General features: G+C 41.9%; 13 protein-coding genes across 37 annotated transcripts; 7 read left to right on the top strand and 6 right to left on the bottom strand.

Annotated features, from left to right (window-relative positions):
* The first annotated feature begins 25,345 nt into the window (after positions 1-25,345).
* Positions 25,346-88,216, top strand: fgfr3 (fibroblast growth factor receptor 3). Of its 3 annotated transcripts, none has more exons than XM_026302725.2 (18): positions 25,346-25,783; positions 30,130-30,349; positions 48,024-48,287; positions 51,091-51,144; positions 58,595-58,764; positions 67,216-67,339; positions 67,513-67,703; positions 72,724-72,868; positions 73,456-73,631; positions 76,874-77,019; positions 77,347-77,468; positions 77,704-77,814; positions 77,907-78,097; positions 78,393-78,515; positions 79,055-79,125; positions 81,893-82,030; positions 83,031-83,136; positions 83,651-88,216. In XM_026302725.2, the coding sequence occupies exons 2-18, from the start codon at positions 30,208-30,210 to the stop codon at positions 83,813-83,815; spliced, it is 2,439 nt and encodes an 812-aa protein (XP_026158510.1). In that variant the 5' UTR covers positions 25,346-25,783; positions 30,130-30,207; the 3' UTR covers positions 83,816-88,216. The 3 variants fall into 3 exon arrangements, with proteins under 3 accessions (XP_026158510.1, XP_026158492.1, XP_026158502.1); XM_026302707.2 differs by having other exon boundaries at positions 76,871-77,019; XM_026302717.2 differs by lacking the exon at positions 72,724-72,868 and adding an exon at positions 70,994-71,138 and having other exon boundaries at positions 76,871-77,019.
* Positions 88,217-120,942: 32,726 nt separating this feature from the next.
* Positions 120,943-137,271, bottom strand: letm1 (leucine zipper-EF-hand containing transmembrane protein 1). Of its 3 annotated transcripts, XM_026300228.1 has the most exons (15): positions 136,906-137,271; positions 134,231-134,288; positions 133,335-133,821; positions 130,759-130,902; positions 130,320-130,457; positions 129,750-129,953; positions 129,494-129,613; positions 129,264-129,395; positions 128,941-129,099; positions 128,717-128,836; positions 127,713-127,847; positions 127,431-127,624; positions 126,840-126,872; positions 125,963-126,119; positions 120,943-125,699 (listed from the first exon to the last, which is right to left on the bottom strand). In XM_026300228.1, the coding sequence occupies exons 1-15, from the start codon at positions 136,988-136,990 to the stop codon at positions 125,547-125,549; spliced, it is 2,319 nt and encodes a 772-aa protein (XP_026156013.1). In that variant the 5' UTR covers positions 136,991-137,271; the 3' UTR covers positions 120,943-125,546. The 3 variants fall into 3 exon arrangements, with proteins under 3 accessions (XP_026156013.1, XP_026156022.1, XP_026156030.1); XM_026300237.1 differs by lacking the exon at positions 126,840-126,872; XM_026300245.1 differs by lacking the exon at positions 126,840-126,872 and having other exon boundaries at positions 125,963-126,101.
* A 2,094-nt stretch (positions 137,272-139,365) lies between these two features.
* Positions 139,366-154,329, top strand: nsd2 (nuclear receptor binding SET domain protein 2). 3 transcript variants are annotated; one of them, XM_026309209.1, is made up of 22 exons: positions 139,366-139,539; positions 140,972-141,620; positions 142,211-142,370; positions 142,542-142,705; positions 143,036-143,470; positions 143,692-143,899; positions 144,345-144,448; positions 144,645-144,771; positions 144,926-145,041; positions 145,347-145,436; positions 145,733-145,859; positions 146,111-146,311; positions 146,700-146,879; positions 147,538-147,694; positions 147,828-148,030; positions 148,310-148,413; positions 148,498-148,767; positions 149,085-149,201; positions 149,484-149,625; positions 149,763-149,869; positions 150,039-150,237; positions 150,568-154,329. In XM_026309209.1, the coding sequence occupies exons 1-22, from the start codon at positions 139,469-139,471 to the stop codon at positions 150,882-150,884; spliced, it is 4,248 nt and encodes a 1,415-aa protein (XP_026164994.1). In that variant the 5' UTR covers positions 139,366-139,468; the 3' UTR covers positions 150,885-154,329. The 3 variants fall into 3 exon arrangements, with proteins under 3 accessions (XP_026164994.1, XP_026165004.1, XP_026164988.1); XM_026309219.1 differs by having other exon boundaries at positions 142,539-142,705; positions 144,666-144,771; XM_026309203.1 differs by having other exon boundaries at positions 142,539-142,705.
* Positions 154,330-157,183: 2,854 nt separating this feature from the next.
* jade1 (jade family PHD finger 1) lies at positions 157,184-167,953 on the bottom strand. Of its 4 annotated transcripts, none has more exons than XM_026303905.1 (11): positions 167,816-167,953; positions 165,838-165,920; positions 164,614-164,681; positions 163,505-163,662; positions 162,961-163,145; positions 162,431-162,642; positions 162,074-162,241; positions 161,262-161,378; positions 160,071-160,682; positions 159,291-159,408; positions 157,184-158,990 (listed from the first exon to the last, which is right to left on the bottom strand). In XM_026303905.1, exons 2-11 carry the CDS (start codon positions 165,884-165,886, stop codon positions 157,906-157,908), a joined length of 2,772 nt encoding a protein of 923 aa, XP_026159690.1. In that variant the 5' UTR covers positions 165,887-165,920; positions 167,816-167,953; the 3' UTR covers positions 157,184-157,905. The 4 variants fall into 4 exon arrangements, with proteins under 4 accessions (XP_026159690.1, XP_026159707.1, XP_026159718.1 ...); XM_026303922.1 differs by having other exon boundaries at positions 165,838-165,970; positions 167,816-167,944; XM_026303933.1 differs by lacking the exon at positions 167,816-167,953 and adding an exon at positions 167,557-167,787 and having other exon boundaries at positions 165,838-165,970.
* Positions 167,954-168,957: 1,004 nt separating this feature from the next.
* On the bottom strand, positions 168,958-173,587 carry asmt2 (acetylserotonin O-methyltransferase 2). Its single transcript, XM_026308779.1, has 8 exons — positions 172,112-173,587; positions 171,506-171,680; positions 171,119-171,248; positions 170,959-171,027; positions 170,630-170,748; positions 170,378-170,515; positions 169,946-170,068; positions 168,958-169,788 (listed from the first exon to the last, which is right to left on the bottom strand). The coding sequence occupies exons 1-8, from the start codon at positions 172,190-172,192 to the stop codon at positions 169,577-169,579; spliced, it is 1,047 nt and encodes a 348-aa protein (XP_026164564.1). The 5' UTR covers positions 172,193-173,587; the 3' UTR covers positions 168,958-169,576.
* Positions 173,588-173,715: 128 nt separating this feature from the next.
* Positions 173,716-178,537, bottom strand: pgrmc2 (progesterone receptor membrane component 2). The gene is made up of 3 exons (XM_026308794.2): positions 178,157-178,537; positions 176,002-176,157; positions 173,716-175,311 (listed from the first exon to the last, which is right to left on the bottom strand). The coding sequence occupies exons 1-3, from the start codon at positions 178,497-178,499 to the stop codon at positions 175,214-175,216; spliced, it is 597 nt and encodes a 198-aa protein (XP_026164579.1). The 5' UTR covers positions 178,500-178,537; the 3' UTR covers positions 173,716-175,213.
* Positions 178,538-179,417: 880 nt separating this feature from the next.
* On the bottom strand, positions 179,418-200,898 carry larp1b (La ribonucleoprotein 1B). Of its 6 annotated transcripts, none has more exons than XM_026308719.2 (20): positions 200,181-200,898; positions 198,423-198,484; positions 196,214-196,270; positions 195,077-195,302; positions 193,758-193,928; positions 192,741-192,866; positions 192,302-192,470; positions 190,719-190,863; positions 190,234-190,411; positions 189,272-189,459; positions 188,885-188,959; positions 187,977-188,336; positions 185,653-185,788; positions 185,147-185,316; positions 184,050-184,156; positions 183,429-183,589; positions 183,169-183,313; positions 181,594-181,703; positions 181,097-181,224; positions 179,418-180,857 (listed from the first exon to the last, which is right to left on the bottom strand). In XM_026308719.2, the coding sequence occupies exons 1-20, from the start codon at positions 200,497-200,499 to the stop codon at positions 180,618-180,620; spliced, it is 3,273 nt and encodes a 1,090-aa protein (XP_026164504.1). In that variant the 5' UTR covers positions 200,500-200,898; the 3' UTR covers positions 179,418-180,617. The 6 variants fall into 6 exon arrangements, with proteins under 6 accessions (XP_026164504.1, XP_026164512.1, XP_026164522.1 ...); XM_026308727.2 differs by having other exon boundaries at positions 185,653-185,767; XM_026308737.2 differs by having other exon boundaries at positions 185,653-185,764.
* Positions 200,899-201,885: 987 nt separating this feature from the next.
* ahsa1b (AHA1, activator of heat shock protein ATPase homolog 1b) lies at positions 201,886-272,456 on the bottom strand. 4 transcript variants are annotated; one of them, XM_026295019.1, is made up of 21 exons: positions 272,325-272,456; positions 269,733-269,798; positions 251,729-251,819; positions 244,558-244,665; positions 241,022-241,084; positions 220,180-220,254; positions 208,689-208,723; positions 208,442-208,529; positions 208,151-208,209; positions 207,887-207,954; positions 207,643-207,686; positions 207,156-207,276; positions 206,771-206,822; positions 206,593-206,673; positions 206,104-206,169; positions 203,772-203,863; positions 203,499-203,580; positions 202,800-202,901; positions 202,598-202,693; positions 202,173-202,244; positions 201,886-202,091 (listed from the first exon to the last, which is right to left on the bottom strand). In XM_026295019.1, exons 8-21 carry the CDS (start codon positions 208,470-208,472, stop codon positions 201,975-201,977), a joined length of 1,083 nt encoding a protein of 360 aa, XP_026150804.1. In that variant the 5' UTR covers positions 208,473-208,529; positions 208,689-208,723; positions 220,180-220,254; positions 241,022-241,084; positions 244,558-244,665; positions 251,729-251,819; positions 269,733-269,798; positions 272,325-272,456; the 3' UTR covers positions 201,886-201,974. The 4 variants fall into 4 exon arrangements, with proteins under 4 accessions (XP_026150804.1, XP_026150738.1, XP_026150877.1 ...); XM_026294953.1 differs by lacking the exon at positions 272,325-272,456 and adding an exon at positions 271,303-271,378; XM_026295092.1 differs by lacking the exons at positions 241,022-241,084; positions 244,558-244,665; positions 251,729-251,819; positions 269,733-269,798; positions 272,325-272,456 and adding an exon at positions 221,594-221,732.
* LOC113123536 (dr1-associated corepressor) lies at positions 209,387-213,369 on the top strand. Of its 5 annotated transcripts, none has more exons than XM_026295984.2 (6): positions 209,387-209,904; positions 210,705-210,777; positions 211,233-211,326; positions 211,816-211,932; positions 212,380-212,441; positions 212,867-213,369. In XM_026295984.2, the coding sequence occupies exons 1-6, from the start codon at positions 209,863-209,865 to the stop codon at positions 212,920-212,922; spliced, it is 444 nt and encodes a 147-aa protein (XP_026151769.1). In that variant the 5' UTR covers positions 209,387-209,862; the 3' UTR covers positions 212,923-213,369. The 5 variants fall into 5 exon arrangements, with proteins under 5 accessions (XP_026151769.1, XP_026151851.1, XP_026151690.1 ...); XM_026296066.2 differs by having other exon boundaries at positions 212,354-212,441; XM_026295905.2 differs by lacking the exon at positions 212,867-213,369 and having other exon boundaries at positions 210,611-210,777; positions 212,354-212,582.
* Positions 221,711-228,265, top strand: cdca4 (cell division cycle associated 4). 3 transcript variants are annotated; one of them, XM_026295487.2, is made up of 3 exons: positions 221,729-221,848; positions 225,201-225,338; positions 225,681-228,265. In XM_026295487.2, the coding sequence occupies exon 3, from the start codon at positions 225,690-225,692 to the stop codon at positions 226,599-226,601; it is 912 nt and encodes a 303-aa protein (XP_026151272.1). In that variant the 5' UTR covers positions 221,729-221,848; positions 225,201-225,338; positions 225,681-225,689; the 3' UTR covers positions 226,602-228,265. The 3 variants fall into 3 exon arrangements, with proteins under 3 accessions (XP_026151098.1, XP_026151272.1, XP_026151187.1); XM_026295313.1 differs by lacking the exon at positions 225,201-225,338 and having other exon boundaries at positions 221,711-221,848; XM_026295402.2 differs by lacking the exon at positions 221,729-221,848 and having other exon boundaries at positions 222,146-225,338.
* Positions 231,484-236,254, top strand: LOC113123470 (SERTA domain-containing protein 2-like). Its single transcript, XM_026295623.1, has 2 exons — positions 231,484-231,745; positions 232,766-236,254. The coding sequence occupies exon 2, from the start codon at positions 232,770-232,772 to the stop codon at positions 233,562-233,564; it is 795 nt and encodes a 264-aa protein (XP_026151408.1). The 5' UTR covers positions 231,484-231,745; positions 232,766-232,769; the 3' UTR covers positions 233,565-236,254.
* On the top strand, positions 244,301-270,517 carry LOC113123955 (neuroblast differentiation-associated protein AHNAK-like). The gene is made up of 13 exons (XM_033325019.1): positions 244,301-244,358; positions 250,783-250,832; positions 251,744-251,854; positions 252,143-252,256; positions 252,347-252,500; positions 252,776-252,936; positions 253,022-254,011; positions 254,090-255,386; positions 255,474-256,400; positions 256,557-256,765; positions 256,823-265,532; positions 265,707-268,519; positions 268,685-270,517. The coding sequence occupies exons 1-13, from the start codon at positions 244,301-244,303 to the stop codon at positions 269,567-269,569; spliced, it is 16,479 nt and encodes a 5,492-aa protein (XP_033180910.1). The 3' UTR covers positions 269,570-270,517.
* Positions 272,457-272,529: 73 nt separating the features above from the next.
* LOC113123834 (protein LBH-like) lies at positions 272,530-281,311 on the top strand. Of its 2 annotated transcripts, none has more exons than XM_026296275.2 (4): positions 272,530-272,667; positions 276,032-276,110; positions 277,673-277,847; positions 279,526-281,311. In XM_026296275.2, the coding sequence occupies exons 2-4, from the start codon at positions 276,033-276,035 to the stop codon at positions 279,591-279,593; spliced, it is 321 nt and encodes a 106-aa protein (XP_026152060.1). In that variant the 5' UTR covers positions 272,530-272,667; position 276,032; the 3' UTR covers positions 279,594-281,311. The 2 variants fall into 2 exon arrangements, with proteins under 2 accessions (XP_026152060.1, XP_026151974.1); XM_026296189.2 differs by having other exon boundaries at positions 272,532-272,667; positions 275,960-276,110.
* Positions 281,312-285,823: the final 4,512 nt, after the last annotated feature.

Below are 285,823 nucleotides of genomic sequence, written 5' to 3'. Positions count from 1 at the left end.
TTTGGTCGTCGTGGTGGAGACGTCGGAGAGGAAGGAGAGAGTGGGACTGTGAGAGGGAACAAGGAATACGTGAAACCACATGTAGTAGACCACAAATTCATAAGCACCTTGTACCACTGTTGTGATATATTGACCAACGATTAGCTGTGAATCGATCGACACGGAAACTGTGAGATTAGTTTGTTTCCCTTTCCAGCTTCATGCAAATCAAGAATTTCAAACTTCTAATCTTCTGAGATCTAATTTTCCATAAGTGGATTGTATTAGTTCTGACCAATTTATATGTAAATGCAGGTAATTCCAACAGGTTCCCTTACTTTAGTTCCCACCTAACACGAGCTGCATCAAACTCTTCTGTGTAGCTGTAACGAGGCTCGGAGGCTTCACGTGTTCCTGTGAAGACCTTACATGGACGACAGTTGCCAAACATTGCATCAGGTCAAACTGTCAGGAATCCAAAAATCATCTAAACCATCCAAAACAGTCGATTTTTCATTTGACTCTCTCCATGACCTCATGGTATTTCTTTTGAACAGCAGGTCATCTGTTGAACACACGGCTCTGCATCATCCTGCTTTATTAACTCGGACTGTGGAAGCAATATGTCTCCTCGCCGGCAACAGCAGCAGCAGCTGACTGGGATCATCAGCCGCCGGAGTCATATACAAACATTAGTTCCTCTAATTAAGTGCAGAGTAATTAGTGAGTATGAGAGTCAGGAAGACGTGTACATGAAGCTCCAGGCTGACAAAGATGGGGAAGATCTAAAGCTGCAGACTTCTAGGAAGGCACAGCTCCTCCGGTGCTTCACATCGTTTGCCTCCCATAAATGTCAATATGCGCTTCATGAATTAAACATTTTCCCATCCCCCACTTCTTTGTTTGGGCAATGAAATTTGTTTGAGTCATGAAAATGAGGACTAATTACCACACAGTGAATAATGTGAGTAAGGAATCAAAGGATGTCACATTTATGAGCATCCTTTGGCTGCCAGCAACACATCCACACAGTGGTTCGATTGACTTCTGATGACCCGAAGGCGCTTGAGCAACCTCAGATCTTAATAACAGCTCAGATATATTGGAATCAGATATATCGAAGAGGCTTTGCTGTTGATGCCAACAACACATGCATGTGCAAGCAACAAGTCTGGCTTTTTGAAACACTCCCAGAGAAATTAGTTGTCGCAGGTGTGTGCAGCCAAGAGACGAGGGTATGCGAGGGTTGCTGGGTGTGTTTATCAGTGGCAGCGACGTGCAGTTCACTTTCATCTGCAGGGTTACATTGTTTGGGGTTTAAAAAAAGAAACTGCCACTACAGAAGAGCTTGGCTTTTAATTGTAACAGGCACAGACTTGCAAAATATGTTATAAGTATTGTCAGGTCTCTTGACATCAAGCAGCAAGTGTTTTCTGTCTAGTGTGGCTCTGATTAGTGAGCAGAATAAGTGCATGGGGGTTTTGGATACCTGGGCCTACGGATGCAATGAAAAATGTGTGATCTCAGAAGGGATTTGCACACCTGAAAGATCCTAACGCACCTGACAGCCAACAGCATTTCCCATCATTCATTTTCACTTTCACAGTTCAGCCTGTTTTCTTACAAATAAAAAGACTTATTTGCCCATTTAATTATGAACATTGACATTTAACGGTGAGGAAGAACGAGACCGGAAGGTCAGAAAAAATTCAGTATTTATTTTAGAAATTCTAAAAATAAAACTAAAGAGTGTGTGTAACTTAGACAGCCCTGAAAAGACTCTGCTCCATGTGCAGAAAACCCATCACCGCTTCACTGCTCTGCTAATTATTTCGCACCTGCTGGGGAATAACGCTGGTGCAGGTGGTCAGCAGCAGCTGAGCCTGGGCATGACTGATATCTCTGCTTACTTCACCCTCTTCCATTGATGTATTAGGAAAGTGGGAAACTGCGTCACCATTTGTTTTTGCTGCAATATTTTTTCCCAATAGCCACTCACAGTAATGCGACAATAAAACTCCTGTGACGCCAAAGCTTTTATAGACACAGGCAACCATCATCAAAGAGACTGCACATCAGCTCCAAATGCAAACGACGGTTTTTACTCTTAATTATGAATTTGTGCAGTGGTCCACATCACCTCAACAGCTAGAAACCTTTTTTTGCTCAACTCACTTTATTCAAGTGACATCCATGGTCTGTCCCTTGATCTGAAAGGTATAGGACTGTGTGTTTTTATGTATGTTTGCCTGATACGGACGCACTAAAACACATACACATATTTTCCTTGTGAGGACTTTACACTGGGGGTGGCACGGTGTTTTAGTGGTTAGCACTGTTGCCTCATATCAAGAAGGTTCCTGGTTTGAAACCCATCAGGGGCCTTTCTGTGTGGAGTTTGCATGTTCTCCCTGTGCTTGTGTGGGTTTTCTCCAGGTCCTCTGGTTTCCTCCCACAGTCCAAAAACATGTATGTCAGGTTGATTGGTGACTCTAAATTGCCCATAGGAGTGAGTGTGAGTGTGTGAGGTTGTTTGTCTCTATGTGGCCCTGTGATGGACTGGTGACCTGTCCAGGGTGGACCCCTGCCTTTCACCCAGAGAGAGCTGGGATAGGCTCCAGCAGGTCCCTGGGACCCTAAACAGAACTAAGTGGGTATAGATGATGGATGGATGGACTTTACATTGACTTACATTCATTTCCTGGAGACCATAACCACTAGTCACCTAACCCTAACCCTTCACTAACCTCACACCATCATGACCATAAAATTCACTGATTTACATGGTGGGCACCAGCTTCTGTAAGTACATTTTGGTTCCCACACTGTGAGTTATACCAAGTGGACATATATAAACACACACACACACACACACACACTCAGTGTTATTGATCTCACCTCTTAGATGCACTCCTGTCATGAAGAGGAGGTGCAGGTGAAGATGAGGAGGCTGGTTAAACAACAATTATTCATCTAAAAGATGAATCAGCCAAAGTGTGGCACACTGGCTCCGACCCAGTACATGGCTCCAAGCCAACATCATGATTACATTTATAGGTTTTACCTCATAGTCTTTCAAAGGGGAAAAGTGTATTGAAAAAAAACGTCCTTGTATGAAATGGAAACAAAAACCTGCTAAAACCGCTGCATGTCAGAGATAATATCTTGGAGAACGTGTGACTGATTCTCTGCTCTGAACACTGACAGTCAAAATGCTCCTGTGTTCCCAGTATTGGTGTCAGCTGTTTCTCAGCTGATGTCTTTAAACGCTCCAGTCAGAATGGATATGGGAAGAAAGCAGAAAATCAAATCTAAAAGACCAATTTAAATCCAAAATCTGATAGACAAATAGGATAGTTACCAAGAAGGGTAGCCCTAAATTATCTAACAAAGACCCAAATATTTCGGAATAAAAATATCTTCAAAAAGCAAATATCTCGCAATAAAAACAAAACAAGTGTCCAACTGTCTCGATATTTACATCAACAAACTTATTTATCCTGAAACTTAATTACTGGAACAATTCCATCCCTCTCAGCACAACAGCAACAGTGGTTTCATTTGTTTTGGGGTTTTTTTTTTGCTGCTGTGGTTTTAAGCAGAATTATATCACCTCAGTCTCATAACCTCTATTGTTTGCTGTGGTCTAGCAATCAAATTTTAGTTTCCTGCAGCTGCTCTCAGGCTTTATGATCTTTACTCCACTAACTTGCACCTTCATCTGCACAATAACCCACAACGTGATGATATACTGTCGAGTGCTTGGGGCACGAGCGTCCTGTCAGATAAGCAGAGAAAGGTGAGGAATCCACCTAAACAGAGGCTTGTGGTTGTACTGAGCACACACCAGAGCTGTGTAGCTTTATCTGTAGTCATGTAAATCAAACTCTGGGACACTATTGCCAGCTACATAGATTTGATGTAAATTTAATATGTGATTGCTCACTGTTTTTAACCTTACACCACCTTTGAGAGGTGAGAAATAGCAGTGGCAATGCTAAACCAGGTTTGCACAGGTAGAGTGGAATCACCTGTGTGAGTCCAGAAACATTAACTCAGGTTTTAGCAGCCCCCTCCCACACTGAAAAATGAAGAGTTTGGTGCTGTTTGCACTAGTGAGCTCATCCTGGTTATTGTATTTGTAGACAAGGGATGAAAGAAAATCCTACTTTTTCCTCAGCATATACCGGACAGATGTAATACATTAATGCAAATACCTACATTAGAGATGAGTGTGTGAACAGGCTGTGCATCACTCCTAACATACTGTGTCAATACAGGATTTAATCAGTGTTGTTATTTCATCAGCTCCACCTGTTTCACTTTCCTCTGGAAGACTGTAAGCATCGTTTTCTGCTCCTCTATCAGCTGTCACCTGTTCTCAATCCCAAACGTAAACGCACATCACACACTGCTGAAGCTAACGGTTTATTCTCAGAGGAGACATTTTCTTTCCTGAGATAATAAATATTTTTCCTCTCCTCTGCAATTTGTGCAGTTACACATATAAAAATAACTTTCCATGTTAATCTTCTCATAAGCTCTTGGTCATTTTGGATCATTTTCTATCCCCTTATTTTTACTCCTTCATACTTGAACTTTACTACATTTCAGAGCCAAAGCTTGTACTCTTTACTGCACTACACGTATCTAATAACTTTAAATCTTTTTCAGAATCTGATAAATAAAACAAAATACAGTATAATCATAAAACTTTAATGATCCCTGGTGGAAAATTCACAAGCTACCCAGCATAAAGTATTTCAAATTATACCAGCTGCACATTAAAGTGATGAATACAATAATGCATCCATTATTATATGCATACATATATATATATATATATATATATATATATATATGTAACAAACTTGACTCCAGTTTGCAAAAAAGAAAGGAGTCTACCAGACATACAAGTTGCCAATTTAAATGTGTTTGTTTCCGTGCAATAAAATAACATGGCGTCTGACAATATATGAGTGTCAGTGGTGTAAGCATGTACGGATGAATGATATTAATATGTTATAAAACAGTGAAAACCAAACTAATTAAGTGGAAATGACGCGAGTCTGACGAGGCAGGCAGACCCAGGCAGTTAAGGGTGAAGTATCTTACACCCTTTAATGACTCACATTTCCAGGTGCACTCAGTTGTTCAGAAAACCAAGACTTTTGCCCAAAAACAGCTACAGCTGCAGAAGCCAGAGGTTTGGGTCTTCACAAATACCGCAAGTATATTTTACTGCTTTGTACTTTTACAAAGCAAAAACTTTTAGTTTTAAAGTTATGAGTGCAGGACTTTTACTTTCTGCACTGTGGTTGTTCTGCAGTGAGCCGATGAGGGAAGTGTTAATAGGTGTGCAGTCACATGACTGAGGGAAAACAGAAATAGAAGTGGTCTGGTTGGGTGAACCCTGTAGAAACTTCTGGCAAACTAACTGGCAGTGAGTGCAAAAGGACCAAGAGCAAAGGTTTTTACTTTTTTCCCCCAAGAAAGGAAAAGACATTGACTGAGTCGGTTTATGTTTCTAAATTTTATTATCGTATGAGACGAAATGTCATGTTTGCAGCTGCAGAGGCCTGTTTTAAACATTACTTTTTTCAGTTCTACAAAACGCTAATCCTTTAAATTTCTCAGGCTCCAGCTTCTCAAATTAGAGGTTTTGCAGCTTCAGGTTTTTGACTCTTTAGGCTTCAGGTATTGGATAAAACAAACTGTTTGATATCACGCTGTGGTCATAGAAATTATAACATTTTCTTAAATGATAATTAAACGATATTCAAAATATTTGACCCAATATTTGTTAGTTGCAGGCTTCTCAAAACCCACTAAAGTTAATATCTAGTTTGGAATTGGAATACAGCTCAGGTGTGAATGCATCGATGAATATGAAGCCAGGTGTTACATGTGCATGGTCAGTACTGTACCTCCTGCTTGGGGGAATGATGGCTAAATAAAGGGACAGGTTAAAGATGGTGTGCAGCTTCAGAGTCAGAACATCAGCTTAGTAAATCTATTGGTAATGAAACATAATGCTTTAGGGGCTTTAGGGCAGGATGACGTGAATGTGCCTTCCTCAGAGATCTTTCTGTCTCAGCATTCAGTGCTGGACAGAGCAGCACTAACAGGCTGCTCCTAGCGCTTAGCCAAGCTGTTGTGAAAACACATGGACCCAGGCACCAGAGATGGGGAGGCGGGAATGAAGATGATGGGGTAGAAACTGAGGAAGATTATTGTTCAAGGCTTTAATTGAGTTTCTGAGGTAAAGCTAGGTCTGGAGTCAAGCAATAATCAGAACGCCTGGAGTGTGAAACTCCTGTCAAAATAAACTATTATGAGAATGCAAGTCAAGCTATTGTAGGGCACAGGATAGAAATAAATGCAACCCACATGACCAACAGATGTAGTTAACGTGAAATATCAGTTTAGGAATTTAAAATGGTCAATTTAATTAACTATAACTTGCTAATTGAATGCATTAGCCAGCTATAATATATTAAAAAGTACCTGCAGACAAATACATAAGAGGTGAAAAACGGTTGTGTTAGTGGAACTAATTTACAGCTCTGATTTATTTACAACAAAACAAAAATGAAAACATAATGTCAAAGTCAAAACAAACGTCCACAAAAATGAGTTACAAATATAAAATACTAAATCATATGTGTGTCCGTTCTGGGTTTTGATTTGATGGATTTAATTAGACGTTTGGTAGAAAGTTTCATTGTGTTTGAAAGTTTTTCACTATTTCCTCATGAACTACTGCTCATGAAAAAGATGCACAGCTATTCGACAGTTCAGTAAGATCACTATGTATGTTGATGCACATCCAGACGCCAAATATAAAACCATTGAAAACATTCTTAGGTTGGAGGATTGTGCAACACTGGTGTAGGTATTTGTGCTCTCTGCTCTCTAAGTTGTGTTGTTTCATGGGGTATTATTACAATATTATCAGCCGGGTACAGGTGCTATAAAGTGCTACTTACTGTTTATGTGAAATATTATTTTAAAGAATGAAATAAGCCAAACTTAGCGGGAGGAGCAGGAGGCTTTTATATTGGAATTTGCTCTGTATCTGAAGCACTCTGCAGCTAATGTTATTCATGCTGAAGTGCTCTCAGAGCTCTTTCTACTACTCTGGGTTATTTGTGGTCTTCTATTTTGGATGCGACCTATTTAAGAGTGATATGTGTGTTTATGCAGTCCTTTCGCCCCCACAGAAACACTCAGGTTACTGTGCTGCAGTAATTACACTCCCTGCTTTTAGCTGTCATAACACAAAATGTTTGGGCTTGGAGAACACAGGCGAGGTTGTCACACAGAACAAAACCGCTACCCAGACATAGTAACCCGTGTTTAGCTGCAGCGGCCGGCTGGGCTGCAATAACCATCACTGACGGCCGCAGGGAGCATGAATGTGGGCTACTGTCCACTCATGCCAGACAATAAAAGGAGAAGCAGGGGTGGACAAACGGACTTTGAACCTGCTCTCAGAGAATGCTACTGAATAATGTTTGTCATTTCTTTTACAGTTTGAGAGGTGGACAAGCAGGCAAAGGCAACTCAGCAGATAAAGAGCAGTAGACACCCAGAGTGGAGGAGGCAGGCACAGAAAGAGGAGAGCACAAACCACCAGCACCAGTCCAGCTGGATCCTCCTTTATGCAACACTACTGAGCTAGGTCCACTGAGGTGTTATTACTTTGTCGGGGCAGACAGGGCTGTTTGCAGGTGATGGATGATCCTTGGGATGTGTTGGTTCTGACCCAGCTTTGAAGCAGTGCTGATGTAATACTTGTGCACAAGGAAAACCATTAAGTTTCTTCACCTACGCTGCATTAAAGAATCAATTTCAACACTGTTTAAAACCCTCAGAGCTCAGAGAAGCAGGTACCATGGCTGTGAACGGGACTGCATACTACTCACCCACCAGATACATCACACCATTAAGTGCACATTTTCTCATTGTGGCTGTGGGATCATTTAGAAGCAAAAGTGATAGTGACTCTAATAGAGGTCAAGGTGGTCGGTAAAGTAAAACTGCCTCCACTCACAATGATTGGACTGATAAGAGCAGTATAGTCCTCTCACCTAACTCTGCAAGAAGAAAACAGATATATTTCATAAAACACTGAACTATTCTTCTAAGAGCTTTACACGTTTCTACAGGGTTTCAATTCTTAGGGATCTTTTCTGCATCCATTGTTTGCTGCTCTGGTGCACTCCAGTAACCTGTTGTATTGATTTCAGTGAGATATGAGTCTTTTTATTGCACAAAACAGTCACAGATACTTAAAATGCAAAGGTGAAACTGCTGTGCTTGTGTCAACATGTGATGACAAAGGGACCAAAGTGTTGAGTCTGCTAATGTTTGTTACTCGCAGAGTCGTAAGCTGCTGTTTCTCCACAGACACACGTACATGCCGCCTTATCTTTGTTCTTTCCTTTGTAGGTGCATTAAAGTCCTTCGCCCATCCTCTTCGGTTTCCAAGGTAACAATAAGCTGCCATCAGCAAAGCTTACCCACAATGCAACCTAAACATCCTGACATGTCTGTGTATGGGTTTCCAATTAAGGTTACCCACTGTAGTTAATCACATCATTACTCCGGGGACTGCTGAGAAGCTGAGAAATAGATGTTTAGTGTTATTACCATGATTGCTTTAATGAGACTGTTTTCTAATCAACTAATGAAGCTCACTTGTTTGTTGAACTGAAAATAGCTCTCTAATAATTTGACTGAACTGTCTTGTTGGCTGGTTTAGCGGAAGGGTTTATTTCAACAATGCATTTTTCTACATCAGAGCAGAAATATCCAAACAAATCAGATCACGTGATTTAGAGACTGGGACATTGTTTCTGACATGATTTTGCAAACCGACCTTCTCTGAGTCTGTTGTACAGTGACTGGAGTGCGAGCTGAGTGGGTGTTTTGAAGGTAGCAGCTTATCCACCCGGGGCAGGACAGGTACTCAGCACAAAAAGAATCTAAAGACTGTTGCATATCTGGTCTGAGTGCTGAGCTGTCATCCACCTCTGTTTAACACCACATATCTTGGATTCTTGACTCTGAGGCCTCTGATAAAACCTGTAAATAACAGAGAGGAGTGCTGATGATTTGCCCAGCTCTTCTGCTACTGGACACAAAGGTATTACTTACAAGGTACGTTTCAGATTTCAGGTGACATGAGACTGACAAGCATCTTAGATTTGAACTTGTATCTGATCAACAAAGATCCAAACATGCTAACTGTAGTATATCACAGCTAAAGAACACATGCATGTTGGTATGACATTTGCATACTTTCAAAATTGAATCCATTTCTGTCAACAATCAGATGTTTACCAGATGTCCACAGGCTGCAGTGTGTTTGTGTGTGTCCAGGTGTGCAGTGTCAAACTGTCCACACAGATCACAACACTGCTTTTCATCTTCATCATGCATAATGGATAAAATTGATTTCCATCAGGCTTTGAAGGGTCTACATAAAAGGTTATGTGTTGCATAAATGCAGCACTAAAACAGGTTTATAGGCAGATTTGTAGTTTCATTGGTCCCTGCTGCCATAAGCATCGCCTGGTCTCAGGGTGGGAATCTTCTCGAGATCCCTGCTGGCCTAATTTACTCATCTCAACTGAGCGTCCTCCTTATTTCCATGAAAAAAGAAAAATCCACCAATTGCCCGTGTCCACCAAAGAGGGTGACGTCATTCATTCTGCATTATGCATTTCAGAGCATTTACATTCGCTGTGTTACGAACTGCTGTAATTGCTTTCCAGGAGAAGTAAGTTAAGCAAGATGAGGCCTAAACTGCACCGCCCAGTCTGTCTGATTGACAGGTGAACAGAGCAGAGAGACAGTGCAGAGATTAACTCTTGGCAGCAAAGATGAAGCAAAACAAACAACAACATAGTTCATAGTTTAGAAATCAGTGTTGCTGTGGCATTAACAGCAACAAAAGCACAACATTAACAGCATGATATACCCATGTATTTACAATGTGGTGAGGGGCCCCTAGGTGTTTATTCATATATTTGACTATGCCTTTGGAGTCAGAACAGAGCAGAAGCTGTTACTGATGTCTTTATTGGCCCTGTGGAAAAATTGTTTTTTTCATTTTCATTCTGCCAAGAACATTTTCTTAAAATGGGTTTGAATAAAAGCTTTAAGCTGATCCTGATCTGAGGTGGATCTTCTGCATGTAGTACTGATAACTTTCCCACAAGTTAGCCCATAAAGTGGAGAATGTGCCTAATCCTGTGCAGAGCTATGACATATGGTCAGTAGCTTAAGTGGTCTGAGGCCATCACAAGAGGTAAGTGGAATGTTATTTCCAAAGGGGAGCAGGAAGGTAAATAAAGGAGGCGATGCTCAGCAGATATGGGAAAATATTGACATGGCTGACCTCAGTGCTTAACTGATTGATGCTGGTAACATCTCACAACTTAAAAACAACTGCATTTAAAATGTGACCTCTAAATGCTTCAGATTTTGTGCAAAAATCAAACGTAACAACAATGCAATGCAAGTAGCATCTGAATTTGTGTCTTTGAGATTTACAGCCTTGAAGCAAAAAAGTAAGACAATGGTTATTTCCAAGTAGCAGAAGTAATTTATGGATGTGGTGAGGTGGTGATCTACAGGACAGAAAGGTCTGCTCCCAGACCAGGCCAGTCAGAGAAGACCTAGATAACTAAGATATGACTTACTTACTTAATTTGTCCACATATGGCAGAAACACATTCAAATATTAATTCATTTCAGGACCAAAAGACTAAAACACAGGTGTGTTTCTGTTCACCTGCAGAGGTGACAGCTCTACTTGTCATTAAGGCCCAAACATATTGTATATCATGTTTGTCAAGTAGCCTACATTTCAATACTGACTCTCATTTCTCTTTTTACTTCCAGGAATAATTTCCCTGATATTGATCTTAACTCAAGCAGGAAAATGGATGTCTCAGAGAATTTTTGTAATTAAATCAACAGTTTTCAGAATTAATTTTCCTGGTTAATCCACCGCTGCTTACTTTCCCACACTCACCAAATGGGTTTGGGGACAAAATGATAAATGCAGAGACTGTCCAATGTACTCTGTTCTTGGAAACATTAAAAACAAGCTGTGTTGATGTATTGCATGTGTTTCTCTCCTGAAATCACAGCCCACATGATTACTGAGCTGCTGTGATGATCAGTGCAGATCAATACTCAATAAGTGCTTGTTTTGGCCAGAGGAGAAGGCTCTGAAGGACAAAATGCACTGACAGAGGAAATGGGATAGGCAAAAACTGTAAATGAAATATGGATTAAATACACACAAAAAGTGTTTTGAAATAAGAAGTTAGAGACATTTTTCATTCCAGTAGAACAGCTGATGAGAAAACACCAACAGAAAAGAATAAAAGGTTTTCATTCAAGAAACTTTTTAGAAAACTTGATGTTGATGCAATAAGTGGCAATAGACACGTTTCATTAGCATCTCTAGGATTAAGTTACCACAAGAGTATCAAACTATTTCCAAATATGTTTACAAGTTGATTCGAATGCAAACTGATCCATTTTCATCTCTATTAACCTAATTATGGTTGTGTGCCTTGTTATTCTGCAATAATAGCTAAGTGCACCTTGTGTCTAAAACTGTAACCTGGTGTGAACAGTAATGAGCCTGAGGTTGACTGGGAATTCATCATCATCTGAATGAAGACAAATGATAAACAGGTACTAAAACAGCCGGCAGCGCTGCCACCGTCTTCATGTTTTGTCTTCAGACTCCTCCAGACGAGGAGTGCAAGCTGCAGATGTGACTGCACAAAGACTGTAAAGAACGTCGGGGGAAATCTGGGTGTTTGAGCAGGAGAAAGCACAAACACGGCTGCAGTGCGGTTTTAAAAGAGACGTCTCTAATTGACAACTTGCTCCTCCTCAGCGTTTCAGATGGAGTCTTGTCGAGGGTTCTTCTCCGTTACGCCTGTTTTCTCTGGCGGCCTAGAGCTGAAAACAAAAACCCTCTTTAAAATGCTCCACACACCCCTCACATAAACACACACACACACTTGGATTCTCTTGCCTGCACACAGCCTCACACACAAGCACTAATACACCCACATGCATGCGTCATATTGCACCAAGAAGCATGACCAGACACATGCACATACATGCACACACATACATACACACTTTCTGTCTCACACACGCACACATACACACCACTCACTTGCAGGGAGGGAGGAGTCAGCACTAAAAGACTTGTAATTTGTGTTTTGCCAACAAAGGCTGGCTAATCCTACAGAGGGCTGTGTCACAGCTGCTATTGTGTGTGTGTGTGTGTGTGTGTGTGTCAGAGAGAGAGAGAGAGGTGGAAAGACGAAAACTGAAGGAGACAGAGAAAACACAGGGGAAAGTGTGTGTGAAGTTGAAGGAAAGAGCTGAGCTTCATTGCTGTTGAGTTTTGTGTGTGTGTGTGTGTGTGTGTGGCTCTTTGTCACAGCTGTGTGTGCATATCTGTGGGGGGTGGGAGTGTGTATTCGTCTCCTCCCCCTCCTGCATTTTTCTGCATGACAGAGCTCATTTCAGCCCATCTTCTCTTCCCATGGCCACTCCTCCTCGGCCGAGCTCCTACCTCGGCTCCTCAGATGGCCCGTGGTGCCGAGAGGTCACGGGGGTCACAGGGGACTGGAGGGGAGGGATGGGCTGTAACGCTTGTTGGAGCCGTTCAGCTTAAGCCAGCGATGAGCTCTCTGATATCTGCCAGGGGGCCTCGGCCGAGTCGAAATAAAGTCACCAATGTGTGACAGGTGGAAAGACAGCGAGCTAATAGCTTTGGAGCAGCAAGTGGCTTTTTCTCCTCCGCCCTCCCACCCATCCCGGCCCATTCACAGACTTAAAGAAACCACTGAATCACACTTACCATCCTCTGACAAACAGAGAGGCAAACCAGCAGGAGGCTAATCAGAATTAGGCAAATTCATCAGTGTCTCCAAGCGCAGGTATCACAGAGCTTATTTTCCTTTTATTCTCATTTGCAGAAAGTTTCTTTGTGTCAGATCTTTCATTAAGGATTGGCTGACGGGCCTCTGTGTTCGATGCTGTGGCCCCAGGAAAAAAACTGACACGTACGTCTGCACGTTCTGCTCCTTCTGAGCGGTGGAGGGGTGCACTGCTCCTGGCAAACTCTGCAGATATTAGAGTGGAATTCAGTTCATGTTGATAGAAAGTGACACAGCATGACTGGTAGAATTTACTAAAATATATACGCATTATCTGTGCAAACCTGTTTTGTGATAACTCGTGACAGCCATTGCCACCAGACTTTCAAATCTGTGGTGGCCAAGGGTCTGACAGAGGCTCATTCATACTGGGGTTTGTTGAAGAGACAACCGACCTTGTGATCACTGCAGGTTGGTAGAAGAAGCTGGTGGAGTAAGCAGGCAGCAACAGCAGAGTGGGTCTGTCACACGTGCAGCTCTGGGCATCCACAAGCAAACAGATGTGGAGAATATGATTCAGCACTGAAGCTTATCCACCAGTTTGAGTAGATAAGAGTTGTTTATATTTTTGAGAGACTGAAGAGAAAGATGCGTAGATTGTGACCAATCAGCGAACAACTTTGTTTTTTACTTTTCCAAATATGATTTAGTTGGTATAAGTAAAACTTTTTGTTTCTTGGTTGGACGTTTACTATTTTTTATAACACATACATTAAATACATATATATTTAAATATTTGATTTGAATACCTCATAGATTACTGTTGTTGTCTCACTGTAAAGTTAAGCCTTCACCTATGACGCAATGCCAGCTCAGGTTTTTTCTCTGCCTTGCTGTGACAGACTGGGGCTGGCTGACGTAAAGAGATGACTGATAAATGCTGTGACATACCGGCCGTCTGCCAGCAGCACTCCCTCACAGGCATGTGCACTGATGAGGGCAGGAACGCAGGTAAAAGCTCCTCCTAGCACTCCTTTTGTACATACATACACAAAGCTTTATGGTCTGTACGCATACACAAGGCTTTGAGATCACATGTGCCTTTGCTTGTTTACACATCAATGACAGGAAGATCTGTAACAGGCTGTATCTGTTTGAACGGACAAACAACAAAGCCTGGACAAAGTCGCTCAGTCTGTGATTGTTACACAGTTTTTATGAAATTGTATGAAACTCGAAAACCCAGATTGCACTGATAGTTATTTATACGCCATGCTCCTCTTTTTCAGGGTCCTTTCAGTGTCACGCTATCTTCCTGCTGGAAGTTTTTTTAGGTTATAAAATATCTGAGTTTGTATGTCTGTAAATTTTTTATTATTTTTCAACATGGACCAGGTTCACAGAAACCTGTAGTCCTGTGACATGAAAAACAGTCAGTCAAAACAGAAATTATAGATATGCGATACAAAAAATCGTCTGACCTTCCAAAACTCATATGTGCCAGCTCCAGAGTGAAAGGGAGACTTTAGCGATTGTCACCCAGACTCCTGTGTGTCAGCTGTTTGTCTCAGGTAGCTTTCCTCTGTATGACTTCTGTGCAGAGCTCTTTGGAAAAAATCAGAAATCCCAGTGGAACTCCAACCTGGACACCATGATGACTAAAACCTTCCTCAATGATCAGCAGCATCTAGAAAAAATAAAATCCAGTGATTGTCCATTAGAGTTTGTCTCCCAGAAGTAGGTGTTAAATGGAACTACAATGGACATCACACTGGGATGCACCGGGTGCAGTGCATCTTGGGTTTTGTAGGATTTTTCACATCATTTGACACTATATTACTATAGTACATATTGAGTCTCAATTCATGTGTTTGATTCTGGGTTTAAACAGTGATTAAGGAATTAGTATGGACCGAGACAAGTGTCTTGTGTTGCTTCGCAGCAGATGAGATAACATCCAGGTTGATTGGCACATTGTAAATCAAGTCTGGCTGATTCAAGTCATGGAGGTGCTCTGTGTGCCGCTTTCACCTGGGCTTCCTTGAACAGGTCTGACCGGCTGTATGAGCCTCCTTTTCACCTCCACCTCCTCTCCCACGCTGCTGTTCTTGCAATCCAGCAGACAAGCCCCACGGTTCTGTGGGGGAAATGAGAAACCTGGGCAGACCATCCACACACTGATTACAACAGCCACATGCACGGACACGGAGAGAGACAAAACATATTTCAGTCTTGTTAAACGATGGTAACGTTTTCTCTAATGTGTGTATATCAAGAACTGCCAATAGCTGAAATGTCACTGCACCGAATCATGGGAGAAAAGCAGCACTACTGCATTTGCCAATACATCATTTTCATTTTCAATCTGCATTGCAGGACCCCACACACACACACACACACACACACCCACACAGATGCATATTCTCTGAAACCCATCTCCCTATGTTGAAGCAGCAGCTTTTTGATGTTGGTAAGAAACTGAGGGAGTGGTTATGAAAAAAACAGCAGGCTAAAAATAGCCTTTGGCTGAGAAGCGGGCAGAAAATAGTCTTTCATCTGTCTTTGCAGTACAATTTTTTATTCTCTTCTTCCCTGACAAGCAAAGAGAAGGAAATCCTGAGCTGGAGACATGGATGATAATAGATTATTAGTGCAGGTGCAGCCAGACAGAGTCTCTGATCCAGGACACAGAGGTTTGTCCTGGTCTTTATTTTAATCTCAGTCTAAGTATGATTGTTACATTTTACATTTATCATACCCAGCCTGACTTAAACATGGTCAGTTGCTACTTTAGTTGAGCTAGTAAACAAATCAGTCTCGTCTTCAATGAGGAAATCCGTCATTTCCCCATGTTGTTGTTGGTGGTGATGTGATGTACAACAAAAATTGAGCAAAAAATAAATAAATCTAAAAATGTCTTTTGAAATTATTTTTTTAAAGTCTAAGAATACTATGTGATCCTAAGTGACCCTCAGGCATTGTCAGCCACAGAGAGACCAGGTTCTAGCCTGGATCCAGGCCCCCTGAATCACTGCCCACATCTTAGACTTAATCATCTATTCAATGAGTATTTTGGGATCTGTTTAGACCAGCTGGAGAAGCAATGAACCAAACAGAATTTTGGAGGCAGGATTAAGAATGGGGAGTAATCTTCCAACAGAGCCAGTTACCTCACTAACTACATCCATAACCAACAATTTGTCACAAATAAAACTGGTCAAATATATCACTTTTTTTGCATGAACAAAACTAATCTTGTTTTTTGGTTCTGGCTGCCTTTGTGCTATGAAAAAGTGTCAATATCAGTGAATTCTAAACATTTGTAGTATTTATTTACATATTTGCTATTTAAGTTTTGTACATTTGTATGCGGATTATAAAATCATAACTTTACAAAATTATATTTCTTTACAAACATATATCACAAATATACAGGTGTGCCCAGACCAGTTGATACAGCACACAACAGTTTTCAACAGATCTTTGAAAACTACAGCTGCAGAAACAGCTGGACTGTAATTTCCACTCTGTTTGCTGTGAAAACGGTTTCTGTGCATCTTCCACTCAGAGGTCTATCTCTTTCTGTTCCTGCTAAACGTCAGCTCAAAATTGCAGCTGGGAAAGAAGTTCATGCTCTGTGACTCAGAGGGCGTGACACACAACCTGACAGTCACCATTTCAATTTTAAATTGATGCATTTTTTCATTTCTGCAAGTCCAGTTGTAGCCAAGCCCAAAATACATGACTTATACTGAGTGAATTCCAGAAACATACACCACTAGTCAACAAACCTGCTCAGACAACACACCACCAAGCTGGTGATGTATCTTAACTGCATCATGTTTCCATGTTGGCTCCGTTCAGATTCTTATTTCTGTTTCACACCCAATTCCTGTACTTTCTATTCCTCACTGCAGGGCCTGGGCAGTGGCTGCAGGTAAAAGCAATGCTCAGACTCCAGTGTGTCATTACTGATGTAGCAGAGGAGCAGTGTGACAGATAAAACTCTGATGCTCTGATAATGTGAGACTGGTTGGACTGTTATGTTGTTAAACAGCCTGTCAGTAGGTCCCTACTCACCATTTTGATCCCATTGATCTTCACTACGTACGTACATTACGTTAAGTTAACCTACGTCCTTAAGTTTAAGCACGACAACTAGCTAGCTACTCGGTTATATTTAGGCGTTAAAACGTGTTGGTTAGGTTTAGGAAATAAAACTTATTTGCTGACTAACATTAGCAATGCTAATGCTAAACGCCATTGACTCGTATTGGTTAGGTTTAGGAAATAAAACGTATTATTTGCTAACTAACATTAGCAATGCTAATGCTAAACGCCATTGACTCGTATTGGTTAGGTTTAGGAAATAAAACGTATTATTTGCTAACTAACATTAGCAAAGCTAGTGCTAAACGCCATTGACTCCTATTGGTTAGGTTTAGGAAATAAAACGTATTATTTGCTAACTAACATTAGCAATGCTAATGCTAAACGCCATTGACTTGTATTGGTTAGGTTTAGGAAATAAAACGTATTATTTGCTAACTAACATTAGCAATGCTAATGCTAAACGCCATTGACTTGTATTGGTTAGGTTTAGGAAATAAAACGTATTATTTGCTAACTAACATTAGCAATGCTAATGCTAAACGCCACTGACTCCTCTTGGTTAGGTTTTGGAAATAAAACGTATTATTTGCTAACTAACATTAGCAATGCTAATGCTAAACGCCATTGACTCCTATTGGTTAGGTTTAGGAAATAAAACGTATTATTTGCTAACTAACATTAGCAATGCTAATGCTAAACGCCATTGACTTGTATTGGTTAGGTTTAGGAAATAAAACGTATTATTTGCTAACTAACATTAGCAATGCTAATGCTAAACGCCATTGACTCCTATTGGTTAGGTTTAGGAAATAAAACGTATTATTTGCTAACTAACGTTAGCAATGCTAATGCTAAACGCCATTGACTCCTATTGGTTAGGTTTAGGAAATAAAACGTATTATTTGCTGACTAACATTAGCAATACTAATGCAAAACGCTATTGACTCGCATTGGTTAGGTTTAGCGTTAGGTAATAAAACGTGTTAGGTAGGGTTAGGAAATAAAACGTCTGGATTGTTAACTGACGTTAGCAACGTTAGTTGCTAATGCTAATGCTAATCGCCATTGACTCGCATTGGTTAGGCTCAGGTAATAAACGTTATCAACGTTATTTGCTAATGCTAATGCTAGAGGATGAGACAGGTGAGTTAATGTAATTTGTATAATTGTAATTTGTATAGAAACTTGTATAACTAGTGTTTTAGATCGGTGCCCACTCACCAACATGTCCACTGTATGTTTGTATAGTGAAATGTATAGTCTGCTGTTTGTGTTGTCCATGAAGGTTCACACCTGTTCCCTCCAAAGTACAGGTACATGTTTGTGAAATAATGGCCTCTGAGAAGAAGAAGAGAAGGACATGAGTATGAAACAAGATGAAAAGGAAGGAAAGGAAGTTCAGAAGGATGGACAAATACAAAACACACAGAGTCGTATGGTGGAGTGTGTAAGGCCAGTAATAATTACAGGGCAGGAAAGGATGTAAGCGAGTAAGAAAAACCAGGTCTCTGATTTTGAGGTGACTCAGTTTAGTTTCCTTGCAGTTCTTGTTGTGATCCACTTTAGAACAGACTGTGAGTGGTGAGAAAGAAAAAAAGTACATTTCACTCTAATCCAGCACAAATTATTGTCTCCACTGTCTCCACCTTGATTTAATAAAGTTCAGCGAGGCTTTTTTCACACTGTCTGGCTGGCAGCAAGGCAGTCGGCCAAGTCTTGGAACCACCCTACGGCTGATACGCAGGAGGCTGAGCTTCACATTTTTTACATGTTTTTTCTACCCTCTGCTTCTTGCCAAGCACTTGCAGCTGCCTATTTAACCAAGATATCACTTGACGTTCGGGTCTGCTGATTAGATAACGCTGCTGTGTTTGATCGGACTGTTTAACCCAGTGCTGGAATAAATAATATACTGTATGTGAAGAGAAATCTACCACAAAATGTTGCAGCTTTTATCTGATTCGGCTTTTCCCCCTTTTTCATTTTGACAATTTTTTTCCTCCCTTGCTCTGACTTAAAACCAGAGGTTCAGCTTGCTCTCTGGCCTCACATGGAGTTTTCCCTCTTGTTTGTTTGATTTTGCTGAGAGTTTAGTTTGAATATAAATGGATATGTGTGGCATAGGGCTTCTGCTGTTTATCCCCTGTAAACAACGGATTTTCTCTCAGCTCTCGGGGAAGGGAAGGCAGGTTGCTAGAAAATAAGAGAGCTGCTTTTTGAGTTTTTTGGGCGAGTGCAAATGCAAACACAGCTGAGGGCTTGTTTTGTTTGCTCTGTTGACTCTTAGTTTTACACCTCAGTTCATAATCAGAGCAGAATGGAGGTGAAGCCAAGCTGGAAACGGAGACAAACGGAGTGTGCCAAAGCCTGTACGTAGAACAACCAGCCAGTGTGAAGACACAACAGAAAGAGCCATTAGCATCTCAGTACTTCAGCACAAACTTTCTTTACTTGGAAAACCACATCAATGGGTTTTTAATTGCATGAGTCGGATTCAAAGCTTCAAAATCACAAAGTCCAAACCACGTTTTTAGAACATTAACAACCCCAACCATCTCCTGTGTTACCCAGACGTTAGAGGAATCCTGCAGTTTAACTTTGCATCTTTTGATAAATTCATCATTCAAATATGCACAGCAGCACTTATGTGAAGAAACATCAAAATCTGATTCTTGTGTGTGCCACAATTCCTCATCCATAATATGTTACAACCTTCCTTCTGCCGGTTTGTCCTGGACTTATTATCACCCTTTGCAACGCTTTACTGTTTCCTGTATTTTGGTTGATGTGTGTCCAAGCCCTGGAAGTTTTTCAGCCACCATAGCATTGGCTATGCAGAAAATAAACTGGACTTTTATTTCTACAATTCCTCCCACTTTGCAGCTGTGCAGGCAAATTCCTAAACAGTGATGTGAAAGTAGTTCCCCGCTTCCTATTTCTTAAAGAACCTCCACTTCTGCCACTCAAACACTTTTTCATCATCTAACCCTATCTGCAGGTAAAATTAGTCCCATGTGAATAAGGCTAATACAGCACATGAATTTCATACTGTCGGCAGCCTACATTTCCTCATTGCCACATAGTTTGGAGCACAGTGCTCCTGTTGTGCCTGAGTGATTTACTCTTTCAGTTTTTAGATATATTTCTCTCAAGAGTCAAGCTGTCAAACGGTTTTGCGACCTCTCCAACCAGCCCTCCTCTCTCGCTGCGAGGAAAATGTCAAGCCATGGTGCGTAAATGACTTACAGCTTGGTGGTCTTCAAGAGCAGTGAAATAGGGGCAACTGTGCCAAATAGGCGGACTGGCTCACTTCTCTACCTTGTCCTGAAACAGCTTCCATTACTGAGGCCATTACACCCAACGGAGACAGACGGACAACACAAACAGTGTGCGGGAACCCCGCGGAGCCTCAGCAGAGCACTCAGCTCTGCCCCAGACCTGCTGATCACATTTTGTTTGGAGATGTGGGTGCTCATTGCAATTTATGGATGATAGGCAGTCACTGCACACTCTCTCCCTGACTGCATCTCCCTGTGTTGTGGGTTTGTTGTTGCACTTGTCTTCTGAGTGAGTGCATGTGCAGATGCCAACAGTCCTAAATACACTGGGAAAGCAAGCAAAAAAAAAGCTATAATCTAATGGGAAAAGGTGGTATTTTACAAATCTGCCTGTGCAGCAATACAGAGACGCTCGGTTGTTTCAAATGCAAAATTCTGGAAGGTATTTCATAAAGTTCTGAGTTTGACATGGAAATTTGTGTTGTTGAAGAAATGCAAATTGTGACAAATAGTGAAGAGTTTTATATTAAGGGTTATCCTGGGAACCACCCTGTAGACGAGCTGGGACACCGGGCGAGCATAGGTCAGCAGGACAGAGCAGAGAGCAGCATCCAGTCGAGTGTGAAGTGGCCTCAGTGATCAACTCCCTCCCTTTGTGCTGCATCTTTGTCTGGCCTGAATCTCTCATGTTAATGATTAGTCCTGCTGCTTTTGTCCACCTCTTGCAGACAAAGCCAGTGTGAGTCAGTTAGTTCTTGCGCACACAGGCATCGTGCACTGAGCCCAAAGAGAAAACAGTCAATGCTACCAGCTCTGGGGGTTATCACTGAAAGTACGCACCGTGATAACACAGGCCAAACACACTGATGGGCAGCAAACAAAGAATTTAATAAGATTTTCTCATTTTCTGGATATTTATTTCAGCTAAACTATCATATAAAACTCTGAGGCTTTTCTACTGTTTAATTTTTAACTCCAATTCAAATGAGAGGGCTTCACCTTTCAGCTGCTGATCTGTTCCTTGGGGGATGGGGGGACGAAGAATGTAGGTGGGTGTGTGGGGTGTGTTTGTCTGCATACATGTGTTTGTGTGTGTTTGTGTTCATTTAGACGTTAGGGTGTTGCGGGGGTGCAAGGAGGAGTTTTGTTTTTCCTACTAACATGAGCAGTTGCTGAGAGCCGAGGGGTGTGTGTTCATGTCTGTGTGTGTGTGTGTGTGTGTGTGTGTGTGTGTGTGTGTGTGTGTGTGTGAAGAGGTCATTTGGTCAGTTTGCCCATCAGTACTCGAGCTGTCTGACTGAGCATTCTCACCATCTGTATGACCTCTCCTCCTGACCGACTGGCTTTTGTTCCCGAGCTCGCCTCCCTCCCACCGACGTTTCTCACAGATCACTGTAGTCCAAGGGGTCAAGGAGCCTTCATCATCAGTCGGCCCTCATCTTCTTCACTGACTTTAACGAGAATGCCTTGTTATTGTTGTTTAATCGTTTGACTTTCCCAAGCGAACGAGCCCAAGAGCAGCGTCACCTGTGTGTAGTAAGATGTTTCTGAAGGAATTTGCCATAAATTTAGAGCGTTGTAAAACTACAGACGATGATTTAGCACCAGCTGCATTCCTGTGTAAAAGGTGTTATATAGCCAGTGGACTGTACCAGTGATGATTTAGGTGAAGGGGGTGAATAGTTATGCAAACATGTAATTTCTATTGGTCAGAATTCTGCTTTCATTTTGACACTAAAGAGCTTTTCTCTTTTGTTTTCTTTAAAAAAACAAAAAGCTATGAAGAGCTACAGTCAGGGCTGTAAAACAATAAAACGTGAATACTTTTTACAGCCACTGCTTTAGTTTAACGTCATCATTCATATTTGATTATTTTAGTTGATCAAATGTTAAAACTGTGGCTTATACGTTTACAAATTGCAACAACAGTGGTTTTCTTTATTTCAGTGAGTGTAATTCAAACCCTGTGAGAAACGACCAAAATGTATGAAAGGAGGAAACTAACACGTGACACCTCCAGCTGCATTTTCATGCTGTGTGCAGGTCAGGTTAAAATTGCTGTGAAAATCGTTTTCCACCTTGTAAATACTGTTAATGTCAACATTCAAGTGATAATTAAGACTGTGTGTGTTTTTTTAAGTGATGTCTAACTTGGCAGATGGAAGATGGACATATAACACCTTATATCATCTGTGATCTGTTATTCATAGGAGCTAAACTCTAGCATAGTGCAATTTTTATCATGTGGTCTATCTTCTAATTGCTAAAACTGGAAATTTCCACCTTGAATCTGTCTTCATCATGTACCTGAAGAAGCAGGTGTAATGTTATTTACGATGTGTTGACGTAGATTGTCACAAATCACAGTGAAGATCCCACCTCAGAGGGAAGGAAGACAGCGGCACACTCCACCCAGCCTCCTCACAGCCACCAGGCAGAGGGCCGTTCTGCTTTACGGCGTCATAAAGTTGCCTTCTCAAAACACAGTTTAAGAGATGACGGTAATTAGCGTGTTGTTTAAAGCGGAGCTGGGTGCTATCCCCTCTGTCCTGACAGCTGTAATTAACCCAAGGGCTGCAGTATATGGCAAATTAAATAGGTGCTTAATGGTAATTGACTATTCACTCAGCACACTTTGGGCTGGACTGGTCAAACACTGGTGTTGGTTGGTTGCAGTCTTTTAATCAGTGAAAGGCAGTTCTGACTGATAGCGCCATGATTTGCAGTTTAATGGTTTAGCATGTAGCAATTAATAGTAACAGCGGAAAACAATGACGGTGCCTTGCAGTGAATATGATCACAGAAAACTGAAGGATAAAATAAGGGTTTTAAAAACTTCTGACTCTGAGTCGCAGTCCTGGACAGGTCATATTCTGTTACGTGAATGTGGTGTGTTAGCGAGAAGGAGAAGGCGTAGGACCCAAATGCAGGACAGGAAGACAAGGTTTTATTTCTCCTGGAATACCCAGGGCTCAGGAACAACACAAATAGAATCCGGGAAAACAGTCCACAGTCCGGGGGTCTGCCCCCATCCTGGCAGGTGGCAGGTGCGGACCCAGAGGACCACCCTTATGGTAGTCGAGCCAGGAAAGTCGCTCTGGAGGTCAACCTCTTCGGCGAGTGAAGATCTGGGGCAGGTCTAGAAGACGGCCCCTGAAGTTGGCAAAGGTCTGAGGCGTTCGGGAGATCAGCCCCTGAGGCAGGCGAAGGTCCAAGACCATTCGGGAGGACGACCTCTGAGGTGGATGGAGGTCCGGGGCCGTCCGGGAAGACGACTTCTCAGGCTGGCATGAAGAATTAGGCCGAGGAATTGGACATGGAGCAACCGGCCAAGGGGGTCGCACTGGGGACGCTGGCTGAGGAAGCGGCACTGGAGGCACTGGCTGAGGAGGCAGCATTGGGGATCCTAGCTGCTGTGGCGCCGGCTGAGGCAGTGGTACTAGAGACTCTGGCTGAGTGGGCAGCACTGGAAACTCTGGCCTTGAGGACCGGGATGGCTAGTGCTCGTCCGGCAGAGACTCGTCTGGCTGTGGCTCAAGAGGCAGAGGCTCATGTGGCGCTGGAGGCTCGGGTTCGTGTGGCATTGAAAGCTCGGGCTGCTGCGGCTCTGGAGGCTGAGGCTCGGGCTGCTGCGTCTCTGGAGGCTCCGGTGGTGAGAAGGATTCAGGCTGAATGGAGAGGAGGGACTCTGGCTCAGATGAGAGGCCAACTGGAAACTCAGGTGAAAGACCTGCCACAGACAGAGGTGAAGAGCTGGCTGGAAACTGAAGTGGTCCTGACCAGTGCAAGGGGAAAAAAGGAAGTCTTTACACAGTAAAGGTCCCTGGCAGGAAGTCCCAAAGGGGAATCATGAAATATTCAGATTGAACATGTTTAAGCCACAGAGCAGAAGATTTGTTGCAATGAAGTTTTCATGGTTCTACCCACAAACAAGGACTCAAGGAGATACAGTATCTGATCAGACCTGTGAGCTCTGTTGCCACATTAACCACTGCCTCTGTCTAAACTCTTCTAAAGCCACACAATCCCAAACGTATGGGACCACCTGGAGTCCCTGCAAATTCCCCAAACCCCACACTGGCCACTACTGAGTGCAAAGCGTTCAGGACCCATTTCAGGCTCATTCAGCAGCTCTGGGTCTCTCCAGTAATGATTCGCTTGATTGAGTTTTTCTGAACGAAAGAGAAGGAGGGGTGGGAGGCGCTTGGATCATCCGTCACTTAGTGCCTCCAGCGGGCCCGGAGGGGTGGCGCGCCGAAATCTGATCTACCTCCCCCCGCTGCTGCTGTTTGTCCCGGCGGCGCGCAGCCCGACGGAGGCAGAGGCAGCCAGAAGGCATCCCGGACCGCGGTGGGACTAACGAGAGACAGCATCAAGTCTGCAACACGCACAGTCAAAGAAAGGTGACGGCCCAGCCTTCAAAATAAGAGTCTAGCCTGGATAGTTACCTACTTCATTGGGATTGTTTTGATGACTTAATTATGACCCGTCTGATTTACTCATTTAGCCTATTTGACTGATTGTGGACTAATTGATTCATTTTATACCACCTTTTTTTTTAATTTGGCCACGTTTCTATCATTATTGGGCTATTTATTTTGTAGCACAACATGACAGCGCTTTATAACTATAAACATGATCCCAAAATAAGTTGATTTAGGTTAAGCTTTACAGAAAACAATGAGAGGATAAGGAGATATAACGTCTTGTGGTTTAAAAATAAAGGGCTCGAGTTATTTTTGTCGAGACCTAATCTCACTTTAAACACTGAAGTTTCGATCAACTTGACTCTTGTGTAACAGAAATCTTTGTCTAAACTGTGAAATTTATTTTATCATTAACTGACTAAAAATATCTTCGTCTTTAGGAAAAAGATTTTTGAGCTTAATCTTTAAAAAAAACAAGCATTGCGTCACCAGGACAGCGAATACATCTTTATTTTGAAAGTCCGCACCGGAAGTGTGTCCGCCGCCGAGTGTTGGCTGCAGCAGCGCAGCTCCTACTTCACAGTCGCCCAGCGGAGGAGAGACACCAGTGCGAGTTGGTTGATCGGAGGCGACGACACACACCGACTGGCATCTGCGCGGGAGACGAGCGAGGAGCCGCGTCCACCAAGTCCCGTCCGCCTCCTCCACACCGCCCGCGCACCGCAGGATGGACGGTCTCTGGGGGTTCGGACACCTCGGACAGCAGCGCGCAATGGAAAGCAGGATTTAGTGGAGAAGTTGGCTTTTCGCAGCGTCGGTGCCCGAGTCGAGGACTCTCACAGACAAGTCGTGAGGAGGTTTCTGACTTTTTTTTTTTTCCCTTCACTGTCGCCAAGACTCGCTCCCCGGGAGGATTTTAAAGTAGGCTGCTTTTGTGGGGTTTTCCTCAGTTCACCGGAGAATAGAGGCAGTTTTTGGTTTCATGAATGCCTGGTGACATTTGGATGACATCTGAAACCTGAAAGGCTAAACTTGCCGTCAAAACGGGAATCGTTGAGTAAGTAGCCTAACATTATTATAATAATAATAATTATTATTATTAATCATTAGTTAGTTCACAGACTAGTCTTTCAGCCTTACAGACAGTGACAAATAGCTTTACTTCCTCGTAGATGAGTCTCGGACAGGTTGAACTCGAGCGTTCAGGATCCCTGCTGGACTGAAAAGTGTGTGCACTGTCTGTGTGTGTGTGTGTGCGTGTGTGTGTGTGTGTGTGTGTGTGTGTGTGTGAAGCTGCAGGGACCAGCGCCACGGTCGTGCCATCGCACAGGTGACGCAGATGTAACGGGTCCTGTGGTGGTCGTGGTCTGTGCGTAACTGTCAGGTCTTGGGTCGATGTCAGCGCAGCAAGGACGCAATTTGTGCGTATTTTTAATGACTGAGGGTCTGAGAAAGCGCTCAGGGGCTTAGTTATAATTCAGAAATGTTATTTGCGCTGTGACTGTCGCAGGTTTGCGTCTGCTGGTGAAATTACGCACCCTACAACAATTAGCTCATACGGTATATTTGGGTAGGAAAATATCTTTTCACTGGAACTGGCACATTTCCTTGTTTCCAACGAGATTTTTTTTAAATCAGAAGTTTCTCTCAGGCTGTGTAGTTTTAAAATGTTGATACTTTGGTGTAAAAAAAAAATCCAGAAATAAACGAAAACGTGAAACCCACTGGCAAAGACTTTTTGATTCTGAAATTACGCACGTTTACGTCTCGATCAGGATCTGGTTGAAAATGTCCATTAGACGCTTCTGAGACGGTTCAGTCTATATTTCTCATCAATCAAACGTTTCCATGTATAATTTCACAGTCAAAAAATTTAAATATTGACATTCATCGCATCCTATGTTCTTTAGGGCGAACACGCCTTTGCTCCTCACTGCAACAGTGACGTCTTCTCCGGTTCGGGTGAATTACACATTAGCCTGATTCACAGAGCCGCACTCCCTGATCATCTCTGAAGTTTCTCCAGAAAGCAACAGATTTTTTTCCTTCCTTTGAATGAACGAACTGTGCGGTTCGCTCCCCTCACCAGCAGATCAGTCATCCCTTCTTCAAACACATGCGCTTCAATGGGATTCAGATGTAGATTTTTGGCCACTCAGCTCAGCTTTGACTACGTCAAGTCATCAGCGGAGAAAATTAACGGATTATAGCACTGTACTAAATCTGTGCTGATATGAGATTTGGGTCTTATGATTCATTAACTTATTACATTTTGGAGCCGGGGCTAATGCTGCAAATGAATTGTATGTACTGACCCAAGAAATAACGCGTGACAGTTTACTGCGTTTTCGGGCAGAGGCAGCCTCAGACACATTTGGGCTCCAAATGAGACTCGGATTCCCTCTTTTCATTATGGAAACTGGCCTGAGACCATGGCTGTGTGCAGTTTCGGTGCCTTTCTTCTTCTTCTGGAGAACAGTGTATTAATTGGCTCCAACGTGTCTGATTTAAGAAAAGCTGATCTCTGTCATGCACCACACTTATTCACTGTCATATCCCAATAATATGAACCTTGTGTGTGCCAGCGGTGACCCTATCTGGCCTTTTGAATAGTTTTACAACTATTATATCTCTGTAAGACTATTGTGACCTAAAATATGTCTTTGATACTCAATGATGAACTTAATTAGGCTTCATTCTTTGTATTTTATACCTTAACGGTCCAGGGTTTCTGCCGGATCCTATATTCCACTGTGCCTGTAACATTCAAAGGAAATGGTATTAATGGTGTTTTCTATTTCTCATTGCTGCACAATAATATCCACCGGCACATTATAATGTGTCCGAGACTGTTACAACAGAGTTGTATAACATTTTAATTTCCCGTGGTGTGGGCTGTAATGTTTACAATATAGTCCCATGGAGCATTATTGTATCAATTTAAATCATCTTTTCTTTTTTGCTCTGTATACTTATAAATTCCCAGAGAGGCCAAATTGTCCTTCTGCAGCCTCTTGTTTCCTGCAGAGGACAAACGTGTGGGCAGGTACTGAAGTCTTTTACACGTGCAGCTTAAGGCACATGACAAGATGTTTTATGCCATCTGTCTTGAGTGTCAGCTGGAGGTGAGCTGAGTCCACAGGCTGCACCGCGTTACACCTGGAGTCACACTGCACCTCTGACGGCTTTAAAGTACCGAGCTCTCTTTGCCTGTCAGCTGATCAATATCTTCTTCTCACCTGAGGGTGCGTTTGAGTGAGTGCTCTGAAGAGAGAGGTGAAGTGTTAAAGGCAGGGGAGGAGACACAAGGAGAGCAGAGAATAGGAGAGTAAGCAAAAGGAGGACAGGAAAAAAAGAAAATTCAAGAACTAGTAGTAGAGAATGTTGCTTGTCTTTGGCTCCATCTGCCCTCTGCCCGGCTGCTGTTTGCACTTGTGCTCTCCCAAAAAACCTCTAATCCCCGTTTCTCAACATGACAAAGTTGATCCAGCCCTTGCTGTTGATTTTCTGGCTTAATTATTAAAGATCACTGACGCTATGCAGAGGTGTGACTAGCATGTGACCGCCTCACATTGATCCTCACAGAGGGGAGTGGGTTGACAGGGATTTGAACCTCGGTTAAAGCACTTTTCTGCCTTGGAGCTGTTACAGTGTGAAGATAGTTCTGCATGATTAATGTTTATGTATTATTCACTGCGGTGGTTGTGTTTCCCTTTCATGCTTTAAGAAAATATTAGCATGAAAATACTGTGGAGGCTTTGAACTCCACGCTGTCTTTGGGATCCACACCGCCTCCACGTTGTCCTCTTCTCTGCTTCTTCAGGCTGTTAGGTTACCATTTTGTCAAGAAAGGGCACGCATTATCAACTCCTCTTCTTAAATGTCTGGAAGTTTCATGGTACCAGTCATGTTGCAACACTTGGCTACTTCTCAAATTCAAGGATTTACTTTGTACACTCGGCAGTCTAAACTAATGCCCGTCACCAAATTAGTCAGTCCAAAGCCTGCGTTGTTTACCACTCTCTTCTCACATGGCTCAAGAGGCTGTCAGGTAACTTGTCTAAACAGATCAGCACGTCGACGTGAGCCAACTCTGATGCCTTGTCAGCTCTCAAAGTGAAGTGTCCATAAAAAGCTAAGATTTTTGTGTGTGCTTACCTTCCAGAGAAAACAAAGGGTTCAAATCAGAGAGGCCTGCAATCAGCTACCTCCACGCCCAGTGAGCAGAGGCCTTATCGTGCTGTATAAACAAACCGCAGAAGCATGTAGGCGTCTTGTGTTGTAAGAAAGTGAGGATGGGCTGAGCAGAAGTAGAGTCATCTACAGCATGAAAGGCTGCAGTATGTTGGAACATGAAAAGCGTGGTGGCAGCGTTTAGGTTGTCTCTGCTGCTGTTTTATCTCTTCATGTGTGTGGAAGAGTGATAATGTGCAAACGGAGCCTCGTGGAGCTGCCTGGGCTTCACTTTGTGCTGAGCAAGGAGAAGGTCCCAGGTCCTCGGAGGGAAAGAAAAACAGTACTGTTAAGACTTAAGACAACACAAGCTTTCTCTGCACGGTGTGTGTGTGTGTGTGTGTGTGTGTACAATACACCCCTGTGTGCACAAGCAAAGCCAACTCTGAAACATTCGCACGTGTTGGCCAAACCAGTGTGTGTGTATTTGTCAGGATGGCTGTAGTCTCGCAGCCAAGGCTATTCTGAAGCTGGACAGAGCTGCTAATGTTTCAGCTATGAGTGGTTGTGTGTGAGTGTGTATAGATGTGTGTGTGTGTATGTGTGTGTGTGTGGTGCTTTGCTTTTCTGGGCATCTCACTCTGAGCTCTCCCTGCGATGTTCGTTGCATTTCCTTGCTTAAGCAAAGAGACAGCAGAGAACTCCCTGTCGCTGTAAGTGGCATTTCCATCTTCTTCAACTTCAGCATTTCTCATTCTGCAGGAATATTAGTGAGTCCATGATCCAGTCACTAAACCACACAGGAAAGTGTGTGAAGATGAACAGAGGTCTGAGGAAGGAATGGCTGTGTGGGTGTCAAATAATGAGATTGTTGTCTCTCTTTAATTGCAGCAAAGTTAACTGACTGCTTAATGAAGTTGTATTGTAGGCCAGAAGGTTTTATGAAATGTTTCAATGAAAAGCCCCATCCCCTGTGTTAACAATCAGCTGCACAGAGGGATTTCCACTCTAATCTTTGAAATCTGTGTGGAATGTCAGGTCAGGATATGGTCGCATGTGTGCAGATCCACAGACGCTTCTTTGTAAAGTGTTCAATATATTTCAGGCTTAGTTGATTTCTTTTCTGATTGCATGTTCTCCCACATCCATTTTTGGGTCCAGAATGACACCTAGACTTCTCTCTAATTCAGCTTTGATTGATTTTTTTTCTTCGTGCCTGTTGTTTTTCAGGTCGGTTAAGGGGAATCGTCGGACCGTTTCTCGCGGCGTCGGACGCCGCTGTTCTTCTGGACAGCATGCGAACGGAGGATGTTGTCTGAGTCGGGCCTTGCTGCTCTGTGTCTCACCTCTTCGTCAAGAGGAATGACGGCTCTGTGGTGCTCACTCTGGTTTTCCTTCCTCCTGCCTCTCTGCGTCGCTCCGGCCCGGCTGCCCACCGCTCAGCCCACAGGTAGGACAGTATCAGAGTTGTTTCTTCACCTGGTTATAAACCAGGACAGCAGACGCCTGAAGGGCTGCATGTCCAAAAGCCAAAAAAACCTGCTGTTTAGCTCATTATGCACTTTCATTTCTTCTCAATTGTTCCTTCATTTTTCTGTGCTAATACGACATCTGCTTAGAACCAGCGTTCTGTGTGTTCATCACTTCAAATAGAGCATTTCAAAAGGCACATTTATTGTTTACGCGAATGTGGTCGAGTCTTCTTTTTTTTTACGAGGAGGATTTAATTGGTCTGTTCTCGGCTCGCTGAGCTTAGCACGATTTTCCCGCTTTGTTCTCAAGGCAGAGAAATACCCAAAGATCAATCCAAAGTAAATGTCGACTGTGTTTTCTTTAATCTCTCCATATTGTGCAAAAAAAAACTAACAGAGCAGAGTAATCTTTTTCTCTGTGGTGTTCGCAAAGTCTTGGTTTTTTTCCTTCCCCTCCCGTTTTTCTTTTTATGTGAGTTGTTTAAAATGAATCTTTGACACACTTTACATGCTACAGCGCATTAAGAAAGACGAGGAGGTGGGTGCTTTCTGGACGGGACCCAGCGGCCTCATTTAAGCTGAGGTACGCTGTGTGTGCGTGTGTGTGTGTGTGTGTGTGTGTGGTGTACATCAGAGCTATCTTTCAAATATGAGGACTCGAGACTTGGGCCTTACCGCTGTTACACTTGACTTACATCAGATTAACGATCTGATGACTGAACTTGATACTTAGGATCCAAAATGTCCAGGTCTCAGGTTTTCACCTGGAACAATAAAAACCAGACCCTGTACGTTTCATTTTCACTCCTCTGCATTCAAAGGATTTCATCTTTAACTAAGTCAAAAGCTCGATTAACACGACTTTGCAAAGAAAATGTTCAAATGTCACTGAAACACCCAAACAACTTCTCATGTCTGTTCCCCTGAAGGCGTGAAAGCAGCTCTGCATTTGATGTGACAGCACCCACTGTACTTGTGTGTGAATTACACTCCTCACAGCCAAAAGACCTCTGTCCTCTCATCTTTCACCCCCCCCGCCCTCCCTCATGTAGAACCCAAATCTTACAACAGACATGTTGTGATTCTGTCCGCCTGATTGCCTTCCCTGCTGGGAGCCATCACGGCCCATCATGCCTGGCATCATCCAAAGAGAATAGAGTGTTTTTTGCAAAGTGGTCCACGTGGCGGGTGTTCAGGCTGTGGTCTCGGTGTCCCTGCACAGTATGCAGACACAGCCAAATACAGCCAGGACACATAGCTCTGAGGACGATATTGTTTCAGGTTTCTGCCCTTCACCACGTTGGGGTGTGATGATTAATTTGACATGAGTGGCCATCAGCTGTCTCTGTGTCTCCGTCAGGGACATTTACTAATGAGAGGGAAGGTTTCTGTAGCTCTCTATCACCGTGTAACTCCACCTTTATTTATCTTTGATTTAGTGGAGGCTTCTTGGAACTAATGAAAACTTGGGTTTTGGGGATTTTCATGTTTTCATAACACCCACATCATTACATGTTTGCTAGATAAAAAGAGAGCGAAGCACATCCCTGACAGACACCTTCAGCCTGACTTATGTCCTCCAGTAGTGTAAGATATTGAGGAAATGAAGGAAAAGAAAGCAGTGAAGCCCACATTCAGCGGCCTCGGTGCCTGGTAGGCATCTCCCCCGTGGCCTCCTGGCCTCCAGCAGAGTTCCCCACCCTCACAGATGGACCAGCAGTAAGGATAAAAAGACTGACGTATACGGGCAGATGGTATGATTTCCCCTCAGCCACCTCAGTGCTGAGCTGTGGAGTTGTCACTGTGTTTTCTGTGTGTATATGTGTGTCAGGGTCAGAAATTAGCAGGTGCTAAGGACAAAAATGCCCTTGAGAGTTTGTATCAGACCTGTAAATTATGATTTACATTAAATTAAAAGTAATTGGGCAGTGATCTGGACAGCCTTATTATATTTCTTAAGGGTTTACTGGATTCATTGAGCTATTTGAGATTAATGTGTGGATGTGACCACTGACCCTGTGCACTGCTGTGCACTGTGGTTTTGCTTTCAGCCTTTACTGTATAGAAAACAGCATGCTTGAGGAGCTTTTTAACATACTGCCCTTAAATATTATGCTTCAGATAGAGGATTTATTTCCCAGAATGCCATGCAAACAGATCATTTCACAGTGTAAAAAATGCCCCAAAAAAGAACAGAACTACCCTTTAAATTCCAAGAAATGAGGCTAAAAAATGCTCCCAGGAATAAATCTCAAAGTTACTGGTCTGTATTTATGCATGTGTGAGGTAACAGGACACTGCAGTCTGCATACGTGTGTGTATGTCTGTGTGTGTATGTATGTCTGTGTGTGTGTGTGTGTGTGTGTGTGTGTGTGTGTGTGAAGTGTCCTTTCTTGTTTCCATTAAGTTCACCGTAATGTTGTCTCAGAGCGTGATATTGTTTATTTCTCCAAAGGCTGGTGGCATTTCCAAATGGTATGGAATAAAAAATGTTGACCAGTGTAAGACTGACAAAGAGCAGAGGTTTTGTGTGTGTGTGTGAGTGTGTTATTCTTCTCCCCTCTGTATTTACTGACCACACCTCCTCCCCCCACCACTGCCCCATGGACCTCAGATGAAATATGTGGCTCCTCAGCTCCAACATTTTCTGTGAAACAGCAGACATTTGAATTCAACACATTCAGTTTTGCCATTGCATCGCTCTGTGTGTGTGTGTGTGTGTGTGTGTGTGTGAGAGTGTGTGTGTGTGAGAGTGTGTGACAGAGCAGGCCCACGTGGAGTCTGCAGTTAAGTGAATGTTATGTCTGTATGAGAAGCGGTGGATTATGGAAGGGATCAGTGAAGGAAGATGAAAAGACAGACAGATTGAAATTAAAGAACAGCACAGTGTGTGTGTGTGTGTGTGTGTGTGTGTGTCTGTGTGTGTTGGAGGGGGGCGTATGTGTGTGTGGTCAGAGAGTGTGTCACTGTTACAGACAGAAAACTACAAGTGTGTGTGTTTCCCTGTACATCTCTTTGTATGTGTATGTGGACACGTCAAATGGCTCTTTGAGGGTTCAGACCTATGTTTCAGGTTCAGGTGGGAATTGGGTCTGGGTCTGGAAGGGATTAGTCATTAGTTGTCATACACTTCACATACTTTTTATTCATTTGCATGAAGAGCGTGCATGACGCAAAGTCTAACAAGCTTTCGACACATCCATCCCTTGATTTGTTTCTTTGTAGGACAAACGTCTGTGTGAACCCGGCCCTAACATCAAAGTAAAGGACTATGGGATGTAATAAGTGTCCTCACAGCTGTAGAAAGACCAACATGTGTCTATGACATCACTGAACCCCCACGTTGCCCCCTTGGCAAAGACTGAATGACATACACACACACACACACACACACACACACACACACACACACACACACGAGTGTTCCCATTCCTCTTCAGGACTTTACATTGACTTACATTCAATTTCTGGACATTGGCCTAACCCCTAACCTTAACCATAACCAGTCCCCTTAACCATAACCAGTCCCTGCCTAACCCTAACCCTTAACCTCAACAGACCCCAACCCTAACCCTGACCACCCTGACCTTGCTTGCTTGATTTACATGGTCACCTACAGTGTGAGTGTGTCAGCAGGTTTCAGTTCCCATAATGTGAGTAATAACCAGGTGCACACACACACACACACACTGTCACATCACTGTCATCATCTCTCTTTCTCTGCCGTATTTGATTTTTCTTCCCTACCACTCTCCACTTTCTCTAACACACACACACACACACACTGGTGTGTTCAGCTAGGTTCTTCAGTGCCTGCCTTCCTAGTGTTCATAACCAGCAGCTGTTTAAACTGGAGAGAGCTCGTAGTAAAAATATACTATGTTAATCTTGAGTTGTTGAGTCGATGCGTCTGTGTGTGTGTGTTACCCTAATGTCAGATCAGAGGAGCTTTTATCAGGAAGTGTCCCTCCAACACAGCCAGGAGCCCGTATAGTCACCCAAGATCACCTCAGATTAGAATATCACCTCTTCTAGTCTTCAGTCCTGGTGTGGTAGTTAGTCTCTCACTGGTCTACCAAGTTCCCTTATAGGTACTTTTGTGATCAGCCCTGGTTCCTGTTTCTCTGGCCCAGATGTCCCTCGGCTCAGCCCAATGACTGGAGTACACACAGACGCACTTTTCATCAGGCCCAAATGACGCTCATCTCAAATGTAGTGTCCCATGTGTTTGAGTCCCTGTCCACCAAACTGTCCAAATGTTCCTGCATGGCACCACCGAGTCCATCGAAGACCTGTTTCTTGGAGTAGTCTAGTCTGGTCCTAAACTAATTCAACAGCAGTAATATTGGTCACAAATAAGTCGTAGGTATTTTTAGCCCTGCTGATTGGCTCCTATTCAGCTGAATGTGTTTTTAGACCTAAAGAGAAGCTTCTGCGTCCTCAGTGTGAGTTTATTGAGAGGTTATTTTCTCGAGTATGTAATCTCGAGTGTAATTTTCTGTGGAGCATCACTACCCTTTAATCATCCCATTATGTAAATGAGCACTGCTCCATGTGTGGGCTTTACAATGACTCTCTGAAATCTGGACCATTCATCACACCTTGAGCAGAAAGTTTCTTGAACCAGTTCCTCTTTTTCTGCAGCAACACTTTCTGTGTCGCTCCAATAATGGCGATTTCCTGGGCAGCACTATCAAGAAATCTTTTGGCAGGCGGGCGAAGCGTACAAGCCAAATAAGCTTTGGAGGACGACGATTTGCTGAACAATGGCTGTTCTATTCTCAGTCCATCCGGCACCTCATCCTGTAGACAGGTTAGGCATTTTTCTGGATGTGAATTAAACAGTAAACACAACTCAGTGTCTCATTTAACAAGTGTGGAGTCTCCTGAACTACTGAAAGGCAGCTAAACATCGTCAACTGTAGAAATTCACTTACATCTTCACCTGTAAAAGCTCCAGGATTAGCGTCGATTGTCCCATGACCTAATCTGTTTGGTATTTTCAATTACATTGAACATGTTTTTCTTTGTGTTGTCTTATTGTGATTTTCATTAAACTGAGTATTACTGTCTAGACGCAAGTATTTTTCCAAAGATAACACACACTTAAGCACAAATGGAAAAAAGCCTGTGACTAACCAAATGTTATTCAAGGTTTTCACATCAGATCACAGGCTGAACTGAAAATGGTCAGCTGGAATCAGGTTCAATGTGAAACAAAAAGTGTTTTATATTTCAGGGCTTTGCCTGGAGACTGAGACATTTTTTGTTTTTTTGTTTTTACCTGATTTCATTCAAAGTCATTGGTTAATTCTGCTGTAGTTATCATTAAGGAAAATTTTTACATTTGGAAACATTTTCTTCTTTTGTCAAATAAAAAGTGATTTTGTTTCATTTTCTTAGATCTGCACAAAATTTATTTTATTGGCCACAACATGCAGCAGAAACAAGCTGTAAACACAAACTTTCTCCACAAACGTCTGAGAAAATATCACACTTTTAACCAAAATATTCATTTCGAGTTAAAAACGCCAGATTTTTTTTCTTGCCGGGTTAAAAAAGTCAACAGATTTGTATGTAGGTAAAATCCTCCCAGAAGACATGAGGTCGGGGTTAAAAGTACACCTAGAAAAGCCTTCGCTGTCTGTGGGAAAAAGGAGTGGACAGCTGTAGATCAGGAGGTCAGTGCCTTCATGTGAACTGTGTGTGCAGGCCACAGCTATGTATGTATTAATAAACCTCATTACTGTCTCTGCATGGAGCCTGATGAATTATGGATGAAAATACAGACCCGTCTGTGTGTTCTGCTCACGTCCAACCCTGCCACCTTTTTGCTCTGTTATGTCTCTTTCCATTCGGTGCCGCCCCCATTCAGCACACACACACACACACACACACACACACACACACACACACACACACACACACACAGACGTGTGACAGCAACACAAACTCAATTTTTAAGCCTTAAATCTTCTCAGGTGTCTGCTCATCTTCTCCCTCTTCTTGGCCTGTTTTCAACTCTCCATCAGTCTCTGAGGCCTTTGATGGCTGCATGTGCTGTGTGTTTCAGCCTTATGATGTCACACACACACACACACACACACACACACACACACACCTGTGTACGTCCTCTGCTCTACCTCTGGCTGTGGTTCAGGACAGGTCTTAGCTGGCTGGCTGACAGTGGTGTTGACATACGGCGGGTTTTTAATTACAAAGCTCTCCTTAAGGAAATTGTTGAGATACTTAACAGATAAGGCAGACATGGAGGGGAACAAAGAGGCTCGTTGTCTTGTGTCAGGAGGACTGCTTTTGGAGGGCGCACAAGGAGGGTGGTGGAGGTGGAGTTGGGGGGTTTGTCAGTGGGAGCAGCAGTTTAATCTGACAAAATATGTTTGAGCTCTCTCTCTCTCACGCTGACACTTAAATTTGTGGCCGCTGTTGGTTTAATTGTATAATTTTGACAGAACTGTCATGATTGATGTCAATTGCAAAATCTAATCAGCGTACACTGTCCTCGTGCGTGTATAAACATGTTTGCATGTGTGTGTACAAAGCAAATATATAAGGAAATCAACACACACACACACACACACACACACACACCTGTGTGACTGTGACTATTTTGCGCACTGTAAAAATGGCAATGCAAATGAGGAAAGGTGTTGCTGGTGCTGTGAGGTGGAACAGTAATGTCTGTTCCTGGAACATCCAATTATCTATATAAAGTACAGAAACATACAGTCTGTCATGTCTCAGCCCAGGCACGGGGACAATTTCAGAGCCTGTGGTTGTATAATCTGTCGCGGTGACCCTGTGAAGAGGCAGACATATTGTATAGTCATGCAGGGGGAGGAAGGCTGTGCAAATTTTCACCTGCTGTTTTTCACCCATCTCTTTTTCTCTCTCTCTCCGACCGCTAACCAGGACCAGAGCTGCCCTGTCTGGCTTTGCTGCACACATTTCCATTTCTGTGAATGAAAGAGCCCTAACAGGCAGTGTGAGGGTAGGTGTGCATGGGTGAGAGAGGGAGGCATTAGGGATATGTGTCTGTCTCTTTCATCTGCCTCATCAACCTTCCTGCTCCCTCTTCATCTGTCTTTCCTCATCCCTTTCTTCTTTCTCCTTCTTTGTGGTTACACATCTGCTTACTCTGTCCCTTCATCCTCCTCCAGTCCTCCTCCTCTTCCTTGTGTCTGCCAGGACGAATTCAGATTTGCTCTACTGGCTTGACCGTAATCAATTAGTAGCAAAGCATGTTACACGGGGTCTATATTATAAGTATAATAATTACACTTTTTAAATTTGCCTGTTCTTCCTCCTCCTCCTCTTCTTTCTTTTTTCTCAGCTAGTTGACTCATCCATCTTTGCTCGCCTCCACCGCCGCGGTTGTTCAAAACGGTTCAGGGTCTCTACATGCGCCCTCACATGCGCTTCTGTTTAAAGCCCCCCCACATCCAGGGCAGCTGACACATCTAATATTGAAACCAAACTCGGCTTCCATCCCTCCCACGTCTCCCCCTCTCGCCCCCTCTCTCCCCTTATGTTATTTTGCCAGGAGAGCTAAAATAATAAACCCTTGTACCGTCTGCAGAGCGTAATGGAGCCTTTTTCTCCTTGGAAAAAAGAGAAAGAGTCGTGGTGTTGCAGTGGCTAGCAGCAGAGCCATGGCAGTCGAGCTGCTTCGAGGTTTGGTTTTTTTTTAAAATCATGTCAGAAAACTTTCAAAACTCCCATGAAACGTTATTTTTGAGTGTGGTGTTTCTGGTAATTGACTGCATTTTTTCCCCATGTGACAACTTTCTCCTCATCACTGGTGCAGCATATGGCAGTTTATCTCCTGCGTACGACAGCAAAGTCAGAATCGAAAAACATGGCCTGGGTTTTAGCTTTGGTTTATTCAGCTCTGCTTCTGAGTGTGTCTGCTCTTTTTAGGCATCATGTGGTGGCAGACTTCTGACGGGGTCATGAGGTCATCTTTGACTTCTATCAACCTCCCTTCTCCAACACCGATAGACCTGAGCCCATGTTTTCATCTGATTGATAAATACATGTTATATTATTAGTATTTATTCAATGTGGTCCTTTCTAAAATGTGAATATGTTATATGGTCTTATAGCTTTGAGTTGACTTTCTGATCAATGCAGCTAATTAACTGATTTATTGAGCAAAATGCCAAATAATTTGGGGCTTCAGCTTCTCGTATGTGAGATTTTGCTCCTTTTTCCATTTTGTATCATTTGGAATTGAATCTTTTAGACAGTGGAACAAAACAAGGAATTGAAATTTGTCTGCCGGGGAACATTTTATTCAGTAAACAACCAAACAGTGAATCATAGAATAAGACAAACTATCAGCCTGTGAGCTGCTGCACTGGAGTAGTTGGGAGTCAAGTACGAGCGCTTTGCTCAGTGGCACGTTGGCACCGGTTGAATAGACTAGTAACTGAACATTTTCATGTGTGAAGCACTATACAGTCTCATTGTGCTCCTTAGGAAACTCCATTGACTCTTCACTGAATGGCAGACCGGGACTGCAGGCCGCGGCGGAGAGGAGCGCATACAGGCGCAGTCACCTTGGTTACTGAAGTGGTTACCATAGATACGTCTGGCTGTCCGGGTACCTGCAGGACACAACTCGTTAGCAATGATGTGCAACATAAAATAAAAATGAACGTTAGTTTAATTTCTGGCTTTTTAACCATAGTGCCAGTTATTTTGTGTCGGGCCCGGTTCCAGAGGACCGTCGTACCTCGTTCAGGCTGCGTTAGTATAGAGGTCTGGTAGAGATGTCTCAGGACAACTGTGCTCCAGTTGTTCTTTTTCCCAAACAGAGGCTCCTCTCTGGGACCTGTTTGTGATGGCAGATCCTTGAGGGAAGCAGGGAGGGAGGGATGATGGGATTAGAGTCTTTCCTGCTCCAGTCCTGGAGCAAACACACTTAACACACCAGCTCAGTGTTCAGGAGTTTCCCCATGCTCCAACAGAGACCCAGAGGGGCTGAAATGTTGATAACACTGTCAATTTTGACTTTGACACATTCCTCAGTGGTTATTGAGTAACCACGGTCTGTCAGAAAGACATGGGGGCTGAGACCAATAGCAGGTTTCAGGCAGAGACAGACCCACACAGTCCCACCGCACTAATAAACAGCACCGTAAACAGAGCAGTAAACGCACACCCACCCTGCTCCACCTCCAGACCCACTGACGAGTCCTGCTTCAAGTTTAGAACTGAGCTTTATTGATGCGCCTCTGGTATGTACACAGCAGGATTCATTAGGGTCCTAGTCATTTGGATCATTCCTTCACTTAACTGTTAATTTTCTGCCACACTGCCAGGATCAGACCTTGTTTAGGTCCCACAAGGCCCCAAAACAGAGGCCATGATCTCGGTGTTTGCAGTATAGTCCTGCAGAGGGTTTTCTTGGAGACACTTCATGCGTCCTGTTAAATGCTCATTCTTCATTATCCCTGACAGTGAATGAACAAAAGACTAGATGAGGTTTATATTTCAGCTCTTTGTTAACTTCTCTGAAACACAGTGAGTGTTAGAGAGTGTAAACACACCGACTGTGGGTTTTTCTTATACAATGGAAACGCTGCTGTCTGGTTTGTAACGCTGCTATGGCGACAAGTCGACGCAGAACAATTAGTCTGGTTTTGTATTTGTGTGTGTAGGTTTGAGTGTGTGGTTGTGACACTGATAACTCTGTCACTCACACACACTGATACTCTCCCAGCGAGTAAGAGAGTATCAGTGTGTGTGTGTGTGTGTGTGTGTGTGTGCATTGGGGAACACTTGCCAAACCGAGAGGTCAGGGCAGGGTCATGGCTGGGGTCAAAGTTTAACATTTCGATCGTGGTCGTCTCCTTATGTCAGTGTGTTTTGGAGATGGATTCCATCAGCTGCTTCTTGTCTAAAAAGCTTTTTGTAGAAAACACCAAATTCAACCTTCAGTCTTTTAACTATTAATGTATGAAACTACAGTAAGTTCTGACAATATGAATATACGCCAGAATTTCCATAGCAAAGATATTTTTTCACATATTTTAGCTATTGTTAATGTTAATTGTTAATGAGCAGACAGCATTCTGGGCACAGTTTTGAAAGACTTTAGGATTTCTTTTGTTTCATAATTAATTCCTCAAATTTTTTTCTGCTCTTCCCCAATTTCTGCTTCTTGTCATTTTCAGATCATGTCCCTGATTCAGCAAACCCTAATGATAAAGTAGTGCTGACCACTGGTTTTGTCTTGGAAGTCTGTATAAGGTCATTTGCTCTTCCCAGAATAACTTTAAGTCAAACTGTTGCACAAGTGATTCCTAAGATTTCACTAAATAAAGTGGTAACTTAGGCCCTAAATAAGAAGCTTTGACATCCAAATTCTGAAAAGCCGCCTTGTAATCGGATTGGTTCCTCCGTGTTGTTTAGGGAAGTGTGATTATGTTGTATTGTGGCCCCACACACACTTAGCAGACATCCTGGCTTTTGTGGGCCGAGCTTCTTACACTTGTCTGTTGAATTGAAACTAGGCCAGTTCGTCTTTGGAATGACAATTACCATGGACCAAACCCAGGCCCTATTCTGAGGGGTGGAGGGGTGGGTGGGGTGACGATGAGGCTTTGAAAGGAGCAAAGACAATTGGGCGCTGCCAAGATGCTCTGGACGTACAGTAGCTTCCGATGCTCGTTAGAGCAGCCGAGCGGAGGGCCAGGCTCTGGGAGGTGGAGGAGGCAGGCGGGGATGGAGGGTGAGCCTGGCACAGGCCGGGGCGGGGTGTTTAGAGGCAATGTCTATCTTTAACTTGATTTTAGGGGCTCTTTTGATAAAGCACAGCTCAGTTCAGTGAAGAATAGAGGCAACAAGCTGGGGAAAGCCTCCCTCCCTCTTCTCTCCTCTTTTCTCCTCTCCTCTTTGATCTATGCCGAGCCATCCCTCTTTTCTCTCCATCTCCTCCTGGCAGGCTTCTCTGCAACGGTGTGAGGTTGTCAGGCTGGCCTAGATTAAGGGCATTGTCCAAAGGTATTTACATCCGGCCAAACCATATTAAACAGAGATTAGGGGTTTTCATTGCACATTGCAAAAGAAAAAAAAAAACACACAAAAAGAATAAAAAGAAGAGGGAGCTTTTCCAGGACGAGTAGGATTTACAATTGGCATAGCAGTGAAATGGAGGAAGAGAATCACTCTCTCTATAAAGGGGGGAGGTGATGGTTAGTGGTGGAGGTGCTGGTCGTTGTGGAAAGGTGGGGGGCTCCACAGATCCTGTTTGAAGGTCATGTGATGCTGGCTTGTCTGAGTGGGTGTTGAGTGTGCCAAACGTTTGGCAGCTGGTCCAGTTCTTCGGCCGACTGTAGGGAGCAGGAGTAAAAGAATCTGTTGGCGGGACACAGCGAGCAGACGGGCTGCTGTGCAGGCCATCACAGTCTGTACCAGGTGTCTGTCTGTGTCTGAAGTCTCTTTAAAAGCCTCTTTCCTTTTATTACAACGTGGGTCCTTTTTTGGCTTTGGTCGAAGTTTCATCGAACATATTGCTGAAATAGTAGTGTCTGCACACACAGCACACTCCATAGCCAGAGACTTTATTAATATTGTGCAACGTTTGGATCCCACATGGATCTTTGTCAAGTCACTGCGTTATTATCTCTTAACATATTGCCGAAGAAACAGTCAGTTTTCAACAAGCCGACAGATTAACCAAACGTACCCACATGTGCACAGCGATAATGTCTACATAGCATCCTGGCATCACGCACATGCCCACCAATTGGCCCTGACTGATCACTCAAACGATGGAAAGTGTTTGCTGTCCCTGTTCAAAGAGATCTGCAGGCATTTTCAGTAGTAGATGCAAACAACTAATTACCTGCAATAAAAAAGGCCATTTGTTGCTCAATTGTTTGCCACTGCTTTGAGAACAGCCCGCTCTGCAGATGTTGGAAACATGGCCTTGTTGTATTATTAGCTCAGAGTAGTGAGGAGGAGGAGGAAAAAGAAAAAGGGAGCTTGATAAAGATGAATGTCTCCCCGGCCCATCTGGAATCCATCACTTTCTAAAGAGGTTAAATGCAGATATGGTTTAAAGAGGTATGTGTTGCTGCTTTTCTACCAGACTCAATAAAAGTACCTGTTAAGCCCCCTGAAGAAAGAAAGTCCTGTAACCTTTTACTGTTTATGATCTGCCAGCCTGTTTAAACCTCCGTGGATGCTGCTTCATGCAAAGCAGCCTCTGCGAGCAAGAAAACGTCAGTAGCATAAATCAGGCTGGAAAACCAGCAGGAAGTTTGTAAATGACACTAATAAATTTGCTAAACTTTTTTTTTTTTTTTTTGTCTGTGGATTTTAAGTATTACTGATGACCTACAGGTTCAGTGTTTCAGCACAGCAGAGATGAAATTCTGTGTTTGTTTCCTCTAGAGCAGAAAATTAACTTCTCAAAGTGCCACCACAGTGGTGCCACAATTTGGCTCTTTATTGACAGATGTACAATTCAGAAAATAACCTCCTCGCTCTGAATTTAACGACGGATAGAAACAGAGCTCTTTGGTGGATGTAGCAAAACAACAGTGCATCCTGGAATTTGAAGTTTGGGGCCTAACCCAAATATGGGATTGTGTTTACCAAACCTTTCAACTCCACACAAATAGCCCGTCTGGGCTGTAAAACAGTAAAACTCCTCTTGGACGATATATAAATGTGACAAAAAGGTGTGATTTCTGTCTGTCTAATGAGCTAAACTCAGTCCGTGTCCGCTCCGGTGACCTGATACGACAGCAGCCATGGCGACAGCTCCCGGGTCTGGTCTATGCTCCTTTCGTCCCTCAGTGTGTGTGTTAGGGAGAGAGAGGCAGGCATGGAAAAGGCTTCCCACATAAAGAGGCCTTTTCTTCCCCGGGGCCGCAGCCTGCCCGCCGGCCCCTGGAGAAGTGTGTAGAGGATAAATAAACCTCTTCAGACACACAGAAAAGATGGAGTCTGTGAGCGGTGCGCTAACGGACAGTGTGCCGCAGTATCTCAAAGAGAGACTTTATATTATTCTGAAGGGCTATTTGTTATGATATTGAGCCAAGAGGGTAAGAAGGGCCAGGAGGGCAGGGGCCTCTTGATTTATGGGGTGACCATCCAGCCCAAAACACACACACACACACGCACACACACACACACACACAGTTCCTCATTTACAATAATAGAAACTTACATAGATATCCAAGCCCACATCCACATTTACACATACACACACTCACAAAGTACATATCACACATTGCTTCCAGCTGGACCAAGGTTCCGGCGAAAATACTCCCACCCCTTTCAAACACACACACACACACACAGACACACACACACACAGACACGCACAGGGCAGCCAATAGCTCACACATGCTGCACCGGATGAGGAAACAACAGGAATGTCTAGATGTTGATATCAAGCTGGATGCCACCAGGCAGCAGAGCTTTCATTTATCTGGTTTGGCAGAATCACACCCAGCCCGATTTATTTATGAAGCGCTTTTAAATCAAGCAGGTTCGTCATCAAGCGGTTCACAGAGGACAAAGAACATACGTTGATTTACAAAGACAAACAATGTGAGTCAAAGCCTTTGAATTAGTGCTTTTAATCCCACAGCACAAAATATGTACAGAACTTTTTCTTGGCGACATTCGTGCTACTGACTACAGCTACTGACTACAGCTACTGACTACAGCTACTGACTACAGCTACTGACTAAAGCTACTGACTAAAGCTACTGACTACAGCTACTGACTACAGCTACTGACTAAAGCTACTGACTACAGTTACTGACTAAAGCTACTGACTAAAGCTACTGACTACAGCTACTGACTACAGCTACTGACTACAGCTACTGACTACAGCTACTGACTACAGCTACTGACTACAGCTACTGACTAAAGCTACTGACTACAGCTACTGACTACAGCTACTGACTACAGCTACTGACTAAAGCTACTGACTACAGCTACTGACTACAGCTACTGACTAAAGCTACTGACTACAGCTACTGACTACAGCTACTGACTACAGCTACTGACTACAGCTACTGACTACAGCTACTGACTACAGCTACTGACTACAGCTACTGACTAAAGCTACTGACTACAGCTACTGACTACAGCTACTGACTACAGCTACTGACTAAAGCTACTGACTACAGCTACTGACTACAGCTACTGACTACAGCTACTGACTAAAGCTACTGACTACAGCTACTGACTAAAGCTACTGACTACAGCTACTGACTACAGCTACTGACTAAAGCTACTGACTAAAGCTACTGACTACAGCTACTGACTACAGCTACTGACTAAAGCTACTGACTACAGCTACTGACTAAAGCTACTGACTACAGCTACTGACTACAGCTACTGACTAAAGCTACTGACTACCGCTACTGACTACAGCTACTGACTACAGCTACTGACTACAGTACTGACTAAAGCTACTGACTACAGCTACTGACTACAGCTACTGACTACAGCTACTGACTAAAGCTACTGACTACAGCTACTGACTACAGCTACTGACTACAGCTACTCCAACACAAGCTTGAAAACCTAGAGTGTTGAGTTTAAATAAATGTCAAGGTGGAGACCCTGTCAGCATTTTAAGCTTCTAATGGAGACTTTTGTGGTCATTTAATGGGCTAAAATGCTGCTTCAGAGTCTTTTTCATTACATGATCAGACACTTTTGGCATCATGTTCTTCTAATTCCACCCCAGTGTTTCCTGGGCTTCCTAATCTACTGCCTCGTGGCAGGAACCAAGACTTTAGTCAAAATGCAAGTAAAGATCCTGAGTTCCCTTTAAGGTTTCTGGAAGGGCCTCCTGTGGTTGAAAATGGACCATACTCCACTTTGGTTCATTAAGCCTCACTGTCAGATGCAGTGAACCACAGGAGACAAACTGGCCCAGTTCAGCTGTGAGTTGTGAAATCAAACTGCAGCTTTGAATCTTTCCATCTACACATTTAGAGGAAGGTGACTGACTAATGCATTGAACAAGGAATTTAAAGTGCTCATGTGCTAATTAAGATGGCAGTGGGTGCATATTTCTCTGTGAAACACTTACATAAGTCAGTTTCAGAGAAGTGTCTCCTGTCACCTCTCGGTACAGGGCGCTGGCTGTGAAGGTACAACAAGGCAGCTACAGTCTCTGCTAGAGCTCTGTCCTGAAAGGTTTTTCAGGGCCACAAAGTGAAGCCTTTTAAACCAGATCCACTTTCATTCAGAGCAGCTTCTTTTGCCACATTCAAATCTGCATTTCAAAGTCCAGGATCTGAAGCAGAAACGGATATTTTGTCACTGATGGGGACCAACAAAAGCAGGCTTTGCTCTTTTTTGTGACACCTGAGAAACTGAGATTTTTAATGCAATGTGTGTTTTGTTCATTCTGTAAATTGCATTTGTTGGCCTGTGGTGGTGTAAACGTCCAAGCAGTGCACATCCTCCTATCTGTTTCCTAGGGATCAAAGCAAATGTATTGCATAGCTTTGTTATTAACAAATACTAATTAAATAAGATCCCAGTAACATCTAATCCATGTTTTCCTTCTAAGAGGTCACAGTTTAGCAACACAAAGCACAGAGAATAATAACATTAATGCAAGGTCTACTTTTTCACTTGGCAAATAAAACAGTTCCTACAGCCATGCAGTGACTTTTTCATCCAGTATACTTGTTGAGGTACACTTACTTGCCAGGTGCAAATGAGAATATATGCTTTAATTTGAGCGAACTAACCCTTTAAGCAGAAAATACAGACCTAACACAAATAAAACGTTTCTCTGTGCTGCTGCTCATTCAGAGCTGCCGGAGCAGTCGAGCGCTCGGGGTCCATAAAGCCGAAGTGAGATATGAGTCTCTGGAGATTACTCTATCTACCCCATTAAGCCCAGTTCCCCATGTTTAAGACCTGAATATATTCTAAGACCTATTTTCTCCTTTTCTTTCACGGAGGTCATAAGTAATATGCTAAGGTAGCGAGCCATTCACGCTGTGATTGAATTTATGTGCTCTGCACCATCGCCTCAGCGTTTTTCAGCACCTGAATGGGCCTTTTTGTTTAAAAAGTGTTGTAAATATCGTTGTCACATCCAGGGGCCAAGCAGAGAACAGCACAGCCATGTGAAGCACATTGTTGACTTAACATCTTTAGTATTGTTAATGACAGAGAGAGCACTTCATTTAATTCACGTCACCCATAGAAGAAAATCTAAAGTGTTTAGGGCTGAGATGAAACAGGCAGAAGAATGAGAGTTAGTCCTTCTCACTTATATGTATTTGTCACTGCATTCATTTATTGCTATTGTTGTTTTTCTGCACCACATATCTGAGAGAAATGGTGTGTTTTCTACTCCGCTACATCTAACGTTGTAGATTCAGGATTTATCTTCACGTGTCTGGGATCTCAAAAAGCAGACATGGTTCCAGGGGACTCCAGCGTTACCTGCTGGTTTTCCCATCCATCCGTCTGTGTTCGTCTCCTTGACTCGCGTTGGTCCTCAGCAGCAGCCTGACAGCACCCATCTATAATTTAGAGCACCTGTTATGTATTCCCCGTGAAGATTGTCTCGTCTGGACTGCTCTTGATTTCAACTTTGCCTCTCAACTCCAATTTCCTGATCTGAGTTCGATGCTTTCTGTGCAAAGGCTGCGCTCACATTCGCTGCGTGTCAGCGATCCTCTGTAACGCCGCTGCCCTTTCAGCGGGTCAACACTGGCTGTATTTGCCAACATAAATCACGCTCTTTTAACACACCTCATTCATTCTTTCCCATGCCTGGGTGGGTGCGCATTGAGTGTGAAAACAAGTGTGTGTTGTGTACTCTGTTGCCCAAGCAGCTCATTCGAAGACTTTTACAGCGGCTGCACTCACATGTGAAAGTATGCGTGCATATATGTGCTAATAAGTGTCCCTGTGCACATCTAGTTCTTTGTCTCATCCTGACGACGATGAGACGACACCTCAGTGTTCATTTATCCAGACGTGTCCCTCCGTCCTCAGTGGAGGCCGGCATCCTTAGTGAAGCTAGTAAACATGTTGATTTTTCCTGGGCTCTAAGCAAGCTGGCACATGGAGCTCCTGGAGTAAATGAGCTGGTGTTTGACAGAGAAGGTTGAAGAGAAAGTGGAGGGGGTTCATTTCCACACAGTCCAGATCTGTCACATCCTTCACGCTGGAATAAAAAGTTCTACTTTTCTGACTTCCAATGGCAGATTAGCTGATTGCTTGCCAGCGGTCCGGTGGTTAACGCTGCATCACTGCTCGTTTGTTCCAGAATGAGGATGGGACTTTTCTCGCACTGAGAAAACTTTGTGACTGAGTTTGCCTCCTAATTGCATAGTTGGAAAAGGTGTTTATGCAAAATCATGAGGTGACTTTACAGGTAGCAAACAGGCAGATGTCCTGCCCATTTCTCTGAATTACTAACAGTGTGTGATGATGTTAGCAGACAGAAAGTAGCTGGTCTTTTTGACTATTTTTTATACGTATTAATAAATGTTGTAATAAGCGTTCAATTGTGAAATGAAAGACATGAATCTAGAGAAACAGAATCACATGTAAAGCTGTTAGTGAAATATACAGAAAACCACTTTTCTCATGACCAACTATGCTTCTCTTTGTGTGCAGACTCTGTGTCCAGTGAGTCGGCCTTCCTGGAGGACTTCGTTCTGGGCGTGGGGGACACCCTGGAAATGTCATGTGAAGTGGAAGACCCCTCACAGTCAGTCGTCTGGTTCAAAGATGGTGCCAGATTGGTTCTCAATAATCGGACGAGGCTGGTCCAGAGGATATTGCGCATCATCAACGTGTCATACGAGGACTCGGCCGTCTACACGTGTCGGCTCGCCCTCACCAACATGATGGTCAGCAACTACACCATCAAGGTGACAGGTGAGTCCGAAGCTAAGTATTGTTGTATTCTGTGGGAGTTACATCATGGCAACTATAGGTGAAAATAATATAATAAATCAATAAATAATTTAAATAGGAACATACTGCAAATGTAGAACAAGTTTGAGATGCAAATTACAGATTCAAATTCAGTGACATTGCCCTTTAAGTAAAATATAAATCCAAGGACATACTAATTTTTTATACTACTGGAGTGAGTAAAAGAGTTGTCCAAAACAGTTACAGCAGTGATTTCTCTAACTTGGTTGTAGAAAAACAATAAAAACAGGAGACAAATGCATGAACACCTGTACATCATCACACTGGCACAGACTTTCACTAACACCCAGCCAAGTTTCACACAGATTCCCCCTCCTGACGCCCCATCAAGGGTGAAATTCATCATCTTATGAGGGGATGAGTAACGTCATAAACAAGTGTGTGATGCAAACAGGAATGCAGGAGGAGGGGATGGGGGAGTGTGGGGGCCAGGAAGGAGCGAGCAGTAGCTTAAAAGTCGGGTGGCTTTTTCCCGTAAAACTCATGGACACCAGCTGAGCCTGTTATTGACAACTAATTAGAAAGCAATTAGCTTGAAACATTTCATTATTGAAAACAGATGGGGTGGCAAGAAATGAGAGAGTTTGCTCCCTCTCAACTCACCCCGCACCTCCTCACACACACACACACACACACACACACACACACACAACACACACACACACACACACACACAGATGCATGTCTTGGCTGCAAACTGGAGAGTAAATGGCCTTTTCCATGGCTGAACAGGGATGGACAGCTTCTCCTCACGGACACACGTATCAGCTCCAGACTGCAGGAGGAAATGGACTAAACCATCTTTCCAAGTTCCATATTCTGCTTTAAAATCGGACTATTTTTAAACAAGTGTCGAAATTGTTTCAGGAGTAAATACCACACAGGAAACAAATTTATCGCAGCCTGTTTTTATACCATTTTAACACACAGTGCATGCTTACATTACTTGTGAAGTCAAAGATTTTGCAGTATGTGAGGGCAATATCCTGTTCTCCTCCCTCTACTGAATACAGAACCTCAGCCCCATCTAAAACACACATGGACCATTGTGTTTTTCATCAAATATTTGAGTAGGGTGTCAGATATTTAGGAGCGCTATCAGATGTGGCACCTGGACGGCGTCCAGATCATACTGTACACACACACAGTACACATGTTGGAAACAAGGGGCTATAAAGTGAGGAGATGAAAGAAGTAATCTGGGAGCTGAAGTGCATGAAAATAAATATCCTTTATGTTTTATGACTTTGCAAATCCCTGGTTATGTTTAGAAGAATCGGCTGTGGGTAAAACCGGTGATGTTTACGTTAAAAACTTGGGTGTAGATCAGTTTTATCTAAATCAAATAGTTAGTTAGTTATCTACGGTAAATACTGCATAACTCTGCTTTCATCTTGAACTTTACTTTTTCCACCAACCTTCAGTTGGCACGTTGTTTTATCAAAGTATCCATAAAGGTGATCGACAGTAAACAAGCCTCCAGTGCTACCATAGTATAGGAAACTAAAACATTACATTTACTGAGCTCCAAGGACAGTAATGAACTACTCTACCACTTACTAGACATTTCACACAGCTTCAAAGTTTGGTTAAGCTGAAATTGGTGTTTTACTGTGTTACATGAAGTATCTCTGCAACTGTACTCACAAATACTTTGATCACAAGCTTTACTAACTAACTAACAACACTCCCATCTGCAGTACTCTGTGTTTTATGTTGGATAGTTGGCATGCCAAAGTGTTAACTCATAAATAAGGTAAATATTATTTACATATCAGCATGTTAGCATGTTAGCCTGTTAGCCTGTTAGCAATATCATTATGAGCATGATCTTTCTCAGTATTATACTGTGAGGTTTATTTTGACAACCACGGGAGTTTTGTTTTTGAAATAGTTGGTGTCATGTTTACGGGTGTGATGGAGCTCATTCATTAATGGGAGTCAAACTAGCTTTTTCCTGCTGAGCTGCACCACAACAGTAACATGGAGCCGTGGACGTAGGCGTCAAACAACAGAAACAAAAACCTGTTAGTCAGGAGCAGGTTTTGTTAACTGGGGTTGTCGGGGTAACAGCTGGCTCTCATTAACCAGACCCATGGAGCTGAACCAGAAAACTCCACGGTCAGATGGAAAATAATTATGGAAAGCAGAGCTGAAAATGTGTGATACAGCAAATCTAAACACTCGTATCTGCGGCTGGAGCATAATTAGACGTCATCTGACACGCTAACCGTTAGCAAGATGGTGGTGTGTTGCAAAGATAGAGTTATTTTTGCATGTGTATGTGCGTATCGGCACACTCTCACAGGAGCGTGTCACTAATGACCCTCTCATTTGTAGCGTCTGTTGAATTGTTTGGTTTGTAATATCTGAGACAGCCGCCACGCTGCAGAGAACTGTAGACCCATTCATGAGTTTCCCAGTGAGCTGAGCCACTTCTAATACGCATTCATGCATGTGTGTGTGTGTGTGTGTGTGTGTGTGTGTGTGTGTGTGTACATTCGTCTAATCATGCTGTTTGTGAACACACACCATTTCCACCACATGCACAACAGTTTTTTTTCCAGTCTTTATTTTTCCATTTGTCTTGCACAAGATAAATTATGTGGTACGAGCTTCCAAATCTTTGGTGGTATCTGATGGTCAACACAGTTCAAGGAGTCTGAGCGTGTTTGTGTTGATCAGTACAGATCAAATAAGACATGTGAAAATGAATGCCACTCTGTCTGTCTTCTATTTTAAGATTCTCTGTCGTCCGGTGATGATGAAGACTATGATGAAGATCCAGAAGACGCAGGTAATAGAAATGTCTGATGTAAATGTAGAGACTTTTCAGTTTAAAGTTATATATATGGTTAAATAATGTGAAATAGAGTTTCTCCATGCAGCCCTAACTGTGGCTGGAGCTCCCTTTTCACAGAGCTGTGAACTGCTGTGAACGGGTTGAAGTTAATCTGATCCAACTTTAATGTTTAATGTTGTTTACAACTTTATTTCCCCTTGACCACAAAGAGGTAAATGTTAAGCCCATAGGGTGTATAAACTAAACCACTGTCATTTCATTCAGTTAAAATCTCATTTGGGGATTTTATTGGCACCAAGCAGAAATGAAATGCGATATAAATTACAAAGGAAGAACATTCCTCCAGAAGGTGTTTACATTCACACGTACGGTTTTTATTTCTGTAATTAAATTTTAAAACATCTAAAACATAGATGGATAGTTGAAGTACTACGATGGCAAACTAAATATGATACCTGGGTCTGTGGGACTGCTGAAGAGATTACAGACCATTTATATGAGATTCCTCTTGTATCATTTAGTTTCTCATGTTTCCAAGCCTGAGTTATTAGCACAACATATAACGTGATAAACAGCTGAGGCGGGAGAGGTGAAACTGTATATTTATATGAGTGATATCATCAGGCTGAATGTTTGAGTTTGGGCTCATTTCAGTCGTCACTGTGATAAAGGATTTTCTCTGTAGAAAGTTACTTTAATGGGCAGTTTTGTGACTGTCATTGGATTTATGCAGCTGATTAGACTTATATGAGCACAATCTGAGTTTTATGTCAGTAATCGGAATTATATGGCTGCTCGCCGTCCTGTACTCACATTAAACTTCTCCCCATAGCGGCAGACTAAACACCTCTATTGTACGGATCAAAAGGTTGCCGGTTCTCTGGTGGTTACACCCCTCTCGGCGCTGCGTCGTGATGTGAGCTGTTTTGGCATTCGGAGACACGCGGAGTTCAGGTGCAGGTGAACAAAGGACGATGAGGGACGGCTTCCGCTCGCAGTGTACGCTTCACACACTCTGTTCTGTCAGGTAGCATGACTCTGGGGAGACGGGAAGCGGTGAGCTCCCGACCAGCCAGACGCCGCGCTGTGCTGCCTTTGTTGTACCATACAGAGACAGACAGCGGAAGGTGAGGCGCAGACAGTCAAAACCAAGAGAAATCAAATGATTGAACGGCATCGGGAAGAGAAGTTACGATGGCATAGCGAAGCAAGGAAGACAATACAAAGCCACATCAGGAAGCTGAGAATGTACGAGACAGATAACTGCAAGTGTAGATTTAAGTTTACACATTTCTCTGAGCTTTCCACTGATTTTTAAAACTGTTTGCAGACTCTGATTCTGTATGAGTCTACATCTTGACAGTGGACTCAGGCGTCACTTGAAAAACAGGCCATCATGTCTTGAACAGAATCCCAGTTCACCTTAACCGCGCAACAAAAACTGTTACCAGAAGTGAAATATGGAACTGTTTGGGTAACGGGGGGACAGGCGGACGCCCAGCTGAAATCAAAGCCTCTTTCTAAATGTTCCTACAAACCTCCAACCAAAAAAAAATGGCCATCACACTCCAGTCAAATTAAAATACCGAGACAGTGACAGGGTGAAACTGGCTGCTGTGGTCATCACTGAAGTTTAATCCAATCTAACATCATCTAACGTTCCACTGCAACACAACTGCATCTGAAAACCGTGCCAGGAGGCAAAGAAGAGACATTTACATCACCAAAATAATGAGCAGTAAATGTTACAGCACATGAAGTTTTTAGGGTTTTCAGGGAGAAGCTTTTTCTGTAAATGTTTAGCCTTTCTCAGACATATCACAGTGCATCATAGATTAAGGGTTTTCTCACTGTTTGGAGACAGGAAAGAAATCTATATGTTGTCAGAAACATGCAACAACTGTTAGTAAGCCCGAGTGGCCCGGGGAGTATCTGTTGATATCGCTTTCACTTTCTGCTTACTACAGATGACAGAGGCTTAAAAATGTAATCTTCCTTCATATTCGCATTTGCCTTTTTCTTTGAGGCCTTCAGCTGCTCTTATCCAGAGAGATTATAGAAGAAAGCAGCAAAATAAGTTGCATTGTGACGCTGCAGAAAGCTTCTTGTTGCTGTCGGTACTCGGAGTCTTTTTGACTGTAAGCCACGGTGGATAATCTCAACACCTGTGATGTAAAACCTGAATGCATTTGAAAGCTCAGCCTCACTTCTCCGTAAAAGCCTGGAGTGTTTTCTAAACAAGCTGAAGTAGCAGCAGATTACCGCACACATCCTGAATGCCAGTCAATAGCCTCAGACTGCCAGAGTTAATCTCTGGATGTAAGTCTACCTCATGACATACGAGGCTCCGATTTCCTGGCTAAAAGGAGAGGGATTAGCCCAGAAACGTTAAACCCCTATCGCTGCTTAATGTCCGCTAAGCCATCGCTAATTAGCCGGGCGTAGCAGGAAGGAGCCATATGACGAGCCGCACAGAGTCCCTGTCGGTGAGCGGAAGAACATCCACTCCTACATGCAGAGAGGACCATAATAGAGACGTGGAGCTGGTGGAAGAGTCAGGCTGTTAATGAGGGAGGAGGCGTAGAAAAGATTTGCTGATTGACGGCTGAACAGGGACAATTGTGGAGCGGGAGAAAAGAAAAGGTGGCACCGAAAGGAAAAGGGACCATCAAGCTGCTGCAGTCATGAGCTGGTCCTCAACCGACCTCCAGAGCTTTTGAGACGCATGTGGAAACGACACCGTGCACAAACAGTAATCTCGAGCAGCGTGTATAACTGACACCAGAAACATTACAGCAGCATCTGTGTGTGTTTCCTCTGTTTCATTTACAAAGTTGAAACTTAAATCTGCAGCATGTCCACTGAAGCAGCAGGCAAAGGCCTCCACACAGTGGAGACACTGTACGTAACTGACCAAACTGTAAAGTCAACATTGGCTCTTTGTACTCTGACAGGCAGCACAGAGAAACCACATGTCACGATGTTGTGTAGAAATTGCACAACATCAGTTTAAGCCCATTTAAATCTTGTCATGACAAGTGAAAATGATCACTGATAATGGCGTCAGCACACAAATGAAATCTCCCATGAAATCTGCCTCAAGGATCGAAAGAAACGCATCAAGTGTGAGAAATAAATTGTAAACCAATGTCACCATTCAGTCATGCATGATTACCAGCAAACAGTCAACAACTTGACTATCAGTGTTACACATTTTTGAAAATGTTTCCCAGTGTTAAATAGGGAATATTCTTTAACCAAGGAGCAGATATTAAATATTAAAATATTTGGAAAGAAATCGAACTGCAGGAGAAAAAGTAAAATGCTGCTCGACCAAACATGACATCAGTACTAGCATCTCTTTTAATGTGTTCAACAATAAAAGTATATGTCACCTCTTTTGACTTGTACGTCTTAGAATATGCTGAATATAAAAGTCGGATTTATCCTGTGGGTCTTTAGGAAAAACAAGTTAGGAGTCAGAGCTGGAACCATCTTCCAGCCTCACACGATGAGTATTAGTTATTAAAGTGAGCATTCTTCGCAGTGAGGAAACTGTGTACACACTCAGAGCCTGTGTGAAGTGAAAGGGCAGTGTGTGCCAGGGCAGGAATGTTAGCAGAGCCTAATCTGTGTTGTGCTGTGCTCCTGAGCTATGCAGCCTGCTTGTTTACCCTGGCAGCAGAGCAGAGAGCCGGACACCGGGCCACGCTATGCTGCTCCGTGGCCGCCATTCCTCTGACTCTGTTTGCCTTGAGTCCCTGCAGGCCATCCGGGGCAGCGTGTCTTCAAAGAGCTCCAGTGTAATCTGTAATGAAATCTTCCTGTGTGCTCGCAGGCGTCAGCGAGGGCAAATTATACAATTACACAATTAGACTCCCCCTCCTCCTGTTCCCCAGATCGGCGTCTGAACGCTGAAGGGCCTTGTGCCATGGCCATCGGCACCACGGCGTGTCCTGCTCCAGCTAATTGCTGTTGCGCTGAAGTTGGACTGACAGAAAGCCAGAGTCCTGCTCCTATGACCTGCAACACCGTGAACAGGGGCTGCACGGTGTGAAACACGTATGAAGGACCACTGACAAAGACAGTTCAACCCTCTCAACCTATTTTAATAACACAAAATATTTAGAATATAAATATAATCATGCAGTACATGTGGCAGGTTTCTGTCCTTCAACTGAATACAGTAGTTCATGAGAACATATTGAAAGAAAAACTGCTGGACCCTTAACAAAAACTAAATCATTTTTTGACCCTTGGCTCAACTTTCCACCAAATTTCATTTGAATTAGTGTGATTTCTGAGAGACCCTGCTTCTTACCCAACACACAGAAAGGAGTGAAAACTTCACCTCCATGTCAGCAGCGATAGAAGCTTCTGAACACAGATGCTTATGGTATCTTGTCAAACTTTGAAAGGAATGTGAGAAAGTCAACCAGCTGTTTAAGCAGCAGCAGGTGCTGTGGTTAGATGAAGACCTGAAATATACATCCAGACTTTTGTGTTTACTGTCAAAACCAAGAAGTCCTCTGAGATATCAGTGAGTTTGGATAACGCTTTAGACTGTGCTGCTGATTGCATCTTTGTTGAGTTGTGTGGCAGCAGTGCTACTGTGCGTGTGAGTGATACATAACCCCTCCCGCTGATGGTGTTCAGTGATTTCTGTTCGGTCGAGCTGTGGAGTTTGTTATCGAACAAAAACCAAACCAAATAAACAGAGCAGGCGGGTATTTTTAGGCTCCCGGAGAGATTCCCCTCCTCGCTTAACCTCTGCAGCTGCCAGGTGGACACGATGCTGTAACTGCAGAGCTCGTGTTATGGTAAATGCATAAGCATGTGGAGACCCCCTCCCTGTGGAGGTTTGGGGTTATCTTCTCTGGTGCCCCCCCTCCCTGCTCAGAAAATCCCACTCCCCTCCGCTGAGGAAATACCATCCGGCCAATTAGACACGGGATGGGATTGCTGAGCGTACACAGCAGGACTCCACAGTCAATCTAACACATATTAAAACCAAATGTGTTGCTTACAGAGAAAAGGCTGCAATTATTACTTTCTGTTACAGACCTGCTTGACAACTCTAACACACATTTTGGTCTTAAAGGTTTTCGTCTTACTGCTTCATGTTCACTCTGAATTGGGATGGTTGTGTTCTGCTGCACAGAGGTGATGATGTTTGTGTTGTGCACTGAGAACAGGGAAGGCAGCATGAGCAACCATCACCCACCATATCTGCTAAAATAACCAAGCGCCAACTTCAATTTCCTGCCACCTTCAGCAGTTAAAGGTTAAAGGCTCCTGAACCGATCTCAGTGTTTTGGGGACAAAACCATGGAGATGAAATCGAGACGAGCACCCCGGCTCGTGCTGAATCCGCACACTCTTCTATTTTGGGCTAAAAACCTCATCGTGGCAGAAGGATCAGCAGCAGCAGGGAGGTGTTTTCAGGCCCAGATGAGTTCAAGAGCAGCAGCAGCAGGAGGAGGAGGAGCAGGAGGACCACACATCGGGAGAGAGACTGTTTAAAAACTCAGTGTGCGTTTCTCTTTGTGTGTGTGTGTGTGTGTGTGTGTGTGTGTGGGGCTGATTGCGATGCCAAGAAAACAATGTGTTCAGACTCCTTGGAGGTTTGTCCCACACTGTGCGGCGAGTCGCTCCAAATACACAGAGAGAAGAGACATAGTGAGAGAGAAGTAATGAAATCTAACATATTTCCCTTTTAAGGTGGAAGCAGTTTTGTGTGGCTGCATGTGGACAGTGTTTGTCTTTGCAAGCTGGGGATTCTCTAACTCAGGCTGGGAACGGTGTGTTAACTCACACACACACACACACACAGACGCACCGAGGTTAAAGTCTCTTCAGTAGAATCAAGCAACATTTTGTTTGTTTGCTTTCTAAGAAGATACGTCTGTGTTTCTCATCACTGAATCTCCCCCTCGGTCTGGTTGTAATTACTCTGTGAAGTCGTAGCCAAGGTTTGATGGCGGCAGTCAAAGAAATGTGTGTCAGGAATATATCAGAGCTCCCAGGCGCTGTCCCTGCTGCAGGCACGCACACAGAGGATCAAAGATGACCACAGACTGGCGGCAGATTGATTTTTACTGTGATATCTCACCTGGGTTGGTCCTGATGAGATTAACTCCTTGAATGTGAGAAAAACTTTAAACTTAAATTATGTTTTGACTCAAATCTGATGCAAACACACACACACACACTCGACATTGAGATGGAAATAAGCTCCTCTCTCTCCTCCTGAATTTATTTAGAAAGTAAAAGAGACATCTGATGACTGGTCAGCCACCTCCCCAGCTTTTGTCCCAGGAAACACACACACACACACACACACACAGACTTATAAAGAGTGTGAGTGAGCCATGCATCAGTGCTCTCACCCTCCACACCCACACAGCAGCAACAATGGGTCGCTCTGACTCGCTCCTCTCTCTTTGTTTGTCGTCCTCTCAATACAACTCAATAAATCGCCCTGACAGGTTTCCAGGCTCTCAGGATCCGATGATTCAAACGAACTCTTTCATTGTCGTCGGGGAAGACGATGATAAGCTTTGTTTGGTCCTCATGACGCTTCACGCGCTCGTTTGTGTTCTTTCAGCATCCGTCAAACTGTGTTTTACACCGTTTGAACATAACTGTATGTCAGTGCAGCAGGGTGGGCTCTGGGGTTACAACCAAAATGTAAAAGGTTCGAACTCAGTAGTAGACAGGTGACATCCATTAGCAGCTACTCCTTTTTTCAAATTCCTGTTTTGAAAACTTGACTCAAAGTTGGACAGAGAAACGTAGATGTATGTGTGTAAATGGCCTGGGTGAGGGAACAGTGAGGGAAGACCAGTGAAACCTCAGCCTCACATCTGGTCTGACAAAGTACGTAACTCGTCCAAGATGAACCAGCTTGAAGACAGGGCAGTGGAGCAAGTTGTCCCATCTGTGCCATCTTTGAGCAATTACAGAAACATCTAACTATGAATTCCTGGAGGGTCCTACCCAAAATTTTTGTGATCTGAGCATAGACCAGAAAACTAAAGAGCTACAGTAACAGTTTGGGTAAGAATGTGGCAGATACTGGCCGAGAAAATCAGACTAGAGATGTAAAACCAAAAGCTAATTAGCATCTTAGCTTGTCTTGAATGACCTGAGTTGTAACTCTGTCCATAATAATGTGAGAACTGGTCTCAGATGATATGAAAAACGACTTTGCACTGGCCAAGACAGACTTGAGGTTTGACCTGGACTAATCTCAAATCACTTAAGACCTGACTTGTACTTACCTTAAATGACTTGAGACCTAGACTAGACTTATGGACTTGACTTGGACTTGGACTTAGACCTACCTCTGTTGTCACCACTGCATAAAACTATTCACTGAATGGTAAATGCTTTCATCTGTAGTTTTCCTCGACTGACACCCCGCTTTGTGCTTCACCCACAGAAGCTCCATACTGGACCAGGCCTGACAGGATGGACAAGAAGCTTCTGGCTATTCCTGCTGCCAACACCGTCAAGTTCCGCTGTGCCGCGTCTGGAAACCCGACGCCAAGCATCCACTGGCTGAAGAACGGCAAAGAGTTCAAGGGAGAGCAGAGGATGGGAGGCATCAAGGTGAGAGGAATTAACTTCAAACATGTTAACACTTTCAGGTCACGGGAGCAGGGGTGGGATTTTGAGATCCAAATTCTGATGCAAGCTCCAAAAGTTCATCCTGTAGGAAGTAATGCTCTTCCCTTCCTCAGCTCCAAGCCCAAAGTGCTTTTTAGCAAGGCATCTTAATCCCCTTCTAGTCCAGTGGAGCTGCTGTGTGTCCATCAGTAGATCAGCGTGACTGTTGCGATGCTCCCTGGTGTGAATTTCTAAAACTAGAGGAGCTTGATGAATCTTCTCACGGTAAATAAAGGTCAGAAAACATGCCCCAGGGCCTCGCAGGACCCAGACCACTCTTAGCCTGTGCTGACTGAAATAAATTTAGACAGTCAAACTGCCGTGCTGAAATCAGAGTGGTCCACAGATACGTGCGTGCTCGCGTGATAGCTCGGTGCTGACAGTAACGCGGTGCAGCAAACAGCTGTTGTACTCAGTTTTGTCATCAGATTCAGCCTAAACACTGGGCTCTCATGCGGAATGGCGCTGCTTAAAGTAACAGGGCTTGGTTTACTTTAGTTTTCCTTTAATGGCCCTGAGCTGTAGGGTTAAAAGACGACCTCAGCGCGGTAACAACATCGGAATTCAAACAGTCAAAATGTGTGTTTTGGTTCAGAATAAACTTAATAACATATCAATTCTACAATTATGCCCCGAGATGTAAATTCCTCCTGGATCATTCGTGCCTGTGTCTTTTTCTCTCTGCTTCAGTCTTCAGTCTGCCGTAACGAAGTTATAATGAAGGGAAATTTACCTGTTAATATTTAACCAACTTTCAAAAAGTCTTTTTGATGAACTGTTTCAAATTTCTGCATATTCTTATGTCAAACCTTTTACAGTGTAGGGATTTATCAGCTTTATTTTTGTTTTTTGTGACTTCATTTTACATTTTCAGCCAACACAAGTTCAACTATATGAAAGAAAACTCTAAGAGCCACAAAATGTCATCTGTTCCCTCTGTAGTCAAGTAGTCAAGTAACTTTAAATTTGTTTTCATTGTTTAAGGCCAATCGTTTTAGCTCTTCATGAGTGTTTTTAGGAATATTTTTCTTTCCTAAAGTTTCTACTTTACTCAAAGTTCACGCTAAAGCTATGGCTAACCTGTTAGCCTGTTTGTGTGTATTTCAAAAGCAAACTATGGAGCATGTGCAGATTTTTAGCCTAAAATGACTATTCAGTGCTAAATGTTAGTGTAATAATAGTTCATTCAGTTTAGTCTGAACAATATTTACCTAAAGTTTTGTTGGCATTATTTTACCAGCCCATATAGGAGGTGGTTTTTTTCCAAAGCAGCACAGTCTCGATTTAGTTAATAAATATCTTAAATATCTTGTTGCATAAATACATCAGATCCGTCAGGATCTGTAGTACAGTCATTTAAATAGAAAGGAGCCAGTGTATATTGCAGTCAGACTCTCAACATAGAAATTGCATATTCTAACTTCAGCACGGTCAACATGTGTCAGGCTGGTAGTGAAGCTGTAAGAGACGGCTTCTCCCCGGCTCAGGTTTGGCATTTAAAGAGTTAAATGTAATGAGATCCTGCAGCTATTAACAGTTTACAGAGATCTCCAACATCTGCTCCCAGCAGACCAACAGCAGTTGTCTGCCTCCCTCTGTCCCCACTCACACACACACACACACACACACATAGACATTCCTATACACCTGTCACCAGCCCTCAGGACTCTCTCAGACTGCAGCTCCTGGTGCACAGGAAGGTTTGTTGATGATAAAGTTTGCATGTGCACTGTTAATTAACCCCAGTCACTGTTTACCAAATCTTCTACGTCTTCTCCTAAAAAGTGTCTGGCTGTGTAGAGTAGCAGTGAGCTGAGGAGTGTAATAGAGATGTTATTGTGGTGATTAGAGCTGTCTTAACATGTTAATGTCTCCATAATCGGTGTAAATTCCTCACAGCAGACTGAACCTGTGCAGCGCTTATCGCTCGACTGATTCCCCTGTGCAGTAGTAGCCAGTTAGATCACTTCTGTACCTTGCTTCAACACATTGTCCTATGGGAGGTTGTGCATTTTCTGTTGGGCCGTGTGTCGCTCAGTGGGTCCAGATCGGTGCTGTTTGATGTTGCTGTGGATTTAGTTTGCCTGTTGGGGACAAATATGATTCTAAAGCTAGTTTAAATTCCTCTACAAAATGATTACTGAATATTTAATGATCGTGTAAAAGACAAGTGCTGTCACCTCGAGCGGTGACTTCACACGTCTGAACGCACCATTTACCACATCTTCAGTGTCTAGATCACATGTGTCAGTAATTTCCTCTGATGGAGATCTTAGCTGATTATTAAGACATCCATCTCTGTGTCTTTATCATGGCATTATCACACGCTCCACCCGTGTCTCCCTCCCAGCTCAGGGCTGTTGTAGCACCATAGTTGTCCATTCACCATGTGGCCTTGAGGGACGTGAACAGAGAGGTCAGCATCTATAGAAGCAGGGTGCTGGGTGACAGACAAGCCTGTGACCCAGCCGGGAATTCAGGCGTGACAGCTTCACCCTGTTCTAATGTCAAAACCTCTCCACACTGCAAAAAATATGCATCCCAAAAAAGTTTAACTTTAATCGCTGAGGATTATCAAGCACAATAAAAAACAATCACTTCACTCCATAGTGTCCTTTCAGAAATGTCAAGCCATGAAGATAATTTTAGTTTTAATTCTCCAGATTACAAGATATCAGTCACTGGGACTTATTCTACCTCCTTTTGGAAACACAGGGCGATCAAATATATTTAAAAACCTTAACAGCATCAGGAAACAATGTCCACGTTGTTCGAAACGGTAAAAAATGTTTTTGCTCTTTTTAGTTTGCCTGTTCCCAGTGAAAAGTGTCCACAGTGACTCATTTTACACTTAATTTTTAACATGATAGTCCTGCACGTCCCCGTTTTTTGTTCCTGCCACATGTCACTCAAACACTTTCCCTCCTTCGCCCCTTTTGTCTTTGTCTCCGTCACGGCGGCTAAAGCTGCTGATATTTTTAGAAGCCGCACAAAAAATACAACCCATCGTTTGATATGTTCTTTCACACAGCAAAATCTGGAAAAGAAACCAGAAATCCTTCACACAGTTCGGCCATTTTATTTACTCAGTAGACCATCAGCAGCAGACGTGGGATTCAATCAAATTAAGACCAGCAAGCTCTTCCAAAAGTAAAGCATCACAATTTGCATAGACCAAGAAGCCACATATCACACAGTGGAAAAAGTATGTTTTTAGTAGTTTACCAGTTGTTCCACAAACTAATCATGGAGAAAAGTATGTATGACTGTAGAAGAATGGAAATGAAAAGATATCCATGAAGATGCATTAAAGGAAAATCGAATATTCAGTCAAAACTGGCTGAGGATTGAATTGTCACCGTGCAGACAGTCACATAATAGACAGAACACATTCTGTGCAGGGCATTCAGGCTTCCCCTGTCACTGCCCTCATCACCCCATCTCACATCTGCCCGTGATGAGTTCATCCAGCAGGGTTGGGGGTAGATGGCTAGGGAGTGGGGGCACCCTGAGCCCTGACAGCCTGACAATTGGCTTCTGAAGACTCTATCCCCCCCAGAGGGGTCCTCAAGGTGAAGCCTTCTTCCTCCTGCAGCCGTATTGAAATGACAAGATCATTTTTGACTTGACAGCTGTGGTTAATTCGAGCTGAATGAAATTGAACGTGTCTGGTTTTTAAGGTTTCTGTGGCTGATGGGATGATTTTGTCACAGGAGTGTGTTACCGACTGGCTAATTGATCCGTGCTGATTAGCCCGGTGGAGTCCGCCGTCTACCAGACAGTTTGTCATTTACTCTAAGTGGCTTCGTGTCTGACTGAGCGCGCCATTAAGATCCATTATCCACCTACAAAAATACCCGGTGTCTTCACACTGAAGTAGTTGAAAGTGGCCTTTCTGGGGAGACACCATGTTCTCCTTTGTTCCTTTAAAACATCCAATTTAACAAGCAGTTTCATTGTCTGCATAAAATCCCATTTCTGTCCTGAAGTTTGAAGAGATCTATGTGGTCCATCAGGGTCACTTCCTATAAGCAAAGCTCAATGTTGTGTGACGAGTAAGGCAATGCACTTACTGTAACACTGGATAAGATGGAGTTTGTGCAGTGCTGAGAAATGAGAAAAAACCTACTGCAGTTTTCTGAATTGACACACAATCCGGAATAAATGTGCTTTATCAAGATTTTCTCTAACGTCAGGGTAGAGTTAACATCAGTCTGCAGAGAAAGCTGCACATGTTTTTTCCCTACAGAGATGCAAAATAGACGTATTGAAGAAAGGAAAAAGACTCTGGGAAGTATGTTTTACTTTGTGGATTTAATTTTTGGTTCACTTGTTAAGGATATTTTGTGTGTTTTAGGGCTGTAATGTTTCCTATAAATTGTTGTTATGCGTCACGCTGCATTTAAGAGCTGCTGAAAAGAATTTTATCAGTCAGTCTGCCTTTCAGTAGACAGCCTTAATGTTCCGTGAGGGTCTGAATGCTTTTTCACATGCTTCTCATTCCTAAAGGTTGCACATTTCTGGAGAAAAAGTATTTAAAAAGAATAACGATTCAGTTTCAAGAGTCTAAAGATCATGTGCAACAAAAGCATGTTAATACTGGAAGTATAAGTAAATCCTAGGATTATCCCATAGTCCTATAGTTGGTCCCTACTACTGTTTAGACGTCCAGTTGTATCTTACAAACACTTTGTATCTTGAATTGCAGCAGTGGAATAAAATGCTGCATTTGTCGAAGCTAAATAAAAACGTAAATAGGATGTGCGGTTTGTTTATAGTGTGGAAAGTAAAATTCCAGTTAGCTGGAGGATTGTGCGCCCCTCCAGCTAACTGTGGCGCTCTGAGTCTCCTCCTTTATGAGCGGGCAGGACCCGAAGGTTAAAGTTCACCTCTCCATTGAGCCATCGATAGAGGGCGTGTCGCCTGCCCATTGAGCCGGCCTGAGTCTTTGACAGCCAAAGCCAGCGCTCTTGTGTGCTGCCACATATGGTGGAAGGGATTTTATTGTGTTCATGCTAAACTGCGGCAGCACAAGTGAGACAAAAGTTGACAATGTAATTATTGTGTTTCATTCGGTCCAGGTCACTCAGCTCTTAACTGATTTTTCAATCCCTGTTGTGACAGGTTTCCAAGGCAGGGCTCTTAAACTGGCTCCACACTGTTACTTTTTAAGACTTTAAGCTCTTTAAATCCTTGTTTTTCCATTCTGGATTCTAATGCAGCCTGGATTGTGAGTCTCTGTAGGCCGCATTGAATTTCTATACTTTATTTTTAAATACTGGTCTTAATTTTAGAGCTGCCGCGGTCATTTGCTTTTGTCCCCTGTCGTGATGCCCAAACACACCACAGATATCAAAGGACAAATTCCCCTGTTGATTTGGTTTTCTTACCCATTTTTCTGACCCTGGAACTAGCTCCAGTTTTACAGTCCCCTTTATGTTGATGCAGTGACGTGTGGAGCCAAACTCAGTCAACACACCCACAAACTTTGCCAGCTTTAATAGCAAACCCTCAGGGCTGCCTCTATCTGTTTCCGCCTTCTCTGTGGGTCAAATTAGACGGTAGCACAGATCCGGGCCACTGGTCCGCTCTGACACAGTCATAAATTCTGCTAACTGGCCCCGCTGGTTCTGACAGGGCTATTTTGTGAGGTGAAGACGGAGGGTTTGGACTATAAAGGGAGCAGGGCTTCCAGTGTTTTCTCAGACAAATTCTACACTGCAAAAAATGTCTGTATGTTTACAAGTGTTTTAAGTGGCAGTCACGTTCTGACGTCTTGTTCTGATTAAAACAAGTGGAGGAATAAAAAAAGTGCCAATAGGGTGAAGTCACTGATTTCACTGATCAAGATGTTTCGTGCACAAAACGCTGAATTGAAAACAAACCCCGACCTGCTCCTGCGTATGTATGTCTGCTGCAGATGGACACTTTTTGCAGTGCAAAACTCCCCGTCCATTCTCATGGCTTGTGTCCTTCTGTAGGTCCATGGCCAAAGCCCTAAAAGCTTTAAAGCCTTGTATGACTCTAACATAAGCTCCTTAATAATTTAATTCTGTTTGGAATCTGGCATGATTGGAATAGATGGGATTATCACGTTTGGGGACTAATGCTGCAGGTTCAACAGGGGTTAGCCATTGTAATTTAGTAATAAAAGCAAGTGGCACGTACGAAGAAAATAATTAAACGTACAAAAGGAAAGATAGAGGAGAATTTAAATGGAAATGCCACTCAGAAATTAGAATAACCATAAACAATTTAGCGTGGGTGACACATCTGAAAATGGCTTTTATGACTGTGATTCAACTTCAACAAAAGAAACTATTTATTATTTAGTATTAAGAGAAAAGTACTTAATATCTTTCAGGCTGTCATTGCATAAAAAAATCTTTCCTTTCCTTTTTACAGACTAGATGCCATATTTTTTGATAGTAAAAAAAATACAATATTTGCCTCAGAAATGTAGACGAGAATGAGCTAATCACAATTGTAAATGAAAGTATGGAACTTAAGTCCTTGGTTATTATGAAATAAGGACTTTTTATAATATTAGACCTACATAGGACCATAATTCATAGTCTCTTTCTGTTTCTGTTGGTGGTCTTGGCCTCTACGGAGCATCGACTTTAGCTTGTATTTTACCACCTTTTAGCTTCACTCCTCGTGGTTTTTCTCCCCCCTGCTCTGGGCTCAAGCTCAGGCCTGGTGACTGCAGCACAAGGCGTCACTCATCTGCTCATGAGAGCAGCCATTGACTTGAGTTTGACTCCTCAGCTCTGAGAGGGGTAGACGGGGTGGAGCCAACCACCATGAAAAACCATTTGCCAGCACTGAGCGGGCTGCCTGGTCTATGTTACCATGCAACTGCTAAAAGCACACACAGGCATAATATTTACACTGTTACATTATTTTCCGCATGTGCCTCCAAGAGAAAGAGTCAAGTAGTGTGTACTGCTAGACAGAGGCAGAGAGTGAGGGAACAGAGTGTGATCCTCGACGTACAAATATATATACGTTCTGTGAACGGCTGGCCGGTTACCTAAACGCACGGGGTGAAACGTTTGTGAAAACACTCAGTGCGTCGGCACATATTCCTACGCAGGTGATGTTAAGTGTTCCACTGTGAAAGGCCTCCTTGTTGACATCACTCAGTCCCGTCTTTAGTGCTTCTGACCTCTTTCCTTGCAGTTCGCTCCGTGCTCGTCACGCAGCAGTAAGCACGGCGGCGATGTCTGGGCGCGTGTTTCCACTTAGGCTGCGGAGGTCATTGCTGTTGGCCCGTGGAGACTCAGCCTATCGATGCGTAGCAGGTTCTCTGTTCTCGCCTCGTCGTGACAGGCCGCTCACTCTGCCTCTGAGCAGCTTCTGAACCTGTCAAGTTAGTGTCTGTCTGCTGCTGCCATCCAGCCACACCTGATTTGAATTACTACACAGAATCTACCCTTTGACTCTCTGCAGATGGATTGGTCCTGACTGGCACAGCGGAACCACTTGCAGAGGTTGCAAAAAAAAACTCCTGAGAGAAGAAAATGCCTTTAGGAGACGATACTGAAACAATCCCATCTGAAATGTTCTTCATTATTTCAGTTAGTTTAACTGATTGCTCAAATGTTGGGGCGTTCTGGTTTCAATACTCTTACCATCATTGTTTAGCAATTTACTAAGCAGTCTTCTATCTTGAGAATTAGTAAGTATGTCCCATCCCACTCCTTCATGTCATGTTGTTCAGAGTAAAAACATTTCTCATCAAATATGACCCAAAGTCTGCATTAGACAGCTAATCAGGCTGCTCTCTGCTGCCTGCGTCAAGCAGTATGCAATTAATTAAAGGAGGTTAAAGTGGTATTACCCTTTTATTCAAAACTTCATTCAAAAGGCTGCACTTCAGTAAAGCTGCAGAGCACACAGCGCGCTCCGGCTGCTGTTTTATACCAAAGGATATCAAAAGAACTGGAGAGTTCTCTGGGCAGAGCACTTACTCTCCTCATTTGTACAAATAGAAGGAATAGCTGTTAGCGAGCAGGGAACCTTTCTGCATGCTGGCCCAGGGAATTTCTCTGTATGTGTTTATAGTCACACCTCAACTGGAATTTCTTCTTCAACACTTTTTTCTTCTTTGGTTTTGTTGTACTTCTCTTGGATTCAGAACGGATGACGTATACAGTAAAGTCCTCAGAGGGAAATGTGCGATTTGGGCTATATAAAGAAGCTTGTCATCACATATGGAAATATTCTAAATGAGTACTGTTTATCTTTGTCTATCAGGCATGTAAATATGACACAGAACTCCCCCAGAGATAGAAATAGGCTCAGGATCTACACAGAATTAGACGTCTTATAATGCCATACTGGATGCTCACTGTTCTGCCTTTCCCTCCACCTTCTCCCCTCCCTCAGCTGAGACACCAGCAGTGGAGCCTGGTGATGGAGAGTGCTGTGCCATCAGACCGGGGGAACTACACCTGCGTGGTTCAGAACAAATACGGCACCATCACCCACACCTACCAGCTGGATGTGCTAGGTAAACAGCAGGGAAACATTTACTTCCCCCTCTTTGCTGTGTGAACCATGAATACATTTACATGCACAAGTAGTTTCAAAAATCCACAAGAGTTTTTACGACTACCTTATGTCTTACGTTTCCTGCAGCACATCATTCCAATGGTGCTAATGACTCCATGCTTTCAATTTCAGAGCGCTCCCCTCACAGACCCATCCTCCAGGCAGGTCTGCCTGCCAACCAGACGGTGGTGGTGGGCAGCGATGTGGAGTTCCACTGTAAGGTCTACAGCGACGCCCAGCCACACATCCAGTGGCTGAAGCACATCGAGGTCAACGGTAGCCGTTACGGCACCGACGGCATTCCCTACGTCAACGTTCTGAAGGTGGGTGTGCAACCCGACGCTGTTTCCTATCTCTAATGAGTCCAGGTCTCACCAGGGTTTGTCTGCAGTAGGTTTCAGCTGATGATAGTTTCACTCATTGTTTAATGAATTTTTACAGTAGGTGGGTCTGCAGGGCCCACGGGCTCTTTTCACTGCAGTGAGTAATTGAAGAGCTCATTCCTTGAACACCACACCCTCATCACAGGAATGAAAAGCTTCACCTGCAGCTTCCTATGTGCTGCTGCTCATAGACAGATACACTCATCAACCTACTGATATCACAGTCTTCCTGTGTTTCTGTTCCTTTATTGAACAGTGACACCTGCACTGCTTCAGTTTTCACACAACCGGAAAATTAAGAACTTTATTCTAGAGTTGGCTTGAACAGTGATTGACACCTGGTGAGGATTAAAGGAATCATAATTAAAGGTGGTCTAATTTTCTATCATTAGAAGTGTCTATAGAATCTGATTTTACCTATTGATTACCAAAGCATGACAGCAATAATATTTGGTAAACGTCTTTCTTTTATTTTGTGACATAAAAAGGGATGGACAGTAATTAACTACAATTCGATGAACCAATCAGCCAAATGCCCAGTGGTCACACTGTAATTAAACAGGACATTTAGAAATGAGCAGGCATGAGAGATGAAGAGATGAGAAAAATGGAAAATACATGAAAGAAACAAGCCACTCGGAAACAAAAGCATAAATCCTCCTTAAAGGCTAATCCGGTTTTACAGGAACAGTCCATCCTTGATAACGCATTAATCAATTATCTTGTAGCTGATTGGCCCAAAGTGTTTACATGTTGCTGAATGAACTCTTCAAATATACCTCAGATAACATGCAGGACTGTGAAAAAGAGCCTACATCACTGATATTCCGATACATGCGTTGTGTTCAGACTGCTCAGATGCTCCTGTTGCTATCATGCTGCATCTTGTTGCTTTTTAAAAAAGCAATTTTCAGTCACACGTACTCACACGTGAAAGAGAGGTTAAATAAACGCAGTGGGGAGGGTGTCAGGCTTTAGGAGGGATTGCTCCTGGAGGGAGGCTCCTGCCACCTCCCCAGGCAGTGGTGGTGTTTAAGAATAGAGTAGAAAACATTCCTCACCAAGAGAGGACAACACCCTAAACCTGCTGTGAGGCATGTTTTTTTTTTTTTTTAATTGGGGTGTAGCGAGGTAGACTCCCATCGAAAAACCAAGAAGACCTTTTGCTTTCTCATTTGGCCTCCCCCCTTTTTGCTTTTTTCTGCCTCTATAGAGAAAGCGAGGGAATAAAACAAACATCTGGTTTGGACTAAGTTAACTGCTGTGGTGGCGGCAATGCAAGGAGAGAGACGGGCTCTGTTAACCACCGCTGCCGTCAGATGTGCTGCGTCGCGTGGTTTCAGAAAGAGGAGGAGGAAAGAGGGAAGAGGCACCCAAAAAAGCCATGGAAAAAATAAGTGGAGAAACACAAAGAAGGGCAAAGTCAGCAGGGAGAGAGAGAATATATGACAGAGTGGTGGGCAAAGATGAAGGCTGAGAAAATCAGAGAACAGGGTGATGGGAAAAGAAAAAGGGACAGAAGGAACAAGAAAGAAAGAAATACAAGATTAAACTGAGTGAAGAAAAGGGAGAGATACTGTCTAGGTGCTGGCATCTATTTCTTGAAATGATCTGCGGCTAATTTCAGTCTGCTCTATTCAGCAATGAGCTGAACAATAATCATATCAAGAAGGAGTCTCTCACCTCTGCAACAGACTGCATCAGTGATGGATTATTTTACAGCTGAAGCCTTATTAAATAACCTTTGTGATTTCCCTGGATTCTCACGGGTGGATCTTCTAACAAGTTTTCTAATTATCTTTAACGTTTTTTGGATAGGAGATAGAATACATTAGCTGGAATTCAGGAGAAACTAATGATCTGAAGATTATTTACCTTTATGAGGGTTTCTTCCTCTTTTGCCCCGGATCACTGCAGAAAAATCAATTAGAAGAATCTCCACAACTCACGAGAATAGTTTGTAATTAATGTCTTTGCTTTCTTGCCAAGAGCTGAATGAGAAGAATGATACCTCTCAGATCTGTACTGTAAACATGAAGCTACAGCCACAGCCTGTTTGCTTTAGCATTAAGACTGGAAACAGGTAGCAAAGTACACTGCTGAAAACTGCCTCATTCGCAGTAGCTTGTGATTTATTTACCTAACTGAGGTAAATAAAAGAGTTTTAATTAGGCAGAACAATGGGCCCATTTAAAATCCCATCACAATAATGTCTGAAAGCCTCATTCAAACATGTAAAATTGAACGTAAAGTCTGAAATGCAGTGAGCAAAACAGAGAGACAGAAAGATGAAGGTGGGAGAGGCAGACAGGAAGAGAAAGAAAGAGCAGGAGAACGACAGGCCAACAGAAGAAGAGAGAAAGGGGGAAAGCGAGCCCAGACCGCGGCTCCATGCTCTATTTTCGACTACCACATAATTGAAACAGTATTTACTGAGATCTGTGTGTGCCTCTCTCTCTCTGTGGCCCCACCACACTTCATTCAGACTCTGCGACATCTCATGTGTATACGTACCAGTTAAATACAGCTCAGGGTGGGAGGTTGGGGTCATGCAAGATTTTTTTATTTTTTTTTAAGAAATGCCTGAATCGCTCTTTTGATGCCTGGAAAAAGACTTAATGATGAGCGACTCACCCCAGTGTGGGGAGGGAGAGGGAGGTGTCTGGAGCCAAGCCCTGGATGTTCATTAAGGAACCATAAAACATGATATGTTTGCTCCTTTATGTGCTTTGCCTGTTTAATTATTCATCAGCAGATTCTTTGCTGCACAGCCTGTCACAAGCAATGTGTGTGTTAGCACGTGTGTGTGAGTGTTTTGTTTATACACACAGCATAGACCAGACTGACATATTCTAATGCCTTTAATCTACCAACAGACAGCATGTGTTACTGTATGTTCTGTACAGTGTGTGTGTGTAGTTATGTGTCTGTGTGAAAGTGTAAAGCAAAGTAAAGCTATGGCATTTGTTTCATATTTAACAGAATAGTCCTGCCAAGTGCTGAGGATGCCCAATAAAAGGGTAGAGAACAAATTGATAAAAGTATAAAAATATGAAAGTTGTGTGAAGTTGCAGTACCTCCACTTGCTTTTATTAGATAAGGCCGGTCATTTTCTGTATTAATGTGTAATGTATATTTGTTCTCCAGGTTTACATGATTGTTCTGTACATGTGTTCTTGTAGGAATTTGCTGCTAAGGCCTAAATGTGCGTCTCAATCTCCCCTTTACAGAGTGTTGTCAGTAAACACACTGAGGCCCACAGTAAGTTGAAACTGTCCAACGTGACAGAGAAAGATGCCGGGAAGTACTGGTGTCGTGCCTCAAACTTTGTAGGCAAGTCGGAAAACGCTTTCTGGCTTAAGGTATTCAAACCAGGTAAATCCTGAGCCCCGAGCGACAACCACCTTTATCACTTTTGATCCTCTGCTGTATCTCCTCCTCTTTGTGGGGCTCCTCTTGGTGTCTGGCTTACTAATAAGACAAATACACACTCATACACACACACACACACACTCACACACACACATATTTCCCTGCTGGGTTCACTGCCACATTCTGTTGCCTCGTAGCTATCATGTATTTTCACATCCAGTACCACTTTGCAATTAATATAAACACAGTATTCCACCTTTAATTACTGTGATGACTGCAAAAGAATCACATTCAGTCTCTCATAAACCACCTTTGCACACACAAACACACACACATATATATATATAAAATATATACATATACATACATACACATAAACCCCCCCACCCCCATACACAGAATAGTATTGATTTCCCTCGAAGTGCATTCTCCAGGTGTATTACTGTTCTTTTGTATGAAAGCATGGAGTAGGGCTCTGATTCATGACTGGGTCTGTTCATTAATGAGGCCTGGAGAACAAGAGGCCCCGCACCCTGCACCCCCACAGACAATCACAGACTATTGGCCATCACATCAACCGTTAGTCAAAGGTGAAAAAAACCCCAGTAATTTCAGTGTTTTTTATTAGAAAACCATGAATTATCATGAAGTATAAAGGTTGCTTCTGTAAAACTGAATGTAATCTAAATTCAGCTGAAACTACAGGAAAATGTGTACCAAATCTATAGTTTAATGTTGTATTAGTGAATTGAAAATTTAATGTGAATTTATTTTATTAAAAAAAAGCAATGGCTCTACAATTGATCCCTGAGGCATCCCCAGAAGAAATAGTTGTCTTTGTGTTAAACAGCAGCTGAGATCCTAAACCGTTTGAAGTTAAGAATATAAAAATAAATTGCACAAAAAGGACTTTAGAGAGATTTAAAAAGAAAGAAAATTGTTGCCCTGCAGTCATAACCATGAGGTGCCATGATTTCTGCAGACAAGCCATTGTAGTAAAGGGATTTGCTTTGCTTTGACGTCAAGTAAACTTCATGCTGGTTCAATGTAAAATCACAGGTGATATATTTAAAATGACAGAAAACTTCTCCTTGATCAAAAAAACTCACAAAATGTCCATCTTATGAAGTAGTTTTTCTCTGTTAATGAGGAATACTTCATCCCATTTCTACTAAAAATCACAACCTAGACATGATATAGATGGAAAAAAACCCGACTCACGAAAATTCTTTACACAAGCTTATTTGTGTTTTCGTTGAAGTAACCAGACTCATGTTTCAAACACTTCAAGATAAATATGACTTAAGAAGATAAATTATGCAGTGTAAAATGTTGCCTGTGGCCTTGGATTGAACCAACAAGTTCCTTTGTCGCAGCATGGTGAGGGTGCTGCTTGGTGTTTTCAGGTGTTGGTGGTGGAACTGTCAGCAGAGGAAAGCCGCACTGCTGACACCTTTAAATCCTCAGTCCTATCCTTTCCTCCAGGGTGTATGTGGTGATTCCTCTAAGAAGCTTTGGGCTCATGATATCTCCCGTCTCTCTCTTTCTCTTCTCTCTCCTCCATTTATCCCTTTCCCATCCTCCACAGACGGCTGGTATTAACACTACAGATAAGGAGCTAGAAGTTCTCTTCTTGACCAATGTGTCTTTTGAGGATGCGGGCGAGTACACTTGCCTGGCAGGGAACTCTATCGGCTATACTTACCATTCTGCTTGGCTGACAGTGCTTCCAGGTATATTCCTCTCCTCTATGTGGGTCTCTGGACTCCTGTCATCCATAAATCTCAACCTCAAATGTCAAAAACTCCATGATTGCAACTGTACTTTTGTCTGTTCAGCAGCAAAGCCTTTAATGTTCATTTTCAACCCAAATGATCATAAATTACCGTACATTGTTAGTTGTTAACATGCTTTAATTGGACAAACCAAACATACAATTCAGCCTTGACTGAGATACTTTAATCACAGCAGATTGTCTCTTTAAATGTCTCGAGGCTACAGGATAATTTCAAGACATTTCTATGTTCTTGGTTCAACACAATAATTACCTCCTAGGGGAGAAGCAAATCACAGGTGCAATTACCTGCAGCAGGATGAAACTACAAACTGATTACTTTACTATCTCAACCCAGACGGTGAACACTTTGCTTTTCAGGGCAAGGTTCTATTTTTACGTATAGTAGATGCTGTACTACAGAAAACCGCTTCAGAATCCAAATCAATTTGGGTCAAATTTAGTAATTAAGATAAACTTAATGGGATTGTGAATTCAAAATGCATATTTTGACTCGCCATGTTTTTGCCGTCTGCCCCCCCATAGCAGTGAGCCCTGGAAAGGAAGACTACTATGCTGACATCCTCATCTACGTGACAGGCTGCGTGCTCTTCATCCTTGCTGTGGTCATCGTCGTCCTCTGTCGCATGAGGATGACCACGCAGAAGACGCTGCCCACGCCCCCCGTGCAAAAACTCTCAAAGTTTCCTCTCAAAAGACAGGTAACAGAAAGTAGATACAAGATTTGCAAAATGCTTTTCCCTTTTTCTCTCTTCCTGTCTGATTAGTTTAGATTTTAGCACAACTAAACTTTGGACAAATCAGATGAAGCAGCTGAAACGATGCAGCAACGGGGTCTTTTTTGTCAAAATCTCACTGGTGAAGGTGCTGAGCTCAAAACTGTCACAGGTTTTTAAGTCAGAAGCATTTCAGCGAAGTCAGTGGGCTGCCTCAGCAGGGCTAAGAACATGACATTACCGAGATTACTGGGAGTCCTTACATTTCTATAAACCTTTGAGGTGAAGAAGACGGATAATTGCATCAGATGCTGTTCTCAGCTGTTTCTGCTTCAAAGCAAATGAAGCTGTGGCAGAATTTAGATTATTTTGAAAAACAGTAGAGGAAGGAATAACATCATTAACTCAGGAGAGAGTTAGTTATGGAGAGTCATGGAAAAATAGTGTCATTTTTCTGCACTACTGCCACAACAGTGCCATGCTAAGCTTTTGTAGAGTAATATCTGATTTTTAATTCCTAAAACATTCAAAGAATAATTACACTCACACAAGTTGGAGTGTAAATAAATTCAGGAGGTTGCTGTACAACTGTCTGTGGTGGATCTCTGCCCCGCTTTATTGGCGACATAGTGTGGACACTAGAAGGCAAACTGGTGACATGTGTTCACATTTATCTTGGAGCAGATTCAGCTCAGGGATATTTATGCCATCCTGTGACTGTCAGTGTTCGTTTTAAATTTCACTCCCTGTGTAACACACACTCGCCCCTCAACTGTTTGAAGAGAAACATAAAGTGGAGCAGCTGCATTGCCACAGCCTGCAGATCTCTCCACATCATATCACTCAGGGCTGTGTTCGAGACGAACCTACGTCAAGTCCGTCGAGTCAAATCCAACACAGACAGGACAGAATAGAGTCTCAGAACACAGGGAGGCTAGTTAGCTTAGAGGGACATAAAGACACCTCTGAAGCTAAGGTTTAGGATTTACCTTTGGTCAGCCCCTAGCCAGCAATTTGACCTGCTTGAAGTCTTTATGCTAAGCTAAGCTAAAGCTAAGCTAAACAGTTTTAGAGCGGTATCGACCTTCTCTGCTACTTCTGGGGAAGAAAATAAATTAGTCCGTTTGTATCACTTCAGGGAAGTTTTATAAATACGATCAGAAATGCAGCCTTAAGCTGGAACACTGAACATATGAAGCTTCAGATTTTCTGGTTCAATACACGAGTTTTTACACTTTAACTATCTTGCACCTTAAACATAATTACTTGGCAGACAAGCATTTCACAAATTAGTTCTAATTTTATGTAGATCAGATCTGAGGATTCTGGTAGATGATCATTAATAGACATGAATCAATATCTAAACTGTATATTTGTTGAATAAATATATTTAACTTGTACTTGGTGTGATAGAAATGATGTTTTTAGGAAAGTACTGGCTTTCCAAGTCTGCCCAGAGGGTTTCTGTTCTCCAGACAGGCAGGAAAAAGGTTTAAGTCAACATCAATCATTAGCTGCACCAGGACAAGTCTGAGTCAAAACAGGAACAAGAATCCAACATGTCCAAGAAGCAAAAAAAGCTTCTGAAGACCAGACGAGAGTACCGTTCTTTATCCAGCCTTTGTTTTACCCTCACTTTCATTTTCTGCTCACTTTACACTCATCAAAAGACTTCTGTCTGAGCTCCTGAGCTCCTATTTCTTTTCTTATTACTGCTCTCTATTCCTGTCTTATATGTTCTTCTGAAAACCACCTGGGCACTGCAGTGTGGCTGCATTCATTTCGGTTCTTGCTATATTGGTAACAGTCCTCATGATTGCAGTCTGTATGTGAAGATCTAAAATGCAGATGAGATTGTCATTGGGGTTGTTTTGTGCGAACTCCAGCTTCATAATTGAAGAACTGTCCTTCTAGAAATGCAAAAATCGATATAGAAAAGAGAACAGTTTCTAGAAAGTCAGAACTCAGATCTTGGAAAATGATCTTTTTGAAACCAATGACACGATTTAGCTGGAACACTGCATTTTTTCTGAGTAGTCATTGTTACCTAAACATAGTGCTGTAGGTTATAATTATAGCCTCCACATCATTTCTACTTCTGCTACCTTCATATACATGTTCTTATAAGGTAGTGCAGAGAAAGGTCTGCATTTTTCTGTAATCTTCCCTTGGTTTTGTAAAGCTAATCTCCTGTTCTCTCCTTTCTTTTTCATAACTCTCAGTAAATCTCCCCTAAACCTCCTGGCATGTTCTATCATATTATTTTTCATGCCTCTGAAATTGTGCTCGGGCCCGTTGTGTTTTTTTTTTTTTTTTTAGCTCCGCAGCATTTTTCTCATTGCACTCCAGTTGAGGAGGGAAGTCTGGTAAGTGGACATGTTTGTTGCAGGACCCCACCTGAAGGGGCTGAGCTGGCAGACTCTGACACAAACAGATTCATCAGATAAATGGCGGGAGGATGTCGAGCCCACGGGCTCGGCGGCAGGACCGCCGATCTGGAAATTGAGCTCGCTGATGGATCGGGACATCCATCCCACCTTGCCACTCACCCACCTCCACATCCTCTTTCATTCGTCTTTGTTAGTGGCTGCTTCCTCCTGTGCGCAGCCACAAGTCGACTGTTTATAAAAGTCTGGTGTCAGAATTCAGGCTGTTTCTCAGATAAACTCCGAGCCCCTGAAAGAGCCCTGACATCGGTCCTGAGATGTCTGATATTTGCAGTCTGCTGCTGCCAAAAAACTCTCCAGTCCTTATTCAATCATTTATTTCATCCTCAAATGTTGTTTCTAACATTAAAAAGTCCAAACTGAAGTAACCGATGGAGTTTTAACTTCGAGAAGTGAATTTATGTACAAGCCACACTTAAATATTTTCAATATCATAGAGAAAATATTTGTTCTAATAACATTTGGTGTTATATTCGCCAGCTCACTGGCCTTGTCTCTGACAAAAAATCAATTCTACTAGTTGAACAGTTGAACAAATGAAAAATTCATCTGTGAGTGACATGAGATGAATTTGGTTTCCCTGAAACGAGTTGGAAATTTTAATGAAAGACTTTTGACTTCGAAAAAGATCTTTTTTGCTCTGGTCACTCAAAGCTGGATCGCTAACACAAAGATAAAGCTCAGAGTCCCAGTCATTCTTTCTTCCTGTCTCCTTGACCCAACACACATCACCTCATCCTTTTCAGAGACTATAACAGTTTGTTTTTTGCACCCAAGCAGGTGTCCTTGGATTCCAACTCGTCCATGAACTCCAACACGCCCCTGGTCAGGATCGCCCGCCTGTCGTCCAGCGACGGACCGATGCTGGCCAACGTCTCGGAGCTGGAGTTACCGTCTGATCCCAAATGGGAGTTTCCTCGAACACGGTGAGGGAGAACAAAAACTGTTCCTGCGGCTCCACATTCATCTGTGATTTTTAGCACTTATGGTATGCTGTGGCTTTTTTCACGCTGCCAAGCAACATATTTCAGAACTGACAGATTCTGTACTGTTGTCCTTGTAACATGATGTGCTGTGAACCATCAATACATCAAGGCCACTAAGACACCTTCCCCCACAATTTCAGACATGAAAAATAATATGCATTTATTGCGTTTTGCAATCAAATCCATCTCATTCAAAGCTGTAATTTGAAGAGAAATTTAAAAAACCGCAAAAACCCAAGCTCTGAAAAGGGTTTGCTTCTGTTTCAGGCTAACTCTGGGTAAACCTCTGGGTGAGGGCTGCTTCGGTCAGGTGGTGATGGCCGAGGCTGTCGGCATCGACAAGGAGAAGCCCAACAAGCCGCTGACTGTTGCTGTAAAGATGCTGAAAGGTTAGTGATGGCCGTGGCTTTGCTCCAGGAGCTGACAGCAACAGTAATGTGCTGCAGAATCAAATCGGCAGCATTGACTATTTCTCTCGCTACATATTCATTTATCTGTTTTTCCTGATTTGATGTGTGCAATATGCTCCAACTGAAGTCGTTGCTCTCTCCTGCTTTGATTTGTGCCACTGACTGTTTAGTACAACTAAGTGACTCTGGCTTCATTCCCTTTGGTTTGTCTCAGATGACGCCACAGACAAAGACCTGTCAGACCTGGTGTCAGAGATGGAGATGATGAAGATGATTGGAAAACACAAAAACATTATCAACCTGCTGGGAGCCTGCACTCAGGACGGTGAGGCCACAGTTCCACAGAGAAGATAATTTCCTCAGTAATTAACTGAGTCAGAGTCCTGACAATGACAGGGTGTTCTGCGCTGTGTGCAGGTCCTCTGTATGTCCTGGTGGAATACGCCTCCAAAGGGAACCTGCGGGAGTACCTGCGGGCGCGGCGGCCACCGGGCATGGACTACTCCTTTGACACCTGTAAAATCCCCAATGAGCAGCTCACCTTTAAAGACCTGGTGTCCTGTGCCTACCAGGTCGCCCGAGGCATGGAGTACCTCGCCTCACAGAAGGTCAGCCACCACAACGCCGTGTTGATGATGGGTTGGGTAGGAGCAGGACTGTGTGCTGTTTGAGCTGTTTGGATAATTAAAGGCTGGACAGTGTTAGTGTGGACTTAGGTGAAGATGATGTTTTAGGGCTGGATCAAAGGTCAACACTTGACACACAGGGGTTTGTAATAAAGGTTAACAACGTTAAATGAAAGTTGTCAGCCTGCGGTGCATAATAAACCAATATATGTGTGTGCGTGTGTGTGTGTGTGTGTGTGTGTATGTGTCTTTGATGCATTTGCACTTCTTCCCTCAGTGCATCCACAGAGACCTGGCAGCCAGAAACGTCCTTGTGACAGAGGACAACGTTATGAAGATCGCAGATTTCGGTCTCGCCAGAGATGTGCACAATATAGACTACTACAAAAAGACCACAAACGTGAGTCTCTCAGTCCATCAGTACACTTTGTCAGAAAAAGACTTTAACTGGCATAAAGGGGCCGTATTGACAGGATCATTTCGCCTTACATTTAACATTGTCCAACTCTTAAAAGGAAAATGATTTTGTCTTTCAGTGTCAGTCGGGTCAAAGAAGGAAACTTAACACTTGAGACTTTACTGGGATTAAAAACAAAGATGTGATAGAACGCCTTAATACAGATGTTATAACAGTGCTTCGATAATTATGACCTCACACACATTAGTCATATGGATTTTAACCTCTCATCAGTATATTAGTATGATATCAATGAACTGCCTTTGAATATTTAGCATGTTTTCGTGGCAGTAACAAGATTTATGGCGTTTGGATCGGAGATACAGCGATGACAAACATGGCTCCTAATGAATGTGGCTGAGATTCTCACGATGAGGCGCATGAATTGAGTTTCTAGGTGCAGAACGAGGCTGAACTCCATATTTTTTTTGTCTGCTGTGTTCTGCTGACCGAGTGGTTCTGTTGCGCTCCTGTTGTTGCAGGGTCGTCTGCCCGTGAAATGGATGGCTCCAGAGGCTCTGTTCGACCGGGTCTACACGCACCAGAGCGACGTGTGAGTTTGCAGAAACTAACCGATAAATGCCAACTGTCCACTCATGTGGAGCCGCCGTCCACCGGAGGAATCCGGCTGTTGAAATATCATGACTGAGCTTGTTAGCATCAGTAGCTGAGTTTGTGCGTGTGAATATGGAATCGTGGCGTTCCCTTTCCAGATATCGCCCAGTTACTGTCGTCTGGGCTCACTTGATAATCCCGAGCTTCTTGTGTATCAGCAGCTCCACATTCCTCACTGTGTATGTTCTTTAATCTCCCAAGCACAGCATCGGAGAAAGACAAAAACACAACAGTCTGCAGCATCTTACTGTTGTTTTATCAGTGTGATTCCAACCTGGCCCAGAACAGAAGGAGATAAGAGGGGCAGTGGATTTATCACAAGGTGGCCTCAGGGCCTTTTTCCACAACAGTTTGAAGGACCCAAGCAGCAGAGACAAGCACACCTTTTACGACCTCTGATTGCTCCTGTGATGCCGTGATCAGGAGAAGAAAGGAGAGTTTAGAAGAGGGGGTCACAAAGTCAATCTGCCCGCTTAAACCCCCTGACTGCTGCAGCCAGACGCTGTGTCCCCAGCACAGCCGTCCAAGCCAAACACGGGCCTCTGTCAACACTGGCTCGCTGTGTGATTACTCTAGACTGGGAACGGGCCGAGAGGAGAATCAGTCCGCTCTGTTATTTCAGCAGGTCTGGATTACAGAGTCAGTCCTCCCGCCAAACCTTCTCCTCCCTTTATACAGTAGTCGCTCCGCAGCCTGTTTACCCTCACACACCCCGGGGGACTCTGACTTTTGACCTGTGATGGTTTTTCATGGAGTCTGTTACACTGAAACAGACAATGGACAAATAAAACACACTCAGACAATTCAGTCCCAAGCAGGCAGCTCGAAAACAAGCGAATACAACAAAGCTATTGTGTAGAGCAGCTCACCAAAGCACGACTGGCATTAGATTTACACGCACTTCATCTTCTTATACGTGTACAGCTCTGAGGCAGAAGGGACAGATAGGGGGAACTCTCAGGCAGCGTAGTTCTGTAGGATTTTTTGGGATCTTGTGCAGATAAACATGGGGAACTCCAAAGGACAAGTTCTACCAGTTAGTGTAAAAAAGGTTTTCACTATTTCAACCCAACCACCGGGGCTGATCTTGACCTTTTCATTCTTCAGTCAGTGGGTTTTTACCACTGCCAATATCATGGAGGTGAGGATTTTATTTAAAGTGTCTCAGAGGTGTCAGCCTGTAAAAGCTGCAAGAACAAACCTCAGTGCACCTTCACAGCACGAGCACGAACCCACTGAGAGCCTGGTGTGAGCCAAAACTAGCTGCTTTATGAAAATATGCAGCATAAGACAAGAACTCTTGGCACTGACTTATTCCCAGAAATATGGAATATGGATAGAGGATTTTAAAAATCCGTACTAATAAATCAGTTAATTGAACCTTGTCCAAAGGCAGAAACGAGACTACAGTAAATTCCTGCCTGCCTTTGAACCCTTGAGCATCAATGTGATGTTAGAACTCATTCTTATTCTCACACTCAGCTTTTACTGCTGTAGGTGCCAATGAGAAATTAAAGGTTTATATCTTCCTATTAGCAACTTAACAGCCTGTGAATGTTCATCTATGAAGACTGGCATTGCTGCTTTTGCAGAGCCTGTCCCTGAACCCGTTCTGACCCCAAAGACCTGATTTGTTTAAGTCCAGAACACAGTCATGATAATGAGCTAGTCTGGGCGCTCGTTCTCAGCTACAGTCCTGTCTTCACTTTCCCATGTTTCCTCTGAGTTGTGATGTCTCTCTTTCTGCCTCAGCCTCCTCTCTCTCTCTCTCTCTCTCTCTCTCCTCCTCTCTCTCTGTTCGGATCAACCAGCCGGCTCGGCCGGTAGCGGCTGTTTTCCACCCTCTGGTCCGGAGCGTGGATAATTCGATTAAGCCTGCTGTGCAGCACAGTGGGAGGAGGGGTCTGATTCTGATTCACTGGACGAACGGCTGAACAATAGCGCACTGGGTTAATAGACCGCCCATTATCTGATTACTTTCCTTCATTTTTTAGCCATTTAGGAGTAATGCAGCCGTTCACTGCTGCCACAGAGAGAGAAAGAAGGAGAGATGATGGCTTGGTTCACAGATACAAGAGTCTGGAGACTGGATGGCAGCTGGGCTGTAACTGTAGCTACTGTACTGCATAATAAGTTTTTCCATTCATGTTTTGTCATGTCATGTCAGGGCATGTAGGTGTCATCACTGTAAAGAGCATGAACACTGTAGTTTGTTTGCATTCGGTCACACATAGCATAGCATAGAAATACTGGGCAGAGCACCAAATCAGTCCGCCGCTGAAACTAGTCCCTGACTGTTTACTGCTGTTTGAGCAACATTTGCTAAAAACTAATATGCCCAGAATATTAACAAACCTCAAATGTCAAATATTTTAATTCTGCTCAACTCGTTATCACTTAATAAGGCAAACTCTGCCTGTCGTTGCTTTCTGATGAGTCTGAGTCTTTAATTTTATTTTTGCTGGCTCGGGGGAAAACATGTTGATTTCTTTACAAATATTGATTAGCTGTCCCAGCCAGTAAGAATGTCAAATTGACTTTTAAATAGAGTGCAGTTAACATTACTTAAGATCAATGTTTCCTTCAAACGGATCAATCATGTAATCTGGAGAAGGACTGCTTCAGGCCATAAGTGTTGTTTGACCTCTAATCTGTATTCATTGTGTATTGAATTTGTATTGAATAGTTTACTTTTGTGTGTCCAGTTGGTCTTATGGGGTGTTGCTGTGGGAGATCTTCACCCTGGGAGGCTCGCCATATCCAGGGATCCCAGTAGAAGAGCTCTTTAAGCTGCTAAAGGAGGGACATCGGATGGACAAACCTGCCAACTGCACCCATGAACTGTAGGTTCCTTTATCAACACCACAGCTGCAGCAGGAACTTTGGGATAGAAATAATTGTCATAACAGTTTCGAGACAATAAAGCTGCTTTTACTAAAATCAAACAGCCGATTTGACTGTTGTCTTACCATTGAATGGGCGTTATCAGCGTACGTCAGTCCTATTTATATATAGGTCAGTAGGAGCCTACTCACCTACTGAAGACAATGCGGGTCAAAGACCATTAGCATTAGCATTAACATTAGCAACATCAGTAGGTTAAACTTAAGGATGTAACTTACATAATGTACATAATGACGACAATGTATATCTATGGGATAAAACGACCTACTGCACCTACCAGTAGGTGAGTAGGGACCTACTGACCTGTATAAATAGGACTGACGTAGGCTGAAAACGCCTATTCAATAGTAAGACAACAGTCAAACCAGGTGAATCCAAAGTTACACAGTGTAGCTGGTTGGAAAATACCCCATAATATAGGAAACGTTGCCTCAGCATCTCTTGCAGGTTTTATCCATCCTGAACAAAAGGTTTACTGAATTTAAAACGCCCAAAGTTTTAACCATTAGAAATCAGTTTGTCGAGATCAATAATACACAAATCTGTGTAAAAATCAGATTTAAACATTTTGGTTTGGCTACTAATGACACTTTTTGAATTACTTGGAAAGGATCCTTTGATCACCATATACTGCTCATTTTGGTTTTCTCTTCTTTTCTGTGCTTGTCACATAGTTGATCTCTTGCACTGTAAACTCAATAGTGTCTTCTTTCAGCTGGAAACACAACAAAGAAAAGCAAAAACTGGTTAAAACCAAAAAAAGATGAAGCCACTAGTTTTGGTTTAATCCTAATTACAGGCCATTACCATCCAGCTGCAGATCAAGTAGACCAGCACAAATCACTGAGAGCATTCCACCCAACATCTGATCCAATTTACCCTGAACATATCTTTTATGGGACGATATGCAGAGCAACCAAACGTCTGTATGTGTTTCAGTTACATGATCATGAGGGAGTGCTGGCACGCTGTGCCGTCGCAGAGACCGACCTTCAGACAGCTGGTAGAAGATCACGACCGGGTTTTATCAATGACCTCCACCGATGTAAGTTTCCCTGCTGCTCACAGAACACATGAAAACACAAAGCTGCAGTGCTCACTGGTCTTCTGTAGCTTTCGGGTTTAAAAGGATTTTTAAAAAAACTTATTTGGAATTAGCAGATGTTGCAGGATTATAATGTTGAAAACATATTTGTTTTTGTTTATTATATCTTTAAAATGTTGTTTTATGAATTTATGTCCAAGGTAAAAACCAAACTAAGGTGAATGTACAGGTAAATGAAAAGATTACCCTAAACAATATAAACTAACACAATGTGAAAGCAACATGGAGGTTATGTAGGTATTAAATACAATTATTAAATACAAAGAAAACAGATGTGAAGGACTATTATAATGTTCTGTGCAGCTGGAATAATATGTGGAAAATATGTGATTTATGACCTAATTATGAATTTTATGACCTAATTTAATTATGAATTTTATGACCTAATTCTGTGACCACAGCAGAGATCTGACTGTGACACCCCAGTCTCACCTCTGACCTCTGCCTCTGACAGGAGTACCTGGACCTGTCGGTGCCCTTCGAGCAGTACTCTCCCACCTGTCAGGACTCCAACAGCACCTGCTCCTCAGGAGACGACTCGGTGTTCGCCCCCGACCCGCTGCCAGACGAGCCCTGTCTTCCCAAACAGCTTCCCAGTAACGGGGTGATTAGGACATAAAACCTGAGCTGGGGGGTGGGAGATCAGACATTAACCTCCTCTTACAGTTTGTGACTAATAATCACCTCTCAGTGACCCGAGCTCCTCAAGATATGGAAAGCAAAACTCTGCGTGCAATACTTCCACAGTGCTTCAGCGCTTCGATTCGTCTTAAACTCTTGGTCGAAAATCCTCTTTAAACGAGTTTTTCTTCCTCCTCAACCCTCCCAAGAGACTCTTTAAACATTGAAGGATTATTTTTTGCCGTCGAACCATGTTTGTGTTCTTCTTTTCATAAATGAAATTATATTTTTGTACTTGGGCCAGTCTTTTGTTACGGACAGTCTGAAGGGTGAAACCATTCTGTGCCTACTGGGATAAAACCTGCTGAGATTGAAAAAAAGACAAAAAGGATATTAAGAGGAGGGAATGAAGGGCATTGGTCGGTGATCCAGTAGGTGAAGACCTCCGATTATTTATCCTCTCGTCTGCACAGAGCCCTTAGATTGTGATAAAAGTTTGCAATCTGAAAAGAAAAATCCATTAAGATGCCAGCAAAGCCAGAATCGACTTCGTGATGAGACTTGTTCTTCCGAAGATCCCATTGACTTCATTTTTGCTAAAGATGCTCAGCTACAGAAAGAACTACAGGAGCTTATTAACGTGTTCTCATCCTCACACTTTAGCATCCGAGCTAATCATGGAACAAATTCCTTTTCCGACGTGAGGCAAAGTTTCAGGGCCCTTCAGTAATAAGTACAGCGAGGTTCGGAGGGTTTTTTATTATGTATCTATAAAATGATTTATTGTAAATATATAAATGCAAATATGTGTCATATTGCTGTCAACAGCCATGTACGCAAAAGACAAAAAACTACATTTTCTAAAGTATTGTTTTAGGATGAAAGCGTTGCAGTCTAGAAGACACTGTCATGACGTGTAAAACATTTAATCGTTTAAAGTGATACAGAAAAGGTTTATTTGAAAAATTAACGTGTATATTTGTAAAGATATTTATAGACTTAACATGTGGTTTTTAAGTTCGAGAGGCCTAGTTTAGGATTTTAGTACTGTACACAAAGATTTTTATTTCAACTTTTTGTAACTTATTTTACAACAGAACTGCAGCGTTATTTTCACAACTGGCAAACTCCTCCGGTTTTTTGATCCATCTTTTTTTGTTTGTTTGTTTACAGTTTGAACAATAAGAATGTATGACAGGTGCGAAGATGATTTTCGAGAGCGAGTGTGATTAGACCGCCAGAGGACGACTCGTGGAGCGAAGGCTCCTGCTGACGGGAGCTGGACGTTTCTGCTGAGTTCGAATTCTGGTTTGAAAAGTAACGATTAACTCTTGCTGGGCAAGAAATAGCAGCGTTTGGAGACGTGTACCAGAGAGGCCTTTTAGTGAGTACTGTTTATAAGAACAAGAACAAAAAGACGCCTTTAGAGAACCTCAGCCGCCTGTTTTAAAGAACAACATCTTCCTATTCTTACTGTTTCACTGATCAGTGAAGAGGATTGGATTAAACTAATTATCTAAAAGAAAACCATCAGACATTAGAAGAGTCAGTGAAAGCTGCACAAATATACACAAAACTTCATTTCCCAGAATGCTTGTCCCAACAGACGTGTAAGAGAAACAATGACAGCAAGAGGAAAGAAAAGTGAATGTAGCATCTTTTAGCCTAAACTTGTGCCGCTTTTAGCTGAAATGCATGCTGGGGCTTTGAGTCCTGTAAAAATGCTGGAATGACGTGATCCTGTTTAATTTTTCCTCTACGATTGTCAAATGTTGATGACACTAGTCTGGAAGAAGCTTTTCTCTGAGAGTCTTGACACAAAAATCAAAAATCTAACATTAATATTCTGACGAGAAAGGACACACACATTGGAAGTACAAACCCTGAATCTGGTGCTTTTTTTAAATGGTGTTAAAGCATTTATTCTTTTTTCTTTTTTTTGCTTCTTAAGGCCTCAAACTGTTCGATTGTAACACACACACATAAGATGGTCAATGCTAACAAGCCACGTGCAGCGACACCTTTGTGCACCATCGTGAATAGAAACATCAGCTTGAAGGCAGAAATTTAAAGCTGTTTTGCCCTTTTGTGCTTGAGTGTTACTGAAAAAACTGCCCAGACACTTGAGATTTTAACGCTGCTCTTTAGTATTAATACCGAAAATGAAGGCATGCTGTGTGATCTGTACGTTGCATGGCAAAAAGAATATATATATATATATATATATATATATATCAGTTTGTTAAAGGTGACTCTGACATCTGTGGTGGATCCTTCTTGAAGCTCCTTTGTTGTGGAAAGTGCCAAAATTAGTCTTAAATTTCTCCCAGTCTGCCCAGTCGAATGCTGGTGGATGGAGGTCATAAGATTGCCAAATAGATATCTGCCCCACCCCCTCGCCCTTTTTTTTTTTTTTTTAAATGCAGTCGTCTGTTTAGCTGAACCCAAAAGTAAAAGGGTTGAAATGTTTACAGTCTGTTTTTAGCAAAGGGTCAGGGGTTCAGAAACCCGATTCACTCACTGCTAAATGGAAACGCTGGTAACACTTTACTGTGCAACGGCCTAATTCTAGTGTATGAGATGTATTGCAGTGACCCGACAACACTGTGGCAGTACTTAATGAGAGCTCTCCTATGTTTAAAGTACTTAAAAGAGTGAAAATGATGTATTTAATTGTGCTGCTGCACTGGGAGATCTATATTATTATGATTATATTATGATTGTTATTGGCTTATACACAGAATAAAGGCCCTTGTAAAGTGAAAGGTTACACAAAGTTATTATTATTTCTATTTTCAGTACAGCGTGGGCCCAATTCTATGAAGTGCCTGGAACAATTTAACGAACAAAACTAGATTTTAATGTATAATTTAAAAAAAAAAAACACTTTTTTTAAAAAAAGCTGTTCTTACTAGAAAGATCAGACTATGAAAGTAAAAGCCTGTTTTTTTTTTTTTTTTCTTTCTAAGTGAACAAGTCAGACAAAAAGGCACTTCTGTAAAGCTTGGATGGATCTAATGAAATGGATGGTGTTTTATTCTATTTATTCTTCCATGCTGGGTAAAAGCTTTCCCTATGGTGAGAGTATTTTTATTCATCGCTATCTGCTTTTCACTGTTGTTTTCATTAAAGAGCCAGAAGAAGAAGAAGATGATGTAGAGTAGTCATTTGACTAGACTGATGCCCCCCATCAGACTCCTGATGCTCCTGGCGTAATTTATCCTGTATTTTATTTTAGTTTGTTTGCTTTAGATGCCTCTCTGGGCATTTTGTGTATCTTTGGCCTCTGTCTCTGTTAAATCACTTTCAAAATGGATGTGTTGTTTTTTTTTTTTTTAATGTGTCTTGATTATGGCAACAAAACTAAAATGCAGCAGCGAGCTAACAAACGCTGGGTATCCATTAAGAGAGGAGAAATGAATGGATCGACAGATGTGTTGCTCGACAGACAGATGTTAAAAACAACAAATCCTTTTTTTTTTTTTTTTTAAAGAATGAATCTGTTTTCTTTTGCTGTTGAATGAATGAACCCCACGGCCTCATCAGAGACGGAGTCTTACTGTATGTACAGTCACACATCAGCCTTTAACGACCTGTCAGCTCCGCTCTGACTGACTTATTTATTTTCTGTTCTGCAAAAAAAACAAAAACTAAATCAGGATTGAGGATGAAGCTGGGAGGAGAGGAATGTTATCTCTGCTGCCTTTGGTATCTGAGATATGCGCCTTTCTTCCAAAGAAATCGAGCTATAAACTATAATGATTTCTTGTGTTTTTGTTTATCGTCCAGGTTGGAATGGTTAGTTTTCACACAGCTCGACTCTGTTTTTTATCCCGTTATCATTTCATCATGCATTTCTAATCCGATGAAGAGTTAGTCCAGATTCATTTTTGAAATATGCTTTTATGTTGCTGACTAGTTTTCTGTAGCTGTGTGAGCTATTTTGTAAGAATCTTAGAGAGGAAATGATTTTCATATACAGTTTATTTTATTTTTTTTCCGTTACAACATGTTTCACTTTGCATTCCACTTCAGGTTTTTTTTACCATAGAAAGACAAAATCATGTTTGTCCTTTGATTTTTTTTTTTTTTTTCCAATCCCACATAATTTATTCTTCCTCCCTTTGTATTCATGTTTCTAACACACAAAGGTGGAACTAATCATTTGGCATTATGTGTTGTTGTTTTTTTTATTTGTAAGTCGTAGCTTGTTTGTTGCAATGTACCTCTTTTGATCATGATGAATCCTCTAACATTCCACCACAACAACCCCTCTGGGCAAACATCTCCCACTGGGAAAAAACAATTTCACAACTCTGTGTCTGTGTCTCTCTCAGTCTCTCTGTGCCTGACAAACTACGCTGTCAAAGAAGGTTTTCAATAAACATGTTATAATAGAGTTTGCTGTCAGTGGTGTGTCTGTCGCTGAGAGCCTGGATTTGCAAAACAAACTGTTCCTGTGGCAAAAACAAGTCGAACAAAAACCCAAACAGACTTTGTGATTAAGGGCGAACAAATCAGAAGTTTAGAAGTTTATGTTAATGACATGAAACCAAAATACCACACACGCACACACACGGGAGTTTGTTTCGCCCGGTGTCTTGAGTTTGTTTTGTCTGAACTGTATCAGGGCTCGTTTTCCTTCTACACAAACTTAACGCTGGGTTAAACCGAACACAAACAAGCTTCGGACATGGATGGCACACATGGTCCCAGGACTGAGCTGGAACAGCAACAGGAAAAGGAGCCATTGTTGAGTGTTGATGATTCCCAGCACTAACTGCAGATGAACGTTGACACGAACGGTCCACAGAATGTGTGGGGTAAAACGATAGCACCACCCTGACATGCTGATGTTACCGCATTATGTTCGCTAACATTTAGCTTTGTAATTACAGTAGTTTACTTTAGCCCAAACACATCCTGGTCATGTTGGGAGCCTTTAACTGGGTGAACACGTGTTACCAACTACCTTCATACAAACTGTTTCAAATGCTAACTCATAATCAGATTTCCTACTTTAATCTGATTTCTTCATCTGATATGGTTACTTGGATTCATGAGGATGTTTTAACAGCTCTTAATCTCAGGCTAGTTTTGACATGTAAGCTTTTTGAAGAACACATCGTTGGCGCGCATAAAGGATGCACTGATGGAAAAGTTAGCTGGTATTTCGTTAAAACCGGGGCAGGAAAAGCAGGCAGCAAAGATTTCTGCCGCCAGTTCCTGTTGATTCTGTCACACAGTGAACAAATTAGCCTCTTATAGCATCTTAACTGCTCTTTAATCATGGAAAGTCTTTGCCCCTCTGTCTTTGTTTGCTGAGTTCAGTTCCACGCCCTCCTTCGCCGCCTCGCTGGCTGCAGCTCAGTAAATGGTTGGTAGGAGGAGAAGCAGTGGGCAGGGGAGGACGGGGGAGTCTTTTCAGGGGAACTGAAGCCATTCGGCCTGGGTGGGAGGGCAAAGCTGGACAGTGACACAGAGAGAGAGGGAGAGAGGGGTCTATGTGTTCAGGCTTTTGGCCCTCAGCCCGTCTCAAGTGCGTCCTGAGGGGAACATCCTGCCCCTTGTTGGAACTTCCTCGGCCGGCTGAAGTGGCCCATTCACGGACGTCTTGTGAGGGGGGCTTGTTTTCGCTGCTAAATGGATGTTTCTGTTTCAGAGGTGTTTGCACTGGTGGACTCTTTCCATTCCTCTGCCCCTCCTCTTCCTCTTCCTCCTCCTCCTCCTCTCTCCTTCCCATTCCCCTTTTTTTCTCCTTCTGCTTTACCCCATTCGTCCTCCCAACCATCCCCTTGGCTGGCATTCATCAAACCCACTCTCTTTCTGAGGACTGCTGTCCAACCTTAAAACCACCACCAGGCCCACCAGAGGAGGAGCCACAGAGGAGGAGGCGTGGCTGTGCGGGAGATATAAAGCGATGTGGAGCTGGTAAATAATTTAATAGGCTGATTGCTGAGTCTCAGCATGACCCAGCGTCCTTGAAATACCAGTCAGCATTTTACAAGACGACTCACACCCTTTGCACTATGAGGTTCAGCTTCTTCTTTACTTCATTACTCAGATAAAAGATCACAAAAAAATACCTCTTCCTTCATATATTTGTTAATTAAAAACATGAGCACGTCAGGACGGATACTTTTATTTTATCTTTTTACTTTGAGCCAAATCTACAATATCGAGAAATAAAGAAAGCCGGTCAATTGAAGTGCTTGTTACCAGAATCAGTGACACCTGGTAACTGCTGTGAGATGTTGTGATGCTCAGGGTGAGTACTGCTAATTGACCACACCTGGTATTATCAAGGACCCTAGCAGATAAATGAGTTTGAGTCTTTGCAAACATTTTGAACCTACTGTGACCTGATGAAGCTCCAAGTTGGATAATATTTAAATACATTTCTAGCCAGTTCCTGTCCAGTGTTACCTGTTTAATTCATTAATTCATTTCTTGTGGTGACCTGCCAGACAGAAAACTAGATTCTGTGAATCTATTTTATTATTATTATTTATTATTAACCAGCTGCATTTCTTTGTCCTTAGGCCAAAGTCAACAATGCAAGGTCTTTTAAATATCACATGATAAGAAATAAATATAGAATCGCACAAAATAAGGTTTGCTCCAAAATGTGTCGAAGGACTAAAAACACGTAAGAGAACTGAATACAAACTTAGAAAGATAGTTGACTGTCAATCTCAGCTGAAAGTGATCCATTTTTTGAAAAGGTTGGTCCTGGGTTAGGGTTAGGGTTGGATTACGGGTAGGGGTATGTTTAGGGTTAAACAATCCTAACTCAGGGATTAGGGTTATATAAACCTAAATAGCACATTGGTGTATCAACATATAGGTTTACGGTTAGGGGTAAATTTAGGGGCAGGGCTGGATTAGGCTGAGGGGTAAATTTAGGAGGGGGGGTTAAGGGTAGGATTATGATTATGGTTAGGGGTAGAAAGGTTGGGCTTAGGGTTAGATAATCCTGGCTCAGGTATTAGGGTTATATAACCCTAAATAGAACCTTCTTGTGTCCAAATACAGTTTTAAGGTTGGTGTAGGGTTAGGGGTAGGGGTAGGTTTACATAATCCTAGCTCAGGTATCAGGGTTATATAACCCTAAATAGCACCTTCTTGGGTTCAAATACAGTTTTAAGGTTGGTGTAGGGTTAAGGGTAGGGGTAGGTTTACATAATCCTAGCTCAGGGATCAGGGTTATATAACCCTAAATAGCACCTTCTTGGGTTCAAATAAAAGTCCAATTCGGCAAAATCACTTCTCCCATATGCCCACAGTAAAAAAAACTGTTTCACTGAGTTGTTTTTCTCTAAGCAGCAGCTGGCAGCAATCACAAATATTTCACTCAGGACATTTCACTGTAGGTTTAGTTTATTGTCCTAAAATCTGTCTGTAGAAATCGACTAAAGAGGACACAGCTCCACAAAGTCGTAGTAAAAAACACAACAAAGCCATGTTAGCTCATTAGTTCACTAGTTATTGTTCTACTTTGTCATGTGAGCGTGACCTCAAAAGTTGAAACTTCAGGAATCTGCTCTTTCTAAGTATAATGGCTGAAGTTATTCTGAATCTGCATGAGAAAGCCCAGTGAGTTACAGATGCAAGTGGTGCCAGCTGGACAGGAGCAGTTAGTTTATTTTTTCATGTCCTTTTATTATGACGTTAACATCACTGCCTGAAACTCTGACAACTCAAAACCAGGAGCAGGAATCTAGTGGTTTTCCAAAGATAGGAAAGTTACGTTGCATTTTGCAGCAGCTAAGTATGTGTTCCCAAATGTTCTCCCAAATTAAAGAGGAACGACAACAAAGAGCAGGAATTGAGTCCAAGAGTCCAGGAGAGAAGTTTTGTGGAAGATTCTCATGACTGCAGACAGGCCGAGCTCGGAGGCCTCGCCGTGCTGAAATGTGCAGCCATTTTTATCTTCGTCCGGCTTCATGTGCTGCCAAGAAGCATTTTCACTGCTTCCCATTCAGTCAAAGCCACAAAGCTTCAAACTTTCCAACATACACAAACTGTCACCCTTTTTTGCAGACAACTGAAAATAATTGCAAGTTTCAGCCTGGCTTTGAAAAGGCAGCCTTATGTGTTTTACAGTTTGAGGCCAGAAAATCAAAGATGGCTGCTGGGCGGCCAGACTGTTGGTCTCATCATGAGGTTTCACTGTCAAAGTGCACATGTGTGGTTGCATGTGTGTAGATCTATGTGGGACACAGGTCTGAAGAGATACTATATGTGTGTGAGAGTGTGTGTATAAACATGTGTTGCTATATGTGTGTGTGTGTGTGTGTGTACTAAGTTTCTGAAACTGGACCTTGGTATGTTGTCACTGTAAGTGTGCCAAATCAGCGATTAACTGCGCTCCCTCAGAGACAGGCGTGTAGCCGAGTGATGTTCAGGAACAGGTGTGTGTAAAACAATCCGGTTTTCAGCGCTCCTTGGAGAACTCCGGTCCCACAAAGCAGCAGGGATAGTTTAGGGACCAACACGGGTTTGTTTGCTGCTGTGTGTTGTAGAAGCTGTCCTGACAGTGTCAGTCAAGTGTCAGTCGCAGAAACAACGATTGGCTTTGAGCTCACGATTTTATTTCCTTTACACCAAACAAGAATAAAAGGAAGATCAGGGTACCGAGGTCTCACTGCACAGCTCAATCTAATTAGTGAAGACAATAATAAACACAAAGAGCGCCACCTATGGTACCTAAAACAACAGTGCAACGAGGGGACAGCTCAGCTCGTTTCAATTCAATTTCAATTCATCCACATTGTGTGTGTGTGTGTGTGTGTGTGTGTGTGTGTGTGTGTGTGTGTGTGTGTGTGTGTGTGTGTGTGTGTGTGTGTGCACTGTGCTGGTACAGTAGGTGCTTAGTTAATCTGATACTACATTTATAAAAGATAATTTGGTGAATTTGTTGGTATTTATGTCTTCACTTCAAATGTAATTCATCTCCACAGGGAGGACTTTGTTTACTGTAAATTAAGGGTTAACACTTTGAAAGAAGTTTATGTTTTGGTGTATTTTAGTGTTTTAACAAGTGTTTTTTTTTTTGTTGTTTTTTTTTTTTATTTCCTGTCACAAATTTAATATATAAATATCTTTTTCTTTGGCTTCACGGGGATGTACTAAGTTGTAAGTGTAAGTGATTTCACAGTATTTGTATTTTTGGACACCAGAAGCACATAAAACTCTGCAGCAATCTCACTGCCTCTGCAGCCAAAAGCAGAGCACTGTCAAACTGTTGGACACAACTTCCAGACATGAGGTTTGGACCTAACCCTGGCTGTACAAATCAGTTTCACACCATCTCAAACAGTGCTGTGCAGAAAAGCTCTTAACTGTTTAAAGCTGCATCCAGCAAAGCTATTCTTGTAAAACAGGTGGACAAGGATTCAACTGGTACTGAAAACTCTGGACAGTATTTTGTGTTTAAGCCAGGATCCCAGCCCACCAAGTAGGCAGAGTGAGTCCATAAGTACCCAACTCAACCCCCTTGGAAACCTGTGTTGCTTAAAACAAGAGCTATGAACTATCAGCAAAGCGCTGTTTGACCTCAGTCTGTGCTGCAGCAGGCTGCCTGCTCTCTTTCACTCCCCGGTCGTCCTCCTTGCAGAGATTAGGAATATCTTTGGTGGCTTGAATTCCCATTTATGGAACATCTGTTCCATCTCGCTGGCCTTTTCTCTAATTGCTGGATTAGAGGGTCCTGGTCGCTGAGAGTCGTCTCTCTGCTGTTTTGACATGTTTGTCCATGATGTGCGATCATGAAGGGAAAACGCTGGTTTAGGGTACAGTGTGTTTACGACGTCCTCTAGTCATTTTCTGCAAAGGTCATGCAAACAAATTTCAGGCCCTTTATGTAGCTTGAACTATATTAGGTGTATTACAGCCATACGTCCATCTATAGCGATTTTTGCTCAATAAAAGGGACTAAAAACTGGAATCAACAACCCAAAAACCTAAAGAAAAACTGAAAGGAGAGATGGTCTGACTGTGCGAACACAAGACACGTTTCCTCAAACAGCCTGTAAAACTAAGTCAAACAACGAGCTGAGTGCACGCACGGGTGGAGTCGTAGATAAGAAAGATGCAATAAACTGCACTTTAACTGTAAAAGAATGTGACTTTGTTTTGTACTGGTGCTTCACAAATGGAGCAGGACTCAAAGGAATCGTTGTTTAGTTTATTTGCCATGAAATTAGGCGTCATTAACCCTGAGGAAAATGGTTCCACATGTGAAAACTGTCTGCCATCTCATGTTCAAGGTAAACAACAAACTTTCTCTCATGCTCCCACATTTTCCTTTAAATAACCTTAGACCAGCTGCAGGTCCACGACTGGAACAGTAGACTGGAACAGAGCAGCATCGGTGACAAACATAACACCTACGCTACATCTTTTCACATTTTTGTTTGACCTCGTTTTCTGATTCCACACACACACACACACACACACACACACACACACAGTAAGACTCAAACACACTTTGTCCTTTTTTGTCAGACCTAAATGAACATGGCTGATGGCACCAGGGTAACACACAGGGCCAGGATGTGGAATTTAAAGTGAAACTGTGAAACTTAGCTGCTACTGTCAAGACCCACCTCATGCAGCCCGTGCACGCAGGGCCAGGATGGACAGAAGGTGTGAAGAGGAAGTTCACGGCAGATGGTGACGGGGAATTTCCACGGAGGCTGATGCCCAATGACATCAGGTTAAATCAGTTGGGTTGTTGATTGTCATGTGAGGTGGTTCCACAGTGTGCACACTAGCTGTTAGCCACATTAGCCGTTAGCCACATTAGCCTTTGGCCATATTAGCTGTTACCCACATTAGCCTTTGGCCATGTTAGCTTTTAGCCACATTAGCCTTTAGCCACATTAAACCTCAGTGATTATTTGGCTGCCCATTCAATAAAGTTCAGACAAATGAAACAAAACTTTTTGAGATATTATCCTGCAAATGCATTATTGACAGAAATGGATAAAAACTTCAGCTGCTATGAGCTAATTTCCTGTAAGTACGACGAAAGTCGATTACTTATGATGCAGAATATAAACACAGCTCATGTATTTTTCAATAGCTCATCCAGTGTGTGCGAGTTTACAAGTCATCATTTGTCTCTTCTTTTACTTCTTGACTTTAGAAAGTGTACTAGTGTATTTGGCCATACATATGAATGAAGCAGGATCCTTGACTGATGAGGTCACAGTTTGACATTTCACACATTCAAGCGATTCACATAATGAATCCAGAACAGAATGATAAGCTGAAGAATAGAAGAACATCCCACGTACCAGAGTAAAAAACGTCATTAACTCTCTGTCCTTGCTGATGGAAATATTACAAAGTCAAAAAAACAGAAACAGAGTCTGCAAAAAGAAGCGAGTCTTGAATCTGACTCTCTGTGGGGGTTTACCTCGACCTTTTTTACAGGGCATCAGTGCACTATAGGCCAGACTGTGCAGAAACATTTGTGGATATGAGTCGACTCTAGTTAACGTCATTATTAATTCTCTCTGAGGTCTAAGGAGAAACACACAAGATCCACAGTGACTAACTACATAACAAATATCCATCCTGGCATTATGAGCATGTGTACAGCAGGTCTGTACAGCAGGAGAAATACATGCACTGAGCCACCCAGCTATTGGTCATACTAAAAGTATTATTCGGGTTTATCTGCCAGACCTCGACATGAACCTCTGATACTGTGGAATTGAGTTTCCCTCTTGTCAAAAAAAGCTAATAGAATATTCCTGCGTGCTCCGAGTGTGCTGTTCTGTAAAATATATCAAAGGGTTCGGCTGCAGCTCCTCCAGGGACCCAGGCTTCCTCTAATAGCCTACAGGGGAACGAAATGAGCGCTCCCATGGCAGCGGTGACTGAAGGCACTGCTCACTTGCCAAGCCAATTTATTGACATCCAAGTCTACCTATGACCCATAATTAAATTATGAGCCTAGCAAGGTTATTCAGAGTTATGACATTTATATGCATTGATGAAAACCGGGCTGCTTCTGTGCATGTAAATGAAATATCCTGCAGATGATGCGCTTTACATTGATGATTCCTTAGGCAGCAGATCAATCTGTGATTGAGGTCAAATGTTTTTTGTGAAATTATCCTTTGCTTGTCCCCGAAGACTAAAAATTGATAGTGCACCAGTAACCTGGTTTAGAAGTGCACACCGTGTGCATGTAAACACGGCTGCTGTCTTCTCTGCTGTCAGTGTGTGATGGATGAGCTGTGGGGGAGATTAAACGCTCCTCAGTGTGCAGTGACAGCTGAGTCCGGCAGCTCTGTACGCCACGCCGCATTTCTACTGTATCTGTCTCCAAACTGCACGAGGCCCTTTGTCAAGAGCCAGACTACAGAGGCCCCTTCAGGTCTCCATTGTTCTCTGCGATCAATATGGAGCTACAGCTCTGGAAAGCGCAGCTCGCACTGTTAGGGGAGTTCCATTAAAATGTTGGGGAAATGCAACGTGTCACTGAGAAGTCCAGAAACGTGCCAAAAATATTTAGTGAAAACATTACTTACATATCCTGACTCATGTAAATAGTTGCTGTTATCGTCACAATTGGACAGACAATAAATAGAAATGTAAGTTTGTACTGTGTCTCTGACACCTGATGAAAGAGTGCGTCTGTTTCAGCAGTAACTATTTCCACATCTGTGGAATCTCTGCATTTGTACACACAAGTATATTTGCCAGTTTGTGAGCCTAAGCATGTTTTTTTTCTACATAATGTCAAACTGACAGTTTTTTTGACTTTTCCTTTGAGAGCCACAGTGTTTATGGAGCTGGCTCGGTGCACAGGGGCATTTTCATGCTAAAATGGGAACTGTTTTCCTGAAATGTTGCCACAAAGTTGGAAGAACTCTGAGACACCATTGTATGCTGCAGCATTCAGATTTCCTTTAAATGGAACATTCGATAAAAAGGAGACCCAGAGCGAAAGAAGACAGAGTTTATTAGCGCATGTTGTCCACATGAGGATGATAATGGAGGGGACAAGAGAATATCAAAAAGATCTTTACTTGTGCTTCATTAATTATCAAAAGGTGTTTGACTGTGTCAATCATGAACAATGATGGAACGCTATAAGGAAATTGGGCTGCCAGAACATCTCATAGTACTAATCCAAACCTCTACGACAGGCAGACGGCGACTGTGAACACATTGCATGGCAAAACTGATTGGTTTATTGTAGAGAAGGGGGTCAGGCAAGGTTGTGTACTGTCGCCATGCTTCTTTAGTCTTTACGCCGAATTGATAATGTGAAAAGCAGGACTGGAAGTCGACAAGGAAGGAAACTGCACTGGAGATAATGAAGCGTCTTATGTTGGGGAGACAAACGCTGCTAAGACTTGGAAGAACAATCAAGAGCAGCGACTTAAAAATGTCCAAGAAAACTTTGTTTTTGATTGTTAAAGCCACGGTGTTCCCAATAGTCATGTAGGGCTGTGAAAGATGGACCATAAAGAAGGCGGATCGTCAATGAATTGATGCCTTTGACCTGTGGTGTTAGTGGTGAATAATGGACACAAAAAGCCGATCATGTCAATACTAGAAGAAATAAAGTCAGACTATTCACTGGAAGGCCTTGTTAGGAAACAAGCCCTTAACTACTTCGGCCACATGATGAGGAAGACAGGCAGCCCAGAGAAAGACCTGATGCTTGGATCGTTTTGACCTTATAGATTTAGATTTTTCAGTGTATTCATGACCATCAGCCTTTCTATCTTTCTTTCCTTCACTTCAGTCAGAGGCTGCAGGTGCCTTCATCGTGCCTTGTTGGTTTTGTGCGTTCAAAGAGTTTAAGTAGTTTTGAAGAAAGATTTGTATTTGTATTGCATTTCAAAGTCAGTGTCTCTTCTTCACATATTGAAACATCATCAGACTGTAGGTGTCACTGTGGTTGATAGAAGCTAATTTAATGATATTTAAAGAGTTGCAGTTTGCGTGTAAAGTGATTGAACTACATTATTATTGATTTTGTCTGTTCAAAATAAAAACAGACAATAAAAGTAAAGAATGATGGTTTTAGTTTGGCTTTCCCTTTAACGACAGAGGCTACAGCTGGTTTATCATGTGGCTCATGTATGATGTAAACATACAGTGCACAGTCCATGTTCGCTAGATTTGTTTTGTCGATATTTTGCCAAAGCAGAGCAAAATAAAAGCACAGAAAATGTGACTTTAGTTGTTTGTGCAGCTGAGGTTTACTGTGTGACCTTCACATGGTGCAAATACAGTATAGTGTTACATATTTACTCCAACAGTATAAGACGTCTGAGCAAAACAAAGCCCAGAAATCTTTCCCTTTATTTGAATGAGAAACGTCGCTCCACTGTGATGTACATGATGATACAGCACATATACACATAGTCATTAGAGGATCACATTCATGCCAAAGAGCCAAGATGCTGTATGTGCACATAGTTTAATATACAAACACTGCAAGTGTGGTTTGTTTCCTGACCTACGTCTGACCTGAAGAAGTGATGCTGCACATGTGCTGGTACAGCTGGTAGGAGTTCAGAGGTGAACAGTGGCAGACGGGCTGATCAGTAACCAACTTTACCTGGAGTCCAAGTTTAGAAAGCAGCTGATGGGAGCCCAGTAACCTCTACGGTATCACCAGTAAGGTCGGGATATCCTTGTCAAAAAGTTTTGACTCACTTCTTCACGTGGTGGTGAAGTTCTCCGTCCTCCACAGCTACGTGATAAAGTAAAGCCTAGCCACTGGCTGTGGTTTATTATATATGTAGTTACATACTGTAGCATGCACATCATGTAATTATAGTATTACATACAGTCATACAATTGTAGTGTGTTTTCCTACATCACACCAAAGAACAGAGAAATTTCCTACTCTCTTGTTTAGAGAAGAAGCCACAGCTGTGGCTCAGAGCATAGTTTCTATATGGTGTAACTGCAGCCCTGCGTTCATTTTGTTTTCATAGAGCTTTTAAAAGCAGAGAAAAAAATCACATAAATCTCAGATTTCTGTCCATTTTCCCTCAGAAACATGCCGACGCATTATAGTATAAATATCCATCTGTTTATCCTGGTCAGGGATAAAGTACACATACAGACATCGACTGTGTAATTACAGTTAGAAGGCAGGAGCTTATTTTACGCCAACACACTAGATATGAACAAAGAGGACTGACAATAAAGTTCAGACTCTCAGCTTATTGTAGATCTTTCTATACAATCTATCTAAACCAAACATTGTGATTGTTGTCTGCTGCTTAACGGCGTCCACACATCAGAGTTCAGACAGTGGTGTTTAGTCTCAGAAGTGTTTGATGTGGACAGGGCTGACATCAAGACTGTCTAGTCAAGTTCTTCAACACCAGGCTGGGAAAACCATTTGTTTATGGGCCTGGGTTTGTGCACAGGGGCACAGTCATGCTTAAATAGGAACAGGCCAAACTGTTGCACACAGTTGGAGCACACCGTTATCCAAAATATCACTATATCCAGTAAAGATAAAATAACCTGGGGTTTAATTTCAAACTATGAGAAAGAGACCCCCACACAAAAGTGTCGACATCATCAGTCCTATTTATAAAGGTCCGTAGGAGCCTACTACACCTACTGGAGACAATGAGAGTCAGGGCTGATTAGGATTAGCATTAGCAACTGACATAAATGTGCATTATTTTTGTTTTATTTCCTAAATCTAACCGAGACATTTTATTCTCCGACCCTAACGAGACCTTTTTTTCCTGACCGAGATATTTTAATAAATATATAATATAATACGGTATGTATATAATATAATAAATAAAATATAACCAAGTAGTTGTCCTGCTTAAACTTAAGGACGTAACTTACATAATGTACGTAACAATGAAGATCTGTAGGATAAAAATGACCTACCGAACCTACCAGTAGGTTCCAGTAGGTGAGTAGGGCCCTTCTGACCAATAATTATAGTGTGATGGGAAGTCCACATGGGCTATTGGACAACATGACAACAGCGATGTCTGTGTGTGACTTCAGACACGCTAACTGCAGAGGATTTAACACCAAATTAAGTGACAAGCAAAATCCAAAATTTAGGGACAAAAAGAGAGGAAATATTAGTTTAATTCTGTTATATTGTTCGTTTATCCAGTCTGCTGCAGTGTTGGTGGAGAAGGTGCAGCATTTCACTGCACACTGGGTCAAATATGTTTTTTGTGTATTGAAAAGAAGATTTTTAGGTTTTGAATTCTCCAGAAATCAAAAATACAGAAATCAGAGGAATCTTGTTGCTTCCTTCCTTCAGCCAGTGGCTGACCATCCCAGCCAGAGGGTCGATTGTGCTGTGACACTGAGCTCTGCCAACTAACCAGCCCACACACACACACTCACACACACACACACACACACACACACACACACACACACACCATCCACCATCCACCAGCAGCAGTTGGCTCGAGTCCGGCTTGTTTGGGCTGGAAGCAGGCAGTCCGGCAGCTTCGGCCGGGCAGGGTCAAAGGAACGCGGCAGTAGGACGACCAGCTCTGGCGGCTACTGACTCTCTCCAAGACAACTGTTCAAGGGCCGGAGAGGCCCAACCGGGCCAGAGCCGGGCACGCTCAATAGTCCCCATTGACAAGGCACTTCCTGGTGGCAGGGGCGCACAGAGAAGACGAAGAGGACGAGAGGAAGAGGAGAAGAAGAACGAAAAGAGAGCAGAGAAAGGAGGACGAGAGGGATGTCAGAAACAACAAAAGAGGAAAGATGGAGAAGAGCAAATAGGATGAGAGGGACGAGGAGAAGATTGTAGAAGAGATGACGAACAACAAGGACAAGACAAGGATTTCAAAATTAGGTGAAGAGAAAAACGGAGAAGAAACACAAAAAGGAAAGGACGAGCGTCGATGCTGAAATATAGTATATGATAACAGACAATATGGAAGAATGTAAAACACAAACACACACTGACTACTGGGAGTTTCTTCTCGTCCTTCTTTGTTCTTCTTCTGCCCATTGGCTTTTTCTTCTTTCCCCTTTTTTCCCCCCGACTGTGAACAATTAGCACATCTGGAACATTCCTGCTGACGTCCCAGCTCCTGTATCAACAAACGCACAACCTCAACCTTTGATCTGACCAGATGACCGGGTCGTCATTATGTCTGCGTCTGGAACCTCAACCTGTTCGCTGCTGCAGATAATAATGAGCAAACCATACAAACAAATAAAAGTTTGTGTTTGTGGTTTTGTTTATCATCAGCTGATCCAACAGACTGAACAGTAAATGTTGGGCTCTGTTTTTCTGGATTGCGTCGTAGTTTGTTCCTCCTCCACTTTGTTTTTCTTTGATAATTGTACTTGGGAAGAAAACATTTTGAACATATTTCACATTTCTGAATTGTTTTTAAATCCCCTGTTACTCAAACAGTCAAACATATTTTATATCATGTGGCAAGGATTACAAAAACTGGCAGCTGCCTGTTTGGGACCTATAGACTACTTTAGACAGGAAGCACTTATTTGAATCTGCAGTTTCATTTACTCTTTGTGCAGATTCTTTGCAAAACAACTGGAAACAAACACTGACAAGAAAATTCTGAAATTTATCTTAGTCTTGGTGATTAACTGTATGTTTTATCATCTATAAACAATTTTTGACCATTTTTAATTCAAAATGATTCTTTTCTTGTAGATTCGACATCTACAAAAACCATAATTTATGCTCCTGTTTTCACCAATATTGAGACTAATTTCTCTCCAGACTCATGGCCCTTCACACCACATCAACTGACTGCAATTATCATGACCAGAGGAATCAACACTTAATGACTACCAGGATCTAAAAACAGTGATTATCTCAAATCTTTGTAGCTGACACTACACCAGGCAGCGTTTCTCTGGCTGTATCTAAAAAATATCTTCATATGCAACAAATCTGCAGCAGCAAATACATTTTGGGAAATGTCTCTGTTTGCCAGACAAAAACACTTTTATCAACGCTCAGTAACAAATGGAACAACTGGTGCAGACACGGTTTTAAACATTTGTCCTGCTGTGCCAGAGAATAAAATCGAGGTTCTAATTGCATCTTACACCAGAACATATTTGGTAAATCAAATGAGCAGTATAGAAGAATATTTTATGAAAGTCTGGGATGTTGATTTTTTTAATTGTGCTTTGATTTTTTTATTTCTTGCTCTTGTTTGTTTTTGTTTTTGGTTTGTTTTTTCTCTCTTGCCTCACCTGCCCATTTATCTGAATTATTTAACTTAAATTTAATTGAATTGTTGTAACAGACCTTGTACAATGACATGAAAGAAACCTGCACACCTGCCGTTCATCAGCTGATTGTGACTGTGACCTGCAGACCTGTCACCTGTTCCTGATCAGCTCATCAGGGTGAAGCATAAAGGCAGCTCTGCCCAGCAACTCCTGTAAGACTCACTCTGCCAGATCTGCTTGTCGTGTGTGTTGTTTTGGCTGTTTTGTCATATTGGGGTGTTTTTTTGTTTTTGTTTTTTTAACTCACAGCACATTGTCGTCATTATGCTGTTCACAGCTGCTGAAAAAAGGACAATTTGTACTGACTGAAAGTTGGACTCAAGAAAGTCCAAGAATAATGACAAAGTATCACAGGTCTTAATTAGTCTGTGATATCCCAGTCAGCTGCACAGAAACCACAGCAAACAACAACAACAACAAATCACAAACCAGCAGATAAACTTGTTTTCAATGATTCTGCACAGCAGCACTGCTTTAGTTTGGGAGCAGGATCTTTTTTTAAAGTGTCACTTCAGGCCAACATTTGTATTGAGGTTTAAATTAAAAACAGTAAAGTTTGGTTATTGACTCCAAGCATGCTCTATGTTGAGTTTGTCTTCCTGCAGAGAATTATAAGATATGAGTCTTGCATCCGAGCTTGCTGCTCCTAACGTTTAATATCTGAAATGAAAGGAGGGCTGTGGGTGTTTTGCAGTAGGTGCCCACTTCAGTGAAAGGCCTGCTCCATATCTTCCCCACTGTTTAGACTCAATTGCTTTTTGAATAATTCCATGCCTGATTTCTCATGGCTGTTAGCGCCTTGCTGTTCATCTTTCTGAAAGGATTGAGAGGAGGGGGACAAAGTACTCTGGTCCCAAACCTAGTTAGCCACAGCGCTAAACCTGTCCACACCACAGCCGCTACGGCAACTCTCTGTCTGTGGTAAAACGATACCCATCCCTGAGGTAATAAAAACCTCTTTGCTAAGCAGAACACCGGGTTAGTTTTTCATGGTGTGTGCAAAAGGAAAAAGACAGAAACTGACTGTCTGAATAAAGAGGAGAGAGGCGAGGGGTAGCTGTTGCCTAGCAACCGGCAGTCCTGACAGGTGCTTTGTGGATATGGGATGTTGAGTTCATCCAGTTGTTTCCCCCCTTTTAATCTTCACCTGGTGTTTTCCACTTGTAAAGGCATCTGCTGCTCTTACCCAACAGTCTGGCCTGCAGAATGACGCTAGATTAACGCCTACATTTTATCCATGGTTTCAAATGGCTGTAGTGGTAAACTTTGTACAAGACGCATTCATTTATTCAGTTCCTTCTTTTTTTTATTCAAATGCTGATGTTTTTTTCTTTCTGGACACTTGGGGACAGAAAATCCACCCTTATATTTATAAAAGCTGTTGAAGCAAAAATTACACCTAGCAACATGCATCTGGAGAATATACTCCTCACCTCACTTTTTGCTCTGTTTTGGTCTCCACCAGAGACTATTTGGTTTATCAGAGACTTTTCACTGCCCCCGCTGCATCTGGAAACATCAGGATCTATGAACATGAAGCAAAGTACTAAAGTTAATGGGCTCTAAAATGAAAACAGTGATCTGAAAGGTACTAAAATGCACAAAGCTGGAACACCAGGGCCATGACTCTCTGACCCAGTGTTCATTTAAAAATATGGATTAATGTTACAAGGTGCAAATAAAACAACGTAAACATGTAGCAAGCAGAAATAAAACACTAAGGGCCAATAAAACATATGCACATAAAACTGAACATTCTGAACAGAAAATGTTCTTCTTACATGTGTTAAAATCAATCAGAATAAATATTCACTGGATTTGTGATATTTTGAAACACACATCATCAGACACTAACCAGCCTCATCTCATACCAGAAACTCATTTCCATCCTTCACCTTTTACATTCACACCTGCGCTTGAGCTCATGCTTAGACAGCACGTTATCTGTTGAGGCGCGTCTAACGGCGACCACCTGAGATCAGCAAGTTTCATTCAGCCTCTTAGAACCATCAACCCCACCCCCTCATAGCCTGACCCGCTTTCTTTGTCAGCAAAAGGATAAAATAAGACTTTCATTATTACACTTTTCAATATTCCCCTGTGAAAAAAACGAAGCTTTGATGGGAGAAATTAGCAACTAATGGCAGATTTTAAGGTTCTCCCTTTGGTGTTAAAGCGAATAATGGGATGATGGACTCTTAACCACCCTCCTTCAAATTTCTCACTCCCACCAACAGATATGGTGGAGAGGTTTTGGGAGGGGGGGTGCTGTAAGAGGAGCACACAGGCATTAGCAGGGGAGAGATGGAGGGCTTTACAGGTGAATAGGAGGGAGGGTTCGGATTAAAAAACACAGGAGAGGAGAAAAGCCTGGAGGTCAACTTGACTGCCAAGACAGCCTTTCATGCTCGCTCGCTCTCCCTTTCATCTGCTGCTCCTGCCCGAGGAAAAGGGAGTTTGGGGGTGGCGGGGGGCAGCTGGATCTGGAGGGTGAGGCAGGAGGAGTGACACAATGCATGCAGGGAGAGAAAGGCAGAACGGTATTAAATCAGTGTTAATCTGTCTGATAGGGGTGCAGTTTTTTGATCTCGCAAGAACATTCACCACACATTGCATCACATTCAAAGGAACTTGGAGCAGACGGAACGTGTCCAAGTGTATTTGAATGACACCCTCACAGATTTAAAACTGATCCTCACGTCACCCTGACAGCCCTTTGCCACAGCTGTACAGTAGCAATGCTGCACACATTTCTGCTGTGATGTCAAGGCTTTGGTGAGAGCTCGGGGTGGTCAGGGGTAGCTGGGGGGTTTTGGCAGGGGCAGGCAGCTAGGGGCACAGCTGGGCAGCTGTTGGGGAAAGAGTCCCTCAGGTCCTTTTTGAAAATAGGTCTTTTCATACAACACCCACTCCAAGTACTCCAAGAAACAAAGACGAGTGAGAGGAGCCGGCCATGGAGGAGGACGGCCGCACCATGAACAAAGCTCAGCCCATCGAAGCCGATCTGTTTGTTTACACACTGCAGACAAAAACTGCAGCTCCCTCTGTTGTGGAAAAATGCACTGCTGGTCTTTTCTGTTCCAGTTGTTAATTCAGGCTGTCAACACTGTTGATCAGGTGGTTGTCTATACAATACACGGGACTGAATGGGAACAGAGAGAGCTACTCTCCACAGAGCATCTTGGATACAGCCCCTCACTGTTTTATTTTAAGTTCGCTCTGATGTTTCAGAACAAGCAAAGATTTTATATTTGTGAAATTTAACTTTGATGTTTGTATAAACCAGCTGTTTCAGACTCACTGACCTCTAGAGGCTGCAATGTTCATTACACCCACAACATCTAGGCAGTGGTCTCAGCTGCTGGATCTGCAGCGTGCAGAGCTTGATTGAGTTTCAGCTCATTGTTTCATGTGTTTATCTGAGGAAGGTTAAAGCTGTGGGTTTGGTACATCATGATTATTTGAGTTTCCACTGTTGTGTTTCAGTTGATGAACCCCTCCCACTTTAAAACCATGAGAAGTGCACGAACTAAACACAAACCCAAATATCTGAAATGATGTCTTCTGATTTTGGCAGTTCTTGCGCAGTAGGATCTCATCGCTTCTCTTAATCTCATGTAGGCACAAGAATAACCGAATATTCCAAATCACACTGGAGCATGTTGGAGATTAGGGATATTTACCGTCTCTTGGCTCAGAGCGAGCTGTTGTCAGAGGGCCTGGAACAAAAAAACACAATGTACACGCACAAAATCACAACTGCAATCAAACAGCTGTGTAAGGGCAGCTGTGGAAGTCCAAATGCATAATGTGAAATATGTAAAAGACCGTGGGAGGGGGGACGGGTCCCGTCCATGGGCAGGACATGAGAAGGTGAAACTGAGGGAAGAGGAAGTAAAAAGGAAGCGGAGATTATGTTTATAAAGCGCCCTCATTATGTAACCCTATAGGAGCCCATTACAATCCCAGCCATTCCAGAAATGTCTCATGGGTTTGCAGGGAGGAAAATGGCGTCCGTTGTTTTTCAGGCTTGGCAGCTGTCGCCCCGCTCGGCCCTGTGGTCACTGAGGATTGCAGCCCCGATGAGGCACAACATTGTTGAGGGAGCATAAGTGCAGCAAAATGCAATACCCCAAGAATGTAAACCCTGATCCCCCACCCTCCCTCAGTTTTCGTACAATTATCACACTCCATGTTTCTAACATCCACTTAGACCTGGGGGGATGGGGTCTTCAGAAAATAGCTGTGGATGGAATTAAAGATGAGTCTGAAGACATGTCTCATTTGATTATTCACATTATTCTGGTGAGACTCTTTCTTTGTTTCTCTTTCTTTGCTTTGTATATAATGAAAAAGTTCATTTTGTATGGATTTAAGAATATTTGTCACTTAATTGATCAAATGTCTAATTTTCCTCCTCAGAGTTTTGTTTAAGGAGAGAACTGACATGTTTACATTTGCAAACCTACCAAAAAGGAAACATGTTCTCAAATTTAGCAAAAAGATGCAGTTAGGGCCACAAGATTGCACATATCGCCCTGCATAACATACACACAAGTCAGCATTTCATCCCTGTGGTTTGCAGCGGAGCAACATTTCATGTTACAATGTGAAAACCATAAAATGCAGTAAATGAATCAACAGTAGAAAAACGTCTTAACTGTGGCTTGTTACGTCATTGATTTCCCCATCGACTGTACAAGCAAAGACAAACCTATAATTTTGCAGTGAGTGATCCCTGAGACATTAATGAGTGAAGCATTGAGGCTTCTGTGAGCGAGGACCCACTGCAAATGTTTACTCTGGCTCTTCATCTATCACGCTGTACTTTTAACAGCCTAATTTGTCCTCTGACTTCTCTAAACACAGTTTTGTTCCTCTCCAATAAATGAAAGGTCATTTCTGCACATACTGTGAAGACGACAGTCTAGTTTCAACAGTTGTTGGTTATTTATTTTTAAGATTTTACATCCATGATATAAATGTATTTTATAATAAATATAACCCCAGTGTAAAGTATATACTGTATTCATCATCTCAACCATCTGCACATTAAATATCAGTAATCAGTATGAAAAGGGCATTTCTACATAACTACTTTTACTTTAATGCTTTTGCATATTCATTTGTTTTTATGAATGTAGGACCCGAGTCCTGAGACCTGTTTACATTAAGGTTCCAGTCTGGTTGTATGCTTTAGCCAATCCTTGCTAATCATTTTTGCATGTTGCTCTTAGCTGGTAACGAATGAACACAAAAATGTGGACAGACTTTTCAGATCAGAGAAGGTGACGCTGACCCAACAAGGCAGACTAGATGTTCGCTGTGCATGTTGCTCATACTCTGCAGAAATGAATTGAAAAGTAATGGCTGCCTGGAGCTGCACCACACTCACCTCCTACAGACAATTACTGTTGCTTCAGCAGAAAAACATGCTACTTCTGCCATACAAGGAGGCATTAGCACAAAACACTGAAGTAACACACAACCATGTGGAGAAACAATGAGATACTGAGATGCTGCAGGACTGGCTCGAGCACTTTCTAAGGATGTTGTGATATATAGTAAGAGCCTCATTTCAAACCTGCAGAGAATTGGTAATTGGTACTTAGAGCGATACTCCGCTGAAAATCAATCTCGTAAGTATACACAGTATGAAGTCAGGGAGCTAAAACCTGCAAACACACTGCTAGAGTCGTTTTTTTAAGTATGAGCTCTGAGTGCTCTGTGGTGTATGTGAGACCCTGAAACACAGGGCATGAGATCTGAATAACCCCCACCCCTCCAAAAAGTCACAGCTAATCCTGCCCCTGCAGCCCCGCGTCAGCTGTCTGCACCCCCTTCCAGCTGTCTCCCTAATGATATAGCTAATGAGACATCTGGGGGGTCCACTCTCACACTGAGACTGTATGAGCTAACTGAAGGAGGAGGAGGAGAGTAAGGGGGGCATCAACTTTCCCATGTGTCCCAGTATAGCAGTGTGTGACTAACTCCTGGCTGCTCTTTCTTGAAATTTCATCAACTCCTCCTGGAGGTTTTTGACCTGTAGTAGCCCAATTCCACAGAGAGAGATAAAGCTGAGTGTGACGTGAAGCCTCAGCGTCGGGGGTTATCCATGAAATCAACCAATATTAGAGATTCATAAGAGCCCATGCACTTGAAAGGATAAGCCTGAGTCAATCAATCACATCTATCCCAGTTCTACATAATGTCATGGCAAATAAGTTAAGCCTCAGGCTTTAATTCGTACTGTGGCTGAAGTCTTTTGAGACTGACGTTCACCCTTGAGTATTTTTTAGTCAAGTATACAGAGAGGATGAATCGCCTGCACACTGTGCTGTCAGACCTTTCAAAGCCCAGAGTAAATCAAGTGCTCATTATTATCTGGTATATAACACAGTAAAGCATCTCTGTGCTGCTCTAAGAAAAGTGAAATGCAAATAAAGTTTATTTATTCAGCTTGTCTTCACTGTCAGTGTGCATCTATACATGTGCCAACTTTCACCAACAGGATACTCAGCACTTATGTTTGGGTTCTGTTGGTTTTCTCCTTGTATTGTCATTTCTGGGTCCGATTGAAAACCTTCAAAACATTTTTAAAGAGCTAAAGTTCATCAGCTTCAGACAAGACCAGAAAACATTTGGGCAGAAGTAATAAGTGAAATTGGGAACTGTATAATAATCTGTTCACCCATCTTATTTCATTTGTCTTTTAATACCTTTTCTTTTGTCAGTTATGGTTTCTCTCCTGAATTAATTCTGGGAACCCAGTGATAAAGGATGTCACAAAAAGCCATTCAGAAAATGAGAAAAGCTGAAAAAGCAGCATTTTTACAGGAGGATTCAAGGTTGTTAAATATTCAGGTTCTTTGTCTGAGGGAAGCTTCAGATCAGTGCGACTGAACTGGCAGCTCTCTGCAGGTTTGCTGCATTTAGATTCACTCGGCACATTCGCTCAGCTGTAATCAGGTTAGTTGGTCTTGTCCAATCTGGGCCCAGATGTTTTTCATTTTCACTCATCAAGACGCTGACGGAGCAAACTGCTGCCTCACATTCGTCCGCAGGTCGTCCTCAAACCAGCGTCGATTAGTTGATTTGCACTTTACACGGTTTCTGCAGCATCTGGAGTAAAAACTGCGGAGATGCAACACTGGACGTGCAGTATGTTAACACACTGCTCATATATAACCACATTTAGTTTTTAAACCCTGATACTTATAGCTGCCTGGTTTACCTGCACTGTTAAGAAGCTTCAAACCACCAGGACTGTGCAGCATTAAGGATTTTCTTTAACTTTATTATTGTATTGTATCAGAGATGCTTCCTGTTATTTTGAAGATTCCTGTTTATTTTTAAGGATTAGAGGGAAAACATCTACGTGTCTGATCTATTTTAAACTTTCTGACAGGACTGGCACCAAAGCTCCTCCAGGAATATTGTCCCTACATGTATCTGAAGCTTCAAAACGCCTTGTTTTCCTGCTGCAAAAATAAATCAGTCGTGGTCTGTGATATACATGTTTGTTTTTTCAGTTGTATTTAAGCGTCTGCCTTTGGATAAGAAACCCTCCCCCTGAGAGAATAACAACAAACATATTTCTGTGAGGAGAACGTGCTGCTCCTCACGTCAGCCCTCAGGAACCTCCTGTGACGGTTGGAAGATGGACTTCGGGCTGTCTGCATGTGAGGCATGCAGTGAGTCCTGCTGAAGTCTTGCTTTAACCTACACATCAGGGATTGTGGCTCAATCCTTCATTTACGTACACCTGGATGAGCTGGGCACAAAGATAGAAACTGGGGCCTGGAGCCGCATCGTGTTTCAAAAGTTTTTTGCTGCTCTTCACACTTGAACAATGACGCAGTCCACAAAATCTATACCGTGGTCATCGAGTGTTTCTCTATCCGGTGAGGTTGTTGTGGCTGTGTAATGAAAACAAATGGGGATGTAGCTGTGCTCCAGCAGCTCCACACGCAGCCTCATCCATCCCCATCTGAATGAGATCTATTGGCCATCAGGGCGAGAGGACGCTGAGCTCCTTGCAGAGCCCCCTGCAGTTCCAGCTCCTCCTAAAGCTGTTTAATTCAGCTGACCTGAGATCTCTGCACTAACCCTCAGAGCAGCAGCAGAGAAATCAAACCAAACCTAAATGTAATATGTTTGCAAATACAAGCTGAGCCAGGTTGGGAAAGTCTTTCTGGGCATTTATATGAGCTTCTCCAACGGATGAAATTGTTTTGAGTCTTCATTCACCACACTAAGCCTGTATTTAGGTTTTTATATTCCAGTCACTGAAAGTTGATTTACTGGCATAACATTAACATGAGTTGCAGGTTTTAACATCCACCAATCATCTGTACCCCCTTAGTCCTAACCAGGGTCCCAGGGATCTGCTGGAGCCTATCCCAGCTCTCTTTGGGTGAAAGGCAGGGGTCCACCCTGGACAGGTCCCCAGTCCATCACAGGGCCACATAGAGACAAACAACCTCACACACTCACACTCACTCCTATGGGCAATTTTAGAGTCACCAATCAACCTGACATACATGTTTTTGGACTGTGGGAGGAAACCAGAGTACCTGGAGAAAACCCACACAAGCACAGGGGGAACATGCAGACTCCACACAGAAAGGCCCCTGATGGGTTTCAAACCAGGAACCTTCTGGCTGTGAGGCAACAGTGCTAACCACTGAGCTGAAACTTTGGAGAGAAGCACCGACTGAAGGTCAAAAGATTTTACATTGGGCAAAATGATCCTTTTCATTAAACCTCCTCTGCTCTGCAGAATTATGTAAAGAGAGACAAGGCTGGAGAATAGAGCGACTGTAGGTTTTGTCAGAAAGGAAAACCAGAGACAAACGAGTTTACAAGAGAAAAAGCAATCCAGAGGTGAGCAGACACTTTGGTAGGAGATTGTATCAAGCAATCAGCAGATCAATACTACTGAGACTGTCTGAATCCTCTGTTAATAAGTCTGCCTGAAAACTGCCATGACCATTTACGTTTTCACCTCATTCTACTGACGCTGAAGCCGATGTTACTGTTACAGCACCACATCCTACGTTATGGCATCGCAACAAGGCTCAAAACTGCCATAATCAATATTTTTATATTAACAACAGTCTAAATTGATTATTTCTAAAGTGAAGATTCTCAGTCTCCGTGATGAATCCAGACTTTTTCTTTTTTTTTTGGGCATGGTTTTGATTTTCCAGCCTGTTAATAATGTGAGAGAGTTTGCAACATCTTAGAAACCCAGATCAGAGCGTACAGAACAGAAGAAACACTGATTAATGAAGTTCAGTCACTCCGATGTGGATTTGATATTACAGAAGAATGAGGTTCTCTGCACATATACTGTTGGTCTGAGTCCATTACAGCCTGAGGAGAGGTAGAAATTGCTTCATTTGCTGCTTATACTCACAACTTTTACCTGCTGAGGCCTTAAAATTACCAATCAACTGAGTGACGGGGGTCGGCCATGCAAAACCAAACAAATCATCCAGAAAAATCAAAGACTACGGAGAGGAGAAGAAATAAGAGACTCTGGACACAATACACAATTTACATGGATGTACTGACACACAAGTAGCATAAAATAACTTCAATAAGACACTATGCAATAGACGTAGGCCTATATGACAGTATTGTGTATTTAGACTGTGATACACCCTGTCACTGTGAATCTACCTTTTAAATAGTCTTTATATTCAGACTAAAGTACCTCGACTTATTGAATTGTTTGCTATGAGACATTCATGTTCCCCTCAGGATGAATAATAATAAGTTTCCTGATCCTCTGACTTTTCGTCTTGCACCATCAGCACGTCCACATTAAAGCTCCAGTCCCAACATGCTAACGCACTAAACCCCCACAGAGAGCCGGTCAACATGACACCTGTCAGACATCAGCATGTCTGCATGAATTAGCTCCAAAAGTCCAGACTCACTTGACAAAGTATCATCAAACACTAATGCTCTTGTTTTTATTCGCATTTAAGATGTAAAGCACATATTAGCTGCAGGCTAATCTGTGCCCTTTATCATCATATTTGCAAAATGTCACTTTTAAAAATGATGCTGCTCCAACATAAAACACATTTGACACTTTTATTCATGTATTTTTGATGTTTACCTGCATTTAACATTTATACTCATGATGATTATGATCTTTTGTGTTTTTATCTTTTGAACTGCATTTTACACTTGGTTCTCTAAGATGACAGAATGATGATAACAGCAGAGCTTCAGTTCTATTTCTACAGCACATTTCACCAAAAAGATGAACAATGCACCCGGAAAAGGCAGTGAAAAACAGTCTCTTGTTATTTGTCACCCATCTACAGTTTCAGTTTCATGTTTTCATCTTTTTATCTCGACTTCAAATCTTTCAGTTCAGCTGAAAAGTGGGTTCTTTTGTTCTCCTCCGAGTTAAAGGCAGTAGAGCGGAGCTGCTGCTGGTGTCGGTGGGTGGGGATGAAAGCTGGCTCAGGACTGCATCAGCCTCTGTAAAGGCTCCTCTCGAACTCTCAGCAGCAGCAGCAGCAACCTGGCAGCTCTCCACAGCCAAGTGTGTGTGTGTGTGTGTGTGTGTGTGTGTGTGTGTGGACGCCCTTCATACACACTGGACTTGGCCATATAAATGAAAATGCACTTGCACAGAGAAAAGGAGGGAGCTCCACCTGTCTTCCCCCACCACCGTCGCCATGTGTCTTGTTAGAACGGAGGGTGGGGGTGAGGAAGGAGTTGGGAGACGAGGTGAGCCCCACCCCTCTATGTCCTCCAATCTCTATCCTCGCTTCCCCTTACTCCTCCCTCCTTCGTCTCCTCCGTCTGAAGCTGAATGGCCGACCGAGGGGAGTGTGAAAGGGGGTGGGGTGAAGGATGGTGGGGGAGAAACCCTCTCAAACCACCCACACCAAAGCTGTTAAGGTGGTTGACTCTGGAGGAGTGAGGATCATCCTTTTGCTCACCTTGCCAGCCTGTGTGTATGTGTGTGTGGGGGGGGGAGGAAGGAGTAAGGGGAGGGGAGCTTCCTCTCCTGCCCACACTCCTCCTCCTAAATTCAGGAATCAGAAGGTCCCATCTGTTTTTATGCCAAGGTGGCGGCAGGTCGTCCAGCCCAAGCTCTGCCAAGCTTCAACACCAAAACACCGGTGTCCAAAACACTGAAACTATGAGAGAAGTGTGTGTGTGTGTGTGTGTGTGTGTGCGTGTGTGCGTGTGTGTGTGTGTCCTCTGGTTGCTGCCTGCAGGGCCAGAGCTCAGCAGCTCCTGGAAAAGGTGTTGCAACATTTGGGGAGTGTGGCATGCACACACACACACACACACACACGGGCTTGTTATAGTAATTATGACATTTATCAGGTACTGTCCCGCTGACACATTGGCTTTGAGGAAACATATTATTTTTGTATTTTATACACATGTGCAGTTAGAATCAAGAAAAAAAGGTGGTGTTGACTCCAAACATCTCTCCTCAGTGGTGCAGTCTGTGCACTGTGCACGCTGGAACCACTGTTATTACCATTACCTATAACATTAACTATCATTATCATCACTTTTATTACTCATTTCAATCACCTGTCAATGGGCAGGCTCCATTTTTATAGTTTATTTCCTTAAACGTGCATCTGTGCATGAAGAGCATTGATGCACTGATTGATTATCAGAACTGTGCCTCCATCAGATGATCCTGCAAACCTTGTAGTTTTCTCTTGTACCTAAAAGGTTTCACTGTGCTTGAAGTATCATCCAGCCATGTGCTCCAAATTACTCAGCCTCCTTTGTGCCAGTTACAGGCATCATTATGATTGAGAAAACGTTTAACTTGGGAGTAATGGAGATGGTTGAAAGATGTAATTTCATGCATAAATAGAAAACAAAACAAGGAAATGCTGATGCAGTAGAAACTAAATTAAGCATGTGTTTCATTTTATTCTGTAATTTCTCTTTCTCTCTATTTTTGTGTGTGTTTTGAAATTCGATGCTGTTTTTGGAGACAAAAGTGTTACCTAATCCTAAGAAACGAATGATGGAACAAATTCGGTTGTTGGATTTGTTGACTGCTCTTTGAAAACACCAAAAGAAAGGATTGTTTGAGGATAATCCCTTTATAAAAGAGCTGTGATTTGTTGCTTCCTCTGCCAACAAGGTTTCATTTTTCACTCTTATTAGCGTGTTTGTCCACGCGCCATGGCGGCGGCAGTGACGTGTGATGGACAACCCTGGACCAAAGAACGCTTTCTGCCGACCATCTTAAAATCTTAAATTTCCAACAAGACACAATTGTTGTTTTTCAGACATAATTATGACAATAAAGGCTTGAGTCCAAATCCTGAAGGAAGGTGTTCGTGGAGTTTCAAGTGTCTGCTGTGAAGCCTTTGGCTGTGACAGTAAGTTAATGATGTGTGTAGCATCAGCAGTTTAAGTTCTCAGGTTCTTTCTGGAGGAAGGTGCTTCAATTGTGGATTCAGACTCCAGCGTGTGTGTGTGTGTGTGTTGTCTCTGCACGTCTGTCTTCAGTCCGACTCCATCAAGGTCACTTCTTCTGTATTTTTGTGTTTAAAGTGCTGTAATGATCCTTCGTCAAGCCTCGCTGCACTAATTACATTTTCCTCATCTCAGTTTCACACCTATTTTATGTCTAATGCATTTTTAATCACAAGATTTATTTCTACTATCAAAGGAACCTCACATTCTTCTGCATCCCGCTGTTCTCCGTATAACCTCTCGCTCTCACTGCTCTCTCATTTCAAAGTGCTCTTTAGAGATGAGGATGGCCTCTCTTCGCTTTCGTCATCGCCAACATCTCATCAATCACACATTTGTTTTCCATTTAACCCAGATGCTTTTAAGAAAGATGGAAAAATGTGCTCTTCCTCTTACAAGCCATATTATTTAGCTGGTTTTATTTACAAACCTTCTCAGGGATGATGAAGCTGCGTTAGCACGGAGATAAATATGGACCATCTGATCCCCCTCTGAAACTGCTGGAGGGGGCCCAGGTCTGGTCTTTAGGGCACTGTGGTGAGGCGATCTCTGGAGGAAAGCAGGGAAAGAGAAGATATCGGATCCAGTCATGGCATGTTTCCTGTCCGGCTGGATGCCTCTTTAAAGCACCATGCTCCTGATTTTACACGTTTTCTATCATTACCAACAAATCTAATCTGGCAAACCGTGAATTTTTACATTAATTCTCTATCTGTAGACAGGTAGGGACGGAGACGTGAAAATTACCTTTGAGACAAATTAAAATCAGGAAAATGTGTATACTGTGCACACACATCATACATGGGAAGGGGGGAGATTTATTCTAAAGCCCCACACACACTCATAGTCCGACCCTGTTCAGAAAATTATGCTGATTTCTGAACAGAACACAAATTCTCTCACTCCATGTGTCAGACGGATATTTATAAACCCAGACCTTCTTTGTGTTGATTCAGGATGTAGAGCAGAACAGGGGGAGAAACATCTCACTCTGCTCAGCAGCGTGAATTAGACATAATGGTGATAAAATGCTTATGATGGCTCTTAAAAAGCCCTCAGTGAGAAAGCTGCCAATTAGAGCGAGGATGGTGATAAAATAGAAAAACACAGCAGCTCAGCTTTCTCTGCTCTGCTGCATGTGCACACACACACACACACACACACACACACACATATACATATACATATACACCACACTTATATACTGAGCACATACGCATCTCTTACACATTTACAAAGATGCACCTTTTACTACACAGGCCTGCAAAAACAGTCCCACATCTACAGAAATTTAGACTTTTGTATTAGTCAGATTCCTAATTTGCATTTTGCATTTTTAGTTCTTAACCTTAAAGATGAATCTAAGCCGTTAAACGGCTCAGTCACAGTTACCGTGTCTCATTAAACACATATTAATATGAACCTTTGGGACTACTGATAGGTGCAGTTGGCCGTGACTGATAACAGCCATTTAATGGGGTGATTATGAGAATTGGCTGCAAAATGTCGCACACGTTCCCAGAAATAACGAGAAGAGACGAGATGAGTTTAACAGAATGTCCCCACTCTCTAAAAAAACATCCTCACTTTCCAAATTTGTTCTTACTCTTAGGAACTAAATTAAACTGGTCCTCACAATGACAGACATGAACGAACAAACACCAGAACCGCATTCGCCTTTTGTTCACACTGGACAGACCCAGATTCATGTGCCCGCTGATGCACAAATTTGATTCTCAGTGTCCAGAACACACACACACACACACACACACACACACACACACACACACACACACACACACACACACACAGAGCGGTTTCCCTTCCAGGGAAGCAGCAGTCGGGTGTTTGCTTTGTTTCTCTGGTGTTTGTCAGCTGAACTCACCAGACACCAGGACCCACTGGAACTCTTAATGGGTGTGAGGAACGGCCAGCTGCTCAGCGGCCATGAGTCCTGGTTAAAGCCGATCATTTTGTCCCTGCTTCTCCACCACTTCCTCTCCAGACATGGCAGAGCTGCAACCTGCCTCAGGCCTTCACCCTCTGCCACAAAATGCTGCAGTCTCACTGCTTCCATCTCTCTGCACCAAACTGCAAACCCGACCGAGCGCTTGGCCTCTAGTCACCTTAAAACATCATCTGCATTTAAATTAAAAACTCACTTTGGTGACTCATTGCTATTCCAGAGGGTTAGGGTGTTTCATGAAGAGGATCTGTAGGAAGGAAGAGCCTTTTGTTGTTCTCGGCCCTTTTCCTGTGTATTGATGAGTGGGATTAGTGGAATAGTAATAATCAGCAGGCAGATATGGGTTTGCAGAGAATATGCAGCAGTAAGAGAAATTTGAAAAAGGCCTAAATATTCAAATTCTTCTTTATTGCACAGCAAACCAGAATTACAGCTTCATCTGTAAGAGCCTACATTGGTTATGCAGTGTATGGAGAACATGAACAGACAGCACAGGACTCTCTTTAGTAAATGTTGCAACAGGTTTGAGCAGCTCCCAGTTCAGTTATCCCACAGAGCTGAAGTCAAATCTGTGCTTCTATCCAAGCAGAGAAACTCCATCAGTGTGGGAAGTTTTATTGCCACTTTTAAAACTTCTGTATGTACTCTTGGTGACTGTGAGGCACACTGGTGAAGCTCTCCAAGACGTTCATCGTCATCCCCAGCTAATAGCGATTTCTGTGAGTGACCACAGAGGCTGGGTGGCCTCCGGTGACGAGCCAGGCTGTTTACAGACTCCAGAGTGAAGGCGAAGTTGACGCCAGATATCAGAGGTCAGTGGCAGCCTGGGAGATGGAGATGGATGAGTGTTTGGTCTGGAAGGGAGACAGGCCCAGAGACTCGCTCTCCTACAGAGAGGCCTCAGAGCAGCTCAACCCAGTAACTCACACGAAACAACTGAACTGAGCCGCAGTTCTAAAACTACTATACACTGAAGTACTGTACTTCAGAATAACTTCGCAGTACTGGTACTTTACTTGACTGGTATGTCCATGGCTGCCCAATGCTTTACATTTGTTCCAAAATCATGGGTATTGATCTTTCCTGGGAATAGTTTGCACAGGATTTTGAAGGCTGCCTGCAGGGATTTGCAGTTTGCACTTCCAGTTCATTTCAAAGGTGATGGAAGAGGCTGGAGGACGGGGCTCTCTGAGGGACGGGGCTCTGTGAGGGACGGGGCTCTGTGAGGGACGTGGCTCTGTGAGGGACGGGGCTCTGTGAGGGACGGGGCTCTGTGAGGGACGGGGCTCTGTGAGGGACGTGGCTCTGTGAGGGGCGGGGCTGTGTGAGGGACGGGGCTCTGTGAGGGACAAGCTCAGGTTCATGGTCCAGTTCCTCAAACAGGAAAGTGTCTTCGACCAACTGTTGCCCCGACGTTGGAAGTACACCGTTGTCTCTAATACTCTATAACTGAACTGGAACAAAGGGGCTGAAACCCTCAGTCCTGGATCAGGACCAGAACCAGGGTAATTAACTGCTGATCTCTGCAGTCAGTTTGGACAGAAGAAACACTTCTACTTCATGTATTTAAAGACACATAGAAAAATATGAATCTAGTCCTGAAATAAAGGATCTAAACATTTCTTGCAGATAATTCTTTGACATTTTAAACAAACAAAACAATGTGCGTTTTTCCAATTTACCCAAAAAATGAGAAGTTAATGACTCATTAAGAAGATCCACTTTGTTCTTTGGTCTTCATTCACCCCAAAGGGAAACGTAATAAGACCAGAGGGGCCCCACAATCAGAGAAACGCAGTGGACACCACAAATATGTGAAGACAAACTGTTTCTTCTGTTTTCTTTTTCACTGGCTGTGTGACTCACCTTGGTCTGCTCATTCACCACTCACGAGAACAAGAAGTCACAGTTTGCCACTGAGCCTTTACCCATCTCGACTAAACCTCGTCGCACACCGCCATCTAGTGGCCACGCTGCGAACAGCACCGAACAGAACGAGATCGAATCTGTTCTTTCAGCAGCAAAAACTGCCCCAGTGCCACTGAGCAAAGCACCGTGCTGCTGTGGAGTTAATGACAGCACTGACTGTTCTTTCACTCTCACTTTGCAGAATATATTTTTAGGTTATTTAAGTTTATTTGTGTTGTTTTTTTTATTATTTCTATAGCTTTGTCCCTGCTTCTCCACCACTTCCTCTCCAGACATGGCAGAGCTGCTTTATTTCATAGCTAATGTGCAAAAATCCAACCAATTCAAAATGTTTCCTTCCTTTTTTTTATTGTTTGATGGTGGAGAATTCTCATTTAAACTTTTGAGTAAAACCCAGAACTGTTCTTTAATAAAACTTTCATTTCTAGATGCTTTGACGTCTCCAAATAGGGAATTGATTTACTGAAGGACTAAAGGTGGGACATACAAATAAGAAGAAGTGAAGATGCATCAGTCATGGCTTAACATTTAATAACAGAAAGAAGCATTTTGGAGATTTATTGCAGTTTGTTGCCAGAGACATGAATAACAATGTGATCACAGCAGTTTCTGAGCAGTCCAGATGTGTCAGATGTGTTCAGGTGCAGGTGCATTAGATTTGTACGTCAGCAGACACACATGAGTTTTCATTTTATAAACTTCTACATTTTTACATTTAGACTCAGACTGATGTTCTTCTTTCACAATAAATTAGTATCGCAGTGTGTGAAATGACAGCTGCTGCAGCCGGATGTTCTTTCAGGATGTGCATTTTTCAGATTTCAGGTTCCTTGTTCTCATGTTTTTTCTAAAGTAAAGGGAGTCAGAAAACAACCATGTTCCTCTTATTTCATTAAATCATAATTCTATGTTTTATTCCAGAGTTTTGAACTGGCATCAGCTGCAGAATTTATCTTTAGGCCTGACAAGCATAATGTTGATGCAGGAAATCATGCAAGTTCCTTTATGGGATAAAACATCCACATTTTTTGTTATAAACTTCCATAACGACATGTCATCCTCAAAAAACAATTCTTTCTTTTTTTATATAGAAGAGAAGAAATTAAAATCTAAGTTCTTTGAAATCATAAACAAGCTGTTAACAGCAAACGGCAACATAACCATAACTTCAGAACAAAAACAGGGACGGACTTGGAACTAGAACTAAACAGAACCAAAATAATCCAAAGGCACCGATTTTACAGCGAATCACAAAGTAAACACTGAACTTCCAGAGAAAATCATATGCTTGAAAAGACCATTACAGTACGTCAGCGTGAAGCACCTGTGAGTTATCACTATACATTTAAATGTGCCAAAAGTTCTTAAACTACATTTCAGCTGCAAACGCATCATCTGTGTCACGTCTAGGAAGTTCTTCTTCTTCTTGTGTTTTAACGGTGCACGAGGACTCGGTTAGTGAAACAGCAGCGAGGAGACGCTCAAAACACAACTTATTCACCTCCTTGTTATTTTACATTTTTTACTACTGATCAGGGCCACATGCACACTAGTGTCCCAGTTCTGAGTCTGCTTATGTGCTGGGTATGTAAACATCTTCAAATTACACTTAATTCTCATCAAAAAAAAAAACAAACTTATTTCATGACGGTTTTCTATAAAATCATTAATATAGAAATCAACGAGATATGTTTATCAATTATACAGAAAATACATTGGGAGAGAAGACAAACTAAACTGGAGCAGGGAACGAGGTTCATGTAGTGTAACGTTATCAGACTTATATATGTGTGGACATTAAGAAAGCAGCTGAAAATATCTTTAATGTTATTTTGGTGATGCAGACCAACCCTCTCCCCTTAGGACTGACATTCATATGCTGCTATTTGCACCAGCAAAGGGACATGATTCATAATTACAAAACATATACATACATTTGTGCTTTTCTGAAGGTTCAAGGGCTTTTTATTGTTGTTTCAACCATGTGCAGCAGAAAGTGAAGCAAAACAACATTCCTCCAGGAAAGTGACTTGCACGTACACAGTGATTAACTATTAACCCCCGTGTTGCTCTAAAATGGGTCATTTTTTTCTGCTCAGGCGGTTCTGAGCCTCCACAACAACCTTGAAGACAGGATGCCAGAGGTCAGCTGCCACAAATGACAAGAACCACATCTTAGGGGAACCTGCTTCAGTTTGTTACACTCAGACCTGAAAACTGTTGCTGGAAAGCTCAGTCAGGTTGTGATCCAGCAGCATCCATCCTGGAGCTCAGTGGGGAGTGGCAGCAAGTGGTGGAGCTACCGAGGAACACGGGTTTGGGATGAAAGAAATAGAAAATGGCTGCGGGGAAGGATTTCGAGGTGGCACACACAACCTAAAATGGCTGTGGGGAAGTGATGGGTGATGGGAAATGTGAGATCAGTGGCATGTGATGAGAATAAAATCAAACCAAATTAAACAAAGACAAACTCAGGATCATCTGTGGTTTATTCAACACTCATGACTGACTCTGTAAGTGAGATTTCTTTACATGCTTGTCATACACTTGAAAATCCAGAATCCAATCATTTCCTGTAAATCCCCACAATTAAAAAAAAAAAGATTAAATAAATAACATGACGATTATTTCAAAACAAACTCCAGTAAGTTATGTATTAGATTTATTCAATTAGTCAGATCTTTCTTTAATGATGAGCAGCTTTTCAATCTAATTTCTCCTAATCTGTGAATATGTTTTTTAAAATTCCTATGGATTCCTTATTTTGTTTCCAGAGTAAATCGAAAACCTTTGGCTTTAAACTCTTGTTAAGCGACTGCGGCTGCTAAACGGCTGCTTTTAAATCTTTCCTCCATTATTTTGGGAAAAGAGCTTTTGCACACGCAAATGGCTCAGCGCAGCGCTCTGTGTCATGTGACCTATACACTTTCTCTTGAGTAAAAACAACAAGATAAGTGGGAGAGACTCAAGGAAATAACAGGAAGAACCAGGTTTTCTAGTCTTACACACAGAGACAACCACAGTCAGTGTCTGCTATCAGCTAATATCTGTACAGTTGATACGTTGGCTGTTTGGGTCAAATAAACACAGTCACATTTGTGTGAATGAGGTGTTGCTTTCTACCTGAACACACCTGCAGATCGTCAGGTTTCTGCGTATTATCATAGTTACTGCACAAGTTCATTAACATTCAGTGTTTGCATTGAGTTTGAAATCTTTGTGTGAACTTGAGAGATGTCAGTTTCGTCAGTTCTGTGTCTGTAGCTTTAAAAAAAAAAGTTACTGATCCTGTTCAGTCTCCAGCTGCCGTTCCACAACTAAAGTGTCCACCGCACTTCCACTGCAAGAGAAACCTCATCTTTTCTAAATATGTTCCTCTAGTGATAAAAGGGGCTGGTGTAAATACTTACAAAAATAAAAAAAGTGCGTATGTTTGTTCTCAAAAAGTTTATACATGACTTGACTACAAGCACATCAACTCCCAAATAATCAAACATCAGCCCGATACTGAGAAGCAGAATCCACATTCACTTCACTCGCTCATAACTTGTGGATTCGTGTGGATTTATTTTCTAAATGACATGTTAGAAATCATCAAACACTTGAGAAAAGCAAAAATTAAAAAGTTACATTACACTTTTATTTACTTATTGCTTCAATTATTGTTTTCCTAGTGGACAAAATCCACAGCTCAGCTCCTCAAACTCCACAGGAACCTGTTAGGACGGTTTGTACTGTACATTATAACACCCAGCTTCCCTGCTGAGCCCAGATCAGACCCAACGGCCCTGAGTCCATCTATGTGAAATGCAGTAGTGCATTTAGAGCATGGCAGATAACAGTCAAAGTTAATGAGCTAAAATCAGCCATTTTTTTCTTACTGGACAGAAACCGCAAAAAGATGCCAGTCAAAGATAAGAGCCAAGCGGAGAAAGAGTCTCGGCTGGTTACTGCACTGCCTGACAGTGATAAACGACTGATTTCAGCTCACTGTCAAAAGGCTTCGTCTCCCAACTGTATCTCTGCTTTCCTCCTCCCTTAAGTAGGTTTTTTTTTTAAAGACGGCAGCAGCTCAGACAACACAGCGCGACGCTGCTGCTGCTGCCTGCAGTGAGCCGTGACCCTCGCTCCACTCGCCACACAGCGGCCAATCAGAAACCAGCACACACCACAAGATTTCATTATTCTTTACCAGGAAGCTTTGACAGGTTGTCAAATATCATAATAATATCCTGGTAGCATGTGGCTGGAACATGAACATATGGCTGGAACATGCATTCCTTATAATAAATGAAAAAAAAAATAGTACAGGCCTTCAGTAGCACAGAACGTGTCAAAATAAGAGTTTTAATTAAAAATTTCATGATTTAGGTTTATCGTGACTATATTTATTTATTAGTGGTAACACCTTTGTGTGTTTTTAGCTTTAATATTATTGTAAATTACCTTTTTTATGGTTTTGGATTGATGATTTCTTTTTCAATCTACAGACTAAACAGACTGACCCAGAAAAATAATTTCTAGAGGTTTATCTATACAAAAACAATCAATACCTGCAGCGCTAATTAGAACATGATGATAGTGTTTAATATTTTCCACATTTTCACTTGTCTTACTGAGTATTTACAGCAAAATCAGCACCACATAAAGGCTTCAGGTTCTGGTGAGATGTATCTGGAGCTTCTGAGTTGAAAAAGTTCATTTGAAATCCTTTTGGACCTACTCTGCAATCCTGAGCCTTGCACTTTCTGGTATGTGTCACTTTTCCCCATCTGACCTTTGACCCCTTTGTGCCAGGAAACAGCAGCAGTGATGTTAATGCACACAGCGCCGCTCTGAGTCGGACCTGTCAGGTGAGGGGAAACAAACAGCACTCTCTCCTCCCCGGTGTGATCCAGAAACCATCACACTGCTGTTCTGACGTGTTTACACTGGCTGCTAATTCATGTGGCAGACAGCGTGCCACGTCCTGTCTGAGCATCTCCAACCTAAACACAGGCCTCCACTGGAGCTGGCTTTGGCCCATGTATGGGCCGAGTGTTTACCCTGCACCCATCAGTCTGACTGGTCCCAGGCGAAGCAGAGCTCTGGTCCCATCAGGCTCTGAACTGGCGCCTGATGGAAGGTGATCGAGCTCTTAGTCATCTGCACTTCTGACAGCGGATTCCGGGAACGGATTAAACAGAGCGTCGCCCACTCGGTGTTGTCTCAAGCAGCACCTAGTCACCTGCGTTTACACCTGAGCTCTTCTCTAGTTACAGTCAAGGAACGGGGGGGGGGGTCTGAGTGTGACCACAGACGTCCCAGCTCATGGAAAAACATGGAACAGTCTTTTACTGTGGCTTCACCCTGCAGGCAGCTTCAGAAAGTTTCCCCTGGGCAACTTGTCATTCCTGATTATAAACTGCAGATCTGCCTTGTCAGATCCAAATTAAGCTGAAATTGATTACAGCCACTCAAACATTTCCCACTAACCATGTGTTTGAGTATTTACTTATCAGATCATTTCATTATGTTCAGGATAATTGTCTAGACAGGTTCTTTATGAAGCTAAAACTGAACTTCCCAGGTGTTTTTCTCACTTTAATAGAAAAGAGAATCAGTGCTGGTCTGACAAAAATGATTTCAAAACACCACGTTGGGCCCTCGGTATCGTCATAGTTCTCAGTTATGTTGCAGAAGAAATGCAGCGAGTTGACTTTAACGCTGAGGAGTTAAACCAGCTACCATCTGAGGAATGCTTGTTTACAACCCACACACATGCCTGACTACAGTGCTAAGAACACAAGGAGGACCCAGTATGTACCTGATCTGAACTGAACTCAGCCCAAAGTATCAGGTGCAAATATTCACTCTCTCACTCTCTCACCTCTAAAAAAAAAACTACTCAAAAATAAATACACAACACGATGTTAGTCCTAACACCTGTATCAAGAAAAGGCCACTTCGCACTTCACCCATGGTCACGATTACTGTGATTCTCATCAAATTTGCCAGCTAACGTTCACAAAATGGCCCTTTCCTCCTCTGACCAGACACGTCCCAACAACCGACAGCTAGAAAATCAAACTCTGCTGCCATGTCAAAGAAACAAAGTGTCCCTGCACTGATTTTAGGAAGAATCCAACTCTGTTATCAAATGTGCCACAGTGCAACTTTGGCATTTTAATGAAAGCTATGCTGAACACAGGAGTAAATATGAAGAGTTCTGCTAAAACATGACAAACATTATGTAGAAACAAAGAAGAAATTACAGTACTGACATTTTTCATATTGATGTAAAACCTGTCATCAGTCTATGGCTTTTTTTAGGCGATACTTCGACACTTGTACAGCCGACTCCTCCATGTTTGGAGGTTTTAGAGGGAACAATGAACATAAAGCTAAAGGTTTGATATTGTTAGAATGGATATGTTGCATTTTTAAATGCAATTTGGTGTTTCCCAATAACTGTTTAGAATTTATTTGCTGTTATTGCTTTAACAAGCAATAAACCACCAGTCCAAGTCCAATTGAGGAAAAACAACAAGTTCTTACTTTCCAATATGAGAGTATGAAAAAAGCAGCTGCTCTTTGGTGAATAAACAAAATGTAAGAGGTAAAGAAACGAAACTCAGTGGAATGATGGATGATGTGCAAAGTCCAGAAATGATTTCTCATTTCTCTGAGATGACCACATGACAAAATAAAAAGCAAGATGCTTCACCTCAGACTTCAATCAATAAATATCCTGATATTTTCGTTTTAGATCAACTTTCTACATTAACCCAATGTTTTCATATCACTGTGATACTTCTACTAATAAATGATTGAGGAAAAATTACACACAGCCAAAAATCAACATTTAATACAACGTCAGTAGATTCTTTTTGTGCATTTTAATGGGCAACCTGCCCTTTCTATCATTTTTAAACGATGCTTAGTTAGGAGATCAATTTATGGTGAAAAGTGATATTTTGAGAAAGAAGTTGTTACCTCATGACTCTCTCACAACTTGATCATTGTGGTTTCCAGAGTTTTCTGTGTCCAGGTGTCGACATTCTTTATACAAGCACCTCCGTGTCTTTTAGGGAAATTAGCTGTTGAGTGTTGCCGCCTGCTCCTTTTCAGCCTTCTCTTTGGCCTTCTCCTTCTCGATCAGCTTCTCCTCTTTCTGCAGCATCACCATTATATCAGCCACCTGGGAGGTGGAGATGTCAATGTCCTCCTTGTCGATCAGTTCCACCACCTGGAACATCAACGATAACAGACATTACAGACACAGCAAATATTGATTTGTCATTTTAGTTGTTTTTTTATGCTTCCAGCTACTTAAAATGACATATTTTACATTTGTTCCTGGTCAAACATAATCACAGACAATAACTGGGGTTTGGGCTGTTTACCAGACCTATAAAAATAGACAACTTTGCTTTTCCACTACTGTATTTCTTTACTGGTAGCTACTGTACATAAAAATAATCAGCAGGAAGACCATCCGGCTGAACGTACTTTGATGACGTCGTCGATGTCGACCTTTCCGTCCTGGTTGTCGTCGAGCGCCTCAGCGATGCGCTGCAGCTTGTGCTCGGGAATGTTCTGGATCTGCCGCATGACGCTGATCAGCTCGTCGATGCTGATGAGGTTCTCCCTGAAGGTGTAGAACAGACTGTATACAGGAAACGGTTACCAGGCTTGACTGCACGTAAAATGTGGTGGAGAAGTCTCAGGTCAGCATGCTGCATTCAAGGTTCCCAGATCACACCAATCATATTGATTTGAGTTTCATTTTCAGATCTAATTTTAAATTTGACTCCAAAACTTAATTCATGCTGAAACGCAATGAAGCACACTTCAGTTTTAATGACGCTTCCAATAGATTTATGTTTAAAGCTGCTCCAAGTAACTTTGATCAGCAAAAACAAGAAATTTATATAATACGTGTGAATAAAAACCATCCATCCACCCATCATCTATACCCGCTCAATCCTTAACCAGGGTCACGGGGATCTGCTGGAGCCTATTTTATAAAAACCATATCATATTATATATTATGCACTGAGAAATCTTTACAAAAAGTTGCTTGGTCTTTAACTCAGAAATCCAGGTAGGTCTAAAAGGTTTAGATCTCAGTAAAAACCACACATCAGCTAAGAACACGTCTACGGTTTGACAAACCATTTTAAGTCTTTCAAATCAAGCAGTATTTGGATTTAAAGTGATTCCATTCATTAGTGGGAATAATCTGTTTAGTAAAATGGCAGCACTTTGGTGCAGGGAGCAGGAAATGGAAGCGACTGATCCTTCACACAGCACAGTTTCAGCAGCCGATCAATAACAATGATGCAGTGTTAGTATTTGGCAGCAAGCAGATGGCGATTAGTCTTACCTTGTGGTGTCACTATATTTAGTAAAGAATAATCTGTAAAATGTTACATAAATAAGGAACTGGATTTGGTTTTTACACTTAAACTAAGAGTTCTTTGAAATAATTTTTCTGGGAAACCTTTTGGCCCCTGCTCTATCTCCACCATCATTTTACAACGAAACATGATGATGACAATGATGATGATAATAAAAATGGCTGAAACAAAAACCAATAACTGCTACAAAACAAGTCAGAGAAGACAGATGTGTCATGGAGAGACAGTATGTGCAGTGGTTGCATCACAGACAACTGCTTCTTTGTTCAAATGTTTACGTTTCACTGACAATGAATCTCTTTGTCATGTAAACAATGACTCCATCAAAACGTTGCCTGTGAGCAGCTCCATGTTCTTGTTCCACCGCTTTCTTTAAAACCAGCATTTAAACCCTTATCGAGGATTTCCTGATCACCAGTCTTAGTCCTGATGAATGTGCAATATTTTCAGCATTTTACATTTAGCCCAGAATTAATGCACAGCAGCAGTTTGGGATTATGCTCTTCACACACTATTCTGAGCCTTAACAGAACATGTTTTAGTGTTTTAGTTCTTACCCAATAGGTGGAGTGGATCCACTGTCCATCTGTCCGTCCAGGATGACCTTGTCCTTCTCCAGCTCCCCGATGATCTTGTCGATGCGCCCGATCATGCGGTTTACTCTCTTAGACAGCCGCTGGCTCGCCTTCGACTCCTCTAGTGCCTTCTCCTGTCCAGTCTTAGAAAGTTCCTTCTTTATCTCCTCCAGATCCTGAAAAATGACACATCACAACTACACAAATGAAACACACCCTGCTCATGGTCAAAGCTCTCAATAAATCACTGTTTGAGTAACGCACCTCATTGTATTCTTGGACGTCATCTTTCAGTTCTTCCAGCTCTTCCTTCTCTAGAGTCAGCAGCTTCTTCTGCTCCTTCAGCTTTGAGCAGGCATCACTCAACAGGTCAATCTCTTCTTTGGTGATCTCCTCACCCTGAAATATAAACAGTGGCTGTCACAATAACTGTATGTAAACAGTATCCCACAGAAAAGGTGCATTCACTTATGTAGATTTAATATAAACCCACATTAGAGACCAACTGAAAAACACAAAATGGGGAAAAAAGGAAAGCTCTTGGAAAACAGGACACTCCCCATAACCCAACAACACTTTACCAGCTAATGGAGGGAACTACAGGCTGTTAGGAAAGGAAAGGTTCAGTCAGTGAAGCTGCCTGGAAGGATCAATGTGGGAAAGAGAAGGAAAGTCCATATTGTCTGGGTGCAGGAAAAACAGAACTTGCAAACCATATTTCATTGGTTCAACTAATTCAAAGCACCAGAGAAGTGGAATTTTTCCTAATATGCAAGGAAATGTTGACTCCGAGAATCCAACATTCTGAGGCTTCTTGTAACTCAGATTATGTTTTCAGTCTGACGTTAAAACAGATGCCATTTATATGCAAGTACTGTTTAACCCATATCTGAGTCGACTCAGAGGAAGACCAGACTGTGTGCGTGCAGGGATGTGAGGGTTATTTGGAGGAGACGTTATTAAATCCAACCTGGAAGCGCAGGAATGTGTGCCACTGTTCAGCAAGGCAGAGAAGATGCAGAAGTGATGAAATGAGAAGTAGCAACAGCTGAGTACCAAAGAAACTGCAGTCTGGGTAATAATCAGCAAAGAAACTGAAAAAGTATCTGCATAAATGATCACACATTCATGTTGTGGGCTGTTCTGGGGTTTGTAGTATCTTTTAAAGAGTTAGAAAAACTGTATCAAAAATATCTTAGCAGAGTTTTACTTGAATCCAGGAACTTTGGTGTTGACAGCAAAATCAACTGTATGTTTAGAGGCATTACCTTGACTCCCTCGATGACAGGAGCTGTATCCCTCAGTGTCTCTGAATGAGCAGCCTTGGACAATGCTGGCTCTGCCTCAGTGTGCTTCACCCTCTCTGCTTCAAGCTCCAACTCGCCCTCCTGCAGGAGACAGTCAGACATCAGTCCGCTGACCTGTAGTATGTCGCCGTCAAAAAGTTTTCAAAAATGGCATTAAAATCTTTTCACAATCTATCGTTTGTTACCCTGGCAGTTTTCTCCGCAGCGTCGGCCAACCTCTCCAGCTCCCTGTCCTTGTTGTCCTGGCGTATGGCCGCCTCCTCCTGCAGCATCGTCTCCAGCTTGGTTTTATTGTCCACTTTGGAGAGCTCCATTTCCGCCGCCATTAGCTGGGCCTCCTTTGTCTGGAGGGGACAGAATGAAACAGAGCAGAGCAGTGAAATACTCAACTGAGGACTGAAAGTAGTTCAGGGACATTTTGTTTGAGAAGCACTGGCTACACATTATTCTCATTAAAAAAAAGACATATCACAAAAATACATATCGCAGTTCTGTCTTGTTAACATACCACCATCTCAGGAAGCGTCTGCAGCGTGGTCTTCAGCTGGTCGGCAGGAGACAGGGTGTCAGGGAGGTACATGGCTCGAGACAACAGCAGCAGAGAGGTGGGGATCTGCTGGTTCAGATGCAGCTCGAGCCACTAAAACAACAAAACATGACAGGGATTATAGCAACGTGTGCTCTGGCATGAAGACCATTTACGATTCTGAAAACATTTCTGTTTCCTGTTGTTGTTACCTGACTGAGTTGCTCTCTCAGTCGTTCTTCTGTCACCCCGAGAGACCTCATCCCTCTGACGCGACAGGCTGCCTGCACCTCGTTCACGTTCAGACTGTCCACTCCCTCCTCTGCGATCAGCTGGAAGAACAGAGCAGAGTTCATCTGAATTTCATTTTGATCATGTCAAATACGTAAAGATGGTAAATTAAATTTATAGAGGGCGTTCTCTCTTTATGAAAGCACAGCTGTCTGTTTTGAAAGAGGAGCTTCATACCTTGTCGTCAGCGCGGATGGCCCTCAGCTTCATGATGAGCTGAAAGCGGAGGAAGTTGTTGGTCCCGATGGACTGAAGCTCCAGGAGACGACAGAGAGCCACCAGCTGAGGTCGGGTCAGGTTGTCCAGAGTGAGCTCATCCTCAAACAGTTTGGAGAATTTTATGATCTGCTCATTACTGGGACGCTCCCCAGAGTCTCTGATCTACAAAGATAAAGTTACAACGCATCAAGTATTTTAAATCATGGAAGTCTGTTAAAAACCTAGAGGCTAGTTAGAATTAGGGAGCTATTCCTCCGTGACCCACACATCTCCCCTTTTTGACTTGACTCTGGCATCAGCAGTGAGTGAATGCTTCAGAAAATGCTTCTGTAATATTTCAATGACTTATTTGTTCATGCTGTGAGATAAGAACACTTATGGAACCTCTTCCCTATTACTGTTTGATTCAAAGCCTGTATCTATGAAAGTACTGATTGAATGTGTACTTTATTTCCACCACCAGGGGGCAGTACTGAACAGGTTTCCTTCATTTCATACTGCACTGTCTCAGCAAACGCTTTCACCAACCTTCTGGAAGAAGGTGGAGAACTCCTCCGTCACATTTCCTTGGGCAGCTTTGTTCCTCAGAGCGATCTCCTCAATGGTGTCCTGCAAGAACTTGGCCATTTCCAGTTTGACCCTGAGCTCCTTTTTCAACCTCTCCTCCTAAAACAGCAGGTTAGAAATTCACTGTAGTGTCAAAACATCCACCACAATACGCAATACCATCAGCAAAACGCATTCCACATGTAACACTAATTAAGACAACATAAAGAAATGGGAAAATAAAGAAAATATTTTCACAACAGGTCAGGCATGCTGTTATGTGGTGGATTAGAGTCTTATTAGGATTAACCCCTGTCAGGATGAGACAACAGCCTCCTCAGGCTCATGGGGGAAAGTTCATGTGATTTTATTATATTCATTGTTCACTTTCAGCACAAATAAAATGGCCACCCATGATTACCTTCTTTGACTGGGTCTCGAAGGTGGACGGCAGCATGTTGGGGAAGAGCTTCAATGCAACAGGAAGCAGGAACTCCATGAAGGGGACGATGATGAACACCAGGAAGGGAAGAAGTCTGAAGACGTCGGCACATGTCCTCAGAAACTGGGGAGAAAAATTAGGAAACCTGGTGTTAGGTTTAAATTCCATAAACTGTTGAACATCAGAGCTGGATAGTGTTAAAAAAGCATGAGGACTAGTTTCAATGTGCATCTGCTACATTCCAGTGTAGTTTTACACACCTCCAGCAGGGAGCAGCAGCGAGAGGAAAAGCTAACGGAGTTACACATAATGTTTGCTTCACCCTCTTTTGTCTCTCAGCTTCAACAGTCAGCACTTTAACACCTGTTGAGTCTGTAAACCCCCACAGCAACAGAAACCTCCTAATTCATTGGTGCAGTATTTGCATGAAGCTGTAGACCAAACATTCTGCTTCACAAGGCTCAAAAACTGTCCACTTGAGCCAACAGGAAGCACATTTGTTTGGCACAGACCTGAACAATCCTGGGAGTGTAGAGGTACCAGGCCAACACTAGTCTGCTTCATTGTAGAGCTGTCCGACTGCCGTTTACTGACCATCCCGGGACACAATCCCAAGCAGCCATCTACAGAAACAGCCCCGAGGGGAGAAAGTCAAAACACGAGTCCTTCTTTCTCCCCCATTTCCACCTGCATGTCAGTGGACCAGTAGGGTGAAGGATTTAGGCCAGCCTGAGTGAAAAGGCCTTTGTCCGCAGGCCCATTGACATGTATATCATCTCCCACAGTTCCACATCAAAGGGGGGAGGTGGGGGGTGAGAGATTAAAATAGAAGGAGCCTTAAACAGAGGCTTGAGTATTGTAAGTGAATATGAAAGGAGGAGATTAAGGAGGCAAAGCCAGTCCAGGTTGGAGGGATGGGGTGTAGATGGGTTTAGGACATGAGCTCCGAGGGACGCTGCATTTGAAAAGGTGCACATGTTGTGCTGGTGCAGGTTTAATGGGGGGAAGCGATGGTCATCAGCAGCAACTGATGTCAGGCCACAGCTACTAGCACTGTAATGGAGCTTTGCTTCTTCTCTCTTCACTCTAGCCAACTGTAAATTCTTGGACAACGGAGCTGGTTTGAATTGGTGATTGATGAATTAAACCCAAATAATACCCCATCTAATAATATAACACAATATCACTTCAAATGACTTTAATACGTTCTCATATCATTAGTTTGCTTTCTGCCTCTGAAGGTGTTGATGGTGTGACAATACACAGCTGCCAAAGCAACAATCGCAAACCTTTTCTAAGTGTAAACGCTGAGTGAAGCAAAAGTTAAATGAGGTGGGTTTTTTTTTTTTAATTAAAACTGCAACAGCTTCATCCTAAAGAGCTTTAATCAAGCAGCACAGTCTGCTGAGCGCCTGGTGAGTAAACACTCAGCATGCAGCCAATTTCTATAATTGATCCCATTAGGTCTGAGAAGCTGTGGATTAAACATTATAGAACAAGGTTTCTGAGCTGTCAGACTTGAGTCCCCAATCTCGAAAGTCACGCTTGCTATCCGCTCTGGAAACTCTGAGTCAGAGTGGAAAATGTGGCTGGAAGATTCAGGAGTTACTGAAAACCTTATTCTGTTCAATAACAGTTTCTGTAATTGAGCAGACCCATGCTTTCTTCTACATGGTTGGCCGAATACATACAGTATACTTGGTGGTGTAAATTCAAATGGTATAAATTTTCCAGGGTTGACCATTAACTAAACCGAGCCAGGTCGTTGGTGTTACACAAGCTTTCCATCCCTGCTCTGTGCACATGCAGTTTACAGTGATTACTGTGGAAGATTTGTCATTGGAAGTCATTTTTGTAACATTAACTCCATCTATCACTGGAAAATGTGATTCGATATTTTTAACTTCCTAGAGGAGAAGCTTTAAGGAATGCATGAAAATACAGCTGAAAATAAAATGAATGCTCTGGCTTCCTTCTACAGTCCAGAGACATGCAGATTAGCTTAATGGTGACTCTAAATTGAGAGTAGATGTGAATGTGAATGTCCCAGTGTCAGCAGGGAACAGTTCTAGTCCAGTCCCCCTCCCCCCACAACCATCTACAGGATAAGGGGTGTATTTGATGGATGTGTTGAAGTGCCTTATCACTTTTAGCTGGGTAAAGGGAATATAAATAGAGCAAAGGTCCTCTTATCTGGTTTGTGCTAATTGTTTCTCAATTAGAAAACACTTTTGTGTTGCTCTGCTTGTAGTATCAATTAATGTGATCTTAGTTTTTAATAATTATAAACTGCCTTACTGAGCAATTTAAACACTTGATGTGACTTTATCCTCTAAGAAAACAGAAAATCCACTACCCTCATAGAGCTGTTCATAGGCCAAGAGCAGAACTCTTTGGTTGGTACTAGAACATCACTAGAATATAAGACCAGAATAACAGCTGGTGACTGGTGCGTGACACAATCAAACCATTTACTCAGGTACAATTAACTGACATCCTCTAAGACGCTCTTTTAAACTGCAGTATTCTTCTGTCTTTCTGTGTACACTCCTCACCTGTCTTCGCTCACGGCGGGACAGGGCATGTCCGTTCAGCACCGTCCACAACATTCGTCCCGCAATGGTGGTGTCAATCCACAGCAGCCTGAAGCCATGGTAGTAGTGCTTAATTTCATCTACAACTCGCTGTCCGAGCGTCTTTTTCACAGGTTCTACGTCCAGTGTTGGGCTGTACACCGGCCCTCCTTCCTCCAGCTTCTTCTTGTCCTTTAACGAACGCAGTGACTTTTCCACCTTTGAGTCATCCCATCTCCTCCTCGAAGTGTGTATCCACCTGACACCAGAGATGACCTGCGGTCGTGCTATTGTCCACTGGGCCCCTGGTGTCATCGCAGAATATGATGGAGTGGACCCCGACACAAAGGCGCAGTAAAACCGTTGGGAGTCTGGGCTCTGGCAGGGACCCAGGCTGCTGTCCGACAAGGGGACGGACGGACTGAATGAAGAGATCTGAGCCCAAGTGCCAAGTCGGAGCCCATCAAATCTAAGGAGAGAGCAGAATGAAGACATTCAGAATACAAAGTTCAGACTGAGCTTGATTAACTATTAATATAACAAACATAAAATAACTTTAAAAGAATAAATGAGACAGAAAAAGGTAAAACCATTGATGTACAAAACAAAAACAATGTGTGGTTTTAAAAGTCACCATCTAATGCTTTAAGAAGCACCAGAAAACATAAAACATCAGATTATAAGGAAAGTCAGGCTCAATCTGGGCCTGCTCTAAACAGAAAAGCACCAACCAAGAAACAACAGCACTTCAAAAACAACAAACTGAATTTAAGTCTTAATGTAAATACATGCTGGGATTTGATGGGCTTAAGTTACTTTCAGATATTTTCGGGAACTGAATTCACTCAACATCAACGCTCAACATTTAATCTGCTTACTTTGGACTGGAAAGTCTGAGCGCTGCGCAGTTAGAACAGGTACCATCTTGTAGTTTCCCTGAAAGAAAGAATAAAAACATGAGCAGCTGTGTTCTGCTAATAGGCCATTAGACAGACAGAGTCGGGGGTTTCATCATTTGCTGCTGCAAATGTCTGCAGCTGTCTAATCCAGGACCTGGATACACAGCAAAAATGGTTGAATAAATGTGTTATCAATTTATCTAAGATTCACAAATTACTTTGAAATAAACTCTAGCACAATAATACGTGGGATTTCTAATGAGTTTCTGCTAAAATTGAATTTAAGACTTTTTAATATCTTCTAAGGCTGTTTAGGTAACTGACATCAATATTTTCAAATACTCTGAAGAACACAAATGTATTATCCTTGTGTAGCTTCACACTGATCTATTTTAGTTGCCAGAATATTCACAGTATGTGAGGCCCACAGCGCCCAAACCCACAGAGGCCATAATCATTAGTGTGACGTACATGCAAAGAGGGTGTAGTGGTCAGACACCTCAAACCAATCACCTCAGAGTAGATGGCTTAGCCACACCCTTGCTTTGGCTTTCACATGGCCGGCTGGAACAAATCCAACCAGGCCTGGCTGAACATGACAGACTGTGGCTGGTGTCCAGGAGGACACAGAGTCTACTGGAACAGTATCACCTTTGTGGCTGTGGCTGGTTATTGTGGCACACAAAGAAAACCCTGGAAATACAGTAGATTATCTAATCCCTTATTATCCACCTGGGCTGTACACAGTACCCTGCCACAAGACCAAACAGTACAATATCCTGCTCTAAATCCAGGGTCACTGTGGACCTTCTGTATATTCTATGATAAGATAAGATCATCTTTATTAATCTCCAAGGGCTAATTCCAGATGTAATTCTACATTATTACATATTTTATTCTCTAGGTAATAAGAAATTCAAAAACATCTTTTTTGTCTTGGATAAATACATTTCTGTATGTTGATCATTTGATATTCCAGGGACTGTTTGCTATTTGTGTGGGATGTCCACAACTAAGACATGATTGCAGTTATAAAGTGCTTATAATGTACAACATCTGCCATATTACAGGTACGTAACAGTAACAGCACTCATGTCATGAGACATTTATACATAAATGAAAACTTAAACCCAGTCTGTCTCTGGTGGATTTACAAGAGGGACTGACCTTTCCTCATGGAATCACTGCAATTTGTCTCATAACTGAGTCCTAAAGCCAAAAGCACAATCTCAGTCTGTCAAGTGCAGACAGACAAATCCCCTTCATGACCTGTCAACTATTTATAAGCACAGTTTTAATGTACTAACTACAGAGACAACACTTTTTTTCTTCTGAAGCACTGTCTGCTAATGTCTACAGTGCCACTCACTGACAGCACTGACAGATTAATATCCTAATACTGTATCTCCTCTTGTTATACGAATGGCTTATCAATATAACAATAAAATGATCCTGCTGATCTCGGTTTGACCAATGCCCAGTTTAAAACCAGTCAGTGAGAAGATAGTTTTGAAAAACTAAAGAGCATTCCTAATAGATGGTGGATATGAATGGAGTATGCTGAGCATTTAAGTAGCTATGGTGCCACTACAATTACTCTGATAATACATTTGTCATAAACACAGGTATGTGTAATACTGGCTTAATACCCGTGTTTAAACAAATGTTTCATGATACAAACATAAAAACTTCCAATATTCTTATAAGTCAGCTGTCAAAAAGGCCAGGAAAATCTTTGTCTTTTAACACCCAGAGATGTTACAGATGTTACTACCACAGTATAAACATTAAGGCAGACTTTCTGGTCGTTAATAAATGAATGTTATATTGTCCATCCAAAATCAGTCGGACAAAGAAAAGCAAAAACACAGCAAGAGCAAGAATGTGTAACCAAGGAAAATGAATAAAATGCTTATCCAAACTGATGTTAAACAATTTTCTATCAGCTGATTCATTGAATAATCATTACAGCTCTAGCTAATTTAAAGGTGAAATTGAGATATATAATATATATGAACCAGAAATTAAGGTCAAATGTTAGAAGTGAACCTAATATACGACAAAATATAAAAATATCCACAGTACTCATTTGCATCACCATCATCATTCCTGTGGCTCATTATTTCACAATCACCTCTGTAATACAACTGTCACAGAGGTGAAGCAACACATCTGGACTAACTTACGGGAGCCTGTGCAGTCTAGAGACAAAGCGAAACTCAATTTCTTTTTATTTTCCCATGAAACTTTCTAATTAAATAAGGATATTTTGTGGATGCTGAATAAACACCAGGTAAACAATATGTCATGGCAACAAGCATCCTCTGACCGCAGTGGACATAGGGGGCGCTCTTCAGCCAGAACTGAATCCAGGTTGCCCTCAGATAACCTGGATCTTGAATTATTCTTGAAACGCTAATCTTACAGGAAATACCAGCATAGATAGTAGCTGGTTATCGATTTGTAGCTAAAGGGAATGAAGGAATATTTCAAATTTAAGACCCAGTTGTCTCCAGGTACCTTGTCACCCTCAGTTAACCCCCGATCTTCCTGGAAATAGCCCAGGACAGTCCATGACTCGTCTGGATGCTAATATGACTAAGCTAATTGTTATCTCCGTTTCGTCATAAACAAAGTTAGGTGAAGAAACGTACCTTGTCCCTTCCTGAATTCGTTCTTGAATGATCGGGACGTTTTCATTAAAGGTGCCCTGGACCTCGTAAACAGGATTAACGCCATGTGTGGGATTTCTTCTGCCGGAACTCGCTAACGTTACGTTACCTCTCAGCCGTTACCGTGACCGTTAAGTTACACGCTAGCTAGCCGGTTAGCTAGCCACTGGTTGTTTAATCTACCGAAACGAAGCGGCCGCTAACCTGATACACATAAAGACCCAAATCGTCGTATGCTTTCAGCGAGCTATGGCACATATGGGACTGTCCACAGGAGGATTTTGCTCCATGTCATGCCCTTCCCTGCTATGCGGATGACAGCTAGCCGGGCCAGGCTACCGAGTGACGTCACCCTGGTTCTGCGCATGGCGTAGTGCGTTACGGGAAGTTTCCGGTTCGTTTATAAAATAAAAGCTCGTCCGTTTGAATTTGCGGTAGGAAAATAGCTTTTGTGGTTTATGTGAAGACATGTTTATGTGTGATTATTATTTAAGCAATGAAACTGTTAGAAGCTAACGTTCAGGTTCCCGACCCCATTAAAATAAAGGTGAGGAAGAATGGTGTTTTGCTGATGTCTGTTTCCCATCAATCTGTGTTTCCACCAGCTGGTCGTTTTCTGATTTACTAAGCCTCAACCAAACTTTAGAACTATTCTCAACCATTATCCGTGCAAAACATAAACATAAGTTTACCAAAGTACCAATAGAATGAGGACCCCACAAATTACTCAAAGTGGAAACACTTCAACACAAGACTGTTCTTTTAACTAAATCAGTTCAGTAAGTTTCACGCCACTTAGCTTCCTCTTTCAGTATTACAGGTTTATGCTTGAGTTTATTGTACAGTGTTTAGGCCCTGTGTGCAAGCCAGTGCTTGTCATTACCATGTCGGTGCAGAAAGTTATCATCTAGCCTTTAGGTTACATTTTCCTATGAGCACCTGGCTAACCCAGAGGAATACTTAATAATGAAAATCAGTGCAGTAACACCTGATATGTGCGTTTTTTGCTTTTGAGCTAATTGGCAGGACTGTATATCTAGTCATCATGTGGTTACTTCACAATGATGAAGGCTACTAATATTAGCAAGACAGCGGGCAACTGCATCAGTGGCCCCAGACCCTAAGGGAGTCCTTAAAGCCTAGGTTCTTCGACTCCAGCAGTTCTGGCGTTAGCGTGCAAAGTTATTTACACCACTAAATTACACCATCAGCTAAGGTGAATCTGACATTTACTGCATGTATGTGGAGGGGCTTTGCCAAAAATCAATCAGGTTGTAGTACTTTTACTATCTTGATTCATGTTTAGATATTTCTAAATAAAGTTGTGTTACCAAGACACATTATGTAATGTTTCAACACATAAAGACCAGTTGCACAGGATTTAATAGTAACTTGGCAGGGCACATATTCAAAGGGTTTTAGGTGGGGTGGGGGAGGTCCAGGGGAGGTCAATGGGTGCCCCTTAATTGTAGACTATTGTCACAAATTCATCTCAAACTGCTCCTATAGTCTTTTTCTTCATGTTAAAGTTTTTATTCTTAGAATTTGGTTGTAAGAAACAACACAGGGCCACGAAACCCATGCCATCCTGTGACCGAACAGAAACCCTGCTCAACCAGAGCAGATGTATTTGAAATACTGTGATGACGGGACAGCAATGATTTAACAGAAACATATGTTATTCAATTTCCAAGCATTGTTTCAGTAACGGTGTTATTAATTTCATGACATTCTACTGATTTTTGGATCATTTTTTTGTTTGGATTGCTGACTGGAGGAACTGATCAATAGCAGCAGAAATAACGAGAATGGAAAATCTGTTTAATTACTATTATTCCAATTATGCCAAATGTCACTAATCTGCATCACAGCTAAAAATGAAGTCTCAATATAGCATCTGCTTGACAGCAAAAACACAAATAATTTTTTTTATTTATAAAAATGTAAATAAATTAGGGCAGAGTTTAGTAGAGTTTAAGAGTTTAGTTCAGCCATGGACATTAGGCTGAATTAAAATATAAATGCAGGGCTAGATCTCACCTAAGGTTAGACCAATGATTCTTATAATGTATTAGGGTGCATCCCTAATAAATACGTCTAAATAATATTAAGGTGAGAAAGATTGTAATGACGTTATGCAACCTAGCGGTAGCGGTTTTGTCAAATTTAGTATCCTCCCTTTGTGGCCTGTTTAGGTGGAGATATTGTTGACAACACAGTCATATTTTATCTTTACTCATATCCTCTTTCTTTCGACATAGAGCCAAAGGGACTGCAATGGCGATGCAAAGTCTGCACCCAAACGTTAGATGACGTGGCACTTACGGTGCGTTTACATTGTTATTGCCGAGAAACAAATAAGCACGTAGCGTTACATATCGTGAGTGTGAGCACATGAGACTCCGGGGTCAGCTGCTTCCTACGGTTGGTTTTTTGAAAGCACCGGTTGCAGCCTCTCTCCGCTCCCGACCAATCGGAAGTGAGTATTTTTCGCGCTGGTTGGCCGGAGAGTTTGAGTTTCCCGCAAGCTTTTGGTTCGCCTTGAATGAAACCCTTCCTTTTACAGGATGAATACGGGCATTTTTTCCCTTTAACCACCGAGAGGAGATCAAACAGGTAACTGCAAATAAACGGTCTTTCATGGTGTTGTCAACACCGGGTATATTAGCCGGTAAGGGTTTTGGGGAGTACACTTGTTCGGGCCGACTCTCCATGCTAGCAAGAGAGGACCTGCTAACTAGCGAGCTAGCTGGCTATGCTAACGTTAAATGTGCAGTTGGCTTGACTTCAATGGTGCGGTGGTTAGCTTTGGCTAGCACGTTAGCTTCTTTTTTTTTTGAACGAGCTGTCATGGCGCCTACGAACAGAATATATCGGTGAAGCAGTAGCACAACAATATAAACAATCTACCACACTCGTCCAGCTATGTTCCTGTTTGTTTTTTCCACACGTTTTGGCGTTAAACGGGCACAATAGCTAAGCTAGTGTATTGCATTTAGCTAGCTGTTAGTTGGCGGCTTTGTCTATTTGCTGGAATGCGGCGTAATGGCTGACTGTAGCTATGACAGAGATGCGGTTGAACGCTATTGGGAAAACGATTGTCCGTGGCTGGGATCCATGAAAGTGGGAGTTCACGGTTCTGATTATAGTAAGAACCCGTTTCGTGCATGACATGATGATAAGACCACTGGCTAAAGTTTGTGATTAACGTTAACACAGGGCTTTAACGTAATAAGCTAGTTAGAGCGTCTGGTTACAAACGCTAATATTGCTGTAACATTAACTAGACGAAGCCGTCATGCTGTAATACCACAACTAATCTAATTAACGTTTCTTTCTAACGCAAACCACTAGCTTTTAACTGACGTGGGATACATTTAATTCCAGCAATTATTCGCAGTCCAATTGCGCTACGCTGGCTTGTCAGCTGCTGCCATTTCCGCGGCTTTTCTAGCCGGGGATGCGGAGGTTACGCGGCACAGCTAAGCCACCCACTCATTGGGCATTGGCTGCATGCGGTGCAGCCCGCAGACAGCCTCCTCCATCCCGCTTTTCCACGGGCTGCAGCTAGCAGCTAGCTAGTCCTTTTCCAGGAGATAGCCAAGTTAAATTTGTCGCGGTAAGAGGTTTTCTGCCCGCCCATTGTTTTTTTTTGTTTTTTGTTCGTGTGCATGGGTTTTACTTGACCCCGTTTGTGTTATTTCTTATCACCATGTAGGTGTGACTTTATTTGGTGCATTAGTATTGTTTTACTATGTCAGGGCGATGTTGGTCCAGAAAAACATAAAAAATGAGGCGTCAAGAAAATTGCACGACAGGTGCATTTTTTTTTTCATCTGAGGCCTCTAATCTCTGTTCATGCTCTGCGGGAGCAATCTAATGTAATTTTGCGAAATGTTTAACGTTATGCTCATAGGATTTATTTCCCAGAATGCCATTTTACAAATTGACAGAGTGAAGAGCACCAAAAATGGATTGCTTGTTGTTTTCCTATTGAGCCTTTGTTGAGAAGTTTCTGTGTCTGTGTGCTCCCTGTCCTGTACCTCAGCGAGCCTGGAGGGGGGTTAGATGGGATGGACAGCAAAGGTAGTTCACTGCCTTCGATGCCTGAACCAGCCAACCCGATCAGCATGAAGCAGCCCCCAGAGTCCCTCAGTGTAAGGAAAGGTCGGGGGGACATGAGCAGTGACCCTTCTCTGCTAATGGACAAAGCTGCTGCCCAGCTGGCCGCCACACTACAAGACGGTGTCCTTCAGAAAATGGCTGGCCACAGTCATAACAACCACAGCCATGAGAGGCTCAAAGACCTCACCTCTCGTATGCTGAATGAGGACCAAGACACACTGCCCAAGCTTTGTACTCCAGAGCCACCTATGCTGAAGTGTGCTGAAGCCCCTACTACAAATGGCACCCTTCAGCACAACTGCACTCCTCATGCTGAACCTGAACTGAAGGTGACGATACCCCAGGTGGTCAGTCAGCCGCTGTTTGAGCCATGCTGTGCCAATGGCACCAGTTTAGCCTCAGCTAATGGGACCAGTTTAGCCACAGCCATTGATGGTACTGGACCTGAGAAGAGACAGGACGTGAAGAAAAGGAAGGGGAAACCTCATAAACCACACCTCAGTTCCACTGCAACCCCTGTGGAGCCAAATGACCAGACAAATGCTGTAGATGGACCTGGAGCAGTTCATGAGGTTTTGCTTTTACTTCAGTTTTTTCAGAAACAATGGATGAATATTTTAATGCTATACATTTCTGCATGTGACACTATGACGCTGTGCTATAATACCATATATTGTTTAGCTATATTACTTAAATACTGGATCAAAAACAGACATTAACACAACATTGTATTAGAGTTATCCTGTCAGATGGTGTTCAGGTAAAAGCACCATACATATAAATGTGACTAAATGGTACCAAGACCACCTAGTGACAGCTGAATACACAGTGAATGTTGACTAATGTTAATATAAAGTCAGTTAGCTCTGTTGACTTTCAAATATTTGATCGTGTATTTTGGGGAAATTAATGCTAAAGTGAGAAAGTTTTCCACTTAAGCTTAGAAAATGCAGAAAATCGAAGCTTTGCAATTCTTTGAACTCAAATGGGCTGTTGCACACAGGTTGCTGTAATGTATGTGTATAGTTTTTAGGGGGTGTAAAATACTGGTGGTGATGCTTATGTAATAATTACTTTAATTGATGTTTGGAGGGTAAGGTGCTGAAACTTGATTCAGTTATTTTTATGTCTTTATAAAGTGTTTCTTCTTTCTTTTCTCCAGCCCGACCTCATTCCTGAGTTGATAGAGAAAGTTGAAGAGACCCCTTTGCTGGTCCATTTCTCTGTTGGTGATTTGGTTTGGACAAAGGTATCAGGATACCCCTGGTGGCCATGCATGGTGACCTTAGACCCGGAATTCACCAAACACTTTAAACAGAAAGGTGATACACTCACTCACAGCCTCCTGCATTTTGACTTCAAATGATAGATTATAGAGTTAGAGGTTGGAGCAACAGTGTTATTTGAATACATATAATGTCTGTGCTAATATAGGGGACAGGTTTTCACTTTTAAAATCTTTACACCTGAGTTTTTGTTTTCTTTTTTAGCAGCCAACAGCAGGTCGGGCCTCCTTTACCATGTGCAGTATTTTGGAGATGCTCCAGAGAGAGGCTATATCTCTGAGAAGAACATGGTGTCCTTCACTGGGGAGAATCAATACCAGGAGCTTAGCCAGGGCAGCAAACAGCCAGTCTCCCGCATCATACACAAAAAGGTAAATCGGCTCTTTCTCCTTTGTGATGCTTCTGTACATTTTTCCCCATCTGTATTAGTAGTTTGGTTTAACTTGTACATACCAGAATATAGAAACCAGCGACACCTTACAAGATTTTTCAGCGTTTTTCCTGTAAACCTGATGCCCATTATGAAGAGCTGCGGTTTATCCTGTTTTCTCATCACCAACAAACATTACAGGAATAATATTTACAATATATTAATTTGTGTAGTTAATTAATAGCAACATGCATTCCCTGGTTCATCATTGCTGAATGGTATTCTGTAACTTGTCATTTAACCTGACTACTTTCTCCTGTTTACCCTACAGACAACTCCTTCTGTACCCCGTAAACTGCAGGTACAGTGGAACATGGGTGTCATTCAGGCTAAGGAGGCCTACAGCATGTCGCTGGATGAGCGCCTTGCGAACTTTGCATTTATGTATGATGATGACGGGCCTCATCTGAACCCCCACATCATGGAGAAGCTGAAGCCGAAACAGAGCGATGAGATGAACAGGAAAACAGAGTTACGACTCAGCCCAGCTCCACCTTCCCTGCTGGTGGGGCATGCTGACGACCCCACAGCGACCGCCCAGTCTGAAGACAGCACTTCAACAGGGAAAAAGACAAAAGCACCTACAACAAAACTCAAAACAGCAGAGTGGCAGAAGATGGGAAAAGGCTATCTAAATAATTTCTTGAAAAAGAAATTGAACACAGTTTCTTCCAAAGAATTTCTTCATTCACAGCCAGCCTCACAGGTTAGGACTTGTCATAAAATTTAGTTCTGTTATGAGCAAATTCCCATAATAGAGAAGCCCAGGTGAACCACTTAAACTTTGATCAGACTCTTGCTAAATGTCATGTAATGTTTAGAAATTTTGCAGATAATTTTTTTTGTAATTGCAATTTTAATAATATCACGATCAAACATTTAACTTTGGGTATAATCATTAAATACAATTAATTGTTGTCTTTGCAGGGTCCCACCACTTCTTTCCTAGATATTCAAGTTGAATCAGTCATACCTCAGAAGAAAAAGAGAAGACCCAAACAGGTTCAGTCTCCCACCAAGACGGTGAGGAGAAGGAAGAAATGTGCAATGGACAACAATTCTGAGTCTGTTAAGGGAAAAAAGTCAAATCTGGTGTCCTCGACAGTTGATATTTCAGATCCAGTTTCAGTTCCAGGTTGGTTGAAAGTTGAAACCCGTGCAGCAGATCAACATTAGTTATTAGTCCAGGGTTGTTTAAATCTAGAAGTGCTGTTATGTGTGTACCACAGCTGTGGTATCTCCTGCTTTTAATTGATTTATGTGGCTTGAAAAGTAGTGAAATGGTTGGATTATTGTGGATCTTATCACTTAATGTGGCAATTCCCCCTCCTGGCTGTGGAAACTGAGCCAGTTCTCCTTAAAGCTGAGTTTGACCATTTGTATATTTATATATCTTGTATGTTTTCTTCAGCCTGGTTACAGAGGTGTCACACAGTGGGTAAAAGCTTTCTGGTCAATCCTTCTGCTTCTCATAAAGCCACCAAAAACAATTTTGGCAATCAATACCGCCATATAAAATAGTTTAATTCAAAACCAGATTAAGATGATTCATCTGTTAAACTTTTTTTTTTTGTCTTCAGTCAAAAGGGAACGAAAGAAGACCTTAAAGAGGCAGCTAACTGCGGCAGACAAGGATGAGCAGCCTAAAAAGAGACGCAAGATGAGCAAAGATGCTGAAAACCAGGTGTGTTTTCTATCGGGAGTGAAGCCACATCAGATTGTTGTAGAGTAATAATTATTAAAGATCTCACTGGAGATTTTTGCTGTTAAATGACAGAATTAATACAGTAAAAATCATCTTTAGATACTAAACATCAGAAACACTTTGATGCCCAAATTGACATTGTGCACATTTTGAATGATTTATCACTTTCACACAGAGCAAGATTTTATCTTCCCAGGCCCCGTCTACAGAAGAGACGGACAAGAAGAGGAGAAGTAAGAAAACTGACAAAGATATAAAAGAAATCAAGCGTCAACAGAAAAAGTCAAAAGAGCCTCCTAATGGTAACAACCCTATCACTTTGTAATGACCAACCTCAAATTGTGGCCTTTTTTTTTTTTTCTCCACACCTCATATTTGTTTTGTGGCTTCAGTGTCAGCTGCTTTACTGTGGCCCTGCAGTACTTGGTACTTATAGTCCAAACTGATTATTGACAGATGACCAAGATACAGAAAAACCAAAGCGCAGGAGGAAACGAAAACAGAATGGAGAGAACCAGACCACGCCTGCCAAGGCAAAGAAGAGGCGGTCCTCCCCGTGTCCTGATCCTGAGGTGAGAGGGAATAGCCCCAGGTGGTGTTCCTTTAAACTACAGATGCTTAGTCGTCTTTCAGCATCATATTTGAAACATCTCATATTTTTTCAATTAAACCATAGCAAACTGGGAAGCTTTAGTCTCTTGCGTATTTCCCACTTGATAGCAGAACTACTTTGGCACTTGTAATTACTTTCCTTCCTCACCCATGTCTGAAGGAAACAAACACCCTTCCATTGATTATTTTGCACAGATGCATGGCTGTGGAAGTGTTATTGATTCTCACAGTCTTATTCAAAGTTCATTCGCATCATTTGCTGCAGGGCTCAGGGAGTGAAGGACGTCCTGATTCTCCGAGTGACAGTTTAGATGGGATAAAGAAGGGCGAACGGAAGAAAGAGTGTGTGTGCCAGGTTGGTCTGTCTTTTCAGAGTTTGTCCTCAATTTAAAGCAACAAACTATATTTAAATGTAGGATATTTATTGCTGCTTTGTTTCTAAATACGAACATTCAGGGGTGCAGTGTTCTATGTACTCTATAGAAACATGGCAGCTGACACCAGTCTCTATTGCAGCTTTTCACATTTTGTTCTTTTTATTAGCTGCAGTTTTCCATGCCGTTGTCTGATCTTTTGTTCTTAGAGCATACACAGACTCTGCATATGTTTTGATCTGTGTGTGTGTGTGTGTGTGTGTGTTCATTCCTGCAGATGTGCGAACAGGCAGGGGAGGACCTGGTTTCCTGTGAAGGTCAGTGTTGTGGGATGTTTCACCTCCAGTGTCTTGGTCTGACCTTCAAACCTGACCACAAGCTGCTGTGTCAGGAGTGTAGTACAGGTGAGCCATCTGAGTAGTTTCTTTTATTCTCAGCTGATATTTACTTTTGTTATGAATGAATCTTATTTTTCTTTTCCACTAATCTATTTATAATTTAGCCAGTGAAATTATGTTTCATAATCTAAAATGGCTTATTTTGTTTTGGTTTATCTGCCCAGCTGTTACAGCCACAGTGTTTTTATTCACTTTACAATAATATGAATTATGTAAGATGTAGATGTATTCATTTTTTTTCCCTTCCTGTTTCTCAGGAATTCACTCCTGTTTCATATGTAAGCAGTCGGATGTCGAAGTGCGTCGCTGCCACGTCCCACACTGCGGCAAGTTTTACCACGAGTCGTGTGTCCGCCTCAACCCCCTCACTGTGTTCGATAACAAGGGCTTCCGCTGCCCGCTCCACACCTGCCTGAGTTGCCACTATGGCTGCCGCACCAAGCACAAATCCACCAAGGGTGAGGATCTGCAGCAGCTTCCCTCACTTCTTTTTAATGTTGATGTTCTTTTGGGTCAAAGTTGTTAGGTGGTGCAGTTTCAGATCTACCTTTTCTATCAGTGTGTAGGCATTACATAAAAGCTCTTTGTTTCCGGCATGCTGAACTTCAGACCAGATGATGGAAATATTTGGTGGTTTCTGTATGAGAAGGAAAAATTTTAGTCAACTAATCATTTTAATTAACTGAAATATAAAAAGTGAATTAACTGGAACACATCATCTCTATCAAACCTCATGACCTTAGGAGGATTTCACAACAGATCAGTGTTAGAATAAATAAATAAAACAGTTCTGATAAATTCCATCATTTCCGTCTGTGTAACCTGGTTTTGTTCTTTGCGCTGCAGGTAGGTTAATGCGTTGCCTACGCTGCCCAGTTGCCTACCACATGGGTGACCTGTGTGTGGCCGCAGGCAGCGAGATGATCACCAGCTCAGCCATCATCTGCACCAACCACTTCAGTGCCAAGAAGGGCTACAGCCACCACAGTCATGTCAACGTCAGCTGGTGCTTCGTCTGCTCCAAAGGTTTGCCTCTTCTCTTCTCTAACCAACAGAGTGCAGTCACTAGTAGCCACTGAGATAATTAGTCTAATTAACCAACTGGCATTATTTTCCAAATATTCTACCACAGCGACGAAGTGTAGTGGATAATTAATATCTCCTTAATTTGTGTTGAGGAAATCATTTTAGCTCAGCCTGCTGCACTGGGTCAGGTGAAGAGCTATTAATCACACTTTCCCAGGCTGCTGCTGCCATCGCTCTAGCAGTTTCTGAGAATCTGTTGTCAGCTTAAGTCACAGCCAGTTTTGTAGAGGCAGTTCAAAGTTTCTGTGGGTGTTCATTTTTCAGTTTATGTAAGATGATACTGGAACAGTGAGGAAGCTAACCTTTTCTGGATGTCTGGTAACTTTCATGTTTCTCATCTAAGAGCTTTGCTATCGTTGTAGAATCTTGCATGAACGCCTCAGAGCCACTAAACCAGCTCTGCTTAGGCATCCACTCAGCCTCACATCCACGACACAAAAACAACTGTGCTTGGGTTGCTTTTACCACAGATGACTCAACTCTCAATGTAGCGCTCGCTTTCCAGCTTTACTGCTGCTGACTCATAACTAAACATTTTAATTACCACACCCGTCTAAAATGTCTTCCAGGTTTAATTGGATTTATTTTTGTGTTGCAGGAGGACAGTTGCTGTGCTGCGAGTCGTGTCCGGCAGCTTTTCACCCCGACTGCCTGAACATTGCTATGCCTGATGGGAGCTGGTTCTGTAATGACTGCCGGGCCGGAAAAAAACCCAGATACAGGGACATCATCTGGGTCAAACTGGGGACATACAGGTGAAGGGAAACTTTTGTCAATAAGTCCATAAGGTTTTCATTTATTTTCAGATTTTACCTAAAATTTGAGACCTTTTGTCATGTCTGATACTGAATATGTATTATAACACTTGCTGCTTTTGCCGGTCCTTAGATGGTGGCCTGCAGAGATCCACCACCCGCGAAACATCCCCACCAACATCCAGCACCTTCGCCACGAGATCGGAGAGTTTCCCGTCTTCTTCTTCGGCTCCAGGGATTATTTCTGGACTCACCAGGGCCGAGTGTTTCCGTACATGGAGGGAGACAGAGGCAGCAAACACCAGAGGACTGGCATTGGCAAAGTTTTTAAGAATGGTACAGATTTGGATCCACTCATAGAACTGCACATTTTACTCATCGATTAATTTGACATTAAAACTCATGAGGATTAATTAGATAATTATAACCAAACTGCATCCAACTCCTGCATTTAATACATTTTTGAAAAAATTGGATCATCATTTTAAAGGATGCATGTTCTAATTGATCTGTTCCAGATTATAGAGCAGAATATGACATTTATTTTGCAGCGTTGTCTAACACTGTATGTTGAGATGAAATGTGATGAGCCTTGATATCGTTTCCTTTCCTCAGCTCTGCTGGAGGCTGAAGCTCGATTCAAGGAAATTAAAATGAAACGAGAGGCCAAGGAAGCGCAAGAGAACAGCCGAAAACCACCCCCATACAAATTTATCAAGGTGTGAATCTTTAAATGAATAAATGATTCATTTACCTCTTAGAACAAGTAAAAAAAAAAGTGTAATTATTTTTATTCATTTCAGGTGAACAAACCGTTTGGTAAGGTCCAAGTCTACACTGCAGACATTTCTGAGATCCCTAAGTGTAACTGTAAGCTGACGGACGAAAGGCCGTGTGGGTTTGAGTCCGAGTGTCTGAACCGCATGCTGCAGTATGAGTGCCACCCTCAGGTGTGTCCCAGCGGGGAGCGCTGCTGTAACCAGGACTTCACCAAACGTCTTTACCCAGAAACCAAGATCATCAAGACGCCGGGCAAAGGCTGGGGCCTGGTCTCCCTGCGGGACATCAAGAAGGTGAGGAGAGGGTTTCCAGCCAGACCAGATGATTTGTCCTGCTAACTATCAGGAATTTATAATGCAGTCTTTTTTCCCCCTCAGTAATTACTATTAGCACTAAAAATCCAGTATCAGTTAATAGAAAAAGTGTAGAAAATTAGATATAGGTAATATACATTGTCTATAATTATAGGCAAAGTCAATAAAACCCATGTCAAATCCAGTTTTAGTTTAATATTGTAAAAAATAAGAACTTCCAGAGGCTGTGAAGGCTTTTTATAGGCTTGACTCTGGGCATCGCTGGTCTCTGCTCTGATCACAGCTTTTTCCAACAGGGAGAGTTTGTGAACGAGTACATCGGAGAGCTGATCGACGAGGAGGAGTGCAGGGCGAGGATCAAGTACGCCCAGGAAAACAACATCACCGACTTCTACATGCTCACCATTGACAAGGTCAGCACCCTCTGCCTCCGCAGCGTGTGGTGAAAGGTTTTTGCTCTGCAGTGTGTCAGGGTGCTGGTTTCTGGGCCGCAGTGCCATTTCCACTCGGAGCTAAAGCAACAGGACGTATTGCATTGGGAATGTTGCATGACAGGCAATTGTAACATCACAGTGGTCAATACTACAAAGAGCAGACCAGTCTTCCCCTCACACTAACGATATAAATCACTTCATTGTACCAAGTAAACTAAGAAGGTATGACTGACTCAAACACCTGCTGTCGTTTTGTTGAAGGACCGGATCATTGACGCGGGGCCAAAGGGAAACTACTCTCGCTTCATGAACCACAGCTGCCAGCCCAACTGTGAGACGCAGAAGTGGACGGTGAACGGCGACACGCGGGTCGGCCTGTTCGCCGTCTGTCACATCCCAGCAGGTGAGGCGAGTTTCACACAAGGCTGAGGGCGGATTACCTTTTACATGTTTGAAGAAAACCACAGAATCCGAGAAGATGGACATTTGCCTTTTGTATTCCCCTTTCATTACTGGTTCTATATTTGGCTTCCATCACAGGGACTGAGCTGACCTTTAACTACAACCTAGACTGCCTCGGTAATGAGAAGACGGTCTGTCGCTGCGGCGCCCCCAACTGCAGCGGCTTTCTTGGTGATCGTCCTAAGGTAAGCTGCTGGTTCTTGTTCGGATTTGTCAAAATTAAAATTCCCGAGTTACCAGAATCACCGTTAAATAGACGAGAATAACTTGATGCAGCGTAAATGAATCCAGGGGTATTTTCGTTGTATCTTTCTTGATTTGGAAAGATGGACTTTCATTTTTTTTCATCCACAGAACTCAAACGGCCAAACAGCTGAGGCAAAAGGGAAGAGGTTAAAGAGGAAGTATAAGAGGAGGAAAAGTGAAGGGAAGAAGAAGTCTGAGGATGAGTGTTTCCGCTGTGGGGACGGAGGGCAGCTGGTGCTCTGTGACAAGAAAACCTGCACCAAAGCTTATCACCTGTCCTGCCTGAACCTCACCAAGAGACCCTTCGGTAAGAAACTTCTTTTCTTTCTGACTCGATCCTTTTCATGACCGCAAAGAATCACTGCCTTTAATTTCATGATGTTTTTGAGCCACCTCCTGTCTGCCCAGTGATGTTTCAAGATATCTGTGGCTGATTACACATTCATTGATCATCAGTCTTTGAATAGAGGTCCCAAACAATTACTGGTCTCAGCTTCTGAGGATTTGCAGCTTTTCTTTGTAATGCAATAGAAAATGAAATATCTCTGGCCTGGATGAAATAAGGAGCTCAACCATGACGATTTATAAACGGTAATCTGCGGCTTGATTGGAACGACACTGTGTTTTGTCCCTGCAGGCCGCTGGGACTGCCCGTGGCATCACTGTGACATCTGTGGGAAAAACTCGGAGGCTTTTTGCCAACTGTGCCCCAACTCCTTCTGTAAAGCTCACCAGGAGGGGGCGCTCCGTCCCTGGCCTCCCACTGGACAGCTGTGTTGCCTGGAGCACGACGAGCCGGATGCAATGAACGACCCGGATCAGGACGTCAGCGCAGAGACCACAGAGACCGCCACTACTGCCGCCACGGTCGGCCATCCTCCTAAAGGCTCCAGGAAGGCAGAAGGAGCCGAGTCTAAAACGAAGGGCTCCAGGAGGAAAGCAGCAGAGGCCTGAAGTGGCCTTTCACCTCACAGAGCCACAACACAGGACTAAACTGACACCCGCTTCACCGTTCTTGAACAAATAGAAACCCCACAGTCTTCAAAATCACAAGAATCACGTCACTGTACATCTTCAACATCAGGGAAAGCTGCTCATCTCTCTCATGCTTGGCAACAGCTTCCAGCTGCTCAGCCACTCAAACATTTCCTCTTTTACTTTTTGACATTTCCCATTTATTATTACTCGTCTGCACTGAGTCAAAGTGTCTGTGGTAAAGCACAAAGCACAGGTCGGGAGCTTCAGCTAGTGGATCCACCGATCCACCGCCGCCTTTTTTTTTTGTTCCATTGTTTTGTTTTTTTTTTTGTTTTTGTTTTTTTTTCTTCCTTTCTTTTCTTTTTTGGAATAACAAATTACTTGGTTTCTGCAGAAAAGAAACTGAACCATCCGGAAATAAAACCGAACGGAAGTGTCGCCGTCTGCTAACTTGAATCTTCTTCACCCCCTCACTCAACATGGATGATCTTGAGCAGAGTTTTATAGTTATATCTATATATGTGTATATCTAAGACCAAAATTATTACTGGTGTGGTGTAAGACATCGAACAGGTTGCCAAATGGATTGTTTTTATTTTTATATATAGTATATATATGTCTGATGTAATATCGAACACCAAGACACTATGGGATAGGCCTCAGATGACCTCTTTACCTTGATTTCGTAGCCAGAGGTTACATTTAACTGTAGACAGTGTTTGCTATTCTATAACCTGTAATTTTGTTTTAGCTCAGTTTTATTTTTTTTAGGTTTGAAATCACATTTGTTTTTGTGTCAGGATGCTGAACGATGTCGCTACAAATGTTTATCTACCTGCCTGTGCACAGAATTGATGGATTACATAAAGTATTAAACAGAGAGCACTCTTTAATCTTAAAACAGCCGCTTGAATTAAAAACACTACTGCGAGGTCTATAGGTCTCTGGTGCTCTCTCCTCGGTGAGGAATCCACATGTATGAAGGAACAACAGCGATTCTCAAACTTATTGCCAGGTTGAGTTTGGACTCCAAACCTTAAGGTGCTGTTTGTTTTTTGTATTTTTTTTTATTTCACTGATGTATCTAAAATTTGAGGTACAAAGATTTTCTGTGTAAATACACACATGCTGTTATAGAGTTTCATGGCCTTTGTGTCACTGGCTCTTTTTATTGGTGAGTCAAAAATCTGTAGCTGAGCTTTTTTAAAAAAAAAAAAAAATAATAATAATCAGACCTCAGGAGGTTTTTTGTCTCAGAGCTGCATCCTGCTTGTTGTTAAACACCTTGTATCTCAGATTTTGGTGACTTTCTGATTCTCACTTGACAAACCTTCACAGGAGGGGAAACTGTGGAGTATGGTGGCCCTTTTAGGACATGTTGGTCTCAGCTCTGTGCTGTTGGACTTTCACATCTCTCCTGTTTTCCAAGCTCAGCAGAAACTTGAATGTAAAGAGCTGTTTATTCTTCACACGTCTTTTGAGATATAAAAGTCAATATGTGCCTCGACTGTGTCCGCAGGGAGCCCAGGTTTATAACTGCAGAGACGTTTTAAGTCAGAGTCTGGTCAATACTCCATATTCACGCTGTATTGAATTTACTGTACTCAGATTCTGACTTAAATGTTTTTCGCATCAGTGTCCAGCTCCAACTCAGATGAAAGTCCCAGTAGAGCTGACTGGAATTTGTAAAATTAAGATTTCCATCACAACGATACAGGTCGACCTTCCCTATGCACACAGTCGGTACAGACGCTTGGTTTGCCAGTTTATTAGGAACACCAGGCTAAAACAGTGTAATCCAGCGGTGCTGTGAAAGTGACAATGTTCAGTTTGTGTTGCTTGAACTGTGGGATCATGTTGGAGGCTGTGGTTTGTGATGCTGTGTGTTATACTCAGATGTTTCTATCTTTTAGACTCACTGATGTAAGTGGGGTGGAAAAACTGAATAGGAGCATTTGTCAGTGTGACAGTTCAGCCTCCAAAATGAATCAGCAGCGTGAATATAGTCACATTCACGAAGGATGTTGTTGGATTGGACTGCGTGGCCAAAGCTCTTGATAAGTGTAAAATGTCAGAACAGAGAAAGTTAATTTGTCTTTAACAGTTTTTAGGAAAATACCAAACAGCTGGATCATGATGTTAAATGTGATATATGAGTGAGTTTCTCTGGGTTTCATTCTGCTGGTTGGACAAAACAAGCACTTTGATAACATCTGAACAGGCTGCAGGACTTTGTCCTTCTCACACTGGTGTTTAGTAGCCCAGGAATTAGCTGCAGCCCTGATGGACCTAGCGTCATATTGACAGTACAAGGTGCTTTTTTTAAAATCCTCATGGGACCAGATGTAGCTGCCTTGGGCTTTCTGTTGGTGTGAATGGTGCTCTGTTCTTATTAGTCAGGTTCATCTGTCTCACATGGCGTTTTGTTTTTTTGCACCTGTACATGAATGGGTTTTGACTGTACAATCTGCTAATGTGACCCTGGAGTCCACATCTCCCCTCACAGGGATGCATGTGCAGTTCTTTTTTTGTTTTTTTGTTTTTTTTGGATACTATGGGTTGAGGTCTGAAGAGTCGGGGCCAGACCTTATGATCTGAGCTAAATACTGAAATTTGTTGTCCCTATACAGTCACTGTGTATATGGGTCATTAGAGGTTACACCAGGAGTGTCGGTGCCAACGTGCCAAGACTGAAATGTCCTAAAACGGCCACGCCATCTAGGGTCTTTGACACCTCCTTAAATCTGCATCGACTCAGGTGAAGGTTAGACACGAACACAAAAGCTGGTTGTCTTGATTTGTGGCACAAGTTAATGATCTGGAGATGTTTGGTTTCTGATCATCTGACCATCTCTCTCAAACAGGTCAAATGTTTTGGCTGTTTTGTTTGTTTTGTTTTTTATCTTGAAGCCGCCACCTGCTTTTTTTTTTTTTTTTCTTGTGCGATGTCCTAAACGTTACCAAAAACCAGATTTGACGTGTTCAGACACAACACGAGGCTGTTTTTGCAACTGGCCCTGTATTTGTTTTTAGGTGTCATTCTCCCACAGTGTGTGTGTGTGAATGGGGCAGGTCATGAGGTGCAGCAGCCGTGAGTATTTTTGTGATATTCTCTGTAGCGATGTTCATCCTAACCCTAATTTGTGTTGAGTGAATGTAGTCCAGCCAGTTCTTTTTTTTGTAAGCACTGTAATTCCCTGTAGAGCTGAAGTGTAATGTGTGTGTAGGGGTTTCATTCTGTAACTACTGTCATAGCAAACCAGTGACTAATATGTACATAATGTATAAGTGGTAATAGTGATGCATCTATTGTAAATAGCATACAGTTTCTTGTCTTTTTTTTTTCTTGATGCAGTGCCGAAACACTTTTATGCAGGATGGAGCGTCTGTTGAATCATGCAATAAAAAGTGTTTGAAGGTGCATCCACTGTCTGCACTGCTGGAGATTCTTTATCAGACCGATTTTATTCAAACATAAGATAAACTTGTTGTTGTTGTTGCTTCGTACTGAGATTCTGTCTTTGTCTCAGCCGCGCTCCATCAAAAAACATCTTTAAAAGCACCGACCTGTCGACTTTTTAGTTCATCCAGACACTTTGACAGGTACCGGGGCGATACAAGATGTTCTCCACAGAGCCAGGAGGTCTAAAGGTTGAGTCATGGCAACTGGACTTTCAGTTTTTAAGTGGAAATGTTTCACCACCCATCCAGGCGGCTTCCTCAGTCTGAGAAAAAAGCTGGACTGGAACCTCCAGTATATCTCCCAGGTTGGTTTCACTCCACCCCTAGACCCATAGGTGAGCTATGTAAATCGGGTCAGAGCCACAGTCCTGAGTTGGTTTCACTTCACACCTGGTCTGAATGGGCTCATTAGGTGAACAACGGAGTGAGCTCAGGTGAGGGTCGTTAGGCTCTAATGGTGGACTCATGTGACTCCCTTTCACCAACTGTCTGCAGAGAGTGTCCCCTCTGGGAAACATTTGATTTGTTCCTTATTTGCCTGTGAACAGATGAAAGAGCCGCCTGGTAGATTGAAGACAGGTTATGTCTGAGCCCTCCACCCCTGTTGAGGGAGGGTTTTTCCACTTGGACAGACAGCTGCCCTGACCCTTCCCTCAAACCACCTATCTTCTGTCCAAATGAGTGTCCTGTTTACTTTAAATGGAGGTGCACAGCTGACTGTGGTCCTGAGGAGCTGATCTGAGACCAGATCCCACCACTCTACAGGTAAGTGAAATGTTTTTTCACTTTCCTTTTCTCAGCTGCTGTAAAATTTCACTCAGTTGCAGCTGGAAGATGAAACGAATCATAGAGAGGAGCTCAGTGCATGATGGGAAGTCCTCAGGCAGTCTAGGCCTATAGCAGCATAACTAAGAGATGGTTCAGGGTCTGACCCAGCCCTAAGTATAAGCTTTGTCAAAGAGTAAAGTTTTAAGTATCAATATATTGTTTTGCTGATTTTATCGGCCGATATGAGCCTGTCGCTGATATATGGGTATCAGCGAATATGCCGCCGATATTATTTTTTTTAAAATGCGTTTCTGTTTATATGTTCTGTTTATGCAGACTGTATTCTATATGCAGTACCAGTCAAAAGTTTGGACGCACAAATTGAAATGCCATTACCTGTTACCAAGTGTATCCAAACTTTTGACTGGTATTGTACCAGAATATACACATAAATAATATCAGCTGATATATTGATATTGGATTTTTTTTTTTTTTTTTTTTTTTAACTTCATAATATCGATCTGGCTCTAGTTTTGAGTCTAACCCTAAAAGTACAGAGCAGGGGTCTCCAACTCCAGTCCTCAAGGGCCACTGTCCTGCCTGTTTTCCAACTGTCCCTGCCCACTGCTGATTAACAGGTGGAGGAAAGTGTCAGGTGTGATGTGTGACAAAAGAGTGTCAGCAAGAATGAAAGGAAAGGTGGACAAGACAGTGGTGAGACCAGCAATGTTGTCTGGTTTAAAGACAGTGGCCCTGAGACAAAGACAGGAGGCAGAGCTGGAGGTAGCAGAGCTGAAGATGTTGAGGTTCTCTCTGGGAGTGACGAGGATGGATAGGATCAGGAATGAGGACATCAGAGGGACAGCTCATGGTAGATGGTTTGGAGAAGAAGCCAGATTGAGTTGGTTTGGACATGTTCAGAGGAGGGACAGTGACTACATTGGTAAAAGGATGCTGAGGTTAGAGCTGCCAGGAAGGAGGCCTAGAGGAAGACCAAAGAGGAGGTTCTTGGATGCAGTGAAGGAGGACATGAGGATAGTTGGTGTGGGTGAGGAGGATACAGAGGATAGGGTTAAATGGAGGCAGATGATTGGCTGTGGTGACCCCTGAAGGGAGCAAGAAGAAGGTGTGTCCAGTTGCCTCAGGTGTCCATTTCCAGCTGTGATGGTGGTTGCAGGTTGAGATCTGACCTGCTGAGTGGTGGTAATTCAGGTTCTAAGATCCGTCTCTGATTGTTCATTTATTATTAGTATTCCTCTTTACTTTGAGCACCAATTACAAATGTCCACTTATCTCCGTTGCATTAGGGTGAAACTGCCACTTCCTGGACAACTGCATGACCAGATCCCACCACTCTACAGGTAAATGAAATGTTTTTTCACTTTCCTGTTCTCAGCTGCTGTAAAATTTCACTCAGTTGCAGCTGGAAGATGAATCGAATCATAGAGAGGAGCTCAGTGCATGATGGGAAGTCCTCAGGCAGTCTAGGCCTATAGCAGCATAACTAAGCCCTAACTATAAGCTTTGTCAAAAAGTAAAGTTTTAAGTCTAACCTTAAAAGTATAGAGCAGGGGTCTCCAGTCCTCAAGGCCACTGTCCTGCTTGTTTTCCAACTGTCAATTCAGTTCAATTTTATTTGTGTAGCATCAAATCACAACACAAATCATCTCAAGGCACTTTACAAAAAAAAACAAAAAAACCTTGACTCACCTGCCCACCTGGATCAGGTGTGTCCAGCCAATCAGAAGCTGCAAAGGCAGGACAGTGGCCTTAGACTTAAAACTTTCCTTTCTGACAAAGCTTATATGTCTCCCATTTTACTTTTGGAGACGAGGTTTTACCTTCTGGTTTTATTTTTTTATAAAGCAGGAAAGTTTCATATTTTCTTGAAATTTGACAGACGACCAACTTCCATTTTTCAGCGACTAATAAGTTCAGCTCTGAAACGATCTCTTAGCATTTGAACGTGGACCCGAGTAAATAACAGTAAACAATAATAGTTTCAATCTGCAGTTTGAAGAAGTTCCAGAAAAACAGACAGAGACTTAAGTCTTCGAGTTTTTATTCCTCTTTAAGACAAAGACAAAATAAAGTTTGCATAACAGTAGTACAGCAGCGGCCGAGGGTACAAAAATGCTTTTTGTAATTTTTCAGTGTAAAAATAACTCTACTCATACCTCACACCTGTGCCGTCCTCTCGTAGTGCAAATGCTTCAAATAAAAGTTAGGCACATGAAGGATACGATACGATCGCAGTTCAGTTACACGCTTTTATTTCAGCCGTGTGATTCTCAGTTCATAATGTGGAGCGACCACGGCCCGAAAAGCTTCGGCTTGTAGACTGAAGACGTGATGAGGTTTAGCAGAGAAAAAGTGAAAGACGAGACTTTAGAGTCTGACGTTCCAGCTTTTTGGACAAGTGCAACTGACTCATGGCCGAGTTCAATACTACTCAAAAACAAATGACATTAGAAGCTTATGGTCCCAAGCAACAATCACAACTTGTCCATGGTTGGTGCTTTTGCTTGTAAATATCTGGAGCAAGCTTTTCAGTGGCAACTTGACATCTTTCTACTCTGAGGAAGAAAAAATAAAAACTAGCTCAAAAGTAAAATATTTCCCAGTTTTACATATGTTACAAATAAAAAATAAATATCAGCTCTGTTTTTAATCTAGGCATTTTATCATTTGTTGAGAAAAATAAAAGGTACAAAGAGCGACTCATTCTTTCCTAACACACTGTCTTAGTTCCAGAGTTTCTCCGCCATCAGGAGGCCAGCACGCCTCGCCGAATGATCTCAGACCCGTAGCGGCGCCCGAGGGACGAGTCGCCCCTCAGCTGGTGGGAGTGGCATCGCTTCAAGCAGGGTTCCACCTCGCTGTCGCCCGATTTGGAGTCGGAGGCGAAGCTGTCGTTCTCCGTCCCCGTGCGGAGTCGTGTCCTGGGGTATGACGGCTCTGGCGTGTTGGTGAGCGGTCTGAGCAGAGGTTTTCGCTGCTCCGCCTCCTCCTGCTTTACAGCCGTCACCGTTGGAGGTTTCTCGCTCCTCTTCGGGATTCGGAACTTCCCCCATCCCTTAAGATGTCCACTCACAGGTCCGCTGGGCGTGTGGGAGCTGTTCGCCTGGGGTCTCCTCAGCCACATGCTGGCTTTGGAGGCGGTGGTGGCGTCTGACACCGCACTGGTTTTGTTAGTGTTGCTCGTCACATCCAGAGAGACGGAGCTGCTTTTGGTCATTCGCTTATCTAGGAAGTACTGCTCTGTGTCCGAGTTCCTGATGTCCACCAGCCTGATGGACACGGTCTTCTCCAGATGCTTTGACCCAAACTTGTTCTTCATCTGGCTGGAGAAGCTCTCAGCCACCTCGCTCCTCCTCTTCCTCCTCTTCTCCTCCTGCTGCTGCTGCTGCTCATTCTCTCGTTTCTGTCGGGTCAGAGCCTCCTGGTCGGGCTCCGGGGTCTCTCTCCTGGGGCCTTTCCTGCTCTCAGGTTTGTGCAGCTTGACGGTGGTCGTTTCCTGGACAACCTCTGGCTTTGGAAGCTTCTGAAGCTGAACCTCTGGACTGATCTGAGAGTTCTGGATGTTGGAAGCGCCCGCGGCCTCAGCCGGTGCAGGCTCTTTGATTCGAGAGCTTTTACTCTCCTTCTCCGCTGGTTTGCTCAGATTGTCCTTCTTGTGAATGTGCAGTGAGTCGGAAAGACCTTTCCTGTCACCGCTTTTCCTTTGGTCCTGCTTTAAAGACCCTCGTTTGGTTTTCACCTCAGTCCTCCAGGAGGAGTGAGACTGGGAGCCCTGAGAGGATAACCAGCCCGGAGCAAAGAGCTTCTCCATATCCTTGGTCGAAGGGCCACCTGTTTTAAACAAAAAAACATTATACAATCAAATTCATTTCAGGCTGGAATTAAAAAGTAAGTTTGTTGACTTGATGAATCCTGATGAATTTGTCCCTTTCCCTCCAAAGGTGATCTGTTTACGAGTGAAGAATTTCTCTAAAATGAGCTGGAGATCAGTGATTATCACTGTTTCCCAACATTGTATTTTTGAAAATATCACATTGAACATCAAGTATTCGCTCGTGGGAACAGATAAAGATTTTCAGACTATTTTTTAAGATTTGGAACATCAGAAATACTGAACTGTTGCTGACTCACCTGTGAGGAGCTCGTGGTCGAGCAGTCGGACCTGGTGCTGGAAGATCTGCTCCTGGACTCTCCACAGTGAGCGCTTCATCTTCTCCCTCCGGGTCACCATGTAGGTCAAGTTACGAACCTGAGGAGCAGAAAAAATGTCACATTAATGGACAGTGAAGTAAAACCAGACTAGAGTTTTCTCCCCTGCTCATTTTAGTTTTCACAGGATCTGTATTTTCATGGTTGCGTCTGTGTTTTCCAGCTGGGGAACGATGAGAGAAAGTGAGCGCTGCTTAAACAGCTGGAGCCGAGACAAACGACAGACGACAGCTGTTCAGAGAAATCTGGTCTGAGTCCCAGTTTCCTCGACCACTGGAGCTGCAGCCAATACCAGGTCCAGTTCCTACATTTTGCTGCTTTTCTGTGTCCTGAGTTGAAAGATCACCTGCAGGTTTTGGATTGAGTTCTGGCTAAAACCACTCAGCAGACAGACATAAAACTCTAGAGACTCTGAGCTAAGTAAGATAAAGATAAAGTGTACAAGCAGTTTGGTCTTTTATATTTCTAAATTCTTCTGTTTTCATTATTTGAAAATCTGACCAGCAAAATCCTTTTTTGCATATTGCTGATTTCTACGTGATTCCTGCTCTGAGGATCAATAAAATACACTGCACTCCTGCACTCAAAACATGGTTGTATTTATTTAACCTATGCCATTTGTCATTCCTTCCTCAGGCTGACCTGGTCCTGGCCTCCTCTGCGGTGCCCTGTGCTCCTGCGAGTGTTGAAGTGGAAACCTACCCTCTCCAGGTCCTGGCGCAGGTGTGTGAAGAGCTGCAGGCGTCGCAGCAGCACCTCCTGCTCGCGGCGGGCCAGGCTCTCCTCCTCGTCCTTCTTGGGCGTGAGGAGCGGCTGGTTGAAGTTGGCTTTGCGTTTTAGTTTCCAGTACTGGTAGATAAAGTCCACCATCTCTGGCGGCAGCTTCAGGTGACCGGCCACCTCCTCCACCTCCAGAAACTGGTAGAACTCCTCCTCCATCTCCTGCAGCTTCAGCTTGCGAAGGTTGACTCTCTTCTCCTGCTGGCGGCTGCTGAGGCTCTCCAGCTCGCTAGACGCTCTGTCAACGAACGGAGGAGCCACACAGGAAGACAAAGAGGAGGACGCAGCATACTCCTCCTGTCTCACCCTGCCTCTCCTCCTGCCCTTCCTGTCTGTGACTCCTTCCTTCTCCTCCTCCTCCTCCTCGCCTCCAGAGTCTCGGTCCCTGCACTCGGCGCCCGTGAGCCCGGAGTGTTTGGGGCAGTAGGACTTGAACTTGACCTCATCGTCCTCGGTGAGGATGGTGTTCATTTCAAGGCTGGCGGTGAGGCCGCAGGTCACGTGGAAGGCAGTCCGGCAGTTTTTCGCTGAGCACTAGAACAGCAAACACATCACGTGACTTTAAAACGCAGCATCATTAACGAGTCTCTGTCTCTTTAAACATTAACAAGATTTAAACTAATTTAATCTTGTCTGATCTGAGTCATGAAGTGTTTCTGCAGGTTTAGTTAAATATAAAGAGTGCAGTTTAACACTCACCTCCATCCTGAGACACACATTTGAAAGACATAATGAAAAATCTTTCTAAGAATCACCTGCAGGTTGGAGGTTGTTTAGTTTGGCTCTGTAGCTTTTTTACACTGTGATTGACACATGATGCTGATGGAACCAGTAAAAACACAACATGGTAGAAGTACCTCAATTTAAAACAAATGCTGATCACTACATTTCAAAGGACCTGCAGGAACCCTGTCATTTGTACAAAAGAACATAGAGGTCTGTCGTCAACATCTTATTGTCAAATATGTAATAAAAAAATAAAACCAACTAATTTTTGTGTGATGACATTTAAATAGATCCTTAATTTTACATTAAGAAACGAACTGGACTCGAATTTCACATGAACTCAAAGGTGAGTGTGGCATTGAAGTGAGACGTGAGCGGTGACTCTACCTGTATACACGCCCCGGTCTTCTCCTTGCACAGGCAGCAGAGCAGGGCCCATCTGTTGCTGGGAATGTGGGACACGTTGGTGATCGGCTCCATCTTCTCTGGATTCCCAATGCTCACCTGCAGAAAACAATCAACACACATGGTCAGACCAGTGCAGGTGGTGTCGACTCATTGGGGCAGTAATGGATAGAGAGTCGGACCTGTAACCCGAAAGTTGCGGGTTCGAGTCTCAGGAAAGCCAGGAATTGTCGGTGGGGCGGAGTGAACAGCCAGCACGCTCTCCACCTTCAATACCACAACTGAGGTGAGACCCTTGAGCAAGGCACCAAACCCCGCCAAACGCTCCCCAGCAGCAATGGCTGCCCACTGCTCCGGGTGTGTGTTCACTGCTGCGTGTGCACTGGGTGATTCTGGGTGATGTAATTTTCCCCATTGTGGGACTAATAAGGGTGAATAACTTAAACACATGCAGAGAGGTGGCTGTTTGCACAAAGTCTTACATCAAAGATAAACATGTTCAACAATTGGCGCTAAATAAATAAATAAAACCTCCAACCTTCTGTGCCGACTTGTTTTAGCTTCACAACACAAACAGCTGTCAGTGATTTCTCCAATAAACTGTTAAAACACAGGTCTGAACTTCTCCAAGCTGCCACATGTTTCAGGTCCAATCACTAATCCACTAACATCCCTGTTAAATATCCTTCTAAATTATTTCCATGTGTAAATTTTTTGGCTTGTTTTTTTTTTTTTCCAAGAAAAAGAAAAAGATACTTGAACCAAAAACAGTCACAGGTTCAACAGCTGCTCACCTCTGGAATCCACAAGGCACAGCTGACGTGGACCCACTTGGTTCCACTTCGGGTCGGCTTCATGGCTCCACCCTTCTTGGGACACAGCTGGCACTTTGGCAGGATGCCGAGCGCACAGATCCGGCACAACCAGCTGCCCTTTGGGACTTTCTGGATGCCATAACACGCCTGGTGGGAAACGCAAACAAACGGAGGCTCAGCAAACAGAAATGGAGACACAAAGAGGAGGGCATGTGTGTGTGTGTGTGTGTGTGTGTGTGTCCAGTGTAACCACAGAAAGAGCCCATCTGAAACATGAGTCATCTTCATTTGGATTTTCCACAAGTAAAAACAGAGTGTAGGGATTTATTATCTGACCTGATGGACACAGATGTTGCACTTGTCGCAGAACACCATCTCGTTATTGTCCTCTCCGTCAGGTGACTGACACACGTCACACACCACGTCCTCGTCGTACTCGATGCCCAAACCCTCCTCGGTTTCCATGGCGTGCGTCATGTTTTCGTGGCAGCGCCGCTCGAACTCCTCCATCACACGCTCCATGGTGATCTCGTCCAGCAGCGGCATGGCTGGAAGAGCAGGGAGTAAAAGGTTTCCTGATCAGTTTGTCACAAAACAGCTTTTACCTCTTCTGTTGGCATTATAGCTGCTATGGGGTCATTCAACAACCCTTAGGGAGTTCAAGAAAACCTCCAAGCCCCTCCAGTAAAATCCAGCTTTCAGAGTTTTTATGTCTGACGTTTAAAAATCAACTAAAAAACATGGTGGAGAAGCTCGAAACACTAATTTCTGCTGTTTGGAGATAATGTCTTCTACCCAGCACTCAAAAATACCTAATTATAGGGTTAAGGAGGCAGCTGTACTGCATCACCTCCTCTCTGACTCACCCATCTCTGCAAACTCCTTGTTGATGATCTGCAGCCAGGCCACGTCTTCCTCGTTCAGGTCGTAGCGACACATCCCCTCTGCCAGCGTCCGGATGTCCACGTAGCCCAGAGCCTCCGTGCCCGAAGTCCGGATCAACTTCTTTGGCCTGACAAACATGACCTCCTTCCCTTTGTCTGCCAAGACCCTGCACAACACAGCCGGGACACAGAGACAATTACGTTTGCTGTAATGATGTGATTACCGTGTTTAATTTCTTATTTCAAACGTCTCCTGTGAGCAGGTGTGGAAGATCTCAAGTCTAGTTAACATATGTGTGTAATTAACCAAAGCCCAGTGTAACAGAAAAGAAACAAAGGGAAGGATATTTGCTCACAGCAGTTGGTCTACAACACTTTGTATTTTGCCTTCTTACACCACGAAATCAAATGTTAACCAGATTGTCCCAATTATGACCCAACTAATACTGGATTACAGTAAATTTACTGCCTGTTATTCCGCCTTACATAGAGCAGTGGCATTAAACCAGTCTCTCTGTTGTCCTACCTGGTGACAGGCTGTGGGATGGACTGGGGGCTGACAGGGACTTGGACACCTTTCTCCCACTCTTGCCTCCACGGGTCAGCGAGGACATAGTAGTCCTCAGGGTTCAACTGGTACGAGTCGTGCACCTTCATGGCGGTGATCAGGTCCGTCCTGAAAACCTGAAGTCGGCACAAGAGTCAACACATTTTCCTGTTTATAACTGGAATGAACAGCAGGTGGCTGATTATCACAGTGACTGTAGGGAGGAATACTTGTGTTTGCTGTTAGATATTTTATAGGTGTTGGAGAAGGGAGCTGATGTTTTTAACACAACATGGATGCATTAACACCTCTATGTCTTCACAAATCACATGCCCATTTTGGCTTCTGCAACACTGGTACATCAGAAAGTGGAATAAATTTGAAAACAACTCCCAAGTTGCAAAAAGTGCAAAGTGTTTTACAGCTTTACAATCTAATTAAAATAATTATTTAGTCATGGTGGATTTGCTGTTTCACCTTCTTTCCTGTCTTACATTTCAATTAGAGTAAATTGTTTGCAGTGTGGAGTCACTGCTGGTTCTAGAAAAATCATGTTCATTTTCACTGTCCTCTGATGTTTCATAGACCAAACGGTGAATTGATTAACTAATGAAACCAATAACAATAACTGCTACAGCCCTGCTAAATTACTTATACAATTCTGACAGTTTCTTTTTACACTGATCATCAGTGTTTACACACTATATCTAGTCAAACAGCAGACGAGCCAATCAGGATCCTGCTTAGGCCAGACTCATTGTTTTGCTTCAATTTGATTGGCCCTTGGGCAAAGGGAGGGTACAGTGGCCTGCAAGGCCCAAATTCAGTGTACAGTGTGCAAAGCAGATAACAGGAAGGTTTCTGTATCAAAGACTCCCTGTCTAGTCTGGTAAAACACACAAATAAGTGCATCAAATAAAGAAAGACTTATTTTACAGGTGTTATGTTAAATTTAGAGCTCTAAATGTACACCAGAATACAAAGGAGAACACAAGATTCTTCAAATCTTATAAATTATACACATGAACATTTAATTCCCATCACCCTTCAACATTAGGGTTTTTTGTTTGCACAGGTCACAGGCGTACCTCAGACGGTTTCTGGCCAGTCCCCCTCCTGGGCTGTGATGAATGCTGGGACCAGCAGGTAGAATTACCTGAAGAAGACAGACCACAGTGTTAAAGCTCTCAGCATTTTTTGTCTCTTTCTGCTGTTGTTTCTGTTTCACATCCTCAAACATCATCTGGATTTCCCCCTGCAGGGGAAACTCATACACGTGGGGCTCATTTGGATAGTCAAAATGAAGCAACTGAATTTTTCTGTTTTCATATTCATTTGACTTTAGGATTATTACTAAATTACTGATGGTACGCAGCACCAGTGAGTAGCCATTAATCATTTGTTTGAGATATGAAACTAACTAAACCTTTCAGATCTTTATATGTTTTACATATTGTACAATGAATTTGTGCAAATGCCTGTGCACGGCTGTTTTTTATAGGCAGCAGTTTTCCCTAAGCTATCTTGGCATAAAACCCAACATTCATCTTACCAAACCCTGCATGAGAAATGCAATTTCCAGTAAGAGTGTAGGATTTGTTTTCAGCACATCAGACAGACTTGATGATGCAAAAAGTCACAATCATAGAGAGGCATCTACAGATTTATCTAGCTTTTAACAACTTACCCCAGCATTTCGTATAATGTGGTAAAACCCCACCCGTCTGAGAATGGAGGTTGGAGGAGGATGAAACAAACACCACACAATATTTCTGAAACTCTTCACTGAGCTCAGCCTGTCTGACCTGCCAGGATGTCTTTAAAGGTCCAAATGTGCCTCCTGTTCCTACTCTGTCTCCTGTTTCTCAATCCGTAGACCTTTCTTTTCTTTTCTTTAATCTTTATCCATCTGCTGCCCTTCTTTCTTTTTCTCTCCCTTTGTTTCCTTCCTGAACATCAAGTATAGTTCATGACACTGACAGTAACAGCACAGAAGACACATCTCCAGGAGAAAACTACACTGACGAACATACTGTGAATCCTACCCCCCGGCACTTTGCTTACATAAAACCAGTCAATCAATCAAAACAACACAAAATTAAAGATATTAAAGCCTTTAAGTAATTATGTACTTTAAGCCAAAACTTGATTTTGTTGTATTCAAGGGTGAAAGTATTTCTTCTGGTCTGCTGGTCTTAAATTACTGCTTCAAACTGTCACTTATGAACCTGAGGAAACTGAGGAAGAAGGCTTGTTCAGAGCTATATACAGGCCTGGAATGAATGAGTCAGCAGAGACAATATTTTGCTTACTTCCATTGTCAGAGTCATCACTGCTGCTGGGGTGCCTGCTTCTCTTCATCGTTGTCTGTTTCCAAAGCTCCAGCGTAGTGACACTTCACAAAACAAGGCGTGAGGTTAGGTTACACACGGAAGTAACGAGAAGCTACAAGACATTCAAGAGAGAGTAAGATCAGAAGACTAAGCCTCAAAATCTAACAAAGCTGTTTGCAATAAACAATTACTCATCAACTATTTTAATCATTCATTTTTCCAACCTAAAGTTTGATAGTTCTGGGTCAGCGAATGTAACAATTTGCGGCTTTTTCCTGCCTTACATTAAAGCAATCAAATATTTTTGGCGACTGAACAGCTGCTCAGAAAAAGCACAGTATCTGAAGTCACAAGTGCGATGAAATAAAATGAAAGTGTTGGTTACAGCCTATTTTAGAAATGGAAGATGAATTAACCCTGACATTCTTGATAAGTGATAAACACCAAACACTACCAACTTTAAAAGACATTCAGAGGGTGCTTAAGATAAGATGACCTTTATTCATATTATTTTAAGCACTCTGAATGACATTCAATCACAAAGTTGGTTTCCATCATAAATAAAAGAGAAAGAACAATTAATACAGTGATTTAAAATGACATACGTGCATCAGGAATAATGTTCCCCCCAAATTATCACACTGAATAATCACATAAGCTAAAATCAGTTTACTCCTTTCTGACCAAACAACCAGGACAATGTGCTGGATAACCAGATTAACTATAAATATATCAAACTAAACTATGAGTTCTTAAAAACACAACAGCACAACACTGAAAACATTAGTTTAAGACTTGACTCTTGCATCTTGTTGGTCTGACCACACACCAACCCTGCATAGATGTGTACAGACCACAAACACAGTCCCAGCGATGACAACAACAACAACAAGTTAACACATGCAGCACAGATATAGGCAACAATGCCTTACACAGCTATGGGCTCAGCCTGCAGCGTTCAGGAACATCAGCAAGGACTCAACTCTCGACGGGTGTGAAAATATCACTAGGTCTGCTGTTGCCAGCGTGCACCAGGCTACTAACCCTGTCTTAGCTACACCAACAACAGGCCAGCTCCGGTTGGACTGCCGCCCCTTCTTCCAGCCAGCTAATTGCTAACTGACTAGCGGCTAACTTTGGCTAACGGCTGACTGAAAGCTGCACCCCAGTTCGTGTAAAAGCACAAAAACACACGCAGCAAGATTGTGTTTTTCTACGCAAAGAGCTTTATCCGTTTCAAACAAACCACACGACGTCGTGTTTTACTCAAACTGCAGATCCCACCTCGTTAACTTTAGCCAGATTGCTAATCTCCACTAGCGTTATGCAACATGCGGCCCACCCCAACCAGGAGCCCGTGGAAATGTTGTTTACGAAAAAGGAATGATTATTTTCAAAATCAGAACACGTCAGCCACAAGGCAGATCACATGAGAAGGCTGTACGTCAGGTATATGTTTCCTAAACGCACAAAAACAAACCTACACTTCACATTTAGCTCACCCTGCTGATTAGCAACATGGCTAGCCTGTTAGCTGGAAGCTAAGCTAAGACACATATGCTACTATGGCTGGTATTTAGCTTTAGCCACCGCTGCTAACATCGTGTCGCTTTCTGTGTCTCCCTCATAAAAAACATCCCAGTCACAGCCACATATCTGTCAAAGGTGAGGGGTCAGTTAGTGATTCAAACCAACTACCTGCAATCAAGGTGAGCGCACAGGTGAGAAGGGTTAGAAATCGTTTGCTATCGCTTCTGTTAGCCAGCGGGGCTAATGTGGCACACTGGCTCAGGTGAATCTTTGGCGCCATTTTAAATGACGATGTCGCGTTTTCCTAGCGGACCGCCGGGGCGAACAAACCCGCAAACTCACTCAAATATCCCGCAAAGAACATTCTGGAATTCGTGCACATGGACTAAACCCGTGTAGAGTTGAAAATGAGCTGGACGGTACATACAGAGCACGTCAGACCGATGCAAGCCGGTGTTTTGAGTTTGATGTGAAGCGCAGTTTTTGCCGTGAGTTCCGCTTGACCCGCATCCCACAAACACGGAGCGGCGGCGGCGGCGGCGGCGGCCGGGAGGAGGGTGCCCAGCCCGGGCTGCAGTCCGCTTCAGCGCCGCTGGAGGGCAGCAAGAACCTCTGGGCCCAACAGAACCCAGGACCGGTGGAAAGAAATGTTCTTGTTTATGTTTGAAGTGTCTGAGTATAAACCTCATAACGACATAACATAACGACAGAGTCTTTGTTTGGCAAATACACAGTTTTATCTGTTAAAGGCACAAACCACCAAAAACATGAATAACAAATGCATTTAGTTAGAAAATGATCTATAAGACACTTTAATTACCTTAAGAGCTGCTAACTCCATTTAGTTGTTTTTTACTTATTTAATCTTTATTTAACCAGGTAAGAAGCTCATTGAGATTAAAAATCTCTTGATCTGGCCTAGACAGCTGCAAAATGGTTGTATAACATAAACAGTAATGTCAGAAAACAAACAAAACATTAGGCTTCAAACAAATAAACACAATTTAAACAATAAAATAAAAGATGAATCTATACGGATTTAAAACAATCAGATTACCCTAGAAAGCTTTTTAAATAGACTTAAATTCCCCCAGTGTAACCAACTCTGAGGGCTTCAGATCTTTCTGAATATCATTCCAGGACAAAGGTGCTGCATATCTAAAAGCTCTTTTGCCCAGTTCAGTTCTAACATACAGCCATGTAGATTAGACTAGATTAGATTAGATCAATTTTATTGATCCGCAAGGAAAATTCCTTGGTCACAGTAGCTCAGTTTCACACATTTTAACAGGACATTTTATCTCTTGAAACTTGTCTTAATATCTTCCTTAAATTTAAACCAAAATATTGAATTTTATTGATATTTGTATGATTTAAAAAAAATAAAACAATACTAATGGTTACAGGAAGTGCTGTAATAGTTATTCTACTGTTGATTTGTGAAATTAAATGATTTTATAAAGGATTTGAGTTCACAGCAATGATGATGTTAAAATTTAATTTAATTTAGTCTGATATGTTCTACTAACATTTTTTACTGCTGCACTGACAAAGTCCACCACACTGGCGTTATTTATGTGTGCAGAGCTTTTATTAGGAATGAAACCTGAAAACGTACCATTCACTGACATTACAGAAACATGATGTATTCTGAGGGATGCCAACATGTGGAACCATCAGCAGACAGAAACAGGCTTATGGTACCATGTGGTAATACAGAAGAAACAGTTTCTATTGCTCTTCAACAATAACAAATAAAAAACAAATGATCTTAATTTATAAAGAAAAAGTCTCACTGCTCCTCTAACACTGTTCTCTACTCTGAGACACCACATCAGTGCGTCTACAAAACAAAACAGAACGTCTGGGAAACGTGAATTTTCCCCAAATAATTTCGTTAATTTTGACTGAAAACAGAACGTTAGTTCTTTGGAAAGTTGCATAAATATGTTCACAATGTTATTCACAGAGGAAAGTATTGATCACAAATATTATCCAGCAGCAGCTTTAATGTGTATTAGGATGATACCTTTTAAAATGTAAACAACATATCTGAAAATGTTACTGGGATTTACCACAACATTAACTGAGACTGAACTACAGTTTTTAGCAGAGCTTCTGGTTTTGTGCCCACCTCCTGAGTTTACCAAAGACCCTGTCCTCAGGAGTGCCCCCTGTCCGCCTGAGCTCATCTGGTGGCCAGGATGGCATCATACGACTTGCCGGTCCGGCACATCTGGATGTTCTGGAAACCAGCCGTGTTGAGCATGTGTGTGTACTCGGATGGCCGGCGCTCCCGACCCTCCGTCTGGACCAGCATGTTTAGGGAGAAGAGCTGAGCCATGACGGGGCCTCGTCTGTTCTCAAACAGCATGGCTTCGACCAGCAGGACGCCCCCACCTGCCAGGAGGATAAACACAGAAAGGGTTTTGATATTTTACTTTATGCTGCACGCTTTGGTTTGAGCAGTAAAGAAGTTTAGATGCATGTCAGGTGGAAAAGTGGCTGCAGACAACCATATCCATGTGTGCACACCTACACAACGTCTCACATTTACCTGGTTTGCAAGTGTTGTAGATCTTCTTCAGCAGTATCAGGCACTTCTCCTCGGGCCAGTCATGGATGATTCTGGCCAGAATGTACAGGTCAGCAGGAGGAACTTCACCGCTGAAGAAATCCCCTGAATATTGGACAAAACATATGTGACTGCTCCAGGCAAGGTTTTCTAAATAAACAGTGAGCTGGCTGTTTAGTGGGCACACTGAACTAAAACTAATGCAGCCTAATCCAACAGTCCTGATACAAATGTTATCTGCAGATAAAGACTAAGTGATCCAGAGTCTAAAAAAGCTCCTAAATGCACCTTGTGTTGAGAATTTTATCAAACACTACCACATTTCCAACAGACAGCTTCATACCAGGACTGATGTATTAGCCTGTATTAACTTTAGCTGCGTGTACCTGGTGCAAGAGGCTGAACGAGGCTCACCAGCCTGGAATACAACGGCATCGTTCTCCTGGGAGAAATGTTTCTGCGCCATATCTACGACCTGTGGGAGGTCAAACACCGTGACGGAAGACGACGGATACGCCTTCGCCATCTCACGGGCGAGAGCACCAGTGCAACCTGGGAGTTATTCAGACAGAGCAGTATGAGAAAATGATCAACTTTTATGCTGTGACAACAAATATTAGACATAAATTAGACATAAATCATTATCATTTAGTAGCAGCCTTTTACCTCCCAGATCTACTATGGTCTGAAAGCTGGAGAGGTTGATCGCCGTCACAATGTCCGGCCCATCGAGAACCCAGGAGGAGTTCATCAGACACATGAACTTCAGCATCTCTGGCTCCGATCTGGGCGACGATCAAACACACAATCACAAATTCAAAGACTGATTAAATTCTAATAACAGTCGAGTCGATTCTTATTTGTACAGCCCAGTATCAAAAATCACACGTTTGCTTCAAAAGGCTTTACAGGAGGTACAGCCTGCTACACTTTGTCCTAAAAAGAAACTTTTCCAGGAACATATGAACATGTGAAGCAATAAAATAAACACCAACCTGTAAATAACTTGGAAAATGTCTTCTGATGGAAGGCCGAAGGTCTTTTCGTTCTGATTCTTGCCCTCCCTGCCAGGTGAAATATTATGTTAATTCATATGAAGTTTGGGTCTGCAAACATTACTCAGCTGCTCTGGGGGAGGTGCTGACCCCCACTGACCTGACGGCGTCCACCATGTTGTTCCACAGCGGGTAGATGTTCTGGGATTGGTAGATGATCATGTCGTGAAGAGACTTGGTGCTGCCTCGGGCCAGGTAAAGGTTTGCCACGTCAGAGTTGCTGTACAAAGCTGTTTCATCAAAATAAATTCACACTAAATGACCAAGAACAGCTCATAAATGGACTCTGGACTGTTTTTAGTTTTCCATTCTTTATATGTATCTTAGAGCAAAGCTGATTCTGGGTTTTAAAGAGTTTAAAATAACCGATAACAATATGGTATATTTGCTGATATAAACACATAAGACTACCTTTGGTCATATGTACTTATATCAATGAACTGATAGAGACACAGTGTAGAGGTTGGTTCTTCCTCCTCCTCCTCACCTGCTCCATCTGTGGTCTCCACCTCCAAGATCTCGATGCCCACCAGAGCGTCCAGCAGCCTCTCCATGCCGTCCACGCTGGTGCTCAGCTCCCGGGCCACATTCTGGGCACTCAGGGGCTCCTGGGACTTCAGCAGGAGGTCAAACACTCCCAGTTCACAGGCTGAAAATATCACCTGGAGGGAGACACGTCCAGAACTGATCTCCTCGGCATAAATTACAGTAACTTTGTGGCTTTTCCTCTATTGACATTATCAAGGTCTGAATTTCAATTTTACCTGCAAAACTCTGCCTCAGTTCAACGTGTTATTAACATGGTAAACAAACAGAAACAAGCAGAGCCTACAGGGCTACTAGCATGGTTTGTTTACAGGATAATTATATACATCCATACAAACATGGGCTTTCAACTTCTTGGAGACAGTTGTTCTTATTCAGTGATTCTAACTGATCTCTGAAGCATGAAGGTTTTCATTAACACCAATCAGTCTATTAATAACAGTCTCTGAACCCTTTATAAAAAGTGGTTAGCCAGACACATTTGTTGCCGACTGACACTTGTGGATCTAAAATGCGTATATTGAAAAAAACAAGGTGTAAATTTTACCTTTGAGACTCTGAAGCCGTTGAAATATTCCAGAAGTTTGAAAGGATAATCCAGCTCACTCTGGGACAGATGCTCTGCCATCACTGCGCTCCTGGGGGGGACAGAAATAAAAACACAGCCCTTGAAACCGGAGGAATTTCTGCAACTTCACTGTGAATGTGAATGTGGACAAACGTCGTTGGACCAAAACACCCCAGGGAAACGCAGCACGATGATCCAAAGACGCACAAAGACGTGGGGTGTTATTGTGCGTAAAAAGATGTCGGCTGTGTGCGGAGGAGCTGCTGAAATGGTCGACGGATAAAACGCATCCCTGCTCCGGATCCTGTGGATTTAACACAGCGGTGATGGTGAAGGCGCAAGAACAGACACTACACACACACGGACACACACATCGTCCAGGGGGAGGGTGTAGTTCCAGGGCCCACCAGCGCTCCAGAGAGGCGCTGTTGAGCTTTTTTTTGTTTGTTTGTTTTTTTGTTTTATTTATTTATTTTTACGGGGACTCTTAAAGTCCCAACGTGGTCACACATGGACGCGGCTCCGTGATTCATTGGCCACAAACAGAAAACGAGCATTAAGTAAACGCCAGCAGGTTTTTCTAGCACCACAGTCCAGGGCGTGGTTAAATACGGAGGCTCACAAGGGTCAAACGAATAAATGAAGGATAAATAAAATAAATAATAAATATATAATATATATAAATAATAAACTTCGCTCATAATTACTAAAGCTGCATGTTTTTATTGTGATATTTACTTTTGTCTTGTGTCTTAATATGTTTTCTCAGTTCAGTTTTCCCTGCTTATTGTTTAAAACTACTATATGAATCCATTTTAAATTCTGTGTGTGTGTGTAAACTTAATTCACACATGGGCTCTTGATACATTACTGACTAATGTACATTGTGTGATTTGTTTGAACAACAGTCAGTGCAAACCAACATCATGCAGTAAGATCAAAATCAAACCGCAAACTCCAACTCAGGCTCATCTGAGCTGCCTCAGTTATCACAGCTCCTCAGAAGTGAGTGTGGCCTGTGTGCATGTACGCACTCAGATGGCAAATGGTGTCCCCATGGGATCTCTTCCCAGACCTGGATCAGGGTGAGCTCCTGTTTGCTAGAAACCACTGTAAACAACCCAGAGTTCATAAGATCTCCCTATTGCAGTGAAAATTTCAGGGAGGGAATCAGCCTGATCTCCAAATCAGTTTTAGTTTTAACTTTTTTTTTTTTTTGCTTCTCTACAGCTGCTGTCAATAACTGTTCGCCCAGATGTTTGGCATGAAGCCGTCTGCTTTTTGTTCACTTCAGTCCTGATTTTCTTCACATTCACAGCTCTGATAACATTCACACTTATTTTTTTCCTTCTTTGTTTCTACGTCTCTACCATCCATCAAAGTGTGGGGTTAATCTTTAATTGTAAATAATCAAAATAATTACTCTTCTTAAACATGCCAATGCATTACACATGGACATGTCTGTGGGCCAACAGTCCTGTAGGACACTTATTATTCAATATTATAACTGACTATAGGACATATTTCTGGTAGTGTTCCCATCGCGCTGTGTCTGAAAGCCAATAAACTACAGACGTCTTCAATTATTAACCAAATCGATTTATTATGCATGAACAAATCCCTTCCTGCCTCGGTCACACAGACACGCACACACACACACCCAACATTTAAATACATGACGTGGTGGGAATTCGGCATAGCTCACTTTGCTGTTGCACATGCTTTCATAAAATGATAGACATATTTACAGGATAAGCAACGTCTTCGAAAAAAATTTGCAAGAACAGCTCCCGGTCCCGCCCTGCAGCATTTTGCAACACTCTACTTTTTATTTTTTGAGATTCACTGATGTTTAAAAAGAAGTTCTGAACTCAAACAAATAAACATAACAAAACAAAAAGAAACACAAACCATGGGAGTTTTGGCCAATATGACATAGCATTATATGTATATGGACTTTATCAACTACATAAATATGGCAGTAACACTGAGTAATTTATACGATCTATTTACAAAGTTTGTGAAGTGGGGAAATATTACAGTCTGTGCATGGACTGACAGAACGTATGCCTTCTTTAACGTCTGGGGAATCGAGTCTAGGAAAAAACCAACACCTGTATCCCTCTGCTCACCTCCTCCGTTAGACCGATCACGACTGACGCAACAAACAAAATAAGGCACAATTAATACTTGGACCATTTTCCGGGGAATCTACAGACTTGCAGCTGGCTTGTGAGGCATGTAAACAATTGAGTCGATTGATTAGGACTGCCCTATCACCTTCCCTTTGTATTCCCGATCAGTTAGTCAGTCCGCCTGATGTGATTTCAAAACAGGTTTTATATGGCAAGAACCTCCGACCCCCCCCCTTTCCCTCTAGGCTACCCAACAAATACAATCACATGGTGACAAACAAAAATAACTAGTAGTGCATACACTACAAACACAACAGGAAAATGTGACGCCCTGTCAATCGCCTTTGGTTGGGCCACAGCACTGCCCTCTGAACAGGGGACGGAGGGGGGATGATTTTAACAAAAACAACAAAAATGATTGATTGATAAGCTGTCCGAAGCTGAAGCTGTTTCAGTTACGATGTGATTCACCCAAAGATAAAAAAGAGAGAAATCTATTTCCCCATCCTGACCCGCTGATCATCTTTGACCAGCGTGATGCTCTGACAACCTCTGACCAACCTCCACCCAGCGCTCAGCAGTGACCACGGTGACCACACGCCCACCCCTGGAGAAATGACAGAAATATTTTTTGGTTTTGGTTCAAATATGTCTAATGGCACAACCCCTAATGGCATCTAATGGCAAAAAGCCTCTCGTCAAAGTTTTCCGATCACTTTCTGTTGGTGGGAATCTTCACGGGATGAAGAGGGAGGGAAGTCTGGGCGTTGAGACTTGAGTCCTGCCCTTCCAGAACAGTCACGTCACTGGACAGATTCAGGAGGTGAAGTATTTGGGGACAGGAGCAGGAGAGGAAAGTGGCAGGACGAGGAGGAGGGCTGGGGTGGCCGGGGCGGTCTGTCGCAGCTGTTTGGGGCTCCTGGCTTTGGTGATGTGATGGAACCGCTCAGTCGTGTTTCAGGTGGTCTTTGATGTCCTCCTCGTCCGTGTACTCTGACGGCTCGTCTCCAGGCTTCAGCAACCTCCCAACGTAATCGTATTTTTCTGTAGGACAAAAACAAAACCTTGTGTTACAGATGGCAACCACAAAGAGCGGCTCGAGGAGGGACATCCTTACAGAGCTGCAGCTCGAGGCTCACTACCATCCATCGGCGAGTCGGCTGACTCATTATTCCCTTAGAAATCAGTGCAGCGCTGCAGTAGATGCCCCTGTTACAACAGAGACAACTGTGGACCCTCGGAGCGGCCGGCGTGTGGTAAACAACATGCTGTGAGTAATTTACTGACATCGCCTTACATCAGTCACCATTTGAGTCCTCCAACAAACAAAGGTACCCAGACCAGGTTTGAATGTGCCATTTGCATCAACTGTACTTCTCGCAAGTTAGTTAAATAAGCAGAGGTCTAAAGTTACCTGAACGGTTTCCATCCAAAGTTACACAGCAGAGATTCTTTGAGGTTAATTAGACTGAATATTAAGGATCAAACCTGGATTATAACATACAAAATATAAAAGCACGGTTTAATTTGCCCAGCTGCTTTGATTTCTCCTCATAATCATTCTGTTCAAACTGCTAGACAACAAACAAACAACAGAGGATGCTCTTCCATGTGAGCCGCTGTGGGACAGGTGATAAACGCGATGGATGCATCTGTGAAATCTGAGCCAACTCATTGTCTCAGGAGCATGTTCTCTAGTAACTTTCCGTTATGGGCGTTAGAAAACAAGCCTACCCATGAACTGCATCTCCCACTCCCTCACGCTCTCCATCTGTACAGCGGTGAGGTCTGACAAGTCGTCATACTCGTCCCTCAGGGCGTCTTTCTCCAGGCAGAAGGTGGCCAAGCCTCTCGAAGCATCCCGGCCCGCAAAAATGCCATAGGGACCATCTGGGGAACAAACACAAATACAAGATGAAAGGGAGCAGTTTCTTTATCATCCACTTTCACAACTCAATCATTAACCCTGACATCTGTTGTAAAAACACTATTCCAGTCAGGTAACAAGCTAACCACAGCTGCCAATAAGTAAATCACTTGGATCCAGCAAGTTCACACAGACTTCTGAATCCAGAGGAACCAGACCTGCTCTTCATTTTCTGAAAAGAGACAGTGACTAAGCAGATCTATCATGATGTTACTAGAACTGGAAGATACATTAATATGGAACTGGTGTTATTTAAATTTCCTTAAGGGGCTTTACAGTCTGCACAGCAGAAAAAACTCCCCCTAATAAAGTTTTAAAATGAAAACAGGAAGAAGCCTCAGGAAGAGCAACGGCGGAGAGTTCCCTCTTCTAGGACATACAACAGATGTCATGTGCACAGAACAAATCAACAATTTTCCAGCTTTCTGGTTAATATCACTTAATATCAAAAGCACTAGTGATAATCTGATGCTATATTTCATCATTTTCCAACAAGAGCATCATCTGAGGAGCATGTGAAACGCTGCAGGGCGTCAGCTTTTCTGCTTTTATCTGTGCAACAGACCAGTGCTGTTAAAGAGTCCGTGAAGCAAAGGCATCTTATCACCTCAAAGATTAGATGTGCACTTACCTTACACAACTAGTCAAACCATTTTACAGAGAAACATGCTAATTCTACTTTCCAGCACCACAGTAGGACAACCTTTTGACTTTCCTTTGACCATCTGTGACTGAAATCAAACTTTTTAACTCACTGACCATGACTCTCAACAAATGAATCTTTAAAACTTGAGGATGTCAGCTGTAAATGACAGCTCCTGCTGGACCCCCCCTGTTAGCAGCAGAACAAGGCTGCAGCTGACACTTTCTTTAATTACTGGTTAATAAATGGGTTTATTCATTGTCAAAATGATTGACTGATAAATGCATGTTTCAGCTGCTTGTGATAAACACTAGTTTCAGTGAAAAGCTGCGCAATCAGAAAATGTTTTTGCTTATAACTGACTTCATTCAATGACCATATAAGTCATAAAATACTATTCTCACCCAACTGTCCTGCCCAGGCTCTAAGTCCAGTGTGAACACCAAGCCTCTGCCAACTCCAACATAGCACAAATATGTGTGTGATTACTTGGTGGGCCGGACAGATTGAGGCCTAGCTGGCTCGGTGCTGGCAGAGGGGAATGGCAGACTTGACACATGACACTGCTGGAAATGTGTCTAAATAATTATAGTTTATTACAGGGTTGATGCATGAGTCAGGTCAGGGAAATGTGGAGTAGCAGGCTTTACTGAAACACAAGACATAATCGTCGTTTTATATATATATATATATATATATATATATATATATATATATATGTAGAGAGGGAGAGATAGATGGAGACTTCCTAGTCATATTTGGTCATAATATACAGATTCTCCTGTTCCTCAGCTGAAATAAACTTTAGCATTAAGAGTTTAAGTTTGCACAGCAGGCTGCTAAAAACACACCTTTTAAACTACATACATGCTTCGACAAGAACAGCTGCAGCACAAGTGTTAGGCTGTGGGGTTAAAATATTCATTTTCCCAGTGAGTCCCGTCAGTGTAAACAACCCACGGGTCCAGACCAGACAGTGCACGTCCACAAGCTAACAGGCTAACGGTAGCATGCCAGCAGGTTAAACTCCATCTGTAGCTGAACAACTTAAACTAAAAACTTTCTGTTGTTTTCGTCTGCATGAATGGAAAGTTTAAAAATGCTTCACACGCCATCACAGCAGCCCCTTTAACCAGACGTGCTAGTTAGCTAACAGCATCCCATTCAAAAACACAGACAAAGCCGAGCAGCTAGCTTGGCCAAGCTAACCATCCGCGGTTTGCGCCCAAATTTTTGGTCCGTGACAAACTCACCACAAGCGGGGAGATGTCAGCTCACTCTTCGGTAGTCGATTCCCGGTTCGCCAGCTGGTCACTCACCTTTCCCGTAAAACTTTTTGCCGCTTGTCACGTCGAAAATTTTCATGTTGACAGCCATGAGGATGCGCGGGTTCTGGAGTCCGTCGTACTCCCGCAGCTGCTCCAGAGTGAAGTCCCGTCTCCTCATCTTGGGAAGCGCCGAGGCCTCGTCGCCCTGGGCCGCGTCGGAGCAGAGCCGCCTACCCCACCGCCGGTACACCACCAGACACACCGCAACCACCAAAACTACAATACTGATATTCAACAACATCCCGCCGAGACCGAGCCCGTCCGACTCTTCCGCTGCCCCCTGCCCGCCGCTGGTGTCAACTGGTCCGCTCGAACTGTCTCCATCGTCCGCCATGCTGCACCGTTAGCGCCTACCCGCCCCTGGCAGATGCTGCGTTCACGTCCTGTCGGGGACAGCGCCACCACTAGTTGAGCTTTGGAGTCCTGCTACGTCGTGTGCAACGTAAATGTATCATCTCATTCCACAAATATGTCTGTAATTAACGATTATTTTCATTATGGACTTTCTACCGATTGTTTAATCAATTAATCAATCTGTATATAGAAAGAGAGCTTAAAAAAAAAAACAGGCCGTTTGTAGGTGGATAGCACATTTACAAATATAAATGTCGCCTATTATTTTTAGTGATTGCCAAATTAAACGACTGCAAATCGAGATCCATTTTTAATATTCCAATTATAATATCTGCTGCAGTTACAGTTTAAAATTAGAGGCACCGAGTTCTCAATTTGGAGATGAGATTCACAACTGACATTTGAAGGCAGCAAACCACACGCCCACCACTAAGTCGCGATTGTTAATAGTGTTTGTCCCTCCATCGGCACCCGTAGCGTCCAGTCAGTGTCACTCAAATAAAAATAAGGGTTTAAATGTTTATTTTTAGTCTTTACTGATGATTTAATAAAGTTTACATCTGCTCATTTTTCGATATTTAATTATAAGGCCAACATTAGAATTTCTATCACTCTCTCCACTGTTGGCCTTTTTTTCCCTGCTATTTACATGTGATTTGCACTTTTTGTATTTATTCTTTCATGTTTATTCTGTTAGAAGTGGTAAGTGGTGAAATTTACAAATGGCACTTTAGATTTATAGCTTTTTAATGTGAATGGATTATTACCTGAACTGCTGCTGGGAACAGAAACCTGCCCATCAGGCTCAGAGACCCGCCCTTAGCAACACCACAAAATATAAAAAAGGTAGAGAAGGAAGCCGTCAGAAAACAAAACAGATGAAACGAACACCAGTCCCTAGAATCAACTGTTGTTTTATAATTTTTGCATTTTACAATTCATGAACATGCATTGCTTTATTCTAAAACACTCAAAAACCACACTACCAATAAAACAAATCAGTTCTTAAAATCGAAAGAATAATTGAATAGCAAATGATTTTTATAGTATTTACATTTTTTCTTTAAATTCAGCTCTAAAACCTCTTAAGTCCATTGGTGAAGTAAAGGAAAGTTAAAGAATAAAGTGCTCTAGAGCACCAAGCCTCAAACATAATATGAAGTCAACTTCAAGCTAAAATATACTGTAGTTTTATGATGCTAGCTCACACCCATAATTCCAGCAGATGCATTTAGTTTAGCAAAAGCCATTAAGAACTGCAACGGTTTCCTAAGACTATTCCATCAAATCAAGTAAATGAAAACAAAACACAACAATAAATTAAAATACCTCTGGGTATAAAACTGGACCTAAAATAAAGCTCCCCAGGTACATTTCTCATTATTTTTGCAGGTTTTACTCAAAACCCAACATGACAGTTGAGCTGTGATGCCTGTCAGTCGGACATCGGTGATCATCTGTTGTGAAGCAGTAGCCTTGGGGATCAGTCCTTCACAAATTTATGACTGCAGCTGTCAGCTTTGATTGTCATGATCAAAATGGGAGATATTCTCGTCTCAAAAAAGGAACAAGCTGCAAGTGGTGTCAGTTTCAACAGGTTTAAACCCCAAACAATCAGTAGGGAAGAACTTAAAAAAAAAGAATTTGGACTGTTTTGTCACTGATCGCCCCCTAGTCGTCCTGCTGAATCAGAGTAAGGCACACAAGACTGTCTGCAGTATCGCTGATCTTGGCAAACTAGAATCAATCACAGTTCAATAGCTCTTTACAGACCAGAGCGGTTTACAGATTGAGGAGCTCAACAAATGTGTTGAAGAATTTGGCATCGGAGAGAAAGAAAAGGCAAAATGCAGGGAATGCATTTTTTTGGTTTTTGTAAACGTTATGAGCTGTCAGGCGCACAGATTCAAGCTCACTGCCTATGCTTGTTTGCTTTAAAATGAAATGCACTGATAAAACCAATCAAATTAAGTTCACCACGCTCAGTGTTTCTTCACACCCTAAGAGTTTGCCACTGAAAAGAGCAAACACTGAGTCCAGAGCTGCTGTTGCTGCCCCGTGTCTTTGCTATCCAAACCCACACCTACAGGAGGGAGCTTCATTTATCTGCTGTTTCCTTCTTCCCAGCTGCAGCCTCCATCTTCTTCACCTGGGCGGCTGCTCCTGCGGCTGTTTTCTGGGTGTTGTCTTTGGGCGTGGTCTGTGTGGCAGCGCTGGAGGATTTGGAGGACTGCGTGGGCTTTGAGGTAGTGTTGGAAGGATGTCGCCGACGCCTCCCTTCATCCCCGGCCGAGGACGAGTGGTTTCTCCTTCTGCCTCCCTCCTCTCCCATTGGAGGCTGCAAGCACAAAGGTCAGAGGTCACCACACAACAAGGTGGTATAAATGTTAAAAGGAGATGTTGGGTCAGTGATAGTGACCAGAGTGAAACACATAAATCAAAGGATTAAAAATGACTCAATCTGGGTCAATACAGCTACAATACCATTTCTGACCCAACGTCAGTGTGGACATTTAGCCGTGGGGCAGTTTGCCAGTGAAGTCTGTCTTTTTGTTCACACCAGGCGTGCACACTCACCACCACCCTGAAATCCTCCAGATTCTTGAACTGGTAGAGGTGTTCCTGCAGCTTTGGGTCTATGGGCTGGTTCTTAATCTTAGAGTATTTCAAGAAGGCCCAGAACTTCTCCAGTCCATACAGCTGACCTGCAGGAGAAGCAAACAGATTATTAAACTGACTTGACTTGATACTGATGAAATGTATTTATCTATAATTGCAAAATAATTACTTGTACTTAAAATTAATTTATTATCAACCTTTAGTTAACTGTTTACAGCTTGTTTTGTTTAAAGAGCTATAATAAACATGCAATAATTTTTGACACTACTTATTAAAAAGAAGTAGGGGCTATTGCAAACTATCATCATCTGAGTTTTCTTTGAAATGTGACATTCTTCATTACTAGACTTTCATGTATAAGTGACTTGTAAAAATGCTTAATGGGAAATTGTATTAAAATGTGTTTGCATATCAGTGAGAGAGGGAGATGAAGTTTTACCATCAATGCTAAATACCTTTCTCAAAGTCCTTCAGAGTCTCTTCTTGAAAGTCCTTGAACAAGTCTAACCTGAATCTCTTCTCCAAACCGTAGCTGTAGTATCTGAAAAGACACTCCAGTCCATACCTGCAGAGCAAAAAAAAAAAAAAAAAAAAAAAAAAAAAAAAAAAAAAAAAAAATCAATATTTACCTGGACTCTGGCCTGAAACAAGTAAACGTGTGACACAGCTTCAAATCTAACATTTACAGAGGCAGGTTGTTATGGGAAGCTGATGTTTAACATGTTTTGCATTTTCTCACAGGTGCCTGCAACATTTCACAGCAGCAGATGATTTCTCTTGTACATTGGTAATGTCTTTAATGAAGCTGAGAGAGAAACCAGACAGACTAGGCAACCGGTTTAGGATTTAAATCAAATGGGTGTGAGCTGCTGGGATTGTTCCAGTGTCTGCTCCCACTCCTTGCAGCCACATCCACTCTCGCTGAAACATGCAGGGCTGAGCCACTCACTTATTTAGCCATAAACGTGGGTTTGGCAGGCGTGTCAAGGCGCTGCTGGCAGATACACAACAATGCTGCAGCGCTCGGCGTTCCCTGTTAACCATGTAAACTGCTGCTGTTAACAGACAGGTTTATAAGGAGGAACAATGTGTGTCCTTTAAAACATCAACACCATCCTGTTCTTGTTAAGGGGAAGAAACAAATCTAAAAACCAAATAAACCACTCTGTGGTTTATGACTCCTAACCACTGCTCTCTTCGTACGGTTTTACAATCACTATTTGCTAAGTTTCATTTGTTTACATAACAGAAGTGGTTCTAGAAACCTATTTATTGCTCAGGAAAGTGGAAGCTCTACTCCAGCTTAAAAATATACACAAGAACAAGTTAGTAACGGGTATTTTCTTTCGGGAAAGGTTCTGTGTATACCATGTTTTAATTATTCAGCAAACCTGCAGCAAAGCTTTACTTAATAAATAATCTGATCATCAGTCTATGAGCGATATTAACAGCACCTCTGATACTGAATAAAGGTCATTTCTATTTATTAGTTTTAGCTGCAGGCCTAATAAATATTATTAAATCCCATTCATCCACAGTTATGTAATGTCATAAATAGCTACTGTACAGATGCAATTATCAATTGGTTTTAATCAATTAATCCTCCCTTTGTTATAAAATGAGCCATTGTGTTTTCTTCTGTCCGACCAACAGCCCGAAAATCAAAGATACTCATGAGAGAGAAGCTGATAGACAAGTGCAAATGTTCGGCACTTTACTGTGACTGAAACAACAAATTCGTTGCCAAGAGTAGATGAAGTTGTTTTTAACATGTGACCAGTGGCTGAAAGGCTGTGAGTAAAGAACGTGGAGGGCAGTGATTGGCTGTCAGACACAAAGGGAGAGTGTTTTCATACCAGGAATAACTAAGTCTCAGGTTTTAGTTTAAAAAAATACAGAAATAAGTGAAACAATTCATGCCTGCTGTTTGCTGTCTCCATGTTCACTACAGTTTGCTTTTTGTGAAATTTTTACAGAATATCGTGCGTTTTCAACCTTGGGCAAAGGAAACTCACGTTCGACCTCCTCACCTGTAGTTTTCTTTGGCGTCTTCCAGCGCACACTGTTTGAACTCCTCATACATCTTCCTGTTGAAGTTGTCCCTCAGGAAGAAGGACCAGAACCTGAACAGTGTGTTCATCTCCTGAGACTGGCCGATCCCCAACCGTTTTCTTTCTGAAAAACGTCACCATACAACACGTCAACATTTACAGCTGCTCGAGGTCGCAAACATCTGTACAATCTACACACAATAAGACTTTCTCGACACGATGTCGGAGCCAAATCGCACCATTAAGGCACCGTCGGCGGTACTTGTGGTATCCCTGCTGGGTGAAGCCGTTGTCCCTGAGCAGCTCGTGGGATGGATGCCAGAACTTGGGCAGAGACTGGGGGGTGCATCCGTAGGTTCCTGACGGCGGGGCTCCTTCTGATGGGGAGGCGTTGGAGCTGCTGTAGGACGATGGAGGGAAAGATGTTTGAGCGGTGAGGCGGAAAACTCACATACAGCAACTGACGCTCCAATCCATTCACCCCAAGCACAGTGTCATTTGGTCGTTTACTACACCAGCTGTCTCAACGACTTCCACAAATAACAATTTAAACAAATATTAACTGTTCAAGCCTCATAACACAAAGACCTGCTCTTTTTTATATCACTGCGATTATTTTGGGGGTTTATGCTGTTGGTCAGTGACATCATGAGCTGAAAACCTGATGAGTGGATCATAATGAATCGTGTTTGTGCCCTGTGGCATTTTGCTTTGTTGAAGAAGTGCATACTGTTACGGAGAAGTGAGTAAAGGTCAGCTGTGTCAGGCAGAACAGCTGGAACGCAAAAAGGGAAGTGACATATTTCTGGTCTCATCCAGAACTGAAACATGGTCACTACAGTCGTGAGGTTCAGTCGGACCTGATGGACGCAGAGCGTGGCCGGTGTTCACGGGAGTCCATCACCCATCCGATGTGGGCCTCGTGGGGAGGGTTCGAACTGTGGCGGGTCTTCTTCTTCCTCGGCATCTGGGACAGAAATCACATCGACATTCAGATGCTCACCTGGACGAGGCTAAAATCTGTTACCGTGTTAGAACCGGGCGTCATGGTTAATTATGGACACCATTTTCTAAGTTGACCCCAAGTCTTGGGATCTAAGACCAGGCCTTTAAACTCACTTTGACACTCACAGCAGGTAAAAACACAACAGTGAGAAACATTTGCAACTGATACTTGAAAACAGGTAAACATGCGCAGTACATGCATACCAGTTCCCAGTACTACAGTACACACACAACAGGAAAAAGCTTTGGTTTATATTAGGAACAAAACACACAGAAACAGTCAGACCTAAATTAGAAACAACCAGTGACGTCACTAGGCCTTGAACTGGGATTTGCAGTTTATCAGTGCTCACTGATTTTCTGCTGAGGGTCACCATTATGGAAATTCCACAGATACGCATCAACTACAGTCTCCACAGTGAAAATCAGACAGTTTGCATTTTTCTGGGCCAGAGAGAAAACCTCCGCTTGCAAATCATAACGGCAAAATAGGCCAGAACTAGAAAAAGGAAGAGAACAGTGAAAAACAAACCTGAACCCTGAGAGAAGATGAGTCTCTTTGTTCTCTGGATGAGTGGTTCCTGACTTTTTTTTTGGCTTGTGACCTCTTAAAATGTAATACCACAACAATTCAACCAAATAGTGTCTTTTACTTTAGGTCATTGTTAGAAACCTGCAGAGGCCAAATTAAAACAGCAAAGATTAGAGCACAGCTCCTCTGGTTTTCCAGTTCCTCTCCTGTCAATCACAGATTCATCATGTTGGGGGGTGATCTACATGTACTCTGCAACTAACAACACTTCGTTACCCATGTCATGCCTGTGGGGAGCTCGTTACAACCACAGCATCATCATCATCATCATCCTCTGGGACACGAGTGAACTGGGTCTCAGCAGGAACTTTACTGATTCTGGTCTGGTTTACCAGTCGGGGACAGACAGACAGAACTCACCTGTCCATCGATGGTGCCGCTGTCTTTCATCACGGGGTAGAAGCGTGGGGTCTTGTTGGGGTCCTGGCGTCCCGGAGTGCGAGGCGTTCTGGGGGTTCGGGGTTGATGAGCGCTGGGCGACTCTGGCACTGCTGTGGGCAGCGAACGGGCCAAGTCTGCTCCACTGTCCACTGAGAACACACACACACACACACACACACACATAACTAACTTTCACACTACTGGATTACTTTTCATGCTTGTGATTCCACCAATTTCCTGTGGTCCAACAAAGCTCTGGATTAGAAGATTTAACAGCCTGACTGAGCTGCAAATGTTCTTAATTCCCTGAATTTTCCGCATGAAATATAATAAACTGAGTAATCTATGCAGGTTCTTTCAGAGAACTAGTTAGGAAAGAGTCTCCCCACCTCATCAGAACTCAGCTTAACAAAAGGAGATGTTCAGAAATATTCAGAGGGTGTTCAGGATGATCACCTTGCATGAAAGTGACTTTTTTTTTTTACCTGGCATGGGAGGAGGTGGGACTTCCTGGTTTGGGTCAACGGGCACTTTGGGGGTGAGAGTGTCAAACTCATCTTTACTGATGACGTTCAGCTTCTTGAAGTTCTCCACCTCCTGCTGGAGAACCCAGAAACAGGCCTACAGTCAAAGAGGAGAACAGAGAACAGCAGCTGCATCCAGCTACATTTATTTTCCTGGATCAGTACCACTGAAGTCTGATCTGAGCTCACAAACAACGTAAAATAAACATTTTAAGGAGCTCACACGAGAGGAAAACAAGCTAATTTGGTGCTTTTCATTGCACATGGAGCCGAGTCTTAAATCCACTTGGCTGTGATTAGTTCTTGTATGAGTTTTACATCTTTTAAACAATTAATTTGTTTTGCTCAATTGTGCTTTTAAACCTTCCTGACTTTCAGTTTTCACCCATGATAAACTGTTTTAGTAAAAACTGACTGCTGGAAACTGTAACAGACATTTTTCACTATTTTCTTTCACTATCTGATGAAAATAATTGCATGTGCTGTAAAGACATGACTTAATTGTAATAATCATTAATATTTTACGTTTAAAAAGTGAACTGTATAATTTGAAACTATCACAGGTGATAAACGTATTTGTTTTAGTATTTCAAACTTATTTAACTGCATTGTTTCAGGTCTGTACTGCGTCTGTGTGTAGAAACACATGATCTGTGTGACAACACCATCCACATTAATAAACACAATACGGCTGCACTTCTACCCAGACATGAGAAAACATAAATCTGAGCTCACAGGCTGTAAAAACAGTCTGGTACAGTGGTAAACAGCAGATATGCCAGCGGCAGCAACCCTGCACGCCTGTGACACACTGCAGATGTGCGGCGTACTTTGAACTATACACGTCAGCATTGGAAGGAGGAGGGAAAAGGGTCCAGGTGGCCCTGGGGTGTGTGTGCTCAGGCGTGACATTTCCCACATGTGCGGACATTACTGACAACCTTTGAACCCTGAACGAGCTGAGCACTCTGAAATCAACCAGGGCTAAAGTTGGCATTCTTCAGCAGCTTAGGTGAACACATAGGGCTGTAAACCTGAGTAAATATTATTAGTTAAATGATCTTTATTCAGGCCCTGCTTAGAGTTTTACAGCACTTTAAATTAATATTTGCATTTCCCGAAACATGATGTACTGACTAAGTTTATTTCTGAGACACATTCTGTTGAAGGTTATAGTTAATGTTTACTTTTAAGGGTATGATACAGTATTGCGTAACATAACAAATTAATAAAATATATTGTTCTTATGCATTTGATATAGTAGTTTGTTTTATTATAGTTTTTATCAATGTATTTTCCTTCTATTCAACATTTCAAAATCATACTTTTATTTAATTTAAGTCACTTTGAGTCTGTTTTTAAGCAAAAATATTCTGTGATTTTCTCTGTTTTTGAACTGAAATGAAGACTTTTACAAAAAAAAGTGAAAGAAAATGTTAGTAAAAGCAAATGTTCTGGTCACAGTCTATAAAATAAGCGTGAACTCTGTGAATGGAAGACAAAACTGCTTTGGCCCTGGACAGTATCTGCATCCAGCAGCTCAGCTGCACAGAGCGACTTCGCTGACCTGCTGGCACTGACCGTAGTGGACAACCATGAAAAAAATTCAGTGGTTAACAGCAACGCCACTGATTCAATAACAGGAAGTGAGTCAAGCTTTGGAGAGCTGAACAACCAGCCTCTATATCCTACGGTTAACAAACAAGTATTGAGCTTCAGGCTGCAGTAAATGCAGAAAAAAAAAAAATCATTTAAAAACAGAGTAATCAATGATTAAGACTCCGAATTTAGAGCCACTGAACTAAATTTGTGGTGAGAAAGTGTGGTAAAAAAGAAATATGCAAAGTACTCCTTTAAGATGAGGAAGCTCATTTGTAAGTCAGCAAAAGCAAAAAAAAAAACACCGTGATGATGATGTGACATTTTAGCTGCTGCTCCCATTTCAGTGAATAGTAGCGTGATGCAAACGTTTGCGTCTTCAGATATGATTCAGTCCTTTGCGTGTCCATCACAACACTGGTCGTCCCGTCACCTCCCAGTGACAGACCTACTTCAACACTGATGCATTTCTAATCGACAGCCACCCCAAAGCAGGAGACTGAGTTCAAGTGTAAATATCTGTGTCTGGTTGTTTATAAAAAAATACCAGGTTTGTGTAAAAATGTTAAATATTTGTATTTGGTTAGTTTAAACCGGGAGAAATTGAAGAAAACCTAGAAAAACTATTTGCACCAAATTCTGCAATTCATCGGAAAGAAAAACAGTTTTTAGTTTCCTTATTTTACCTTGCTGTACTCGCTCTGTTCCTCGGTCTTCCACAGGTCCTGTTCGTAGTAGTACAGCCCGTCGTTGATGGCTTTGGCCAGGTCGGCGGTGATCTTGGCCCGTGACTCGTGGTTGCCTGTCCGGTCGCCGCCAGGATGCTTACGGAGGTACGGAGGCGTCTGTGTGACTATAAGGATCTTGTTGACGTCTTGGTCGTCCAGCTCATAGTCTGAGTCGTCCTCGTCTGACCAGTCGGTGAACTTGTTCTTCCTCGGAGCCAACTGCTCCATTTCCTCGTCGAAGAGAAAGTCCAGCTCCTCCTGGTCGGGCTCGGCCTGCGGGGGAGTCTTTTGGCTGGGAGGAGGTGTCTTACTGTCCCCCTGGACAACACAGTGAACACAGCCATCAACAAAACAACAGACAAGAACATCAACTTCAGATGGTGAAGTGTCTGAAGAACGTCTGTTGGCCATCAACATATCACTGCTGCTACTTTCTTCAAACTGCTGTGACTGCAGCATTTTAAGGCTCAGTTCAAACAAATACAGTCTGCAGTTCATTTTAAGGTCAAAGATGATGTAAGAGGTGGTAAAAACATCTTATTGTTTTCTATTCTTTTGTCTCATTTGGAGAAAATACGTTTCCATTGCTTTGGGTAATGGAATGATACACAGGCTGTAACAGATTTTAATTTCAAGGTCTAGTCACCTGAAAGTGCAAGAACAGACTGGATTTATTTCTCTTCTCATAGTGTAAAAGGCGATTTAACAGAAAGTAATTAACGTTGAAAGGCTGAAAATAAATATGCACCTGGTGTGATAAATGTGGCTGCAGATGTTAGATTTAATAAATAAATAAAAAGGAAGTGCAGGGAAAATGAGGGAGACAAAGAGCTGAGACGGGCGAGTGAGAGCAGTAAGTACTCAACTGCAGAGGGGAGGTGGTCGGGCTGAAGTGGAGAGGGAGGAGAAGAGTCGACAACAAACACATCATCACTGACGTGCTGCCGGCCCAAAGGTGGAGGACACACAAACAGAGACGGGACAGAGGGACGGAAATAACAGGTGCACACAGGAACGAAGACAGAAGAAACGTCATGAAGATGGAAGGGATCAAAATAGAAAAACTAAGCTCAGACATCTGTGTGTACTTTGTTTTGCCATTAAATTAAAGAGTCAAATAGTATTTAAGCCAAACAGATCCTGAAGTTGAAGCACATGAGTCCTGCACAGCGAGACAGCAGCTTTAGACAGATATTTTGGAAACCACAGGCATGAAAAGCTCCTGGTACTTCTTCCCTCTTTGCCTCCAGTACCTTTGCTTTCCCGTGAGGCTGCCTGTGGCGTTTCTCCACCTGGATCCAGGCGTCGGGGTCAGGTTTGGGGGTGGGGGTGTTTTTGGAGCTGGCTGTGGTTGACGGCGACTCCTGGCTGGCGGAGTCAGGATCGGCTGAGTCCAGAGGCTCGGCAGACTCGAGAGGAGTCTCCTTCACGGGCGATGAAGCTGAAAGGATCAACACTCAAGACATCAGACAAACCTTCATCACCGCTGTCAGCTCCCATTTCGGTTCTGAGCTCAACACTCGTTAAAACGCTTCAAACCTGCTCAACAGTAAAAACTGGAATTGGAAATAATTTTGATGATTGATTGTTTATGTCATGTGTAACACAAAAAAAGACAAAAGTGGATCCATGAATTCAATATTTTGGGGATTTGAACTGCTGGTTGGACAAAATTAAACATTTGCAGAAGCAAAGGTCATTCTGGGAAACTGTGATTTAATTTATTTTTAAACACTTTACTTATGAACTATTATTAAATGGCTTATTAAAGTCACCTCTAAATAACTTAAATAATGTGTTAAATAAGAGTTTATTGACATTTGCTGACCACTGATTCCTACTGAAGATCTTTGCAGTATTTGGTCACTCAAAGCATTTGTTGGGGACTATTTTCAGCAGCGGATGGATCCACAAATCTGCATTTGGTCTCAAGTGAGTGTTACCAGCAGCCGGACGGTGTGTGTGGGACTGAGCCAGAATAAACTAGTGTGTGTTGGTGCTCGTGGTGATGAAGGAACGTGTCTCCCAGTGCAGCAGAATAAGCGCTGATAAGTTTTTAATAACTTCTGCACAACAATGGAGCTCTGTGGCACAGAGGAAGGAGACATTCAGCCTCTGGAAACATGCACAATGCTTGTTAACAGGATACATTCAGTGCTGGTTTCATTCTCTCAGTGTTTAGACAGATAAGCAGTGGACTGAGCTAAATACTGACCAGAGGTGGTGGAGCTGAGGGTCTGTCGGGGAACAAACTCAGGGCAGTTGACGAGCTGGGAGAAATCGGTCCGAGGGGAACCCACGATGGGAGGGGCAGGGATGGGCCAACGCGCTGGGTCAGTTTTACAGCGAACCCTGTCGTCCACCAGCTCCACCTCGGTGCTGCTCTTCAGAGCCTGGAGGGCAGGATTTAATAACACAGAGAGAAGTTTAAGCCTCAGGTGTTCGCCTTTGCCTCACAACAAAAATAACTTCCTCAAATGGGACAAATTTTCTCATTACAGGATTAACACCTTAAGGCAAACACACACAACCGAGAGTGGAGTTCTTCATCTGCCAAAGAGAAGTGAAACACGACCTGCAGCCAAACAGCAACACCTGCGTGTCAAAATTAAACCGAAACCCACGGGCAACGGTGCAATGTAGAATTTACTGCCCCTGGCTACAGTCACAACACGGACCCCACTGATGACGTGGTCGTACCTCCATGATGAGGTTGATGTCGGTGGTGAGGGCCTGGACTCTGTGGAAGCTGGCGATGAGGGAGATGGGGAGGAAGCCCTGTGCATCCATTTTTCTCCTCAGGAAGAAATCCCGCTCCAGGTTGTGGAGGCTGAAGTAGTACTCACTAGAGGAAGACAAGGTACATTTAGCACTCACCATAATCAACAACAACAACAGCGTCTCCACCAGGAGAGCGGCTCTCCGACAGCTGCTGATCTGAAGACGTAACCTTCATCTGTGGGAAACTGTGATGGGATTTTATTCTGTTTTAGATGATAAAAATAACTGTGGTTGCTGCTGTTAAAAACAACCACCATGCTGGTATTTATCATGGGAAACAGCAACCACACAGCATCGGTACTTAAATTCTAATTATTTTGAGAAACATAAACACCTTTTTCTACAAAACCCTTGATTTTATTGTGTAAAACTGGCAGCAAATAGGGCAAAACACTCCACATGAATTTCATTTATTCATGTTAAGACAGTATTATTTTTTCTAAATGCTAAGAACGACAACAAATGTAGAATCGTCTGACTGGAGGACTGACTTTGTAGACTGGAAAATCTCTCTATTACTTGGTACAGCAACACACACACACACACACACACACACACACACACACACACACACACACACACACACACACACACACACACACACACACTTCTACATGTCCAGCTCAGCCTGCAGGCAGTGGGTAGTGGTTGCTTCATGTGCAATAAGAGCGGCTGAGTGAGCAGCCTGAATAAAGCTGAGGGAGATGAGAGAGGAGAAGACAACAACGTCTCTCCTTTTCCTTTCGCCTCATCCATCACTGCTCGCTCTCTCTCCGCTCAGCCTCCTCCCTAAAACTGCTTTTTTAAAATAACATTTCTTTGCTCAGGCCTGCATATAATTCATCCTGTCACCTCTAAGGCACACGGGCTATATTTAGGAGGCCACCTCACCCTGCACTGCTGCTGTAATGAGGCCAAAGCCGTCAGCCACACGCCGAGCGCATGGCGCCCCCTGCAGGACACAACGAACATCAGGATCTGTGTTCACTACATATCAGACTCGCACCTCTGCAGGAGCTGGTAGTTAAAACGTGACTTTGACCTGTTCCACCTTGGCCTGTTCAGTCCTAATCTTCCATCATTACTGATAAGACTGAGACCACAGCTTAGTCAGCTGTTTCACAAAGAGCTCGTTACATCCAGAGCCGGAAAATTACACAGATCCCCATGAATTTAAGTTTTAAAGACCCTGTTGTAAAGATAAACATGAATGTTTTCACGTTACCCCAAAAGATCCAATAGTGGTTTTACTTCAGATTGATACCAGAAAATATTGAGCAAAGGCCTAAAACCTAAAACAAACCAACCAAATCCAATATATATATAAAGGCTGGGTATATAAAGGCTGGTGGAAATTAGATAAACAAAAAATGTTTTCCTAAAATATGAGAAAGTGTGAACAGTATGAAACAAGATTAAAAAAAACAGATTGTCCTACACGTTTGCAGAAAAACAGCAGCCGGCTGGACTGAAGAGAAAAGTAAAAACTGTCAAATACTCACATTTGACGCTTGATGTACTCCTTGAGAAGCTTTTCATCTACTGTGTACATCTGGACCTTGTTGCCATCATCGTAATAATAAACCATGTTGGTGCCAAACTCTGTGGGGACCTGAACCAAACCGTCGGACGACTGCGAGTCCCGGAAGATCTGAGAGTATTCATAACGGCCTGGAAAGCAGGATAAACAGCAAAAGAGCAAAAATTAGAGGTGGCGAAACACATCAGGCTGCTCTCACAGGCGCTTTGCACTTTTCTGTCGAGGTCACGGAATAAAATGTTATAAAAAATTGAAGGAAAGAGCCAAACTGGATCCCAGGTTTTCCAAGAAAAGACACTATGTGCTAAGTAGACTTAAGTAAACAGTGTCAACATGATCGTAAGTTATTGGTGGTAGATCGAAGTTAAAATTTGACAAAACTAAAAAAAACAAAACCTCACCTCGTCCACGACCTCTCCCGCGCCCACGACCTTTCCCTCGACCTCGTATTCCTCCACGAATGCTCCCGCTGTCACTTCTGATGCTGGAGGACTCGTCCCCAAAGTCCCTTGGCTCTCTCCTCCAACCTGTGAACAAGAAAACACAAAGCACTCGGGCTAAATGACAACTTCATTTACAAGACAAGATAAAATACGATAAACATTATTAATCCCTCAGGGGAAATTCAGGAAATACAGGAAGAAATTTCTCATATTTGAGAAGCTGAATATGTTAAATTTTAAATTTTACTTTAATTTTTAAATTTTACCTGAGAAATGACATAAATGGGTATTATTATTATTTTTGTTTACATTTTAAGGGAAATCTGATATGTGAGAAGAGAAGCTACAGAAAAAAGACGTGCAAAGATATAAAACAGAGGCCCCAGAGCTCATGGTTTGCATCTTAAACCTGAACCACCCATTTGATTTCAGGTATTATAGTTCGAATTCTTATCAAACAGTTTCAGTAAAATGGGATTTCCCTCCTCTTTGACAGTCTGATCATTTATTTCCTTTCCTCTGCTGAGGCTCGATTCTAACGAGGTGCCTCAGAAATGAAGCTGGTGCATAAATCTTATCACGACCCACAGAAATGATAACAATGAAACCCAGGCTGTGTGGAAAGAGTTTTCCTGTTTACCCTCTTTTCCTGACACAATAGTGGAAACTTTAATGAGTAATGACTCACTGGAATTTGTGTTCAGATAAAAAAGAGCATCAAATATCACAGGAGCAGTTTTAATTCGCACATCTGACCACAGCTTCAGGTTTATGCCATGCTTTCAATCTGCCATGCAGCCGCACGAAACAAGCCTGCAGAGGCTGGAAAGGTGCTAGTTGGGGGGGAAAGTGGTGAGTAAACATGCATGAAGGGACACGAGAGGGAAGGCGAGCAAACAGCGAAGCCGAACCACTGATGAAGACGCACAACAGACACTGAGGGCGTGAACAGAGAGTGAGCTGCTGGCCACTTACTCCTGCTATCATGCGCCCTGTTACTATGGAGCGTGTGATCGGGCGACGTGGGGTCGGTCAAGTCGCCGGTGGGCTCTGTGTCCGAGCGTGTCGGGCCCCCGCTGGGCGTCTTGGCGCCGTCGTCCCGGGACACTTCATCCAGCGGCAGAGAAACCCACTTACGTTTGTTACCTAGCGATGATTGCACACCGAAAACACAGCTTGAAGAGTTTCGCTCCAAAATGCTGCAAATTCATTTTGGAACAAATGAAATCATCAGCTAAACTTTGTGCGGCTTGAAAATAAGGATCCACTGACGACTAAACTTCAGCTTGAGGTTTTCTTGAATCTCTCGTTGTTCAAAGTGGTAATAAAGAATATTTTTAATGGTTTTCAGAGAGTTTTATTGTTGCATTATGATGAAAAATAAGGCCTTTTCCAGGGTTTTGCAATAATAGACATGTTTTTTCCCCTCAGAACACTAAACCACTGGTTCAATAATAACAAATTACCAATCAATCAACTTTGCTTTCAGTTTTCTGAATATAAAGAAACGTCCCACAATGAACGACAGAATTAAACCTCGATACACTGATCAATAATTATCAAACTACACCCATGAGCATCTTTAAAACCCACTAATCAAAATGAAACATCTTCGTTTTCATAAGATGCTTGTGCCACGCAAAGAATCAACTTCTAATCTAATAATGAACAAAAAGTCAACATTCAAAAACATATATTTATAAAATTAGACGACAAGTAGGATTTTCTCGTACCCCTGTTTTATTTTTTACCACAATATGCTTCACTGAATTAACTAAATCTGTTTGTATTTAATTTAAACTCTCATACCTGGAAACTTTTAATAATTTTCAAAGCCTGCATTTTGGAACAAACCTCTTCTTCTCTGGTTTATTCACTCGGGGCCTGACAAAGTGTCTTTTCTTTGATTAGCTCCCACTGACATTGGTGCTTGGTATTTCTCTCAGGACAGGAGTGAATCGGTCGAAGACAAACAGACAGTCACAGCAGAACATGCACCAATCAGCACCAACCAATAATGACCAATAGTGATCAGCAGAGTTATTGACATGCTCCCCCTGTGCATCAATCGAGGATACAGATCATCGCTGTCCAGTGAAAACACATCTCCAATTCAGAGGTTCATCAGATTATCTGAATAACTAAACCAGGCTTGTTTTTCTTGGTTTAATAAAACTTATCTCAGCGTTCTGGAGATCCGTTCACAGGACAGAGATGAATAGTGGAACAACTTATCGGGGCTGCAGCCCATGAACATACTTCACCAGTGGGAAAAAAAAACTCCTCACTCTCACCTCCTCTCTTCTTCAGGGCAGCGCTCTTGGCGTCCTGGCCCGGTTTCGACTCTCCGTCTTTGGGCAGCTCTCCCAGCGGGTCCGGCTGAGCCTCCTGGTTCTCTTTGCTCTCACCTCCGTCGTGGCTGCTCTCCGATTTCCTCTCCGGTCTCTCTCGCCTCTTCTCCTTCTCTCTGCGTGAGGAGGGAGGCTTCTTTCCGTTGTTGTTGAGAACATTTTGTTGTTGCTGGAACCAAAACAAGAGACACCAGATTAATTCAAGCCTTTAGAACATTTCTGAAGTTGTCTTTCTCCTCTGGAGCTGCCAAAACAACAAAGCAACCACAGGTCAGTGTCATAATTGTGTTTTCAATGAACAGATAACGTTCAATTTTAAATATAATTCAATCTAATGTCAGCATAAAGTGATTTTCTCTGGACATAAGATTCAAGAACATCTTAGGAACAGTAAGTATTTCTAAAAATCCTCAAACTTTTCTAAAGGTGATGAACAAGTTCTTCTATTATATTTTTTAATGTCTCTTTTTAAGGACACGTTGGCCTGTTCAGGCCTCTAAAAAATAATTCACCCTCTCATACCTTCGGCCATTTGAACCTGTTTTATTTTTGCTTTTAAAAAGGACTTTCGGGCATTTTTGCCTTTTTTAATCAAGTGGACAAGAGAAGAAAATTGACTTCAGGCAAAGGTTCCTTATATTAATGCTGTCACATGCAGGACACTGCCCTCTAAACTATGTACACAATACACTGAAACTATTATCTCACATGGTCTGCCCTCACAGGACCCTCTGTCACCACTTTAAACCATCATGCTTGATTTTAACAAAGGCATTTTCTCCCTGCTCTGCAATGCAAGACTGAGGAATGTTTGTTTTTTGTGAGATCCTCAATGGTCCCTGGACACGCAGCATGTGAAATCCATGGGTCACTTATCTTCTCCAGCTTCTATGTTCTAGAGAGGATCTGGATTCAATCAGCTTTGGCAAAGCCACCAGAAACAACATTTTTTATGCCAAATGGTGTTTTTAGTGCTCCATCTAGTGAGCAGAAAGCAGAGAAACCCCTCTGAGCTAAGCACACGGTGTTCCAGTTAACATGTTTGATTAATCATCACACACACACACACACACACTATACCTCTTTGGCCAGTTCACCAGGTGTGGGCCAGTTTGTGATGTCGCTGAAGTCACTCGACTGTAAAATGGAGAAAGAAACATTAGGAAGAGCAGCTCCTCACTGAAACATTCCCCAGTGGACCCCTGTAACCAGGGCCCTTGTCATTCCCGGTGTGGGCAGGTTAGAGACAGTTTTAGTGCCCTTCAGGTAGAAACCGGTGCCGAGGAAAAGCAGGTCAGTGCTCCGTCTGTTGAGAAACTGCAAACAACAACGATAAACAGGCCCCGTCACTTTTCACCAGAGTGAATGTAAATTTGGACAACCTGATATCGGACCAAGGTTAACCAGACAAGGGTTACTGTTACACTCAGCGCTGCGCAGAAAAGATGAATAAAAACTATAATACTCTTCCAGTCACAATCATCCAACTGCAGGATCAGTCTCCAACAGGCTCTTTGCTGATGGAAGACAGCAAAAAATCCTGCCTGGAGGTATTCTGGCTTTTAAACAACTCTTACTAATGAGCCGACCTCTGTACTACAAATATTTGAAGGCAAAAAACCTCTTTCTACTCACAATTACTGAAATAATAGAATAAAAGATGCACGATAACCTCTGATCACCATAAAGGGCAAAACAGCCGCAGGTAAAAACTTCATCTTTAATTTCTGACCATGCAAATTTGAGCTAAAGAGCTGAAAAATATGCTTCTTCTACATGTCTGGTAAAAACTAAGACCTGGGTTATAATAACTTGGATGTAGCCGTTGCAGTAATCTCAGTAATTTCTTACGCCTACCCCTCATTTTTGAGTTGAGCTTTAAAACTGAGTTAGAAAAGTCAAACAAACACAAGAAAATGTCTCTGGCACCTGGAAATGTTGGTGGTTTTGTCTTATCGACTGCAAATAAAACACTGTAGTAGCTGAACACGCACAGTGGAGAGTGGGGTTAAGTGGACGGGATCAGGCCTGTGTGGACTGAGCTGTGGTTCAGTTTGGGAGTAACAGGGGGCTCAAACCTGTTTGTACTCAGCTCACAGGACAATTAAAAGTGCCCTGAGGTGTTTTCTTGTAAACAAACAAAGGTTATGTTTACATTCACTGTCACTCACCACAAAACATTTGTGTGGATCCTGAAGCTCGAACAAACACGTTATGAATTTCCTACATCATAAAGCTGGTTTTTCTTTAAGGACTGCAAACCCTGCATTGTTTCCAACAGTCTGCAGTATTTCTGTCGCAGTTTATTTATCTGATGTTTAAAGCTCATAATGTGAAAACAGGTTTGTTGTGCTGGTAGAAATGAGCACTAACAATATGCAAACGGACGAGACAGCACTCAGCAAATATCCGGACGCTGAGGCCTCTTCTTAAAAATGCTCCCAAAACTGTGAGAAAATTATTTGGCCTTGACAAACGTCGTACAAATTAAACAAAATGCTTTTTATTAATATCCTGCGGTAAAAATAGAACCGGTGTAACTCATCCCCTGTTCACTGATCGTATTAGTCAAATGATATTTGAATTTTCACATCTGAACGACGGGCCCATTAAAAAAGAAAGACTTACCATGGAAGAACGGAGGGAAATAAAACCAAATGGGAACTTGAACCTAAACTGTAGAATTAAAGATTCACTGAGTTAATACACTGAGGAGGCGCCCAAAAATTATTCACACCCACTAGAAGTTGTGCCCTTTAATATTCAATAACCTTTTTATATATATATTTTTTATATTTCCTTCCAATTAGTCACTTTAAACAACAGCAGTGGAAAAACTGGTTGGGAAAGCAAATAAAACAAACAAACAGCATCTGAAAACAGCGAATATTCGGCTACCGGCAGGTGTTACTTTCCCATCGAGCACGTCACCACCAGGCAGCAGCTACAGTGGCAAAATATGGACATGTCATCACTGTAAAGAGCCAAACATGTAGGTGTATTTACAAATGAAAGACACGTGGCGCTCAAACCCAACTATCATTTACGACTTCGGATGAGTTGTGATTGAAATATAATTTAAAAACACCAGATCCGCTGAGATAAAATACAATAAAACAGAAAGACAACAGTCTTTTTACTACTGTGGGATTAATAAACACAACATATTAATGACATCAAACCTGTCAGGTGCATGTTTGTGACATGTTTGAGGTCTAACAGGTTTGAAAGCCTAAAAGAAAACAGACGGATAAAAACTAAAACAGTAAAAAAAAAAAAAAAACATTACCTTGCTGGATTTTCTCGTTCTGGGCTTGGTGGCACGGACGACTTTCAGAGCGTTTTGTTGATCTGCAGAGAAAGGTTCAACAACTGAAAGTGACATCTTTATATATTGACAGCACAGACCTAAACCCAAAAGTGTTTTTTCATTTCTTTTTAGTCCTTTCTCACAGACTTAACTTAATCTAACAACACCAGTGAGCAAGTTGCCGGCGTAAAAGCGTTGCTCAACACTGGAGATAAAAAGTCGAGTCATCTACTCTTGCATGCTCTGCCGTGTCTGTGCAGCATTGGGAATTTCTGTCTGTACAGACTGAATAAATATCCCCCCCAGGGGCTGAGCGACTGAACTAGTAGAAGCTGCTTTCTGCACAACCAGCAGCAGATTGTGGCTGCATCTCCGCAGCCAGCAGCAGGCAGGGAGTGGCCCGCTGCAGCCCGTTTGGCAGAGGATGGTCGGATTGATAAGAGACGTGGGTCCGAGGCTTCCACATGAATGGGTGTATGCCAGAAGACGTCCACCCACAGAGCAGGTTGTACAGTAACGCTGTAAAATGATGCCTGTGCTCTTGCCAGAGTCAAGACGCTTCAAATATAGCTCGCCGTGTTCGCTCTGTGCCCTGACACACATTCACAACTTGCATTTAGCTGAACAGTCCTGATTCAGCCGTTGAATTCAAGTCTAACGAATCATTTATTAGATCCAGCTGTAAAAAGCGTCATTTACCAGAGTCAAACGCTTCAAATATATCTCAAATGCTCTTCTAATCACAGAATCATTAAATACTGGGTTGGTCAAAAAAAGAAAAAACTAAATTGCTGGTTCCATCTTCCACCTGTCTTATCTGATACTTGACTAAATATAATTTTATTTAGTACACAGTAATGAAACTAATATTTTAGTTTTAGCCCTAATCAAGTTGGATAAGCTGCTCAATGCAAATGTTTATTTGCTTTAATTGGCTCTTTGAACTGAATATTATGTATGAAAAGGTGTCATGACGAATGTGTTGCTAACTTTACATGAATTATATCTAATTATTCCTGTCAAATGCTTGTGTGCAGCCAATACTTACTTCATTATTTGCTATTCTGAAACATTCCCTACCTGCTGCATAAACAATACAACGAACCATGCACAGTAAAAGTTATGTGTAGTTTACAACCCTAAGCTTCCTTAACCTTGTTCCCATACTTGTTCTTTCAGTTGTGACAGTGCAGAGCAGGCTCGGGGAGGGGAGGACCTGCAGGCAGCCAGGCCATTGGACATGCAAAACGTGTCTTTACAGCAGCAGGAGCAGTTAGCCTGTCTGTCTTAGCTTCTACAGGCTGAATCGACGCTGCAGCTCAAACCTGGGGCTGACTGGGGCTCAGCCTGAGCTTCTCTCTGAGCTGTATTTAACCCGCATTTCCAATAAGGGAAACCTGGGGGACAGCTCGCTGTGGGAGCTGGGGTGCAGGCTAAAGAAGTAGCAGTTGTCAGCAATCAACACGTGGTGCTCCGGAGGGGGATGGGGGCAAATATGCCACCAGCAACACCTCTCGACCCGGCTGACATTTTCAGCCTATTCACTTTAATTCGGCTCTAAAGTAAGAAAAGAGAAAGCCCAGACCGGCAGAACCGAGCCGTGCAGAATAAAGCTGTCAAATGCAGCAACAACGTGCTCAGCTGGGGGGAGCTGTGTGCAGGGCTGTGACCATATTGTCCCTGAAAGTTCAGTCACCATAGCCTGCTCCCATGTGAGGACACTGAAAACCAGCTCACCTTTCTCCTGGGAGCTGATGTTGCTGCTCGGGACCCGGCCCGTGGTCCTCTTAGTCCACGGGTTCACTTTTGGCGGAGGAGCCTCCACAACTTTGCGCTTCACCGTCTCTGCAGCCGAGTCAGCGTTGCTGCTTTGCTCGTTTTCTTTATCGTTTTCTTTGCATTTCTTGTGCATGTCCGACGGGCTCTTGGCTGCCTCGGACCCGTGTCCGTCCTGTGCCGGTTTTTCCGAGCCCTTCTGCCCCTCGGACTTGTTTTGGTTCTGGTCCTCCGCTGTCAAACCCGATTCAACCTGACTGCACTCAACCTCTGCGGACATCCTGCTAGTTTCCTCACAGCACACGGTGTTAAATCCAGTGTGAACCTCTGGTCCTTGCTGTCTTATCCCAGAGAAGAGTCACAAAAAGCTCAACTGGATCCACAACTTGAGGTAAACAACTTCTGGGCTGGACCGAGCTAGCCAGCTAGCCAAGTAGCTCCCGCAGCTAACCGTTAGCTAGCGAGCTAAATGTCGGGTGTTTGCCGCGGCGCTCGACACTTTCATATCAACACGTCGTTAGTCCTGAGTCTGGACTTAGTCACCATGTAAACGACACGAGCTGGAGCGGTTCGCCTGCGAGTTTCTGCAACTTTAAAAACAAACTACAACAGCGACCTCCTGTCTGAGGCTCAGGCTCCACGCTAAGAGCTCGTGTCCTCTGCCTCTGCGGCTGTAAACAGTGACTCTGCCGCCCCCAGCGGCCACACGGCGGTACTGCAGCACGGCGCCACCTCAGTTATTTAGAATAAAAGACTGAAATTATTTATTTACCCAGAATAAATGAATTAATATGATGCATATATGAATATATAAATTAATAATTATATATATAAATGTATTTATTTGTGTTTAAAAACTGTGACTACAGCTAATAACTACTTTCAGAGTCCAATTTAGCCGTATTGGCAAAGTGCTTATGTGCTAGTTGTCTTAGTACAGTGTATACAAACAGTTACATTTGACAATAATAAAGAATTTAAATTCTGTTCTCAGATCTCTACACTGGCTTCCTGTCGCCCAGAGAATAGACTTTAAATTTAAGGTAGCTCACTTTTTCACTTGTTATAAAATTGTATGCAATGAACTGGTATAAGCATAGCACATAAAACATTTGGAGATTTAAAAAATCACAGGATCTCAGTAGCACTGTGGATTAGTGGTTAGGACTGTTGCCTCACAGCAAGAAGGTTCCTGGTTTGAAACCCATCAGGGGCCTTTCTGTGTGGAGTTTGCATGTTCTCCCTGTGCTTGTGTGGGTTTTCTCCAGGTACTCTGGTTTCCTCCCACAGTCCAAAAACATGTATGTCAGGTTGATTGGTGACTCTAAATTGCCCATAGGAGTGAGTGTGAGTGTGTGAGGTTGTTTGTCTCTATGTGGCCCTGTGATGGACTGGGGACCTGTCCAGGGTGGACCCCTGCCTTTCACCCAAAGAGAGCTGGGATAGGCTCCAGCAGATCCAAATAATGGAAGTGTGGCTAGTGTACATATATTGCACTGTAATTTATACCGTGTTGCTAATTTATTAGGTACACCTAACTAAACGCAATAGACACTAAGTCCTGCATCAATCACTCAGAAAAGGAGACAGTGTTAACAGCACATTATAGTTTTCAATAATGTGACTTTAAAAATCTGTTTCCTGACAATTTGTGATAATGATCAACCATTTCTTTATTTTTGTTTTCGAACATCTTAACTTTAAAATACACAGTTTTTCACCCAAATCACATATAGACATTTATATTGTGTTGAATTACATAAAATTTAACACAATAAATACAGAAAGCAGAGACATCAGCATCATGGATAATTGTTTCAGCGCCGGGGCAGACGACACATCTCGGGGTCTGGTGTAGATATAAGGATGTTCCTGCAGAAACATGAGAAAAATGTGCTAAAAACAACTTTTCTCTCGAACAGAGAAAATGTTCAGCGTGCCCTTGTGTTGTACCTTCGGTGGGCAGATGAGCTCTACTGGCTCTGAAAATGACCATATCATCTCTTTCCCTCCCTCTGGCTGGAACTGCAGAAACATGATGAATAATTTAGTTTATGTCTGTGTTTTATGTCGGTGCTGTGTTGAGAAAAGATCCACTGAGCATCGCCTTTAATGACTCCTGTTTATAAAATCTCACAGTTGTCAGGATTATTACACAGCATGACAGAATTGTCTGCTTTGATATGTTAAAACCTGATTCATTCACTTTTACTAAAACTATCCAATATACAAATATCAGTATATATTTGTGGCAACCTGCTGCGCTTAATCTGCACGTTATATACTGTGAGTAGAACATTATCTAAACCAAAGTTTACCTAAATACAACCATGTTTAACAGTTATCTGAAAATGATCGTTACAACTTAAAAACTGCACCATGTTGTTCCACAGTCCCTTTGCCAGCTCCTCATGTCCCTTCACAGTGAAGTGGAAACAATCTGCCGTGAAGAAGCTCAAGTCGATTTTCCCATTCTGAAGTTAATAGAGGGAAAGTTGGACACAAACCTATTTTTAAACAGGGGCCATTTATATTTTAATGCTCTTTATAATAAGATGTGTGTGTGTGTGTGTGACCTACAGGAAGCCTTGGTGGTGTCGCAGCCTCCAGATAAGGTTGCAGAACAACAGCAAAGTCTTGTTTGAAGAAGCGATCACTGTGCAGAAGCTTCTTTAATCTTCTCTATAGGGAACCAAAGTTAATGTTATGTATAAACAGTAAAAGTGGAACATTCAGATTTCTGGTTCTTGTTCAGGACTCTCACTCACTGTGTGCATGGTTCAAAATCTGCACACCACAACTTTTCCAACCATGTGCCGACCATTGGATCAACACATTTCAACTACACAGTTTACAAAGCACATTTTTATCATAAAAACTGTTGCTCTTGTAGTTACAGCTGCAACAATTAGTCAATCTTAAGAAACATGACAACAGATTCATCTGTTTTTAAGCAAAATGCAAAGAAAATTCTGTTTTCAGCGTTTTGTGTTTTATATCACAGTAAATATCAGAATATTTTTGGCCTTGGTTGGGCAAAAGAAGATATCTGAGTATGTCACCGGACTAGTTTTTTAAACTAAATAATTAATCTAGAAAGTAATCAGCAGGTTAACTATTAATGAAAATAATCTTTAATCACAGCCCTAATTCTAATGTTTAGACTGAACCTGTTTACTAGATGAGGTTTGATTTAAATCGTCGACAACAAGGCAGTGACACAGTGTAGTTTAGGCTTGGCTGTACACACAGCACACACTTCGGTGGGTGGACACACACCTGGAATTCATAGTTGATTTCAATCAGCTCCTTAAGTTCAATGGAGTTTTCATCAGGTAGAACCAGACATGAGCAGAAACTTCTGTAAACAGATTATCACATTAGTGGATTATAATTTCATCAGGTTAACAATATAATCAGATTACAACAGTTCTGACTTTTAATAACAGTAAATTTAATCTTTTCATATAAGGTGGTGGTTATATTTGATCTGGGAGCTGTCAGAGCTTCAGATTCACAGGTAAAACAAAGAAAGCAAATGGTTTCGGTAACTTTTGAAGCTGACAGCCCAGAGTCGGTTTCTGAACTTCTCTGAGAGGCTTCATGAGAAGAAGCTGCACCACGTTCACAATGGTCCTGGGGATCTGAAACCAGACCACAACATTCATCAACTGAAATCAGTGGGACAAGGGTGGTTAAGTATTTCACATCTAAATGCAACAGCAGCGTAAATGAAATGCTGCTCAATACATGACTCGGTCAGGGCACAGAAAAGGGGGTGAATCAAAGCTCCAGGTTCATTACGACATTTATAAACAGATGATGTGTGTGTTCAATGAAACTCTACGTAGAAAGAGAGAAATGTATTTTTCTGAAATCATCAACAACAACAGTAACAACTCACATGTCGTGTTTGCTACAGTGAGTAGATGAACAAACCCTCTGTCTCCATTGCCACTGGAACTAATTTCACCATATAAATGCAATGAGTTTCCTTTATTTTTTAATGACAAGGTTCAGGGTATTAAACGACTAATAAACACAGATACCAACTCTGCAGCCATCCAGGAGACACTTGGTAGAACTGACACATTTTACACCTGTAAATGACATAACAGTTGAAGAGATTATTTCCAGTCTGAGTTCCTCCACCTGCTGCTTTGATGTTTTACCCACTAGATTTCTGAAATCAGTACTAAGCAGTTTGTTACCACAGCTCACTCAATTAGTCATTACAGTCTGGAACATTTCCAAGGGCCTTGAAAATTGCTGTCATCAAGCCTCTCCTGAAGAAGAGACATCTTGATGCCACAGTACTGAACAACTACTGGCCCATATTAAACCTGCTGTTTTTAGGCAAAATCCTTGAAAAAGTTGTTTACCAACAGTTTACTGACTTTCTCCTGCTAAACAACTTTGATGATCTTCAGTCAGGTTTTAGGCCCCATCACAGCACTGCAACTGCACTCATCAAGGTGACAAATGACATTCGTCTGAACACAGACGCTGGCAGAGTCTCTGTCTTATACTGTTGGATCTGAGTGCTGCTTTTGACACAGTGGACCACGTGAGCCTGTTACAAAGGTTAGAGGACTGGATAGGCATCTCTGGTACTGCCCTTAAATGGTTTAAGTCCTATCTTGACGACAGGAAGTACTTCATTGAAACTGGTAACTGTGCCCAGACCAAATGGAGTTGACATGTGGGGTCCCCCAGGGGTCCATCTCGGGACCCCTTTTGTTCAATTTTTCCATGTTTCCTTTAGGCCAGTTAATACGCAGTAATAATGTGTCCTACAATAACTATGTAGATGACACTCAGATTTACATTTCACTCACAGCAGGGGAATATGGACCAGTCGATTCACTGTGTCACTGCAATGAACAGACTCATCCATGCATTTATCTCCAGCAGGTTAGATTAGTGTAACAGCCTGCTCATGGGGCTCTCAAAACGAGCTGTAAGGCAGCTGCAGTATATTCAGAACGCTGCTGCTCTAGTCCTGACTAGAACCAGGAAGTACAACCACATTACTCCTGTTCTCAGATCTCTGCACTGGCTTCCTGTCGCCCAGAGAATAGACTTTAAAACAGCACTGCTTGTGTATAAGTCTCTTCAAGACTCCGCACCACAGTACATCTCTGACATGTTGATGCCATATGAACCATCTCAGACTCTGAGAACATCAGGGACAGGCCTTCGTGCCCAGAGTCAGGACTAAACATGGAGAAGCAGCGTTTCAGTTTTATGCAGCTAACATCTGGAATAGTCTTCCTGATGATGTTGGACAAGCCTCATCTCTGGTAATGTTTAAGTCCAAGCTAAAAACTTTTCTTTTTAGTGTGGCATATGACAACTGAAAGTGTTTTATCTGCACTCAGTCTCCTTTAATTTCATTTCAAGTTCATTTTCCACTGTTCTCTGGTTCTTATTCAGATTTTTGCATATGTACCTTTAACTTTAACTTATTTCTGTAAAGCACTTTGAATTACGCTGTATAATTTGTGCTATATAAATAAACTGCTTTGCATTACAGTCACAACACACCTCCCAGTCACTAATACCACAGAACATTACATGTGTTTAATAGTTATAAAATTAATTGAATGAAGAGTTTCCCAGTTATATATGAAGTAAAATAAAACTCTTCGGTTTATTTTTCAGTTTTTAGCCCCATTGGAGTGAAACACTAATAAATACTGGAGCGATTTTCATGAAATTTTGACCAAATATTCAAAGTCCCCAAAGGATGAATCCTAATTCTGGTCGACTTTTTAATTTAATGCTAAGTTTCCCTTTGTCTAATGCCCACGCTGAATGTTTTTATGTTAGCCTGCTCAGCTGCAATTATGTTCTTACACTGTTTTGAGTGGTCAAATCCTACCTCATTCATCATCATGTCCAGAGCTTCTGTCATGTAGTGGATGAAGCTGTCGGGGGAGAACAAACTCTGTGGACAGATTGAGCAAAACATTTTATTAATCTAAATATTCAGTATTTTTCAGTTGCTAGTCATAATATGTCCCATACACTTTCCACTGACACTTGAATTGACTGAGAACAGCCTGTAGAGGAAAATCCTATAATTTTACACCCTAACAAGAATAAAACTGTGGGGAGTTGGGAGTTAATGGTCGTTGTACTACTGCTCAGGTGAGGACAGATGAGCCCTTTGTTGCACATGTAACCACACCCAGCAGTAAAACTGCGGTGTACTGACACACCCTGGAGTGTACCACTAATACTACTAGTATTATTATCAGGGAGCAAAGTGAGAAGTCTAGATACTAGAGATCAGAAAATTACGTGAAAATTAACCAAAATATATTGTTTAAAAATCCAGAAAAGACAAAATACACCAAACTGTCCTGACCTTGTTTTTGCAGTAATCACAGATGTCGTTCATGCCGATCAGCATCGTCACCACCTTCCAGTCCTCCTGGAAGTTCAGACCCTGAAAGAGAAACCTTGAGTCATTGTGCTGCTCAGAGCTGCACAAAGAAAATGAGCAGTTATTATCTGATAACAAAAGGCAGAATCCTGCGACTTACTGGATAAGACTTGAACGTCTCTATCATGTGTCTTATCTGCTCTGAGACGTTGCTACAGGAGAACACACAAACTGCTGAGTCACCAGTGAACACCAATAAAACTTCATATGGCAAATCATTTGCACACGTTTTGATTTGATGTTTGAAGGCACAGCCTGAAGCTGTGGGACTGTAATTATATTTAATGGACATTTTGCAAATCTCTTGTGAACTTCCAAATATGCACCCCCTGATTTGAAATATATACGAAAAAAAAAATCTCCTCCCAGCTCAATTTTGGTGTTTGGGAATTTGACATAACCGCAGGTGAGATTCACACAAGGATCACTAGACAAAGAGAAGACAATGTAAAACACAGAGGGGACTCGGTGTGTCGGCCTCCTACAGCGTGTTGTGGCCGGTGACGGCGAAGTTGAAGCCGGTCTCGTTGATGGTTGTAGGGTAACCGTGCAGCGTCCTCATCGGTGCTGGACCAAGCAGTTTGGGATTGAAGAGTTTAAAAATATCTAGAAACAGAGATCAGTGAACAGAAGAGCAGATCAGGCTCACGGACCCTGTGGTTTCAGCTCAAACAGCTGTGATATTTACCAACATGTGGGTTTTCAGATCTCTTTATTGGCATAAATCATTAAAATAAAACCAGGTGGATTTAGAAATAAATTGAATCTCAGACAAAGAATCACAGATTTTTGCATTTGAAGGAAAAATACTGATTTTTTCTAATAAATATTCTTTGTTTTGTTCATTAGCTTGTTAGCTTAGCATCACAAAGACAGGTGTGATGTTTTAGCTTTACATATTGAAATATAAGGCAAACACTTCACTGTATGTTTGTAGCTAAACTGAAATGGTTATAGTATCAATGAACTCACTTGCCAGTGTAATGACATTTTGAAAAGTCCCATAACCTCCGATGCTACGGCGAAAGAAGAAAAAGTGACATAGAGAACATAATGGTGACACAGATAACATAATGGTGACACTGATAACATAATGGTGACACAGATAACATTAGATAAGTTTAAAAAAAAGTTTCAGCAACCTGCACAGTGTCGTAAACGAGCTGTATATCACCTGAGTGAAAAAACACAAGCTCCTCTAAAACAGCAGATTTACCTCCAGGACACCTGTCGAAATTCAAAAGGTATCGAGGCGATCGTCGAGCCGTTGGCACCAATAGCTGTCTGCAGTAAAAACACGCACAATTCTTAATAAAGAGACTCATATTTCTGTCAATAACAACAATAACACTGTGTTTATTTTATGTGATCTGAACACTGTATTGGTTTCTCATAGCTTCCAATAAAACAGAGCCAGCTCTTGTGATTTTTCATGTCAGTACAAAGTATTAAACAACATTTACACCATCATTTCACTCACAGTCAAAGAGTCTCCCAGTGCAGCAATGACCTTCACATCCGCAGCTTTGACATATTCAACTAGAAGAGAAGAAAAAGAAGGAATGAATAAAAAAGACAACAAGCACAATATCTCTGCAACGGAAAGATGCTACACTTCGTCATGTTTACCTGAACGTCGGTGCAGATAATCTCAATCAAACAAGATTTTAAAAAGACATAACTCAAAAGGTTATTAGGATGTTTTTTCAGTACAGGTGTTCTGCTCTCACATAGAGGTCATTGACCTGGATGTTGGTGAACTGACACTGACCTGATGTAGGGATGCTGGTAGACGGACTCATATCAGGACAGTGAAACGGAGGATGCAGACGACGGTCCAGAAAATCTTCAAAATCATCCTGCAGAAAAAAACACATGTAAGACGACTGTTGTATTAACCTCAGTTCAATGAATAACTACATAATTAATAGTTTAAACAATTCATTAGCTGCATAACAGTTTTTAGCCACTGCTCTCTGATTACAGATAAACCACATGCAGATGTGACAGTGAAGCACCTGCTTTAAACGTTCTTCTCCACTCGATGCAAAGCCTGAGAAAAGAGAATAAAATGATTCACATTTTAGTTTCAGAGTCTGTAGAAAAGCTTGTGCTGTAAAATGAGACAGTAAATATGAGTTTCACAGAAAATACATACAGAACAAGAAAATCCAGAAAAGTGTTTTATCACCTACCGTCAACACGACATGTGGAGAATACACAGAATGCCAACAGCAGATAGTGGAGCATGTTACTTGCAGTGTGAAAAACACAGGAATAATACTAAAGAGCTTCTTCCATCTGGTTCACATCTTTATTATTTGTAATAAATACTGATAAACTTATCTTTGACCTTTGTAGTTTGTTCCAGGAAGAGTCATATACTCTAGATAATTGATTTCTAATTGTAAGCACTTCAAGATCAAATCAAAATATTGGCTGGATGGTTTAATTTAATGTCCTCCTATTTCCTTAGCACCATATATGTATAAGAGGTTTCTAATAAGGTGTGATGAGTTTGTATGAATACATATGATCATTCATGTATTTATCAGCAGACATAACTCCTCCTGTGGGCACCTATAGGTGGAGACTGCTGCACAAACAGCGCAGAAAAATTACAATGCAATGAAAGACCATCTGAATAATACAGGCATATACCTTCATAGGTGAATTTATAACTGTTACACAAAGCAAAATGTGGCTAAAGTTAAACTTAAAACAATAAAACCACAATTTTCTCTACTGAGAGGCCTCAACTATTCTCTAGTCCATAATTAAATAAACAGGCATCAGTGTGATCTTTTATTTTAAATGACATAGCAAAAGAAAATGACATGAGCCAACATACTGGGACCACACACCTACAGTATTTTGTCAACAGCAGCAAAGCAGCTTCACAACATGAACTGGATATCACATTAAAAGTCAATTAAAATATATACATTTTTTTCACTACACGTTTTAAGGATTTTTTTCACTAGTTAATCAAATCTTGGTAAACAATATGAAAAGTGTTTTTGACCGTATTTTTATGTTAACCATCCGGGGTCGTGACGTCATTACGGGGGTCACGCTGGGTGACCTCAGGTGTGTGTTTGTTCCTGCTGAAGGTAAACAAATGGACACGGCAGCGGTTTGCGGTAAAAACATGAACGATGTGACCGAACCGCGCGGATTAACGGGAGCAAAATGCCGGGCCAGAGGAGAAGATATAATGTTCGCTTCCCTCCTGTGAGTAGAAACTTGGTTCTGGTTCCTTAAAGCGGGTTAAGGTCCAATAAAAGCAGTTAGCTGCGCTTAGCGGAACGTGGGGCCGCTGCTGCATTCAGGGACTATCGGATAGTTGGGGCGTGAAACGTCTTCACCCCTGACAGGCTTGTAAATACAACTAAAATATAAGCAGGGAATTTAAATATGAGTCTTTATAATTATAAAAGTGGGACATTTATAATGAAGACAAGACCAAAGAGCATTAGTTAGAGTTATAGACAGTATTTGACTCTGTGCGTGCTTTAATGAAAGAAAAGTCCAGTTTAACCAAAAAAAATAAATGTTTTAATAATTTGGACATGCTTGTGATTAGATTATGTTTATCACTTATTGTTTATGTACTTTAGGGGCATCAGACTAAACAGTGACTGCAGATTCAGACACATCTTTATTTGTCCTGTGAACCCTAAGATCCCTTTTGTGTGAATGTAAATTTTTGCATGTGTTAATTTGCTAATTTTTCTGAAACACACACATATGGAGATCAAAACAGAAGTAGTTATTTAATGTGTTGTTATTACAGATCTTAGATTTTATTTAATGGTCGAGTTCATATTGAGTTTATTGTGTCAGTGTCATGTTTCCTGTTGTATTTCAGCTTTAGGGTCCATGACACTGCTTCAAAGATTAATGAGTAATGTCCTAAAAACAACTTCTTGTTATTTAGAATCATCTGAGGTCCAAAGACCAGGAGTGTATGAGGAGCACCTGAACGCAGCACTGAGGGTAACAGTTATGAAATGTTTTGTTTTTGCTCCCAGAATCGTATCAAGAAGATCATGCAGAAGGACACAGAGGTGGGCAGGATTGCAATGGCGGTTCCTGTGATCATCTGTATCCTTTAAAACCCTTAGAGGTTTGTTTTAGAGCAGCTAATTACGCCACATCCTGCTCAGCACTGCAGTTTCTAATTCATCTCCCATGCTTCTGTTTTGCAACAGGCCTCTCCCCTGCCTCTTCTCCTCAGGGACTCCTTAGCATGCTGGGAGTTGTAGTCCCTCTTGTCTTGATAAAATTTGAACTAATCCACCTGAACCTTTTAAACAAGTGGCATGCAATAACTCCTGAATATGACTGTAACATTTTTATGAAAGTTTTGTTTTTAGTGTTATATGTCCTGAAAAAATATTTTAGCGCTACATTTAACAGTTTTTATTCCTTCCAAAAACTCACAATCAGTGAATCAAAACATCCTTTTCATGACACCGACTATGTTTTAATTAAAGAACAGTGTTGTCAGGAGACTTTTAAATGTGTTGAGCTGTGAAATCCTGAACTGCTGAGTTTAGCGCGGGCGCTGGAGATGTTCCTGAAGTCGCTGTTGACTAAAACCTGTCTGATAACTAAGTCAAAGCCCAGCAACGTCATGTCTGTCGCTCACGTGTAAGTAGCTCAGTTATTTTGTGTAAACACTTTTTGCCTGATTAGTTTATACACAGTGACATCAAAAAGAATTTAAACCCCTTCACTGTCTGCTCATTTTATTATGTATTAGGTTGAATTTTTAATTGATCAAACTGGACAGGAAGTGTGTGTGAACTGATGCTGTTTGGAGTCTGGGCTTTGGATCAGTGTCAGAAACATGCCCAGTTACTGAGTTTGCTGGGAAGACTCACAGCTTTAGAAACAGTTTTATACCCTTCCCTGATCTGTCCCTCACCGCAGTTAAATCCCAGTGGTTTGCAAAGAGTCCTGGTGTTTGCATTTTACATCAGAAACTACATCTGTAGACCGACAGTGTTTTAGTGGGACATCCCCAAAATATTCGGTACAGTTAGGATGCAACTTACAGATAAACCAGAGGATTGTGTGTGATAAAAATGTATATCAGGAGTGTGAGGTGAATTTATTTATTATCGTATTGTTATTTAGGAAGCAGTGCATAGAGTCTGAGAAACTCTTCCACTTCCTGAAAGAACTGGTGGAGAGTGCCACGTCTACGGCAACCCAGAAGGACAAGCGAGCCCTGAACATGTGGCCGTTATACCGGTAAGGACCCGACTGAATGATTTATAAAACCACTAGATGTTTGTTGCTTGTCCTGCAATTTGGAGTTTGGTTAATTGAGACTGAAAAGGATCTTTGTCTTTTATCAGTCTGTGTATCTGTATGTTCGGTCTATAATGTCTGATTATCAGTTAATACAACAATATGTGAAAAGTCTAAATTAGTCAGAGCCCACACTGACATCTTCAGATTGCTTGTCTTAACTCAACACACAAAACCAAAAAACATTCATCAACTTCATATGTAATAAGAAGCAGAAAATCCTCCAGTTTGAGAAGCTGGAATCAGAGAATAGTTTCCATTTTCGATTGGAAAATGACAGAAGTGATGAATCATTTATCAGAATAATTAGTTAACATCCTGCTCATCAACTGTCTGATTTGTTTCACGCTGTCATTCCCAGAACTAAACGGCATGAAATTTCTACAGATGTGGGAGAAATGGCACCACGAAGGAGCCTCGACTCGCTCGACAACGACTCCAGCTCCAGCGTACGTATGCTGAGACTGAAAACCTTCACTGTAACTTCCATTTGTCCCCTGACATAACATATTTATGCCAATGCTGAAACACACTTACTTGTCCTTATCTTGAGGACCCATCATAAGAGCAGGGGAGATGTAAACAGTTGCTCACTGGAAGCTACAGTGACCCCATGAGTTCTGTAGTGTTCATTATACTGCAGAAAACAAACTTAGAGACAGAGAGTGGAGGCTCAGCTTTAGAGGTGGAGAGAAACATGTTTTGTTTCATGTGTATTAAAGTGGTTTATCTTTCGCGTAAACTGAGGTTTCATCTGCAGTTACCAACATTTTTAAAAACCTCAGTGACCACACTAAATATTGAAGGCAGAATATCATGCCTGTTTGTTTTCGTTGTTTTTCCGTCAGTGACTCACTTCCCCTCCCTCTTCCAGGAGTCGGAGCTCTACATCTGCTTCTGACAGAGTACAACCAGAGGAAACTGCTCTGAGCTCTCTGTGGTTTTTGTTTATGTCTACTTGATCATGACCTTGGTCAGAATAAAGTGATGTCATTACAACAGCTGACCTCAGTGTAGAAGTTGTGGACTACATTAGACCTTTGTTTTTTGTTGTTAGGCTCTTTTGCGTTTGGAGCACGTATGTTGTAGGAGGGTGAGGTGAGCTTGAATGCTCGGTATATTTGTGCATCAGAAAGTCCCAAACATTTTTGTTGATTAGGAAAATTGTGTTCAACTTTATTTATACAGTTTAACAGCTTTTGTTTTGTAGCTCAACTGAGAACATGATGTTATGCTGTGGTCAAATGTTACAGTTGAAGGACAGTGAGTCTCTATGCACAAATTCCTTTAGGAAATAATCCTTTTCAAACCACTTTAGATACTCAGCATTTTGTTTTAAAGGCAGACTACATTTGCATATGAAATGTGAAAATAAATAACATGTAAATAAATATGTTTGTTTCAGCTCCTCTGACAAATGTAATGTGAACTTAATGTTTTCACTTAAATAAAAACAGTTCAAGAGCATTCAGGGATTGTTTTATTCCAAGAAACTAATCTTTTTACAGTGACGAGGAGGAATTGATGCATAAATTGATGTATTTTCTTATGAATGCTTTCTTTTCCTACTGGAAATGTACATTTCTAAAGCCAAATATAGCAAAAAGTATGTTTGTTTGCTACGCTAGCCTCCTGCATAAAGACCTGAAACTCTTTATGTTCGCCACTGACACATTTGTATTGAGGTTTCTCCTGAAGGTCGGAGCTGATCCGATCACACGGACAGATACTGGGCTTGTAATGTGCGTGAATCAAGTCTGAATGAAAGAACTGCAAGTACTGCCCAGCTAAAAGTGACAGACTTCACGAGTCAAGTTTAAATCCAGTGGTCATTCGTCCGTTTAAAATGAAACATGCAGCCTGGCCAAAAGCATCTTCAATACAGTTACACTTTAAAAGAGTAAAGTAAAAAATAAACATTCATTTTCAAAGCAACATTTGTTTCAAATAAAAAGAAAAACAACATTTATTTAACTCTTGCAATAATTACATATTTATAGAAGTGGACGCCAATTTGTTTTCCATTGGTTCAATAGATTCGTCTTTACTTTTTTCGATCCATTTACCACCTTGAGTCCCAAAGGCACAGTCCATTCATACTCCTGTGAACAAATGACCCAAATACTGAAGGGGACAAATGCAGATTTAAATAAGTTTAGAAAAAAAACAAAAACAAACATTAAAACGCAGACAGGTGACACACTGGCCTCACCTATTCCACCTTGTGGTTTGTTAAATCTTGCTATGTTTTTACGGGAACAACTTGTGCCAGAGAGACCAAAGGACAAGAAGTTTAAGAATTCAGAAACAGAAAAGAAACACAGCACTACAACACACCGTCTTCAGAAGAGCCGTGCTCCATAGCCAAAAGTCTGTTTAATAGCTTCGAAGTAGTATCTCTTCCAGCCGTCTTTTGTCCGCTCCTCCTCGCTGTCCGGGACGCCTTGATACTCCACCTTCAGTTCTGTCTCGCTGCTCCGGTCCAAGAAGGTCATGGTGATTGTTGCGTAATGCTCTGTGGATGGAGGAACAATGGCAGATCAACGCCAATGTCTCAAACTGTGCAGGTAATATAAAGTACCTCCAACAGGAGAAAGGTAAATGTGTTTCTTTGTTTGTGTCAAATTGATTATCAAGTATATAAAGAGTCAACACAATTTTACCTCTAAAATAACATCAAGTGATGTGTTTAAACCGTGTGTTCTATCCAAACACAGTTCAATTATAAAATCTGGTATTTGAACAAAGACCAAAGAAAGAAAATAACATTTTCTGGCATTTTTGCCAGATAAAAGATGAAAAGGTGTGAAAATGATTTAATCATGTAGAGAGAACCAACATACCACAGGGCCAGTTGTTATACCTCCACTTCATAACTATTTTCTCATCAGGTACCTGGAGGGAAAAGAGTTGTCTTCAAAAGTCAGCACTAAACTGAATAAAGTGTAGGAAATAAAAATAACCTGAATCTACAGAGTTGATATTTACAAATTTAAATTTTACACATAATCTGAAGGTTTCAAGTGTCAAAGTTTGTCTCACCAGCTCTGTGAATTCACCAAAGACATTTCCTTCTAACAGACGAAACTTCCCGCCCCTCTCTCCATCCACTGTGGCTGGAGCATGTGTGAACGCCTGGACCATCTGCACATCAACACAAACAAACGAAATCCATTAACCCTGTTCTTTCAGCTGTGAGTGAATGAAGCAAATGCTCAGATGGTGATGATGAGCAGGGGGAGCTCACCTCCTGGTTGAGGAAGACCCTGTAGAGATCAGCCGGGCAGGTGAGGAACGTTTCTTTCATGCTGAATTTGCAGGTGGGGATCTTGACGCCGGTGTTGATTGGAGCGACCGTGCTCTTCGAGGAGGAAATCTGTTCGACAAGAACAAAGTGTGTGTTGTGAGGTAGGATCTGCGGCACCACCAAGAAAACGCTAACGTTGGATCGACACTGATCTTTCTGTTACATCCGATAATGGAAAATGCAGCTTCTTTGTGTCTACACAAACCTGAGTCACGTTCGTCTTGGCTTTGGACTGTGATGTGGACTGTGTCTTGGCCACGCCATTGGCTGTGGGCAGGATCATTCCTTGTGTGAACTCTGCATTAAAAAAAAAAGACAAGAACTTAAGTTTAAGATCAATTTTAACTTCCATATTCCTGAACTTATTGCAACATACCACTTTAAAGAAATGGTTTCATTATATTATAAATTTGTTAGAGACAACAACATTCAGTGACTTAGTTTTAATCTGACAATAAAGAACATTCTTGATTTTCATGTTACAATATGTCATGAGACATTAACATCTTCAAAATGAAGTGTATGAAATTCAATTTTTCACATGAACCTAATGTATATTCATTTCTGTTGGATTTTGTCTGGAGCCTAGTCTGCACTTCAGCTGAAATGAAGTCTGATACTCAGTATTTTTATTTAGTTTAATGTTGATTGAAAATATATTTATCACATTGAAATAACAGCTGTAGCAGCAGCAGCAGCAGCTTAATGCAAAACCAGATTTTTCTTAAGCCATTTATTCCAACCACAGAAAGACTAAACATGTAACTGGGTCTATCTGGTTTCCTTCACCTGATTTTAAGAACCCGACGTAGCTTCCCAGGGCTTCACGGACTTTGTCAACTCCTTTTGTTTTCATCAAGTTCATCAGTGGCGTATCAGGTTCGTCTTTGTTCAGCGAAACAGAAATCTGGTCAAAGATAACATGACAAGTATCACCACACAGTCCCTACACCTACAGTCAGAGTCACTATATCCATTCTTTGCTGAAACTTACATCAAGATCCTCCATGTCGTTTTCATCAGACAGGTTTGGAACTTCAATTGTTCCTTTATATTTGACTCCCGATTTGGATTTTCCTGGTAAAACAAAAGAAAATATGTGTGTCAGCAAAGATTCAACGCATCTTCAAGCATGTTTCTGTTCTTGAATACTGACACTGACAAAAATGCCAAGACATGTTTTTGATCAGTTCCTCTCCTGCACTCATTCACTTTAGTCAAGTGAATGCCCACCCCATCCAGAACTTAATAACCAGTAACCTCAGTCTTTTACTTACCGGTCCAAGTAGCTTTAAGGTTCCATTCATAAAAGAAAATAAGTTTCCCCTTGCGGTTGTTAATCGAGGCCTCTCCTTCCAACTTGCTGACTTCTGTCACCTCGCAATTCCCCTCTTCACTTTCCACGGTCAAGCCCTGGAGGAGGGATTTTAATTTGTCCGACGACCAGTTTGTTGCATCTCGTTCAGTCCTGAAAAGTCCCACAGAGGCCACAGTGATGAGAGAGCAGCTCCACACAGGTATTCAACAGCTTCTAACAGACATCAGTATAATATTGACCAATATTAAATATTAAAGATGGATCCAGAGTTTAGGGCTTAACAACAGAAATACCCTGGTAGCTGTTAATTCATTCTGCCTAAAAACAGCAGTTTCAAAACGCTTCATTCCAGGTCTCTCAGGGGGGGACTGATGCTGAGCGGTCTGTCCAGTAGGTCTGTGTTATGACAGTAACTAATAATACACTAGTGGTTATTGTCAAAACCATTCCCTTTATAATATCTCCTGTTTGTAGTTTATATTAATTTTCAATGTTATATAAGAATCGTTGACCTGAAATTTGCCTGAATCATCATGTTCAAGCAACCGTCAAGCATTCATGTTTCAGGTCAACTTTATTTATAGCACCACAAAGGGGCTTTGCAGTCCATCCAGCGCATGACACCCCGTCCTTACACCCCTGGTACAGATAAGGAAAAAAGAAGAACCTCATAAAGACCGACAGCTGATTGGTGTTTCATCTTCTCCTTGGTGGGGGGTCAAGGGCTGCAGCCAATCATAGCAGGGTAAGAGGCGGGGTTCAGTCTGGACAGGTCGCCAGACTTATCACATGGCTCACAAATAGGGACAAATTCACATTCACACTTACAGGGGCACCTAAATCGATCTAACCTGGATGTGTCTGGACTGTGGAAGGAAGCTGGAGTACCTGGAGAAAACACGGACTCCACACTGAAAGACCACGGGTCAACAGGGGGTTCGACATACCCTTCAGCTCCCGATATGTAACACACCTGAGATCTCCTCACTATAAACCAGAGCACCAAAATCTGGATCCATGTCCAACGAGTTATCACCTATATACTGTTAAAAGTCACGTTGTACCGGGGCTCCCTCACGTGTCTAAGACATGTGGGACAGGAGCTGAAAACTTACTAACAACAACACCGGGTTAGTTAGCATGTTCTTACACCGAAACACCACGTGTACTAAAACAAAAACCCTGATGATGTTAATCACAATCTCTGCACATGCACTCACGCTACGGCAGCTAGCTACAGGCGAAGCTAAAAGGGTTAGCTCGGCTAATTGTTTCAAATGTGACACTTTTCTTTAGTAACGTTAACACTCCTCATCTAACATTCACAGCTGCCTGATAACAATAACCGGTCTGGACGCAGGTAAAACACAAGATATAGCAGCTGCAGCTTGACGTTAATACAAAACCAACGAGTGATGTTAGCATTAGCGAGCTAGCTCAAAGACAAATGTCCTTCTATCACGACTCACCAGTGCCAGTTGTTGACATTAGTGGCGTCGGCTCTCTCCTCTACGATCCAGCGAGGGTCTCCTTCTCCCCACTTAGCCATTTATCCAGCCGAGCGATAATGAGAGCCAGAAAGTGTGACGCTGTGTGCGGAGAGCAGGGATGCTACCCGGTCAATGCTGCTTCTAGAAAACTCCGGGTAGCGGTGTTCCTGCGTTTATTCTCCGTGCGCAGAAATTGCTGGAAACGGAACTTTGTAGAACAAAGAAAAAAAGTTCCTCCTTCCGGAAGTGCGTTTGTGAAGAATAGTTCCGCATCGAGTAATGAACGCTCCTGAGGATGAAATAAACTTTGGGCAAATCTGTAAGGTCCAAAAATATCTGCCCTACAAATAATAAGATAAACATGAATGCTCAGGTAATATGTCTATTGCGAATTATAATTATAATTCTGAATTTCCCCTATGGGGGACGAATAAACTATCTATCTATCTATCTATCTATCTATCTATCTATCTATCTATCTATCTATCTATCTATCTATCTATCTATCCATCTAATCTAATCTAGTTTGTGCAAATCTTTCTCCCCTGGGAATTATCCATGCCATACCTAAATTAGTGGAAACACAGCACTAGTGTAGGAGTGAAATGTTTAATACATTTCCTGATGTGCAATACTTTTTTTCTCACTGCGTATTTACTATGTCTGTTATGTATTTTTAAATTATACTACCTACCTTTTTTAACTTACCCTTATATTTAAGTTTTTCTCTTTTTTTCATTTAATACCTGTTCAACGTTGTATACCTGTGTAATTTCACTTTACTGGTACAATTGACAATAAAGTCTATTTTGATTGATGTTTTGGGAAAGAAACAAAATGAAAATTGTGCTTTGCATTGTTATTTGAGATATCACTAAAGATGTAGGTATGGGCTGTCCCCATATTATCCCTTCATTCATTATTTAATTCAAAAGGATGAAGCATGTTTTACTTATCTACAGAAAAGGAACCTATTTTGATAATAAATAATAAAAAATCTATCTATCTATCTAATCTAAAAATTCCCAAAATGTTGTTGTCCAATTATTACTGGCTGTTTTCTTCATTTTATATTATTAGATAATGTTTGAGTTTTTACAGCTGAAATAAACTAATGAATGACTATTATGTCAGACAGTACACTTACTGTTGAACCATCCTGTTACCTGACATAGCAAGTACTGTATTTACAGTATATGAGACCAAAGAACGGGGTGGGCAGTGGTTAGAATTGTTACCTCACAGCAACAAGGTCCTGGATTTGAATCCATTTAAACCTGGGGCCTTTCTGTGTGGAGTTTGCATGTTCTCCCCATATCTGTGTTGGTTTTCTCCTCCCGCAGTCCAAAAACATGCAGCCTGGGGTTAGGTAAATTGATGAATTTATATTGCTCATAGGTGTGAATGTCAGTGTGATTGTTTGTCTGTCTATGTGTCACAGCTTTGTGATAGACTGGTGATCTGTCCAGGATGGAAACTGTCTCTTGCCCAGTGTCAGCTGGGATCAGCTCCAGCCCACAATGACCCTGAATAGGACTAAGTAAGGTATAGAGGATGGCTGGAGACCAGAAGTAATGAGGCAGTTTTGTAGCTGGATCTTATAGAAGATGAGGTTCTAATGCAAAAATGCTAACATAATTGGAAGCTATACCTATGCACACAAGGCTGGCATGTACAGAAAACTGTAGATTGGAGTCAGAAGACAGAAAAGAATATGCTCCAGTCAGCTGCAGGTTTGAACACAGAACCTTCTTGCTGTAAATTAACCACAGGTGTCTTGGTGTGGAAACCACTGCACCACTGCATTTGCCACAGATAGTCAATAATGACAGTAACAGTTAGTTAAACCTCTATAACAACATGACCTAAACATTTACATTGCTGGCAGAATACACATTCCTCCATTAACCAGGATTTCCATACTGGACAGTAAGCAGGAAAATGAAGGGACAGCTGTTTTATATTATGTCCAGTTTCAAACAGCCAGTCCCCTTTGTGCTGCAGTCCATGTCACTGCTATAACTCCACTGCCCACATAAAGAAAAACATATTACCATCTGTACTGTACTGACCGTGTTCACAGGTGCAAAGTCAGTGAGGGATCATGGCTGTGCTGCTGCATTAGTGCCTCCCACAGGTCAGGGTTTCTGGAAGGGAAAAAAAGAAAATGGCTCATGAAGGAGGAAACACGTCACATGATTCCTGGTATTCAAATTAAGTGAAATCCATTGACCAACACATCTTCTATGTTTGATTTCAAACATAATTACTGTCTTTTTCAGATCCCAGACCAGCTGTCTTTCGTCTTAACCCCTGTCAACCAAAAACTGTTAAAATCAGTAGGGTTCTGAAAGACCTAATCATTAATAGGAAGACAGTTTAAACTAATTACAAAGAGCAAAAACAAAAAACTTCAATGGCAGAGTAATAAGTCTCAGCAGCAATGATAATTACTTATAATTACACTAATCAGCTTCAGAGGTTGGTACGTGGCAGCCTCAGCAGCAGAAAAATATACTGGTAAAATGGCTAAAGGTGGACGCAACAGAAGACTGCGTTTAAATCAGGAAAATTCAATGCAGACACTTTAAACACAACTGTAAAGGAGAATACAGATGTATTAACATATGCCTCAACTTCTCATTTGAAGTACTTAATATACTGCGGGGTAGCTGATGTTAACTACCTTATATACTTCTCATTTGAAGTACATAATATACTGCGGGGTAGCTGATGTTAACTACCTTATATACTTCTCATTTGAAGTACTTTCCATACAGCTGGGTAGCTCACGTTAACTACCTTATATACTTCTAATTTGCAGTACTTTCCATACTGCTGGGTAGCTGACGTTAACTACCTTATATACTTCTAATTTGAAGTACTTTCCATACTGCTGGGTAGCTGACATTAACTACCTTATATACTTCTAATTTGAAGTACTTTCCATACTGCTGGGTAGCTGACATTAACTACCTTATATACTTCTAATTTGAAGTACTTTATATACCGCTGGGTAGCTCACGTTAACTACCTTATATACTTCTAATTTGAAGTACTTTCCATACTGCTGGGTAGCTGACATTAACTACCTTATATACTTCTAATTTGAAGTACTTTCCATACTACTAGGTATCTTGAGAATTTCCCATCAGGGATCAATAAAGTTTGATGATCAGACTGTATTTTGTTGGATCCATCTGATTCTGCTCAGATAAATGTAGAGCAGGAAAAGGTACAAGGTTTGGCTCTGACATGTAGTGAAGTCCAAGAAGAAGAGTACTACTTTAAAATTGTACTTAAGTACAGTATTAAGTGACCTCACATCAATATTACTACCTTTACTTAAGTAAAAATCAGCATATTTCTTCCACCACTGGTTTAATGAAAATGTTAAGGGACTGCTCCACCACTCGTTTCGCTTTGTGGTTTTTCTTCGATTAAACAAACATAAGTGGTGTAAAATGTAATAATACTATATCAAACCTCTCCTGGACTCTGGGTCCCGTTAGGCGTCAGCAGGAGAGCGGAGCAGGGGGAGCTCATTAGAGAGGAGTCCCAGCATATGGCCTGCTCCGTCGGCTCCCCTCCCCCTCCCTCAGTCCGCTCCGCAGCAGCAGCAGGACAGAGGTGGTTCAGTTTCTGAAGCCGTGGCATGAATGATCTCATCTGAACCTGATCTCCGCTTTCCCTGCCGTCGATCCTATGACCGAGACGGGAATAAAATAACACAAACACGAGGTGAGTACGGCTGCTCGGCCGCCCGGAGATAGTCGTTTTAACCCGGTGATCGTTTGCTGTTTTTAGGAACTTAACAGCCCGGCCGCGGCGAAAACTCTTGTTTTCGGCTGGGAAGGAGGAAGGACCGCGGAGGATGGGTGGTGGTGGGTGGGCGCTCCTGGCTACTTAGGGTGCTAGTATTCTCTTTTTTTGTGATCAGGAGGAAATCGCCAAAAGTGAGAGCAAAGCCGAGCGTTTGTATCTCCGTCGTTGTGACCTACATGCTCGGCCCAGTTAGCGGCAGCTGTAAGGAAGCGAGCCGGCTAGCTGTTAGCTACTGGCGCAAAATGGCCTCATTGTCGCGGCTGAAAAGACAAAGCATGCGGCAGTCACGGCCAGCAGCCCCGGGCCGCTCTCTACCCCGGCCCCGATGGCTCCGATTCGGCGCCGGACGGTGTTTAAACCGTTTTATTTATGGGGGAAAAATGTGCGGATTAAAAGTCACCGTGTTTTAGGTGAATGTATTGATTTAAGCACGGAGAGCTGTGAAAGCCTCGGTGTGCAGTGGGGGATGGGTCATGCTAGGAGCCATTGACGTAAAGCGAGGCTGCATTTTGTTTGGCTTCTGGCTCCTAGCATAGCTTTATGTTTCACACCGAACATCTGTGTGTTTTACTGTGTTACACTCGTATCTGACCCAAATACTCATTTTAACGCGGTGCCTCTGTTTTGCTCACTGATTTGCTGGTATCTGCTAAACAGGCGTTTCGAGCACCGTATATGTCAGCATTTTCTGGGTCTATCTTGTCAAAACACTGTCGCTAAATTTAACTCTTAACTGCTTCTTATGATAAGAGACAACAATACTGATGATTTCGACTGGGATGGAAATGATTTCCATAGCAACCGCTACAAATTTGCATCTATAGCAGACAAAATGTGTTAAAGCAGTACTAGTACTGCAAATACAGGTACATGAAATTGGTTTATTTTCCTGTTTTTTTGTGTGTGTGTGTGTGTGTGTTGAAGTGTGATGTGTTTTGTCATTGCAAAGTGTGTGTCCATCATTTTTGATTTTTGGAAAGTTGATGGGGATTGATTGATTGATTGATTGACTGCAAGTATTAATTATTTCCATTATCAGTTAATGTGTTGGTTGTTTTTTAGGTTAATCATCTTCTCATTGTCCAACAATAGTGAATTAAAGCCTATTGCAACATCTCAGAGACCAAGGTGACTTCCTCAAATGTCTTGTGACAGACCACGATGCAAAAATATAAATTTTACAATTATATAAAAAAAATAGAGACGTAATGAGACTAAAAGTAGAGAGCATATTTTTCAGTATCTTTGCTTGTTAGAAATTTTAATATTGGTAAAAGTATTAGCGTTTTTTTTGTTTTTTTTTAAATTGTTGGTTTGTATTATTTTCTGTGAATTGATCGACTGATTCTTAGTCATTGAAAAATATACTTATTAGCTTAATTAAAATATAACATACTTAGAATTGGACATCACTATTCTGATACTCCTACAGATTGTGAAAACCGAAGTACACAGCATTGTCTGTAAGATGTGATATTTGTCTGCTACAGGTGCCTGATTAAATGGTTGGTTTTTTTTAAAATAATAAAGTATATCCATTTGTAAAATTCTGGTATTTATGATTAGATAAGTTTCCACGTAGAACCTTTTGAGATTGAATCCCAAAATGCTGGACTATAGGGTGTTCAAAAACCAGATGTATGTCTGTACCTGTAATAGAAAAGAATGCTGTCATGTCCAAAACTGTTTTTTCTTGTGCAGTGTGCTTTCTCTCAGTTTGTAGGTCTTCCTGTTTGTATTTAATTTTCATTTTAAAGTTTTTACACATTGATGTTGTTTTTCCTTCAGGGAGATAGTGCCTCTCTAGTGTCTCTTGTTTGACAGGGGCCAGCACAAATGCACTATACAAGAAGACAAACCATGTCCATAATTGTTTTCTCACCCTTTGTATTTTAGATCTCCGGGCACCTTCATAAATGACTTTTTTCCTATTCTGTCCACTGTCAGGAAATGTTATTCTATGCAAGCGAGGACTCAAAACACCTCCAGGCTCCCAAACCTTTCAGTGTACATTAGACCCACACTGGTATGGACTGTAACTTTCTAACACATGGTGCTGATTTAGTTCACTTATCTGATCAATCAGCTGAAGAAAGTAGCTGTAATTTCATCTTTGTTTCATGTTTTATGTGTGAAAACAAGCACAGTAACTCCCTCTATTGATGGTAGAAGTGAGTTTACAGTCAGTTCCTATTTAATTAGAAATCACAAATTTCATATTTGTTTATATGTTGATTGAATAATAAATGTGGTGTTTTGTCATCCCATTTGTAGGCTATAAAACTCTGTGTTTATTGTAAAATGGTATATAATTTGCAGATATAGATTATAGGGCCTCAGAGTTGTTTGGCATCGTACGATGGATTTTTAACGAAAAACAAATTCAGATTTGTTGGTGCGAAGATGAACTGTGACAATAACAGCAGTGTTCACTGGGCAGTTTTTCTAAAATTGTTAACTCTTTGTTGTTTGATTTCTGCTATGTAAACCCAACATGTGTAAATATTTTCATTGTACTGTTGGTTTTACTCTTTGTGATTATGTTTTTTTAAAAAAAAAAGTGTCACAAATAGAAATTTGAAGCCAGTGGAATCATTCACCCAAATGCCCTGCCCACAGGTTTTACACAGTGGAGACACGGTCGGACACTGCATACTGTTTTTCTGTCATGGAAAATGAAATGCCGCAGGCTGCTCTTCAGAGCTCAGTCTCCTGTTTTCTTGCATCCCATTTTTTGGGAGTCAGAGGGCCTTTACTGTTGGCAGGAGTGTTGTTTTGTTCCTGTAAGACATCTGTGTGTTCGAAGTGGTGTGTAATAAGGAAGTTGACTCTACTTTTCTTCCCCTCCTCAGTGAAGAGAAAGCGAAAATCTTGTTCTACTAGTTGTTTTTTTTTTTTTTTTTTTTTTTTTTTTTAAACCGTGTTGTGTGTAGACCTGGAAACCTGATATCCCTTGTAAATATTAGCGGTTCATGGTAGTATATTGTATTGTGAATACTGCAAATGCTATTACTGTTTATATTCTTATCACTTTCACTTCTTAAAAGCACCTTATTGATTAGGATACCTTTCTGATTTTCTTGATCACAGGTGGCTGTGGGAAAGAATATAAGCGCACTGATCATGTAACTTGAGTGCTGTTTTTGTTTTCTGACGAAGGTCTTTCTAGTCTCTGCTTACTTTGATGTAGCGTCCGCATTTAGTTGGTAACCATGCTATTTTCGGTGGCTCCGTGGTCTGTTAAAAGTGTGGTTGTTCCGCCCAGCAGGAGTCTTGCCTCAGACTGGCCTAAAATGGGCAGAAATGGTGCTGAACAAAAGCTGCTTGTCGCTCGTACAAAAGTACTTGAAGCGTTGCAGCCGGGACCAAGCTGCATTGCTATTGCCTGTGCCTCTCAACAGGAAAGGTATAGCAAACTTTAAGAAAAAAACAACTACAACAATTTACTGTTTACTGTAGTTCACAAAGAGTTTAAACTTGTAGAGTTTATTTATAAAGTCACAGCTGCTGTTCAGCAGCTTGTAGCCTAGCTCCCTCATGTCTATACACAAATCTTACACCACATAGCCTCATTACATCACACATTTACATCATTACATTACACTAATATTTTTCACTATAATCTTAGCTAGCGAAATTCAGAACAGTAGGCTTTTTGTGTTTGTCAGTGTGGTAAATATGTTGATGCTCAGATAGGTTTTGCTGTTGGGTGTCTGACTGTGTCTTTGTCTCCTCACCATCACCACAGAGACACAACATGTTCCCGAAGGGCACCAAGCGTAAGTTCTCAGACTCCGGGGAGGAGCCGGTCTCCGGCGGTGACCAGGCAGCTTCGCCTGTGGCAGCTCAGACGCTGTCATCCTCTTATAGCCTGCAGCGGCAGTCACTACTTGACATGTCGCTGATCAAGCTGCAGCTCTGCCACATGCTGGTGGAGCCCAACCTGTGCCGCTCAGTGCTCATTGCTAACACAGTGCGGCAGATCCAGGAGGAGATGACCCAGGACGGCACCTGGCAGATAATGACCCAGGCACTGGCGGCCGCTCAGTGTCCCGGTGACCGGCTAGTGGCCACTGAGGTGCTGTGCCGGCAAACAGATGCAGCATCTCAGGCTGGGCAGAGTCCAAAACCCTTCTCAGTCGTTGGTCTGGAGGAAGGCTACCACTCTGAGGAGGTGGTGATGGAGGGGGATGTAGGGACAGAGGTCACCATGTCCACTTTGTCACCCGTCTCCCCCCAGCTGTCCTCTTCTTACCTAGCAGGTCCATTTGGCATGGGGCCCTGCTGGGAGGATGAAGAGGAAGAGGGTGAGTGTGAAGAGGATGAAGAGGAGGACAGCGAGGAATGTGTGTCAGAGGGAGAGGACGGAGACCGGGATCACCTGAGTGCAGACTCCAGAACAGGGGAGCAGGTTTTTGGGACTTTTGAGATCAAGCACCCGGCGCCGCCCCCTGACCCTGCACTCGAAGAATTGTTTTCAGATGTGGACCCGTCCTACTACGACCTGGATACAGTGCTGACAGGCATGCAGAGTGCCCCAAAGATGGGGCCATATGATCTCCTGGAGAGCCTTTCCACTCACGGGCCAACGGCCTTAAGTTCCAGCTCGAGCTGCAGGTCAGACCTGAACGAACTGGACCACATCATGGAGATCATAGTGGGATCCTGAAACATAGAACATTCCTCTGGCCTGTACTGATCCCACAGACTCTTTCCAGACTATGCACAGTTTATGTGCATGTCCTGTATGTGGTATTGTTACACAAAAAGATTGTTGGTTTTGGGACAAGGTGGGAAATTAACAGCAAGCCAAGCAGATTTTGAGATTGTCTGTTAGAGATGTTCATCTGCACTAACAGACACTTAGGCAGCTGCTGTTGGGACCTTCATTCTTTATTCAAAAACATAATTGGCATTTAAAGTAGTGAGGGAGAAATCAATATATATTTAGATTCACAAGCGACCTTGGCTTGTGGGTTAGTTTCCTGTTTTGCTGATAAAACCCAGAACTCGACAATATCTGTGAGAAGGCAAAGATAATTACCTATACCATGACGCATTCTTATTTACGTACTTTCCATGTTTACGTCTGTCATACATTCTGTCATACTAGCTCCCTCTGATCGTATTCTGCTATTTTGTCCATTTCTATTTATTGTTACATGGACTGAGGAACAATTCTTCACACTACATGCATCAGAAACCAGAACAAATTGTAAATCCAAATCTATGAATCAATGCATATTTTCCTAAAGATTTGAGCAATTATGAATGGAATATATGTATATGTACGTATGTGTATATAGAAATATATTTTTTGCATTATACAGCTGGGGGATTTTGCAAGTATCATTTGATATTATTATTATTATTATTTTCCCTCCCAAGCAGTTTTTAAGATTTTAATGTAGCCAGACTCGAGACAGTGTCTTCCCATGGTTTGGTATAACAGGTCGACTATAACAGGTGTTAGAACTGACATCTTCACACTTTTCTAGGCGCTGTTCTTTCATCTTCTCTAAAGCTTTACACTGGGCAGGGAAATTCCCGCAGCCACCAACCAAACACTGAGTGTGGTTTGTGAGCTCTGCTATGTTTACAGTATCCAGTGGATAAATGTAAGTAAATTTCCTGCCCTGCTTCACCGATCTAATAACAATAATGATAGCAGCTTTTTCCTGACGCATTTGGAGAAACCCCGGGATGATAACTGCATCAAGAAGCCATATTTCTTTCTCTCATTTGTTAGAACTGCAAATGAAGAATTCTGTGTGTAAACCCACCTAATTTATTATTGTTTTATTTATTGTATTTATTATATCTAGGTACAGACATGCCATACTTATCAAATCAACCATGGGGCCTGATGATACAATATTTGTCCAAATTTTGCCCTCTTTTTTGAATGCAGTACCTATTTATTCTTCACACTTTTATTAGTAATAATAATAACCGGGTTACTATTCAAATCACTATGCAGCTCTGTCATACATGTTTCAAAATGATTGTATATGACTCAAATGTCCTTTAATTCCTTTATGCAAACAGTTGCCTTTCTCCTAAAGATGTGGAAAATCAAATGCATTTTTCAAAATTATTACTTATGATGAAGAGATTAACTCAGGCAAACAAAATGTATTGACTAAAAATACAGTATTACGACACGCTTATTACCTTACCACAACACTCCTGAAGGATGTCACTCTGGCCTGAATGGGAGCTAGAACTTCAAAGACTAATTACCGTTGTAAAATGTATGCATTTTTTTATATTAATAAAAAACATTGTAGCATCTTTGTAAATATTTTTTATAATAAAAGGTGCAACTATTGATTGTGTGGTGTGGGTTGAGTCAGTTATTTTAGAAAAGTTTCCTTTTCCACAAGGAATTTTACGTTTTTGTGTTTTACTGATTTTTATCATGGACCAGTATTGACCTTTAGATCTGCCTGAGTTCCTCTTGGGCCTCCTGTTAAGTTCAAAGTCACATGACATCTTGACACAACCCGTGGAATTTGGCACCGCAAAACTGAATTATAAACTAGAACATTGTAAAATAAGGTTTTACATAACAGGGAAACACTGAAGTACCTTAAAATTGTGCTTAAGTACAATATTAGGATAAAGGTACTTCTACTACTGAGTCTAATAGTGCTGTATCTTACATTCAATGATAAACAGTATTTCTTTTTGTCAAGAATACCCATGAACAGACCAACACAGTTCACATACTTCACAGCCTACCCAGCAAGTCTGAGGTAGGCTACTTAAGAAAAATCCTCAAAAACAATAAGGGGACAAACATACTGTACTTCACTGAGCCCCTTTTTAGCCCCCTTATTTATTGCAAATGAATAAATTTGTGGCACAGAGTACAAATACTAGTTCACAGACAGAAACTGTTCAGAAGTGACTTTGGGCTTTGGCTAGGCCTCTCCAGTCACATCTAGTCCCTTAGAAATGGTTTTATGCCCTTGACCTGGTCTATGGCTCACTACAGTTTTAACATTGAGGTACAGAGTGTTTTGGTTTTTGTCCTAAAGGTGTAAACTGTTGAGACTATATAAACTATGTCCAGTCAATTCTGTTTGCCACAGGAAGACTCCAGTGAGGTTTCAGACACAACACAAGGTTTGGGTTTCTCATTCTTAGTAATTTTGCAGACTTGATGAGTAAATAGTGAGTGAATACTTCCTGAAAGTAAGTAAGTAAGTTTTCCCAAAATGCTAGTTTCATGTGACCTGGCTGCAGTGGGACCTTTGTCCTCACATGGTCTCACATGATGATGTTGGACTGTGAGATTCTGCATTAGATACACAGTGACAACGTATTTAACAGAACAGGACTATTGTCTGTTAGCATAGAGCTAATCTGCTCAGAGGAGAGCCCATTTTATATCGTCTACTAATAATGAATATGCTACTGTTTAGCTGACTTTAGAGCGACTGCATATTCTTAAACATGCAGGAGCTGAAAAAGATTCTCATAAAGTCATGTCTGAAACTGTCAAAAGGTAGCTCTTCCTAAAATTCTTGCTTACTCTGCATGTTGGCCTCCCTCCTAGTCTCAGTTAGCCTATAGTTAAAGATTAATGGGCTCTCAGTGACTCAGCACAAAGGCAGCCTGAGGAAAAATCGAGTCATCAGCGAAAGAAACTACAGCGTCTGAAAAGCTGCAACAGAGAAAACACAATAAACGTTATGCAGAATATCTGTGCAGTGTTTCTGAGGTGCACTAAATTAACAGAGTTTAAGGCATGTGTTGTTTAGAGGCCTTGTTCCTTCACGTCTGGTGTGCCTGGGACTGATTAGACTGGCCTTCAATATTAAATATTAAATACTGTACATGTGAAGTCTGCTGTCCCGAGGACTACAACACCTTTAAAAACGTGAGTAAGTTCAAGGTTAATAAGTACTAACACCCTTTAGGCCACACATGCTGCCTTCAGGTGCCTCTCAGAAACGTGAGTTCTGGAGTGAAGACAATTTCTCACAATTTCAAGTAGAAATGTTAGTGGAAATAAAAACAAATGGGACCCATAATTCATTTCAGTGTTTGCCTAACAGACATTAACGGCTTCAAGTAAATTGCTATAAATAAAATCATTAACAACCAAAAATGTTATTTATCTTAACCCCTAACCATATTTGCTGAGTAAAGTCATGGTTTAATTGCTAGAGCTTGCCGTTTTGTTTTGTTTTGTTTTGTTTTTTTACACAGAAGTGGAATATAAACAGCTCATAGGCACAGAAGACTTTGGGTTTTTACGTTGTATTTCAGTGGCTGTGTGATCTGTCACCAAAACACCACAAAATGTAGGTCAGCAGACAATGATTGCAGTTATTCTGTAATACTGAATGTTTGCTTTCAGTTCAGAAAAAAGGGGAATGAAGAAGTAAAAATGTGGCTGTGAGAGCTTCAGGAGGAAGAGGCGGAAAAACGTGAATGTAGAGTTTCCTTATTTGGTATTTGTCTTCCCCGTCTTTCCTGTCACGTCCTCCTGCTTCGCTTCTGAGTCATCTGTCCCTTTAAAATGCTGCATTCAGGTGCTCACTGCAACTTTATAAGCCTTCTAGATATTTCTAAAACTGAACTTTGAATATTTACTTGATATTGTTTTAGCACCTTAGGTTTAACACATCTGATAAAACATAAGAATGTCTAAATATTCCTCTTGGGCCTCCTGTTATGTTCAAAGTCACATGACATTTTTACACAACACGTGGAATTTGGCACCGCAAAACTGAATTATAATCTAGAACATTGTAAAATCAGGTTTTACATAACAGGGAAACACTGAAGTACCTTAAAATTGTGCTTAAGTACAATATTAGGATAAAGGTACTTCTACTACTGAGTCTAATAGTGCTGTATGCTACACTCAGTAATGACGATGTCAATTTTATTCTGTGTGTCATACATATTTCACACTATCGGATTTTAAATATGCTTCACCTATTGCAACACTATCGTCGTGGTTGGGGGCTCCTACTGACCCCAACTATAGATGGCACTATAGAGCTGGAATGCCACTTGCCATAAAATTGAATTAGAAATTTAGTTTGACAGCTGATTATTAATAACACAAACTCACTTGTGACAACTCAAATCTGAATATTTGCTAGTTTCTCCAGTTTTCTATGACAGTGAACCTAATGTCTGTGTGTGTCTGATTCTTTGTCAGTCAAAAGAAGAAATATAAATATATGAGATTTAGGGAATTATTCTCTTGAAACAATACAAGAGCCTTACAATACTCCTGCCATGAATGTGTAAAACCTGACAGAAAAATGAAGTCAATCCCAAGGACCCAGGACTAAAAGAAGCCCACGAGATGCATATACAGCATTTTGTAGAGAGCCCAGGATAATATTCTATCATGGGGCCCAATATCTCTAGCGCTGGGTAAACATTGGGCCCGGACCTCATCTTTGCCCACTCGGTAAACAACACAAAACAAATGTACCCGGTCATATCGACGGCTGTCCCCGATCACGTGTGCACCGAGATAGTCTCTGATGTTTCCGAGCCGCACCTGAACGCAGCGGTAGCCCGCCGTCGGAACAAGCGGCCGCACATTCGCTGCCCCGTGAGAGGCGGGGGTGGAGGCGAGACCAGCGGGGAACGGGCCTATCACAGGCGGCCGGGAGCTCCGGTGCTCCCCTGCTCTCCTCCCCCAGCTGCTGTGGATGGACCGACGGTACATTCCTCATATTCCTGGGCTCGACAGCGGAGGAACGCGACGACGAAACGAAACCAGTCGAACACACGACGGATTCACGCACCTCATGACACTTTCCAAGGGCACGTAAGGTTGGTTTAACATATTTTTATTATTCGCGTAAGTTTTCCTTCTGAACTTGGTTTAAAGGGAGCTCGTCTCTTTAAAGGGGCTGTTAGGGCTGAGTTTAAAGGGACAAAACAAGAAATTGGTCCTTAAATTATAAAGTCTACTGTGTTAAATCTAACGGAGCAGCTTTAATCTCCTCAGGTGAGAGTCAAACTCTCATCAAATGGGGCTTCATGTGTGCCAGTTTATTAGGGACAGCCTCGGAGTGCCCGATCTATAGGTACAAACCCTGTTTCTGTGTGGATGAGTAAAGTCTTCCAGCCTGCAGGGGTGTCTTCCCAGTGAGTCACAACAGTTCACTTTGCAAATGTCTTAGACGGAATATCCCACACGCCCACCCTGTAAACTTGTGCATTTTACTCAATATTTGTCTGCAGTTGCATTTTTTTTAGGTTAGTACTAGTTTTTTGAAGCTGCTGAAGTGAAAGCGAATAGGAAACTAGTCAGGGCTGCTGGGCTGCTGCTCTTATATAAACTGGATGCGAGGCTTGTTACAGTGCAGTCCGACGTGATCCAGCTCGTGTCTGTGTTCCCAAACACAATCAGCTGGTCTCAGCTCCTGTTGCCAGACTTGGTTTCTCATGTACTCTGGATTGAACGGACAGAAAGTTCCTACCAGCGACGTTTCTTGTGACTCTCGTCTGATTAACCGACCTATGGAAACTGAACCTGCATCATTTGTTTCTAAATAGTTTTTCAGCAAAACAGACTTTTGTTTATTACGAGCTCTGACCAGCAAATGTTGTGCTGAAAATGACAGTAAATGATAGTAACAGATTATCAAGATAACTGTACATTCATATTCTGGATTAACTGACTAATATAATCATATGAGCTCATATAAGCACATGTCATACAATATTACAATTAAAGTTCAGGTCTGTCTGAGAGAGGTGATAATACCACTTCAGATAATGTTTCATGTTAAGAAATTGCAATTGTCTGAAACATATTGCGAGTGGTGACCTCTGACCTTGATCTAGGTCGATGTTGGGTCGTGGCGTGAAGCGGAAGTGGAGCTGCATGGAGGACCTGGAGGCTGAGGAGGTCCCCGCTGCTGTGACGGAGGAGAAGGAGCAGAATGGGGAGGTGGACAGGGAGGATGAGGGTGGGCTCCTCGTGGGTCCGTCCACATCGGACATGAGCCACCTGCAGCAGCGTCAGCTGGTGCTCGGCCTCTGCTTGGAGAAGCTGCAGCGCTACCAGGCCGGGATGGAGCTCAGCCTTCGTCGCTCGGTGCTGCTCATCAACACACTCAGGCAGATCCAGGAGGACATGCGGAGCGACGGGGCGGGAACCTTCACAACAGATGTGCTGCGGACCAGTGTCCACCCGGACTCCTGCCTTCTCAGTGACGACTTCAGGGAGGACATGCCAGTTACATGCCCCGGGTGTGCAGAAGGTGATGGGGACAACCTGGCCCTGTCTCCACCACTGTCCCCTGAATTCCCCTCACAGGAGGCAAATGCTTTGCCCGACCAGCAGAAATCGCTGCCCGCTGCGACGATCAGTGCTTTCAGTGATGCAGTTAACGCCATGGGCTACCTCAGCGACCTCACCCTGGATGACATCTTCGAGGACATTGACACTTCGATGTACGAGACTTCAGACCTTCCTTCTGCCTGGGCGTCAGGCTCTTTGTGGCCCGTCAGCGTGTCGCTCTGGGCGGATGAGGATGTGAAAATGCGCCCTCCCGGCCACGGCTCACCTGGAACTCTGCAGTCGTGTCTAATAGATCTGACTGAACTGGACCACATCATGGAGGTTCTGGTAAAGTCCTGATTGTCAAGACAAACTCGTGAACATTTACTACACTTGGTTATTCAAGGATTTTGAGTCGGATCCCAGCTGCTTGGGCTGACAACGCTGAGAGATGGGAACAAAGAATGATTTGAGGGTCAACGAACTTTAACGTGACCTTGGGCATATTTTAACACACACATTTTGGTTAAAAATCTGTTTTGAGATATAAATGTTTTATTATAAGAAGAATCCAGTTTAAAATGTTTAATATCTACTTTAAAACTCACCCCAGTGGATACCTAAACTAACATTCTGTGGGGGATACAAAGGCACGTCAAGCTGTTTCTTTTAACTATTTAGTGACTATTATAGGCCCAATTATTCAGGTATTTGGGGAAATACGATTAGTGAGATTAATCTATGAAAATATTCGCTAAGTAGTCGTGTAAGACAGTGGATGTTGAACAAGCAGAAATGCACTTTATAATAGACAGAAAGACTAATTTCTACACTCTGGAAACAGATCAGGCAGATTTCCACCTTAAACTGGTTGTTCTTTGAGTAATCTGTGAATAATCTGTAGTAAAAGTAGAGGTCGGCATGTGTAAACAAAGACTGTTGCAACGCTTGGAAGGGAAGTGTGGCAACAGACCTGACTGGACATCACAAATTCATGCCATGTATCGGTGTTAAGAATGCCTACGGTTGTTCTCCCCTAATTTAGGAAAATTGTAGACGTAACCTTACATTTCCAGTCTCAAGCATTCATACCAGTTTTCTCCCCTGTTAAAGAAAATTTTAGGAAAAGCAGCTGCAGCAGCAACATCCACAGCTGGGGAATGAGGAACCTGAGCTGTCATGTGCGTCACTCAGGCTGGCAGATCAGACCTGGGTTGATTATTAATTGAAATCTCTTCAATTACTTAAGAGATAGTGCTTCAGCCAGCCAGGAGGGCAAAGGCCCGGGGTTTCCTTTCAGGATTTGGACTGCATGGTTCCTATCACACCATTTAGGATGTTTAAATTAGAAACTCTTGACACCAGACAAACATTTGTGTGGCTGATCAGAGGACTGCCTACATCTCTGTTCGGCTGGTGAGCCAGAGATTGTGGCCACTGAATTTGGGACTTTACTAGTCAAAGAAGTAAACGTCCAATCCTGTGAGATGTTCATGTCACTGTAACAAGTGGGAAAATGGGATGACATCTTGTTTGACTCGTTGGAATGCCTTTAACTAATTTTATTCTTATTTATAAATGAAAAAATGAACCTGCAGATATTATTTGTGCTTTGTACGTAGAGTCTATTATTTGTGTGTGCGTGTAACTTATAATTTAGATTCTTTATGGACATGTCTGCTGCTTTCGTTGACCCTCTCGTGACACCAAATGGGATAAATGATCAGAGCCTGTACAACAATTATCCATCCTATCACCATGAGGATGAAATGAACAGCTTTTCCTCTTCGGCAGCTTGTATTTATGGTCAATTTAACATGTCATGAATGCACCATAAAACATGTATTTTAATAGTAATGTAATCCCAGTCTGGTTCTGACTGAGGAGCTGATCGCCTCAGGTCAAAAATCAGCGCAACTTTGCCATGTCTCAGAATTGTAAATGACAACAGAAACCTATGTATTTTTATGGCCTTGATCGTGTGGATTTTTATCATTTTTAACAGTTTTATATGTTATATAAGTTATATATATGTGTTTCTATCTGAAAACTCCAATCTCCTGTCCAGTAGAAGAGATACAGTGAGTGAAAGGTTGTGCTAAATCAGATGCTCGACCTTTACTCGCTATGGTTTACTCCTGTTCTACCTCCTGATGTCTGTTTGTTGTTGGTTTACCTGGACACTCCTGTTGTACACCGTGAGCCATGGACTGTCAGTGAGCTAGTGTTGTTTATTTCATTGTTTGATATTGGCTGTAAACCCAACGCTTCTCTGTCCTCATCTCCATCTCATGTCGACAATGTGCCTTACTATCGAACCAAATTTTCAGTCATGCTAAGGTTTTTGTGACTGTCTGAGCTTTATTGATAACAACCTTACGATTGTGGTGGGGTGTTATATAAAGCACTACAAGTCAGAGCCATCATTGTTTCCTCTTCTTGGCCTTTTTCTGCGCTTGCTGAACACGACTGGCTTAATGTTTCCTGACAGGCTGACAGTGACCTAGCTGACAGAGGAGGTGGCAGTGAGGGCCAGTGGGGAAAAATAAGAGGAGGAGGATGTGGGGGGGGAGGATGGGTGGGAGGAAGCAGCCTGCGTCACTTGTTCAGTAGGAGGGGTTTAGAGCTTGTTTTGGCCAGACTCAGACTGTCGACCAATCACATGAGATGCATGAGGAGCGCACTGCTGCTTCAACAACTTGTTTTTGCTCCATGGCTTTGCAGAAACATACAGTACAGTGCAGTTGGATTTTATTCAGTGAAATAAAACCACTTCTTTGCTTTTTTTTTTCCATTTGCATAATCTATCTGACAGGACTGAATATAATAAACAGAGAGGGTGCGGTGTTATTTATAACTGAATGAAAGTACAGGGTGTCCACAGGGTCTGTGAAGCACATGCTGTATGTTGATGATGCTAATGATGATGTAAAAGTAACTGAAGGATGAGTTTTCTGGGTAATAAGATGATAATTAATAATAATGTATTGTATTTTTTGTGGAATATTTTATAGTTTATTCAGTAAAACAGTAAAAGTACTTTGACTGCATTGTGTGAGTTCTTTTGACAAACTATAAAGCAGCCTTATTACGCAACATCACGCAGGCCTGTTTGGGTTGTTTTTTGGGTCAAAGACTCAGGTGGTAAATACAGACTACAAATACTGATCATGAAACAAATAATTACTGTAATTTCTACCAATTTCCCTAAAATGTGCTTTGCTGCCTGCCAACCATGCATTCACAATGGGGTTTTAGTCAATACATGACTGACTGCATGGGGTTTATTGTCAGCCTCTGTTCTTTTTCTCTATTAACAGACTTTTTGCCCCGAGTGATACCTTGCAGGGAAATGTGCTTCTCTGATTTTACCAAAATCCGATCCTCTTTGAGTGCTTAACCCCAACATGAATTTTAAACATGAATAACACACAATATTTCAATGGTATAAGTTGTTAAAGGTAACATAAAAACCTGGGAGCCTCCGCTCAGGGCAGCAAAGTCGTTTTAATATTTTTCCACACAGGACTGAAGCACAAAGAGTGGCCAAGACTGCTCCCTGGTGGCTGTTTGTCAGAAAAGCAGGTGTGTGCTGATGTTGACCATGACTACGCAAATTCAAACATTCAGTGGTGTTTACTGATTTTCTTCATCACTGACAGCTGGTGTCATATGCAGGGAACCTGATCCAAGTACAAAGCTAGCTTCTGTGCACATATTGTGTGACAAGCCCAAGCTCATGTTTCACATTCACCTCTGCAGTGCGATAGGTGAATAAAAGCATTCAAATCCTAATTTACCAGTACTCATAAGGAAGGTAGTGTTATCAGTCAAATGTACATGTACATTATTAATTTATTTTTATAAGTAGTTGGATAAGAAGTGCCTCACATACTGTTTGTTAGTTTAAAGTATTTGAAAATTAATTCAAAGAAAAAGCTCAGACTTGCGAGCAAAAGCTTACTTGTATTTAAGTCAAAATCAGTCTCACAAATTGAAATAAACTTAGACTTGAGTAATGTCAATTCTACTTAATCAAAAATGAAAAGCTTTCCATACGCCTGCCTGAGATGAAATGTAATTCAATAAGGCTCCATGGAGCCTAAACTGTGTTGGTGGCTTGTTATTTATTATCTGTCTTCTGTTGACGTGAATGCAAGAGCTCTCAGATTTTGTTATTGTGGAGCCATTTTTACTGCATTTCTGTGAGTCTGACTTCACTGCAGAGAAGGACACAGAAGCAGAGTTGCAGTAGATGTTGGTGAAAGGAATCTGGTGCTGGAATTCAGGGAGTGGCCGCACGAGGAGGAGCAACATGTGAACTATTGCATGCAAACACTTCTAATGCTACCACTTTAACACATGTCAAAGGAGCCTGTCTGAATATACAGCCACGCCAAGCTATCAACTTAGAGTACAATCTATCTGTCTATCTATCCATCCATCCATCCATCTATCTGTCTATCTCTCTGATGGACTGTGATAACGCTGCACATGCAGTATAGATGTACAGTATAGATGTCTGTATGCGGCCCAGCTGTGGCGTGTCAGTCTGGGTTTAATGTTTCTCTGCAGGCAGACACCAGTCTGCTGTGGCGCAGTAAAGCTGGGCTTTGGCTCGGAAAGCCTGCGTCTACCAGGCTGACTCAGCACCCAGTCACAGAACAAACAACTTCTGCTGCTGCAAAACAATGGGATGGAACCACTGGACTGGTGGGTCGATAAATAAAGAGATCCAGCAGCAATTGGTCCGGTGTTAATGTGAAAGAAACGTGTCTGCAATGTAAAGAAAAACACGTTTTATCAGTGTAAATGATCTGTGAAGGGTAACAGTCAAAACCAGCCCTGATGCTGGACGTGGTCCCTCGAAGGGTAGGTTCATCTACAAACACAGTCAGGAACCATTTGAACATCGATGTTGGCTTCCTGTGAACACTGGCCATTAAAAGAGCCTAAAATCCTTCCAGTGTAAGTGAAGGGGACAAAACCCAGTCTGAGTCTGAGACAAATCTTTGGAGAGCGAGAGTCTCCAAACCAGCCTTGTCATGAACAGCAGGGGGTTTTAACACTGCTAAAAAAAAGCTAAAAATTGAACATACATTTCTGATGCTCTCATTTCTGTGGTTTTAAATAATTTACAGTTGTCAGGTCGGCAAACATGAGACGTTAAGAAGTGACAGTTGCAGTACCTGCTACTGCCATTTGGGGCCGCCAGTCTGCAAAGTAGTCTGAAGTAGCCCGTACTGCTGTGCTGTTGTTTATTTCATTTTGTTGATCTTATGTGATTTTATGTGATTTTTCTAATTAACTACAGCCTCTCTTTTAAATGAAATGTTGAAAAGTGTAAGAAGCTGCTCTCTAGAAGGATTTTACTGGTCTGGTTTTAGGGAAGAGTTCTAGCGCCCCATGCTGGTCTGAAAATACTGCTTCAGATCTACAGTAAAAAAAAACTACATAACGTGTAAATACTTTCTAATTTCTGAGCATCAAAATATTCTTTCATGAAAATACTAAACAACAGCACAAAATATCTCAATCAGTCATATAGGCCGTATAAAAAGACCATAATTTAAATAAGTTCTAGTCTAATGAGTTAATATTCTTCATGCAGATAGCAATTATACTATTCATCAGTTAACCTGACAAACAATCAATCAGTCAACTGTTTGGCTATAAGATAGTAGAAAATGGTGACTTATCCTTAGAAGGTGGATATTTTCAAATAGTTCAAAAACACCCAAATCATTTATTTACTATAACATGCCAAATTAAATGGTTTAAAAGGAAAAAAGAGAAATCAGCATGTCAAAACGTAGGATAAAGCTGAAAGTTCAAGCAGAGTGGGAATGTGTCTGACAAGCTACATGACCCCGAGGGTCAGATTCCTTTTTGTCTGATTATCTGTAAGTGATTTACATGGTCCTCACACACACTGAGCAGCTTCAAGTGCAGGTCTGACCTGAACACCCACGCTCATGTAGAAATGGATTTGAACCAGCATCTTCTGACAAACAGGCTGCCATTCATTTTTCTGAGGGAAACAAATTAGCTGTTGGTATGTTGTTTTTCTTAACCAGACCCACTGACTGACTGTAGGACTGAGACAGACCACAGGCCACATTGATTTGTAGCACAGTGTTCTTGGAAAAGATGTGACTTTAGACCACGTGGACTCACTAAACTCAAACAGAAAATGAGGGGAAGTGAGTGACCGGGTCATTTCCACCCACTGCCAAAACTACTATTTTGGCACGTCTGCTATTTTTTAAAAACGTTATAATGAAAAATACAGAACGACAAATTTCTAAGCATGTTTTCAACATTACCCCGAAAATCCCCAAAGGTTTAGTTTTCAGTTTTTCATCAGTTTAGAACAAAGTAGTGTTAATGCCAGTGAAAGAAATATGTTTAAGTAGGTTTTATTCTTGTACTTTACCAAGTGAGTTAAAGGTGTCCATAGTTTTTACTACTCTACACTTCAAAGGAAAAACCTGTTTGCAATTTTTAAAAAACATGATGCATTATTTGGATTAAACCAATGGTATGTAGAGTCACTGAAATTAGCCTTTCTTTTTTCTGAAATACAATGTAGAACTCTTATATGTACTATATTTTTCCTTTGTTGTACTTATACAAGTAAAGTACTAGAGTCCAAAATCTAAAGATACTCAGGTGAAAATGACAGAAAACTAAACCATCTGAATGGTTAATCAATCAACTGAGTGTTCAGTTTATTAAAAGACAACTAGTTATTTGGTTTTCTCATGAAGAGACTGCTGATGATGATGGTGATGATGATGATGGTTAAGTCTTGGTCAGAAACAAACTGAAATCCTCAAACAACAGTGTCATTGTGCCACATGGGTGTAATCTAATTTTCTCCAACCTAATTACAAATGTGGGTAATTAAAGGCAGAGTAGAAGCTATTACTCACGTCTGCCACTGGTCGCAGGTAGAAGACACACGAGGCATGAACGAAGGCTCATCAACACACAACAGTCCGCCACATATCTGTACTTGTTTACTCTGAGTACATTGATTACTAGATTATTAGTTATATGCTTTTCAATCAAGCATGTTATGCTTGGTTAAATTATAAAATCTCTTACATTTCTTTGTACCCATCTCACAGATATTTGTGTATAATTTGATCTTTTACTTTACTTTAGCGCTGATGCCTTGTTTTATCTCCACAATCTATACAGGTCTTTATTGGAATTTCATGTTTTATTGATCTTTCATTAAATTATTTTCAATTTTTCATCAGAAAGTGCCATAAAAATAAAGACAATTACTTTATCATGTAGTCAAACTGTTGATAAAGGTCTCGTCCTCCCAAAACAATGAATCATTAGAAAGTATTTGATTAAATGCATTGAAAGTCTACTCTTTTCTTGATGGCAGTTTCATTTAGGTCATCTTCTCATAGATTAGCAGGTACAAAAGGTCTTAGTCACTGTCAGAGTGGCTGAGCGTTTCACGTTTATCCAACAAAGGCAATAACGCCCCACCCACTACATCAGCCGCTCTGAGTACAGCTCTGTTTTCAGTGGTCAGTGCAGGTTCTGGGAATCATTCTGCCTGCAACCAACACATAATGTGTTTAGGTGCAGTAAAACATTCAACTCCTGACTCATTATCAGTTTCTGGATTCAATGAAGTTCGTCGGTATAAAACATTTCTAGATATTTCATGTACCCAGGGGAAACCCTTGCCCAGTTTCACATCCCACCAATCCAAGCTGCTGGGTTCATAAACACTGAAACAACAGCTGCTGAAGGAGCCTGAAGGCTGAAGGAATAACGTCTCCTCTTACCTGTGTCCCGGTTTTATAACCAGTAACTTCCGGCCTCAAGTCCACTTCTCCAATATGACAAATCTGAAAACGATATGAAGGTAAAACAGTCACTATACATACACATACACACATATTCCCTATTTGAATGCATTTATGTATTTGTAGTGTTTCTGTACTGAAAGTACATTTCTCTTAATGTTTGTGGGGCCATCGACAGACATATCGTTTTTTTAATATCTGACGATTTTCATGTTTATGCATCAACGTTGCACAGTGCACCACAATTTGTCAGCTTCCTGCAGCTCCTTTGCAACTTTTGCAGGCTTTTAGTTTTGCCTTTCTGTCCCTTTGCTCACATTTTGTTGGTCCAGATCTCCTGCTTCAATATCTTTTCACATCCTCCCCTGCTTTGTGGACTCCAGTTAACTTCATCAGTCAGTTAAGCCCATGGTTGTTCATTGTTACCACAGAAGCCGAAGAGTCAGAAGCCTTATCAGCACTGGATTTATCATCGCCTGACAGTTCCTAATGACAGTTCTTGACCTGCTTTACAAGCCCTGACAGGTCATTTGATCCCTAATGAGTTAATTAAATTCTGAGACAGTTTCCAACTCTTCTTCACATGCCACAATTAGTTTTTCATTTTTTTGTAATAAATAATAATGTAATAAAACCTAACATTACATTAGCGACTGATGAAAGCTTGTTTTTTGTTTGTTTACTTCCTTCACAACAATCAGCTCTGGTGAAGGATGCTGCCTGACATGTTACCTGAGTAAAACCCCAGGGAGCTTTTTCTAACATTGTCTTTTAGCAGTCTCCTGTAACATGCTTCTGATAAATAATAATAATAATCAAATTTAAGACATATATAAGAAAATTAAGAGAGGGCTCATGTTCGGCACAAATGACAAAAAAGAAAGCAGCAATTCAACTTATGGTGGATCGTTTTCCCTCTTGCTGACCAGAAATTGATTTAGGCTTGAAAATGTTTTTTGAATTTGAGCCAAAACTAAATGCTGTGTCACTTTGTCTGCTCAGAGCCAAGAAGGAACAAAGAAAAGATGTAAAAAGATGATCTCATCTGTCTGGATTTGCTCTGACATGCATACAGATTTACTGTATGAAATACATAAGCAGAGGTGGTTTAACCAACCAACCAAAGAGAAAATGAAGCTGGAACAGAGGTTATATTATTAGTTTAACAGAACTGTGACTCAGTGTATAATACGATGAAATAACTGTAATTATTCCCTCACAAATTAAATGCTGCACAACTAGAAAGTAACCATATACCAGCTGAGCAGAGTTCGGGAATGTGCCTAAAAATATCTGCCCTGATACCTGATAATATCATTTTTGTCCTGCTGTGGTAGACACACCCATCTGTTGTGCCCCTTTAGTTGTTTTACAGACGGAAAGAAAGCATTGCACACATCGAGGCAGGTCAGGACAATATAAACTACCCGATACCTGTGCTTCCTGTCACCATAGTACAGCTTTGCAGTTCTGCAGTATTGATCTGAAAGCTGGTGCCAACATGGCTAATGCACCACTAGCTTCTCTCTCAGGTCCTACCATCACTTAGCACTGATGCTCTGATTTAGTCCGGTGTTTGGTATATTGGTCAGCAGGCAGGTAAAACGTCCAAATAGATTTTCAAATAAAACCTGATGCTGACGCAGGGGATGTGTGCAAAATATCATCCTGTGCAGCACCTCTTGGCTAACTATATGGTCAGCATTAATAACCTCCTCCTGTGGGAGCTGGCGTCTCTATTTTGGACAGCGGCCATGTCTTAATTGTCCACTTTTAAAAAGCTCTTAACCTGTGTCTTCTCCTCCAGATGTAACAGCTACATCGCTAAAACAGTCACATGTTCAGTCTGATTCAGGGAAAGACCCGGTGCTCAAACTGACTCTAATGAGTCTGTTGTTTCAGGATTTATGGAGTAAGAAGCCACACACAGTAGAAAGAGCTACCATGGTAACAGGCGAGAGTATCACTGTGGGGCTGCAAATATCAGTTTTTTATCACTGATGTCAAATTTTAATACATTGTCTATAATAGGTTCTAGAGAGAAAAGAAATCTTGAAAATAAATACCAAGAACCCTAAAGTATCTGTAACTGCTTATTTTACACAACCAACAGTCTCAAATCAACATCTTCAGATTTACAACATAAAACAGAGAAACCCAGCAAATCCTGCCATTTTAGGAGCTGGATCTTAAGAAGGTTTGACAAATGATTTTTAATCAACTATAAATTATTATAAAAATGTAATCACATTATTTCCTATGGTTAGAAACTGATTAATGAATTGTTACAGTAGATCCTTTATACAAACCAAAGTGGATTTTTCTTTTCTCTCAGAGGTAACTTCAGGTTTAATCTATGTTTCCACATTTGCATCTATAATTCATTAATGTACTGTTTTTCAAATCTACTGCCATTTCAATTTATATTCGGAGTCTCTATTGGCGGCACTGGATGAGTCAAACATAAGTTATTGAGCTGCTTGTTTACTGTATCAGTGACAGTGTAACTGTGACCGGAGTGGATGTTGTCAGAGCCCAGAATGAAGCATCACTTGCTGTACTTGGATTTCTCATTACAAAAGTCTTTTAACTAACTTTTCTGTTTCCCTGTCTGCTTGTTCTGCCTCAAAACTAAACCTTATCAGCCCAAAGCCTCACAGGTCGACGTGAAACGACAGCTGCTGCTTTATTTTGGTTCACCTCAATTTCCTCCTCAATCTACATCATCTTACCTGCCTGTTCACAGCATATGATTTTAAACTAACTATACACAGCTTCAAATTGAAGTACTGCCCCACATCAAAAAACTATCACCCCCTCATCCCTGTTGGAGTCAGACATTGTGACTGACCTTGTCGGATTAGTGCGGTCAACGAGACAGAGAGGAAGAAGAGGAGGAGGAGTAGAAGGAGAACTGAGGGATGTGTCTGTGTGTGCTGGGGGGGGGGGGGCAGCTCCTCCCATAATTAACTTAGTATGCTGCACTGGAGGTCCATGTTTACCGGGCTGACGAGGGAGTTTCCTTCACTCAGTGGAGAAGGCAGCACAGAGCTCTAACTCTCTTCTTTCTTCTGTTATTTCTGCAACTCATCCCTCGCTGCGACTGGCCGACCTGCAAACACAGCTGATCCAGCAAGAGAAGGGGGAAGCAGAAGCAGCAGCTGCCTAACCCTCCACCACCACCATCTCTCCCCTCCTGCCTGCCCTGCCCAGGACTTTGTCTCTGCTGCTGCTGCCGCCACCACCACCGCTGCCATCATGTGCGACTGTTTTCACCTGGCCTTTCCCAACTGGCACGCTGCCTCCTCAGGGACTGGTGGGCATCGCTCTCTGTGCTCTCTTTGTTCTGTATTTCCTCTCTCCATGACTTTGTCTGTGCTGTTTTCCCCTGAGCAATGCACCGAATCAGCAGCAGGGTTCAGTAGTGCAGTGGTGTGTGTGTTTGAGATGAAGACCGACAGTGAGCGAGTTTAAGGCAGCTGGTGCTGGTGCTGATGCTGAGTTGTGCTGCTGACCTGCAGTGAGTGCTGGGTGTGTCTGCAGAGAGCAGAGGAGTGTGAAGATGTCATCATAGAGGATGTCAGCCAGCTGTGTTTCCCTCCTGTGGTGTGTGTGAGAACAGGCTGAAAGGCAAACAGACTTGGTTACTGTGGCAGTTCAGCAAAGTAGAAATAAGGACTGCAGACATAGTAATAGAGGACAACTTCCTGGGGTAAAGATGAAACAAGCTACTGAAGTGTGGGGAAAAAAATTAGCAATAACTTCACGGGCAAATCCCTTGAATCAGTTTCACTGCAAGTTCTGAAAATGTAAGATGTTGAAAGCTATCAAACTCAACACGGTGCATACCCTACTGGTTCAAAACATCCCATTATGGATTTTCACAAATGTAAATGCAGGTTTTAAGAGAGGAAGACAGAAATTAGTTACAGCAAATCGATTCTCTGTGTTTACATTGAATGGATGTCGACACTGTATGCATACAGTTTAATATACTGCAATATGCTGTGTACACCGTGTAAGTAAACTATACCTGACCGCATTTGTGACCACGGAACATAGCTACGCAGTTTGTGTTGAACTTGATTACATTTACACAACATTTATGATGAAGCTTGAAATTATTCTGAGAAAACCAGATGTGCTAACATGTTTATTATGTTGTGCAAAGACACTAGGCTGAAACCAGGTCTTTGTGTGCAGTTTATTTGATTTCAGTGGATGTTTTCTGGTGCATGCGCAGCAGTTTTAAACTATTACTATTATTTTGATTAAGAAATTAGTAAGTCAAACAGTAAAATAGGCTTGAAAACTTGCTGCATCACCAACATGACATGTAGCTTGAATTTCCAGTGTCTCAATTAACTGCTTAGTTATACAAAATACAAGCCTTGGGAATAACACTGTGTTTGTTATTAGGGTTATCATAGTGTCATATGTCATATATACTGTGTTGGCTGATGTCTGGGCTAGGCAAGGAGGTCAATATGTGTTGTGTAGTAAATTATTAATTTAAAAATGGCAATGTTATTATGTCTCCACATTCCATTTAGCACAATTCTCATTTACCTCTGCTGCTACTATGACTTAACTCTGCCTCAAGATGTGGAAAGGCTTTGGGCCACACTCAAGGTCAGAGGAAAAGAGCATGATAAGGAGAGAGAGTGAGTGAGGAAGTAAGGCAGACAGGGTGGCTGATCTGTTCAACAGTGAAACGTAAAGCAGCTTTTCAATCAATATTACACTACTTGAAGAGTTTGCCTGCTATCACTCAGTGCTGGGCAGCTTTAGTAAAAACAGTCAGAGCATCAGCTGGGTGGGCGTAACTTTATTTTACAGTTTTACAACGGTTTGAGCAATTGGTATCCTAGAAACTTGGTACTGCTGTCACAAATTTCTCATGAACTTGCTCACTTTATTTAGTGTTTTCATATTTATTCAGTTTCCATACAGATGTCTGTTGTTTAGTGTATTACAGAATAGTTCAAATGCTGAGAATTAATTGTCATCAAACAGGTGAATTTAATTTTAAAACATGCTATTTCTCCAGACTGTTCTTACCCAGTTGTGGTCGATAAGTTACTGTCAGGGGACAAGTTTGCCTGTAATTTACATTTACTATCAGGCAATCAAGTTTTGCAACTAAATGATCACAGTGAAATCAGAGTCACTTGATGCTCCATGCACATCAGGTAAAACAAACACTGTGTTCAAGCATTAAACCCAGGTGTGGCTGCTGACCTCGTATAACTTAGCATCTGTGTGTTTTGCTGTAATTCCAGAGCTGTGACGAAACTCAGTGTAATTTAGCATCAGGTTCATAGATTGAAGGCATGTGCTTTTGCAGGCTCATGTTCATATAATCCATGCAGAAAATCAAATTCTGTTTTTTTCCTCTTCACTTAAATCCTATTATAATTTGGATCCAAACAAACTTCCTTCCAGTGAAAGGAGTTTGTGTCTGTCAAACAAAAAATAAGCAGAATCCAAATCCAAGAGCACAAATAATAAGATGTTTTACTGAGTTGAGTGAAGAGGGTGGCTTCAGGAAGCCTTCCAGGTGTTTTTCAACAGGGAACACAAACTGCAGCAGGTGGTTACACAAGAGATGAGCTGAGGGCAAACCACTAATAGGATTTTTATTTGTGAGTCAATAAACAAACTTATTTATATTTTAGGACTGCAGTTTTTGTTTTTGTAAGACCTTATGATTTATAGTGATGCCACCACAAGAAAGCGCCTACAGAGGTTCACTGTCACAGCATTGTGTTAGCACAGAGGACTTTACGTGTCCACATCAGTGTTGTCTGAGGCAGTCACTGCAGTTTGTAAACCTCATTCTTTGTCACATGAGCACCAACCCTCAGCCACACCCAAACCCAGAGTTGCACTTGCACTCAACTATGAATCATGCAGGATCTGCATCACAAAAGGCTTCAGCATCTACTGCTTGTGTTCATCTACTGCACCTGCAGAATATTGCTATTAAAACTAAATTGGTAGATTAGGCAGCAGCTTCTTGAACATTTATGATATCTAATCTATGATAAGTCAAACAGATAACAGCGTCCGAGTGATTTTATTTTGACAATTTTAGCCAGCAGTGAGTGTTGTTATCAAGGCCTCTGCAGCACCCACATGACAAATATTTGAGAAAGGAGGTTCTGTATGTGTGGTGCTAGTAGTTGGGGCAGGAATAATGGACATTCGTCTGTATGAAGTTCTCAATGGGACATGTCAAGCAGGGCTTAAAGCCTCCATAAACTCACTGTACACATGGATATCATGATTCACATATACAGCCGCTGTACTTCACATGGCATATGTCATTTTCAGCCCTGAGGGACCCAAGCACTCTGGTTACTTAATGAGTCAATGTAATTCTGTGCAGCTTAACTTCCTAAAGACAAACTGAACCATCAGTAGCTCCACTTTACTCCTCTGGACAAACACGATGATCAGTGAACCAGGTGTCTGAAACATGAACATCTATACAATTATTGATAATATACCAGATCATGATGCAGCTATAAACTGCTTCAAAACAAGATGGAAATTTTCTAATGACTTGGACCACAGCTGTTAGGCTTCAATGCTCATATCTCTGCAAGACCTTACCTTAATGCTGCACTTTTCAGTGTCTGTCTACCAATTTACTGTATCTAAGTGTGTTTGTTGTGGCTGAAATATTTAGAAACTGTGCTTCACTTTCTGCACAGGAGATTTTGACCTGTTAGCATTTCGAAGAACACATTTAACATTTGCAAGTTTGATCTGCAAGCAGATTGATGTTAAAAGTGTGTATGTCTACATGACCTGGACCAAGTAGCTAATTAATGAATTGACTCACAGAAAATAATTTGCAACTATTTTTTTAACCTTGAAAAATACTGAAAAATACTCAGGTTCCAATGGAACCGTTTTCAATGGAAAAATCTGCAGATTGTCTTTGTAATAGATCACAGTGACCTGAATATCAGACAAAACCTCTGACATCACCTTTAGTTCTAGGAAGTTGTGATTGGTATTTTCCCACCATTTTCTGACAGTTTAAAGTCCTATTGATTCATTCATTAATCAGTAATGAAAATAATAGTTGCAGCTATGTAGTCCTCCTTGTGTGTAATATTCAGATGTGAAGGTCAAATTGAAAATAGACTTTACATGACCAATCAAAACAAATTCATCACTCCTGAAATTCTCAATGGTTTTCATTACAACAACTATATGTAGAGAGAGCCTGCAGCCATGCTAGTGGCTCTCTGAGTACCTTCAACACTTTCTTGCTAACATGCTCACAGTGCATTGACAACATGATGATGTGAAGCAAGTTTACCATGTTCACCATCACAGTTTAGCCTGTTAGCAACACTAACATTTATCTGGACTAACAACAAAATATAGCTGAGGTTTTACCAAGACGTTTATGTCCTAAACAATTTTCATTACATTAGAAAATAGACTGTTAATAATTAAGATCTTGTTAAGGTATCCTCGAAAAGTAAATGATTTGTGTAATTAACAAATACACCCTGTTTAAGGAATCTTATATCAATAGAGCGATCAGATATGATCTGTTTATTTTCAAAACTAAGGAAGTGCAAACAGTTACATCTCTAAAGCAGGTTCGCCATGAGGCCCTTTTGAAAACACTTTAAACATTTTGGGAGTGACAAGTCCAGCCAAGGTATACAGAAACTGCAACCTCAAAGTGCCCCACCTCCTTTGGCCATCTGTGACTGAACCAATCTTTTTAGCCACTTTAACAGTCACACTCACACCAGGAATGTCTAAGTGCTTTTTTTAACGACGTGTTATTAACACCTTGGTTTATTTCCAGGAGCTAAACAAACAGCAGCAGCAGGTAGGTGAGCTGTTCGATTCCACAAAATGAGCAAAAATTACTAAATTCCTGGCATGTTTTTGTTCATCAAACCTGGGCTGAAGAAGAAGGCTGGTGGTGACTCTATGAAAAAGATCCATACAACACAGGAGTAAGCATAGGCAGAAGTAAAGGCTTTTGATTATTATGTTTCTCAACATGTCTAGACTGTGGTGTGTTTACTCAGGCAGCGTCTGCAGTGTGAATCTTCTTGTCTGTCAGATATTTCTAATCAGAGTAATATGAATCTTTGATGGCATTTCAGGTTTTTTTTATTTTAGAGCTATAATTTTATTTTATCTTTAATGCTCAACCTTGGGGCAGTAAGCGCCCTGATATAGTGGGAGGTTTTATACCATCAGTCTCTTGCCTTAACTGTCTTATAATGCACTTAAGAGCTCTTCACATGATATACGCTAATGTAAGGCAGTGGGTGGGTTGTCAATATTAGTTGAGACAGTACAGTCCTTCAGTATATAATTTTGAATTATATCATTTTAAATTGCTTTAATGTTTTTAAATCCAAAAATCCAAAAAGTTTTGCATCAGGTATTTTCCACTAAAAGGACAGAACAAAGTTTGTTTGCTTGGTTGTGGTACATTGTGGTAGCTCATTTGATACAGAGCTAGATTTTAACAACAGCCAAAACAGAATCATTCCACTTGTGGAGCGGATTATATCCTGTCTGATGCATTAGCTCAGTAAACCACTTCACACCACAAAATCTTTTATCACACAGGCTACAGAAGAGATTCATCAACTGCTCAAAAGCCAGAAACCTTTTCTTTCTCAGTGTTGAGTACAACTGCATTCATTTAGAATCACTTTACACTTTTAACTTTTGATAAATGCCCCCTTGATGATATGAATTTTTTAACTGAGGATCTAAAACCACAGAAAAGGTTTAAATTTAGATCATGCAACAATATTTCTACACCGTCAAGCCTTATTTGATGCTAATCTACATTATAAATTTGAATTTCTAGTGTTTATCCCAAATGTTACTGCTAACAAATAGACTAAACCCCTAAATATGGATGGTGATCTAATCGAACTTTCAAAACAACCTGAATACAGGGGTATTTTAAAATTGAGTCAAATTAAATAGAAATCAGAGTGAGTAATAATCTGACTAAGATTGATTTGGAGTCACACTTTTCCATTACAACAGCCTTGAAGAGCTGAGAGGAGAGGCTGCAGAGTCTAATCTGTGGGTCGATACAGTGGATCACTTAATAGACGAAGGAGCAGCAGGTCCCTGGGGGAATTTATTGCCAGGAAAAATCCGAAATAGTCTCATCATCGGCTCCAGTGTCTCCCTGAGCCTCAAAACAAGTTCCAGGAGTCAGACAGGGTGGAAACTTCACCTTACTACTGCAGATAAACAGCAGCGTCTAACCTGTGTTTAAATTTGTGCAGTTTCATTGCATTCATTTATTCATGCAATAAAAATTTAGGAATCATCTGACTGAAGCTACAGAGTGTTCTTATCACACTAGTATAATACAGTAAAAGAATTTTAGTGATTTGGTACTTAACTGTGTTAAAAGCAGTTTATTTGCTGTGTTTGTAAATGTATAGAAGTGGTTATTTTATAGATGCCTTTCTACAAACCTATGGTTTGAATTTATGATTACAGTATAGGACTTTGATTAGAAGTCTGTCACTATTACTATTAAAATGACCAAATGCATTTCCCTTTTAGCTACGTGTCATGGGGCAACATATTTCTGACATGTTGCTCACTTTCATATGCAGAATGTGGAGCAATGAAGATCTGCTTGTGACAATATTTAACAGCATGTCATATCAGACGTTAACAATGATTATTTTTTTTATTTTTTTTTTTGTAAGTAGGACCTGGTCGAAGACTGAGAGCACCAGAGCCTGGTACAGAGGACGATTCGGTGAGTGACTCCCCCGTGACGGAAAATGAAAATAAATTTATAGTTTCCTTTTTTAATTTCTAATAAATCACTAAAGGTTTTGGGTTTGTCTGTTAACATTTTAGCATATTAACTGTTTTATCAATTTATTATGTGTAATATTTAACTTTTTCCTGTTTTCCATAATTTCCCCAAACATTAATTGAGCATATCAAACTACAATTTGTTGGATGGTACCTTCTCAAAGTTCTGTAACATTTTTAGGACTTTCTCTTTTATATACTGATTTATTCATATTTGAAACTGATTATAAAAATGTGTGAAAAAATCTGAAATGACATTCTTCATGCATGTATTGTAACAGAGGCCCAGAGTTAGTATCCTAATATGTGTAATTAGCTTCTTAAAAACTCCACTGCATATTGGCATGCCATATTAGCATTAATCACAGCAAGACGGGGGTGAACACAAATTCATTAGCATTGGCACTAGATGAAAATTGAAGGATCACAAAAGTTATTAGGATTTGTCTTCTAGAGATTATTAAAGTCTGTATCACATTATATGATGGCACAGATAATTATTTTTGCTAATTAACTCTAGTTCACTCTTGTGTTAGGCTGAAAGATGTGCCAACATTGTCATCCATGTCCAATAATGTGATAATAGTTAATGGTTAACAGTTACACAGCCAGTCTGTGCTGCCTTTGGCACAGCAAGGTGTTATCACACTATCTGTGAGCCAGTTTTCTCCAAACCTTTGTTGTCCATGGATGAGTTTTAGAATTAAAGAGTGTTTCAGGTGGCTAAGGAAGAGGAGATGTTGTTCAGACAGATAAAACTGCCGTCATGTCGTTTCAGAATGATAACAACAACTGTGTTGGGAATAAACTGCGTAACTTTTTGTGTTAACTGACCTCATGTCCACGCAGGTATGTGACGAGCCATCTCAGTTCACAGAGGGAGAGAGGCCACGCCCTCAAGGATCGTCCCCCATCGAGGAATATCCTGAAAGTGAAAAATACACAGAAAGTGACCAAGAGGTGAAAAATTATTAAATTATCCCCCTCCATTAATTTGTTCTTCTCCCAGTGACACTCTCATTATGGGCAGCTTGGCTTTAATAGAGATTTATCTTGATCTTGGACTGACATGTGGATATCAATACTTTGGGTTTTTGGCTCTTAAACACAGTGTTATCCTTGATATCCATTGACAAATGTGTGTTGCTGAGTGAAAGAAAAAATTAAATGCATTAAAAGCACAACATTGCATAGACAAAAAAAACTGCCCAGTCCACAGTGTGTGATTTGTCTCTGTTTTTCTTTTAGTGTGACACAGAGCATGACCCACACCTCAAAAGTGGAAGTGGAAAGAAAACAAAAAAGTCTGGTCTTGGGTCCATGTTTGAAAAGCGCTCGACTCCAAAAATGAGTAAACTGAAGGTGAGACATTCCCACCTTGTCTTCTCTGTACTCTGAGAATACCAAGCTAAAGGTAAATTGATAATAATTTGTATTTGAATGTGATGGCAGGAGGTTCACAGCCCTGAGTCTGGGGTAATAGTGAAAACAGCCAAAGATGGAAATGCAGAGGGACTAATTTATGGAGGAGGAGGGAAAGACGGGATCTTCATTAAGGAAGTGGTGCCAGAGTCACCCGCCTCAAAAAATCTGAAAGTAAAAGAAGGTAAGCCAGTAGGTGGAAATAAAAAACAAAAAGTGACAAGGAAAGCTAAAATGCTCTAACCAGGAGATGGTATACTTCAAAATTTCAGAATTTTACAAATATCAACAGCCAGTGAAAAATAAAGATGCTAAAGACTAAGTACTAACACTGTCTGTACTGTCTGTCCGTACTGTACAAATATCACTATCTTCACTAAAGAAACTTCAAGAGCAAAGGCTAATGACTAATCACTAATGACTAAGTCCCTCTAAAATATTTTGCTTTTGTTCCTGCAGGTGATCAGATTCTGAGCGCCACTGTATATTTTGACAATGTGTCTTACGAAGATGCCATTCAGATTCTGGAGCATGCTCAGGCTTACAAAGTGAAGCTCTGCTTGAAACGCAAGCCGCACATCACGGAGGCTGAATCTGCCATTGAATCTGATATTATCCCTGTAACTATTTTTAAATTTTCTGCAATTTCTGGTGTAAGGACTTTTGGAGTCAAAACTGACGTTTTGTATTTCTGTTGCTCAACAGGAGGAGGAGCGCTACGTTCCAGAGATGAGGGAGCAAGGAAAAACCAAAAGGCGTGGGGATGCCCGTATTTCATGGCCCAAGTTCCCTTCCTTTGCAAAAGGACGAAAGTCCCATTTTTCAAGGTCCCATAGTTCCTCAGAGGCTGATGAACAGAGAAAGTTAGAGCTTAGCCCAACCACAAGTGACACAGAGTCACCAATAAAATCCCAGGATGCTCTCAAAGGCAAAAAGAGGCACAAAACAAAGCTTTCTGTTTTAACAAAGAGAGGCCGCATTAGCTCATCTGAAGACCAGGACACAGATGCACCGACAACTGGACAGATCAGTGATGACATTCACGAAACAGCAGACATGCTTTCACCTGAATATCCAGAAAGCCAGTTGGAAGAAACACCAGAAGTCTATGTGACAGAGGACCGAAAAGACTTAAGACTTCAGCAAGATGATCAAAAACTAACTGAACCTCAAACTGTTCAACACAAAGTGGAACTTATCAGTATAGCCAGCACCTTGAAAACAGAAGATCTAACTGTGACTCTGGGAGATCAGGGAAGCTCCTCTGGTATCATGTCCTCTAATGAGAATAAAAAGAAAAAAGAACGATCTGAACTGAAAGTAAAAATTCTGGGAAAGGATAAATCACACAAGAAAGATGGCAAACCGAAATCCTCACCAAAAAGGTTAAAAACGCTAGGGGCAAGTATTGAAATAGCAGCTCAACCTGATAATGAAAAATCAGATGTCATCCCAAGTTTGGAGTCACACATAGAACTAAAGGGTGACGAACTAGTACGTGATGTTAATACTCAACTAATTAGCAGTGAGACTTCAAGGTTACCACAGGTGGAACTTATATCTGACGTCAAATTCATGCAAGGTGAAGAAAAAGGAAAGAAAGGCATGGACATTAAATATAAAAAAGAAGTAAAGTCAGGTCCAACATTCAAACTGCCTAAAACAGGTTTGAGTGACATTTCCACTGAGGAAATTATACAAAAAATGAACATAAATGGCGATGAAGAATGCACGACTAAAAATGAGCAGCTTACAAGTGAGGGTGTAGAGGTGAAAGAAGATCCTTATGATAGACTGTCAAAGCGCAGCCTGACCAGAATGAAACTTCCCAAACGTGAAGACATTGAGATTCCAGGCATGGAAGACACATCTAAGAGGACGAAAGCCAAAAGAATTAAAGAACCTAAAGGTGTTTTTACAGGACATTATGAAGAAATTCAACCAGAAACTGTACAACTGTCAATTGATGTTGACAGTGTGAAAGAGGCAGTGTCAAAATTGCCTGGATTTAGACTGCCTAAGGTTGACACATCTGGTGTGCCTATTCCTGATGAAATTACTGTGATAGATGCAAATGCACAAAGAATATCAGTGAAGACGCCTACTAAAGTTGTAGATACTAAAACAAAACATGACTCACTTCTCACAAAGTTTGACATAACTGCATCTCCTGAAAGCTCCAAGACTACAATCAAGCTACCAAAGATCACACCTGCTGATTTGACCTCAGACGAAACTCTAATGGAAACCAAGGTAGATTTACGAAAAACCAAAAAGGCATACAAAAGTAAACCTAAACAAAGTGACAAAGAGATCAAAACTGAGGTCTATAAAAAAGATATTACAATACCTGGTAAAGAAGGTGCAGAAGAAGTAGCTATTCTTAAGGCACAAGAAAATGAGAATACACAAGGTCCAATGGACATTGCATCTGGATATGAATCAGTAACTACACTGAGACAAAAAGAATCAGATAAAAAATCCAGGAAGGCAACAATTATAATGCCTAGCTTTGAAATTGCAAAACCAGACATAAGAATCCCTGACATTGGAATTGACTTGCCAAAACAAACTGAACAAAAAGGACATGCACTGGAAGGAGAAAGGGCCGCATTGCTCCAAGAAGTAAAAACATCAAAAACTGAATCAAGGAAAAGCAAACAGCAGATTGGAGTGACATCTGACATCAAAATGCCTGAAATTGACAGTATTGAATACATTGATTCAGAAGGTGATACATCAGCCAAAACAGTTTTTGACATTAATTTTGATGCTGCAAAACCAAAGTCTGACATCTTCTTTCCAGGGTTCAGAAGTGAAGTCATAGATACTGGAACTCAGGAGCACAGAGACAAAGTACCAAAATTTGAAAGAGTTTCACCAGGTATCAATATGAATGCACTTGATGCAGAAACAATCACTGCTGGGACTGACACGATAGCACTTGAAAGAGACAGAAAGGCAAGTAAATTTAAAACGACAAGTCTTGATATTTCCATTCCAAAGGTTAAAGGACCTAAAACTGATTTAAGCTGTTCAAAGAAAGATATATATATCACTATTCCAGACAGTAAAGCAAACATAAATCTCCCATATGTCCCTGATGTAGACATTAATCTGGAAAACATATATGGTAAAGCTGCAGTCACTCTCCCAGATGCCCCTAAGGTTGACGTTAGTCTTGGAAGTGTGGATGTTTCTGTTCCAGACCATGGCATAGAAGTTGAAAAGCATGAATTGGAAATCAAACCTCTAAAGGCTGAAGGGGAACTTGATGTTCAAGGAAGCAAGTTCAAAATGCCAAGGTTTGGTATCAAAATGCCAAAAATAAAAGGGCCTGAATTTGATTTCAGCTCGTCCAAGAAAGATGTAGATGTCACACTACCAGAGGCTAAAGCTGAAGTCACACTCCCAGATGCCCCTAAGGTTGACATTAGTCTTGGAAGTGTGGATGTTTCTATTCCAGACCATGGCATAGAAGTTGAAAAGTCCGAATTGGAAATCAAACCTCTAAAGGCTGAGGGGGAACTTGATGTTCAAGGAAGCAAATTCAAAATGCCAAGGTTTGGTATAAAAATGCCAAAAATGAAAGGGCCTGAATTTGATTTAAGTTTGTCCAAGAAAGATGTAGATGTCACACTACCAGAGGCTAAAGCTGAAGTCACACTTCCAGATGCCCCTAAGGTTGACGTCAGTCTTGGAAAAGTGGATGTTTCTGTTCCAGATTATGAGGTGGAAGTTGAAAAGCCCAAATTGGAAATCAAACCTCTGAAGGCTGAGGGTGAACTTGATGTTCAAGGAAGCAGGTTCAAAATGCCAAAGTTTGGAATCTCCATGCCAAAAATAAAAGGGCCTGAATTTGATTTAAGTTTACCCAAGAAAGATGTAGATGTCACACTACCAGAGGCTAAAGCTGAAGTCACACTTCCAGATGCCCCTAAGGTTGACGTCAGTCTTGGAAAAGTGGATGTTTCAATTCCAGATTATGAGGTGGAAGTTGAAAAGCCCAAATTGGAAATCAAACCTCTGAAGGCTGAGGGTGAACTTGATGTTCAAGGAAGCAGGTTCAAAATGCCAAAGTTTGGTATCAAAATGCCAAAAATGAAAGGGCCTGAATTTGATTTAAGTTTGTCCAAGAAAGATGTAGATGTCACACTACCAGAGGCTAAAGCTGAAGTCACACTCCCAGATGCCCCTAAGGTTGACGTCAGTCTTGGAAAAGTGGATGTTTCTATTCCAGATTATGAGGTGGAAGTTGAAAAGCCTGAATTGGACATCAAATCTTTGAAGGCTGAAGGGGAACTTGATGTTCAAGGAAGCAGGTTCAAAATGCCAAAGTTTGGTATCAAAATGCCAAAAATGAAAGGGCCTGAATTTGATTTAAGCTTGTCCAAGAAAGATGTAGATGTCACACTACCAGAGACTAAAGCTGAAGTCACACTCCCAGAAGCCCCTAAGGTTGACGTCAGTCTTGGAAAAGTGGATGTTTCTATTCCAGATTATGAGGTGGAAGTTGAAAAATCCGAATTGGAACTCAAACCTCTAAAGGCTGAGGGGGAACTTGATGTTCAAGGAAGCAGGTTCAAAATGCCAAAGTTTGGTATCAAAATGCCAAAAATGAAAGGGCCTGAATTTGATTTAAGCTTGTCCAAGAAAGATGTAGATGTCACACTACCAGAGGCTAAAGCTGAAGTCACACTCCCAGATGCCCCTAAAGTTGACATTAGTCTTGGAAAAGTGGATGTTTCTATTCCAGAGTATGAGACAGAAGTTGAAAAGCCCAAATTGGAAATCAAACCTCTGAAGGCTGAGGGTGAACTTGATGTTCAAGGAAGCAGGTTCAAAATGCCAAAGTTTGGAATCTCCATGCCAAAAATAAAAGGGCCTGAATTTGATTTAAGTTTACCCAAGAAAGATGTAGATGTCACACTACCAGAGGCTAAAGCTGAAGTCACACTCCCACATGCCTCTAAGGTTGATGTTAGTCTTGGAAGTGTGGATGTTTCTATTCCAGATTATGAGGTGGAAGTTGAAAAGCCTGAATTGGACATCAAACCTCTGAAGGCTGAGGGGGAACTTGATGTTCAAGGAAGTAAGTTCAAAATGCCAAAGTTCGGTATCAAAATGCCAAAAATGAAAGGGCCTGAATTTGATTTAAGCTTGTCCAAGAAAGATGTAGATGTCACACTACCAGAGGCTAAAGCTGAAGTCACACTCCCAGATGCCCCTAAAGTTGACATTAGTCTTGGAAAAGTGGATGTTTCTATTCCAGAGTATGAGACAGAAGTTGAAAATCCCAAATTGGAAATCAAACCTCTGAAGGCTGAGGGGGAACTTGATGTTCAAGGAAGTAGGTTCAAAATGCCAAAGTTTGGAATCTCCATGCCAAAAATAAAAGGGCCTGAATTTGATTTAAGTTTACCCAAGAAAGATGTAGATGTCACACTACCAGAGGCTAAAGCTGAAGTCACACTTCCAGATGCCCCTAAGGTTGATGTCAGTCTTGGAAAAGTGGCTGTTTCTGTTCCAGATTATGAGGTGGAAGTTGAAAAGTCCGAATTGGAACTCAAACCTCTGAAGACTGAGGGTGAACTTGATGTTCAAGGAAGCAGGTTCAAAATGCCAAAGTTTGGTATCAAAATGCCAAAAATAAAAGGGCCTGAATTTGATTTAAGTTTGTCCAAGAAAGATGTAGATGTCACACTACCAGAGGCTAAAGCTGAAGTCACACTCCCAGATGCCCCTAAGGTTGACGTCAGTCTTGGAAAAGTGGATGTTTCTGTTCCAGATTATGAGGTGGAAGTTGAAAAGCCCAAATTGGAAATCAAACCTCTAAAGGCTGAGGGGGAACTTGATGTTCAAGGAAGCAAATTCAAAATGCCAAGGTTTGGTATCAAAATGCCAAAAATGAAAGGGCCTGAATTTGATTTAAGCTTGTCCAAGAAAGATGTAGATGTCACACTACCAGAGGCTAAAGCTGAAGTCACACTCCCAGATGCCCCTAAAGTTGACATTAGTCTTGGAAAAGTGGATGTTTCTGTTCCAGAGTATGAGACAGAAGTTGAAAAGCCCAAATTGGAAATCAAACCTCTGAAGGCTGAGGGTGAACTTGATGTTCAAGGAAGCAGGTTCAAAATGCCAAAGTTTGGAATCTCCATGCCAAAAATAAAAGGGCCTGAATTTGATTTAAGTTTACCCAAGAAAGATGTAGATGTCACACTACCAGAGGCTAAAGCTGAAGTCACACTCCCAGATGCCCCTAAGGTATACGTCAGTCTTGGAAAAGTAGATGTTTCTATACCAGATTATGAGGTGGAAGTTGAAAAGCCCAAATTGGAAATCAAACCTCTGAAGGCTGAAGGGGAACTTGATGTTCAAGGAAGCAGGTTCAAAATGCCAAAGTTTGGAATCTCCATGCCAAAAATAAAAGGCCCTGAATTTGATTTAAGTTTGTCCAAGAAAGATGTAGATGTCACACTACCAGAGGCTAAAGCTGAAGTCACACTCCCAGATGCCCCTAAAGTTGACATTAGTCTTGGAAGTGTGGATGTTTCTATTCCAGAGTATGAGACAGAAGTTGAAAAGCCCAAATTGGACATCAAACCTCTGAAGGCTGAGGGTGAACTTGATGTTCAAGGAAGCAGGTTCAAAATGCCAAAGTTTGGAATCTCCATGCCAAAAATAAAAGGGCCTGAATTTGATTTAAGTTTACCCAAGAAAGATGTAGATGTCACACTACCAGAGGCTAAAGCTGAAGTCACACTCCCAGATGCCCCTAAGGTTGACGTCAGTCTTGGAAAAGTGGATGTTTCTATTCCAGATTATGAGGTGGAAGTTGAAAAGTCCGAATTGGAACTCAAACCTCTAAAGGCTGAGGGGGAACTTGATGTTCAAGGACGCAAGTTCAAAATGCCAAAGTTTGGTATCAAAATGCCAAAAATGAAAGGGCCTGAATTTGATTTAAGCTTGTCCAAGAAAGATGTAGATGTCACACTACCAGAGGCTAAAGCTGAAGTCACACTCCCAGATGCCCCTAAGGTTGACATTAGTCTTGGAAAAGTGGATGTTTCTGTTCCAGATTATGAGGTGGAAGTTGAAAAGCCCAAATTGGAAATCAAACCTCTGAAGGCTGAGGGTGAACTTGATGTTCAAGGAAGTAAGTTCAAAATGCCAAAGTTTGGTATCAAAATGCCAAAAATGAAAGGGCCTGAATTTGATTTAAGTTTGTCCAAGAAAGATGTAGATGTCACACTACCAGAGGCTAAAGCTGAAGTCACACTCCCAGATGCCCCTAAGGTTGATGTCAGTCTTGGAAAAGTGGATGTTTCTGTTCCAGATTATGAGGTGGAAGTTGAAAAGCCCAAATTGGAAATCAAACCTCTGAAGGCTGAGGGTGAACTTGATGTTCAAGGAAGTAAGTTCAAAATGCCAAAGTTTGGTATCAAAATGCCAAAAATGAAAGGGCCTGAATTTGATTTAAGTTTGTCCAAGAAAGATGTAGATGTCACACTACCAGAGGCTAAAGCTGAAGTCACACTCCCAGATGCCCCTAAGGTTGACATTAGTCTTGGAAAAGTGGATGTTTCTGTTCCAGATTATGAGGTGGAAGTTGAAAAGCCCAAATTGGAAATCAAACCTCTGAAGGCTGAGGGTGAACTTGATGTTCAAGGAAGCAGGTTCAAAATGCCAAAGTTTGGAATATCCATGCCAAAAATAAAAGGGCCTGAATTTGATTTAAGCTTGTCCAAGAAAGATGTAGATGTCACACTACCAGAGGCTAAAGCTGAAGTCACACTCCCAGATGCCCCTAAGGTTGACGTCAGTCTTGGAAAAGTGGATGTTTCTGTTCCAGATTATGAGGTGGAAGTTGAAAAGCCCAAATTGGAAATCAAACCTCTGAAGGCTGAGGGGGAACTTGATGTTCAAGGAAGTAAGTTCAAAATGCCAAAGTTTGGTATCAAAATGCCAAAAATGAAAGGGCCTGAATTTGATTTAAGTTTGTCCAAGAAAGATGTAGATGTCACACTACCAGAGGCTAAAGCTGAAGTCACACTCCCAGATGCCCCTAAAGTTGACATTAGTCTTGGAAAAGTGGATGTTTCTATTCCAGAGTATGAGACAGAAGTTGAAAAGCCCAAATTGGAAATCAAACCTCTGAAGGCTGAGGGTGAACTTGATGTTCAAGGAAGCAGGTTCAAAATGCCAAAGTTTGGAATCTCCATGCCAAAAATAAAAGGGCCTGAATTTGATTTAAGTTTACCCAAGAAAGATGTAGATGTCACACTACCAGAGGCTAAAGCTGAAGTCACACTTCCAGATGCCCCTAAGGTTGATGTCAGTCTTGGAAAAGTGGATGTTTCTGTTCCAGATTATGAGGTGGAAGTTGAAAAGCCCAAATTGGAAATCAAACCTCTGAAGGCTGAGGGTGAACTTGATGTTCAAGGAAGTAAGTTCAAAATGCCAAAGTTTGGTATCAAAATGCCAAAAATGAAAGGGCCTGAATTTGATTTAAGTTTGTCCAAGAAAGATGTAGATGTCACACTACCAGAGGCTAAAGCTGAAGTCACACTCCCAGATGCCCCTAAAGTTGACATTAGTCTTGGAAAAGTGGATGTTTCTATTCCAGAGTATGAGACAGAAGTTGAAAAGCCCAAATTGGAAATCAAACCTCTGAAGGCTGAGGGTGAACTTGATGTTCAAGGAAGCAGGTTCAAAATGCCAAAGTTTGGAATCTCCATGCCAAAAATAAAAGGGCCTGAATTTGATTTAAGTTTACCCAAGAAAGATGTAGATGTCACACTACCAGAGGCTAAAGCTGAAGTCACACTCCCAGATGCCCCTAAGGTTGATGTCAGTCTTGGAAAAGTGGATGTTTCTGTTCCAGATTATGAGGTGGAAGTTGAAAAGCCCAAATTGGAAATCAAACCTCTGAAGGCTGAGGGTGAACTTGATGTTCAAGGAAGTAAGTTCAAAATGCCAAAGTTTGGTATCAAAATGCCAAAAATGAAAGGGCCTGAATTTGATTTAAGTTTGTCCAAGAAAGATGTAGATGTCACACTACCAGAGGCTAAAGCTGAAGTCACACTCCCAGATGCCCCTAAAGTTGACATTAGTCTTGGAAAAGTGGATGTTTCTATTCCAGAGTATGAGACAGAAGTTGAAAAGCCCAAATTGGAAATCAAACCTCTGAAGGCTGAGGGTGAACTTGATGTTCAAGGAAGCAGGTTCAAAATGCCAAAGTTTGGAATCTCCATGCCAAAAATAAAAGGGCCTGAATTTGATTTAAGTTTACCCAAGAAAGATGTAGATGTCACACTACCAGAGGCTAAAGCTGAAGTCACACTCCCAGATGCCCCTAAGGTTGATGTCAGTCTTGGAAAAGTGGATGTTTCTGTTCCAGATTATGAGGTGGAAGTTGAAAAGCCCAAATTGGAAATCAAACCTCTGAAGGCTGAGGGTGAACTTGATGTTCAAGGAAGCAGGTTCAAAATGCCAAAGTTTGGAATATCCATGCCAAAAATAAAAGGGCCTGAATTTGATTTAAGTTTACCCAAGAAAGATGTAGATGTCACACTACCAGAGGCTAAAGCTGAAGTCACACTCCCAGATGCCCCTAAGGTTGACGTCAGTCTTGGAAAAGTGGATGTTTCTATTCCAGATTATGAGGTGGAAGTTGAAAAGTCCGAATTGGAACTCAAACCTCTAAAGGCTGAGGGGGAACTTGATGTTCAAGGACGCAAGTTCAAAATGCCAAAGTTTGGTATCAAAATGCCAAAAATGAAAGGGCCTGAATTTGATTTAAGCTTGTCCAAGAAAGATGTAGATGTCACACTACCAGAGGCTAAAGCTGAAGTCACACTCCCAGATGCCCCTAAGGTTGACATTAGTCTTGGAAAAGTGGATGTTTCTGTTCCAGATTATGAGGTGGAAGTTGAAAAGCCCAAATTGGAAATCAAACCTCTGAAGGCTGAGGGTGAACTTGATGTTCAAGGAAGTAAGTTCAAAATGCCAAAGTTTGGTATCAAAATGCCAAAAATGAAAGGGCCTGAATTTGATTTAAGCTTGTCCAAGAAAGATGTAGATGTCACACTACCAGAGGCTAAAGCTGAAGTCACACTCCCAGATGCCCCTAAAGTTGACATTAGTCTTGGAAAAGTGGATGTTTCTATTCCAGAGTATGAGACAGAAGTTGAAAAGCCCAAATTGGAAATCAAACCTCTGAAGGCTGAGGGTGAACTTGATGTTCAAGGAAGCAGGTTCAAAATGCCAAAGTTTGGAATCTCCATGCCAAAAATAAAAGGGCCTGAATTTGATTTAAGTTTACCCAAGAAAGATGTAGATGTCACACTACCAGAGGCTAAAGCTGAAGTCACACTCCCAGATGCCCCTAAGGTTGATGTCAGTCTTGGAAAAGTGGATGTTTCTGTTCCAGATTATGAGGTGGAAGTTGAAAAGCCCAAATTGGAAATCAAACCTCTGAAGGCTGAGGGGGAACTTGATGTTCAAGGAAGTAAGTTCAAAATGCCAAAGTTTGGTATCAAAATGCCAAAAATGAAAGGGCCTGAATTTGATTTAAGTTTGTCCAAGAAAGATGTAGATGTCACACTACCAGAGGCTAAAGCTGAAGTCACACTCCCAGATGCCCCTAAAGTTGACATTAGTCTTGGAAAAGTGGATGTTTCTATTCCAGAGTATGAGACAGAAGTTGAAAAGCCCAAATTGGAAATCAAACCTCTGAAGGCTGAGGGTGAACTTGATGTTCAAGGAAGCAGGTTCAAAATGCCAAAGTTTGGAATCTCCATGCCAAAAATAAAAGGGCCTGAATTTGATTTAAGCTTGTCCAAGAAAGATGTAGATGTCACACTACCAGAGGCTAAAGCTGAAGTCACACTCCCAGATGCCCCTAAGGTTGATGTCAGTCTTGGAAAAGTGGATGTTTCTGTTCCAGATTATGAGGTGGAAGTTGAAAAGCCCAAATTGGAAATCAAACCTCTGAAGGCTGAGGGTGAACTTGATGTTCAAGGAAGTAAGTTCAAAATGCCAAAGTTTGGTATCAAAATGCCAAAAATGAAAGGGCCTGAATTTGATTTAAGTTTGTCCAAGAAAGATGTAGATGTCACACTACCAGAGGCTAAAGCTGAAGTCACACTCCCAGATGCCCCTAAAGTTGACATTAGTCTTGGAAAAGTGGATGTTTCTATTCCAGAGTATGAGACAGAAGTTGAAAAGCCCAAATTGGAAATCAAACCTCTGAAGGCTGAGGGTGAACTTGATGTTCAAGGAAGCAGGTTCAAAATGCCAAAGTTTGGAATCTCCATGCCAAAAATAAAAGGGCCTGAATTTGATTTAAGTTTACCCAAGAAAGATGTAGATGTCACACTACCAGAGGCTAAAGCTGAAGTCACACTCCCAGATGCCCCTAAGGTTGATGTCAGTCTTGGAAAAGTGGATGTTTCTGTTCCAGATTATGAGGTGGAAGTTGAAAAGCCCAAATTGGAAATCAAACCTCTGAAGGCTGAGGGGGAACTTGATGTTCAAGGAAGTAAGTTCAAAATGCCAAAGTTTGGTATCAAAATGCCAAAAATGAAAGGGCCTGAATTTGATTTAAGTTTGTCCAAGAAAGATGTAGATGTCACACTACCAGAGGCTAAAGCTGAAGTCACACTCCCAGATGCCCCTAAAGTTGACATTAGTCTTGGAAAAGTGGATGTTTCTATTCCAGAGTATGAGACAGAAGTTGAAAAGCCCAAATTGGAAATCAAACCTCTGAAGGCTGAGGGTGAACTTGATGTTCAAGGAAGCAGGTTCAAAATGCCAAAGTTTGGAATCTCCATGCCAAAAATAAAAGGGCCTGAATTTGATTTAAGTTTACCCAAGAAAGATGTAGATGTCACACTACCAGAGGCTAAAGCTGAAGTCACACTCCCAGATGCCCCTAAGGTTGATGTCAGTCTTGGAAAAGTGGATGTTTCTGTTCCAGATTATGAGGTGGAAGTTGAAAAGCCCAAATTGGAAATCAAACCTCTGAAGGCTGAGGGTGAACTTGATGTTCAAGGAAGTAAGTTCAAAATGCCAAAGTTTGGTATCAAAATGCCAAAAATGAAAGGGCCTGAATTTGATTTAAGCTTGTCCAAGAAAGATGTAGATGTCACACTACCAGAGGCTAAAGCTGAAGTCACACTCCCAGATGCCCCTAAGGTTGACGTCAGTCTTGGAAAAGTGGATGTTTCTGTTCCAGATTATGAGGTGGAAGTTGAAAAGCCCAAATTGGAAATCAAACCTCTGAAGGCTGAAGGGGAACTTTATGTTCAAGGAAGTAAATTTAAAATGCCAAAGTTTGGTATCAAAATGCCAAAAATGAAAGGGCCTGAATTTGATTTAAGCTTGTCCAAGAAAGATGTAGATGTCACACTACCAGAGGCTAAAGCTGAAGTCACACTCCCAGATGCCCCTAAAGTTGACATTAGTCTTGGAAAAGTGGATGTTTCTATTCCAGAGTATGAGACAGAAGTTGAAAAGCCCAAATTGGAAATCAAACCTCTGAAGGCTGAGGGTGAACTTGATGTTCAAGGAAGCAGGTTCAAAATGCCAAAGTTTGGGATCTCCATGCCAAAAATAAAAGGGCCTGAATTTGATTTAAGTTTACCCAAGAAAGATGTAGATGTCACACTACCAGAGGCTAAAGCTGAAGTCACACTCCCAGATGCCCCTAAGGTTGATGTCAGTCTTGGAAAAGTGGATGTTTCTGTTCCAGATTATGAGGTGGAAGTTGAAAAGCCCAAATTGGAAATCAAACCTCTGAAGGCTGAGGGTGAACTTGATGTTCAAGGAAGTAAGTTTAAAATGCCAAAGTTTGAAATCAAAATTCCTAAAGCAAAAGGGCCAGAAACTGACATGAGCTTACCAAATAAAGACATAGATGTCACATTACCAAAGACAAAAGTTGAGAGCAAACTCCCAGAAGCCCCTAAAATTGATGTCAGTCTTGGAAAAGCAGAAGTTTTGAGAGAGGCAAAAATGGAAGCTAAAAAGCCTGAAGTGCAAATCAAACCTTTCCAGGCTGAAACTGAACATGAACGACAAGGAGGAAAGTTCAAAATGCCAAAGTTTGGAATCTCCATGCCGAAAGTAAAAGGTCCTGATATTGATTTGAGCTTATCGAAGAAAGATATAGATGTGACTCTACCAGAAGCAAAAGCTGAGGTTAAGTTCCCAGAAGCACCTGAATCTACTGTGGATATGAAACCACCTGAGTGTGAAGCAGAAACAAATGTGCAAGGAAGCAAGTTTAAAATGTCAAAATTTGGAATCACAATGCCAAAAGTAAAAGGACCTGAAATTGATGTAAACATTTCAAAGAAAGATGTTGATGTGATAGTTCCAGAAGCCAAAGCTGAAGTTAAACTCCCAGATGCTAAAGTGGAGATTCAAGCTCATGAGACTGAAGCTCAGTTGGGGCATGGTAAAGGTTCACCTTCAAAATATAAACTGCCAACATTCAAATTACCTAAATTTGGAGTTGCCTCTCCAAATGTCAGTGTGGAGGTACCTGATAAGGACAAAACCATAAAAGCTGAAGGAGCTGGGTTGAAAATACCTAAGGAGAGCACTACAATTGCTATTTCAGCACAGAATACTGACATTGAGGGTCCGCCTCTGGATATGAAAATTACAGGAACTGAAGGTGAGGGAAAAGGAAGCAAGTTTAAAATGCCAAAGTTTGGAATTTCAGTGCCAAAAGTACAAGGGCCTGAAACTGATTTGAGCTTATCAAAGAAGGATCACAAAGCAGATGTCAACCTTCCTGATGTTGAACTAAACGAACCTTCTGCTAAACTGGAAATGAAAGCTCCTGAGATTGAATCTCAATTAAAAAGTAGTAAAGGATCACCATCCAAATTGAAATTGCCAACATTCAAATTTCCCAAATTTGGAGCTGCAACTGTCAGTGCAGAAGTACCTGAAATACACAAAGAAATCAAAGTTGACGGAACAGACATACACATATCTCTACCACACACAGATGTTGATGTACCAGAAGGTAAAGCAGAGGTCCATGCGCCAGAGGTTAAGGTCAAAGAGCTTTCGAGTGGTGCTGTGATAGAACAGCCAGGCGTTGAGATAGATGCAAAACTGAAAAAGCCAAAATTTTCATTGCCCAGGTTTTCTTTTTCAAAACCAGGTGTTAAGACCCCAGAAGTTGATGTCAGTCTTCAGGATGTGAATGTTGTAGCTCTCAAAGCAACAACTGAAGTAAAAACAGAAGAAGAAGAAATGAAATTGCCAGAGTTTGAAGCAAAAGTTGATGGGCAAGGAAGCAAGTTTAAAGTGCCAAAGTTTGGAATCATAATGCCAGGGTTCACTGTGCCTGAAACTGATTTAAGCTTGCCAAAGAAAGATGTGGATCTGACACTACCAGAAGCCAAAGATGAGGTCAAACTCAGTGCTGAAGTAGAAATAAAATCTCCTGAGATCAAAGATGTGACAAAGGATACAGGAGGATCACCATCAAAATTTAAAATGCCAACATTCAAGTTACCAAAATTTGGGGTTGGCACTCCAAGTGTCACTGATGAAATACCTGATATGGAAAAAGATGTGGAAATTGACAGAGCTGACATTAAAATCCCTGAAGAAGTTCTTGCACTTAACATTGCAACACCCAGAAGTGAAGGCCCATTAATAGATATAAAATCTGCAGGTACTGATCATGAAAGGAAAGGGAGCAAGTTTAAACTGCCAAGTCTTAGTTTTTCTGTGCCTCAAGTCAAAGGGCATGGCACTGATGTAACGTTATCTGAAGTCAAATTCCCTGATGTTGAACTTAAAGAACCTCCTTCTGAAGTGGAAATCAAAGCACCTGAGAGCAAAGTTATGACAAAGGATACAGAAGGATCACCATCAAAATTTAAAATGCCAACATTCAAATTGCCCAAATTTGGAGCTGCTACTCCACAGGTCAGTGTTGAAGGACCTAATGTGGACAAAGACATTACAGTGGAGGGAACAGATTTAAAAATACCAGATGCAAAAGCTGAAGTGAAACTTCCTGAGTTTGAAATCAAAGAGCCTGCAGGTTTGATTTTAGTATCACAGCCACCAATGACAGAGACTGATGCAAAGTTGAGAAAGACAAGTTGGACAATGCCAAAATTGTCATTTTCAAAGCCAAGCATTAAGGCCTCTGAGGCTGATGTTAACATTGACGACACAAAAGCAGACATTACACTACCAGAGGTCAAAACTGAAGTACATGGTCCAGGTATTGATATCACTGATTCTTCAAGTATTGTAGTCGAGGGGGCACCTACTACACTTGATGCCAAATTTAAAAAGACAAAGTTTTCATTACCCAAATTTTCATTTTCAAAGCAAAGTACGAAAGAGCACGAAGTTGAGGCCAGTTTTCCAGATACTGATGTTTCTATTCCAGGAGGAAGTGTGGAGGGTAAACAACCTGAAGTGGAACTTAAGCCACCAGAAGGTGATGTGGAATTAGATGCGCAGGAAAGCAAGTTTAAAATGCCGAGGTTTGGCATCTCAATGGCCAAAGTTAAAGGCCCTGAAATTGACATAACCTTACCAAAAACAGACGTAGATGTCACAGTATCAGAAGCAAAAGCTGAGGTCACACTGCCAGGTGTTGAAGTCAAAGAATCTGAAGGTGCCATTTCAGGAGCCAAAGAATCAACTAGTGAAGAAATTAAAGTTTCTGAGGTGGAAACTAAGTCAAAAGCTGTTAAAGGATCACCTTTAAAATTTCAAGTGCCAACACTGAAAATGCCCAAATTTGGAAGCTATGATGTCAACACAAATGCACCAGACACAGACAAAACTGAAGCTGAAACTGATGAAGCTAAACATACAGAATGTGTTGCTGTCAACATCAAAGTTCCAAGTGTTGATATTACAACAGATGTGTCTAAAGTAGCAATATCAGATTCGGAAACAGGAAAAACTGAGACTGAGACTGTGGGCCATGGATCTCCGAGTAAATTCAAACTACCATCATTTAAAATGCCAAAGCTGAGTTTCTCAAGATCCAAACCTGAAGATGAATATATCCCTGTTGGCACTGAAAGCAAAGAAGATCAGATAGATATGGATGCTGAAACTAAAGGAGAGAGTTCATCAGCAAAATTGCCTCTGGCATCATTTGGTGATATCCTCAAGAATATTGATGTTGAATTTGATGTTCCAAAAGTAGACAAAGTGGAAGAAAATCTAGACCCTGTCGACACTGAAAGAAAAGTTGATCAGCTAGATACAGACACTGAACTTAAAGCAGAGAGTAATTCAGCAAAATCAACTCTTGCATCATTTGGTGAGATTCTCAAGAATTTTGATGTTGAATTTGATGTTCCAAAGACAGACAAGATGGAAGAAAATCTTCAAACCTCAAACCAAGTCCATGAAACTGATGGCCCCAGTGAAAAGAAGCTAGAGGTGGAAGAAAAGGAAACAAAAACCAAGCAAGATATTACCAAAAGTCCTGAGAGGACAGGTTGGTTTAAATTCCCAAACTTTGGACTGTCCTCTCCATCAAAAACTACCGGAGCTTCTGAAAAAGAGAAGGATGAAAAGAGTCCAGGAGAGGAAACAAGAGATGAGGAAATAAGCCCCACCTGTTCTGTTCAATCATCAGAAGCCTTTGCTGATATTAGCTCCACGATGACAAGTGAGCATGGTGGCTTGTCCTTAGCTTCTCCTACTAAGGTAACTGTCAAATACTCTGATCCTAATGCTGCTACAGGACTTGGAGAGATGCACAGTAACATTATTACTTCAACCACAAGGACCGAGATGATCTCGGTTGAGCCCAACTTGCCTGAGAAAATCACTATTTTGTCATCTGGAATTTCATCTTCATCGGAAGAAACACTAAGGCTGCAATCTGGAAAAATACACGTCGTCACATCAAACATACAAGCAACCCCAGAAGCACATCATGCCAAGATACTAACTGCTGTCCAGGTCCAACCATCTGGAGGACTCCCCATAAAATCTGTGGATAACAAGGTGGGGTCATGGACTGTCGAAGACTCACAGAGCAGCAGGACCACTATCTTTGAGAAGCAGTTAGTTACGGAAACATCAAGTGAAAGAAGTGAAACAGTTGTTATAACAAAACAAATTACACATGTTTTTGACTCTTCTGAGCCCATCTCAGGTGAAACAGCCTCATCCATACAAAGGCTGAGAGACTCTGTGCACTCTGAGAAAATGAGGTTCTTTGATGGAGCTGAGAAGTGACCTAACATGATATAACCTATGTCTAAAGTACAATTATGTCTAAAGTAAAGTACTAACAGTGCAATCCCTGGCTGGTGGATTGTGAAATTCACTACTCAGTAATATGAGAGGAGACAGAAGCAACATGTTGGTAACTGGAAAAGGTTGTTTACATATAACTTACCAATCACAGGGAAGAATTTGTCAGTGCCCAGGAGTTAACTTCAGTCTCTGGTTGCATGTTCCTGACCTGTACAGAGATGGATTCATGAAATTCAAACTGAGAAGGTGATAACGCTGTTAATAAGCTGTTTAACTGAGTAGGCTTACTACAAAATATAACAGGTTTTCACCAAATATTTTCGCTTATTGTGATACTGAACTAAACGTAAACTATGTCAACTCTGTAATTTCATGGTTTTAATGTACAATATTAAGTTAGTTGTGCTCTTGCTTTACAAAATGATAATCAGCAGTGATTTGATGTAAAAATAGTTGAACCAGACTGTTGGGAAAAACCTATCCATATTACTGACATTCCAAAATATGTTTACAATAATTTCACTGTAAAGTTGACAATAGTAATAGTGCAGTATATGACAGAAAAATTAACATGAACATGTATCATCAAGATATTCCTGTTGCTGTAGCTAAAATGTAAAAAAAAAATGGCAATGCAAAGCTGAAATGAAATGCTTATGATAAAACACAGCAAATGTACTGCTGCAACTATATTTTTATTAATATTTTGCTACTTTAAACCTAGTTTGCTATGGTAAAAAAATATCAATAACGTGTTTTTTTCAGCATCTCTGTACAAAGTGGGGAATATTGAACTGGCTGTGTAAATAGCTTTTAATGACCTCTGGAGTTTTACTTGATTACTGCTCCTGTTTGTATTCTGATACGCTTTAACTCAACATGTTTGCAAAGTTATACACAATAAATAATACTACTGTACATGCAAAACTGTGTCTGAAGCTGATTATGTATTTTAAGTCATTAGTCTTTAAGCGTTTTGGCTTGTAAGCATTACTGATTAGTGGCATCTGATTTATGGAAACAGGTCAAAATGAAGACATTTTTTTAAGCTTTTTAATGCCATCAGGGTTAGTCAAAGTATTACTGGAAAACTCCACCATTACCTGCTGAAAAGCTGAACACTGTTGTGTAACTAAACAAGTAAACAAAGAAAAACCCAACAGATTTTTTAAATAGAATTAAAAGATATGGCAATATTGAAAAACACATGAAAATACACTGTACACTGTTAATTTGGACACTAGAGGGAGACACAGCTCATAAGTACATTAGTACTATCCCTGAGTATTACTATAAATGATAAAATAAAGGTTTAAAATGTGAATTATCTGTAAAACACACAATAAATCATCTATGTGCTAGCTTAATGACACACAGGGAGCATATTACTGGATAGGCAGTGGTGGAAAGTAACTAAAAATATTTACTTCAATGAAATTTTAAGGTTTATTGTACTTTATGCCACCAACGTTGTACTTTCTCTCATATATTACTTAAATAACGTTACTCATTTTTCTAGTTATTGGTACTTTTACTTCAGTAAATTCCCCGAATACGTATTCCATTACTGCTCTCAGGCTTTCTTTGCTAGTTTTATGGTTGACACTACTTAACTGTTCACTAATTTCACTTTAAAGTTATAACCTGACATGTAAAAAGTCTTCGCGTGTCTAAACTTTTAAAGTTTTATGGTTTTAAATGCGAGAAATTACCTGAAACCTTTAGCTAACCGCTGCTAACAATGTTGGCAAATTTAAAATTAGCATCAACGGCTGCGCTTCTGATTAGCTGCTGCCTTCAGGTGCTGCTCGTAAATTCCACAAACCCATAACAGCTTCAGGTTTTTGACGGCTTGTGTTTTATCAGTAGTGAAGACAAAGACACGGAAAATGAGATGTGAAGAGATGTAGAACGACCAGGAGACACAAAATGACCACAGAGATCAGTGATAAAAGTACTATTACTCAGATTAAATGTATTTTTATTTCACTGTGGTTCTTCAATTTTATGCTTGACGTTTTAGGCTTTGTTCCTCTTTATACTTCTACTTCTCTACTTCAAATACTTCAAATACTTTTTACTCTACTACATTTTCTGATAACTGTATTAACTTTGCAGCTTCAGCATAAAGAATATAATTAATACATTCTGATGGTCTATTAGTTTGATGATGGGATAAGACTTTACAGCATGTTATTAATATGAACTCCAACTTAACCTGCTGCAATATTAAAGTGAGAACATTGATGCATCAATAATCATATTTAATTATTGTGAAATGGGTTATTATGTGTAATGGACTTTTACTACTACTTTTACTTTTTGTACTTTGAATATGTTTCACACTAATACTTTTGTAGTTTTTCCTTTAGTAACATGCCAAATACAGGACTGCTCTGTACTGTAACAAACTAATTTAATTTTCAGTCATTTTTACTGGAAATTGTGTATTGTTTTAGTAAGATTAAAACAGATACTATCCTTGTAGTGTATATACTATATATATTTTGTATCTATATGCAAAGACTATATTAAATGTTACTATGCCTTGGTGGAATGTCAATAAAACAAATACAAAACACAAAACTAACGAGAAGACAAAGAAAAGAATGATAAAGTGACACAAAATGAGCACAACCTGAAGCAGAACTAGAAAGAGAAACAAAATGACCACAAATAAACAAGAAAGTAAAATTACATTTAAACCAACTTAAGGAGAAAAAAATTTATGAACCTAATTGCGGATCACTGGTGCGCACACCTCCCTTCTTCGTAATTCCCGACAGTCCTCGAAGGCAGCACTAGTGGCTCTACTGCGCAGACTCTGAGCACTTTGATGCGAGCGGCAACTTCACCGGCAGCCCAGCGCGCCCCGCTGCCTGTCGCCCACAACAGCCCGCATCATCATCATCATCATCATCATCATCATCATCATCACCATCATCAGCAACAGCATCATCATCATCATCAGCATCAGCATCATCCTCATCCTCCTCAGCAGCAGCAGCATCAGTGTGATGAAGCAGCGGAGGACGGAGACCTTCCTGCTCTGAGACACTGGATCAGCCCGCAGACAGGTAGATACGGAGCTTTTATTATTTTTTTTAACCACTCTGGAAACACTCAGACAAGCATTTCTTTATTTCAAACACTGGACCAGAAGCTGTTTTACCTCATTTTTCTAGAAGTAACTCAATAACAGGTGAGTTTAATATTAAAAACTGCACCTTAGAGGTTCAGGGACGTGCAGAAAACCTGTTTGAGCTGCTGGTGGTTTTCTGCTCTGGTGGAGCCCTCTCCCTGTGTGGGATTGTGGGCAGAAAGCACGGATCGTCCAGAACAGATGTGTAGGTGTAGCTGTAGCAGAAGCTGTGTTATTCATACCTGCAGTAAAGTGGCTACCTGTTGTGTGCCATGCAGGTAAACCTGTTTTCCAAACCTTCACACTGCAATCATGCACATATTTAAAGTACATAAGATCAGTTTTATTCAGGATACATGCAAATAATCTGCACATTAATAAAAATTAATAAAACATAGAGCAGCACTAGAGAGAGAAGTGGGACATTTTTACAAGGATTAGTACAGTAAGTAAGGAAGAATATCACTTTATTTGACTACCGACTGAATTTTACTTTCATGTCCTCGGGCTGTGAAAACTTATTGGATCTGTGCAGAGATCCTGTGTTTGAGGAGGTGGTGCTGCTGCTGGGTGTGATTTTAGTAGCAGAAATGGGAAAAGTGTTTGAAGTGCAGCTGAGGGGATAGGAGGGGAGCGATCATTCCTGCAGTTCAATATCCTTTATCTGCAAAAATGAAATTAAACTGATTGTCTGGAGGTGCCAGAGGATGCTAATTTTGGGAACCGCTTCCCCTTTAACTGGATGATGCATCTCATGATGGACAGAAGAGAGAGGAGGAATTTTAATCCGCCGGGTCATAGCAGATGCACATCTTTCATCCAAAAAGCAAACAGCAAGGACTGTGAGGGGAGGCAGTGGCTGTGAGCCGGTTTTCTGGAGGTTTGGCCGTGCTTCAGATTTTTAAAAACCTCAAGTATCTGGCTCCCAACTCCAGCCTGTAATTCAGCATCGGCAGAGTGATGCTGCCTCACATTAGTGTGCTCCTGTGTGCTTTATCTTGTACAGTTTATTTTAGGGGCTGCAACTAATGATCAATTAATCTATTGGTTATTTATTAATCTAAAGAAAATAAGATTCATGGGGATTCCTTTAGGTAGAATAAATGAATATATCTATTGTTGTCAAATGACAAGAATCACTCATAGTGATAAACCTATAGAGGATTATCAGCTGAATCTGCGGATCCTCTTGGCTTTGTGGAGCTTTACAGTGAGTTTCAGCTCCTTGGTTAGTGTCCGGACCAGAACTTTACTGTTCTGGTTCACTTTCACTGCTCCCATAACTCTGTTTTTAATAGGAAGCAGCTGTTTTAAGAGAACAAGCTCTAAGGAACCAATGTCCACAGACAGAGACAGTCAGAGACGAGCATTTAGCAGCTAAAGAGCCAGAGATTTCCCTCAGGAGGAGGTGGAGACCAAACCCAGAGCCAAAACAGAGGGAACCCTGGACACAGACACTGGTCCACATAAACGATCATGTTTCCCTGTGACAGCTGGATGTGCTAAACACCAGCTACCTGGTTCATCATATTGACCTAAAATATGATGATCTGTATGTGGGCTACTGACTTGTTGCTGCTGTTCTCACAGGTTTAAAATGCATAAAGTCTAATTAAGACTAATTTTCATCAATTAATTAAAAACAATATTTCTTAGTTGTAGCCCTAATAAAATGCTTAGGATTGATTTTTATTTTCATGTTTCACTGCTTTAATCAAGTAACGTCTGAGTCAAAGAAACACCCAATCACCTGTTAAAATACTTGCTGCTTCATCTTCCACCAGCTAAAAATGTAAAGATGAAAATCTTAACACTTCGTTTCTCTGCTGAGGCAGAGTCTTCCTGTAAACACACATTAACACATGGGTAACCTTGTTCAGGCGTTTTTATTCAGCTGAAGAAAAAAGTGCGTCATGCTTGGCATCAACATTTAAATTCTCGTGTCTGTTACGCTTCACATCATCGCAGGGTGAGTGCACTTCTCAGAAACAAGATTAGACTGAAATCATGTGCAGAACTCTGCAGGCATCCGTTCCTGTTTCTACCTTCAGAAAAACCCGGACATGAGACCGGTCAGCGTGACCGCACAGATTCCCTCCAGAGGAACAATACGAGCCTCTGATAAGGAATAAAGGCCGTATTGTCTCTTTGCTGATGATGAAGGGCAGAAGCGATTTCAGGTTTCATAGAGAAGTATCACAACAGAACGGCCCCGTTCTGACGGTGGTAATTGCTGCGTAACAGCACACATGAATACCCCCAAATCAGCTCTCGGCCTGGTTCGCTCGGGCAAAGTGCACTATTCAGACAATCAGAGGCATTAAAACTCAACCGGTTGTCCCCATGGCAACAGCAACTGCTGGTCTGATTGTATGGGAAGTGGTGTTTCTGAAAACTTGCCACGTGTAATGGCTGCCTTTCACTAATGTGCAGAGAACTGATCCTGACCAGTGAGGAGTTTTGTCCCTTTACGAGTGGAACCGGTCCAGTGTTATTCTGCATGCAGGACTATTTAAAGTACATGATGATGCACAGCCAAGTGTTTCAGGATGAGACGATAACGGAGGAGGTGCAGGTGAGGGATGCCATGATGTTGCACATCTCTCTCCTCTTAAAGAAGAAAGCCTGATTTGGGTTGATTGAACTGATGGCAGGTTGAATGCAGGTACAGCTGTTCCCTGTTTGCCTTTATTTGACAGTGACTGTGGAGCTGCAGACAGAAAACATGGGGAGAATGAGAGGGAGGCATGACATGAAACAGATGACCCCAGCTACAGCTGAACTGTGGACTCTGTAGATATGTACACAGCCTGTGCACAGACCACAGGACGCCCAAAACCTCCAGAAACTACTATTGTCATCGTGGTTATTCTTCGATCACAGTTATAATGGATAATTAACAATCTTTAGTGGGTTTTAATGGGAGTCTACGTGAAGTGTGAGGAATTAAACATGATATTTTTAAGCACAACACATGACTCATTTGTTTGCTAATTGTTTGTGCACACAAAACAGCAAATATTTGTGTTTATTAATTCACATATTTCACATAGTTCAGGTGATAAAAAAATAGATATTTTGATAGATATAATGACTGTGGTACAAATAAATAAAAATACAGATGAATAAAAACAAGGTCGTTGGCCTGAATCAGTACAGTCATTTTGGTCCACTGAGGTAGAAGAACCATGAAGATTAAGTTTGTCACTTGAGTCATGTCCAAACAGAAAACCCTCTCAAAGGTAATGGAAGTAGAGGAGTAAACGCTGCACAGACACTGTGTTGATGGTTTCCTCCAGGATGACCGAGGTGATGAACTCTCTGGAGCCGGGGACGGAGGACTTCAGCGGGGGCGGAGCAGCAGGAGATCAAGGTGCAGTATCCTTCCGGGTGTGGTGGGAACGTGAGCGTTCAGTTTATTTTAAACCAGTCCTGTCTTACTCGAGTAGCAGGCGTGCAGCGGTGAGTCACACAGCCGATGAGCACGAGTAAAATGTGGGTTGACACTACTAAGGTCATTAGTTGGATTCAGTCCTGCTGGGAGTAAACGGTCTGATTCAGCTGAGCCAGAAAGGCGAGCGAGCTATCATCTACTACTGAACATCACTCACCTTGTTTTATTGTACCAGTCAGATGTCTTCTTTGATCAGTTCTCCCAGTTTCTCTCCCAGTTATTTTTTTATGGTTTCACTTCAATATCTAAGTGACTTAGCTTGGACTCAAAGAGATTTGGACTGGGCCTTTTTAGACGTCTATGCCACATATGGTATAATCATTGCGGTCTAGCTCTGTTTCTCATCCAAATATAGTCAGTTAATTGCTGTTGAAACAATGATTATAAGAAACTCAGAGGCCAAAAAATGTCCACTAATTGTAGTGCAGTAGAGCTTGTTTTTGTTCAGTGAGTGTCAGTATGTATAAAGCTGCTCAGAGCAACATCCATCCATCCATCATCTATACCCTCTTAGTCCTAACCTGGATCCCAGGGACCTGCTGGACCCTATCCCAGCTCTCTTTGGGTGAAAGGCAGGGGTCCACCCTGGACAGGTCTCCAGTCCAGAGCAACATGTTGCTCAAAATTCAGTTTTTTTCTTGGGTATTTAATACGTTGATAAAAACCCCACACTGCTGTACAACAACAGGGACCCAGCATGAATACTGCACTATCAAATGTTTAGTGTGATCCCTCCTAGTGTGGATGTTAACCATGTTTATATTAGCTATCAAACGCAATTCATTTTATATCATCTGAGCTCTGACAGTCAATAGATACAACAAAGTGGCAAATTAATGTGATTTTAACAGACAAACCTGAAAACCTTTAATGGAAACTGTGTTTTAACAGAAGGAAGGTGTAGCTCACTGTTCACTAGAACATCTATGAATATCACTTACTGTGTCATCACTTGTAACATAAGTGTTCCTAAGCTTTTTTCTTCAGAAATCACTGTGCAGTGTTGGAGAAGCTAAAAGTTGATTCTTTTAAAAATCATGACAGTATTTGCATGAAGCTGTATTGATCGAGGTAACGCAGCTCCGACCTGTCACATGTGGAGGCGTGCTATTGGCTGATTCAGAGCTGGGTGTTCTGGGCAGACATAATTGTACTCTTTATTTTACAAGAGTAACACAGAAGAACCAGACTTCATGATGCAGAAAAATGACTCAGAGATCAGTGCGTACAACAACGTGGAATAACAGTTTCACATACGATTTCTTTAGAAATAGAAGAGATAGCATCACCATCACATGCACGTTTTAATTTGGAGATCAAAGTAAAACATCACGTTGGAGTGCAGCTGTTAATCTTTCAGCTGATCGACACAGTTTGCAGTTTAATCCAATTTGTACTGCACTGTTGTTCGTTCACATGAGTAATGATGTTTCCATCCCTGCAGACATGATAACCCTTCAGTTAACCTTACATAAGCTTTCACCAGATCTTCCCAGATACCCATGAAAGGAATCCAAAGCTGTCCAAAAGGCTTCCCTCCATCGTGGTGGAGCCGACAGATGCGGCCGAGGTGGAGAGCGGGGAGCTCCGCTGGCCGCCGGACGAGCCGAGCTCCCCGGACGCCCAAACGGAGAGACAGCGTGTAGAGGAGCAAACCGCAGGTGAGGAGGAGGCTGCAGAGTGTTTGAGTGGAAAATCATGTTTCCCTTAAACCAACCTGTCACACATGAAGCAGGACTGGAAACACGAGGCAAATGTAGGAGTTCATAGGGATTCATACAGGTGACATTCGTCTCTATAAAGAGCTTCTTCCTGTAGGTCGGGCTGTAAACTAGTGGAACACTGTGCAGTCACTGTCCCCTGACATTCCCCTGAATGAGCTGAGCCCGAGACGTCAACAGTCAAGAGCAGAGATACTGTGGCATAATATTCTACAATGCAGAAATGTGATGATATGCATCACTGAGTCGAAAAATGAAATTTAATATCTAGTCCATATAATCAGTTGGTTCCGACAGGGTGGAGTGATACAGCTCAGGGTAACTGTAATTTTCCACTTATCATTTGACAGAACACATTTTCACCTGAATTCATGGATCTGAATCTAATGGGTTCTTTCCGTGGACTTTATTAGTATTCATGCTGCTTCCAAGTACCACTTCATGTTGAACTGAACAGCAGGGTTCAGAGTGTTTAGAGAATATCTGAGAATATTAGTCATGTGCTCATTCTGTGTCTATAGTTTTTATTTTAGCTTCTGTTTAGTTTTATCTGCAACCTCTTTGATCAGAGTTGCAACATCCAAGCTGCGATTTGTCTTCTGTTGACTTGGACTAGTTAACTAAAGAACACATACCTGCAGCCCATGCATGGGCCTGGGACAGGAAATGTATTTGCATTGTGCAAATGAACGTTTGTGAAATGTGCTCTCTGTGCTTTTCTGCTGAACAAGAGGATCTAAATCTTATCAGGTGAACGACTGAAAGTCAAGAATGTTGACGGGAGGAAACACCTGTGTATTTAAAAAGAATAAATAGGGAACCTCACAGTGTAGGTAAAGCAGTAAAGAGCTGAGTGCAGCAGTGTGTCTGCTGACACCTTATTTAAAGTACATAAAAATAACCAGAACACTATGTTTCTTCACACACAGATACGAGTTGAAAGCATTTGGGCTGTAGTGGGTTCAGAATAGAGCCTGAGCCGGACTGGATTAAAAAACTTTGATACTGATATGGGCCAATTTTATTTTGTTACCATTCACACGTAATGCACGATCCCATATGATAAGCATTCCTCATGTTTTAAAAAAACATATATTTACACATGGTTAAAGAAATAGTCCTCTAAATATGCTTATTTGGTTTAATTGCTGAGACTTAGCTCAGTGCTGCCAGTAAATAAGGTGGAGCCAGCAGGCGATTAGATTAGCTTAGCATAAAGACTGGAACCAGGGGGAAACATCTGGCCCAGTTTGTCTGAAGTAAACAAAATCCTTGTGCCAGCACCTCTGCAGCTCAGTAATTCATATTTTTCATCTGTTCATGAAACATGTAGAAACAACAGTTCGTGGTTTTACAGGAAGTTCTGTCTTTTGCCTGGGAGCCTCCTGTTGGCCTCCAGGACTGGTCTCTCCTGTGCTAACAGAGGATCACTTCATATTTATCCCACAGGAGTAAAATCAATCTTCTCAATTCTGAGCAAGAAGGCAAATATGTGTAGACTTGTGCTTTATATGCAGTTCACTCTCTAACAGCACACAGGAGGAACAAAACACCAGTTTTTACCTGCCACGAGCCATTTGAAAGGTTGGTGAATAATGCAGCTCCTCTGTTCCTCCAGACAAGGAGCAGTCGGACGTCGGTGTGGATGAAGAGGCTTCAGGGGCAGAGATGCAGGACTGCAACTGAACTAACTCTCCTCCTGAGAAATCCACTGTTACTGTGAGTGTGTCCAGAATGAAAAAGAAAGTAATAGCGGTGCACGTTGTGTGGATAGAAAGATCAGGGAGACAGAGAAGCAAGGGTAGAAAAACAGATTCCCAAACCCCAGCTCATGGGCTTGGAGCCAGAATTATGTCGGCACCTTCAGAATAAATTTACAGAAGGTGTCGTTCTTTCCATGTACACATCTGCACTGATGAAGGAGCGTGTTCCGACATATGTGAAGCCAGTAAAGATGACTGACCGAGTTGCCATCTCGAAATTTTTAGTTTGTATTTACTTCTTGACAAAATGTTCTCTTCATCAGAGACTTCCCCCATGTTTTACGACTGTTAGGATTTTGATACAAATACATGCTTTTAATTTGATAAGTTAAACGAATTTCCTCTCTCTGGCTCCAAGCCCTTCGTTGATATCATGTGCACATCTAACCTGACAGATGTTTCAAAATGCTGTCTTAAATACTTAGCTCATGTGTGCCATACTACTACTAGTACTACTACTACTACTACTACTGAGGGTAGCTACTGTACTGTGTGCACAGTTTTTACATTAACTTTAGATGTAAATTACATCACTGTTTGTTAAGTGGTGACTGTTGTAGTTTGGTGATCTTGCTCTTACTATTCACTTTGTAATAATGTTTTAACAATCAGTATTTGAACAAAATCATCAGTTTAATTAAGAACTCGATGTTATTCCATTCTTTTAATATATTAGAATGTGTGAGCTTTGTCTTCATACAGTAGATGTTAAAGGGAGTATAATCCTGCTCTGTTTTCCTACAGACCACAGAAGTAAAAAGAAGCGGTATATTTTAGATGCGTGTCGCTTGTCACAAAACCTGATATTTTTTAAAATACTGGAAGTCTAAATTATTGCACAAGTAATAAACCTTTTCAAAATTCTTAAAACATTTGTCCCAGTGGTTCATAGTGATTGAAATGGGAGGCTAGTGCTGGTTTTTTACTGATCCTTAGACATATCTGGGTCCAACAGTGTCATCACTCAAAACATTGAGTTAAGTGCATTTTTCAGACATTTCTAAATTACTGAATGGCCCCAGTCAACAGCAGAGCACAGAAAAGGTCAGTTTCCTAGTTTAACTTTTAATTGCAACTTAGATTTTGACATGAACAGTATTTACAACTTTGGAACTGGTAATTACGGTCGCTCCCACATGACACAAGTGCAGCAAAAGTCCAGTATTCAGCATAATTCTGCCTGCCTGATGTGTGAGCTCCCACTGGATTTGTCTCATATACACATTTTTTCAGGGTTCTTTGCTTCCTGAACTGTGCTTCCCTCTGCACGACCAAACACTAGTCCTCACACCTGTAATGCTGCTTTGAGACAGAACAGAAGCTCAGTGTCAGTCCAGTCAGAGCATTTTTGCACTGACTGGAAAGTGAGACCTGAGAGCCTGAATCCAGCAGCTGGTGAAGAAATCACTGTTTTTGATAAACAACAAACATCTGCAGGTTTGTTTTTCTTCAGGATATGAGATCATTTTTAACCTTAGTTTGAAAAATTATTATCAATAGCCCCGTCACCTCATATAGAACGCTGTGGGTTCGGATCCTGCTAGACCCCGGGGCCTTTCTGTGTGGAGCCTGCATGTTGTCTCCTCCCACAGTCCAAACACATGCAGGTCAGGATTAGGGTCTGAACCCAGGTGTACCCGGGGGCCTTTCTGTGTGGAGTCTGCATGTTGTCCCCGTGTCTGTGTGGGTTTTCTCCTCCCACAGTCCAGACACATGCAGGTCAGGATTAGGGTCTGAACCCAGGTGGACCCGGGGCCTTTCTGTGTGGAGTCTGCATGTTGTCCCCGTGTCTGTGTGGGTTTTCTCCTCCCACAGTCCAGACACATGCAGGTCAGGATTAGGGTCTGAACCCAGGTGGACCCGGGGCCTTTCTGTGTGGAGTCTGCATGTTGTCCCCGTGTCTGTGTGGGTTTTCTCCTCCCACAGTCCAAACACATGCAGGTCAGGATTAGGGTCTGAACCCAGGTGGACCCGGGGCCTTTCTGTGTGGAGTCTGCATGTTGTCCCTGTGTCTGTGTGGGTTTTCTCCTCCCACAGTCCAAACACATGCAGGTCAGGATTAGGGTCTGAACCCAGGTGGACCCGGGGCCTTTCTGTGTGGAGTCTGGATGTTGTCCCTGTGTCTGTGTGGTTTTTCTCCTCCCACAGTCCAAACACATGCAGGTCAGGATTAGGGTCTGAACCCAGGTGGACCCGGGGCCTTTCTGTGTGGAGTCTGGATGTTGTCCCTGTGTCTGTGTGGGTTTTCTCCTCCCACAGTCCAAACACATGCAGGTCTGGTTGGTTGGTGACTCTAAATTGCCCGTCGGTGTGAATGTGAGTGTTTGTCTCCATGTGTCAGTCCTGTGATAGACCGCTGATCTGTCCAGGGGGGACCCACCTCTCACCCACTCACCCCATCCTGGTTAAAAGGTCCTGAGGGAGTGCAGCCTGCAGTGTTTCTCTTCCTCTGCCTCTCCAGTGAGGAAGCTCAGGTGTGTTTCTGCTCCTCCGAGCTGGAGGCTGCACCAGGAATCTTAAACTCTTCTTATTTTAGGCTCCAGTTTATGTTTCTTGCCTCAAAGTTATTCAAGGAAAATAAACCCGACATCTGCTGCACTTCACGTCATAGGCAGAGAATAATATGACATCTCAGTGCTGCAGCTTGACAGAGGCAGGAACAAACGTCAACAGGCGTTCGTCGCCTTTGACTCTTAGTGTAATTTAAAGCTTCTTTTTTTTTATAGCTGCTAACATCATGATATCAAGCAGTGAATTTAACTGAGATCATGAAAATTTTCACCTGCTCTGCTTGTAATTCCCACCTGGAGGCTGATGAGAGGACAAGTGGATGTGGGCTTTTTCTCAGCAGGTTGTACTTCCAGCAAAATCTGCCGTGACAAAAACACAGCAGAGACTTTGGCAACACTTTCTTGTGACCAACTGAGTCCAAGTCTGTTTTTTTTTTTTTGGTTTGTTTTATTTGTTCCCTGTTCATGTTCTTCTTTATTTTTCTTTCCCTGTAGAGATGAAACTATGGCTAAAACTCTACTGACTGAGAAGTTATTAAAGTGAAAATGTTTGATTTTGGATTTTTTTCTATTAAAACTTCAGCTGTTGCAGAGAACTGACTCTTCAGTGAGTTTGCTTGTGGTGCAGATTTTATGCCTGGATGCACCACAACATTATAAATATGTCACGCAGCATTTGCTTAGTGAGTTTTAAGGAAGTTAACGCTCTGTTTACTCTGTGTTTTAATGAAATACATCTATATATTGTTGCACATATTGTTTGTTAATTTTTTCAAGCTGACAAGACGAAAGACAAAATAAAAAAAAGCAATTCCACCACAAAAGCTTTGATATTTTCCCATTTTTCTAAAAACAAAATGCTAATATTGACTTGTCCCAGCTTCATGACTTGTTGCTTTTCTCTGTTTATTTATCTGTAACTGTGGCAAAACAAGACTTTGGGGAAATGTTTTGTAATAATCATACAAAATCACCAATTCATCAACTGTGGAAAAATCCTTCTGTCTTTGTTTTCGTTAGGAGGATGAATTGCTGTTGTGCCATCATCTGTATGTTTGAGACTTTAAACAGTTAAACTCTAATGAGACCAAACTCAGGTGGTTGCAGGTGGATGTTAGAAGTGTTGATATTTTAAAGGCTTTTCTGTCCCAGTTTTCGCTGCCTCCTCCTTTCCATCGTGCATACACTCAGCGCTCCCACGTACACTTTGATAGCTTGTTGAGGCTGATATACTGTTAAAGGTCAGATTAGCGTCTTGATCCAGGCAGCGAGATGGATCCATCTTATTTCTTTCATGCCTCGTTCGCTCTCTGCATCTGACCTTTCAGATGACAACCTCGTGAAGAGCACTTCATCGGAGCAAGCGGGGTCACTCCTGGGAAAATGAAGGGCTGCGGGGAGCGAAGCTGCAAGGGGGGAAAAAATGCAGTGTCAATTATCTCTCAAATGTCACAAGCTGTTTTTCAGAGGAAGGAAGACACACACACACACACACACACACACACACTTGTCGCTCCTCTTAAGGACAGCTCACACACACTTATATTTTACACAGAATTCTCACAAAGGTGGAAGCTTTTAGCATTTGCTGCTGCTCAGTTAAACACGGTTCAGTGATGCAGCTCATGCATATCAACACACTACTGGCTGTGCATGACAAATGTATGATAAATGCATCTGCTTGTTAACAGATGTCAGAAATGCCACTGTCGATCAGTCAGTCCAACACTTATCCTGGATGGATTTCCATGAAATTTTCCGTAGGCATCTGTGGTGCCCAGATCATTATCCTCTATGGGCTCCTGACTTTTCCCTCCAGCGCCACCATGAGGTGGATTCGATACAGGTCAATACATTCATGGCCCCTCAGGTTGACTTTATGATGGCTCCAACATCAACTGCAACATTTCAGCTTGTCAGTGATTTAGTTTAGGACCAGAAACCTGCAACACAGCTGCAGCCTCTTCTGTGCTTTGTGTTTAGCGCTAACTGTCAGGATGCTCAACAAGCTAAACATCACACCTGTGAAATATGTTAGCACTGTGAGCCCGTTAGCATGCTGGTGTTAGCATTTAGCCTCTGCAGAGTCTTTCTCCATCAGAGGTGGAAAATACCATTTACTGAGTTTTACTGCAGATGCTTTTCATTGTTAGTGATTTTGCAAATTCAGCATGAGATAAAATACAACTAAAAACTTAGTATCTCATTTTTATTTTCTTATTTGCTTATTTGCATTTTTATTTTTTGTCAGTGTTTTTATATTTTACAGCTGTGAAGGACTAAAAAACTTTCCAAGTGAGAATCCTCAGTTTGTCTCAATCAGAGTAAATTGTCTTTGTTATTTCTCCTCCGGCCTCTCTGCTGTTTCATTATGTAGAATTCATTCATGTTCAGTTTGGAGCAGAGACCGTACAGACATCGCCAGCAGCCACTTGTAGATCTGTGCTTCTAAAGTACCTTTTAACACAGCCGTTATAGCCGCTGAGTGTTGTGAGGGAGTTGTGTTTTGAGGATGTCAAAGTGTGCCGTGCCAGGACTTTCATCTCCCACTCCTGCTGGCTTCAAACGAGTCTTTCAAACGCGTCCGTGATCGGCTGAGGTAACACGCACCCGCCCTCCACCTGCAGCATAAACACTGTCCTCTCACACATACACACTAGAAAAAAACACAATACAGATGTGTGCATATAGTGATCATCGAGAAAACAATGCTTCATCTTCTGACCCTTATTATACAGCACAGCAGTGAGAGTTATGGGCATAGTGGTCATAGATTTGGACATCAGCACATACTGGAAGCCACAGGTTACCCCCTTTCTGCCTCAAAACATATAAAGTATCAGTAATAGGGGACAAATGAACAATCCTGGGCTCTAAGGATAAGCATCATGTGGGAGAATTCAGATAAACAACACCCTGTTTCCATCAGCAGGCCAGACTGACATCTGAAGAACTTCTGCAAAACTTTAATACACACTTTTTCTTCTCATCCAAACTAGAATTAGAGTGAAATAATGAGTCAGTGACACTGAACCTGTTCTGCAGCTCTGTTAAATTTGATCCCATGTAAAAAAAACAACAACATTTTAGCCATTTTAATAACAGCAGCCTGGACCCAGGTACCAGGGACATTATGGAACAACTTAACCTCTGCCCTTCCCTATAGGAGACACTGTATGACTGCAGGCTGAAAGTGTGGGTCTGAATTGTGACAAAAGGTTGTTTATGTCAATGTTTATTTGCTTTCTAATCCAGAAGTTAGATGAGAACACTGACATCGCTCATGTTTGTACAGTTAAACATGGAGCTTAGCTTGCACTGAGCTCAGGATGTGACCTGACAGTCAGTGAGCTTCAGTGCTGCAGGGAGGTGGGTTCTCTTTTCTTTGGACAGAACCGTGTTTCCTCATTTCCATCCTTTATGCTAAGCTAACTGGCTGCTGGCTGTAGCTTCATATGTGTAAATCAGAGAATCAGGATTCAAACAAACATGAGGTTAGAAGTGATTCTTCTAGTGATGGTGGAATGAGCCTGATGTTTTTACACCTTCTGTGGAGCTGCCTAACTTTTTTATGGTTAAGTAAATAAACACATGTAAAACAGATGTAAAACACATGTAAAATACATGTAAAAACACAGCATAA

This window comes from Mastacembelus armatus, chromosome 22 (genome assembly GCF_900324485.2).
Source record: "Mastacembelus armatus chromosome 22, fMasArm1.2, whole genome shotgun sequence".
NCBI lineage: Eukaryota > Metazoa > Chordata > Actinopteri > Synbranchiformes > Mastacembelidae > Mastacembelus > Mastacembelus armatus.
Note: the sequence above shows the minus strand (reverse complement) of the source record. Positions and strands in the feature narration are given on the sequence as shown.

What these genes read in the sequence shown, in the direction of transcription:
- fgfr3 (XM_026302707.2), top strand. Translation starts at nt 30,208, where the DNA reads ATGTTGTCTGAGTCGGGCCTTGCTGCTCTGTGTCTCACCTCTTCGTCA. An exon ending in CCTACGTCAACGTTCTGAAG is followed by an intron (nt 67,704 to 72,723) that starts GTGGGTGTGCAA and finishes CATCCTCCACAG; the next exon opens with ACGGCTGGTATTAACACTAC. An exon ending in GCCAACTGCACCCATGAACT is followed by an intron (nt 82,031 to 83,030) that starts GTAGGTTCCTTT and finishes TATGTGTTTCAG; the next exon opens with TTACATGATCATGAGGGAGT.
- letm1 (XM_026300228.1), bottom strand. Translation starts at nt 136,990, where the DNA reads ATGGCGTTAATCCTGTTTACGAGGTCCAGGGCACCTTTAATGAAAACG. An exon ending in CTCAGACTTTCCAGTCCAAA is followed by an intron (nt 133,822 to 134,230) that starts GTAAGCAGATTA and finishes CTCTCTCCTTAG; the next exon opens with ATTTGATGGGCTCCGACTTG. An exon ending in CCATCCGCGCTGACGACAAG is followed by an intron (nt 129,614 to 129,749) that starts GTATGAAGCTCC and finishes CTGTTCTTCCAG; the next exon opens with CTGATCGCAGAGGAGGGAGT.
- nsd2 (XM_026309203.1), top strand. Translation starts at nt 139,469, where the DNA reads ATGAAACCCTTCCTTTTACAGGATGAATACGGGCATTTTTTCCCTTTA. An exon ending in ATTCACAGCCAGCCTCACAG is followed by an intron (nt 143,471 to 143,691) that starts GTTAGGACTTGT and finishes TTGTCTTTGCAG; the next exon opens with GGTCCCACCACTTCTTTCCT. An exon ending in GTGCTTCGTCTGCTCCAAAG is followed by an intron (nt 146,880 to 147,537) that starts GTTTGCCTCTTC and finishes TTTGTGTTGCAG; the next exon opens with GAGGACAGTTGCTGTGCTGC.
- jade1 (XM_026303905.1), bottom strand. Translation starts at nt 165,886, where the DNA reads ATGAAGAGAAGCAGGCACCCCAGCAGCAGTGATGACTCTGACAATGGA. An exon ending in CTGGCCAGAAACCGTCTGAG is followed by an intron (nt 163,663 to 164,613) that starts GTACGCCTGTGA and finishes TGCCGACTTCAG; the next exon opens with GTTTTCAGGACGGACCTGAT. An exon ending in GCAACATCTGTGTCCATCAG is followed by an intron (nt 162,242 to 162,430) that starts GTCAGATAATAA and finishes GTTTCCCACCAG; the next exon opens with GCGTGTTATGGCATCCAGAA.
- asmt2 (XM_026308779.1), bottom strand. Translation starts at nt 172,192, where the DNA reads ATGGCAGAGCATCTGTCCCAGAGTGAGCTGGATTATCCTTTCAAACTT. An exon ending in TGCCGTTGTATTCCAGGCTG is followed by an intron (nt 170,069 to 170,377) that starts GTGAGCCTCGTT and finishes TCCAATATTCAG; the next exon opens with GGGATTTCTTCAGCGGTGAA. An exon ending in CTACAACACTTGCAAACCAG is followed by an intron (nt 169,789 to 169,945) that starts GTAAATGTGAGA and finishes TCCTCCTGGCAG; the next exon opens with GTGGGGGCGTCCTGCTGGTC.
- pgrmc2 (XM_026308794.2), bottom strand. Translation starts at nt 178,499, where the DNA reads ATGGCGGACGATGGAGACAGTTCGAGCGGACCAGTTGACACCAGCGGC. An exon ending in CAAAAAGTTTTACGGGAAAG is followed by an intron (nt 176,158 to 178,156) that starts GTGAGTGACCAG and finishes TTTGTTCCCCAG; the next exon opens with ATGGTCCCTATGGCATTTTT. An exon ending in GTGGGAGATGCAGTTCATGG is followed by an intron (nt 175,312 to 176,001) that starts GTAGGCTTGTTT and finishes TTTGTCCTACAG; the next exon opens with AAAAATACGATTACGTTGGG.
- larp1b (XM_026308719.2), bottom strand. Translation starts at nt 200,499, where the DNA reads ATGTCCGCAGAGGTTGAGTGCAGTCAGGTTGAATCGGGTTTGACAGCG. An exon ending in AGCCTCACGGGAAAGCAAAG is followed by an intron (nt 188,960 to 189,271) that starts GTACTGGAGGCA and finishes TTGGGCCGGCAG; the next exon opens with CACGTCAGTGATGATGTGTT. An exon ending in CCGCCGACGGTGCCTTAATG is followed by an intron (nt 183,314 to 183,428) that starts GTGCGATTTGGC and finishes GACGTTTTTCAG; the next exon opens with AAAGAAAACGGTTGGGGATC.
- ahsa1b (XM_026295019.1), bottom strand. Translation starts at nt 208,472, where the DNA reads ATGAGTCCGTCTACCAGCATCCCTACATCAG. An exon ending in TACCAGCATCCCTACATCAG is followed by an intron (nt 208,210 to 208,441) that starts GTCAGTGTCAGT and finishes CTTCTCTTCTAG; the next exon opens with TTGAATATGTCAAAGCTGCG. An exon ending in AAATCAACTATGAATTCCAG is followed by an intron (nt 202,902 to 203,498) that starts GTGTGTGTCCAC and finishes GGTTCCCTATAG; the next exon opens with AGAAGATTAAAGAAGCTTCT.
- LOC113123536 (XM_026295746.2), top strand. Translation starts at nt 209,863, where the DNA reads ATGCCGGGCCAGAGGAGAAGATATAATGTTCGCTTCCCTCCT. An exon ending in GGCGGTTCCTGTGATCATCT is followed by an intron (nt 210,778 to 211,232) that starts GTATCCTTTAAA and finishes TGCTGAGTTTAG; the next exon opens with CGCGGGCGCTGGAGATGTTC. An exon ending in AACATGTGGCCGTTATACCG is followed by an intron (nt 211,933 to 212,353) that starts GTAAGGACCCGA and finishes TGTCATTCCCAG; the next exon opens with AACTAAACGGCATGAAATTT.
- cdca4 (XM_026295313.1), top strand. Translation starts at nt 225,690, where the DNA reads ATGTTCCCGAAGGGCACCAAGCGTAAGTTCTCAGACTCCGGGGAGGAG.
- LOC113123470 (XM_026295623.1), top strand. Translation starts at nt 232,770, where the DNA reads ATGTTGGGTCGTGGCGTGAAGCGGAAGTGGAGCTGCATGGAGGACCTG.
- LOC113123955 (XM_033325019.1), top strand. Translation starts at nt 244,301, where the DNA reads ATGTGCGACTGTTTTCACCTGGCCTTTCCCAACTGGCACGCTGCCTCC. An exon ending in ACATTTCCACTGAGGAAATT is followed by an intron (nt 254,012 to 254,089) that starts ATACAAAAAATG and finishes GGTGTAGAGGTG; the next exon opens with AAAGAAGATCCTTATGATAG. An exon ending in ATATATCACTATTCCAGACA is followed by an intron (nt 255,387 to 255,473) that starts GTAAAGCAAACA and finishes TCACTCTCCCAG; the next exon opens with ATGCCCCTAAGGTTGACGTT.
- LOC113123834 (XM_026296189.2), top strand. Translation starts at nt 276,018, where the DNA reads ATGGTTTCCTCCAGGATGACCGAGGTGATGAACTCTCTGGAGCCGGGG. An exon ending in CAGCAGGAGATCAAGGTGCA is followed by an intron (nt 276,111 to 277,672) that starts GTATCCTTCCGG and finishes AGCTTTCACCAG; the next exon opens with ATCTTCCCAGATACCCATGA. An exon ending in TGTAGAGGAGCAAACCGCAG is followed by an intron (nt 277,848 to 279,525) that starts GTGAGGAGGAGG and finishes CTGTTCCTCCAG; the next exon opens with ACAAGGAGCAGTCGGACGTC.